Source organism: Brachyistius frenatus, unplaced genomic scaffold, assembly GCF_029030835.1.
Source record: "Brachyistius frenatus isolate BFR_SWC_R1_liver_20210118 unplaced genomic scaffold, ASM2903083v1 Contig_16, whole genome shotgun sequence".
Taxonomy (NCBI): domain Eukaryota; kingdom Metazoa; phylum Chordata; class Actinopteri; family Embiotocidae; genus Brachyistius; species Brachyistius frenatus.
The window spans coordinates 5,353,609-5,591,534 of record NW_027210615.1 but is presented as its reverse complement, the minus strand read 5'-3'; the positions used below and the strand labels follow the sequence as shown (position 1 = coordinate 5,591,534).

Below are 237,926 nucleotides of genomic sequence, written 5' to 3'. Positions count from 1 at the left end.
GAAAATAATTCTCGCAGCCGCTGGTTCCGTCCAGGTGCGACTGAGCTCGTTGCAGCAGGTGGATGAGGTGTCGTCCACTCCCACATGAGGCTGGTACGCAAAATGTAGAGCGTCCGGTAAAGATTTCACCTGCGGTCTGAGGTGGGCCAAGACCAGCCTCTCCAGCACCTTCATCACGAGATGTGAGGGCAACCGGTCGGTAGTCGTTGAGGCCGGATGGAGTCGTCTTGTCGTTGTGTTGCGTTGCATTTCCGATGTGCTGTGAGCGGGTTTGTTGTCATAACCCAAGGGCCATTACACCAGTTCAGGTTGTGCGTGTGGAATGTTTTCCATCAGATACCTCAGAACGTCACAGTTGAACTCCGCATTAGCAGTCTGGCGCTGTGGGATGAATTCATGGTGCACAACCTGTGAATGTTAAAGGCTGTGTTCACTTTGTTCACTATATAGTGGAACATTTGGCCAATCCGAATGGATCTTGTGAATAATCCAAACCCAGCAAAAAACCCACCTGGCCCTCTTTAGTCTTGGACTGTGCCCCTCTTGAAAGGCAAATGCCAATTGCTTTACTTCCCTGGGCGTCCTGTAGCATTCCAAGGGTCTCCATTGGTGGTTTCCTGGGTTTTGGTTCAGACTTTGTATATTTCCTTTTCAAGCAGACAGTCATTAGAATAAACACAAGTTCAACTAAAACAAATGAATGCTGATGGAAAAATGATGAACTTGTATAATCAGGCCTGTCAAATATTTGTCTATCTGTTTCACAAGTTTCTATTGTCTCGGTTACAACGTCTCTGTATCTCTATCTAGTGACCTACGGCCACGCTCAGTACTATCTCGTACTATCTACAAAACCGGACATTCAAGAGGAAGTGGGAGTGACTGTCAATTGTTTGTAACACTGTATAAAAGCTGAACTGCAGAGGAGTGATTTTGAGCATTGCTGGACACCTCTCTTTGAGTGTACATGTATTTGCTCCTTCTTGGAAGAATACATGTCCGATATGTTTGATTTTGAATCCAGCCTCTGAGGTAATTTTTCTAACTATTGCTTTGATTGCAAATGCAAATGATTTGTGTGAGCCAGTTAGCCATGACAGTTATTCAGCATGTACAATAACAGAACTGTTACTTTAAAACAGAACAAAGCCATTATCAGTGTTATTAGGTACATCTGTGATAATCCTATGTCAAGTCAAATTGTTCTAGAAAGGGCCAGTCAAAAAGATGCTTCCCTACTGCAAAGTCTACAAAGGAACTTCCTGCTTGGTGACACTGATTAGTGAACTAATTTAGTGTCAGCTAGGACACAAACCGCTTCCTGTCATTTGTTAGGGAGGCTGGAGACTCCATATTTAGTCGCCTTCTCCCTCAGTGGCTGGAGAATGAGCACCTGTCTCACACACACGCACGCACACACACACACACACACACACACACACACACACACACACACACACACACACACACACACACACACACACACACACACACACACACACACACACACACACACACACACACACACACAGCTGGTAATGCTACACCACACACAGGCCTGAGCCTGAGCTAATGTTGGCATAGCCTGGTTCCAACACACTGTTTCTAACAGCTTCAGTTTTATTCGCTTTATTCTAGTTTAGAAACTCTGTGCAAATTAATATTTGGTCAGTGACCAGTGTTGTTGGCCAAGTCAGATGACATTGACGCCAAGCGTTTTATTTCTAAATGTAGTTGCAGCGGTAGTAGAGTTTCTGCACATGGTGGCCAATGCTGATTGGTTAAAAACTCTTCTCCAAAAGTTCCAAAATTAACCCGAGGTCTACTCCCATTAGGATGCATTGACTGGAAACGATTCCCTATGGAGCATAGCCAGACCCATATATTAACACAATGGATGTAGTTTGGTTTTAATGTTGTCATCCCAAACAATTCAATGTCCATGTTGTGGTTTTTTTTTGCATAGACACAACTGCTGATAAGTACAATAAAGTATTAGCCAAACATTCATCTGCCACCTGGTGTGTATCAGTTTATGCTTTTCTTGTGGCTGGAGGAAGATTAAATCGAAAATCAGGGAAATTCAGTCACCCATGAAGGTGTATAATGTGTATGTGCGTGCGTTTTCGAGTGCTAAAGCGAGGACAAGCAGTATCAGTGTGCGGGTCTTAAATTAGCAGCAGCATCATGGCAAATGAATGCAGGTCACGTTTCAGGAAGACAGGAGTGGTGGTCAGATAGACCGGGCAGAGTGTGTTAGCACATAAGTGTAAGGAAATGTGTACACATACCTGAGCTGGGGTTGAATCCTGGAGTGATTGTTTTTTGTCAACAGGTCAGGAAGAGGCTGCTCCTCCAACACTGGAGGAAATTCATTAGAAAACATGTTGGGATGCATAACCACTTTTATCACCTGATATTTATACCCTACTAACCCAGTGATCGAGAGCCACGCAGGTGCGGTTTTGATATCTCTCTCACACACACACACACACACACACACACACACACCTGCTTCATGCTCCTGTGGGACGTGTCTCATTACAGCTCTGTGAAAATGGAAAATAGTGAAAGCCAGCACAGGCTTTTCAGTGTAAGATTGGATCAACATTACACAGTAATAGCAGGACACAGGAGGATGGACTGTAAAAGAGAATGAACACCTGCCATGCAATAGAACACCCAGGGAGTACTTTAAAGAGGCTCTGGCTTTATAGTTTTGTTGTTCTGATCGCATTATAATGGGAGTTATTGTAGTTCTGCAACCCTGGCGAAGTCATGTAACTCCTCCACAAATTGCATTCTCACATCTCTCTGACCCTATGCTGACAAAATGGTAACATTGTCAGCTTCACAAAGCAAAGTTGGTGACGTAGCAGTAATGTTGTCCAATCAAGTGTGTCCACCTTATTTATATCAATAAAATAAGGCCAAAACTCTTATTGTAACAGCAACAACTACATCCTTCAAATAATCATTTAGGTGACATGACAACCTTTTTATTACACAATAACTTCTAATTTAGGACATACTGCACAACTGTCACATTACTTTTAGCAAAATGCTGACCTCATAAATTGGCCTCTAAGTGATCAAATTGATGTGGTAAGGATGTTAGCAAATATCGTGTATTTATTGGCCTAAATGTGAATGTTACACCCATAAATATGTTAAAAAGAAATATATGGTGTGCACCATTTCGTACAGTTTAAAGTTGAATGACTAAATTAATGTTTCCTCAAAACAATGTAAAACGGTGTGCAGCAGACTTTGAGGTACTTTTCCTCTCGTTTTGTTGGTGTGTCACAGGTGTTACCTGCACAAGTGGATTGGATTGAAAAATTGTAAGCAGTGGGGCCCAGTCCAGTCTCCGACACCCCGCACAGTGTAACAGCAGAAAGACACATCTGGGTTCGAGCAAATATACAAACCTTTTTCTAAGATAACATTTTAACTTAGTTGGTTTCATTAGTTGTGATGTGGGCTTTCACATTGATACATTAAACATGCCCAAAATGTAAATACACCACAGTATGCTCCTGAGTATTTCAGGAGGTGTGATACTGTAACGTCATCTGACTATGAACAGTTATTCACATGAGGTCAAGAGGCTCTTGATATCTCATATCACTCACTTCTCACTTCTCTCCCTTCAACACACCCTCTGTCATTTATCTCACTTTCTTTATCTGTACCATGTGTTTTATTACTCAGGAGCCCTTTTGGTAGGTGGTTTCAACCATGAAATCCTGTTCCATGTCAGAGAGGGAGTGTTAACCTGCGAGGTGTTGGCGGGAGAAAGCAGAGAATCAGGCTCTGAGACGGGTTTTCTTTACGTGTGCATAGAGGGAGGATGAAGCCTGGAACATCGAGTGTATATTCACACCATGTGTTTTCACACAGAATGCCTCTTCTTTGGTATTCTGCATGTAAGATTGTTGTTTATGTAACTCCAAAATACAAAGGGTAATCAAAAAGTTTTGACACGTAAGAACCTGTGTTACACACGTTTTTGTGACTATCGCTTCGTGCACTATTACACATTATCAACATGGACGTAAATAGAGAGCGTACGTCACATTTTATGTCAAACTCAGGAAATTGTTAGCAGAAACCCTTGAAACCCTATGTTAAATTTGTAAGTGCACACGTATCAGCCGTCAGTTGCCGATTTTGATCAGGTGATTCAACTTGGAATACTTACTCACGAAGGTTAGCTTCCCATTCCTCCATGTGCAACACAGTGCTGCGCTTCATCGGTACAAAACAGGAGCAGCCAGTTTGATTTCCCCTTACATTAGAATAGATGTGCCTCAAATTACAGTCTGGTTCTTCAAGTGCAGTTGTCTAACACAGCACAGATAAGAAAGAGAAGTATTGATGCCTGATTTTCAGCTGACCTTATTGTGATACTTAATATTGTGTCGGAGGTCAGGGATCCCACTCTCAAGCCAGGTTTAGCAATCTGTGATCCCTGTGGTCCCGTGAGACGAGGAGGGGGGAGGGGCGGGATCAGCAGCTGGCACCCCCTTCTTCTCCTTTGATCTGTTTGGCCTCACGGGACACTCCTCTCTCTGTTATGGCTTTCTCACAGCAGATGACAGGGCGAGATCAGGGAACAGAGATACAGAGAGAGAGTGACACTTTAATCCAACCAGGAGAGCCTGAAGGACAGCAATCACACAGGAAAGCAGGTAATGGCCCAACAGGCAGTAAGTTAGGAGGCTGCTGGGGATTTCCACGTTTAGACCCTGCTGACTACTGCTGATGTCGTTCCTAGCCTCCTGAGAGATCAGCTCAACCCCCTCCACCTCCACCTCTGAGCAGTTCAACTGCTGCAACATTAAAGGTGCTGCTGTTTCGCTGACTTTACTACTGTATCTGACTCTCTCCTCAGTCTACGCCAAAGATTTGATCTCTGCAGGCTGCAGATATCCACCACTATTTAAGTGAAGATACTGGCTGCATCAGCTGAACCACACTATGCAGAGGAGTCCCCACTCAGCTTCCACAGCGGCCAAACAGCATCATACGTAAGTACAGGACTTTCATATCTACTCTGAAATGATTTCCCATTCCTCTTTAACACAGGAAGCACATTTTGCAAAGTTTTGCATGGATGCATTGTGCTTGGCATTTTATTTTTTATTGTTTTTATGCGGCCTTGCATTAAAGCATCAGCTTAATTTTTTTTGACTCAGGTCATAAAAAATTGTCCACACAGAGAAGTGTAGGCTGGATCAGTTAATTTTAGCACAGATGAAGCATTTCAGCATTATTTTAGGCATCACGGAGGTGATTTAAATGGTAGTTTCAGGTGAAATATCTCAGTGTCAGGTTTTGCAAAAAATAAGAACGTCATTGGCTTTCTATGAAAATGTTTACCAAATTATAAAATTGTATTCATCCGTATCGAGCCATAGCATCAAACTCGACTGTATGTTGTGTCTGCTGCTGTGTTCGTTACTTTCAGACGTGACGTGACCTAAACTTGCAGCCACCTCTACAGTAGACATCCAAAGCAGCTGGGACGCAGCGTTATCAGGTTGCATGAACATTCGGCAAAATGATTTACAGCCGGGTCAGAAATAGTGCTACTTCCGATGCTGCGGGTCCACTCTTAGCCAGGCAGCGGGACAAGTTTCCATAGCAGGCTGAGTCTATGGGAAACTCTAAAAGTAGTTCAACTCTTCTGGCTGCCCCCAGCAACTCACCACTGACACACACACACACACACACACACACGCACGCACACACGCACATTATTGTATGCAGAGGATGTGCAGGCAGTGACGCAGGAGGCTCCAAAGTCCATTTTTCATTTGAGATGTCTGTGTGCGTTTGTAGGAGTGAACCTGGCTCGTCTGATAGTTTCAAAGCCCTTGAACGCTACGAGCAGCTGGATCCCAAGGTCAGCCAGGACTCTGAAGACCCCCGAGAATACTGTTATGGTATGGCAGAGTCTCTGAACTCACTCCATCATGTGAAGGTGTACGCATTAACTTCTGGCTGCACTTTTATCCTGGGCCTGTCCTAAATGATTCTCTCACCACGGTGACTCTATAGGACCAGAGGGCTCCAGCTGGAAACGGTAGCTGCTCGTTATCTCTACAGATGTCCACTACATGTATGAGAACACACTGCTGTTTAATTGTGGAATTTCTGCTCTCTTTAGCTCTCGTGGACAGACTTTTAGTTACGGTTCGTCATATAAGTTATTTAACAAAGGTTATGTAAGTTAATGACTTACATTATAAGAAATTGTTCTCCCTGATTTAATTCCTGTGTTTGCTCACTCAAAACACTCCCAACCTTCATCACATTACCTGTTTTTTCGACACCAAAGGGCGTCTTGTGATGTCTCTCTGACACCAACGGCTTTTACAAAACAGCAGTATTTGATGCCCTGGGAATGAGAACGAACTGGACATTTACAATAATTGTGGCAGATTTACCCTGTAAAATGTAAAAAAGCTTTGATTTCAAAAGGAGGCAAAAAAACAACAACCAGAAAACCCCAACTGGTTTCTCATTTCTGGATAACAACTCTTTGTACCCCTGAGAGTGAGAATGGGTTCATCGCACATGTTTGTGCTGTCACTCCTAGATGAGGCATAACTCTGATGTGGTATGACATGTGCGCATTACATGCTTTGGTTTGTTACCAGGCTGACATAGGACAAAGCCAAAGTACAATCAAACCTAAATTAAATTAAATTAAATTATATCAAAATAGAATTCAATTTAATTTAGGTTTAACTATACAATAATGACTGGAATTTTGTTGTGTCATGAGATCAGTAGTTTTAATGTTTCAAACTTGAAATATTTAAATACACCAATTTTGAAAAGGGCTGTATCCTTTTAGTTGAACTGCACACAACTCAGTAACACAAGGAGCGTTGAGACATAGATAGTATTGGGCAGTGCTTCTTTTTGAAAGGATCAAACAAAAAATGCTGACAATGCAATATCACCCGTACACTGTATTGTGAACCAATTGTGTTGTAACTACTTACATACGTCTATCTTTAACAAATAAACTTCCTTGAGCAGTGAACTAAAGAATACCCAACCCTCATGTCTACAATGAACCTGGGTACCTCTCTTGTTATGTATCACTTTTACCTGCAGTATGTTTTTGTCTGTTTGCCAGTTTGACCTTGGTCCCCGTTGTTCCCTCCTCAGCTGCCAGCTGTACAGTTTTCTGCATGTACATCTTCCATCCTCTGCTGCCTCTGTAATATCACAGATGCCTGACACAATAAGAAATCATCGACCGGTTTACATCATGTTCAGTTTTAATAGAAACAGAGATTCAGTTTAAAGATCTCTGACAATTTCCAAGAACTGTGTGTCATGCTGGCTGAAAGTGAACTGAAGCAGGCTTGGCACCCTCATTTTTCAGAGTCCTGCTGGCAGATCTGAATGTATTACTCACTAACAGACATGTTATAGCTTAGAGGAAGTTGTAATGCCAGAAATAGCTTTCGTGCCACATTTTAGGCCTCTCTCTCCCTCTCTCTAAGCTCTCTAAACAGCAGATGAAAAATGCATACTGTATGATGCAAAAGTTTCAAATTTCAATACATAGGGAGACACCTGGGAAGTGAAACTTACATTAAATTGAATCACAAGATAAACAGTTATAACCACAGGTAACACTCTGTTTGTTCCAGTATTTTTTACTTGTTTTGTACCTCCTCAGGTGGGTACCACCCTGTCCAGATAGGAGACACCTTCAACAGAAGATACCAGGTGGTTTCTAAACTCGGCTGGGGCTATTTCGCCACTGTGTGGCTCTGTAAGGACCTCAGGTAGGTTTCATTAGGGGACCCCACACAAATGATCGTGGGATCGGAGGGTTTAGTGTTTGCTGATGTTGTGGAGGTCTGACAGGATTCTGTACAAGAAAAAGTGCCTTGTTTTCTTTCAGCACTGCATCTCCTTCACGCTGCATGTTATATCATAAATCTGGTCAAATGTTGATAAAAGGTGGACACAAGGTGGTCACAAGCAGCAGATGTCAAGTACGCAATGAAACTTCCTGTTTAGACAGGAAATTAAAAAGGTACAGTCTGAGCACTTTCTTTGACTATGTATTCTCCTGGTCCATCTAATTGTTTATGTACAGTCCTTTCAAATACAGAGTTTTTTTTATGGCACCACGGTAGCGATAGCCATAGCCCAAGGCATTATGTTTGTGGGTTGTCCATCTGTCCATCCATCTGTCCTTCCATCCTGGACTGTGCGTCCATTCATGCCATTCTTGTGAACACAATATCTCAATAATTCCTTTATGGAATTTGTATCAATTGGGCACAAATATTCACTTTGTCCCAAGGATGGACTTATTCAATTTAGGGCTTCAAAGGTCAAGTTCACTGTCTCCTCACATCTGTCCTATTCTAATGGACTTGTTTTTCTGGGGATTTGGCACAAAACTTTGCTTTTGATTAGATTTTGATCTTTTTTTGATGGACAGTAGAACTTCAGTAGCTTAAAATGACACTTACTGATAGCACTTTGTAGTTTGGCTTTCTTGAAGAAATTGTATTTCCTTGATTCCTGTTGTTCTGGGTTTTGTACCCTCATGGTTGAAATGCACTTATTGTAAGTCGCTTTGGATAAAAGCATCAGCTCAATGAAATGTAATGTAATGTAATGGTTGAAGGTCAAAGGTTAAGGTCATTGTGATCTCATGTCATTCTTTGAACATAATATATTTAAAATAAGTTCAGAGGATTTCTTCACATTAAGCACAGATGTTCACTCAGACTTAAGGATGACCTAATGTGTTTTTGGTGGTTAATGGCTGTGACCACGCATCCATTCCATTTGTTCGTCCCATTCTCATGACAACGATATCTCAGGAATCCCTCGGGCTAAATTGGCACAAACGGTCACTTGGTCTAAATCATTAAATGGGGCATAGTGTTTGTTCAGGCAGGCCACAAAGTCAAGCTCAGCTCTCTTGATAGCTCAACAACTTTTCCCGAGGCCGGCCCACATCAGCTGACGCTCAGCTGATTCCCCGCGATGCATTCACTGGCAAATGTCAAACAGGGCGCCTTATTTAAAGGCGCTTCAGCCTGCCTTCTCTTCCTGCTTCCTCTCCTAGCCGCTTTGCCACCCACCACCACCCCAGCTCCTCCTTAATACGGTGTCTGATTTAATCAATGCCATTTCTGTTGTCATTGATGCCTGTTCTGTTCTACTGGGTTCTTGCTGCTGCTCTCTCTGCCTTAATCTTCCATGTAGGCACACGGAAGAACGGGGAGGTGTGCTCTCCCCATCTCAGGCTTTCCATGTAAGCATGTGGAAGGGCAGGGAACTCCCAGGACAGAGCAATACCGCCAAATATAAATTACTGCTGATGCAGCAAAAGCCTTCTTTCACAAAAGTGGTCCTGACAGAACTGATTATATTTTGGTGTTCAATGGTCAATATCACTGTTATCTTTTATTATTTCTTTCCTATTCTTGTCAATGTGATGCCATAACACAGTAACAGAAGGGGAGATTGTGACCATATTTCTGAATTGATGACACTAATGTTGTGTGCTGATTGTGTAGATTGTCCATGCTGTCAGGTTCAAGATGTGTGAATTATCCGGAACAAAAATGGATATTCCCTTCAACTTGACTGGTTAGCGAAGACAATACAATTGTAAGGATGTAATTAACTTTTATTTGTTTAGCACAACTTGAGATTTTGTTTTTTATTATCATAAAATAATAAGAAAACGGTAACATCGTACATATTTAAATGACATTAGAACACAGACTTTGTGAATTCAGCAGTGTGCGGTATGCCAGCAGTCATGATCTAGTGTCTGTTGGCAGGCTCGATCGGCACGTTGCGGTGAAGGTGCTGAAGAGTGGAGCTGGCTTCACCCAGGCAGGACAGGATGAACTGGCTCTCTTACGATGTGTTGGTGACCCGTTGCTTGATTTTCTCCTCTCTAACCTTTCTTTCTCTTTCTGTCAAAAGTCCATTCTTTTGATTTTCTCTGTAGCTTTGGATTTTTTTTCTGCCATGTCTAACGAACACCTCTCTTATAATCCCTTCTCAGCCCCATTGCCTTACATGTCTTTCTGTACACACCAAGACTAAAATACTAACGGCCTCTGTCTCTTTTACTCTGCCCGTCCATTTTATTGTCTGTCTTGTCCCCCTTCTTACCCTCACTGTTTCCCTTCCTCTCCTGTCTTTCATCAGGCCAGTGGTCCTGTGGGCCGTCAACCCTCCAGCAAAAGGATTGTTCAGCTGCTAGATGAGTTCAAGATAGCCGGTGTTAACGGGATCCGTATCCTTTTTTAGAGTCTCATAATTTATTGGCCATGCATTCTAAACTTGACACTAAGGACCGAGGAGTTATCATCTGTGGAGGTTTATCATTGTACGTCAAAGTAAAATATGAATGTATGAGATGATAGGCAGATTGCATTGAATTGGATTACTTACTGCATACGGTGTTGCATGTCAGTTGTTTGGTTTGTAAAACTGATCTTAATACCTGGTGGTCAGACATGTGCCTGGTGCTGGAGCCGCTGGGACCGGACCTGAGAAACTTGCAGCTGTGTTTTGGGAATCCAGGCTTGTTGAAGCCTTGTGTCAAACAAATACTTACTCAGGTAAAGCGCAGGAGATCAATTTAACGGACAACAATTAAGTAGACCTTAATGAACATATAGTTTAGCTGCAGGAAATAGAGATCAGCAAAGGTGTTGCTTCTTTTCAGGCAAACAAAAATCAGTTGTTCACAATTTACCAAAGACAATTTTCCTCAGTTTATATACAGTGGTCTTTTATATTATTTGGCATTCGGAGAAATATGCCTGTTCACTTTTTTTGCTGAAAATTGTAGGTAAGGAATGCTACCATTGACATATTATGCAGATATACACCTGGAGTTATTTTTGAATTAGCCTAAGCTTAGCATAACAACTGGAAGCAGGGGGAAACAGCTAATGTGGCTCCTTTTCACTTTTTTCTATGTTTTCGAATGAAATATGTGTGTGTGTGTGTGGTAATTAATGAACTTTAGAGGTGTTAGTAATATATATTTTTTCAGCTTCAGACAGAGCCAGGTGAGCTGTTTCCCTCTCTTTCCAGTATTTATGATAAGCTAAGCTAATTACCTTGTGGCTTAGCTTTATAGTATTTTCTTCCAACTCTTTTTCGTCTTTTATTTTCATCTAACTCCTCCCAAGAAAAGTGGATTTTCCAAAACTCTTACATTAATAATTATCGCAAGTGGTTGAAACATTATGGGGTTTCTACACAAGAGGTAAACACTGGAGCCAAAAGTAGTTGATGCATACGAGGTTCGACAAACTCATTTTTTATCGTATCTCTTAGAGCTGGCAGTTTTTCCTAAACACAGGTCAGGTGACTGTCAAGCGTGAAGGGAAACATTATCAACCATTGTGTACTTTTCTGTAGGTTCTTCAGGGCCTGGACTACCTTCACACACACTGTAAAATCATCCACGCAGACATCAAGCCAGAGAACATCCTGCTGTGTCTGGAGGAGCAGTCCCACAAAGCACCGGCAGGGGACAGCAGCTCCTCCTTCGTTCTGATTGGGAAGCAGGCCAAATCCACAGGTATTTGATTTACTACAGAGGCCAGAGTGTACTTAAGAGTGAATTGTCAAAGCTGGGCAGTTTATAACTGAACTGTAGGAGCGCACAGGGTTCTTGTGTGCTAATGTCAGGCTTTTAATGTACAAAGTCTCTGCTCTGTGTATAACGAAAGCGTATGTTGTAAATGTCAGGTCAACACTTTTGCTGTATCGACATTATACTTACAAAAATTAAAAGATGTAAGAATTGTTTTTTTCTTAATAACATGTGATCAAGCAAATTCATCATATCACAAATATCAGAGATGGACCGGCCAATGTTTGAATGTATTGTAAAACATAATTGAACAACATAGTTTAGTGATGACTATTTATTCTTGTTCTTTCAGAAAGGGAACAGGTAAACCCATACAGCTTAAAGGAAATTGCGGTGAAGATTGCTGATTTGGGCAGCTCTTGCTGGGTGGTGAGTACTTGCTCTATACTTAACATACTGCAATTATAAAGCTCAAAGTCTGACATTTTACATTTGCCTTGTGCTGAAATTGTTACATTTCTATTCGTACCAGAAGGCTCCATCTTTAAAAGGTGATTGTTTTCTGGCGATAGAAGTTTGTCACAGCAACATAAAAAGCAATGATACTGAATATGTCAATATTGTCTAAATAATTAGTCAACCAATTTAACAGTCAGAAATTCATATAATCTCCTTCAGTAGTAGGGTGTGTGTGTGTGTGTGTGTGTGTGTGTGTGTGTGTGTGTGTGTGTGTGTGTGTGTGTGTGTGTGTGTGTGTGTGTGTGTGTGTGTGTGTGTGTGTGTGTGTGTGTAGTTTAATCAGATGTACCCAATAATGTGTAAGGAGGTATTGAGATCGGAATATGGTACCACCACCAAGCATTACTACCAGTAGTGATGTTATGCAGAAAAAAAAGCAGGAAAATCATTTTCTTCAAACACCACCATTATAAAAGGGATGACCATTAAATTGTAGACAAGATACTTCCTAGCTAACACATATAATATTCAGTCTGCTGTGTTTCTCTTTCTGTCTTGGACCAGTACAAACATTTCTGTGAGGAGATCCAGACACGTCAGTATCGTGCTCTGGAGGTCTTGCTTGGATCTGAGTACGGTCCGCGTGCTGACATCTGGAGTGTCGCCTGCATGGTGAGAGACAAACAAAAACATTAGGTTGTTTACTCTTTGAAATATTCCAGCACAAGATTTCATATTTATATTACTGCATTGTATCAAACGTAAAGAGTCTTGTAAATCACTTTAAACATTTCTTTCAAGAATCAACATGACGGTATCTTTGGGAACGTTGGAATTTCAACTAACATTTTTTATAAAGTCTTATGGCTTACACTGAAGTTTGGCTGCATCGCACGAGCTTAAACTAAGATGGTTAAATAACATGTAGTAAAAGCCTTATGATTCACTTTGATTGAAAAATCTAAAGTGGACATCTGTGTGGCTGAAATTGGTCCTCTCTGTAGACTCTTAATTAGCCACACTTCTTACCCTTCAATGTTCTTCTGACTCCTCTCAGGCCTTTGAGTTGGTCACTGGAGACTCTCTGTTCGAGCCCAAAGCGGGCGAGTCTGTTTCCCTGGAGGAAGGTAGGTTTAATGCAGTGTGTTCACTCTGACAGAGGCGTGAAGAGCGCGGAAGCAGGATTAAATGAGATTACACTGTGGCTGCATTGTATTTGCTGATGCTAATGCGAACTGTACATTTATTTGTGTCTCGTGTTATTATGTGTATGGTCTCCATCCACCTCAGACCATATCGCCCAGATCATGGAGCTGCTTGGTAAAATCCCACCAGCTGTTGCCTTTTCGGGAAAATACTTTGCAGAGTACTTCAGCCGCAGAGGTTTGTCTGCAACTTCATTTACAATTAAATGAAGTCTCTTCATTTGCAGGATGATCGAACTTATTTCTAGTAAATCATGTCATAGTTGCCACTAGTAAACGTGTGTGTGTTCTGTAAAACAATGTTTTTTATCCAGGTGACCTGCGTCACGTTGGCCCACTGAGGCTCTGGAGCCTTTATGACGTTCTGGTGGAAAAATACCACTTCCTGTTGGAGGAGGCCTCTGGATTCTCAGACTTCCTTCTTCGCATGTTAGATTTTCAGCCGGAGAAGAGGGCCACTGCCGCGCAGTGCCTCCGCCACCCTTGGTTGACCTCCTGTTAGCCTCAGCCCAATCTGCAGTGCTCGCGGCCAGATGCTCTCAGCAGCTAGACCTCGCTGAGGCGTCTCTGAATATTTGTTCTAAGGGGATTTCTGTAAATGTTGTTCTTTCTCAGTAGCAGATAGAAAATAGGAAGAAATTCTCCATTGGAGCCCCGTTAAGCACTTTATGCTTCAATTTTTTTCTTGCATAAGATTTTTTTCTCATGAAGTTTGTCAGACCTTGGAATACTTTAAGAAGCAGCTCTTATGAAGAGGTAATTTTGACTTTCTGTTTCTACATTGATAGGCCTGACACTGCTAGCCAGTGTGAAGTTGTCATTTTAATGCAACTTTAGAATGCAGCTATTATTCAGTAAACTTGAATGTTATTTTGCATCAGAATGATACAAAATATATAAATGTGTTGATCTTGCACAGTGAATGTACTTTAACAATGTTTTTCCTTTAATTGATCTTTTGTACAGTAAAATGAACAGATTAAAAGAATAAAGTCAGATTAGAAGCAGGGCAAATGTCGTTCCAGTTTATTTTATTTTTGTCATCCGATCAATCCTGAATTCAATCTGCAGCATGACAACAACCCCAAATAGCGAGAGTCATATGGAACTAGCGTTAGGAAGAAAAAAAATAGTCCTGCAAGAGATGAAGTGGCCCCCACTGACCCCTGACAGCAGCCCTCTGGGACCACATGAGGAAACACAAGATTGTGAAACAGAATAAATCCACAGAAGAACTATGGCAAAATGTCCAAGATGATGAAGAAACATACAGTGAAACACAGCTGAGAAGTTAGCAGGCTTTTAACACTCAATGCTTGGAGAAGGATCTAGAAGATCTGAGTGTAAGGGCTATTAAAGCACTTTCTCTCAAATGAATTGGTAGATCAAAACTATTGATGACATTTGTACATCAAGTACCTAAAACCTGTGTTTAGTATTGTATAACATCCTTATAGGTCTTCAATTTGGATAAGGAAAAATTCCTGCTGATAAAAAAATTCACATGTTGACATTTTTAACACTTAACTTAAAAAGTACAAATGATTACAAAAATCTGGCTGCCAAGGAAAGCTTATCTTAACTATTTTGGAATTTGATTTAGTCCAGATGAAGAAGATGTGTTTTGTCTTGGTTAGTTTCATGATAGCATTTAATACTCAGGAGCACATTTTATTGTCTTCCTTTAAAAATGTCAGTAACTCTCTGGCACAATAAACAATCAGAGTACAGACTGTGGGTATCAGTAGCTCCTTTAATAGAAATATGGTTCACTGCAAGGAAGTGTGTGTACATTATATGTTCTCAAACATAACTGCTTTGGAATTTGCTTAATCTTCATTTCAGATCAAGAAAACCATATTCTGAAAAAAAAACAAAAAAAAAAACATGACCACCACAATATGAACTGAATGTAAAAAAACAACAACATATCTCTAACTGTTTTATCAATCTACACCAGACTGTAGCTTTGAATTCTAAGAAAAACACTGTCAAGTGTAACAGACACAGAAATCTACAAAAATATAGCTACTTTACCTTTGGCCGAGGATGATACCCTGCTTTCATTTCCATTGTTTTAATTTATGACCATAAGCATCAGAAAGTGATTTGACTTGTCCTCATTAAAACCTACCACAGTAATATAATCAAGGTCATGCTTTGTATGATGACCACACACGATATTATATTGTACATTGTCCACATATTTAGAAAAGTTTCAAGGTAGCTCTCCCAGTATGTCATCCGATCCAGCTGTAGGCTCGGCACTCCACTTGTTGGTTTTCTTTATAAACGATTGTGTAACCGCACAATGTCCTGACTCGACGACACTTCTTGGGCCATGAGGTGGGTTTCGTTGGCCTGTAGGGGTGGAAAAGAGGAGTTTTCGTGACAATCAGCCACAATGTACAATTGACCAAAAACACTGCCTTAAATATATCAATGAAGGGGACCTGAAGTGAATAATCTACTCACGCAAAGCAGTAGAAACCAAATTGATGACAGAAGCACTTGTCACAGCCGCTCCGGAACGAATCTCCTGGTTTGTAGTACTTCTCTTTGTATGAACAGATGCCTGTGGAAGAACCAAAGTGATAAATCTATCTTATCTGGATTCACATTTCCAAGCTTGTCTCTGCAGTTTAACTTACAGGTATGATGACCCTGCTAGGTGAAAACATCCTTTTTCAGGACATCATTACTTTTGCAAAGGCTATAAATGTCTTTCCTTTTTGCCAGAACACAAAACCATGCTGCAAGGGGTCAGGCACATTAATGGTTGAATTAATGTGCCTGACCCTGGCTTCTCCCATTCCTGCAGGCTGTGGGTAGCTATTCTCAAGGGGTTTGTCAGTCACCTTGAGAAGGGGATCAATAGGAGCATACAGATGTTCTGTGAAAATCCCCACGGGGCTGAATGCAAGGTCAGGGCGTAGAGGACAGGAAGTTAGCGGTCGGCCAGTCGGGGTTGGTGTAACAGCTAGAAACACCATATTTTACAAAGCAAGTATTGATCAATGTGGAAGGTAGCAACCCCGGGGCTGGGCAGAGTGTTCCAAATACATGTGTTTGAATACTAATTCTGAAGAGAAAAAGAAGCAGTACTTACCTTTTTTGTGATACACTGAGGCTTCTGAGCATCTGTTGCCGATCAGAAGGATGAAGGACAAGCAGAAAACAAACACGGGTAGATAGCCTCCGTGAACATTGTATATTGGCTGTCTCATTGTGAAAAACACTCTTCAAACCCCAATTTTGTCTATTTAATGACTTGGTGGTTCCACCAGCTTAAATATCATATGAATGTCCAGTAAAATCCAATAAAGTCCTTGTGAGGGCCCAGTGGACGCTGGCTAATATTTATAGTCTCACATCTCGACTGGCCAGAGAGAGAGAGAGAGAAAAACTCCACATGTCTAATTCCCTGGTTTCTTCCCAGCGTCCAACTTTTGTTTCAGAACAAGGTGTGTTTGGAGTCTGGCTGTGTACCCATGCGTCACTAAATATTACCTTTGGCCATCGCATGCTGCGTTAAGACTACGTGGGTGTGCCGGCGCCCTGACATGATGGTTGATTGGTTCTGGACTTTTTTTTGTCTATCTTTTGTTGGCCTGTTTACCATCAACCCCCAATTTATCATTTAATGTCTTCCTCCTGCCACACACAGATGCTGACTAAACCTCTTTATATGACTGCTGACACTGTTAAAAACTCTTTGTGCTGACATTGCCTCTTTTGTGAACGACCAACTGCTCAAAAAATGCATTCAAAATCCTAAACAATGCATGAAAAACACGGCAAACTTCAAAATCAATTTTTTTCAAGTCAATAGGAGGATTTTGTAGAAGCACAATGTGAGTGTAGGCCAACTGCATCTGATTTCAAGAACTTAAGACAGTATGATTGTTTGCACAGGACATATTCTGTTTTCCACTGTTTACATTTGCTACTGTTCATATAGCATGAAGTAAAGACTGTAGCGTTTCCAGTAAAGTATGTCACATATTTTTAAGCTGTCAGACATCTGGAAAAATGCTTCTCATATTTGAGGGCGAGATCAGGAATGTCAGGTGTCACGTCAGACCTATGGAGAAAAAAATATATATCTATCTGTCTCAGTGTCACACACACAGGAATATTTTACAAGATGTGTGACCGACCACAGGACAATTTGTGGTTAGTTCCTTCCTTCCTGACATCCTCAGGCCGGTAACCAGAGAGAGACACACTATGCTCTGACAAAAGAGAAAACAAATAGGACATCAAGGAACTGGAAGGTACTTGTAGTGTCCGAGCGCTGCAGCATTTTGAACCACCACCAGCTTCAGGGGGTCCCAAAGTGAACACATTGGTGAAATGAATATTCTAAAACCTGGCTGATGGTGTGACCAAGATGGGAATTATGTTCATATGACCAATTACTTTCCTTTCTTATTTTTCTGGCCAACCACACGTTTTTAGCAGTCTTGTAGCTCATTAACTCTGTGACAGAATGGCTACTCTGTGTTTTCTTCCATGGAAGGTTGGTCAGAAGGAAAAAATTGAGGGTAAATGTGTGACATCACAAATTCGCTGCGACGCCACAAACTCCTAAAAAGTCTGAATGACTCATCCAAACAGTGCTGTTGCTGAATATGACTATATATGTGACAACATATATCTATCTTGACATTTTCACAGCATTTATATAGCACCTAGAACTGCTTTATGGTTTGCAAAAAACAAGAAGGAAATCTGAATTTATACAACATGGGACCTTTAACCCTTTGCCTAATCTTTCACACTCTTTTAGTTCATTTGTCACACCCATAATCTTTATTTAACCACACCCTTTCTGTTGCTGCAATGCACAAATATTACATGAACAATTTAAGTATTGGATGTGTGCTCTTGACTGGCAATAGCCTCTAAGATATGCTTTTGACCTCTTTGGCCCTGCACAGATTGCTTTAATAAACAAAAGAGATGGATCTGTTTGTTCTTTATCGGCAGTAAATTAGCACCGATGACGCCAGCTTCATTTGGACTATCTTCTTCACTTCATGGTAGATAGTTTTGGATGATTTCCATTGAAAAGCTTGTGGAAACAATGGTGAGCTGCTCTTCATCAGATGTCATAAAGTTAGATGTACATTTGCCAAAGCAGCAAGCTAGAGGTTATCCCTAAAGCCTCTGATATAGCATACATCTCTTCTTTGTGTGGCTTTGCTGTTGCTGTTTTTTTTTTGTTTGGCATGAAATTAATTATTATTATCCTCTTAAAAAAATATTGAATTAGTATTTCATTAGAGACGTTGAATGGGAGTATTTTGGAGCCAGAGTCTTTTTGGAGCCAGCCCCTGGTGGTTTAAGGCACTTGGCTATACTTTTTAGACCTGGATGCTACGTCCACTTTTATATACAGAGTCTATAGAGTATGTTTTTCCAGTCCTGCTTCTCCACCTGTTCACCAGATGTTCCCAGGATGTTTTTTTATATTGTCACCTGACTCCCACATTCACCTGCCCTGCAGTAACCCCTGATATCCGGATCTTCCCCACCCACTCACACACCTATTTCCACTTTCCCTAATATCACAGCCTGCCATAGCATTCCCACATAGACAGTATATGAAAAAGCACAACTCTTTAACCTCCAAAAATGTTCCTTTGTTTATTTAGTATTTTTATTTAGCAATATGTGATTACTATAATTCATAATTTGAAAACAAAATAAAAATATTAATTAAACAAACCCATTATTTTTAAACCAAAAACTATATAGCCAACACAGGTGACCTGATGCAGACAATGGGCACAGCACACATTGAACTTGTGACTTGACTTTGCCTGTTTGCCAGAGCGCAATGTTTTGGTAATTTAGCATTAACAGGGAGTGGGTTGTTTTTTACTGTTAAATTCCTTGTGTAGAGTCTCAATAAAAATAATGGAAACGAGCACAACAGTGAATCTAACATGGCTCACACAGGTGATGTTAATAGGTCTCATGAAGTAGTAGTCACTAACCTAGAAGAGGCGTTTGCTGTATATATTTGCAGCCTTTCCCAAGACGGTATATAATGGCCATTTCTTCAAAACAACCCCACGCTGCTGTTTAGGAATCATTGGAGAAGTTTCAACGAAAGCTGGTCGGATGAATATGGTTGGCTGCATGGAGAGAATACAAAACTACTGGAGGAGCAGTGACGGCTCTGGAACCAATAACCTGCCACTGTTGGATGTGAATACAGAGAACAAGAGTTCTGGAAATCAACAAATTCATCGCTGCTTTCAAACTCAACCACAGCAGACGGCTGGTTTTAATATGAAGACTTCTAATGGTAAGTGCATGACCACCCCCCCCCCCACTCCCCGTTATCTGTAATGAATTGAATACCCTTTCATTTAACATTAGGACTGCAGTATGGAGTACTGTTGATTCAGGCGTTGGTAGTCGGGAGCACAAGTTTATGATGCCTGTGTCACATTTTTCAAAGGCTAAACTGTGCACACATCTGTGTCTGTTGCTTGCTGGAAGCGTACAAGCCGTGTCCAGTGTTCAATGCAATATTCAGAGGGGTGTTTGCATCGGCAGTCTTGTAAACCTTACATCTGTCTGCCTTGAGCTTTAGATCTTGCCTTGTGTGTAACAGAGAATGATGTCGTAACCATCATAGAGGATACTGCATTGGAGTGCAAGTGTCTGCGCATGAGTACGGAGATCAGCATATTAATGGAAAAACCCTAAATGTTAAAGCAACCCAATGGCACCAACAAATTGGGTGTTTGCAGCGATATACAATTTATTTTAGTCAGTAACGAAACCACCTGAAATTCAATAAAAACAATAAAACAATGAAATTAGTGTTTCATCCTTAAGTTATTCATTAAATAAGAACATTACAGGCACAAGAGTAGGATGGAACCTTCAAGTTATAAATAAGATATTACTGTTATGTCAATAAATAAATAAAAAGCACTGTGTTGAAAAACTAAAAAAATAATCAACTTTTTTTTTAACGTTGGCATAGCATTTCCGCAGCACTGCAAAGCACAGCTGCCTAAAATGAGAAAATAATGAAAATAGTAGGGATATAATAAATATTAGCATTAAAAAGTGACAACAAAACCATGTAATAAGAGTCATTCAATTTGTTATGGCTGGATTTGTTTGTTCATTCAAAGAAGACCACGCACATAGTTCAAGTCCAGGATTGGTATACAACCTTTACATAAAAATACACTGCATACAAGTACAAACTGCTGAATGGAAATATAGCTGCAATACAGTAGCTGCCCATAACGTTATGAGGTACCACAACGTTAGCTTCTCTGTACATTGTCTGTGTAGCAGTTCACAAATAAGTGTGACTGATGACATGTTAAGATAAAATGAACAGCTGAAACTCTCAACGATATTTCTGTGTACATATCCGGATGTCAGTCTTTGGGCTGTTTTGATATTGATGTTGAGATTGAAATGTTTTATTCTTCAATCTGAATTGCTCTATGACACCGTTAACATTCTGGCTCCTGGTTGTCTATACCTTATCCCTGAGCATCGTACTCAAACGCAAAAGATCTCCATACATGACCTTTTTTTGTTTTTAATACAAGTTGCAGTGGACCTGTTGTTGCAGCTGCAGTTGTAAACTCCATTCCACATGCTGATCACTTCCGTCCAAGAAGTAGGTGCCCTCGGTACCACGGAAAACAAATAGTCATGCTTTCAGAATTTTGTAACTGACTTGGTAAGAAAGTATCAGTTGTAGTGACATCCCTACCAGCAAAAGAACATCTTTCATTGCTTGTTAAGGAGTTGAGGCAGATGGGGCCTGACTGTGGTAGGTTCGATGTCAGCAGGTGAAAGAGGTTTTGCCTCTGGAGTGTGGTTGGTTGACAGGCTGCCTTCGGAAGCAGAGATTTCTGCAGAAAAGGACCACCCAGACACCACAACCACTGGTCACACCTTCATAGCTTTTCTTCTAGCCTCATTTAACCTTCTCTAACCAACAGTATAGAAACCGGCTACTGTGTCAAAACCATTAGCACTTGCAAATCCCTTAGTTGTTTACACCAGTTCCTTTGAGTAAAGAATTGGGCATATTTGTGCAGAATGATAGTGATAGGATTAAACAATCATGGATAAATCCAAGAAAACCTGTAATTTATTTATCAATGCTCTTATGCAGTTGTTTTATGAATCAAGTAATAATTAAGTTGATTTTCAAGAAGCTACTGTATGGCTTATTTTATGTTCTGGTTAAATCACCACAGCATTTTATTTAATACTCCTAAATCTAGGTTTATCTTACAATTGAAATAATAATAATAATAACTTTATTTCTATAGCACTTTTAAAAAACAAGTTATAAAGCACTTTACATACATTTAAAATACAATAAGCAACAGTATAAACTATAATGATAAAAGACAACAAAAATAAAACAGACAATAAAACAGATAGTCAATCAATAAAAATGCAGTCAACAAAAGGGAAGTCTAAAATACACTGCTCAAAAAAATAAAGGGAACACTTAACACAATGTAACTCCAAGTCAATCACACTTCTGGGAAATCAACCTGTCCAGTTAGGAAGCAACACTGATTGTGAATCAATTTCACCTGCTGTTGTGCAAATAGAACAGACAACAGGTGGAAATGAGGCAATTATCAAGACAACCCTATAAAGGAACGGTTCTGCAGGTGGTGACCACAGACCATTTCTCTGTCCTCATCCTTTCTGGCTGATTTTGGGTCACTTTTGCATTTTGCCAGTGTCCTCACCACTAGAGGTAGCATGAGGCGGTGTCTACAACCCACAGAAGTTGTTCAGGTAGTGCAGCTCATCCAGGATGGCACATCAATGCACGCTGTGGCAAGAAGGTTTGCTGTGTCTGTCAGCACAGTGTCAAGAGCACAAAGGAGATACCAGGAGACAGGCCGGTCCACCAGGAGACGTGGAGGGGGCCGTAGGAGGACAACAACCCAGCAGCGGGACTGCTATCTGCTCCTTTGTGCAAGGAGGAACAGGAGGAGCGCTGCCAGAGCCCTACAAAATGACCTCCAGCAGGCCACTAATGCGCATGTTTCTGCTCAAACTGTCAGAAACAGACTCCATGAGGGTGGTATGAGGGCCCGACGTCCACAAGTGGGGTCTGTGCTTACAGCCCAACACCGTGCAGGGCGATTGGCATTTGCCAGAGAATACCAAGATTGGCAGCTTCGCCATTGGCGCCCTGTGCTCTTCACGGATGAGAGCAGGTTCACACTGAGCACATGTGACAGACGTGACGGAGTCTGGAGACGCCGTGGAGAACGTTCTGCTGCCTGCAACATCCTCCAGCGTGACCGGTTTGGCAGTGGGTCAGCGACGGTCTGGGGAGGCATTTCTTTGGAGGGCAGCACAGCCCTCCATGTGCGAGCCAGAGGTACCCTGACTGCCATTAGGTATCGGGATGAGATCCTCAGACCCATTGGAAGACCATATGCTGGTGCAGTGGGCCCTGGGTTCCTTCTGCTGCATGACAATGGTCGGCCTCATGTGGCTGGAGTGTGTCAGCAGTTCCTGCATGATGAAGGCATTGATGCTACGGACCGGCCTGCCCGTTCCCCAGACCTGAATCCAATCCAGCACATCTGGGACATCGTGCCTCGTTCCATCCACCAATGCCACGTCCACCACAGACTGTCCAGGAGTTCACTGATGCTTTGATCCAGGTCTGGGAGGAGATCCCTCAGGAGAACATCCGTGGTCTCATCAGGAGAATGCCCAGGCATTGTAGGGAGTGCATACAGGCACATGGAGGCCACACACACTACTGAGACTCATTTTGACTTGTCTTGAGGACTTTCCACAGAAGTTGGATCAGCCTGTGATCTGATTTTTCCACTTTTATTTTGAGTATGATTCTGAATCCAGACCTCCATGAGATAATGATTTTGATTTCCATTGATCATTCTTATGTTATTTTGTTCTCAACACATTCCACTATGTAATGAATAAAGATTTTCAACTGGAATATTTCATTCATTGAGATCTAGGATGTGTTGTTTAAGTGTTCCCTTTATTTGTTTGAGCAGTGTAGTTTGTTTTTAAGAGTGACTTAAAAGAAAACAATGTGTTAGCGTCCCTGATCTCCTCTGGCAGGTCGTTCCATAACTGATGGGCCTGAACAGAAAATGGCCGGTCACCTTTATTTTTATGGTAAGTTCGGAGTATGGTTAGGAACGACCTACCAGAGGATCTCAGGCTGCATGTCAGCTCGTAGGGTGACAAGAGGTCAGCTATATATTCAGGCGCCAGCCCCCCTGCGAGCCTTATAAGTGATCATTAACATTTTAAAATCTATTCTAAAATGGGCAGAGAGCCAATGAAGTGATTTAAAAAAAGGTGTAATGTGCTCCCTCCTGTTGGACCTGGTTATGAGTCTGGCTGCTGCATTTTTAATGAGTTGAAGTTTGTTTGTGTTAAATTGTGTGAGGCAAGAGGACAGAGCATTGCAGTAATCTAAACGGGATGAGATGAAAGCATGAATTACTGTTTCTGAGTTATTGGGGGATAGAAATGACCTCATTTTTTTGATTTTCCAGAGTTGAATAAGGCATGATTGGACAACAGTGTTAATGTGCTGGTCGAAGTTGAGATGGTGTCAAAGATTACAGTGAGGTTTCTGCAGGAGGAAGTAATGTTAGCTGAGAGGGAACTGAGATGGGAAGAAATATAATTTTGGGATAAGTCTGGACCTATGATGATAATTTCTGGTTTCTCTAAATTTAGCTGTAAAAAGTTTGATACCATGCAGTTTTTTATTTCTACAATGCACACATGGAGGTTGCTTAGTTGGTTATTGTCAAAGGAGAAATATAGTTGTGTATACGGTTGAAATGCACTTATTGTAAGTCGCTTTGGATAAAAGCATCAGCTAAATGAAATGTAATGTAATGTAATGTAATGTCATTGGTGTAGAAATGGTAATTGATATTGTGTTTTTTTACTATATGATCGAGAGGCAGCATATAGATAGTGAATAGTAATGATCCAAGAACAGAATCCTGTGGAACTCCATATAGTAGCGGTGCTGGTGCTGATTTAAAATTCCCAATTTCTACACAGAATGACCTCCCCGAAACAACAAATTTAAACCAATCTAATACCAAGCCTGAAATACCCATCCAATGTTTAAGATGTTTGATTAAAATGCTATGATCAACAGTATCAAAAGCTGCAGACAGATCCAACAGGAGTAAAACAGTATGTTGACCACAGTCAGCTGCTAGAAGAAAATCATTTAAAACCCTGAGGAATGCAGTTTCTGTACAAGGACCCTTCCTAAAACCTGACTGAAATTGTTCGAGGAGGCCATTCGTAAATGAAATAATTTACAATTTTTTTTCACAGACCTATGCAAGAAATGGGAGTTTAGAAATTGGCCGGAAATGATTCAGAGTATCAGGGTCAAGTGTAATGAAGTAGCTTTGGTTAAGGATTTGATTGATCCTCGTTGGGTACAGTTTAAAACAATATCACTTCATTCACAATTGTAAAGCTATGAAGTGGGGCACCCCAGTTTATTTAGGGCTTAAGGTGCCAACCATGAACGGCACTGTTTCCAGTTAATATCTGACTGATGTCTTTGTTTTCTTACTTCCTTCCATAAAATATGTTTTTAAACATATAAGATTGTTATTTCTTCCAGTCTTTCCCGTACAGTTTCTTCGACCTGTGTTGATACCAATTTAGCTCTGTGGATGGCAATGTGGGTTGGTTGCCTATGAGATCCAATGTTGTACAGGATGATACTCAAAGTTCACAGCAAATATCTAGTATTTTTGCTTTAAATGCCCCTCTATGGTTATGTAAACAGTATATTTATGGGTTTATGCAGTGGTAATTTGAGTTTAGTCAAAGTAGAACTTTGTTTTGTAGTGGAGCCAGCTGTGTGGTACCTAATGTCTCATCGTGCCTCACACTACACAGAATTCAATAAATACCACTGCTCTGTGACCAGTGTGGTCACTGTGCTGCTGAAAGCAGACCACACAGAGGAGGAAACCACTGAGAAATTACAGGTACTTACTGACAGGCTGCGGATTCTCCAGTCACAGGCGGTCTCAGGCTATGCCACCCTCTTCGTGCGCATTTGTGTGCAGTGGCCCTGTGTGATATTTTTGGTTGTGTGACTCACCTTCAACACCCCAGCAGCACTGGGTGCTCTGGCTTGGCTGTTAATTAAATAGTCCTGTTTCAGCCACAACTTTATGCACTATGATGGATCCAGGCCTCAGGACCCTGTGTAAGCTGTATGAACAAGAACAGTGTTTATTGCTATACTTCAACTCCCTATATTAAATTAATTCATTGATTCAGTCAGTATGATATTTTTGAATGTAAAATATCTTTATTCGACCGTCTCAAAATGTGTTTTAATAACAGAAATTGTCATAATGGTGAGTTGTAATACAATTCACAAATAGGAATTAATAAGACATTATAATTTTTAAATCAAAATCAGCATGTCATCATAATCCATGAGAAGCAACAAGCCTCTGTCCACTTGTCCACAATCAAGCAACTTCATAAACAGACTTTTTGATCATTTTTGGGTGTTGATATTTCAACAAATAGTCATCCATTAATGAGTCAAAACTGAATCTGAGATGTTAAGTCCGATGTGACCGAACAACACTCATCATACATCATTCCAAAATACGTAGAAAGTAAACCATAACAGAAAGGATAGAGTCTGTAAGTTAACACATAAAACAAAGATCTCATCAGAAATACTTGACAAATATCAGTACATCATTCTTTTGTTATACAGAACCAAAACTGATTATTTTTCTTTTTTTCATGGTAACACATGATAATTGGTGGTATTTTGGCAACATATGCATTTCAGGAGTTAACAGAAAGTCAACTATTTTCATAACATAAGTCACTGGACATTACTCATCTTTGCTCCCATCCCCACCCACCCACCCCCAACATTATGTCTTTATACATGATATTGCATGATAAAAAGATGATGAAATCATTGACATATCAATGACATTTACAGCGTCCACAAACTTTTTATTTGCGGCAAGAAGTTGGAAATGACTTCTCATTGACTCTTTTATTAGCGTTTCATTCTTTTTCGCATATTTTAATGATTGAGTAACAAAAGACTGAGGTGAATTCAGCTTTGAAGTCCAATCACAAACTGAAATTAAAAGAAATCCAACGTGTTTTTGTTTTTTTTCGTACTAAATATCAAAATGTTTCCCCAAAGCAAGATAAATAATTGCGGAAAAACTAGCCTTAAATATTTTAGTTTCAATTCCGTGAACTGAATTGACCTCAGATCTGCAGTAAAACCCACCTAGCTTTAGAGCTCAGTCCGAGTATGTAGCCTTTAGTAGAAAAAACTACCGTGTCACTACTTGTTTTGCTGGTTCTGCACCACATCTGAATTAAATCAAGAGTTCTTAGAGGCACCTGGAGTGGTACAAATATGTGCTCATCAGGGTTAAGGTATTATCAGTTCCATGTTAAGGTATTTTTCAGTTCATCGTCAAGTCCTCAGGAACAGAGTACTCGGAGAGGAGACCAGACCACTGATCACACAGGTAATGATGCTTGGAAGTCTGACACGAGCACTTAGGCCTCAAGGCTTTTTTTTTCTTTGTTATTTCCTTTATATAGATTTGTTGTAAAATACGTCCCGGGCCGGTGAAAGTATTCCCAAATGAGAGATGCAAGGTATAGGAGATCTGGATATATACTGTGTAAGAGACATTACCGCCTGCTTTATGCAAACTTTAGATATAAAAAAGGAGCGCAGATTTTCTCAAATAATCATGTACATATCAAAAGCAAAAGCGCATGTGGATGAGGTCTGTTTTAATGTTTTGTGATTTTTTTTTTTTTTTCAAATGCTTGCAGTTACTTCAAGGTTAAAGTAAAAATAAACTTTTCTTGAATGAGGGCCCAGCACTTCTACCCTACAATGGTTAATCGATGTAGGCCAAGGGTCTGTGCAGAGCCTGCATGAACAGCATCATTAGATTCAGCATAAGGGCTGGTTTCATATTGTCTTAAAGGCCCAGCTTGGAAAACCGGAGTAGCGCTAGACTATTCTAAACTTCACTAACAAGAAAGGTTGCGGAGCAATATGTCATTTATGACCACATCACAAGAGCATTAACAAAAAGTTCTCAGACTGGCTTGTGTTTGTTGATCATTTCCATAATGAGCCTTTAATACAGTACTGTGTACACAGCTTCCTGAGAGTTAGCTAGCTACCATTCTACAAAATCGCACTGTACATCTAGCTATCTGCTCATTACACATACAGTGTAGGGATGCACCAATCACCCACTCAAGATAAACTAGTGAGCCAATCTCCAACAGTTATTAGGCATGTTACCTTATTTTAACCCATTACCCACATTTAATGGGTTAGTTTAAATTCTCAATGTAGGTGTTATGGTGTCATCTGATAATTTAAGATTAATGGTTTGACATTTCTACAATAAATGTGTCAACAGTGCATCCCTAATAGAGCGTAACATGGATAACACTTTAATGTAATGCACTATAAATAGTACATCACGAGGCTGTATTTTCCTTGTGATGTAGCTCAAAATGTAGATCACCTTGTTGTGGTTGAAGGTCTTTACACACTAGGGGTGTTTTTTTTGTGCAATTAATTTGCACATTAATATATTTTTTTAAACAGTTGTTTTTGTCAAGCGACGTATGCTTTTTCACAGAAATGGGTGGGTTTTTCTGTGTTTTCACAACACATGGCTTCAACCAACCACATTGTGTGGAAGTGGAACAGAAGTCACATCACAACTCCTACCGAGAACACAGACTTCTTTTGTATGTGTCTCCGGCCACCTGGTGGTATCTGACAAAGGGCACAAACATTTCAACAATCTCAAGGGCAGCATATGAATCAGTATCGCTGAACAGCTAGACTATCAGGATGATGATGAAATTTGTTTACATTTGGTTGTAGAAGAGTTGGTAGTAAGCAGGCAACTTTTTCACAGCAGTTATGGCTACATACCAAAATCTCCTCAAGTATTGATGAGTGAGGAGGGATGATGTTGAATCCATAATTTTTCTGAAGAATGAGCTGACACAAATCTATTTAAACCTTGACTTGAACAACTGTTGGAAATTTAGATGCAAAATATTTGCAAGTGAGTATTTGACATTGGTTTTGCTTATTTGTCAAACCTCTGGTGTGTAAAGACCTTTACATAGTGAACTTGTTACTTTGTAGGGTTTATAGTATGACCAGGCCTTTCCCTTAAATGGGCAAAGGATGCTAGTTTCTCATATGAAACAGGTCACTGTGTGAACAGCTAAATTTGTTCCTGTTGTGACCCAGGCTTTAGGAGGAGGAGGAGGTCCAGTTACAATATGCCAGCCTGAAGTGCTGCTCTGAAAGGGATAAAAGCCCAAACTGGTGACCTGGAATACAGCAGACTGCTTTGTTGTACTGTGCAACCGCAGCTCATCACGTTAGAATCCTACTTGTCACTGGTATCACAACAATCAGTGTCACTGATGCAGACAAATCAAGTGGCTTTAGCTTAAGAAAAGGTATAAGTGTGCTCACAGGTACAATAGTGAGTCAAAGAGCTCAAACTGGTTGCGCCATGGACCTTTGTAGGTAATCATATTTATGGAAAAGGTACCATTCTTTTGTTCAAAGTTGCACAAAGTCATGTGATTAAAGTCAGGAAACTACAGCATCTTCCTGGTTATCACATATGTTGGTAAGCGAGTCACCTACGCATTGTCTTTGTTGAAACGTCTTACACCTTCTATGTTGCTGGTGTAGCAATGGTCACTATCACAAATGTGTCACTACGGATAACAACCAATGACACTGGAGTGTCAAGTGCTACATCATGTTAGGAACAATTGTCGGGGTGGTGTTGTTGACATGTCACAGTAATAATGCTACATGGATTATATATTTTTTTTTAGCATTTGATAGTAGCTATTTCTTCTGAGAATTTGACAGTTTTTTAGCAAACTGGGAGATATTTACACTCTGACTGAAACATATCATGGCTATTTTATATGCTGGTTCCAGTACAACTGGACTCAAAGGGCCTCACGCAAGAATCATTTGTACATAAAATACATTTCTGTGGAAGTTGGCATGCAGCCCAAAATTTGAGTCTGTCCACACAACAAAATGTCCGCATATGTGCCAAGAAAGTATACTTGATGCTCATTTTGTGTGCTGTATGTGTCTTTATGTTTGTCCTTCCTATGAATAAAAAAAACAGCTCCTCTTCTCAGAATTAGGAGGTCACCATCATGTTTTCTAGTGCACACGTGTGGAACGTGTCCAGGCACGCATACCCCCCAATTGTTGTATACAGTATATAGAGAGAAACTTGTAAGTCCACTGTTTTAAAATCGAGTCCTAGGCACATACACAGAAACCATTAATTGGCCGTTAGGCAGGTTGCTGTTAAAAGGAACAACCTCTGTTGCTCAAGTCACTGTTACATCACCCACTGTCTGGTCTTCATCCATCAATCTCCTGTCACTTTGCAAGTACTGCCTCCCATCTAAGATTCTTTTCATCATCTGACTTGAAGTCAAACCATTTTTCCATTATTTCTGTTGACATGTTAGCAGCTAATATCTATTATAATACAATGGTACTTGTTACATTTGTTATGTGTCTGCTGATTTCCTACAGAAGGAGCTCCGTGGTGTAAATTCTCCTTGTTACTCTTGGTAACATTTACTTGAATAAAACTTGCCCACCAACAGAGCAGAACAGGTAGCTAACTAAGCTAACTATTTATGATCTCATACATACACACACACACGTCTTTGTGAACACGAGCTGTTTGCGACAGGTTTGTTGAATTTAATGTGAAACTTTCATCTAACAAACCGCAAAGAAAAAGGTAAAATGTTGTTGCCTGAGGCCCAAAGTGACAGAAAGTGCATAGCATTCATGAAGGAAATTTAAAAAATGGAGACCTTATCTTGTACTAATGAATATAACTACTATCTCAAGGTGGTGATAAGATATCACAGTACTTTAGAGCATTGGTTCTCAAATAGTGGGTCAAAGTGCTTTGTGTTGCCATTTTGAGTGAGCTGAAGATGTGTCCAGGACAAAAACGTTTTGGGAACCTCTGAACTTTTATTTTGAAGTTGGGGATTCCTGTAACTGTTGAAACACTGCTTTAGTGGGTGATGGGACTACCTCATTTAATGACATGGATATCAATGTTTTTTTGTAGTATTGTGGACAACGTCACATTAAAATTTCAATTTTTTTTCTGTAAGAAACAGAAAGAGTATTATGTTCCTATGGACAATTACCTTTAAAAATGAAAATTGACCACTGGATTTACCATCAATTACTGAATTACAACTTTTGCTTATTCAAACACTGAGGATTCTTACATTCCTGATAATTCTCAAGCAAGTTCTGAATGCCCCATTACACTTATCTTGTAATTAGGAGATTTTTCCTTGTTATTTTAAGGTGGTAAGTCATAATTATAAGGCTAAGGTCTCCAGGGTTTATTTCTTTCATGAATGCAATGGGCTTCACTACAATATGTTTCAATTTGTGTACTTTTGGGCTTGTTTAATCTGGGGCCTTGGGGGACTATAATGTTAAAGTCAATACTTCTAACGGCCCGGCTACTGCCCAGGTCCAAATGAAAATAAAATCTAACTTGTTTTAAAGGTTCAAATGATTGGATACCATAAAACAGTATATATGTTGCTGTTATATCCCCATTACAGAGACAAGTTTTTGTTTTGTTTAAAAGTTTGTTTCAATTGTTTTGTTTGTTTGTTTTTTGTTTTAGTTTTTTTTTGGGTGGGGGAAAGGGTATCCCATTTATGATTCCTATGACTACTGCAAGCAGCGTTTCTTCTTCAAAGAGGCAAAGTGACATCACTTTAAGAGAATGCAGCACTTGGGGCCAACTCTGACAGCCATATTCACACAGTCTTAAGACATCTGTAGAGTAAACTGATCACTGTATGCTGGAACCATAAACTGGAGTAAACTGCACACTGGAGAAGGGGATAGTGAGATAGTACAAAGTAGTGAACTCTGGACCAAAAAAAAACTAAAAAAAAGATTGACTTGACAGCTGCTGTAAAGTTCAGCATTTTAAAATTTACAACATACTGAAGGGTGGAATACTACAATAAGGGGCTTCTTTAGAGGCCATGTTAATGCAGGGGTCTTTTTTTCTGTGTCAAAAAATTGTGATCATACACAATCATTTGGATTCATGGTGCTTCGCTTCTCTGTGGAATATCCCGCCAAGATATTGGTTTCATTCCCGTCTGTGTAATCCTGCAAAATCAGTGGTGAAGAGTCATAAAAAACACAATGAATTTACACATACTCTGATGCTCTTCTGGAACGAGGAACACTGAAACCAAGGGTAGAAATACTACACTCGAATGCATTAGAGTCAGATGAGGTTTTGTTGTCGGCTGTTTTTGTCAGCAGTAATGCTATTTACATTGTTCAGTATGTACAGTAGAGAATCTCCCAGAGATGTTAGGTTCTGTAAAGCTGCAATGGGGTAATCCTTTATATTCCTCACATGTGAAAGTCCTTAGATGAAGAGCCATAGGAGTCCCCATCAACGTATTTTGAGTGTTTAATAATGGACTTGCTGCTGTATTGCGAGTCTTGACTCTAACACTGTATGAGGAGTATCAATAATCTGCTCTCTGAAGCAATGAATGTACACAACACGCAAACTCAAAGTCAGTAAATATCAAGATTTTAAAGAAACCATTGTAAAATCATAGATGGGCATTATGGTTCTTCATCTTAAGGATTGATTTTCTCACACAAATCAAGACTTTAAATACATTAAATCTTTTTTTGTTTGATCATAAAGGTATTCAAGAAAGTCGAGTGTTAAATGCACTGTACAACCTTGTATAATTTTTTTTTCAAAATATATTTTATCCCAGTGTGTTTAGTTTTTTTTTTTTTTTTATCTTACAGAATCCTGTATACATGGAGTCTGCATTGACATTAGGTGATATCCTGATCATTGGAGAGGACAGAAGAGAAGGAGAGAGTAGAGGGGGTAAAGAGAAAGAGGAGAAAGAGGAGAAAAGAGAGACAGAGAAGTTGTCCAGTGCCTTTTTTGCAACCCTCAGTGAAGACGCTGTACTCCATACCGAGGCTCTCGTCTGTCCCGCACCTCAATCTGCAGAAAACAAAACAGAAGAATCACTACTGTGCTGTAAAATATCATTAATGAACATTTATGAAATTACAGGTAAGATTTACCAAAGTTAATCAGTTTCCTAGTCAAAACAGAATCAAAATAACCTGAGTGATGTCATAGTTGTATCAGGGTTATCAGGGCCAATTAAAAAGGTGCAACTGAGCAGTATAATGGAAAGTATGGATTATGTTATATTTGGTGCTCGACCCATAGAGGGACAAAAGATCAGGATATATCTCAGCCTCTAGTTTGACTTTTCCTTATAAATATGTGTCTTCAAAGTCCACTAACTTAATTTAATATACAACAGGGCATTCAAGGATAGGCAAAAGTTGCCATATGATTTGTTTCAGTGCCCCATTGTCACTGTATTGAAAACGCTCTTAAATACTGTTGGCTGCTATGCTGCTGCTATAACTGGTGAAAATCCAATCAAACTTATCGTTTGTCATAGTAACACAATGGCCTTTCTGGTGCAAGGATCACTGATGTCAAGAAAACTAGCCGACAATGAAATACGTGGAAAAATGTCTAAATGTAAACAGAGCTCAATCATATAAGTATGCCCTCAACACCGCATCCAAGTTGTAAAATCAATTGCTAATTGAGCTTGACTTTTGTAAACAACTACCCATTGTTGAGAGTAGGTCCCCATTATTTCACTTGAAAATATAATTCGTATATGTCGTGTGCACAGTATGTGAGAATATTGAGGGATATGGAGAGAAGTGATACATGACCATACGGTCTGTTGGGTTTCACAGTCTGTGGGATTGTTCATGAACACTAAGAAATAAGAGGCCCCCAATAAGCCTGTCAGCTAATATGGTTGGTCATTGTAATTTACAAAGATACACGTTGAAGTATTCTTAAAAGATAAAGCAAATAAAATGTATAAAGCAAATGTAAACTTACCCTTGACACAGCAAAATCTGTAAGGACAGAAAAAACAGAAGTGTTGGCATATACACTGTGAGACAAGACAAGAAAAGTGCATATTCGTGCAAAACCTGAATATGCTTAGGTAAGTATGAGTAAAGCATTTAGGTCATCACTTCCTGGTGAACAAGCAGGCCTTCATTTGCTACCTATGTCCAGCTCATGTCCACATTTTGTTTTCATAGACATGTATTTCCTCCTAAAATGTTCTAGGGCATTTTAATCGATCATATTCTGCACCGTAAAAAAGAAAAGACTGTGAAAACTCATAACAAACAAAACTAAAAGTGAGTTAAAAGTAAATCAAAGTCTTAATTTTCTATATTAAATCAATCCCTAACTGTATTAATCTAAGAGCTTTAACTTTCTCCAATTCATATGATAAATTTTCAATTTACTTAAAGCAAATCCAATCCATGTACTTCATCCACTTGCAGTTAAGCTTACTTCCCCTTTACTTATTAATACATGCAAATAAATAATTATTTACTGTTTCAAGCTTTATCCCTCATGACAAACTTAAGCTGTACTGCTGGCAGTGAAGCCTAGAAATTCTGTTCCTCAATGACCCTGTGACTGAAGGGCCTGACACAGGAAATGTTGACACAAATACAGACCTTACTTAGTAAGGAGATTATCGGACTCCTCAAGAATTAGATGGCAAAACAAACAAACCAAAAATACATCAACCATGCAATTTCTTTTGTGAGGAAAAGGTATTTCTGATTTTTTATTATTTTTTTTATCATAATGCAATGCATGTTTTTAATATTACTTAAACGTGATAAGTCAAACAATTTATTTGATGTATAGTAAACTGATTTTGAATTCTGAAAGTGAAAAATATTTATTATGGGCCTATGCAAGAGATTTTGCTCCACAAAGGATATAGTAATGTCTTCAGTGAAAATAGTTTTTTCAACAATCCTCAAAACACAGTTTGACAAATCTTTGTTGCTTTGCAAGGAATCACAGGTCACGATTCAAAGTTATCAGGATCAACTGATGCTGGGAAAAACAGAGTAGCTTGATTTATTATCAAATACAGTTTTCTATGCCAAACAATGAGTGATTTGTATGCCAATGAATCGTCTCAGTTTCACTTTTCACAGTGTATGTACTAATGTACTTTTCCACTTTTGGCCATCAAAGGGTTTCATGGACTGTTCATTGGCTAAGCTGAAGGGACATTTGTTTTTTTTAATGAAAGAAATATGGGCAAAAAAAGAAACCTCACGCAGCTGATGAAGCATTAGATGAGTTAAATGTGTAAAATCACTGAGACTGTCAGTGAGGTTAATCAGATAAGAACAGAAAGACACGCCCACGCTCTGGAATATCTCCAGTTACCATGGAAACCATCATGGAGATAGACCGTCGGAGAACGAGACATCTTATGTCACTATTCTCTCTCTTTATCTCTGTTCTCCTCCTTTCCTTCTTCTACTCCGTATTGGTCTCTATCTGTCTGTATATCGCTCATGCTCTCAGTTTACTTTGTCCTAAGTCATAGATATTTTTTTATCTGCCTCTCTTTAACTCACACTCTGCTTCTTTTTTTTTTCTTTTTTTTTCAATGCTTTTGTACAATGGGTTTGTGGAGTTAAATCAAACACATAACACATATATAAGGATACTTTTTTATTGTTTTGCATTATGTATTTTTTGTATTTATTGTCCCTTTCACCACCTTCTTCTGCCATTGCTTTCCTCCTTTCTTCTTCTCTTTTCATGGAGCTGAAACAATGTGATTCAACTGTCCTGATGCAACATTATGCAAACTGTCAGAAATCCTCTGGAGGACTCTCACCCACTCTCGAATTCAGCACTGAAAGCAATTTGGCTGTAGATACTAAGGTCAGGTTTGGAGGGTATTCGTTTTAAAATGAACTGGGTAAATCTTGTTCATGTTAATGGCCTCACAGTTGAAGTCTAAAAAAATGAGACTTGAAGGAGAAGGGACTTGGCTAACCCTCCTTCAGAGACTGAGTCACTATTATACTATTTGATACATTTTTCTTTTGCTTATATATTTATGCAGGTTTACAGTGTGAGGGTTTTAAAGGCTTAACATGTTCATGTAGATTTAGATAAAAGCAGCTTATAGTTATAATTCTGCAAAAAGAAATTATCTTTTGATCAGGGTAATTAAACCCCTCTCCTAAACAATTATTGTCCAATCATAGCATAGCAAGTTTAACTTTTTTCAATTTCTCTACATTGCAGTAGTGTACATGAGGTTACAGTCAGAAATATACTCTGTACGAGGGGCAATCAAAAAGCTCTGAGATGCATGCGAATGGAGCGCAGCACCATGTTTTTCACTGAGCAGAATGACGCTAGGTATTCTCAGTTACATCGCTTGATCAAAAACAGCACCTGAGTTACACGCATTCTTGTGAGCAGTGGCATATGAGTGTATGGGCGTTTGCAATTTCATCATCAAAATAAGCAGAGAGCACACATCAAATTTTGTTTCAAACTCTGGAAATCGACAACAGAGACCCTTGAAATACTTCAGAAAGTCTACAGCAATGAGCCAGGTGAAGAGGTTTGAGTGGCATTTGCATTTTAAGAGGGACAGAAGGTCACTGTCCAAGACCAAAGAAGACCCGCAAAGTCAGTAGTGCAAACAGGTGGGATTTCTTAGACATTCAGAGGGTTGTGCACCGAACATTTTCTCCCACCGGGTAACATTGTCAACGCCGAGTTCTACTATGATGTCCTGAGTTGTTTGAGGGGAAACGTATTACACAAATGGCCTCAACTGCGGCGCAATGGCACTTGGGGTCTCTAACATAACAACACACCCACTCGCAGCACTCTCACCACCACCATTACTCGCCAAATGTTTCTGTTCCTTTAAAGATTTGACACAAAATTAGATGTGCACTCTCCACTCAAGTTTCAGCTCCGTGGTGAAATGTGCATGTACCAGTGGTCACAAGAACGTGTATACCTCATGTGCCGATTTCGATCAAGCAACGTGACTTGGAGTACTTGCTAACAAAGTTTATTGCTTTCTCTTGGTCCATGCACATTACTGGGTTGTGCTCCTTTCGCACAGGTGAACAGGTGCAGTCTGAACTTTTTGACTGCCCCTCATATGTTCGTGTTTGGAGGTGGGTGTTATGGCGTGGGGGTAAACAGATTTAAACATTAGCAAAGCTGATATTCTCATTGCCTGTGCAACATTGGCAATGTGTAATTGCCCATGTTGCCAATTGCCCCCCCCCAAAAAATCCATGATGTTTCTTTCTGACACTATCTTGCTCTTTACCGGTCGTCTCTTTGTGTCTGTAATTTAAAGTTCGCAAAGAGAGTGCTGCGGGTCCAACTGTTGATTTCAGGGTTGAGTATCTTTACACAGTAGGCTACACCTCTGTATAACGTTACTGACAGAGTTCATATTTGTATTTTGCTGTTTGTTGTTATACGGTTCAGACCAGCTGTCATAGCTGTATGTGATAAGCTCAATTAGCTCGTCATCCATCTATCTACTAAACGGAGCATGGACAAACCAGGTGTACTGATCTTGTTTGGAGAAGTCAAAACTGATTTTTAGTGCAGCTAATGAAAACCCAAACCCAACTGAAAGACAATCTAAATGCTGTCGATAAATGTTTTTTCAGTGTCTGTTCCTCACTGGGTCCATACAATCTAACCTTACAATAGCAGTTATAGAATAAGCGGGTAAAGCAGGGCAACAATATATACATTCTGTCAAACTGCTAAAACACTGAGTAGGTGTTTTACTGAAATCTGTCACCCATCGGATTCTGTGTCCTGCCCTAACATTCTTAGCCTCACCACTCATGTCTAAACATAACCAATACTGTTGGTGACAGAGTTCAGTGTAACACCAAACTGAGGGCCAGCTGCCTGAATGTTACAAATTACACCTTCAAATAATGTATTGAAACGTACGTAACATGTGTACAGTAACTTACTTTACTAATGTAAAATTGTAATGCCCTAAACCATGATCTTTTCCCAACCCAACTACATTGATGCCACCTTGTGTGTCTGTGAGATGCCAGCCGGCTGAAATTAGTATCAGTGATACAACAAAAGTCAGAACAAGTCAAACATAAACATCAGAAAATAATAAAACGGATTTCATAGCTAACATGATCAACATATATGTTTTTGGTCATTATTATTGTTTATGTTTTTTTTTTTGTTGTTTTTTTTTTTTTTAAATCTTTTTTTACTTGCCTTTGTTGTCTGTCTGCAGATCATCAAGATAGAAGTCCGTCTGCCGGTTGCCCAGCACGAAGGCCAGGAAAGAGAGGATGAGGGCGTCCAGGATGCCCATGATGGCCAGCATGTAGGCCCAGCGTACAGAGCAGTCGCCCAGGGAATATTTCCCCGTCTGCTCCCCGCACATGTCCCGGATCACTTCGGCATCCCATCCGTCAGGGAAGATCATGCAACCCAGCACCAGGCACACTCCTGCATTAGGGTAAAGGTGAGGATATAAGTTAAGTTAGCGTGACTAGAGTGAGAATTAGAATTGTATGGAACTGCAACTTTGGCCCAACAGTGGGTTAGATAAAAACTCCGCTCATCTCTGGATCCAGAATTGTGCGGTAGCTAAGCTTTCCCGGACAGGTATGTCAGTTTCCTCCTGCATAACGTTTGTATGTTGGTGTGGGTCTGTTCCTTCTTCAGTCTTTAGAATCTGACAGTCCGCTGCACCACAGTGGTCTTAAAGGGAATGAGAGGAGCTCAATGTAATTGGTCATGATTAAAGCCAGATGTGACACACCTTCTAATGATCTATTTCACTTATCTAACCACTCCACCACACAGCACCAGAATTGCGCCTGCGCTTGTGTTCACCAAAAGAATAAACAATTTCACCACACCTAATTGTGCTCCCAGCTCATCAGCGCCTGTGCTGCACCTGGGTGGTTGAAAATAGGGCCCACAGACAGTGTGGTGTGTGCGTTACCCCTACTTTGCTGCAAAGTGGCAGGTTGCTTGCATGCATTTGTGTGTCTACACCGGCAGCATGTCACTGGCAGCATGTCGCCGGCAGCGTTACTACTGACACTTCTGGCATTGAATCACTGGGTTTCCCTTTGATAACGGCCATCAGTAATGCATGTTTGAGGTCTGGCAAGTTAAGAGTTGAGGCCAAAACGCTGGCCAATTTTTTTTGTTGTTGTTTTGTTTACCTTTCTTCAGCACAAGACACATGTGGCACAAACACCAAAAGAGGAACGAGAGAAATGGGAAGAGAGCCCTGAAAAAATGCTGCCCTATTATCACCATCATTTATTTATGATCTATGTTGGGTTTCTGCTATGATTATACAGGTATGGTGCACATGTGATCACAGATCTATTCCCTATTTATTATTGCTTAAAACCTCAGGCAGCAAGTGAAAAATAGGCGTCGGGTCTATCCTCGAGATGACGTACCACACATTGCAAGGTATGACTCGCGTAGGCTGTGTTGCTGCTCTAACCTCTTAAAATGGGTACTTCAACTGAAAATCAAGACGTCACATGCAAGCTATGCAGGCAGAGTATATATATTGTATATATATATGCATATTAGTGTGTGACACTATCCAGTAACATTTAACTATTTTTCATTTAAAAAAAAATTGGAAAAGCTAGTTACCTACATACCAACATTTATGAAATATGTCAAATCTGCAGATTTCCTAAATAAATGTGACATATTTCTTTAATAATTCAACTTAACTTAGCAACCACACATGCTGGTTCAGTATGACCCCAGGTTCAATAGACTCTCACTTAACACAGCTGATGTAAGCAGAGTGTGGACAGCTGTGTTAGTAGTGAGACAGAATAAAGATGGAGTACGTGGCCTGTATACATTATTCACATTGAGACATTTGAAAGAGGGTAGGAATTTCAAACACAGATCACATATAACCCTGCATGCCCAGAAACAAAAGACAGTGTATGCAACACACACACACTGGGGAAATGGATACATGCAATTTGGACACTGCAACACAAATGGTAATCTATACCTTACACCTCTGCTCATTCATCAAAGTGAGCATCACTGAGGAGCTGATTGTGCCACATTCATTGCTCCCCAGCATTAATAAATGGCAGTCAGCCTGTGCCTGAGGGTCTGTAAGTAAAGCAGTGGCTTCCACTGGGAGATGGGGAACGTACATGGCAGACGTCATGCCGGATCTTCATTCCAGACTAGACATGTCTTTTCCACGGGCAACATCACTTGTGATACACATGAAAAGTCAAACAGATTTGGCTGAGTCTGTGATTATTACGCTTCAGTCCAATAAATGTTCAAAAGGTTTAACATCTGGAACTCAATTGGCGTGCTATTGTGAATATTTTAAGTGGCTGTGTGTGTGTGTGTGTGCTAAAGGATGTTGGGAATGCTTTCAAACCCAGTAGCTGCTGTGTGGAATAAAGTATACAGTAGCACACAAATCACCAACTGAAATGTAAACCAGAGGGTAGTAGTACATCTTTTAGTAAATTGCTTTTAACAACCGATGAGGTAGAGTCAAAGAATCAAAAGGTCAACTGCAAGTTTACGCACCCTTCAAATATTTACATCACTCTGGTGTCATGCTTTGTTGTCCACACAGAGGTTTTTAAAGGTTTCCATTAGATGATGCATCCATCAAAACTGAAATGGCAAAGCATGCTGGGAGATACAACAGAAACACATTTTTCTTTGCCTTGAAGCCACTGAGTAGGCATGTGTTTGCTTGACAACTAAATCTGCAGGCATACCAAGACATGTAAACAAACTTGTGTTGGTAAATTTATCTTACGAGCTAACAAACATGCATCTTGTCAGAGGTTTACAGATATGTTTGTAAAAAACAAATTAATTATACCCTTACTACTAATGTTTGCAGCACTTTTCTTTACATTTGTTTGGTTGCCTGAAGTTTGAATATTGAGCATTTGGGCCTGTAAATACAGTGAAGTTTTTCTTCTAGTGGTCTTCCAGTATTATATGTGCCTCTCCTTTTAAGGTAATGCTGAGAGATTAGAGGGATTCAGTATGTTGCCTCAGTATATCCGGTTCTGGGTTTCTAAATACAACAAACATTTGAAGTCTTTCAAATATTTTATATTTTATATATAAAAATATTTTATTTTTATTCCTGGCACAATGCCAAGACAGTGCAAATTCAGGTATTTTGGTGCAGCACAAGGGTCTTTTTTTCCACAGTTGCGCTGATTTTCAATTTCACTGGAACAGTGCAACAGTTAAAGATGCGCCAGTCCAGTGCATTTCTGGTATCAAGTTAAACTTGTGCCTGTGCCTCTGCCAGCTCAGACCAGGTTTAAGTCCGGCACAGATGACTGAGAGCTGTTTCAGTGCGCAAGAACGCACATGAACAGACACATCCAAAATCCCACATAAAGGTTGGATGGATGTGCCCTTGTGCGAGCCCTCCCCATAATTCACTGTGAATATGGGTCTGGCCGCGCTCCATAGGGAATCATCTGCAGTTGTTCCATCCTATGGGCGTACACCTCGGTTTAATTTTAACCAATCGAAAACGGCCGACATTGTACTGCCGCAACTACCAGGGGCCGTGTCCATCCAAGTGTTTTTTCCTGAGCGCAGCGTATTTGTGAAGTTGTTTTTAATTAACACCAGCAGCGTGACCAGGTACCAAGCGCTAAACGTTCAGCATTTTTTTTTCGGTCACCGGTTGAGTTTGCCACTGTCATCAGCCATCCAATCACAGTGAAGGAGACGCGGGTCCACCCTTCAGAGTGGCTGTGCAAATGCTAAAACGAGCCGAGCCATTAGACTGTTATCACAGCGAAGAAAACTGAAGCTGTGAGTCACAGTCGGAGCAGCCAGGCTTGGGTGGATGTCCTTGGTAATAAATCCAACCTACATAAACAATGAAAACTTTTTTTTTTTAATGCAACCTTTTAATTAAATTAATCAAAAGAAAAATTAAACTGATTTTTGTCTATTGAAGTGGATGAGAATTAAGCAGTTGGAGTACATTGTGAGGCAGTGGCCCATCTCAGCCATGAACTATAAAAGGAAACTCAGGTTAACTACAAATGATTTGCAATTAAATTACACATAAAGGTGTAATAATACAAAAGCCTTTCCATCTTCTCATGGTAATCTCGCCAGCCGTGCAAGACCTGTGTCACACTGCGTCACTTACTCCCAGCAGATTAGGACATATAACTAATGATTGCAAAATAATTTACGGTGGGACCTATCCAGGCACCGCGGCTTCCTCCCACCAGCGAGAAACATGCATGCTGAGGTTAATTGGTGTTTCTAAACTGCCCTTTTTCTGTCTGTCTTTCTGTGCTGGTCCTGTGATGGACTGGCGACCTCTCCACCTGTCTGCTGAAAGTCAGCTGGGATAGGCTGCATCTCCCCCGTGACCCTGTTCAGGATAAAGCGGGTATAGATGATGGATGAATGGATGGAAAATAATGTAGGCAGACTCAAAGCATTAATGCAGTTTATTTATTAACACTACAACATCAGTAATGTTTGGAGTACATTTCTCTTCATCAGTGTTGTTAATACATAAATTACATGGGGAGCTTTAAGTGTGAGTTAAATTACCTCTGCTCATTCTTCAACATCGTTCCATTATGTGATTTTACTATATTGAATGAGTGTTCTGTGTTCACTTTTTCATTTAATAATGCTGCTGTTTGGCATCTATAAGGCAGGGTTTTGTCTTGTATCATGAACCTTCCTACACTGGGCAGCGGTTTTCATAATACTGGGGGAAGAGTTACTTATAATACTAGTTAGCTCTTCACAAGCCATTTTGACATGATCAGAGCTTGTGGCCAACTCGTAGTATAGTATCATAAATTTGGTAACCAGAGAACTGAACCTGCAGACAAGTATGTCAGTTTTCTCCGGTGTAAAGTTTGGATGGCGGCGTCGGTCAGCTCCTTCGTTCCTAAAACAGTGATAGTCTGCTGCATCACAGCATTCTTAAAGAGAATAAGAAGAGCTGATTTAATTTGCCATGACTGAAGTGAATTGTGATGCACCTTCTAATTACCTATTCCTCCGTCTTAGGCTGTTGGGTTTGTCAACTTGTGCATTGTATCATAATTGGGACCGAAATGAATAAAAAAAAAAAAAAGAAAAAAAAGTTTTTTGAATCAAAATACAAAACACCAACAGGCAACCAAACCGTAGCATCCAGTCTCACCAAAGTCTGCAGTTAACCAGGACAACAGTATGTAACAGGCTAACAATCAGTGGGTGGACCATCTGACTCTGGTACATGAACAAATCTGAACGCTGTAGCTGCTAATAATCAATTAGTAGTCGTGACACAGACACTATTAGGCTAAGGTACAATATACTATGTTAAAACAAAAATAACAAAATGTTCAGTCTGGTGGTTGTTTACATTTAGAATCATTACTGACTTTGCCGTTAATCGTTTTGTTAACAGGCTCATGATTTTGTATTTATCCTTAATGGAACACAGTGCGAGATGTTTTTTGGTACAGAAATTCACAAAAGACTGCAATAAAACAGTGGAAAAGTGTAAACTATTGGACCTTTTAAAGCAAACTAAACCTTGTCACACCATATGAAGGTTAGTTTGGTGAATTAATGGTTGTCAATCATATGGGATAAGGTAAGGCCTATTAAATGTGGGGTCACTTTAATGACTGGCTACTCACTGGAAGCGGAACATACCAGCAATAAAAGGCACTGGACTTTACTGAGCTGTAGCAGAAAATAAACATGCAGCCTTATAAATATTTAATTTAGCTGGACTCAAAAATATGAATGCATTTCAACAAAGCTGTAAGAGAGCGGCAAATAATGTTTTACTTGTGTGGTCGGAAAGTGGTTGATCTGAGTGTATTATAGTGAAGACCATCATTCATTTGGTTGAACGGTTGAGCCCTGTCACATTAGTGTTTTCCTCTGAAGACCCTGTTTTCCAGATTCTGGTCATCCATCATGAGAAAATGGTGGGCGGTGAACTTGTGGTAACAGATGAGGGAGGATATGAGATTAGTCATCACCTGTCTGTGTAAACATGCAAACATGAGGAGTCTTATTTCAAAATGAGATTTTCACTGTTTTAAAATGTGACTGCTCCACCGACAAAATGATTGCAGGCGTAATGGGAGAATGTAATGAGAGAATATAATGACGATAATACAGTAAGTAATGAGAGCATAGAAGAGCAACGCAAGTAATCATCGTGGGAAATCACCGCGTTATTAGTTTCTCTTATGGCCTTTATGCAAGATATTAACATAGATGAAAGATGATAAAATCATTAACTGAGTAATGAGCATCAGGTAAAATGTTTTATGGATTTTTGATGAATGTTTCCCCATCAGGCATGAAGACCGTTCAAAGTTATTGAGTGTGAGCTATTTAAAAGCATGGCTGCAGAGCCACTCGGAAGAATCCTTATGGGGACAATACTTTAACCTCATTGCAACTCATTAATCAGCCATCTTCCTTTGTAAAAAATGTTATTAACTCTTATTTGTTTTCAAAAAACAGTACAGTATGTGTGGTGGAGCAATTTTCTCCAATTATAGTGTCATATTTGTGTTGTGAGCAACTAACATTAATTTTCCTCAATCAAATCATGTTTCGGCAGGAAATTAAATTTTACCCTGTGATAAACTACAGCTACTTATATCCTGGGTTTATTTTTTATAGCACCAGACATTGGTTTGTTTGGTAATTACAAAATCGTAGAACTAAAGTAATTTCTAAGTTCTTGGAACGGAGAACATTAACATAAAAAAAGGTACAGTGGTACAACAGTTGTGTGACATCTGAGAGCTCTCCTCCATCTTCAACTGGAGCATTTAAGTGTACACTAGCAAGCTAAAAATAACCCCCACCTTCCTACAACCCAAGAAAAGCCCTTTGAAGTTGTTGGGGTTTTTCCTCTTCCTTCCTCCCCTTCACTCTCAAGACACTGTGTTCTGAACTTGGAGAAGAGGAACTTCAAAGGCGGCAAGAGAAGGGAGTAAACGGAGGAGGAGGAGGAGGAGGAGGAGGATGGGAATGGAGCGAGGAGAGACGGACAGCAGGGAAGAATGAAAGGGAAGAAGCGAGTTGTATGGAGAAGGAGACCGGGAGGGTTACTGTTGCTCCTCTCCATTATGTCCTGTTTTTTCTTCCTCATCTCAGTTCATCACTTCCTGTCATTTCTTTTGAGCGCAGCCTTCACAGCCCATCAGCTATGTTAGAGAGAAGGCATCAAAGACAATCAAACTAAGGAAAATCATTTGAAAATAACACCTCCTGGACATGAGTGTGATCCAACTAGTTCAAATGACGGAGAATTCATTTATTTATAGCGCCTTAAATATATTTATAGACTTGTTACATAACAATTTTGTCAGACTGTCTGATCGACATGTCTACACTGATCCTTTTTTTTCCATTCAAAAATTATTATATAAGAGCTCTAAAAATACCTCCGGTGAGCTATATTTAAGTGTGTGTTTGAAGTATTTTTGATGGGAGCAGCTCCAGGCTCAACACTATTTCTCCTAAGCAGCTTGACTGTGTTTTCTGTGTACACGGCTCTGACGTCACCCATCATTGTAGAAGTCAGACTGAATTATGCCAAGTTCAGCCTATATGACAGTATTGTCTGAGAAGATGGTCACTGTGTAAGATGAGGTGATAAGAGTCATAATGTCTTGCTGGAACTTGGGGAAACGTGACAGACAACAGGCTGGTCACAATCAGAGCTTGCTGTCTTTTACAGCTTGCATCATGTCATCGGGAAGGCAGTGCAGGGGACCAACTATTGGAAACAAGAATGTAAACAAAGAATGGCATTCAAAGCGGTGTGTATTGGTCTCTTCAAATGGGGTCATGTTCATGAGAAGAGTCCTCTTGTGGTATTTACGACCTCAGGCCTCGGAATTTTCAGTACACTTAAAGTTAACTAGTTGTGACATAGAAGGCATTTTTTTGTTGACATTATGAATTCTCTATCTTCTCCCAAATATTAACTGTATGTTAACGTTAACATACAGTCTAGTCAAAATTTACTGCTTAGTGCATATACAGAGGATATAAACATGCACCACTATTTCTCAAATACAAAAATGTGATGTAGCAGAATGGGTGGACCAGCTGTAAACGGACACCATCATCTATCCTTCTAAACAATGGAAAACCCCAAGAAACAAACATAATAACCTACTCTTTGCCTCACTATAATCTCAACAAAAAGTATATATTAACGAAAGTGATACAGATAGTTTGCAAATAATGCCATATAGGCTATTAATGTAAATTAAATTAAAATGTGTCCAGTTTGGACGGCATTCAACAAACAAAATAACAGGAGGGTGACAGACACACACAAACACAATCCACTCAAAAAAGATTATTCCACAAAAGCCCTAGTTCTGACTATTCTCAAAGTGCATATATTTACATAGACTTAATCAAACTGCTCAATGATGAATAAGTCCCCAATCAAAGATTGTTTAAAGGTTAAGTATGTTAAATAACACAGGTAACCTCTCCATCTCACCACCGACCGTCGGTCCAGAAGAAGGAAATTGATCTTGAAGTAATTCCAGTTATGATCAAGAGAAAATCTAACATTTATGAAACATTCCTTTTGTTAGTTTTGCCCTAGATACCATGCATGATAATGTGCACCAGATGCCGTCTCATCACCTGACCACGCTCTCCCTGATAAACACACATTGTACAGTGCTTATATATGACAGAAAATGAACAAATTAAATGTCCACCCATCACATCCAGGCAACACTTACATTATTAATACATTTATTGTGGGCGGAATTTATTTCTGCTCAGTCCTCAACATCGTATTGGATGGGACTGGGCAACGGTTCTGATAATACAAGGAGAAGAGTTATTTATACGAGGAGGGATCAGTTAAGAGACTGTTGTGTCTGTGATGTTTTACACATGTGAAATTGAAACAAAGAGCAAACATCAAAGTGACAAATTATTGGAGGGGAAAAAGAAGCTGCAGGAAGTCAAATCCGACGCGTTGGAGTGGTGTTGCGCACCAAATGTGTTGTTGCAGGCCAGAAACTTGAGCATTTTAAACTTATTGAGTTCTTCCTGCTCCCTGTATGTCATAATGCTGCATTGTGTGCAACACGAGCAAGATTGTTTTGGAACTTTTTTATTCACTTCATAATATTGTAACGGCCTGGGTGACATGTTAGTGTTAACTGTTCAAAACATCACAGTGTTCAGTCTCGTTGGCATCTCTGTACCTAGCACAGTGAGCCCGTCTGTGATTGGCCGGGAGTCAAGGGGAGAATGTGTTCTTCTTCTTCCTCGCTTGTTGTTGGAGTTGAGTGAGTTTGAGTGTGTGCGAAGCGAGAGCTACCAGTAAGAATTAGCCGTTGTGTTGGCTACGGCTCACGGTAGCCTGTGTATTGTTCAGAATAAAGTTCCAGCACTGTCCGGCGGCTTTGTTAAGTAGAGACGCTACAATGTTAAGCCTGTGGAAGCCAATTAATAGTAACATGAATTCGATGATTAGACGCTGAACTCTACAGACAAGTACATCAGTTTCCTCCAGCATTAAGTTTGGATGGTGATGTCGGTCAGCTCCTTCTTCATTGATAAGAAACTGACAGTCCAGCGGTCTTGAACAAGATGAGAGGAGGTGGTGTGATTGGCCAAGATTAAAGTCGGCTGTGACACATCTTCTAATTATCTATTCCTCCTACTTCCCCACTGTGCAGCATTGCACCACGGCTCTGCACCCCTGGTCACCAAAATACCAAAATCAGTTGCCACTGATTGGGGATACTTGCCCAATCGGCACATGTGCACCTCCGTGTAAAGTGTGCTGAGGCAAACGAAAATAGGGCCCCTAGTTTCATATACCCAACCCAGTAGAATATTGGTTAAAAATTGCTAATGTTATACTATATCTTTGAGATTTCCCATTGTATGATATTAATAAACTATTGGAATACAGTCTGCTGCCATTTTCTAACTCCACCGTTTTCACATCCAGAGGCCATCATGAAAGTGTAAAAGCTAACAGCAAGACGGTATATTGTAACCTCCAGTAAATAGCTCCTGCAGTTTGAAGCCCAACAGAGCAGCGGAGTGGAAAGGTGCGAACATGACTGCATTAAGAGATCACAATGTCCTGTCCATGATGTAATAAAGCTGCCTGAGCTCTGCCCTTCCCTCTGCTGCTGTGTCTGGGCCCTGGCCTGCTGTCCTCCATATATCTAATAGATGGCCTCCTTGCTAATATACAGAGCTTTTATTGGGCTTGAGATCAAAATGTGTGTGGATTGCTGAGGGGGCACTTTACAAGATGCTGCTGCCGGCAGGGTTCACTGGCCCACTTGGCATGGAGCTTTCCTTCTTTTTTCGCCCTCTTTCATTCTATCTTAATACTCTTTCATTTCCACTCTCTACTGTAAATTATTTCTGTGACTTTTGGGATTCATTAATTCTATTTGGGGAATGTAAGCTGAACATCATGCTGTCCTGTGGTAACATCTTGTTTTTTGTTTATGGATGTTGACCAAATTGTTGACCTTGCCTAAAAAACTGAACACTGTGATACCTTTACCAAACTTATTTTATGCCCCCTCCCCTCTCCCCCTACCCCCCACCACACACACACACACACACACACACACACACACACACACACACACACACACACACACACACACACACACACACACACACACACACACACACACACACACACACACACACACACACACACACACACACACACACCTTCTGCTTGCTCTTTCTCTATTTGTCCCTCCATTGTCTCTGTGTCCTTCACCAGCTGAAGGGGGAAGTGGGTGGGGGGTGGTGAAAGGGGTATTCTGGCACGAGTTCCGAATTTGGACAGAGCATTGGCCGGACAACAGAGGCTCGTGCATAATCATATAATGTGCCAAGTACGAGCATCGCTTTTCATCGAGCCACGAGAAGCAGTTTTGTGCTGAACTGAGGAATCAGTGAGTGTCTCCCTTTGACGATCAGTTTAATCATTATTAGAGGAAGAGTATCATACTGATCCACAGCTGACACTGAAACACTTCAATAAACCATACCACATTGGACTTTAATGTTTAACTTCTGATCCTTTGTGGTCTTAAAATGCGGAAGTTTTTTTTTTTATACTATCGGTGAGATTTGAAAATTAAAAACTTTATGGGATGTGCAATAATCACAATATGATTTTTTTTTTTTTTAATGATTGAAACATACAACATTGAGATGATGCACACACAGTGTTGATTATAGCTTTATCTTGTCAGACTGTCATGCAGGAGACCGAAGTTTGCATCTTGTTAATAACATTATTTTGCAGACTGAAAAAACGTTTTCGATGACTTGGACTTTAAGACCAATTACAGGAAATTCACGCAGGCTATCATCAACCATTAAACAAGAGAGGAGGATGAAGATCAGGAAATGTTTTAAAATGAGCCATGGTAGCACAGGGGAGACAAAGTATTTATAGTAATTTAGTTCAGCGAAGAAATCCAAATTCAACTCAAAAGAAGTACTGGAAGTAAAGCCAAAATAATGATAGTATAGTGGCAATGAAATTAATCCGTTTTTAAAAAATGTTTTCCCCCATTAAAACAATAAAAGGCCTAACAGCCAACACATGCATTCAACAAACAAGTATAGTGAGACACGACCCCTGCAGGGGATGACGACAGGACGTAGGTATGTCATGGAAAGTTCTTTATTGCAATCACAAATTTAGTCAGTAAGCCTAATATGTTTTACAGAATTGCCCAATACTGACATTCTTGGCTGGCGATGGAGGTCATACAGTATGCTAGTATATTAGGTACACTTTTGCAGTCTAACACAATCTAATATAATTATGATGCCTAAAATATTCTTTATTTATAGAGTTGTTTATTTCATTATTAATTTTAGCACTGACAACATAAAGCACTAGACAATAAAATGAAAACATTTCAATGTAATGCAGCCCTTTACAACAACACTTGAAACTATCATCTCAACAATGAACACAAAATGTCATCAAAGTCATTGAGCATTATAAACTTCAAAAAGGTAGAACAATGTCCCGGTTTCCCTGGATACACCTGTCAAAATTAGATTTTTGTGATTTTTACCATCCAAATTGTTTCATTTGCAACGCTTTCTGTAATAACAATGCTGTCTTACATTGACTGTATATGGACACCCAAAGTTTTTTCTTTTTTAAAACAATTTCTTACATCTGATGTGTGTGTGGGTGTGCGTTTGTGTGTAACTACAACTCAATGAAACTAAGTATGCACAGAATCATACTCAGTTTCCTCTCTCAAATGCTCCACTATGGAGCCGTTGGTAAGTAAACAGTATCTGAGTCTTTAGTGTTAAGTTGACCTCTTTGGGTTTGACAAAAAAAAGATGTTGTCCATGCTGTTACTTCTTTGAGCATACGTTACATTCTTAAAGTATCTTTGGAATTGTTTTGCATGATTTTTAACAGTAACTTTTGTTTGCAAATGACACATGTTTACCGTGGTCACCTTCCCTGCCATGAATGCTTACAGAGATGATGTCATAGGTAATGTCCAGACACTTTATATGAAAGCAGTTTGTTAATTTGGCCATTTCTTGTGGAAATGCTGTAATGATTTAGACAATTTTTAAATGTACATTTATTTTTTTCAATTGCAGAATCCCCAAGGCCTGGAAGGACTGATAAGCCTGAGATCACACTTTTAAAATAGTCAAAGGGACTATTTCCTTCATAAAAAAAATGTTTCAGCAAAGAGTTCACAGTGAGGTGGATTTTCCATAGTTTTGCTGATATATCAGAACCTACCAACTATCGACCTCCAGCTGTCCTCTCATTGTATACGACAGCAACACAAAAAAATTTCGGCATGCTTAGTCATTGTTTTAAAATGACCTGCAAGGCAACTAAAATATATGCTAATAGTCATTTAACTTAATTATTTTATGAAAAGAAGACTATTTAGTTGGCACCAAAGTATCTGAAAAAAAGGAAAATCTGCATTAACCTGCAAATCATAATATTCAAAATAATAGGCTGGTATACTGAAGCAGAATGAAGTACTATTGTAAATGTTATTTGTTACAGATTATACTTTAATGAGAGGCATAGATGATGTATAATGAGACATTTCCATTTTTTTCCTCATACTTATACATCTTATCAACAAGCTATAGGGACTTTGTTTCTCTCTCTCTTACACACACACACACACACACACACACACACACACACACACACACACACACACACACACACACACACACACACACACACACACACACACACACACACACACACACACACACACACACACACATGCAGTACATACTGAATGACAAAGATAAGAAGGGTCAAAGGAATTCATTATTCAGCTGTCAGGCTATTTTTAGAAACACCCCAATGACTTTGGAATTATTTATTAAGCGCCTGATAATTAAAACATGTACATTTGGTTGGGGAAAGCCAACCAGAAATCTCAGAGAGAGAGAGAGAGAGAGAGGAGAAAAAAAGGGAGGTACTGAGCGAGAGAAAGGCAAGGATACCCCTGGGGAAACTCTTTCTCTCTCTCTCTCTCTCTCTCTCTCTCTCTCTCTCTCTCTCTCTCTCTCTCTCTCTCTCTCTCTCTCTCTCTCTCTCTCTCTCTCTGTATCTCTATATATAACTGGAGACCACTGCAGCATCTATTTATCTCCTGCTGGAAACCATCCATGTGGGCACATTCATTTACCACATATGAAGCTATAGGCATGCACAAACACATACAGCTGGTCTTTACACATTTATTAAAGCAGAAAGAAAAAACACCACACACACTCTCCAGAGAAGAGAAAGAAAACGTTCTCATTAATAATTCAACTCTCACACCATCAAGTACACATTTACCCGCCGTCTCACATGCTCACGTGAACAGATGTGTGTGTGGCCGTGTCTGCAGATACACACACTCCCATACACGTATCATCAGCATGCACACGCAAATTCATTTACTTGATTTCGTTCACTGGCATTCTGCCCCTTCCTCGCTTACACACACACACTACACACTCTTTTTGTTGCACTCCAGTTTTCCTCAACAACACTTGCAAGAACAAAAAGTGGACAACAAGGAAAACGCATCAGACACAGAAAAAAACTGACCGACGACTGAATTATGACATATGACGATATATTCATATTGGATGCATCTATGCTTAATGATTCACATCCAGCATTAAAATTCAATGTCCATATGGGTTCATATGATGTAAACTTTGGCATCTGCCCATGTCTGCACCTGGATCACTTTGTAGACGTTCCGTGCAGCGCAAAATCTGAGACAGCAAAGTCTAAACCGAGCAGCAACCAACAGTGACACCAATTGGTTTGTGAACAGCCATTATGAAGCCTCCAGTTAGTCCCGAGCGGTTTGGAGCTAGTAGTGACCATATTTGGTCAAGCTGGCGAGGAGCAAGGGGTGAATTTTTCAGACCCAGAGGTTACGTCCACTTTTACCACCAGCAAACTAGACTGGACTCTTGTTTGGTGCACCATGTCATTCTGTATGAGCTGTATTCCACATCCTGGACCCTATTCTTGCTAAACAAAGGAACTCCACTTCTTGTTGTGTACACATCCCTCCTGCTGTAGTGTGTATAGTTCTGTGTGCAAGTCCGCTGTTCTTGCTTCAATTCTGTAGCTCTCTGCAGATACAAATACAGAAATCATATAATACCTAAGGATTTGGAAATTGGGGTGGTGGCTGGAGAAGTAACTGCGCACAAATACTGGTACAAACGCAGATTTGGACCAAAAAAATTAATTCATTATAATGTTTGATTTGGGATAATTACTCATTCAGTATTAAGTCTCCTCTTAGGAAGGATGTAGGAGTACAAACATAGTTACCATTCAAACATTTACTTTTACCAAGTAGCTATACTTGCCTAAATTTAAACCAACCTTATCCAAAGAAGTGGGAGATCAAATTATGTATCTGTAATGATTTTTGAAGGTCTTGATGATAGGGCCACTCAATCAAAAAAAAGATCTTGAGGCAATGACAAACATATATATATTTTTTTATTATTTCGTTGATAAGACTTTGAGGAGGATTATCTTTTTGAAAAAATATTGAAAAACTTTACAATTCATTTATTTATTTTTTGTCCAGTGCAATTGCAGTGTGGGAAATAGTGGACCCTGATAGCCCTTTCTCATTCCTAAACCGTCCAATTCTGCCATTTTGTCCAAGCTGTCGATGTGTCTGAGATTTCCCCTTTAGTGTCGGCACAATGACCACTCAAGTCAAAGACGGACGTGATGAGGAGGTCGAGGGTGGTTGGACGGTTTAAGACACAGGACTTTCACCCAGGAGAATGTTTTTTTGAGTTCTTGTTAACTCATGGATTATTTGAAGTATCATAAGTAAGTAAGGTTAGTAAAGTATTGTAAGTAAGATATTTAACATACGTAATATGCGTATATATGTTATTTACATACCAGGGTGGATCAAAAAGTTCAGAGACTGGCCCTGTTGCTTATAAAAGGTGCACAATACCATGACGTGCATGGATTGGGAGGAAGCTATAATCTGATTAAGTTAAAATCAGCACTCGAGTCACATACAGTATGTGTTTGTGAGTGCTGGTCTGTGCACACACGATTTCTCCATGGCCATGAGCAGAGAACACGCATCACCTTTTGTGTCAAACCTGAGAAATCGGCAAAGGAGAGCCATGAAATGCTTCAGAAAGGCCAATGAAGTAATGAGCCGGGCGAGGTGTTTTGAGTGGGTTCAAGAGGGTCAGAATATCACTGTCCTAAACCGAAAAAGGCCACCAGTGCAACAACCAGGTGGGTTTTCTTTGATATTTACAGGGTTGTGCACGGTGGATTTGTCCTTCAGGGTCAGTGTCAACATTGTGATCTTCTGAGTGAAAGCATTTGTCTAAAATTACCAGAACAATAGTGCAATGGCACTTGGGTTCTTCAACATGACAACGTGCCCGCTCACAGCGCATTGAAAACGGGCCAGTTTCTCACACGCAAATACACAATTCTCATTTCCAACCACCGCTATTCACCAGATTTCACTCCCTGACAGTTATTTCTGTTCCCAAAAAATCAGATACAAAATTTGATGATGTCTCTGTTCAAGTTTAAGGTTCACAAATGTGTGTAACACAAGAACTGATGTTAATCGAGTCCCAAAATTTGGATCACTTACTTTGTATCCAGATACAAAATATCTTGAAAATAGTGACAAATGATCTAAACGATTATTAAAATCGTTGCTAGCTTACTGGAAGTGTGTGACAAGTCAGACTTGACTGATCCTGTCCGAAACTTAAAGTCGCTCATATGCACTTATGTCAGACTTCCAAGCTGTTAAAGCTTGTGTGTGTCTGTTTGTAAGTCAGAAGTTACCGAGCGGAGAGATGAAGCAGATATATCCAGGAGCTAGGATGTAGATAGCACATTTTTTGATCAATGTTAAAACGTTAGGATTAGAGTTTTAAATAGGACACATAGAAGAACACATACAATGCCTTTGACAGACACTTTGTGTCCACATTTTTTGAAAACTGGATGTGCGTCCTCAAGGACAATCCCTATTCATTTTTAAGATATCCAAAGTTATCCCATGTTGATTTTCATAACTTTTTTTGCGGGGCGGAGATGGTGATATCAGTTTCACTTGCTCCTCTGCATGTGTGTGTGGCACCCGTTGTGGAGTCTGACGGGCAGAGGAGGAGAAGGGCAGATTCAATGCATGTAGGCGGGAATCTCCGTTCGTTGCATTTTCTTTTTCAGCGCCGATGATAGGCACTTGCACGGTATGATGATAATCAACTTTCATACCACGGTGTATCGTGATACTGATGTACCACTGGTATACCACAACCCTACTTGTGCTTATCTCTAAGTAGGGTTAGTAGGGCTGTGACAAAACAGCAGTATTTGTCGTCCTGGAATGAGAACAGGTTGACCCTTCATGTAGTGAGGATGCAGATGCATGCACCACTTTCCTAGAGAGAATACAAAAAATAGTAACTAACATGAGCGTGATAAAGTGTTACAATGTGCCATAACAAGTGATTTAAAGCCAGTCACAGATATTAAGGAAGGTGCCATTACAGTGATTCATACATATGTCTGAACAAATCATTAAATATTGGTTGATTGACATATCTTTTGTCGGAGTCAGTTCTTACGTAACCTGCAATTTTCTACTATCATTTTCAATTCACAGTAATTGAGAAATAACTTTATCAGTGGCTAACTTGCAGTCAGACCAGAAATGTTCCTTACTTTGACCTGATGGAAACATTTTTTTTGGAAGCAATGAAAAATATGATGTAAGGTAAGTTTGTATGGTTAATAATCTTTCTATAATAGTTCTAGATTTTCCAGAATCATGTGAAAAGTATAAAAAATTCCCAAGTTTGAAGGTAGCTGTATATCTGTATCTACATAACTGACCATTCATGTTGCATACTAGCCCCTGAGCCACAGTTTAAAGCTACATAATCAATTTAACAACTGATCAAATTACTGTGTATAATGTGAAAAGTTCTATTAGCTTTAAGCTTTTTTTTTTTTTTTTTTTTTTTAATAAAAAAGGTTTCTATTAGCAACTAGCTGGTCAACATAATGGAACATTTACCAGCTAAAAAGTTCAGTTCAGTCCAAAAACAGTACCAGAAGAATATCACACTTAAATCTGTGTCCAGAAACATGACTCCTGTGTCTGCTAACATTGTTCTGTGTAGGCTGGATGTGTAAATAGGCAACTGCTCAAACAGAAATAAACATCGTAGCCAGATAATGTGATGTATTTTTAGCCAGTTTGGCTTGAAAAATATGATGTCAAAGATGATGTCACATCATTTTACCACAGGATTAGCAAAGAGAAACATATAATGTGTGATGCTAACTGCTCAGTGGTTCCACCCATTGAGATTAGCTTAGCTTCACTCAGAGTTGCTTTACATTTTGCCTCTTTAAGTTGATGCGTTTGACTCATTCTCTGCCAAAAGCAAACCAGTATACAGTATACCCATAACAGGATGCAAACCTTATAACAAGGTCCTGTAGTCCCCAAACACACAAAAACACATGATCTCATTCCATCTTTTAGATTTTTTTTTTGTTCACACTCCATTCCTCCAACTCCAACACAATATTTTAATCTTTTATCTCTCTTGGTTTTACAAACACACACACACACTTTCTCACACCCACTAAGACAGAGCAGTCGCTGACAGGTCCTTTCTCCCAAGACAGCTCCTCCCCTGTGCCACAGCCCATGTCCTGCTTAGTTCTGTTTAATATTGCAACAGACGGGGTCAGACATGAGCGACGGATGGAGGCACGAAATGATCGAGGAGACGAGGGAGAAAAGGAGCCATCAAGTTGCAGTGGTTAGCGCATTACTGAGCTTTACTATGTTCCTCATTTCTGCTGGAAGGATGGAATAACATTATCTAAACTGGAGAAAGATGGGAGAGGGGTCTGAGTAGTAGAAAGTGGAGGAGGAGACCTCGTAATCTCCGCTGGAACTAAAAACTTGAAACTTGTTTGAATTACCTCAGAACGTTTTACACTAAATTCATCTTTGTTCAAGTAAGGTGAATTAAAACTAAAGCTACAGCAGGTTTTCCCAGGAGCACTTCCCACTGAATTAATCTAAATCCAAGCAGAGGTGTGAACAGCGACGCTCTTCACAGACCTTAGGGGCGTCTGGGAAATCTAGCCCGCCTCTTATTCCCTTCGTGTGAGGAGAAAAAAAAGGAAAAGAAAAACGCTGCTTAGTCTAGATTCTAAGTGTAAAATTACCTCATTATTCACTTTACCATTGAGATGAGACATAACTGTAAATCATTACTGTGTTGCTTCTTTGTCCCTGCTTGGTTCTCCATTAGGCCTGTATCACAAGCTAGTTGAACCAAAGCCTCATTTGGACGCGATTTATTTCTGCAGTGAAAGTGGAATGATTTTATATTTAACTGCCCTGGTCAGTGATGGTCTTTCTGATAAAGCTTACAGTTAGGGTTGGCCTGGGTGACTCGAACCATCCCTTAGTTATGCTGTTATAGGCCGAGGCTGCTGGGGGACCCCACATGATGCACTGAGCTCCTTTCCTCTCTCTTTTCACTTTCTTTGCACTTACATTGCACCATTACATCTCATTAACCTCATGCTTTTCTCTCCCATTGTTTTGCTTATTGTCTGTTGCCTCTCCATAAAGTTCCCCTCGCTCGCATAGTTTCTGTGCTATCTTTTTGCAGAAATCCCTGGCCGTGGAGCTGCATGTCTCCGCTCTCCGATTACTCCACCCTAACCCTTCTCAAACAACAACAGTTTATGTCTTGAATATCCATACTGTCTTGTTCTCTCTCTGCTCTCCCCTCACCACAACCGGTCGAGGCAGATGGCTGCCCACCTCCGAGCCTGGTTCTGTCGGAGGTTTCTTCCTGTTAAAAGGAAGTTTTTCCTTCCCACTGCAGTAGGTTTTTCTCCTTTGAAGGGACGTTTTTTTTCCTCCTAACCGCTTATGAGGGAATTGTTGAATTGTTGGGTTCCTCTGTGTAACTTTGTTAAGTTATGTTGTAAGGACTTTACTGTGCTAAGTGCCAGAAAATAACCTGTGTTGTGATTTGGCGCTATATAAATGCATTTATCAAATATAATCTAATTTTAAGCTATGTCTCCTGTAATTTATACACCATTTTTTGAAAAGGTTAAAAAAAAAACCATCAAAAACAAAGATAAGTCACTCGGGATCACAAGGAATACTTTATCCAGCCCCCTCCCTCGTTTAACTAACCCCGTCTGAAAGGGCCTTTAGCCTCACTCTCGTTTGGGTTGATTGAATGTTATAGATCCTGGATCCTGGATAACGTGTCGTGAAGCTAGTTGACCAGTGATTTAGATTTTCTGATCCAGCTATGATCGTGTTCAACGAGTCTGGTATTAGCAGACCCAAATTTACTGCATGGATATATGGGTATGGCCACACTCCATTGGCAATAGTATACATTTGTTACATCCTAATGGGCATAGACCTTGTGTTAATTTGTAATCCTTTTAGTGCAGCCTTTAACTATCTGGCACTGACTACGATATTATATTATAAATTATGCGGCAAAACTCCGACCTGGCACTTAAGTGTCATCTATAAGAAGAAACTCATTTTAAGCTTTTCCAAACAGCTATAATTTGTGTAAATATGGGTCACTCTTTCACTGTGTTGACTATAAAAAAAATAATGCATAAGGCTGTTGAACTTGTATATAACATAACCGCATAACCTATATAACATATATGCATAACCGACCACCCATTTTCTTGAGTTCTAGATTATTGGTCCATAATCATGTGCTGCCAAGAGTTGTTGGTGCCATCTTAAAGTCCTTTTCAGGTGCATTAACATTAATGACATTTTGTCAATTCAGTATATGTAGAGGCCAATTTTGGCCTATTTTCAGCTGAGAGATTCCAAGGCACGCTGTGTCAATCTGCTCTGCCAAGAGCCCAGCATCCCAGTGTCTTGGCCAAGGTTTCAGCTTTTTTCTTATCTTATATTTAACCTTTATTAAACCACTAAGTCCCATTAGTCTCCGAGGTTGGACGAACTAGTCACCCAGAATCTGACATAAAGCTTTGCCAGGAGAATTGCTGTCCTCTGTGGACATTCAAACTTTTCCACAGTTTCAGCTGACATGAGGGCAAGTACATTATGACAGTGGGTTATGGGTGGCATTTTCTAATTTACCTTTTTGTTCCTGTAGCACACACTAGCTGACAGCCACGATCAGTGCCCAAACTGCTCCCTAATTGACACTTTTGGTCTAGATCTGGGCCACCCACGTTTCCAATGGGCCCTTCATATATTTGCTGTAGTATACTCTGTCACTGTGCTTTGCCAGGAGACCTGCTGTTACACCCAGCAGGGCAGAGTGGATGATTAAACGACAATCTCCAAGGTGGTGAACATTATTAGGCTGTCTGCCAAGGCTATTAGACACATCATCCGCATCCACTGGAAAGACAGTAAAACCTTCTAAAGTTTCACAAACTCTGATATGTACACACAAATTAGGCAATATGGGTGTGTATTACGTTTTAGAATAAAAAAATAACTGATATTTTATTAGTCAGCTCTGACTGAACATATGTGGAATCCAAAAGGATTTACATTCACTATGTAGAAGCGAAACTATTGTATTTATAGTATACTGAATAAGATTAGTTATATAGCTGCAAAATGATTCTCATTTTATAGAGCAGACTGCCAGTTTTTATAGATTTTGTTGAACCAAGACTGAAATGTACGTCATTAAAAGTCATTCCAAGTATGCAGCAAATAATGGAAATCAAAATGGGATCTTGCAGGTGTTGATGGATGGTGAGACTGTGGGGGTATTGACAATATATTGTTACAGTAGACTCATTACATACATTTTTTGGAGCCATAAAAGACTTCTCATCACATATGCTTCATCCTTATCGTCATCATGTATCATTTTATCCTCATATTCGTCAATGGGAGAGGCAGCGCTACACTGGTAATGTTTAAACCAGATAGTTTTTCCAGATTTACAGTCACCAGTAGCGCAAAGTAACATAATGAACTTCAGAAATTACTACATTTTTACAATGTGTACTTTCAGTATCTCCATTTACTGCTACTTTTATACTTCTGCTCTTCCACATTTCAGAAAGAATTATGATACTTTTCACTCATGTATTTGAAAGCTAGTTGAGACAGAGTTGCGAAGCGTAAAGTAGATGAAGAGGCTGTCTGGTACCAATTGGACTAAAATGGATGCACCATTGTGTTTGGTAGCATTGATTTGGTAGAGTTGTAGCTGAGAGGTTTGAGAACAGGTTCAATAACTCTCAACAACTCATTGTCGTAAGACTGTGATTTACTTTTTAATCTACATTTTCAATTAAGTGGAAGTAAAAATGTCCATTTATGGGGGAGTTTTGAAGCTCTCGCTCTAGCCTGGTGAGAGAGACAAGAACACATGGATTCAAAATTCTCCAAAGTGTGTCTTATCCACACAACCCAATGTTGTTCATTTTAGCCCACAGTTGTGGAGATATTACTAGATTTGAATTTGGGGATGGTTTATAGGTGGAAATAAAAAAAAATTAAAAAAAACATAGAGCAGTGGTTGAGGGGTTAAATGCAGCACTTTTCTGTAATGGAGATATTTCTCTTATGTTGAACTATGTATTTCAGTAAGGGATTCTTCTTCCTCCATGGCTTTGTTGCCATTGTTTTGTTGATTAATGGTTTGCAGGAAGACCTGGGTTCAATTCCTGTTAAGACATGAAGATTTAGATAAAGAGAGCAAAATCTGTACCTCTGCTATTCTGTCTGATTTGTGCTGATTGTAGAGCAGCAAACCTTTTCAACCCACTCGGCAGAACAGAGGACAGAGTGGGCAGATGAGGATGAGGAAAAGAACAATACAGACAGAAAAAAAAGTGCTGATCTCTCTCTCTCTCTCTCTCTCTCTCTCTCTCTCTCTCTCTCTCTCTCTCTCTCTCTCTCTCTCCCTCTCATTCAGCATGCTGACTGTTTCTGTACAGAAAACTGACTCCCACGTTATTCTGCCTGGCCTATTTATCACATTGATCAGCTTATAAAAAAGTCGGATGCACACAGGATGCTCGTGAGAGATGTGCGTTTGAGAGGGATCAGGATTTCTCTGCACCTTCTGAGACATTGCACGGTGCTGTCGCTGCTCAGAGGTTAAGTCTTGCTAACGTGGTCATCTCTCGTACTTGGCCTGGTGGCATCTTATCGCCATAGATATTCTATCATTTCTCTTGCACAACAGTCTCACATTTTGTCTGCATGACCAGCAATGGAAATGAGCGGAAAACAGAAAAAGGCAGAAGCAATAAATGGCAACCTAATTCACAATTTTCACATAAATCACAACATTACGACAGTTTTTACAATTGATTTACTGGTTTTTTTTTTTTTGGCAGTTTCTCTGATTCTCTGAATACATTTTGGCTTTTGAACTGAACAACATATATTTTCAAAAGGCATTTGCTCTTTAAAGAAAATCACTGTAATGACACCCTGTATCAGCAAGAAGCTGTAAAAATAGAAATTATTAATTGTCTATTTTTAATTTACAACGGTCCTTGAATTAATCATATGCACTGAACACTCATCAGGAAAAACAACCGAATCTAAGTTTAAAGTAGGGGCTTATATTTGATCAAAACCCCTTTAATCTACATGACTCTTTAAAGTTTCACCAAAAAAACAAACATTGACATGATTCTGGGAAAAAAATAAATAATTCTGTGCTCAATGCAGCTGGGGAGCCTTGAGTGACTTAACTGAGAGCAGCAGTCAGATGATGAGAATTCAGAAGTTTAAGATGTTCCCATTAGGTTCTGGGAAATTAAGTGTTGATTATGTGCATTTATGTTATCTAATGTATACCCCAAAAATCAATTGGTTAATCTAAAAAAAATTTTATCTTCAATTCATAATGAAATAAATGTGAGGAAAGCTTAATACCTGTATTAATTAACGCCATCTCCATATCCCCTATAACGACATACTGGGTGCTTTTAAATTGTTAATAAAATCCCATTTCCATTACGAACACAACTACAAAAAGGGTCCTAAAACTGCACAAATCTAAACTGAACGATCACAGGGACCATTTGTAGATTTACACCCCCCTTTTGCCACCACATCCCATGAAGACAGCCAAACTTTGTCCTGCGTGTGTTTAGGAAGCCACCTTTTGTCCCCAATTTCTACAAACTGTAATCTAGCCACAAGAGCGGGAGACATAACATCACCTCCCTGAAAACAGTAATCCAAACGACCTGGAATCACCCCTCAAAATAGCCCGATATAAGTCATCAGTTGCATGAATTCAGATCTCCACTGCACTGTACACACATCACACCACCCTGCATATCACATCCACAAATTAATGGATGAGGGAATGAATAAATGACATTTGCGATTCATCAGCATAAAGCAATGATCCTGCCGCTGCATTCTTTTGAGATGCAGCAGTGTATCCTCAGAATATCAATGGTTACGGAGAGAGGGGCGCTCCGGCTCTGTTATTGCTTTCAGTGCATTTCAGTGATGGCTAAAATATATTCCTACTGTCTCAGCCCTGTTGTTGCAGAAATGGAAAAAGCTGTACAACACTCCTAATTAGCTATAACAAGACATGGCCTATATACCCTTAAGAATACAGCATATTGATTTCAGTGCTCTAAAAGACAATGAAACTGCTGCACATACAGCTTTCACTTTATTTCTACCCATACAGGGGAGAAGTCCCATGATATCCCAAAGATGTTTCTACAGAAGCGTGAGCAAGAAATACCCAGTATACTGACCTCACTCTTCCCTTATATGCACAGAGTTATCAAATACTCTGGTCAAGCATTTTTACATTCCTCATAGAGTTTGTTAATTTGCACTGTTGTCTTTTGTCTGATAGAGTCCAACAGAGTTTGATGTCAATGTAGCTATAAAGGCTTACAAAACAAAGCATGAGATTAGATTAAAGAACAGAGTCTAAATGCTTCTAAATCAAAAATTAACACTCTGATGCCAGCTGCAACTATAATATAATTGCCAATTGAGTTTTGGGTGGGTTTTTATCTAATTCCATGGCCTTGGTTTTAGTGTATGTGGAACTTCAAACACAGATCAACAGATCATATTCTACATACCACAAAAAACCTGAAGAATGCCTACCGCACAGCAGCTGCATCCAGGCGCAGGTCTTGTAAACGGTGGAGGTGTTGCAGAAGAAGAAGAGCGCCATGCAGGCGATGCAGCTGAGAATCAGCACCATGGACAGCAGCACGAACACCGAGGCCGCCTTGAAGGCTCCGGACGGAATGGAGCTGAAGTCGGAGAAGCTGCCCACGCAGGTGAACTCCCGGCTGGGCGACGGCCCGATGCCCACGCAGTAGTGGAAGAGGCCGAAGTAGCCGGCCTGCGGCGTGTTGACGCTGTCCCCGATCCAGTAGGGCTGGATGAACACCACCACGTTGACGATGGCGAAGCAGATGGTGAAGATGGCCCACAGCACCCCGATGGCCCGGGAGTTGCGCATATAATTGTCATGGTAGATCTTGGAGGCTTCTTGGGAAGGCAACATGTTTGGTCGGTTTTTTTCTCTTTATATTTTTACACCCCCGTACTACTCTTCTTCAGACTTTTACGAGAAAAAAATTTAAATATTAAAAAAATTCCCAACTCGACACACCTCACTATCCAAATCTTTTTCGTAAGTCTGTATGGAAGCTTTCTTGCGCTAATATTTCCCACGCTTTGGCTTTTTCTTACGTGGCTGTTAAAGGCTATTAAAAGGGCCTACATAACCACAAGATAAAAAATGCAACCTGTGAATATCTATATGATCTCATAAGACTAAACATTGTAAAAATGAATGGGGGGGATGCTACATTGAAGCAATACAAAATCATAGCCTACCTATACCACTAATGAATAATTTACCCAAACCAGTGATTCAACATTGCTGTCTAAGGCTCGTTTCCTTGGGGCTACACTATAAATGATTAACAAAAATCCATCAAAATAGGATTGTTTTTTCTTTATTTCACAGTCGTCGGGTGGAGGAGGTTAAAGCTGTTTTTCCACTCTCATCCATCAGTCCAGAGCGCTCCTCAGGATGTCCTATTTTACCATCCGTGAGATGAGATGCGTCTTGTTGCCTGTAGCGCCAGCGGTGGACCCCGTTTTTCCCGACCGAGGCATCGATCGGGGTACTCCCCTTCCACTTTTCGCCTTTACTGTCCACGCAGCATGTGGAAATCAAACGCAATGAAATGAAAAATTTAAAAAAAAATGGAGACCAGCTTTCAACACGGAGCCCTGTGTCAAATTTCAACAGTCCTTTCTCGTAAATCCGACATCCTCCACCGCCTCGACTCCATTATCATCATGGTTTTGTCGTAGCCTTTATCCAGTATGTTTCCCCTCTCTCTCTCTCTCTCTCTCTCTCTCTCTCTCTCTCTCTCTCTCTCTCTCTTTCTCCGTACTCCTCCTCCAGTTTCTCTGCGCGCCCCCCGGAAGGTGCTGATGTTGTACTGATGACAGCGATGGAGTGCGGTCACGGGCGCGGGCGCAGCAGCAGCAGGGGGGATCTTTGCATCAGAGCACGTCTCCGCCTCTGTTCACCTTGACTTTGAAATTAGACCAACAAATATTGCCACACGTTTGGACGAACAATTAGCGTTTTTCATGACATGGACCAGGGACCCCTGTTTGACAAATGTGTTGACTCAGGGAACTCAAAGAGAGGAGATGTTTGTTGAGTAGATGGAGTCAAACATTAAATCGAAATACTCCAGTTCTATTATATTTCTGCTAATTTCCCTTTTGTGACTGCAGTGATGCTTAAACTGAACTAATCCTTTAAATCAGCTTAACTGTGAAAATGGTGTGCGAACTGCATGTTAGCACATCTGAAATCATATGTTTTAAACCTGGTGTCACTATCATAATTTTGTTCTATCAAAATGTCAAACGTACACAACTGCATGTGTCATAGGCTATATCAGAGTTAGAGTTTGTCATATGTGAAACATCTAACAAACAGTACACATACAGTCGAATCCTATTTGGACAGTGAGACAATATTTGTAATGTGGCCCCTTTGCCACCCCAATACATTTGAAATAAAATAATCAAGATGAGGCTGAAGTGTAGATGTTCAGTTTTTATTCAAGGTTTTGACAAAACTATTGCATTAATTAGGAATGACAGCCATTTCTTCAATGTAGTCCCTTGACTTTTTAGGCTTAAATGTCATAACTGATAAGCAGTTGCATTATGCCAAAACACATCATACACCTGCCAGTCCACTGGAGGAAAGCGTGTCCTTGTCACGCCTTTGCTTTGTAAAAAGTAAAAGACATTCGCTGTGCTCCAAAGGGGGTACTTGCATACTAACACTCAATATTTTGAGTGCATAAGTGTGTTCATCTTCATTTTAGCTACATAGCAGAAAGGAAGGGACCAACGATGTAAAGACATTTTGGAATAAGTCGTCTGAGGAAGCTGCTGCTGTTGTGGAATACGGAACAAAATGTATCACCATACTGCTGTTAAGTGGAAAATAATACGAGGGCACTAAAAACATGTTCATTCCTGAGTAAAATAATAAAAACAGGCAGATATGTTGGCAGGTGATGCATTCAAATGTAAGTGCAGAATGGTAGTATGTGAACACTACAATGTCGAAATTCATGCACTACACAAGTAAGAGTCCTAAAATGTAAGAGCACTATATTTGATTGTACTGAGAGAAGTATATCATTAGGTACTGATGTACACAGAGGATTTACCTCAACATGCAAAGCACTGATAACGCTCGTGAATTGGAGAGGCGATATTAGACTTTGCCAGAAAACATCTCAAAAACAAGTCAGCCCAGTTCTGGAAAAAGTTCATAGGAAACCAAGATTACCTTCTACCAGAATAATGGAAGAGTGTGGAGAAGAAAAGAAAGGGTTTATGATCTGAAACATGCCACATCATCCGTAAGGCAGTGTTATTGCATGGCCATGTATGGCTGTCAATGGAGCTGTTTATTGATGATGTGACTGCTGACAGTAGTGGGATGAATTCTAAACCGATCAACTGTAAACTCTCTGCTCAGATTCAGTCAAATGCTGAAAAACCGATAGGATCATGCTTCACAGTGCTGTTGGATAATGAACCAAAACATACAGTGAAAGAAACATAAGAGCTTCTGAGGCAAATAAATGGAATGTTCTTAAATGGTCAAGTCAGACATCTGACCTCAACCCTCTTACTTGCTGAATACAAAACAGAAGGCAGAAAGACCCATAAACAAGCAGCAACTGAAGGCTACTGCAGTTAACCCCTGGCAAAGCATCTAAAGGAAGGAAACTACATTTAATGATGTCCATGGGTTTTAGACTTCAGTTGGTCATTGATTGAAAAAGGATTTGCATCTAAGTATTAGAAATAATCCTTTGATAAAAATGGCTGTAATTCCTAAATGGTTAATGCAATATCTATGTTAAACCCCTTGGATTAAAGTTGAAAGTCTACACTTCAGTCACATCTCGATTACTTTACTTCAAATCCATTGGGTTGGTGTACAGAGTCAAAATGAAGAAAAAAAAAAAAAATAAATGAACGTTCAAATACTTGAGGACCATACTGAATGTGATTCCATCAGAAAGACCAATACCAAGTGGGCAACAAAGTCCCCAGAACCCACGCATAACACCCCCAAACCTCTGTTTTTTTTTAATGATTTGTTTCAAGTAATTAATGAACCCAAAGTCTCTGGCTAGGTCATATTATTCCATCATAAGCATTGTATAAGACTGTAACCAACAATTATTTTCATTATAAATAAACCTAAACTTTCTTTAATAACATGTTAGAAAACATTATAAAATGACAACTATATTGCCCTAAAGCAGTCAAATACCCCATATTTACTATCACAGAAAATCTATGAACAATATTAAATATTAAACTTTGACAAGCTGCTGTCTGGTGATGTATTACTACTTTCATTTTTGTCATTTGACTAATCAACTCATCATTTCAGCTCTCAAAAACGGATTTGTCTAAAGGATGGATCTATCGTGAAGTTCGGTCGGGACCTAACAACAAGTATGTACTCATGCAAAAGTGTTGTTAGCAAAATATACTTAAAGTATCAAAAATAAAAGTGCTCATTGTACCTCCATCATTGATGTGTTATGTACAATGTATAATTTTCATGTTATAGGTGCTTGTGGTGAAACTACTTATTTCTAGTTTTATCATTGCATATTATGTCAAATCTTTATAGCTAAACCTGTCAGATAAATTTAACGCAGTAGCAGCATGGTAACATGCTCATAATGACAGAGCTAACCCGCTAATGTTGATGTTTACCATCTTAGTTTAGCACATCAGCATAATATCATTTGCAAATTAGCACTTTTTTTCTCATTATTTGTCGTATACCAAAGTGAAGCTCAAATTGAATTTTAAAGCCACTGCTGATGCTACATGAAGGTTAGCCGGTACTGAAAACTGGTAGAATTCATCATACACCTATGAATGAAAGCATTGAGCTGCTGACAAAAACTCACGTGATCACCAAAGTCAGAGGAATAATCCTCTGGGGACAAAACATGTTAGTATAAAAAAAATGATGTAAATTGATGCAGTAGTTGTTGAAATATCTGACTCTTGACGAGACTTCTATGTAACCAGCATTGCTAAACATTCTAGCCAAACAAATTACTCTCTTTTCCTCTTCGTTTTGGTCATCATTCTTCAATATTAATGGGTGAACATGACAAACTATCTCAACATGAAGAGGCGTAAAATAACTGCTCTACAGCAGAGTGCAATTTTGCATTCACTTCCTGCATGTTCTTCATTCAGTGATCCAGTTTTCTTCGGGGCCAGATGTTGCCTTAACTATTGAAGCCTTCATTCTCTGTCCATTAAAAGCGCTGTTACTCACTCTTGGGAGAAACACATCTGCCCTCAAGCTAGCATATTCATGGAAAACTAGGCCAAGACAGTGGACTCTGAGAGTGTATGTGTTCATAGAGGGAACAGACAAAGAATGCTGCGTACAATGATCACTGTAGGGCCCAAATTTTGGTCTTCAAGGAAGTTGTATTTGAGTTAAAATAGTCATATAAAATAAACCTTCTTCGAGAAACTTAGAGATTCAAAAGCACATCCTGTCATGTTTCCACATGGTTGATAATTCTCACAGGAATCTGATTAATAATGTACTCGATTCATTCTTTCCGTCCCACCTTCTGGCTGCGCTCAGAACACACATAGCACATCTGGATGCTGTCTGAACAAACATGTATTTTCGCCCTCTGCTTCCACAGCACTGTGACTATCTTTCTTCATCCCGAGGCCTCCTGTCATCTGTTAACAGTAGCAGGGGAGTTGACAAGCTGTGTGTGTGTTCACGCCTGAGTGTATTTCATGTGCGGTTATATGTGTCAGCGTTGTGTGCTAAAATTGGCAAAGTGAGAGAAAAAGGTGCCGTGTAGCTACTGAAGTGAAGACATGTCAGTGGAAGAATATAGACTTGTACACGGCAAGAGGTCTCCTCTTTAGGAACAGGAGGTGTTTTCATAGAGGGAGATGGAGGGTTTGTGTATTTTGCGTGTGAATGTCCACATGGCTGCATGCATGTATGTTAAAAAAGAGGCAGGCAGTTCTTACTGATTTGAGAACAACAGGATGTTGTTCAGCTGGAGAACACTTCCTGAGTGTGACAGCAGTGTGTGTCCTCATGTATATTTTTGTGCCTCTTGTAATATATTACCTTAAACATTTTTAGACCTTGCCATAGGTATGTTTAACGTGCAGCTTTTCCAGCACATTTCCATCTCATCACACAACACTTCATGCTTGTGAACATGATCCTGTGTTAAGATGCCATCTATCGCAATTAGAGTGAACTGTACGTGTGGAATGTGAGGAGTAACTCCACAGAGCAGTTTAAAAAACACAAATTTATTACTGGAACAAATCTTACAACAACCTTGAAAAATGCATGATTTAAGAAAAACAAAAAAACATTTGTTAGTCCATCCCAAGCTCACTGTTTTAAAGATAAAACGGACAAAAAAAAGGCACTCAAACATATTTTTTTGCTGGGGACTATTTTTGGCTGTGGCTAAATATACATGGGTTCAACTTACAGCAGCAGGACAAAGTCTTTGTATTCAACTCAAAATGAACCACAGGACCACCAATTAACCTGAGACGCATGTCTTTGGATGGTGGGAGGAAGCCGGAGTACCCAGAGAGAACCCACGCAGGCACAGGGAAAAAAATGCAAACTCCGCAGAGAAAGGCCCAGGCCCGGATTCGAACCCTGAACCTTTTTACTGTGAGGCGAATTTAATTCAATTAAATTCAATTCAATTTTATTTATATAGTGCCAAATCACAACGCAGGTTATTTCATGGCACTTAACACATTGAAGTCCTTACAGCAAGACTTTACAATATTATACAGAGAGAGAAACAATTCAACAATTCCCACATAAGCTAGGAGGGGAAAAAAACCCTCCTCTTTACCTCCAACAGAGAAGAACTGTTGGAACCAGGCTGGAGATCTGACACCAGTTGGGGAGAGAGGAGAGCAGAGAGAGAAAAGGACAGCATAGTGATACAAGAGAAGAACTGTTGGTGGAGATGACAAGTGCAGGGCCGAGACATGCAGCTCTATGATGGGACATCTGCAAAAGAAAGAACAGAAACTACGCGAGTGAGGGAACTGAATGAAGAGACAACAGACAATAAGAAAAACTATGGGAGAGAAAAATATGGTGAAGTATGAGTCAGTTAAAGAGTAGGAGGAAAGAAAAGAAGCTCAGCATGTAACAAGGTCCCCCAGCAGCCTCGGCCTATAACAGCATAACTCAGGGTTGGTTCAGGTCTACCTGAGCCAGCCCTAACTATAGGCTTTATTAAAAAGGAACGTTTTGAGTCTCATCTTAAAGCTAGAGAGGGTTTCTGCCCCTCCAACACAAACTGGGAGCTGGTTTCACAGGAGAGGAGCCTGAAAACTGAACGCTCTGCCTCCCATTCTACTTCTGTAAACTCTAGGAACCACAAGCAGACCAGCATACTGAGAGAGAAGTGCTCTGCTAGGATCATATGGTTCTATAAGATCTCTAAGATATGATGGAGCCTGGTCATGTAGAGCTTTGTAAGTCATCAAGAGAATTTTAAATTCTATTCTTGATTTCACAGGAAGCCAGTGAAGAGAAGCTAAAACTGGAGAAATATGATCTCTCTTGCTAAATCCCATCAGTACTCTTGCTGCAGCATTTTGGATCAGCTGCAGGGTTTTTAATGAGTAATTTGGACATCCTAACAACAAGGAATTACAATAATCCATCCTAGAAGTAACAAATGCATGAATTAGTTTTTCTGCATCACGCTGAGGAAGGATTTTCCTGATTTTATTAATATTACGTAGTTGAAAGAAGGCAGTTCTGGAGATTTGCTTTATATGGTGGCTAAAGGACAAGATAACTCCAAGGCTCCTCACAGTTTAGCTGGAGGCCAAGACAACATCATCTAGAGTAACTAAGTGATTACAGACAGAGTTTCTGAGGTGTTTAGTTGGTCCTAAACACCTCAGAAACTCTTTCTGTTATTACTTCCGTTTTGTCTGTATTTAGAAGCAGGAAGTTTTTGGTCATCCAGGCCTTTATGTCTGTTAGACAGGCTTCAAGTTTTACTCACTGATTTGTTTAATCTGGTTTTATAGAAAGATATAGCTGAGTGTCATCTGCATAACAATGGAAGTTTATGCAGTGCTTCCTGATGGCATTTCCTAATAGAAATATGTACAAAGTAAAAAATCATTGGGCCTAACACTGAGCCTTGTGGAACTCCATAACTAACTCTTGTTTGTCTGGAAGACTCATTGTTGACATGGACAAACTGGAATCTATCTGATAAGTAGGATTTGAACCAGTCTAATGCGTTGATCCTCGTAACGTCTTCTAATCTCTGTAATAAGATCGTATGATCAATCGTATCAAAGCTTTATTGTGTTTACGTTCCCCCTCCAAGTTCCTGTTCAGCACAGTCCAGACAGCAGATCACAGGCTACATTACAGCCTCATTGTCAACAAGTCCTCTGACGTAAACAGGAAGACAAATAGGTTAAGTGATGATGCAGAACCTATGAGGCTTTTTCCACTCCTCTGAATGCATCTTGTCTGCCACCGAGTGATGACGTAAGAAGCTTCAAACGTCATCGTTGCTTCTGAAAGTGTTTCATTCAGTTTGACTGTTTTGAAAGTGCTGTGGTTTAACTCCTGTATGTGATAGAGACATTAGTGAAATAAAACAGAGGAGAATGTTTTAGAAATATGACATTGAAGACTAGAAACACATACTTTAGGTGTCTGAACATTTTCACCTTATTCCAAGCAATGTTGTAAAAATAAGTAATATCATTATCCAATCATGTCACACTGAAATGTTATCTAGACTTTTGGGACAGTGTATTTATGCATTATCATACTAAAGATTGGATCATAAACTGTGCCAAGTAGGAAATTAACACAAAAAACTTTAGCGCAATATGAGCCAGCAATATGGTGTCAAAATGTTTGGTAATTATGTTTTGTCACAGACGGTTTATTGTTTCGTGTATAAAAGGTAAAAAGGTCATCATTTTCTGCTGAAGCCCAGATTCACGTGACTTTTGTTGTGTGGCCAACAGTAAAAACAACTGATGTCTTGAGAGCAAACCTGTAAATATTCATATCTTAGAAGCAGGTGATGATTAGTTGTTGACAATTTTAGTTGAAAATTAGAACAATTACTTCTAGAAACTGTTGCCAATTCATTGTATCACGGAATACTCAGTTATTGGGGAATTATGAAAAATGTCCATGTCAAATGAAGGTAAAGGGGGCCCATGATAATTTTTTTCCCCATGGTTCTTAAGAAGGTAAAACCAAACCTTTTTTTTGTTGTTGTTTGGCCCCACATCACATGGCGGGCAATTATCGACACGTGCCAAATCAGTATATGTAAAGGGCCTGAAGTTTCCCTTTCTTGTTTACTTAAAACCTACATGTTTTTCTCACAAATGTATGCATAATCTAAAAAGACAAGAACAGAATACAGTGCATGTAAATCCCAATAAACATGACTTTGTAACATCAAATACTGCCAACTCTCAAATCTACAGTGCAACACAATTAAAACATCTGTCATTTTCTTGCCAAAGAAATACTGAACATGTGTTTCTGTTACTCTGATCAAATCTGCCCTTCAATTAAGTTACACAAACGTAACAGATTTTTATTTGAAACATATGAAACCCGGGCTGCTGCAAGTTTTGTATGCCACCAGATGTCAGTGTACTTCTGTGTTTAAAGCCCCAAAGCTTTCAGTCTTTTTTCTGGCACAGATAGAAAGTATGTTGCAAAGTTTTAGAAGGCATCATCTGCCCACTACTAGCTACAAACACTAAAATACTGAAAAATGATGATGTGTGAACTGACACAAAATATCGCAATCGTTTAACAGCAATGCCACAGAAAACACCCCCACACACACACATGCATTACAGTTTTACTGTATACTCTACATCACTTACTAACATGGACAAAACCATGATGCAAATGGGAAGATGTAAAATAAGGGATATACAACACACTATCAAATGTTTGTATTTATGAAATGCAAATTGACAAATCAATTTGGTTTTTTTTGTGTGTGAAGTGAATCTCATTGTCCTTCATGCAATTTGTGTGATCATAGCCTGTGCGCATTTACCCTATATTTTAACATTTATTTTAACATCAACCTGGACAAGTTGATTTTACAGTTTACAGTTTGGTGATAACCTTAAAAAAAAAAAATCCCAGGAATGGATCATGTAGAAGCTAATCAGTTTGAGGGAAACTGGTAGTAGATTGAAAGTTACAATTTAAATGGATTACACTTTTTTATCTAACTATAATAGTCAGTAATTTAAATTACAATAACTAGATCTTCCAGCTTCATTTCTTTATTATTAGTTTATCTAAAATATTTATTTTAATATATTTATTTTAATGAAAGCACTTGGAGAGTGCCAACAGCCCACTTTTCAATACTCTATGGAAATCTGCAACCATAACCACTGCATATAGAATGTCCAAATACATATGCAATTGTGGTGATGTTATAATTGTGCAGGTTATAGTTCTCCCCCATGAAACTAGTGTCCCTGAGTGCCCCACAGTGGTGTGGAATAGTGGGACAAATCCAGGTGGCCTGCCACATCGGTGGACCATCAAAAGAATCCAGAAAGTTTTTTACTGGCTCTCTCTCAGTACTCTCAGCGCGCCTGTCATTTAGGGTTGCCATAACAGCATACTGCAGGCGGCCTCGTCCCAGCAGATAAGTCCAGGGCTGAAATGCTCTACTAGCACACCGCTGGTGCTCCATAACAACTGGGTGCTCCACTAAGTTTCAGAAAGTGCATGTGTGTCCCAGATGATTATTGTAAATGTGGATTGTGATTTGGAGTCATAGTATCAGTAGATTTTTTTTTTTTTTTTTTTTTCCACTATTGATTTTTTACGACCATCTTCTGGATTTTAAGATGTACTACATTTAGTTGGCCAAATGCCATATGTCACAACATTAAATCATTTGTGGATCTGCCCTGGGAGTCAGATTTGTTTCAAAATTGAATTGTATTTTTCTTGGCCTCTGCCACACCTCACCTTCCGCCAAGTTTAAAAAAAAAAATTTGGGACACAGACACCCAAACAAACCACACCAAAAATATAAAGGTATAAATGTATTGGTAACACTTAAATTGAAGTGGTCTGCATAAAACTGACATGACATCAGTTATGAACATTTATAAGGAGTCCTTATGCATGTTTATGAATGTTGTTATTAATGTATTTTGCTTAATTATATCATTATAAATGCAAAGTTGACATTGCTTGGGATGATTTTGTGAAGACAGCTTGACATTTACAGAGGAAACCAAATTGACTGAATGACACAAAATGGCAGCAGTCAAACATTCATAAGGACTCCTTCACGTTCATGACGCGTGTCATGTCGGTCTTATGCACACGTACACTTGCTGCAGATTATTCAGTGACTCGAACTGATTTTAAATTGTAACTGCACATACTATTGTGCTTTTACCATATGCTCAATAAATGTGAAACATAAATATGAAACTAAATAAAATCATGTTTTGCCAATAAAATCTACAAGTTCCCTTTCTGTCTGTCTTCAAATGAAATGGATGTTTCACCCCGTGGTTAAAGATGCATGAAAATGAAGGCATGTCCTCTAGAATGACAAGATGAACAGAATCTGGTAAAACCAGGCTGCAATTTCAGAGACTGAACACTAGATGGGAGCATTCATCAAACCTGGTAATTTACTGGTACAGATTGATCTTCATTTCGCCTCATAAAACATTGTGTTATTGCTGGGGATCCTCTCTTATCAGTTATGTCAATGTCCCTCAGGAAATGGAAGGAAGTTGAAACTTGTCTCCTGCTTCTTGTTTTCAGTAACAGTAACATCTGGACAAAACCATGCAGTAAGATCATCAAAATTCACAGCATACCCCGATCCGTGACACTGAAACTACAACTTAGAATCGTCTGTGAATATACTGTCTCCTCTGTGAATCTATTTTTCTGTTCCAGACGGTCCACTGAACATCCAGTGTGGTGAGCTGTTGTTCCAGTTGTCTCCTTTGCACAAGGCTGGTCCACATGATCACAGCCTGCTTGTTGGCAGTGGCTGTGCTGAGTTTGGGACATTCGGACTCAGGCCTTGCAAATCAAATATGCTGTCACATCATCAAAGGCATTTCAAACTGAGATTTGAGCTGCAAATTTAAAATTATTACATTCTGCATGGGTACGCAACAAAGCAAACTGTCAGTCAGTATTCTATTTATTTATTTTTTTAATTAAAAGCACTAAAGTCAAATTGCCAGATTCATTTATTTTCATTTCATTGCTATTTATATGACAGCTATACCTGCAACACTTCTTCAACTCTTCCCTTCAAACTGTCACACGGTTATACATCATGTGTAACTGCTTGTCCTGCTGTAATCAGCATGTGCTTGTGTGTATTTGAGGGTAGATATATACGCTCGCACCATGAAGCGACTCATTTAGCACACTCAGACAGGCTTATCATTTCCTAATCAGAGAGAATAGTGAATGTTGCAGAAATAAGACAGGCTGCAATTTACAAGACTCCTAAAGGCTGGTCTGTAAAGTACTGCGAAGGATTGGAAAAAAATAATCATTTGAATTACAACAAGGAATGGAAATGTCTCTAGGCCTATATCAAAAATAGCACAGTGTCAAATTAAGGATTTATTCAGACAATATGGGATGTACTGCACTGCCATTATTGGCCCGTATATATTGCTTAAAGATGTGGGGAAATACATTTAAACCTAGCATTCATAGTACAAAAGAGAGCTAAAACATATAAATGAGAGCAGCAGAGCGCTCACCTTCTAAGCAATTACATAAAGTATTTGATTCTGAAGTAGATATTGCAGTTTTGAGATTCCTGCAGAAATCATACATTTTAGCCACTTTACAATCTTTATTTCTGGAATCAAGTTTGAGGATAACTGATACCCGGGATTACCACATTTTTTAAGTCCACATAACAAATGTTCGAAAATTTCACTAACAATCTGAAATGTCAACCTGCTAGTTACACTCCAGGAAGAGTCATAAAAAGGAAAGGAGGAGTCCGATCATAAAAAAAGAAAAACTAATTCTGCAATATGATAATGAGCCTAAAGCCAGAGTTGTGTAGCTGACGTTCTTTTTCTTCAGCTACAAAAATAATTATAACTCGTGCAACAGTTGGTGTGAACCTTACAGAACCATGATCTCAAGACAGTGGAGTCACTCTGGAACTACATGTGGAGACACTGAGACCAGAAACTGTATATAAAAATGTATGCTATCTCAGAGTCTAAAAAGTGAACCCAAAGCCAAAGTGTATTAAAGTGCAAAACCCTTTTGAGGGCTGCGACAGGCTGGCTCCAAAAAAGCCTTTGTCTCCAATAGACTCCCATTCTAAAAGTGTCAACTTCTCTCATGAAATACATGGTTAATACATATTTTGATGTCATTATGGTTGTTTCATTAGCTTCCTGTTAAGAGGGAGTTTTTCCTTCCCTCTGTTGGAGATTTTTATCCCTTAAAGAGGAGTTTTTTCCTCCTAGCTTATGTGGGAATTGTTGAATTGTTGGGTTTCTCTGTATAATATTGTAAAGTTCTGCTGTAAGGACTTCAATGTGTTAAGTTCCATGAAATAACCTATGTTGTGATTTGGCGCTATATAAATAAAATTGAATTTAATTGAATTTATTCAGTCATTCTGATCAGTCTTCTGGTGATTTTTCTAAATACAATTGCATAATTAATTGCATATTAGGCTACTGCCCTAATTCCAGAGTCTAAGCTTTAAAACAGCAGTTCACAAACTATTGGGTGACATCACAGTGAGTCGCTGTTTGACTGAGACAGACTAACACGTCATTATTCATCAGAAGGCAAAATAGCCAAACTTCAATAAATGAGGAAAAAAAAAAAAAATCCATGTTCCTTCTGTTTGTTATTGCAGGAGAATTCCCCTACTTGTCAGACACCTGCTTCGCTCTGCACACTGAAATGGAAACTAAACAGGATTTCTCCTCCTCGGATAATTAGGTGCCACTCCACACACACACACACACACCGTCTATGCCACTATATGCCCATTATCGTCCCATTACAAATCCTGTTATAGATCACCCAGAGACAGTAGAGTGGAAATTGTGTAAATAACTGGACTGTCTCTTCTGTCTGCTCTTCATTCGACTCCCATTTTCCAGTCTGTCTTCCTTTCCCTCCATTTCTGGTTCACCCCCCATTTTCTCTCGTCGCTGTTTTCTTCAGCCCGTGAAAAATTTCAATTTCTGCCTGATCAGCTGCAAAATTGAGTGGATCTGCAGACAAACACATACACACAGAGAGAAATACTCCCACACATGCACGCACACACACACACACACACACACACACACACACACACACACACACACACACACACACACACACACACACACACACACACACACACACACACGGACCAGTAGCTGAGAAAAACATCTATTTGTCATTACTGGGATGTAACAAGGCCGACGAAGAGCTGATATAGTCGCACTCACTGTCCATTACCTCTGAACCAATCCATAGATGAGTCTATTTGGACGTATAATGATTCACTGTGTGTTTTACCGGAGATTGAGCTTCTAGTGTCTTTTTGGGGTGTTCCTCTGAAACCCGTTATGTTGGATGTGTTCTACCACCTTTAATTTCACAGTAAATGTCAACATTTCCTTTGTTTGCAGCCTTTTTCCTCCTGAATTTGCTGCATATTCAGGCACCATCCATCCTTTTGTCTGATGTTGGTGCGGCTGTGCTTTCCAAAAATACAGTATTTCAAAATGCAGCTCTTTGTTTTGCGAATGATGAGATGATGAGGTCACAGTGGGAGTCTTTAAAGTGTGTGTCATGTTACTTTCAGGGGAACTGATTAATGGAAAATTACTGAGTAGCCCCTCCAGATTTAGAAGTGCTGACATCTCATCAGAAGATGGCAGCTTGTTTCTTCTGTTAAGCTAATTGACCATGGGTGTGAGGGCCCGACTGTTTGATCACCTGCCCCAGTGAATATATGCAGTGTATGATGTAACCGCCCCTTCTTGCTATTACAAGGTGAGTATAGTTCTGGCTTTAATGATAGAACCAATAGGGGAGGGGAGGATGGGACACATAGATTAGGAGATGGTGTTCACTATTTAGGGTTGCCATAGGTTTCTTAGTGCTATTATTTCTACAAATTAAATAGGTCAGACTGTTGTTCATTGATTGACTTAAGAATTCCCACCGGAACAATTAGTGTCCCAAACTCCATTGCGATTGGATTAAACTTTTACTGAATAGAAATGAGCACATTTTGGTAACAATGGCTCATTTTCATCAGTTTTACCATCAGTCCTGACAGTGAGCCAGCATGCCCAATACCAGGACCCCAGAATTAGCCCACCTAAATGGAATGCAGTTGTTGTAAAATCTAGTGCAGATAGCAGATCATGCACAGCATTATGGCAGCATACCGACAGTTTCCAATTAGTCCTCCAACCTAAATGACCTCTTAAGACATTTGTCCTCACCCTTTGTTGTTGCCCGTATGAGCATATTGGTGAGAGGCCCACAATCACAACACTGAATTAGAAATGACTGTTTAAAATTGAATAATAAACCATTTTATGATGTGACAAAAAATTAAGTTTGATTAGGTTAGGTGAAAGCATTTAGGCAATTTGGTTATATTTTGGGAAATATCGTGATTTGGTGAAATAAAAAGTGCTTTGTTAGGTTTAGAGGACTTTTGGCTTCATGGTTACATTAATAAACATATGGTTAAGCTTATGGATTAATCATAGTTAAAAGACACAATGTTAACTGTTGAAGTGCTTTTTTAACCATCCATACACCCCAACCTCACCCTACACCGAATGTGGACATTGTGGCTCTATGATGCCACCTCCATAATCTGAGTAGTATATTGTTGTTTAATATGGTATTTAAAGAGCGGCCAGCAGTGTCTTGGGGAAGTTGGGGCAAAGACCAAATGATCAAAATACAATGTCTTTTGAATCCATTGAAAATACGTATGCTCATGCATATATGCTTGAATACAACATATACACAGTATATTGACAAATATCTTTATCTATATGTCTAAATATATGTTTAAAAGCATAAGTGACTTTATGCCATTACTGCCATTACATGACTATAATGTCCTAATAAAAAAAAAAAAACACTGAGCAATGAGGACATCTTGAAGTCCACTCACTTTCTGCTTTAGAATGCACAATTAATTTGCAGTGCATTTGTGGTAATGCTTTATATTACATTTAAATGGAGGTAATGCTTAATTAACACATGACTCATTATGATTTAATGCATAAATAAAACACATGTCTTATGAATTCTTCTCGCCCACCATTAACACATGTTCAAATAATTCATCCAATGAATTCACACTTACCAGTTTTATTAATGACTGTTAATTCAGTATTACATGCCACCATTGTTGGATTGCACATAGAAATGAGGAATTTCAGAGCTGGGCTTTTAATCAGGCTCTGAAGGGATGGCACGTCCTATTTTCATGAAAATATGGAGCTTATTCATTTCAAACAAAGGTGGTGTTCACACGCAAACATCCACATGCTGCTGCAAGAGTCAATTGTGTCACATTTACAAGCTAGATAGGTGGAGCATGAGTATTTAGAAACCTTACTTTGAGTTTTCATGCAGACATAAGAAACAATATGTTTTTTTTTTTTTTTTTTTACATATTTAGGGATACAAACATTTGACCCTCTTTGATACAATACCTCAAGATAAAGGTGATACACCCAAACCAATGACACATAGACTTGACATTGTTTAGTCATTCATAACAAAAACCGACCAGTCACTTCAAACATTTTTCACACAATCCACTCCAAAAAATGTGAATCAAAGGTCCCATATTAAACTTTCGACATCAAAGGTCTACTGTCCTCTGTGCTTTTGAAGTGTGCGGTGTCATCCAGCCAAGATCTAAAGACCTCTGTAAGGATGCTAAATGCTGTTACCTTTTGAATCTGGCAGGGGATTTAGAACGATCTCCAATTTTTTCTTAAATAAGTCATTGTAATGAAAATCATTTACAAGATTTCAAATGACTGCCACTTTGTCCAGTGCTGGCCGCCTCAGCAAATGAAGCCAAAGAGAAGCCAATTTGATGCAAAATTCCATCACAGATCTGCAGATAACTCTGCAGCTGTGGAGTCAAAGTGCACGCATCTGCGATCAGAAAGCGATTGCATAAATTTGACTTGCATTGGAGGCGTGCCAGGAAAAAAAACTTCACAGTTCAAAAAGAACATGAGAGAAAAACTATGGTTTGCCAATGAGCATATTGGTAAACACCTGGCCTTTTAGAACACACTGAAGCATCAAGATCAATGAAGATCAATGGTATTACTAGAATTGCTTTTATGAAGAATGGAATAAACAGTAAACAAATTAAAATTCCTTTTAGGGATTTGAACCCTTTCAATAAATCTTTATCGTTAGGGTTACATTTAAATCTTAAACATTGTTTCCGGTAACCGTTTAACGTAACAGAATTTGAATCTCATGACAGAAAAGAATTTACTGTGAACACACCATTAGTATATTATAGTTTTAACTTGTTACACTTCTGTTAAGCAAATCATGTCTGTTCCTCCTTTTTCCACAATACAACAACATTCTCATATTCTTGTAAAAAATTGTTATGGTCTTGTATAATCATTATGAGTTCATCATCAACAGGAATTCATGATACATCTTGCATTAATTAATGCGTTTTAGCCCCACAGCTGTTATATTGACTATGAACTCTGTGTTGTCTCCTGTTTTTGTCTCAGAAGATGACAGAAGGAGAAGAGAGGATCTGAAGAACGTTTAAGTTGACACTGAAATGTACAAACCCTTGCTTATTTAGTAGATATTAGACGAACAATGACATTTGTAGCCCTAATGTAGAGAACTGAATTATACCAAACACATACACACAAACAGAGAGAGAGAGAGAGAGAAAGAGAGAGAGACAGAGAGAGAGAGAGAGAGAGAGAGAGAGAGAGAGAGAGAGAGAGAGAGAGAGAGAGAGAGAGAGAGAGAGAGAGAGAGAGAGAGAGAGAGAAAAAGAGAGAGAGAGAGAGAGAGAGAGAGCACCTTGCTGTTGCCGGTGATTCTGGTTGGCTGCGCTCTCCTCCCTCCTCCTCCGCACCGGACACACACCGGGAGCGCACCGTGAACGCATGAAGGATGAATGAACTTTAAATCTGCCTCACAACTTTCAGTGCCCTCCCTCCCCCGTCTCTCTCTCTCTCTCTCTCTCTCTCTCTCTCTGCCTGTCAATTTCCCTCTCTCTCCCCCTCCTCCGCTGTTCTCTGTTCCAGAAGCGAAAACCCACAGGAAGATCTCTATAATGGATTTACTGCAATCACGATCCTATTGTGAATGATCCGCTCTTTCTTCTCTCTCTTCTTTCTTTGCGGATGCTCATCAGCGTCGTGAGTCGCGATGATGGCATCAATAGGGGAATTCGATCCTCTCAACACCAGAGTCCCTGCAACTAAAATAGAAGTTACCGTATCGTGCAGGTAAGGTCAAACTCTCCCACTGTACATACCTTGAGTTGTTGTTGGGTTCAAACCCAGATTAAAAGTCTCTCATGTCACTCTCTTGGTGAAAAATATGCGAAATTTAGATTTACAAGCAAGCACCACCAAATTCATGCAAGTTAATTGGATGTGCGACGTTCTTCTTCGGTTATAGCACCGATATAATATTCACTATTGTGCATATACAAGGCAAAACAAGGCAATTTGTGTAAATAAAAAAAAATCTATCTATCTATCTATCTCTGATGTCCATGTTAAATGGTTAATTCCATCCGCTTCCCCCAATATGCATGAACCGATTAAAAGTAATCGGTAATCTATCTATCTGTCTATCTATCTATCTATCTATCTATCTATCTATCTATCTATCTATCTATCTATCTATCTATCTATCTATCTATCTATCTATCTATCTATCTATCTATCTATCTATCTATCTATCTATCTATCTATCTATCTATCTATCTATCTATCTATCTCTGATGTCCATGTTAAATGGTTAATTCCATCCGCTTCCCCCAATATGCATGAACCGATTAAAAGTAATCGGTAATCTATCTATCTGTCTATCTGTCTATCTATCTATCTATCTATCTATCTATCTATCTATCTATCTATCTATCTATCTATCTATCTATCTATCTATCTATCTATCTATCTATCTATCTATCTATCTATCTATCTATCTCTGATGTCCATGTTAAATGGTTAATTCCATCCGCTTCCCCCAATATGCATGAACCGATTAAAAGTAATCGGTAATCTATCTATCTATCTATCTATCTATCTATCTATCTATCTATCTATCTATCTATCTATCTATCTATCTATCTATCTATCTATCTATCTATCTATCTATCTATCTATCTATCTATCTATCTATCTATCTATCTATCTATCTATCTATCTCTGATGTCCATGTTAAATGGTTAATTCCATCCGCTTCCCCCAATATGCATGAACCTATTAAAAGTAATTTAGGATCTCATTTTTGTGAATAAATACAGCGAAAATATTCAGAAATGGATAAATAAGGTTTAATTTCTAACCCTGAAACACAACCGCACTTACTTCTACCTGGTTTCACTTTTTGGTCGCAGGTTGACTGTCTGAGTGACGGACTAACCGAGCACTAAAACTCAACCAGGCTTTTTCCAGACTGTTATCCTGCCTGGGGTTTTGCGGACCGTCTTCTCAATCTGCTCCTGAATAATGAATAGCTGTTGCTCCTGTGTAGTCCCTCCTGAGATCAGCCAGACTTGAGGTGGCCAGACACCTGAGTTAGACAGCCCAAACCTGGGAGGACAAAGTGATCTGAGGAGATAGACGATGACATTCTCTGTGTTTAACCTTGAATTTGCACCACAGTGAGTTGTAAATGTGTGGTCTTTTTTTGCCTTCAATTATTGGCTTTTCGTAAGACATAATGACCAATGCAACAGCCAGCAGCTGATTATAAAGACAGGGAGCAGGTGGGAGACAGCTTGGCTGTCTGAAGGTAATAAACCTGCAGTGTCATCTTTACAGCTAACAAATTAATATGGTACATGATTTGATCCTTAATTTGTCCAAAAACTGAAGTGAAAAATGATACAATGTGGTTTTATGTGGATGTGGGACTATATGGACTAATGTAATAGGGGATTAAATGCTTGTAGACTAAATGTACATAACCTTCTGTCATAAATCTCAGAGCTGGTAGGCAGAAGAATCATGCATTTTAATGTTTGAGAGGGCGCAGTTTCCAAATTACATTGCATTTTCATGAACTTAAATTCCTCATAAAAAATGTGTTACACCCTCCAAATAGTTATTCAATTATTATCCAATTTTTAAATAATCTGTTACTGATCTGGATGTAGGAGAAAAATGGTCCGGCATATCTTTTTAACACTTAGTGGTATAAGAAGTATGCAGATACTGTACTTAAGTACCAATGCAGCAATGTAAAAATACTCCCATTACAAGTAAAGGTCCTTCAAGAAAAATGCTATTTAAATAAAACTATGACAGTAAAAGTACTGGTTTGGTCCCTTTGATGTATATATTATGATATCATTAGATTATTATTACTGAATCAATACTGAAGTGTGTAAGCAGCATATAGCTGCTGGAGCTGGAGCCAGTTTATACTTAATATCCTATTTTATATAGAGGGACACAAAATAAATCTAAGGGGTCATGAGGTGATTAATGGGAGAGAAAAGAAGACAATTAAGTTTCCGAAAGACAAATCTGTTTTCAGTTTTTTTACTTTTATCAAATTTATGTGAGAAGTTTAGAGGGAAAAAAAAAAAAAAAAAATCCCTTTTCTGTGGTGCCGTTAACAACTCAGACATCTGAAATGTAAGCCTGACTAAACACTGATTTCTGTAAGATGTCACCAACCAGAAAAGTTGGAAACCACGAGTTTATTTTTTTTAACAATGTATTATTTTAAAAGCTTAATTATCTACTGAGAAACTTACTTGTTAAATAAATTAAATGGTGAGGAAATATAAAATCGCGTCAAATAGAAAATATATCAAGTAAAGTACCTTACTGTACCTTAGTGCAGCATTTAAGTAAATATATTGTGTTACTTTCTACCACTATTAGGGAGGATCTTTTCTCAGGACTAACAGCAAGTTAGTAAACTACACATTTTGAATATTAAAGCTTCCCTGCTGTCCAATGGACAAATCTCCAATGGCACAACTCCAGTTGGACAGAGCCAGACCTGTTCCCTCTATTTCCAGCCTTTATGCTAAAATTAGCTAACTTAAGCACTCTGTAGCTTTTTAGTTAACCTAAATGAGTGGCAACAATCATATCTAACTTTGGGCAAGAAAATCAACTGGTGTATTTTCCAAATATATTTTAAGTTTCTTGATCATAACAACCAAACTTAGCCAATATGCATCCAAAGTCTCACCCACTACTCTGCAGCAACTCAACTGACAACAGGGCAGTACTAAAGCATTCATCGTCTCATTTGTAACAAACATGGAAGCATTTTGTCCAAAAAACAAAAACAACGCAGAATTATTTTTAATACAGATTGTATTTTCAGTTTAAATGTTGTGGTCTATTTACAAAAACATAATCATGAATAAGTCTGTCATTTGGACCCTTCTTTGTTGGGACATACCACCTCTAAGTTTCAAGACTTTGTTCTGAGACAGACTGTCATGAGGTGGTGTTTACCAGGACCCAAATGCAAGCTCACAGACTTAGGTATCAGTTCCAAAATACAGTCTTTATTGCAATAAACAAAAACAAACCAAAAGGTGGCACCTATCGTGTCCACTTGCTTCCAGTCAGGAGGGCAACTCGACCAACAGATCCAGGGAGACACGGCTGGCAGGGCAGCCGGCAGATCAGCGGAAGGAATGGCATCAATAATCCGCCAAGTCGGGAGGGCAACTCCACCGACTGATGACTTTGACAGGGAGCTCCGCAGGAGGAATAGAAGCCGGAGGAACGGGAACAGGACGGACGGAAAACAGACGGAGGACGGACGGGTGACTAACAAAATGAACCGACCACCAGAGTTGTGCAGGGGCAGGGTACATATAGTCCGGGGAGGTGATCAGGGAGATGCAGCACACCTGCAGGTGGTGATCAGGGGTGAGTGGCTGCAGCTGCTGGGACTGGTGAGGGGCGTGGCCACAGACAAGCAGACAGGGGACTGAGGGGACCCAGGAGGAGAGGTGATCGGGGGCAAAACAGAGGAAAAAAACAGACTCCTGACACAGACTTGACAAGATGCCTTGGACTCAGGTTGTGGCTGATTAAATCCACATTTTGGGCAAATAACTTTTTTTTAAAACCCCTCTAAAAGTATTCACAGTCGTCATATTTGTACAATCCATTGAACATTGCTTACTGTAACCATGGTAAATAACAAAGTCAGTCCCTCTTTTTTTTAAGAATTTCCAAAATCATGAATGGATGCATGCTTCAGTGCTATAAAGTCCAAATGCCTTTGCAACTTCCCTTGTACAAACAGTGATGTAACAATATTTTACAAATGCTAACATTTTGGACCTTAATCATATGTATTTTAGAGCTGTAGTCAATCTCACAGTACAGAGGCAGGCATTGTTCACAGTAATGAATTCAATCTCTTTACCTCTTCTTCTTCTGTCTCCTGAGGGTCTTCAAATGCATGAACGCGATTCACCAGTAACCAAGTGTTTTATTGGACTTACCCTGTCTTTCATTTCAGGGAAAGGGTTTGCAGCACAACATTTTGCGATAGTTTCACAGAATAATTTGAGAGCAATTTGAATCTGCCCATGACCTAACTTTCCGAGCTTAGTTGAGACTTTTTAGAAACACTCAGGAGAGTGAAGAACAAAAGCGATAAAAATGGAATTTAGAAAATGCTAATAATGGAATACATTGTCTCCAAACAATGTAGAGGGCTGGAAGGATCCATTTTTACCTGCGCTTTTTCTGTTTCCACAGGAGTCTACTGGATGTGGATACATTCTCCAAGTTAGATCCTGGTATGTAGAAAGCTTTTACTGTCTGAAATGCTTCTTTTGATTTTTGAAAATGTTTGCATTTACAGTTTATATTTTTACTAGAAGATCCACATATTGCAATGTTGTTGTTTTTTTGTACACTCTTCTTTATCTTAGCAATAAAAGAAAACAGTTAGATATAATGAATAGTGCTCCACTACCCTTTGGCTCTTGCACTAGTAAATAACCCTAAAGGTCAGAGCTATCAGTGGGTGACAACATGGCTGAACAGTACAAGAGCAGGACAATACTAAGGAGGGCTGGAATAGTCAAGGTTGAAGAAAGGTCAGGATGTGAGGCGGGCTGAGCTTCATCGTGTTGGACAGTAGACAGATGACAGGAGATGTGAATTAAAGGAAGAGGGATATCAGAGATTGAATTTAATTGGATTCTTTTTTTTTTGGTATTTAAGGAGGTTATTTATTTTATATATGCAGATGTTGGAGAGATTTTAGGTATCATTCAGACCTAAAACCACGTAAATATTATATAACGTTATAGTATATAAACAGAAAAAAATGTCTATTTAAGATATGTCAACAATTTGGGATAATTCCTCAGCTTTTAATGATCCATTCAAATCACGGAAAATAAAAATTGGACAATACAAACGTATTGCTTCATATCAAGGTCATTTGCAGAAAAAAGTGGAATGCACTTGTTGCAAAAATTGCAGTTTCATATTAAAAACAGATTTAGCCAAAGTTTAAAATGGATGAGAAAGACAAAACAATATCTGAATGCTTTAAACACTGACGAGGAGTCCTGGGAAACCTGGATATTTCTGTACCAGTCCTGGAATTTTTTTTTAAATAGTAAAATGTCCCCGAAAAACCTCCCACAGTCGTCCTAGAAAATTATTTTGACAGTCTTTTCTTTTTTTTGTACAGTGAATTAGCAACTGAACTGGTGTCTAGGGATCAGATGAGGTTAGAAAAGGAAGGGGATTTGGCCTGAAACACGCTGAATTCCCCATACATGGAAGTTGTGGGCAACCATGAAACCCATAAGTGTATTCATTTTTCAAATGTTAACATTACTAACTGTTGGCTGCTAACAAGCTTTACTTTTAAAGCTATTTATTATTTAATATGTGAGACAAGGTGGGGGGCATATCTCTGCCATCAGTTGCAGGACTACTTGTTCTTTTCAATTCATCTGATGCCTCTCTCAAGATGTTCAGTGATGTATGAGAATCAAAACATCTACAGGATTGTGCACTGTATTGTTTTACAGAAGACTTTCACATAGAGAAATTTGTTAGCCTGAAGCATGATTCCAATCTGTCATATAACTTTATGTCAAGGAAAATGTCCAAGAAGATTGTTTCTTGAAAAGAGTTAACCCTGCTTGAACATATCGATGTGAGCTGCATTCTTCTAAACTCGATTCCCAAACTGTGCTGTGCACCACTGGTTGTTCTCGAGGTTCTACTTGTACTTGTATATCAGAGTCTTACTGAAAGGCCTGATAGTTGCACTCAAACTGACTCAAATCCAAAAGAGTGTCATTACGTTTCATTTCATTACAGACAAGATTTATCATACACATTTCACATTACAGTCCTGTAAAGGTAGTTCTTAACTCAAAGTGCAGAATTAGCTATTGGCTCCAGTAATGTTGATCTTATATGGTGCAAAGTATTGGGAAACTTTTCTGCAAAAAAGGTCGGGAGGAAGACTGTTCTAAAGTGCTTTTATTATGTGTTTAATTTTTCTAGCTAAATCTCTATAGTTGCTTTAGTGTAACTTTTCATTTTTTTTATGCTGACATTGGGAGAGGTTTCTGTGCTTTTATTTGATCGTAATTCATTCCATTTTTTTTGTATCTTTTCATTTTATTTATATATTTAAAGTGCTTGATTTGTGTCAATAGCTAAAACGCACTGTTGATATTTCACAGCCATCTCTGTAGGAAGTCATCTGGTTTTATCTCTACCAATAAATCACAAAGAACATGGAGTTTCTAAAGCATTATTTTTATTTTCAATGCCAAAATCTTGCTCAGTGAAGAAAATGAAGTAATAAAACATGCAGGCTAGAAGAAAGGAGAAACAAAGTGCGAGTGAGAGAAATGAACAATCTTGAGTATGATGGGAGATACATCCCAAATGAGCAGGAAACTTCGTCAGAAAGTGAAAGTGGGACAGGCAATTTGTGTGAGGCGCAGTCATTTAACTGTAAAAGCTTATCAAATTTAAAAGATTAGTTGTTGAAGGATCAACCACACCTCCCTTCAACACAGTGTCATCATGTTTTAGCTTCACTAATGCTTAGATGTACTGTCTCTGAACACAGTGAGAGCAAAAAATGTGGCAGACAAGGCAATGGAAAAATGCCAAGGAGGTGCTTTAGCAGAACATTTGATGACAAGACTGAATGAAAAGACAACAGCAAGCCAAAGAGCCATATAAAGACAATCATAGGTGCATCTTCTCTGCACCTGGCAATCCAAAGTGCTCTGTTACAAGTTTTTAGGTTTTTATCCCTCGTGCCCTGCTGACAACAAAGCTTTCTACCAAACGAGTCCAGTTGGCTTCTGAGCAGAAAAAGAGAGCGGTAGTTTGAGAACCCAAAGGGCACAACTTTCTCAGACAAATGATACCCTGAATCAGCCAGACAGCTTGGCTTTAAATGAGTTATGCAAATCACAGCTGGAGAGCACAGCTGTCCAACTTCTGGTCTTGAGGATTGGGTGATAATGTGTGTGACTGATCACAGATGTGAGGGCTGCCTGAGGAGCTACTGGGCTCCAACCAGTACAGACAGGGAGAAGTGGTGCATGAGCCTCTCGTTCGGTCCAGCAAACATAAGCAGATGTGGTTAACAATGCAATGAGCTGCCTGTTGCTATATGCACCACAGCTAGAAGATGTAATTAAGGGAGACACTATTATCAGTTGTAACCTAAGTAACATGGACAGCACAGGCAAGAGGAAAGGTACATCCAAGATTTAACCTTATTGTCCAATCATCACAAGTTGCACTTTATAATGAAATTATTGTGTTCTGTCCATTTAAAAATGATTTTAAAAAGCAAGACTGGGAGAATATACAGATATTTTAATGAGAAGACATGGCAACATATAAGTTTAATGTGCTTGCGGTAATAAACTTTTTCAAAGTCTAAGGTGAAACATTTGTCTGGTGTGCAGCAATAGTAAAGTGTTTGATTGGTACAGCTGGATGTGCGGAAGGCACAGTTGGTTAGATGTTCAATATTAAAAGGGAGGACAATTAAAAACATTTGTTAATACCAATGCATGTCATCTCATTTCACTTAAACAGAACTGGAAATGTGCTGACGTAAAATACAAAAATTTCACATTGAGCTGTCTCCAGATTGAGAGCATTCATATGCAGACGAATTAAGGTTACACATTACTGTTATTACTGCACTGGTTGCAGAAACATCTGCCAAGTACCAGCCTGCTCTACGTCACATGATATAGATGCATCTGAAGAAACTGAGGCATCACTTGGCTTCAGAGTTTATTACAAGAACAGTATAATGACAATTGTAGGCTGTAAGCAAAGACAAAACAAACTCTTCTGTTAGCCCTGATCTTTTCCTCTCCCTCAGACTTTGGTTCTTTTTTACTTCAATAGAACATTTCATGAAACACAAAATATCTAATATTGAACACTGTCAATTAAAAATAGCATAATTAAATAAATAAACATCTGATTAAATTAACTAAATTCATAAATAAAACAACAAAAAGTTAACACATTATTTACACAATATAGCTTTAGCAGAATGATTGTGCTGAGTTGCAGTTAAACATTCTTAAAAATAATTGTTTTGTGCAACTAAAACAAGGCACCATGAAGATGTTACGTTATTTAAATTGGACAGGTTTTTCCTTGATTTCACCACCTGATAGTTTGCTTAACTTTGACAGTCGCTTTCATTTATTCATGTGAGGTGAAAGACTTGAGTCCACCGGGGAGTCTATTTTTGAAAGAAGCTGCATCAAACTGCATACAACAGATCAGCCGGGCAGGAAGTCAAACACAGGAACAGCGGAATCTGGTCAATTTTCATAATTAGACATGCTGTGCAGACTCCCAATCATATATCACAACATCAATGTCTACTCCTGATCTTTCAAGAATGTAAAGAAATGTGTTTTACTCCTTCCTCACTTTATGTGAAATATAGTTACAAAGTATTTATGTGAAGGAATTTGTTTTTAATTTCCATTACAGTCAACTGTTTTGTATAGTGCCAAATCACAACACAAGTCATATCAAGGATTTAACATAGTAAAGTCCTTATAACGAAACTTTACCTATTAACAACATTATAGATAGGAACCTAACGATACCACAATTCCCAAATGTGCAATAACTGGGAGGAAGAAAATAAAAACTTTTAACAAAAATAAAGAACCAGAAAGAACCCCCCGGAAAGAACCAGAGGTGGGCCGGCATCTGCCTCAACCGGCTGCAGTGAGGGAAGAGCACGGAGAGAAAAGAACAGCAGAGAGAGACATGAGCCAAGAAACTGTTACCACTGACAGGAACTATGTAGCCCCAGAGTCGCGGATACCTGCAGGCCAAAAATCTCAAGAGAGCGGAGAAGAGAATTGCATAGGAAGACAACAAACAAACAGCACAACAAAGCAGGAAATAACAATAATAAACACAAAATTGACCAAAAAAAAGCAACCACTAATGACCAAATCAGCAGGTCTACAAAATCGGGCTAAGAAAACGCTTTGCTACTGAGATGCTTCCAGTCAACACAGTAGGTATAGTTAAATATTGTAAGTTATTATCTTTTCTTCATTTTGGCATTTCTTCCATTGGCCCAAAATCAGCAGCTGGTCTGACACGTTCTCACATTTCAACTGGCTAGAAAAATCTCACAAGCCAAATAGGGTATTTATGTACAAAATGTCTATCTATTGCCTCCCAATATATTTTGTATATACGATTTTTGTGTGTCACATCACCCATCTCAGTCCTTGGCCTCTGCAAATATATTTTTAAATGTAATTTTCACATTCTTTCCGTATTATTTTTTTTATGATATTTTGTATTGTATCCATGTGGTTTGTCCATGTGGATCTGTCACGGTAAAAATAATTGGATAGGATTCAGACAGCTCACCAACATGAACAAATTACTTTTAGTTAAAGAGATAAATTTGGTGCCTTTGTCATCCGGCACATTGCATCAAATACCTGCAAGCATATTTTTTGGTAGATTACTTTATAATGTAAATGTAGGTCAAGAGTTAGGATCCCACCATGTGCTATTAAATCAGCAGAACAATAGGTCAAAGGGAAATTACGTCATTAAAAGAGCACTAATCAAACCTCAAACAATGGAAAATGACATGGAAATTGTGATAAATGTGACATTTCTATTAGTTATATCCAGCTGTTTTTATGCTGGTGAATAAAAGCAATTTGAATCATAATGCAAAATCACTTTGGTCAACTAAAATAAATGCCAGTCGGCGATTATGTAATAATTGTGACAGGCCTACTCACTGACAACTGAAACAACACAGTTGTACCAGCAGCAACCTTTCAATGTTGAACTGCTGTGAAACAACCTGTAACTCCTACAAATGTAATAGGTAGAAAAATGTTTCCACACTAGGAAACATTCCACAGGAGTTTCACCTTTGGATATTTGGCAGCAAAGTCACATGGCAGCAAATTACATGGCACTAATAAGAATGCAGTGCATGGCAGGAAGGAAGTAATAAAAAGTGTGGGGCCTACAAAACTGACCTACTCAGTTTGTCATGGAATTAATTTTTCCTCTCTACATGAACGTTTCGCTCAAAGTACACACACTTAATCAGAGCTGCATGAATGGCAGTGCTGCTGTTTGTGTAAATGCTAAATATAGTAACTTTAGATGATTGAGAGAGCAAAAATAGCATAATATACATTCAGGTCAAAACGATTATCTTGCCATCACAAAACTGCAGCTGATTTAATCACATATGATATCATTCACAGCTAATGTACACTCAGTAAATGGGTCATCTGTATCAAGGAGGCACGGGAGGTGTCAGGAAGTTATACAACGTAGTTTAATAGTGTTTCCATTCAAGTGAGACTTTCATGACATGGCCTAACTTATTTCAATCAATTTGTATGAAAGAATAGGTTTGACTGGTAATAGCAGGGCATTTGTTGTAACTCTCATCAGAGCCTGCTGCACTCGCCAAAACCAAAACCCATTAAAGTGCCTAAATTGTTAAATGCAAGTCAAGCAATGATGGGTGACGAATTTTCATTATTTGATCACTACAGGCCGTTTTGGATGGGATTAACCCAAGTGAGAGGTGCAGGATAAAATATTCTCTGTAGTTCCTGGTAATTTAACTGAGCGTTCCAGACAGGATTTCAAACTTCACATACATACAAGATTTGGTCTGTAATAGACACACATATTCAGCAGGATGAAGCAAAACAGAAGACAAATGAACATAAATAAACGTCTATAAATCCACTTGGACATCTTGAAAGGAAGACAGAACTTACCTGAGAATTTTTACCTTTGGCAAGATATGACACAGAAATACAATTTTACATTCACCTAGAGTTCATTAAAAAAAAAAAAAAAAAAAAAAAAACTTGATTGTATTTCACTTTTTCGCCAGCAGGGCGCAGGCATTTTTAAACAAGTTAATTGGTGATGTCACAGGAATGGTTAGTCGCTTAAATATTTGGCACAGGTGTATATTAATCTTGTTTGTATATTGCTTGTGTCTATCTTAAATACTTTTCCAAGTAAATATTGGTGTGTCTGCCCATACCTAGTAGATATCACCACCTCTGAAAGGATACATATTTGGACAGTAGCTGTATAATGTGGTGTTAACAGCACATCATTTGGTGCATTACACCTTGTTAAGCTTCTGTAAACATGTTTTGTCATTTGATGACTGTTTTATTTTGGACATTGTTGTGTTTATTGTCAATGTTTTAAATATTTTGACAAGAAAGTAGAACAAGTAACCTATCATTGTACGGAATTACAGAAAAGTCTCTTTTTGGCCATTCATATCATATGAACTGTGTATACAGTAAATACGACCCCATTTGAACGCAGCATTAGTTACACTGTTGTCTTCGTCACATGATCTTCTTCTTTGACCTGGTTGGTCACAGGGCCGACTCCAAAGGGCACCTCATATGTATCTCAATTCAATTCAGTTCAATTATATTTATATAGCGCCAAGTCACAACAGAGGTTATTTCATGGCACTTAACACATTAAAGTCCTTACAGAAGAACTTTACAACATCATACTGAGAAACCCAACAATTCCCACATAAGCTAGGAGGGGGAAAAAAACCTCCTCTTTAAGGGAGAAAAACCTCCAACAGAGGGAAGGAAAAACTCCCTCTTAACAGGAAGAAACCTTTGACAGAAAAAGGCTCAGAGGTGGGCAGCCATCTGTCTTGATCTCACCGCCAATGGCGTAGACAAAATGGCAGTATTCCTGTAGTAGTGCCACCACAGCTGTTCTCCTCTGTTTTTTTGTGTGTTTTTTTTAAAAACTTTTTTTAATGACTGATAACAATACTTTATGATTGTACATACTGTATATATGCACCTATCTACATCTTTAACTATTTTTGTATTGATAATCAAAGCAGCCATCAGATTCTTGGATCATTCCTCAAATATGTTGGTGGCTGAAAGAAGACAAAAACAAAAACAAACAAAAAAACCTCAAAGTCTATTAGCAGGTTTTTAATCTGTTCTGTCCTCATCATCAATATTTAATTCCAAAGTCAAGAAGAAACATTTTAGCATAAGAAAAATCTTTTGAAATACTGAATCCACCTACTAGACATATGTATCAAGCTGGAGATGAACTGAGCTCCTGAAAAGTATGCTGCATATTATTATGTGAGGGAGCAAAGTTAGTGATTAGTGACAGATCTTTTATACAGGGACAACAAAAGACATAACAACACAGACGATATGCATGACGGCACATTTGGGACAAAGATAGAAAGCTAATTAGAGAACATCCAAAAGCTTCTACACTTTGATGGCACTTCATATCACATGACACTTGAAGAAACACATGGATCCAGTTTATGATATTCATTCTCATTTCAACGCTGTATTGAGTCTATTTTCTTTTTTTACGCCTAAGGTAGTTAGACCTTTGGCCCTTGGGTTTTTCTTAAGAATGCAACTGAAGACATTTTTTTCTGACTGTTCTCCTTTTCTGAGTGTTATTCATCTTTGATAGCAGTTGTGTGTGTGTGTGTGTGTGTGTGTGTGTGTGTGTGTGTGTGTGTGTGTGTGTGTGTGTGTGTGTGTGTGTGTGTGTGTGTGTGTGTGTGTGTGTGTGTGTGTGTGTGTGTGTGTGTGTGTGTGTGTGTGTGCTTCATCTGCTTGTGCATTGCAGCTTTGTACAAGAATGTGCCAAGATACCATAGAAAGAGTCATCTCTTCAATCACCTCTCCTTATCTAATGTATTGATGACTCAGAGTTTGTCCTTGGGGATGTTGTGTCACATTGTCCGGTCATTGCATAAATTGAATTTAAGTTTCTCTTACTCTGCCATCAAAATACCTGATGCTTCGCTGTAGCCACCCTCACCTGGATGGAGGATGTATAACCATGCAATCAACATGTGATTCTTTGTGAAGTGAAAGGACAATTAAGTTGGCTTGCAAAGAGGTTTGTTGCTTTAGATGAGAATGAATAAACAGAAGTACAGAAAGCAGTTGGTAAAGCTTTGAGGGCTGACATATTTCTAGTTCAGAGATTTTCCTTTTTACTCTTTCTTTTCAAATGCAGCGTCTTTTTTTCCCCCTTGTTGACATTGAAAGTTATCCTTTTTACTTTGAAGTTGATGTGCTTTAGAAAGACCTTAAACTCCAGGCTTGTGGTATTCATGTTTGCAGCACTCATATCCTTACTTACTCTGTATTTGAGTTTTGTTTTTTTCTAATCTCAGGCTTTAGTCATTCTTGGCCCCTGATTTTGTCGACTACAGTCTGTGATCTTGGATGAGTCCAGATTTGTCATCTTCCCTTTTTTTTTGCCTTTTCTGCCAAACTAGGAAACCGATATTTAAATAGCTCTTAAATTCTGAAATAGTGATAAAGAGATTTTACCAATGTCAGTCTTCCTCTCAGTTTTTTGTATAAATTCTGTGATTCCTTGTTTTCCACTGCAACACTGTATCCTTTGGGCTGAGGCTGGAAAGATATTTGACATCTTAACCCCCCTGTTGTCCTTGGGTCAAAATGACCCACAGCTGTGTTCAACCAATTTCTATTTTATTTTCATATTTTTTGGGATCATTGGTGACAAGAAGGCTGTGAGGGTTTCTTTAAAGAATGATGACCAATGATCCCAACAAATATAGAAATAAAATAGAACTTGGTTGAACACAGCTGCGGGTCATTTTGACCAAAGGACAACACAAGGGTTAATCGAAAATGGTAGCTATCAGTTACAAAGCCACTGAAACGTACCACCACTTCTCCAGTTTCACTCAGCACTATGGAGAGGTTTAGTGTCTCTCAGCTTATTATTTTTGTATTATAGTCTAAATGTTTAGAGTTTTCATAAATTTACAAATTTATGTCGACATTCCATCTGGAATTTTCTTCTGCTCAGTCCTCAACATCATCCCAGCACCTGATTTAATTATATTGGATGAGTGTTCTTTGTTCAATTTGACATTTAATGAATGCCAGTGTTTGGGGTCTATAAGATGCAGGTTTTTGTCTTATATAATTGAACTGCTTCCTAAACTGGACAGCGGTTGTCATAATACCAGAAGAGGAGTTCATTATATTATTAGTTCCCTCTCACCAAGCCCACAGCAGCATTAATTTGGTGATTAGACCTTGAACTTCAAGAAAAGTAGGCTATAATATATATCAGATATACTTTTATTTCATTCATAAGAAACTGACAGTCTGCTTTGCTACAGAGGTCTTAAAGGGAATGAGAGAAGCGGATTTGAGTGGCCATGAACTTTGTTGTGACACACCTTCTAATATATATTCCTCCTTCTTCACCACTGTGCCAGAGTTGCGCTCGTGCACACAAAAATAATAAAGATGTTGGCCATACTACTTGCGCCTCGACCGGTGTCCCATTGTCTTTAAGTTGTGATATTATGTCTGGTTACATGCAGGTTTATGCACCAATATGTGTTATGATATCATACTTTAGTGAGCTTGTAACACACAGGGGCTGTACTGAGTGGCTGAAATACAAATTTGCGTTGCTTGTGCAAATGAACAATAGTCAGACGACAATATGAAGAATATTCCTTTTTTTTCTTTCGTCATTTGACTTGGTGTGAAATCCTTTCGGATGATCATGGAAATTGGTCAGATTTGGACTCACTATAATAATTATATCAATCAATCAATCACAAGTTGATTTGACATCAGTGTTTTGTCCACCAAGGATTGAAGTTATGTAAGCGCTTTTGGAAAGTGTTTATGTATGCTGTGTACAAATGTACGCTGTCAGTCAGTCAGTGTTATAGAGGAGGTGTAATTTTTTTTAAATGATGGATGTTTTATACTGAAACAAAGCTCCTTTCATACATGATGCTCTGTCTTGCTGTTAGTTGGATATGCATGTTGACCCTTTGCACATTCTTATTCAGTCCTGTCTTTGCTGGCTTTTAAAATATTCCAGGCACGCATGACCTCAACCACACAGACGTTGTCCTTGAAGAGATGCAAACGGGTCTTGTACTCAAGCGAGTAAAAGTCCTTCCCATTTGAACTGCATCAGCCATGACCAATTTAAATCCCTGATGAAAAAAAGAAGTTCTGTCGTTTTGCCAGAGAGACAAACGCATCTCTACGATACATTCTTTTGGACCCAGATAAAAATAATGGTATTCATGAGATATTTTTCTTTTCATTCCCGATAGCTGACTGTACCTCTTTGTTTTTTGGTACAGCTTTCCTGTCACTAAAATGACCTTTTTGCACTTCTAAAATAATCATTTCCAGCTCCTATTCCTGTTTAAATTTGACATCACAAAGATGTGGGTTTAGTTCTCAATTACTTCGAAAATTACTTATGACACTGACGCATTACAACCTTGAAAGTTTAAGAGAAGACACTATAAAAATAGAAGCAATCTTTTAGCTGCTTCGTGCTCTTAATGTGCAGCTCCTGAAGCTACACACAAGACTCATCTGGCCCTTTTATTTCTATCCACCACCATCTAAACTGCTATCAGGCTCCCATACGAAGCATCCCACTTCTCTTACATAACATCATTTGCCGGTGGAGTGCTGACAGTTTCCATCCACATGCATGGGTGTTTAACTCCATTAAAACCCATAGGAGAGACAGCCTCCCTGCTCCCACCAGTCCAGGAGTATTTAAAACTAAAATCAATCATTTAAATCAATTATGATCACTCGTTGCAGTTCCTCATTGCTAATTAATGAGTCAGGTTTATTAAATTCAAAGCACTGTGTGATACTTCCTGCATATTCATTTTGTTGTAGCTGCTTAAGGATTGTGACTCATCAGCAGGTAGGAGTTAATGTTTTGTTATAGCACAGCAGGTGTGGTTTTAGTTTTGAGACTTTGTTGCTGCTTATGTTCTAAAGATTTTCCAGCAAGAAGATTACATTTACATATTGGAACTATGGGATTAGGAAACAAGTTGCTTTTGGCTTTTTATTTATTTATTATAAGTGGCAATTTTCTGTAAACTGGCGGTTGCTGTTGTCAGTATTTGACTGTACATTTTTTGAAAGTTGTTTCTAAATGTGGGGGAATGTAAAGCAGAATGTCTGTCATGCTCTGAATGACTAAAGGAAAGGATTAAAGGAAAACTATTCTAATTTGTGTTCATGACATTTCCCGCATTCATTGTATACGCATCACTTATACAAGTGCCACTTCCATAGGCTGGTCAGTTTTAATTCAATAAAGGCTCAGTGGTGGTGGTGAATGAAGGCAAGGCCTGAGTCATCCCTTCAAAACAAATGTCACTGGTCTCTAATTACCCCAAAGGAGTAGTAATGAGATCTGAGGAAAGAGTGAGCGCCCCCCATTAATTCAGTTCAAGTTTGTCGATCCCACTCCCATGATATTTATTAACAACGCTGACTCAAAGTAAAATATTTACTATTCACTGATTTACTATGTAGAGCATTAACAAAAAAAGTATCAGGTCAGTGGATATAAAGATGACAATACTACTGTATCCTGCTGTTCCATGTTTAGCTTTAGCTTCCATTATGACCAGAGGTATGTAGGTTTTAAGCTCAGCTCTGAAATGATAAATGGATGAATGAATATGATGTTAAACATCTAAAGCATGCCTGTGCATGAACAGAAAGTTGGCAAACAATGCTGCACAAGGACTTCTTGACACACAGTACTGCCTGATTTTATATGGATTTGGTACGATGATTAAGCCCTTTTTTGGTAACAAATCAAAATCCCCAAATCTACAATAGTTTTGTCATAGCTTCGTTGTTTTTTTCCGTACCAGGGGAATGTTATAGAGCTGATCTTTTATTTGACTAAATCCAGTCTGATTATTTATTGGACACCAATCATGCCAGTAATGAATTACAGAAAAGTGATGTGTGAACCACGGCACAAACCTTCAAACATTTACCGTGTTTTGTTAAAACTCTAAATCTCTTTGACACTCTGTGGTCTGGATTTTAAATATATGATAATTGTGCAGTCTGTGTGACTTTTGTTTTGCTGATAATGCTGTTGTCTGAGGAGAGATCAATTATTAGTTATTTTATATTTCTGTTTTTGTACAGATTGAACAAACAAGGTACAACATGTTAATTATGAGCTCTATAAGTCCTGATATACATATTTTTGAACTTTGGGGAAACATTCAAACATTTCTAACTGCCTATAATTCGTACTGTAACAGTCACTCTAATGCTGCATACTACCAATAACAAAATACTCTGTGCTTCTTACTCTCAATTATTAAATATATCAAATAAAATTGTATATGGAGACAAGTGTAACATATTCATAATTAATTCAAAATTACTATAAAAGAGTTGGGACTTGGTACATATGTTTAGTATTATCTCCACATGATGGCCAGTTGATTGATCCGTACAGCTTTAGAAGAGAAGTCGCAGATTCTGGGCACTCAGAAAGGCCAATTAAAGCTCAACATTTAGACGGAGGCAGTATATCATACACATGTCATATAACGTTCACAGTCTCTGCAGCTTGGGAAGGTAACCCAGCCAGAAGTGTCTATCATCCAACAGCTACCGTACTGCCAAAATGTTCCAGGTGGAGCTCTTCAGTGTTCATTTCAGAAGTCCAAGTATGTTACTTGACTCCTCCAGACCTATAGCTTCAGTTTTCTTCGGTGTGATTATGGTCTGGAAACACGTTTCACATTGTTTGCTCAGCCACTCGTAAAAGACGAACCAGTTAGTGACTAATGGAGTTGGCAAAGTGCGATGATGTAGGAGCATCTGTTTTCTAAATTTAGTTGCAGTGGTTTCAGTGCATATGGTGGTCAGTGCCAATAAGTTAAAGGCTGCTCCCATAGTTTCAAAATTAACCCAAAGTTTATGCCCCACAAGATGCAATGACTGAAAGCAATTGCATTTGGACTGTGGCCAAACCCATACATTCACATGGTGAACTTGGGTCTGATAACAACAGGCTAGCAAGTATGTAGACTGAACAGACTTCTCACAGTAATTGTTGGGATCACAGGGCGTATGGACCAGAACATTGGATACCCATTCTGGACAAATACATGGAGTCTACTATTACATCCCTTGTGAGTATAATGAAGCATTTTGCCGCCAAAGACCCTGATGCAGTATTTCCCTCATAGGCAACAACAGTGAGCTAAAAAAAAAAAAGAGACTCCCAATGAATGATAATAAGCATTCATGACTGATTGACGTGTAGATAAGCAACTATCTGCTAACACAATATCAGCTTCATAACATGACGATATATCAGTGACATGTTTAAAGCTTGTGCTTACAGAACTTGATTTAGATAATGCAGGAATCTATGTCATCTCAGTAAATGTCGCCGAGGTGTTCTTCTCTATTGCAGCATTCGTTAGTGATTTAGACTGGTAAGAAGGCTTGGTATTCACAGAGAAAAAAGTGTCTATCTTGTCAGCATGGTCGCTCCCTTTATTGGCCCCCAGCTGTGCTGCTTTATCAGAGCTGCTCCACCGAGGCTCAAGAATTAGCCTCGAAAGGTTTCTAGGCTCTCTTGCCTTATCCCTCTCTTGGCAGCAGATAAGCAGGTTTACGTGGAAGAATGACCACCCTACCTCAGCTAAATTACTGTGTAAGAGGAGTATCTGTGAAGGATTTCTGACAGCAAAGCCCTTTAAACCGACCCCTTCTTCTCCCGCTGAAATCCACAACCACCTGACTGTGTTGGACTGGGATTTCTACTCCACTTCAGTTTGTCTAGCAATCATGTATCCATCTCATCTCCTCCCTCCTCTTTGTCCAACCTAATCGCTCTGTCATTGTTATTTCCACCTCCATTGCTCTCCTCCCCTTTCAATATTCGATTTAGCCTCCCTTTCCAGCTCCTCAACCCCACTTTCCCACCACCAGATCACCTCTCTTTCACCTCACAGTGAGCAGCTTGTGCCCTCAGCCTGTAAGTAAGCCTGTGGCATCTTGTTTATGTCTGCCCACTCTCTGATTATATTTTCCTACAGTACAAATCCAGGACGCAGGCAGCAAGAAATCCCCAGTCAGAAAAAAACCTTCACACAGGTGACTGTTGCTGTCAGCTCGCTCAGCATTAGCTGGATGAGTCCGAAAGTACACCCTGCTATTTTCAGTTACGCTTGACACTCTGATAGGACAGACATTTTAATATTGAATATGATGAAATGTCTCCTAGTGTGCTTGTTCATGCTAAAGATAATGTGATGACAAAAATCTGCTAAAAAGATTAAGTACATTGCAACAAAAAATAATCCTTCGAGTACATGCACACAGATGTTTAGCTGGTCAGATGGGAGTAAATTGTCATAATGATCATGGTGAAATAAAACACGTTTATCTTATATAATGCTGTATCAAAGCAAAATCAATAGAGTTGGCTGCATTTCCGCAAACTAAAATAGCTGGTAATGCACAAGGTGAGTAAAGTGGATGACTCTTTCAAAATGTGTGGTCACATAACCAATAATGTCTATAACTGCTGGGAAACACAGAGGCTTAACTTACCCTGTTCTACCTATTAATGCTATAACTTTTGTTAGTGCTTCTGTTTATCATTATTTCACCAAATTATTGCAATTAGACCATATAAAATGATGGTGTGAAGACAATAACATCAGGTGCCTGGGTTTCCAAAAGTGAGTGCTACATTATTGGCATTATTCTCTCCTTTGACTGCAAAACCAAAGTATTCAGATGTAGATTCACTGATTTCAGTGCAACCAGGAAGCCAAAACTGTGGTTCTTAATAGTGAAAGCTGGTTCAGTTGGCAGGTGACAAAAGAAGATGGCGCACAACCCAGAAAAATCGATGGTCCACCAACAGTGTAGAAGAACAAAATATTAATTCTGAAAAAACCATCTGCAACTTGAATTAGTTCACTTTTGTATTCAGTGTCAGCCAAACCACTGCATTTGTTAAATGCCAAATGATAAAAAAAAGTGGTAGCCTTCATAGGCTTTTCTGTATGCAGCTAGAAGCCAGTATCTGCTATTAGCAAAGCATGTGAGGTGTTTACGGGTCATAGGTAAATTGTAGCATCAAGTGATGGCTTCCATGTGCTGCACCTGTACTTGCCAAGAACATTATCCTGTAAATTGTAACACCTCACGATATCTTCCATGTGAGGCGTTTATTGGACATGTTAATTGTAGCTGTAAAAAACAACCTGGGTTACAGTCTCCCCTTCTAAAAATGGATTAAAACTAAAGAAGAAATTTGTAATGTAATTTTCTTAAAATGGTTATTATAAAACTTGTATCAAAAAAGGTATCGGTATCAAAATCAAGGTATCCAAACCCATCTACAGCTCAGACAATGTTTGCATATTGGCTTTTGGTCATCTAGAACTTCACCAATCATGAGACTCAAATGCTCAGAATCTCCATACACAACTCTTGGTCACAGTGGACCCGTTGCTGCACCTGTACTTGCCAAGCCACTCCATTACATTTCATTTAGCTGACGCTTTTATCCAAAGCGACTTACAATAAGTGCATTGCGCCATGAGGGTACAAACCCAGAACAACAAGAATCAAGAAAGTACAATTTTCATCAACGTGACCAGGTGATAATACACAGGGGCCAGAATAAACTGGAACTTGAGATTGATGTCGACAAAGATGTGAGCTTTATTACATTATACAAAATCAAATGCATCTCCAGTTGACTGGATAATCCAACTAAACACGGAATAATGAAGGGGTTGAAATAATTGTTTAATACAAAAATCAAATAAACCATAAATTAACAACCAAAGAAATAAAGAATGTGGGGAAACTGCACTATCAGGGAGGCTGGTGGCAAATGAGATGTACAACAAATAAACACCACTGCAAACAAATTAATTGGAGCTAAACCAAACAATTTAACAGCACTACAAAATGCCAAAACTTAAACAAACTCAAACAAGACATGCATAAAGACTGCCACCATTTTGTTCTCCCTGGCAGCCCAACCACAGCCACACTGGAAAGAAATGAAACACAAAAAACAGCCCAAACAATTTTGTGTTAAAACAAACTAAAACCTAACAAATGGTGAAAAAAAGAACAGTGTCTGGCATCTCAGAAGTGTCTGGTAAAAGAATGTCCAGGCCTGAAGCAAAGCCCTTCCCCTCAGTTGGAAACATGCAGGTGCCTGGAGACAAAATCATCACCAAACGAAGGCGGGCCACAGCTTGAGCTCAGGTGTGCAGGAGAGAGGCCTAAGTGAGCTTCCTGCCTCCCTTTATAGCCTCTCTCCTTCCTTCCTGCCTGCTTGCCTGGGTCCTAGTGCTAGACCTGTATCTGCCCATCCACACCAAGAAAGTCAAACTACAAAGTTTTCACAGAATATGTATATACTTTCTGCTGTCCTGATGTCATTGGGGAGCTCATGGCACCTTTTAGGAGCAAGGACAACAAACAGTCATGATTTTGTTGAGTGTTTAGCTCGCAGTGAGGGATCAACGAGCCGATTGGCAGACGCAGAGCGGAGTGTATGGTTTGACCACGTCCTGGATGTAGACTGGACCCGATCTGTTCACAGCATGGTACACAAATACTAATGTTTTGAAACGGATGCAGGCAGCCACTGGTAACCAGTGAAGGGAGCGGAGTAGTTTGAGTGAATTTTGGGAGGTTAAAGACTAGTCGAGCTGTGGCATTCTGGATGAGCTGCAGAGGACGAATAGCATTAGCAGGTAGACCTGCCAGGAGGGAGTTACAGTAGTCTAGGCGTGAGATGACCAGAGCCTGGACCAGAACCTGCGCCGCCTTCTGAGTGAGAAGAGGACGTATTCTGCTGATGTTGTGCAGCATGTATCTACAGGAACGTGCTGTTGCAGTAATGTTGGCAGTAAGAGAGAGTTGACTGTCTAGTGTCACACCGAGGTTCCTACCAGTGAGGGTTGAGGCTAACACAGAGTTGTCAAAGGTAACAGTCAGGTCGTGTGTGGGAGAGCCTTTCCCTGGAAGGAAAAGTAGTTCAGTCTTGTCAAGGTTATTTTCAGGTGGTGTGCGGACATCCGCAGAGAGATGCCAGTCAGACAGGCAGAGATTGGTGCGGCTACTTGTGTTTCAGGTTGGGGAAAAGAGAGGATTAGTTGGGTGTCATCGGCATCGCTATGGTAGGAAAAGCCATGTGAATGAATGACAGAGCCGAGAGAGTTGGTGTACAGAGAGAAGAGGAGGGGACCCAGGACGGAGCCTTGAGGGACCCCAGTAGTGAGAGGACAAGGTTCAGACACAGATCCTCTCCAAGTTAACCGGTAAGTGCGGTCGTTGAGGTAGGATGAGAACAGAGATGAGACATTGAGGTCCTGAAGGGAGGTCAAATGCAGCAGAAAGGTCTAGAAGGATGAGGACAGAGGAAAGAGAGGCTGCTGTAGCAGTGTGAAGTTGCTCAGACACCGCAAGGTCTCTGTTGAGTGGCCTGTTGAAACCAGACTGGTGAGGGTCAAGAAAGTTATTATGATGGAGATAGGAGGAGAGTTGGTTAAAGATAGCTCGCTCCAGAGTTTTGGAAAGAAAGGGAGGAAGAGAGACAGGTCTGTAGTTGTTTACTTCAGATGGTTTAAGGGTGGGTTTCTTCAGGAGAGGGTTCACTCTCTCCTTCAGAGAGCTGGGGAAACAGCCAGTTGACAGGGAAGTGTTAATAAGATGGGTGAGAAAAGGAAGAAGGTTAGGAGCATGTGAGATGGGATGGAGTCAAGGGGGCAAGTGGAGGTTACCAAGATAAGAACTTGATTGGGAGACGGGGGTGAAAGAGGAACGCAAAGGGGATGAAAGTGATGGAAATGTAGTTACAGAAGATGGATAAGAAAATGAGGAGCATATGTCATCTATCTTTTTTGTAAAATAGTTGACAAAGTGGCTAGGTAGAAGGCTGGAAGGAGGAGGGGAAGTCAAGGAGGTTGGAAAAGATGGAGGAGAGTTTTTTGGGGTTAGAAAATGAGGATTGAATTCTGGTTTGGTAGAAAGCGCTTTTGGCCATAGAAATAGAGGCAGAGAAAGAGGAGAGAAGAGATTGATAAGTGAGCAAGTCATCAGGGCGTTTCGATTTTCACCATTTCCTTTATGATGCTCGCATAGTGGTTCTCTGAGAGCACCAAGTCAGACAACCACAGGGCTGGGGAGGAGTTGCGGACCTGTCGTGACTTAAGAGGACAGAGAGAATCAAGAGAGGAAGACAGCGTAGAAAGGAGAGTGTCTGTGGCAGAGTTAGGACACATGAGTGAGAAAGAGTCAGTTGAGGGGAGGGCAGATCAAACAGAGGAGGCCAGAGAGGAGCGAGAGAGGAAGCGAATGTTGCAACAGACAGGTACAGAGTCTGTTGATGTGGTAGGGGGGGGTCCGTTTGAGAGAGTGGAAGAGATAAAGAAGTGGTCAGAGACATGAAGTGGAGTTACAGTGATGTTAGATGTGGAGCAGTGTCTGGTGAAAATATAGTCCAGGTGGTTACCGGCTTTGTGAGTAGGAGGGGAAGGACTGAGTGAGAGAGCAAAGGAAGACAGTAAAAGTAATAGGTCAGATGACTTCTCTGTCTGGATGTTAAAGTCACCCAGAAGGATAAGTGGAGGGCCATTTCCAAGAAATCTCCCAAAGAACCTGGAGGACGGTAGAGAACAACAATGTTTAATTGTACCGGATGAGTAACTGCCACAGCATAAAATTCAAAAGACAGTGGGGTAAAAAGTGGAAGGGGGTAGAGAGAAAAACTCCATTTGGGGGAGATGAGTAAACCTGTACCACCACCACCCCTACCAGTGGGTCTGGGTGTATGGCTGAAAGACAAGGCAGAGGAGAGAGCAGCAGGGGTGGACGTGTTGTCCGGTGTGATCCAAGTCGCAGTGAGAGCAAGGAAGTCAAGCGATTGCTGGATAGCAAAGCCAGAAATGAAGTCTGTTTTGCGGGTAGCTGACTGGCAATTCCAGAGGCCCCCTGTGACGAGGTGTTGGGTATGTGTAGAACAGGTGGGATATATAACAGAGGAAAGGTTACGGGAATGGTGTGAACGAGTGCGAGGCTTATAGTATCTACGAGTAGATATACACACAGGCACGGAAATTAAACACGTATCCAATAACAGTAAACAGTGCAGCATTATACTCAGCCTACCCCAAAAGACTCCTTTGTCTTTATCCTCCAAGTCTTCGCAGACGCTGAAGCTGACTCGTCAAACAATTCCTGGTTTTTACACCAGAGTTGACGATGGTTGGCTACAGCTGTGCTGACCACACCCCCTGCTAATTAGTCCCTCAGGCACCAGGCGGTAATGTCCAGCAATAGAAACTCAGCTTTAAATAACAGGTCCTCTTTAACTCTCAGTCACTTGAGTGAAACAAAATCCTAACTCATACAATTCAAGGTAAGACAAAAACAGTAGAAACTAGCAATATAGTTAGCCTAAAACAGCAAATACAATACAGATACAATAGTAATCTAGCAGAGAAGCTTATTTCAAGAATATACTTTGCCTAAATCCAAATAGTCCAGTAGTATGAAGCCCCTAGAAGTCCAAATGCACTACCCCACATATGTACTGTATATTGTCCCATTTCTTCAGTATCGGCACTATCTAAAATACCCACAGTACATTAGAAAAACATGTAACATTATGTATTTTGGCATCAGCTTGGTACCAAAGTCCTTGGTCCTCATGGCATCCCTAATGTTGATATATTTAGAGTTTATGAGTACTCTTGGAAGAGTGCAAGAGTAGAATGAAAGAAGCAGGACACTGCTGAAAATTCTCACAGAAGAAATTCTTTGTTATTTGCAATTCTTGTTATTTTGATATGTTTTTTTTTTTTAGGTATCTTTAGGCAAGGTTTGAATTACACAGTGGTTCATGGGGGAGCCCTCTTTTCCAGTCTGTACTGCTACTAAACATGTCAGATGCAGCAGTGCAGTCAATTACAGTGTCAATGCAAAAAAAACCTCTCTCTTTGGCTGTTTTTCACTTTCCCTGATGAAGCCAATCCTTTTTCATCATTTATTTACACTACCTAAAGCAAGCAGGCAACCGAACTAAGTTACATCCGTCTGCTTGGTGAAGAAAAGTTCAAGTGGCAACATAAACATAAAGTGGCAACAAGATTTGAGTGCAGCACTGCCATGTGTGGATGGCCACAGAAAATGTTCAGAAATTACAATGTAATGCGCACATTAACACACAACATTGACATGTTTAACTAATATTATTTACTTCAGGAACTTTGTTGTACAGAAAATTTAAATCTATAACCTTTGACTACAAAATTTAAATGTATTAAGGCTCTCCTTAAATGTCTCAAAGTAGGTTCTCAGGGGAGCACATTACCTTTTCAAGGAAGCAGGGGATTTGTTTAAACTTTTGCCATTTGTTACAGTTTATTGTGTAATTCTAGAACTAGCTAATAAAATGTGACGATTTTCTTTCCACTTTTTTTGTTTTAATGTCAATCTTTATGATCGAGGCAGTGCAGCTGAGCTCAATTTAATATTTATCTGGAAGTAAGTTGGCAGTCTTACAAATTCAAAGTGTTGCACAGTAAAATGTCCTACTGTGGAAGTGACAGAGAGAGGGAGAAGGAACTGAGAGAGGCAGCAAAGGGAGGCAGTTGTTTGGAAACCAGATTTAAAAAGAGGGCGAGGTGAATTATTTTTGGTTTGAAGTATGGTAGAAGTTTAAGACAACATGAAATAATGACTTTTTTTTTATTTCGATGCAAGACTCTCCTTTTAATTAACAATTAAAGTGAACATTTATAGTTTGTGGTGATCATCGATCATCAGTGTTTCGTCCATAAGCATGTGTACCTTCAGTGGGAGAATACAGTCAGTGTGGTGGAGGGCCATTTTTAAAAGAATTGAGCCACTGCTTCTCAAAATATTTGTGCATGTCCCTGTTTGCTGGATCTGATCTGTCCTCCTTCACTAGCACACTCTTTTCTGTATGCTGCTGAGCTGTGGATCTACATTAAAACTATATATGATTTGTGCTCATTTCTGAATCATTCATGTCCCCTGAGTGCCCATTCTGCTGTCAGGAGTCGTAGCTGGGAGTCAGGTTCAAGGGGACATGGAACCGCCTTGTGATTTGGCCACTGTGGGCTGACCAGATGGGCTCTTTCCTTTCTCAGTCACTTTCCATAAAGTACACAATCAGTCAGGGTCTTCGGTCAGGGCCGACACTAGTGTGGCCTTTACGTGGATTAGTCTAAGCCCTCTGTCGGCCTGTCTTTCTCTAACTCTGTAACCTTCGGGAAACATCAACTTCCTGTGACTGTGATTTCAGTTAAAGAAGTGTATTCTGTCCCTTGAAAATCATTATCTCAGTTTAGGGATATGGCTTTGACACAAAGAGATTAAACTTCTGGTGTTCATTTGCCTTCACTGCCTTCTGTAATTCAATTGCAGGCTAACATAACTACTGATTACCTTGTATTACTTCGATTTAAAAAAACCCATTTACACAGCATAGTATGCCTCCCATATTGTTAACAGTCTGACAAAGAAAATATGGTTTTCTTCTGAAGCCACTGCCTAAAAGGTTCACTGTCTGCTGCCCTTTCTGTCTTATCTCCCCTCTGTTAATTGCTCATTAGAAGGGAAAATGTGTTTTTAATCATCTGCCGGGCGAGACAGTGTGAAGTTCATTAGAGCTAATGTCCAAACTTCACATAGGCACAAAGTGGATGATGGTGCCTGTCTAGACACAAACAGCAACACTTGGCCAATTATTAATACATCCTATAAGAGCCTTTAGTGAGTGTTGTTACTTGTTTGTTTGCTTATGCATGCGCATGTGTGTATTTGAGCCTAACATAATGCATTTGTGGACTATAATTGGGCTGCTTCAGTGTTGTTACATATTTATGCTGTTGTACTTCAAGCAATGTTTGCCACAGCGAACCTTTGTAAATAAGAAACCATGAGTACTATCTAGCTGGGCCTAGTGAGATGTACTAACTTTAATTTAACAATACTAAGCCTATGTAGCCATGCAAAAAGGTGTGTAAAGGTTTGAATGTTAATCATAAAGGAAACCATGTCTGACCAAACAAACTTCATTGTTTTAGTCTAAAGTGATTAGGTTAGGTAGTTACTTTATTAATCCCCAAGGGGAAATTGTTTAGAGTGATTGTGTTAACTGTAATAATTTTCTACATGATGGTTTCAGAATGATAAAAAAAAAAAAAAGTTATACACAAATAACGTGGCCAATAAACAATTGACTTGAAGAGTAACAGTACAGGACTTTTTGCTTCATGGGCATACAACACAAAGTTAAATGTGAGACCTTGCACTGCCGGTACCTGTTTTTATTCAGACAAGGTCATATATAGGTGGTGTGAAAAAGTGTTTTCCCCCTTCCTGATTTCCAATTTTTTTACATGTCTGTCACATTTAAATGTTTCAGATCATCAAACAAATTTAAATATTAGTCAAAGATAACACAAGGTAAACACAAAATGCAGTTTTTAAATGAAGGTTTTTATTACTAAGGGAGAAAAAAAAATCCAAACCCACATGGCCCTGTGTGAAAAAGTGTTTGCCCCCTCCTGTTAAAACATAACTTAACTGTGGTTTATCACACCTGAGTTCAATTTCTCCAGCCACACCCAGGCCTGATTACTGCCACACCTGTTCTCAATCAAGAAATCACTTAAATAGGACCTGCCTGACAAAGTGGAGTCGACCAAAAGATCCTCAAAAGATAGACATGCCGAGATCCAAAGAAATTCAGGAACAAATGAGAAAGAAATTAACTGAGATCTATCAGTCTGGAAAATGTTATAAAGCCATTTCTAAAGCTTTGGGACTCCAGAGAACCACAGTGAGAGCCATTATCCACAAATGGAGAAAACATGGAACAGTGGTAAACCTTCCCAGGAGTGGCCGGCCGACCAAAATTACCCCAAGAGCGCAGCAACGACTCATCCGAGAGGTCACAAAAGACCCCACAACAACATCCAAAGAACTGCAGGCCTCACTTGCCTCAGTTAAGGTCAGTGTTCATGACTCCACCAGAAGAAAGAGACTCGGCAAAAATGGCCTGCATGGCAGAGTTCCAAGACGAAAACCATTGCTGAGCAAAAATAGCATTAAGGCTCGTCTCATTTTTGCCAGAAAACATCTTGATGATCCCCAAGACTTTTGGGAAAATACTCTGTGGACTGACGAGACAAAAGTTGAACTTTTTGGAAGGTGTGTGTCCCATTACATCTGGCGTAAAAGTAACACCGCATTTCAGAAAAAGAACATCATACCAACAGTAAAGTATATTGTAGTAGTGATGGTCTGGGGCTGTTTTGCTGCTTCAGGACCTGGAAGACTTGCTGTAATAAATGGAACCATGAATTCTACTGTCTACCAAAACATCCTGAAGGAGAATGTCCGGCCATCTGTTTGTGACCTCAAGCTGAAGCCAACTTGGGTTCTGCAGCAGGACAATGATCCAAAACACACCAGCAAGTCCACCTCTGAATGGCTGAAGAAAAACAAAATGAAGACTTTGGAGTGGCCTAGTCAAAGTCCTGACCTGAATCCTACTGAGATGCTGTGGCATGACCTTAAAAAGGCGGTTCGTGCTGGAAAACCCTCCAATGTGGCTGAATTACAACAACTCTGCAAAGATGAGTGGGCCAAAATTCCTCCACAGCGCTGTAAAAGACTCATTGCAAGTTATCGCAAACGCTTGATTGCAGTTGTTGCTGCTAAGGGTGGCCCAACCAGTTATTAGGTTTAGGGGGCAAACACTTTTTCACACAGGGCCATGTGGGTTTGGATTATTTTTTCTCCCTTAATAATAAAAACCTTCTTTTAAAAACTGCATTTTGTGTTTACTTGTGTTATCTTTGACGAATATTTCAATTTGTTCAGTGATCTGAAACATTTAAGTGTGACAGACATGAAAAAAAAAGACATCAGGAAGGGGGCTAACACTTTTTCACACCACTGTTTGACCAGATATTTGAAAAACATGGCTGAAAAGCTTTGTGTAAACATTGCTTTCAGTTGTATTTATTTTGATTTCTTTAACAAGTATTAATTAAAATACTTTAGTTTAGACTGTTTGCATATTAATATTTGATAACATACAATCCAGCACAAAACAAAGTACAGCTGAGGCCCAAGGTGCAGTGAAATTTGTTGAAGTACCAGAGCATATTGTTAGGTTGTGGCTTGATTGTGGTTGTGTAACCACTGTGGAGGCAAGGTTACAATACAATAACCGAAATGCTGTGATCACTTCATTTTTTTATTTAAATTAATTCAACATTATAATCCAGCTATTTTCAACAGTTGTTCTGAATTCCTCATTTTAAGTGTTATTGTCCAAGTTCAGTCTCAACACGTTACTGCAGATTTTTCACCCCCCAAAAAAAAAAGCCTCATTAATAAATTAAGGATTTCTGTCTACTGAAATGTTAAAGGTCTTTCAATTTTGCAGGAAATACTGGAAGTGTTAAGTTTGTATTAATTAATAATGCTGTAACTTCAACAGGGCAAACTGTCATTGAACAACACTGTTATGAGTTGGTGTTTTACCAGGACCCAAATGCAGGCTCACAGACTCGGGTTTTAGTTCCAAAATACAGTCTTTATTCCAACAACCAGAAAACAAACAAACAAAAGGTGGCACCTACAGCGTCCACTTGCTTCCAAGTCGGGAGGGCAACTCAACCGACTGATCCAGGGAGACGCGGCTGGCAGAACAGTGGGCAGACCAGCGGACAGGACTGCTGGAAAAAACAGTCTATATCCTCAGAGTCGGGAGGGCAACTCAACCGACTGGTGACTCCGACAGGTAGCTCTGCAGGTGGAACAGGAGCCGGAGGAACGGGAACAGGACGGACGGAGGACAGACGGGTGACGGCGGTCCTTGCGGTGCACAACTTGTACTCGCAGTAACTCGCTGTTGTCTAGCTGTTGCTAGTAGTAGGAGTACTAACTAATGCACCGACAACCAGAGGAGTGCAGGGGCAGGGTACATATAGTCCGGGGAGGTGATCATGGAGATGCAGCACACCTGCAGGTGGTGATCTGGGGTGAGTGGCTGCAGCTGCTGGGACCGGTGAGGGGCGTGGCCACGGGAGGTGAGGAGAGGAGGACACAGAACAAGCAGACAGGGGACACAGGGGACACAGGAGGAGAGGTGATCGGGGGTAAAACGGAGGAAAACAGGACTCCTGACAGTACCCGCCCCTCAAAGGGAGCGTCTCGGCAACCAAAACTGGACAGGAAACCTAGGTGGACGGAGGACGGGCACGGGGCAGGACAGCCTGGGGTGACCGCTCCGGAGGACGGGCACGGGGCGGGACGGCCTGGGGTGACCGCTCCGGAGGACGGCCACGGGGCGGGACGGGCTTGGGGAACCTCTCCAGAGGATGATGACGAGGCAGGGCTTCGACCCACCCGAAGGCAGCAGGAGCCGGAGGCGGGACGTCGGCCGCGCCGGCCAACGGAGCAGGAGGCGGGGCGTCGACCGTGCCGGCGACCGCAGGAGCTGGAGGCGGCGCCAGAGGACAGAGCCAGAGGCGGGGTGTCGACTGCGCCGGAGGATGCAGGAGCTGGAGACAGGACGTCAACGACCTGTCCAGCGACAGGAAACGGAAGAGCAGCGCTACTGCCGCGTAGACCACACTGCAGGATCCTGCGGACCAACTCCCCATCCCGAATGGCGTCTGGGTTGCTTACCGGCGCTGCGGGGGTAGAGAGTCCGTAGTGGCGACTGACGGGGCTGTAGGTTCGCTCGTGGCGACTACACGTCCAGAGACTAAGGGTGTAGCAGGACCAGATGGCCGGTAACCCCGGCATCGCCTCCTTCTGGGGGGGGGTCCCGGAAGGCCAGGCAGCTTCCCTCAAACCTAATCCTGGGTTCAGCGGAAACAGGATCATTCCGGCGGGCCTGACTGGCAAAATATTGAAATAAAGTCATGTACCTCGGACCCGAGTCTGTGGCCGCTGGGTCCTTCCTTGGTCGGTGTATTCTGGTATGAGGTGATGTTTTACCAGGGCCCAAATGCAGGCTCACAGACTCGGGTTTTAGTTCCAAAATACAGTCTTTATTCCAACAACCAGACAACAAACAAACAAACAAAAGGTGGCACCGACAGCGTCCACTTGCTTCCAAGTCGGGAGGGCAAGTCAACCGACTGATCCAGGGAGACGCAGCCGGCAGAACAGCGGGCAGACCAGCGGACAGGACCGCTGGAAAAAACAGAGTCTACATCCTCAGAGTCGGGAGGGCAACTCAACCGACTGGTGACTCCGACAGGTAGCTCTGCAGGTGGAACAGGAGCTGGAGGAACGGGAACAGGACGGACGGACAGAGAACGGACGTCCTTGCGGTGCACAACTCGCAGTAACTCGTCATCGTCTAGCTGTTGCTAGTAGTAGGTGTACTAACTAATGCACCGACAACCAGAGTTGTGCAGGGGCAGGGTACATATAGTCCGGGGAGGTGATCATGGAGATGCAGCACACCTGCAGGTGGTGATCTGGGGTGAGTGGCTGTAGCTGCTGGGACCGGTGAGGGGCGTGGCCATGGGAGGTGAGGAGAGGAGGACACAGAACAAGCAGACAGGGGACTGAGGGGACACAGGAGGAGAGGTGATCGGGGGTAAAACGGAGGAAAACAGGACTCCTGACAAACATGGCCATGACATAAATCAATGACTATATCTTAAATGTCAATATGACAACTTAGACCAATCCACGTGTTTTTATCAGTTCCCTTGCATTACAGACACTTCAGAGATGATTGGACCTTAATTATATTTGAAATGTAAATGAATTTCAATCAGATTAAGAGAACTGTGAACATTTTATTTTCTCACTTTGAGAAAAAAAGTGGCGGAGGGTCATTGTACTCCAACAGGACTACACTGTTGCTGAGGCTTTTTCGAGTCTCATTAAATTTGTGTGTTTTGTCATAATTTTTCTGTTGTTTTTCATGGGAGGACAGTTTGCAATGACACCGTGCTTATATTTTTCCTTTTTCCATAGACCAATGCTTTGTGCACAAAAAAACTGCTTTTTCTCAGTAATTGCACATATTAATAACCATGGAGAGGCATGGATGAATATAGTGACAGCATATCTGCAAAGCAGAAAATAGAGAGATGGATTACACAGGTAGATGAGGGAGAAAAGTGAGAACCAAAGAAAATACAGCATTCTGTATTTAATGTACTCCTGTTTTACCTTGTTGAGAGTGAATGTTTTAATTATGAATTAAATATGCTGTACTTAAACTACCTTGATTTTTATTAATGGTTATTGGATGGATTTTCATTTGAAATTGTTGACTTTGCTTCTACCTTCAGCAGATCTAATGGAAATGTGGATATGAATGTTTTAATATCTATCAGGTGCAGCAGGTGCCACAATGTAAAAACCATCAGGGTAGACACTTAAATTAAACAGCTTCTTCTCCTTTTCTTCATGCTTCCCCTTCGGTTTCTCGTCCTCCAATTTCCCTTCCAGTTGTCGTGTTGTATTTGCAGGCTGTGGGAACCAAAGAATGGAGGGAGGTGAGTAAAGCAACCTTTTGTTCCGAATATCAACATCCAATATTTGTGTCTACCTGTCTGCCAGATGGGCAATTGTTTTTTTCTTCTTTTATGGTACGCTATATATGGGTTGAGACTTTCAATCAGTGCTGAAACAAGGGGTTATTAAAATGAAGTCCAAAGGCAACTCACAAGAAACTCCTGAGAACATTGTTGTTGAAAATTGAATATATCAACCTCTTCACTTGCCCACCGAGTGCAACCACTGCCTGAAATGAAGTTAGGTATGACAACAACAAAAAGATCTCTGAATTTTAGGATGTTAAATTAAATATATTCACATCATGACTTAGGTCACAAAGAAAAAGAAGGTGGATTATTTTTCAGCCTCATCAAAAATGCACCATCTGCTCCTCTTGACTTATTGCTGTCTTGTCTTCTGTCACTGTTTTTAAAGCAGGTCATGCAGTGTACCATTCATTTCTACACTATTGAATTCCCTCTGCTTTTTTAAGTATATCTATCTTGCACACAGATATATATTCCATGTCTCGTCTCTTACACCTATGTTCCCTCATCTAATTTGCCCATGACAAGCTGTCTTTTAGTCATTTATTCACCCATTTGCGAATTCTAAGTCAACACTGATGTGTCAGTTTGCTACCGCCAATCCCCTCACTTCAAGATACATCACACCTTTTTTCCATGTGGCAGGGCTTAATCAAAAACACGGTATGAATTACACTGCAATCACCAGAGTAAACATCTCACTGGCAGCTGAACACATACTGTATCAACACATTGATACACAACACAACAATTGTCCTTGCATGGAAAACTGACAAATCCTTTGTTTTCTTTTAACATAATGTTTTGTGTTATTGATATATTTAATATTTATTTGTATGAGGAATTCATTAAATATAGTTGATATACATGCCTCATCAGCATGTACAAAAATCTGACTTTAGATAGCATTTTTCTTATCACATCACTATATCCTCCTGTTTCCAACCATTGATTCCACTCATCCATTATGAGTTTCCTTTTTTAGCTGTAACCTTTGTGTAATGTTGTGCTTCTTCTCTGCCTGTTCACTGTTCCAGCTGCATCACACTGTACTGAATTGTTTTCTGATCATAACTGGTTCCATTTTTCCCACTGAACAGCTATGATCCTCCACTCATAGGCCCCTACAAATCATCAGTGGTAGCCCATGGAATACTAAAGACAACTCAATCTGTATGCTGTAACGTCAGATTTAAAGGCACAGCCACACCAGCATTTAATACTGTAAAATATCTAAGTGATATCCCTTGTATTCCAAACTTTCTAGCTTCTTAACTGACTGTGAGCTTGTGAGTTAGATAGCTTGTTTTTTTCCCTCATTGATTGGTTATTTTGGATGAAAACATTTATAATCCTGAGGACAAAATCCCAGGGGGGAGTAGCCTAAATCAAATCCCTGAATATGGCGTAGTGGCCAAACCTTGTTACTACAACTTCTGTGCTCATCACATAATTCACCCTGGCCTCCCAAAAAATGTACCACACACAACCATTAAAAAAGGAGCAGCTGTAAAATAGTGGCTACACTTTTGTTAGTCACATGCACTGTAAAATGACTCAATACATGATCAGAAATGTATCCCTTAGGTTCAATAGAATTAGCAAAATGTGGAAAAGAGTATTTCATCCCAATTATGAGTGCAGACCAACTGTCATTCATGCTTCACAGGTCCACAATTACGCTGCAGAAGACCTAGTTACCCGGAGGAAGCTTTGAAATGAAGTAGTCATCATCTTATCTCATCTGTTTTAAGACAACCACTGAGAAAACAGCACAGTAGAGAGGAAAACACGATAAACTCTGAGGTTTGCTGCCTTCAAATGGACTCGTACTTGCCATGCTCACAAATAGAATTGAGAACCCTTTTTTACAAATATGCTTTTACTTATTTTATTGTGGCACTTTCTGATTGGATTGATTGTTTTCATGTAATGACATGATAAAGCAAAATCACACCAATAGAAATACTGGGGTGTTTCATACACACACATTTTCCTGCCCATGGTAAAACCACTGTTTTACTTGAATAATGTTACTGTTTTATGAGGGCTTTTCTCATTTGTTTGATGTGGGTCGGGTTTATTTCCCTGCACCAATCAGGTTTTTGCAACCGATGACAATGATGACAATTATTGGGTCATTTGCTTAGCTCCCTAGTTCACTGTTCATCAAATTGAATCAAATCATACCCACACTGTATCGGTAAAGCTGATTAGCTCCATGGCTAGTTTTAACTTTTAACAACCACCTTTAAATCTGATTTTGGCTCATTTAGTCATGGCCATTTAATGCTATAATAAAAATGCTTAGTATTTTCTTTTTTGAAGGTCATCTATTGATGGGCTTTAAGGTCATATTCAGAGTAGGAATAGAAAAACTATTACTTCTATCATTCATCAGCCTATTTAATTATGCTGTGCTTGTATACAGCTTAATATGAGTATTCTGAGGGTGATGAGTCTTCATGAACACAAAGTGCTAAGTTCTGGATCCATTCACTCAACTCTGCCACTCTAGGATAAGTACAACTGGTGCATCCATGTTATGTTTTGAAGTTGGAATAACCATTAAACAACACAAAAGGCCATCAAATTCCACGACATACAATGAATGTTAAAGTGTGGCTGCAGCTGAACTCCTACTGTAAGCAGGAGATTTGCACATGGAGACCTGCATATTTCTATAATAATTGTCTTTTCAAGTCCTAAATTTACCCTATAGCATAAGAAACACATCTCCACCAGTAACAAAGCCATTCCGTAGCCTTCACTCACAGCATCTATTAACCAATCATGTCTAAATGAGATTATAAACCAAAGGCCTCCAGCCCCAAAAATAGAAACACCAGAAAGAAATATAATGGGATTTTCCTTTTGGATCGATATGGCAGGTAGGTTCTGAGATCCAGTGCCCTCCCCTCCCAGGCCTTGGTAATGGATAGGCTGGGGACGCAGTTGATAGCACGGATTATGTGCGCTGGGAACTAAAGACATGAGTCGAGGTATTGAGGCTGCGGTGAGGCAGTGCCAAGATCAATAGCTCATTACACAGCGCTGTCGGGCCAGGCCATGGAGGTGAGGCTAGCAGTCCACCGGGGGGATTACTGGTGTGATTGTCAGGGTGATGGAGAGACGGCGTAGCTCAGGATGAGGTTGGGACCGGGCCTCTGTGGCCTCACAGGGTGGAGTGCTGGCTCTAATGTAGCAGTCTGATTTAGCATGAAGCACATTGCTTCTCAACTGTTTGATGCAGTGTTGTCACATTTTTGCAAAGTGGATTTTGTATTTATGGATTCTAATTTGTGTGAGATGTTGCAATGATGATATAGGTTGCAATGGAATCTCATAGATTGTATTTACTTGTCTCTGGGGTATTTTTTTCTTGATCTGAGTATACTAGCATATATTGCCTCTTGAATCAATGCTGCTATAATCTCCAATTATCACTTTGTTTCTATCATTGTAGTTTGGCAGGACAGAGGTAATCGATAACACTCGGAATCCAGATTTCGTCAGGAAGTTCGTCCTGGATTTCTTCTTTGAAGAGAAACAGAATCTAAGGTTTGATGTGTAAGTAGCTTGACTTCTCTTTTTCTGAATAAATCTAAACTCACCTAGATCTAAACTTGGACACATCCCGTAAAGGTAAATACCCAGATACAGAGTAACCAACCAAAAGTACAATGCCTTTAATTTCATCCTAATAATCCCTTTACAGAAGGTCCTCAGATTGGTGAAAAGCTAATTTTGCCCCACTATGACAAATTAACAGACCAATCAATGATACAATTAGATGCTGAGATGAACAATTATGAAAGAAGACTTTAAAAAAGGTCACTTATCAAGGCCACTTAATATCCCCACTGATTAAATTAGCATCCGTATACCCACTTGTTCGGCTCACCTACATGTTATCCCTAATCAAAAGTAGAGAAAGATAATTTACATGCCTCTGTGGGTTTAATCAAGGTGCAGAAATGTACTTTTATTATTCACTGGAGTCTGAAGGGCAATTTCTTCTCGGCTTTATTTGGATGAAAATGGAACAGGTTCATTGTTCAGTCCTACAGAGGTTTTAGTGATTGTTGCAATAAAAAAATGATTGATTTTGCAACGAGAAATTTTGAAAATTCGAAAATTAAATGGGAGTTTTGTTTGCCAATGTTTATTTGGTGTAGCAGTGCTTTCAGCAGAGCTTTTATTCAGTACCGATTTTGCAGACAAACTGCAGTGATTTTGCAAAATATCAATCTCCAGCAAATATTGCAGAGATTGCTTGAATTTGCATGAATTACTTAGATCACAAATTTCTGGAGGGGCTGATTGTCATGATGATGATATCTTATTGGTGTTGTGCATCTTTCCAACCTCAGAAGGATCTATCCTGTCAATTATTGAAAAATTACACTGTGTATTTCTTAAGTTTTCATATTTGCTTTCTTTGATTAGCTTAGCTTAGCAAAAAGACCGAAAGCAGTAATTCTCCCGAAACTTTAAACAGAGGCCTACGCATAGCAGGATGTCTAAAGCTAATAATTCATGCTACTTTACTTTATTTTCTGTCATCAAACTTGCCATCCAATCACACTTTTCATCATTGACAGGAACACATGACATTGGAGTAGCCAGCCTGCAGTCTGAAAGTAGTGGCCATCAACACCCAGCTGAGCAACAGCTAATGTGCTAATCCCTCCATATGTTGACCAGAGGGTTACAACAACTGCAGTTTAATTACAGAATTTCAAATTGCAATCCATGACTTGTTATCACAATAATGTAACACGTTCCTTAATAATTAATAGTAGTAAAATAACCTGGAATATGTGCTTTGCAAACACTACCTGTGGTCGCTCTAAATCTTTTCAAATGAAACCTCACTCGTTCTTCCAATCCTGCCACCTACCTGTTTCTTGCAGGTACAACGTGGACTCCAGAAGCTGTAACATATCCAAACACGTAAGTACAGTATGTCAACCTAAAATGACAGTTTTGACCCAGAGCTGACAGCTTCCATCAGCCTTCAGATGTGTCACATTATTCAGCACTAGTCATGCTGATAAAGCTAATTTACAATGGAGTTTAGCAGCAGATTATGATTCAGCATGAATAAAATCTGTATTTAACATATTCCAACTCAGTCCTGTGACAATGTCTAAAAAAATAAATATTTTTTTCTCCCACCAAAATAAATCCCATGGGAGAGCAGAAGGTGAGTGATTTCACCTTCAGATTGTTGGCCTCATGAGTCATGGGAATATTCATTTCATGTTTTCTTTCCCTGTATATTTCCCAGATGAGACTTGTTATTTCTGTGTGTGTGTGTGATTCATTCATTTTAATTTTATTGTGTTTTTCTTCCATTCTTTCATCTCATTTCATCAAGGACAAACACCAACTGCTACCACCCAGAAAGCTTCCCCTGCAGTGTTGTTCCTCATTTTGTCTGTCCGCATTTTATCATTGGCTCAGGTAAAAGCAACTTTCAGAACTCCACTTCAAAGCGAAAGCAGCTGTTGTTGTTTGAGGCCGTACACCACAGCAGATTGTGCATGTCAGGGCAGTTACACGAGCCACACACAAAACTCAGTTTGCAGGACTCACACCTCCACCTACCTGCAACCACACATAACAAACATCAACACTCTGCCCTTGTTGCTGTGCAGGAGTTTTGTTTTGTTGTGTCATCTCTGCTTTTAAATGTTGCCATAGGTTTTTCCCTGCGGGTGGGCAGGTTGTAAACTTTGAAATCTGTTGTTCAATGAAAATGCTGAAAGAAGGGGAAGCACTGTTTTCTACTCCGAGGACATTTGCCTTATACACAGTATGGTCCTTTTAAGAATAATCAATTGGTCAACAAGCAGCTGAATACTCCAACCTTCCAGGACTTCCCTGGCTTGACCTAGTTGGAGTAATGAATGCTTATGTAAATGGTGGCATTAAACTCTAAAGTTAATGTTAATTTAAAATTACACTTCAATAAGATGAGATTGAAGTCTAATGAAACTTTAATGACTTTAATATCTCTGTTACGATCCCTATTTATTTTATAGTCTTTCATAATTGCTATTGAGCCTTTCATATTTAGTGTTAACCCTATTTGTTAAAGCACAGACGATCCAGATATTTGTAGAGTAGAAGTTTAATGTTCACATATTTTAATCAGCTGGTCCCCCTGTTGCGAATTTTGTAACTGGTGGATAAAGTTGAAGAGCTCCTGAATTAAATGGGAATTTGTCACTACTGAGCACACCATTGTGTTTTGGAGATGTGTAAAATTAAGAATTGCACTGATCCCTCATCATGCAGACCATTATAGTGTTATCTGCAAGCATTTGTTTTGAGGCCTGGACAATCTCTTGGCCCTCTCATGCAGTTAATTCTCTCTATTCTACTTTTTTCCACCACCAGGACTTCCTGGGCCAGACCTTCTGTACACTTGGCGAAATTATTGGCTCTACAGGAGGACGTCTGGAGAAGACCCTCTCGTAAGTCCCTAACATCATGTCTATTGTGTGCAGCCTTAGTGTGAAATTACTGTCCCATCCCCCAGTCTTAAAAAAAATATATATATATATATATATATTCACAATAGCAATTATGCACATGAATAATTTCTTCAGCTGGGCAGAATGAAATAAGTCCCCCTCCTTCTTTTGTTCCATATTTATTGATGGATGCAGATGAAAACAACACTATATGAGCCATCTCACTAATGCAGCGTGTGAAATTCATAAAGCTTTAATAGCTTTATCTATTACATTGTTAGATCAGAGTAGGAGAGTGCAAACCCGCCCGCTGCATCGCTGTCCACAGAGCTGTATTTGCCAAAGTAGTATTGAGTTTTAATTCTGTTCTGAAGTATAATGTGAAAGAAGCCATTGCATATTAACAGATAGATAAATAATCTGCTCATATCTTCTGCTTAGTGATATGTGGATACGAGATCCACTTTTTTTTTAGATAATAAAGGAATGAATTATGTGCAGTTTTGTGAGCTCAACACCCTGTTTGTTACTTCATATCTGCAGCACAAGATAACAAATTTGTATCGTGAGGAGTTAAAGGGACACTGGAGGAAAGAGAGAGATGTGAGGCCAATGGTTAGTTTTGAACCTATTTCATTGCAAGGACTAAGTATCTTGCTTTGTCCGCCTATACATGAGTACATCATACAGAGTGCAGGGAAGAAAATCCTCACCTCAGAAGCGCTCTCGGTAGCACTCATTGTAGAGCAGCACGTGAATCAGTATCTTTATGATATTAACTGAACAAGTAGCTGCTGCAGTTTTGCTTTCATGAGTGACAAGAAGCTCGGAGTAGTGTCAGTATAGCAAATGGAATTTACTCTAAATCATTTCTGACATGATTTTAAAAGAAAAATCCAGTACATTGACTTGCATTAGTTTGTAAGAGATTGGAGGTTAAATTCTGAGGTTAAAATGACAAATTGGTTGTGTCAACGTTCAACGGAACAGAGAGCGAGAGGGATGTGATAAAGATGATATTTTCTGAGGCATTGTGAGCAGACTAGTGTACTTGTCTGTTTACTTTGACTGTTTCAGTTGTAGCGCTGGTTTCCTTTGAGGTGAGTCAGAGTTTTCGCAACTGTGAATTTGGATACTCCCCCTAAGTTTAAAAAAAAAAGTTTTATATTGATTAATTTGCTAATTATGTTTTTTGGGATTGTTTTGACTTGTTAAAATGGCTATATTGTTCACAATTTAATCTAAACAGCTCTACAGCCATGTGACATGAATTGTAAGGGCCAGTTCAGACCCAAGATTTCCCTCTGAGATTATTTGAAACTGGCAACGACTCACAATTCACCAGTCTGCAACATAAGACGGTGCAACATCTCCATAGCAATGACTCTGTTTTAACTGGCAACTTCTACATAGCTGGATATAATTATCTACCACCTTAAAACATTAATCACAATAGTGATACTGAATTGCTTGAAACAGACATATTTTTGGTGGTGATAAAACAACAAAAACATCTTAAAATATGAGAGGGTGGAGAATTTGGTGCCACCTATGGGTGCTTCAACAGAATACCCTGGAGGCTAATGCAAAGTAATGCTGTAGACAGGAGATCTGCCGTGTTTGCCAGTTTCTTCTGCCTTTTTCTGGAGCAGTTCTCTGTTGTTTAGAGTTGCTGTCGGCTTTAATGAGCATAAGAAGACTTTTGCCTTGCAGTCTAAAACTGCCCAGTTGAAACTTGAAAAGCTGAGTCGACACCATCAGCTGGTTTGAGTCGAGCTGAGACAGCTTCAACTTTTTCCAGCGACGTTCCGAAACAATTTCACCTCTGCAAGAATCTTTGCTCTGAAATAGACCTTAAGCTGTACTTAGACACATAGGGGATTTCAGGTAAATGCTATTGTCAGTATTTTTACTATTTCCCTTTAGCATGTTACAATTGGGATGGCACAATGGTGCGGTGGTTTGCACTGTTCCCATAGCAAGAAGGTTTTGGATCTGAACCTCGGCATGGGCCTATCTGTGTTGAGTTTTCTTTTCTTTTTTTTCTTTTTTTGTACTCTGGCTTCCTCGCATAGTCCAAATGTGTGTGTTAGTTCAATTAATGACTATAAATTGGCTGTCGGCGGGAATGTCAGTGTGATTGTTGGTCTTTCTGTGGTTGGCGAGCTGTCTAGTGTGTACCCCGCCTTCTCCCTAAGTCAGCTGAAATAGGCTCGATCCCACCAGGATCCTGCATGGAATAAAGTGGGTATAGTTATAGATATACAATAGATGTTACTACTCATAACATTTGGCAATCAACACAAAACAGAAGGTACACTTCAGTTGATGTGAATGTAATCAGTTTTGCAGGTATTTGGTCATTAACCAAAGTTGGTTGGACTAATTAAAAAAATGTTGAAATGAAAAGTCAGGTGCACATTAAAGCCATTAGAATATGTAGAAAGAATCATGGCAATCCATTCAATCATAGACTGTGTTCCAAATGATGGAATACATTTAATGGTCTTCCTCTGAAGAAAGGAGTTTGCTCGGTTGTCCCTGAGAACTGTCGAAACTTTGTCTGCTGAGGAGGAACAGGAGAAGCAGTTGAAAGGTCTGGGGAAAATAAAAAGTGGACCTTAAGTCAAGATTTGTTTTTACTAAATGTTCTGTCCTTTCAACCTCAAATCATTTGAACTTTATTTTCTATTCTTGTTTTTCACCAAAATTACTAGTTGCTGTCTAAGTTTGTCAGTTATCTACTTTGCTCTCCTAAATGCTTATTTGGCGTTGCTCATAGAGGTTTTAGTTCAACCAACAGCAACAGCTTTGCTCATAAACAAATACTTTTGACATTTTAACTCCAATCTGTCAACAGCAAGTCTCTGTGGGTGTGCAGAGGTTGTTTTTTTGTTGTTGTTTTTTTTGCCTGGAATGGTAGTACAGTATATGAATCACTGCCACTGACTTCTGCTGGACGTGGTGATGAGTCAAGTTGGCTACGGGCCACTTTCTGGACCCTGCAGCTGCGCTCTGCCAGTGGCACCATTGACATGTTTCAGAAAGCTTATTTTGCTCAGTCAGACTAAACAATTAGGCGGATATGGTCCGCTTTTAGCCCAAATGCGACATGCGGGTGAGAGAGGGACGAAGAGAAAAACAGAAAGGGAGAGGGTAGAGAGTTGCAGAGCAACATCTTGGCATCATTGGAATATAAAATGAATATGATGCCAGTTCTTGACAGCAGACACAAATACAAAAATAGCCATTAAACCCAACATCAAAATGAAATAAGTTTTATCTTACAGCCTTTAGTGTGTCTTCTCTAAACCATGCAAACTGTATGTGTGTCTGTGTGTGTATCTGACAAACACATAAAAATGACAACATAAAGTAGATTTATAGTTTTAACCCTCCCCCACCATTTTTCTTTTATAGATTAGATAGATTTATAACGACAGGGTCAATTACTTACGCTCATCACAAACCTGCCATAAGTTCCATGTGAATAATCATCTTTTCACTGTATCCACTAATGAGATTCACCTTGAGGACAGAAATGAGAAAAGTGACATAAGTGCATACAATAAAACCCCAATCTGAAGGATTTTTGTAAGGGCTAATTCTGTGATTAATGGGGGACAACGGAGCTTGAAGACATTGACTGGGGGGATTTTCCAACACTGTACAGATAGTAGCCCAATCTATCAATCAAATGAAGATACACGTTATGTCCACATGTTTAATTTTCCACTGACAAACTGTGTTTACTGGATAGTCAAGTGAGTGTCAAAAAAGGAAAATATACAGGATGTGCAAAAATTTGAAATCATTTTTGCCCTTGAATGTAATTCTTTATATGAACAACATTGTGACTCTAAAATTTGCTGTTTCACCTTTCCAGTCTTGGATGTCACTATTGAAGACTGCTGCTCACATATTTGAAAAAAAAAAAAAAAAAAAATTGTGTCAGAGATTGTTTTGCAGATTTGCAGATTTCTGTCTTAAAGACACCACAAGGAGAGAAAAACACTATGTGGCTTCACTCAGGTTATTGTATGATCAACTGAAGAGCAATTAAGTTAAATTTCAACAGTATGAGGTTTTCAGACAATATTCTTTAATCCAGTATTCTTTATGTTCCTTGTCAAAAATGATTTTTTTTATTTTTTTTTATTGCTTTAACATTTTTCAGTTATTAAGGTGGGATTTGGAAAGCTAGAAGTTGACATTTTCTGGGAGCAAAGGTTTCATCAGACTCCATGAAACAATGCACACTCTGTCAGTGGAAAGACAGGGGTGTGGGTCATTTAAGGGTGCCCAGTTTTCTTGTCATACAAAGTTTGAGAATACGCCTGAGGTCATACAATTCAATAAATGCATTTCTATTTTTGAGTTCCTTGAAAGTTGGCAATGATACCCTATGTATCAAAGTCCATACACATGTACACAAGAACAAACAGAACAAAGCCAAGCCCAACTCGTAAAATAACTGTTGATATCTGTGGCATTGATAATATAATATAATATAATATAATATAATATAATATAATATAATATAATATAATATAATATAATATAATATAATATAATATAATATAATATAATATAATATAATATAATATAATATAAGATAATATAAAATAAAATATTCCCCCTTTAACTGATCTGACTTTGGCTCTCAAAAACTATTCACAATCTTTCATAACACAACAGCACATAAAATCCCTCAATTCCTCCACAATTATGCCATTAACAATATACAGAGCAGAAACAGTGGCACGCCAGAGGACTGGTTAACTTTTAGGGGATAAATAAAAAAAATATATTGCACCAGCTTTATTTCAAAGGCTGAATCAAAATTTCACCAGTCAGCTCTATACTCTTGTGTTTAATAATATGACTACAATTTCATCTGTAGACAGGTACCAAATCAGTCCAGCCGAGGGAGTCCTAAAATCTCGTTCTCCTTCTGAAAGCAAATGTTCTTATAGTTCGGTGACCAGTGCAGATGTACCAAACCACAGGTTCTTCATAAGTCTTTCCATAATTAGTCATTTTGTACAATATTTTAATCAAAATTTTAAATAGTTAAAATTCCAACCTAATGGAAAAGAGCAATAGTACTGTTACATACAATTGGTGACATCTGTCTATATCTCTCGCTCAGTGGATTCTCTAACCTTATTGGCTGAACTGAGACTGTTGTTGATTATGGTGTTCACTCAACCCCCCCTTACCATCAATAATGGATTGCCATTACTCTATTCTTGATTTATTAGTAATTTACTGTTACTACTATAGAAAATAATCAATTTGTCCTCCTCGCTACCTCAATGTCCATTTCTTTGCAGATGACAAAATCTTATTTACTCCACAATTCACCTCGGATCTGCTTTGTCCTCAGTCTGGCGAAAACTAAGTACAGTCACAACGTCCACCATTCACTCTAATAATGCTACCATTAAATCTTATAATAGTACCCACAGATGAGATGAGAGCTGTGAGAGTGGCTCAAAATATATGTTATGAAAAGCTGAGGGATAATGTGGGTTCATCACAATGAGAGACCCTTTTAAGATTATATAGTGATTTGATGCCGGGGTTATATAAAACTATTGATCAGTGCACTCTTAAAACACAGTGACATGCCAGTGTTGCACTGCAATGACACATTTCAAATTGAAGCTGACATTTTATTTCCCATAATCGCAACAAATACTTTTTATACCTTTGTATCTCAATTGTTCTCTACCATGCAAACAGAAATCCTAAAATACCTGAGACTAAAATACCCGTTGGCCTCAATTCCCTTTAAAGATAAATGTTTTCAATAGAAAAAAAGAGTGCAAACAAGGAAAACAATACAGCAGAGATAAGTAACTTGTCAGATTGTTCCTTAATGATCCCCTAATACACGTATTTTCGTGGCTTTGTCACAAAACTACTTGCTCTCCCTCACCACTACCATCCCTTCCACCTCAAGACACACAGTTTGTCACCTGACAGCCTGAAGGGTTTAGCGAGAAGCACAATGAAAGGAACCAAAAGGAACTGCCTATACAAGACGTGTTCTGGGAAAAGGCTGAAAAGGAAAAGGGGAAACAAAACAATATGAGGACAATAGAGCGCAATCGCTATTCCTCCCATATGGCCAGTGTCTCTGATGGCTGCCTGCAGGGAATAGACAGCTGTCTGGAGCTTCTGATAGATCAGACACAGCAAAAGCCCAGGGGAAGAAACAAGCAGGGATGAAGGGAGAAAGGGAGGTAAAGGGGAGACAGAAAGTGAAAGGGATCTGTGAAGGGTGACAGACAACTCAGTAGACCAGGGAGAGGAGGAAGGAGGGAGAGGAGAGAGGAGCGAGTGATACACCAAACAGAAAGCAAACAAAATAGGTGAAGGAGATTGCAAAAGACAGGAGATAAGAAAAGAGAGGAGAAGATGATAAAGTTGGGATGGGAGGTTTGGTGTAATAGAATAAGCAAGACAGATGCAGGGAAAGACAAATTTCCTGTAAAAGGCAGAAGGAGACAGATTTGTGTTTACTTTCTAAACTGCAGAGTTCTCTCTTTACGTGCTGTCATTTAGAACACTGCACTTCTCGAGCACGAACACACACACAAAGCTTGGACAAAGACACAACTGCACAGACACTGTGTATAAAAAACTTGTAAGTGTGCATAGGTTATTGATTTTTTTTTTCCTGCATTTGCTGTCATCAAAAACTCTCACACGAATCCAGAACAAGTCCAGAGCGTATATATGTTTCTGGTAGCCTCCTCATGTTTGTGGGTGTACATTTTTTATAGGTCAACAGTTTTAGAAACGGGCTTCATGTTGCGTGGCCAACTAAGCACTCCTTTCCACTTACCTGTGTGTTGCCGTGGTAACGGAGGGGGCTATTAGCCGAGGCGGTAAAAGTATAACAATGATCCAAAATACACCCTTTTGAAAAAAATAATAAATGGGGAAGCTGAGCAGGATGTGTTCTATGGATACCCATACAGTATGACCACAAACCAGAAGTATTTTTGAACTGGAACTGATGTTTGCCTACAGAAACATAACCTGTGATACATAAACAGACCGACATATTGCATATAATGTATGAATTTATGTGTAGTAGTACACATGAGCTAAACAAAAAAAAAGTAACTTTACCAACTCATTTACCATTTACAACTGAAAAGTAAGAAAAATAACAAAAAACAGACAAGTCACATCTTTGTAAATGTAATCTGGAAAACTAAATTAACAGTCCCACACACTGCCAGTGGACCAGATGTAGATTGATGAGGTGGAGAGTGGACTAAATGAACTGTCTGCAGCAATGGTTATGTTGCCGGGTTTTAGGAAGAGAGACAAACCTGTGTCATGAAATTGTCTTGTTGTTTGCTGTAAGACAGCGGTCAATCTGTCGGTGCAGTGTGTCAGAGGGCCGGGTGTGTAATTGGGGGCGTTCGGTGGGATGCCTTCTGCTTTGTTGCTGAGACAAAGACCAATACAAAACATATGGTGCCACAAATTTTGGGGGAAAAAAAATAAATTGCCATCCAGACAAAATAACTCATTTTCTGCTCTGTGAGAAGTAGCAAACAGTGACAGATTGCAGGCAGTATTATGTTACTGATACTGAGATTCTGATGGTGGAGTTTGCCTAATTATTTTGCAACACAGTGTAATTAAGACAGACAGGTGGGAATACATTGTTTAAAGGGAACTGCAGAGGTATTTAGCCATTACGAATGTCTTTTCTTTTCTTTTTTTCAGTGGATCTAAATGACTTTACTGAAGAGTCATTTTAATTTCCTTTTACTGTAGCATTATTGTATCTAAGGGTTGCCAGTGTGAGGTCAGAAAATAGCCTTTTTATGTCTCTTAATGTATGAAGGTACCATGGGCGGCGTTGCAAATCAATAGCAATGGTGGAATTCTAATAACTGGTAATCCCTGAACCTTTCTAGGCATGGCAGTGTGAGTCTGTCAGAAGGTTGGGTCACCGTTGGATGGATGGCCATAAAATGTGTTACATATTCATGAGGTTAAACACTAATGGAGGACCCTGAACTTTAGCATCGTGCCACCAGCAGGTGACATTTTCAAATTTCTAGTTATATATCTTAAAATCTGTGGGATAGATTGGCCTTCTGGATTGCAGTCCCCGGAAGATGAATCTTAGTGACTTTAATGATTGTCACACTTTTTTTTAGTGCTATCACAATGTTGACATTTTTGGTTTTGGGTGGTTTGCCACAACATTCTGCGACTCACATCCCCCTCAAGATGAGTTCTAATAACTCAGGTTTGAATTTTTTAGGGGTTTAAGGTCAAATTTCAATCCAATCCTTCGCTGTATTTTAAATTTACTGCTAATTAATTAATGCTAACATGCTAAAGTAAGATGGTGGAAACTGTTAACAGCACTATATTAGGGTTGTCAGTGTGAGTAAGCTACCATGAGCACTTAAGTCAAAGTTCTGCTGTCCCTACAGCCTCACAGATTTGGAAAAAGTCTGTATCATTCGTAGGGCTATCAGTGATGATAATTCATAATAATACAAAAGCAATACATTTCCACTTAAGAACTGTGGCTATGACATTTGTTCACATCTCTTTCTAAAAATAAATACCTTCTTGAAGACTTCTGTAGGAAACACTTGAAAGAATTCTGAGAATTAAACCTTGAATAAATCAACCTCAACTAATATTGACCAATATCGATCATCAATCCTGGTTAATGTGTTCGTATTATGCTAAGTGTTAGGAGTAGCATAACGCATTACTGCAATTCCATTACTTTTGTAGTAGCTCACTGTAAGTAAATCGTGTAAGTACAATTACTGAAATTGAAACGGGCTTGTTATTCATTCCTTTTGTCTTGCTTGTATTTAATAGTATTGTAGTATTGTATTGTAATCGAAAAATTCAGTCCACTTGATCAATTTCCTGCCTGCCCCTACCAGACAGAAAAGGAGGTGCATGGTGGGTGACCAGGGTGAGGCTGCCGCATTGCGTTCAGGTTAAGGTTTTGAGTGGCAGATAGAAATACTATCTTGTCGGAGGGCCAAGGGCAGCAACTCCTACTGACCCAGAGGAAGAAGGGTACGCTGATGTTCAACAAACACCCCCAACTTGCCCCACTGAAAACAGACTTGGTGACTGACAGTCAGCAGTCGGAGGCGGGAAGGCATACACGCATCACTAAAATGATATAGCTATGTGTGCATTAATAAGAGAATTGAAGTGGATGTTTCAAAGTAGCATACTAATCATTTTACTGAGTAACTACTTAAGTTTTGTAAGGAGTAAGTCAATCTTTCAATCACTTTTAATAAATACCTAATTATCAGTAACTTACACAATGATCATAGTTTGAATGTTTTGAATCTGACATTTTGAGACAAAATAAATAGTCTAACTTTCATCCTATACTGTTGACGAGTAGGTGCCAAACCTGCTGATTTATTGACATCATGGATGCCAAGGTTTTAGATTTGCCAGACACACAGTGAAATAAACAACCTTAAAATTACAATCTGAGCGATAAAACTTACACTCTTTTTTTATTTTGTAGTTTTCTTGCTCCCTCATACATACACATGCACGTACACACGCACACACACTCACACTCACACTCACACACACACTCACTCACACTCGCACACTCACTCACACTCGCACTCACGCTCACTGTGTCATTGTCTGTCCCCTGTGGTCCCCGTCCTACAGAACGTCACCTGCCATCTGGTGTGGCGGTTCAGGACTCATCTGGCCTGCTCCACTATGACAGGCATAAAGACAAAACTCTCCTGCTGCTGCTTCTTCTGTCAGGAATGTTAATTTTATTTATAAATTAAATTTAATCATGTTGCTGCTGCAAATGTGATTTAAAAAAGTGTAATTATCCTTTTTTGTGTCACAAATTTGACTTTTCAGCACTTTTCGGAGTTCAGGCTCAATAAATCCCACTATTATCCAGTGATTATTGCTGTGTGTGTAAGTGTTTCTAGGAAATGTATACAGAAGGAAACTGTTCTTTGTTTTAATCAGTTCCAGTCTCCCATTAAAAAAAAAAAAAAAAAGCCTCACCCTCACCAACAGATAAATCAGCAGAGATTTTACAACAGTGTATCTTCCAACTGGCAATACTTAGCTGCTACTATATCATGTAAACCAAATCTGTGTTTGTAAATGGCTCTGTTGAAGCAGGCAGAAATCAGCTTTGAGCTAGTTTCATGCTTGCCAGCTTTGAGCATCTTGGCAAATAATGTGACAATGTTTTTATGAAACAGCAATGGATACAGACAACACCTCTAATCTGTTAGCAACACCACTTGTTGAGACAACAGAGGATTCACAGTTGGAAGATACCGTTTTTGGACTGGGGGATAAGGCAGTTTTTGTGAAGACAACAATTTTTATTTTTTTATTTAATTATATTAAATCATTTTGAGTTAATTTTTCTTGTGATTTATTTATGAATTGTTCAGGTTTATCTAAAAAAAAAACTAATACTAAAGCAGTATCTTTCCACGTACTACACTTGAATCATAAATCCAAATACAAGTTAAATCAATTCAATTCAGTTCAACTTTACTTATATTGCGCCAAATCACAACACAAGTTATTTCAGTGCACTTAACATAGAAAAACTCTTCTTGGGAGTTGAGTTTTAACTCCCAAAGAGTTCAGGTTCAACTCCTGAAAAGTGTTAAAAGATCAGCTCCTGGAAAATAGTTACTTTCACTCTGCTTGAGAGTGTATTCGATGGTCTCACATGTACAAAAAAATAGAGTTGATTTTAACTCAGTTTATTCCAAAGATGTGAATTTGCTGTGCAGTTGGGGTGAGGGGAGAAGATAGAAAAGAATAGCAAAAAAAAAAACATCAGAATAATGGTGAAAAATATATATTTTTTTAAAGGTTGTTATTTCTTTAGTCTTAATTATAGCTGTCCTCAGGAATCCTCCTGCTCTGTCTCATCATTACTGTAACCTCACCTACTGGCAGACTGAAAACAATAGTAACAAATAAAACTTACAAAATTTACAGAATCTATACTGTAAATCAATATTGAGTCACAACATTGGTGCACTGATGCATGTAAGCCTTGATCTGACTAATACGTATGTACTTTAAAATATCAAAAATTACATTGGCCCCAATATAAGACAGCCCTGCTTTTTAACACCTGATTTTAGTGTTGTTGACAATTATATTTTCACTGTCATTTTCAGTGTTATGAGAGTGTGTCTTTTCAGGGTCAGGTTAAGGTCTTTCAGAACTGTCAGATCAAATCAAACCCAACATGCCTTCTCACCTAAACAGCGGGTTAATCACAGCGTGTCATGGGTGTGAATGTTGGATTGTCTGTATTCTAAAGTTAATGTCAGCGGTTGACACTGACAACCTCTATCAGATGCTGAAAAGGTGTGGGTGGAGGGGATTATCTCGCTGTCTGACATGCCGCTTGGACAGATCATAAATCCTGCCTGATTCTGCTGGACACACTATAAACAGACTTTAATAATGCAATGATGTAATAGATGTAATGACACCCCTTCTTTTTCAAATGTGTCTTAAAGTTTTTTTGGGGGCCAGTAGGTAGGTAGGTAGGTAGGTATATACTTTATTAATCCCCGAGGGGAAATTTTATACAGCATAGCATTTAATACAGCATAGCATGTGACTAATACTATACAGTAAGTTAGGTTTGATATGCAGTACAGGTGTAACGGTACACAAATGTTATGTTTGAACCAGCTTTTGGGTCTCAGTTCAGTATGTTTGTAGCAAAGCACTGAAAACAAAATAAATGCTTCAATTAACATTTTAGTTCATTTATTTTTCAAAAAACAAAAACATTTAAAAGCTGTCAAGTAGGCCATAATTCTTACTGTACTGGTTGAGGCATCAAATGCTGCATAGCCTACTTTCAAAAAGGAACACTTGAGCTGTTTACTCTCAAGTATACACAGAATCAAAAAAATAAATAAAGGGCCACTGAGAAAAATACATTACATTTACATTGCACTGAAATTAACCATTAAAGCCAGGAGTGCTAGGTCATCTTTAAATAATTTAACAAAATAATTGCATTGAGGATGCAGCCATCTTGTTTGAATAAACATAATGTAGGAAAGGTTTATGAGAGAAAGAAAGATTGTGCGAGTGTGTGTGTGTGTGTGTGTGTGTGTGTGTGTGTGTGTGTGTGTGTGTGTGTGTGTGTGTGTGTGTGTGTGTGTGTGTGTGTGTGTGTGTGTGTGTGTCTATGTGTCAGGGGTAAGGGGCACATTAAAATACATTATGATAATGTTTGTACTTTTTGTCAGGGAGATTTTATTTGTTTACTTCGTTGAAGTGGCCTTTGTAAAAGAGGACATAATATAGACGGGTTAACTGATTTGGGAGTAACCAGACAAAGAGGTAATTGGACTGATTGAAAAAACATGCTTAAGAAATGAGTTTAGTGGATAGGGGATAGATGCAAGCAGAACGTGGAGTACACTGATTAAAAAGAGGAAAAAAACAGCTCAAAGGTGGGATGACCTTCCTGGTTGATCTTTTTCTACATATTCATTAGATACACCTGTAGTGCCTGCTTTAGATAATCCATCCATAGAGAAGGTGACACTTTTTTGAATGTGAGTCTATTGGAACCAGAAGTGTTTTGGAACTAGCCCATGGTGGCCCTAAGTGGTATTGCACATTATGGCACTTCTGCATGCTTTAAGACCTGGAGACTATGTACATTTTTATATACAACCTATGGTAACACACATATTCTGAAAGTGATGTGGATATTTTTTAATTCATTGACAAATAAGATTTTAAAAAAAGCTTAATCTCTGACCACAGTGAGCAAATCAGTGAACTATGCTGTGTGGTTTGGTTCGAATAGAAAATGTGCACATTGAGCCTTTTGTCTTTCGATAACCCATGAGCTACTTTGAGAACTTGTGTGGTCGTTTCCCAGAAAAAAAGAAAAGAAAAGAAAAGAAAAACGAACCGGCCGATGCCCTGATGCATGTCACTGTGTGAACCCTTCAAATGCCAGATATGACTCCAAGGTTAACCCATGTTTTGTCAAGAACAGATACTTCATGTGACTTCATTAATTGCAGATGGCAGCTTAGTGTGCTGTGTTTCCTTTGAGCTGTTTACTGCTTATGAAATAGCTCACAGCTGCTTCACTTTGATGGTGCTTTGCGTAGGTGCTTTGCAATTCAAAAAAAAATCTATACACATAGAATGGGGCTTGTTTGCAATCAAATTAGCGCTTATTGCGATACAAACAACACTGACAAGCCTCCGTGGCCACCAATGCATTTCATGATGAGAAAAAGAACATGCTAAATACTTATAAAATGTAGCGGTGGAACAGCATGTCATTACTATTCAGGAGCCAGCGAGCATTCAAGGGTCGAACACATACTCCAGAGTCCCAGGCAGTTCTTGTATCCGATGGGCTAGCTGGCGGGTGTGCAGTTGGACACACTGTGTAGATAAATTCATAAATAATTCTTTCACTGTAGCTGCCTGCTACAGCTGGCAGGCAGCGTGAGTGAGAGAATCCATCGACTTGAAAAGTACGTCATGCAAGGCTGTAGATTTATGAGAAGAGTGGCTGACACACACTCCTTTTTTTGTCATTCTTTTTCGTCTCTAGTTTTCCATGTCCTTAAATTGATACTCCTTCATCATCACTTCTTTTTCCCGCTTATCTCATATTCTGTCAATTATTTTTTGTCGCTTCTTTGACTTTTTCTGTACTTTCAAAGCTAAATAAGTCTGCATCAATGGTGTCTTGAAGGAGCTGTTTTTCTGCATTCTGATTTATCGCGACACTGAAATGGGACACAGCTGAAATATTCAGGGTCATTGGACAGCAGCTCTGCCTCCTGGCTTTGCCTCAGGCCCCCTTGTTTAGAAAAAAGTTGGATTCTGGCACTGCTGCAGCAGAAGGCAGCGATGAAAATGTAACAAAATCACTCCCCCCAGTCAAAAGCACAAAAAGGACATCTATGAGAGAGGATAACAACTTTTAATGAAAAGAGGCTGGCGATTTATTTATTCTCTCGTAACCAAACCAATATTTAAATTGAGCTGAACAGAATAACAAATCAACATTATGATAGCATCTTCAGCCCCATTTTTTATTATGATATAATGTGTGCTGCAAACATAAACTCACGGCAAATAATTGCATTTCACAGACATGTGAACACGGTGTCCATGTGTGAGTAAGAAGGAAGAGGATTTGAAAAGGGATTCTAGATATCAAGGCCCAAACACATTGTGACCGTGCCATACAATTTGACTTAGCTGTCACTGGAGCTGTCAGCTGTGGAAACAATGGATGTCTCTCTGTATACTTTTCAAAAGCACAAATGGTTCCAGTTTTTCTCTGTTCAATGTGCTTCAGACTTGAGTTTAACTTCAGACTTTGCATTTACTGAATGAAACCAAGGCTGATGGACAGTAAAAATGTTTAGTGACATGTCATATATGACATCAATTTGACTGAAAGGGGAAAAAAAAAAAAAAAAAGTTCTGAATCTGCAGAATTTATCATTTCTTGACCTCTGAGACAGGTGAATAGGGAATAAGGTAAGGTTTAAGATTACAGCCCTCAAATTATTAGTATGTTAATTTAATACATACTGAGTAGAACTAAAATACTTACTGGGTACCTATACTAAGACAAACATGTAATCACTGCAGAAGAAGATGGGTTCAAACACAAATCACTTTAATTCTCACAGCATTAGATTATTCTTGCCATGACTCCACTGAGATACATGACCGACTGGTGTATTCGTCCCCAACCAAGTAATTTCAGCTGTCGCCATCTTGGTTTATTTGAATCCAGAAGGATCATATTTGGATGAGTGAGTGGTGGATCTGACTGGGAACTCGAGAACACTTTGCTCGCCCAACTCTACGGGAAACGTAACTGCACTCCAGGCATGTCAATCAAACAAGGCACGCCACCAAACATGCCCCTGTTTGAGGTCTAATATCTATTTCAAATGAAATTATTTTCAGAAGGACCACCTGAAAACATTACGACTTGTGAAAAAAATGTATTGACTTTGTATTTAATGAGAGAAGTTGACAGTTCCATCAGAATCCATTGGAGCCAAGGCTTCGGGACCATGGCCCCAGTGGAGCTGTCCATGTATCTAAACAATCTAAGGATGCTATTTTTGTGCTAGCGCAAAGCTGCTCTATGCGGATCCCAGCATATTTGCAATTTGGTTCAGCTTTCAGGAGCTTTCTTACAAGCTTGCATCGATTTGCTATTTTAATGGCAGAACATAAACCCGACTGCGGGTTGACTGGTTCAACAAAGGGTGTGTCAATAAAGATACGGCCATGCATCTCAATTTTGGAGTTATTTTTGAAGTGAAACAGAGTTTGTATTTTCACCAGCTCAAACCAGGTAGAAGGCAGCCAAGAAAGGGCTATTTTTGTGGTTTGACTGGGCAAGAGTAGAATTATCCTAAATCCCACAGACAGCTTTGGTTCATGTCTTACACATTTTATCCCAATTACATAAATAATTAAAACAAGTTTTGGAAAAACAACATCAAAGTTGTCTCACCTAACAGGAGAAAAAGTTTGTCGTATGTCACCTTAATTTTGGTTGTTTTGTTTTTGTCAACCTGGATTCAATTCAGTTTTATTTTATTTACATGGCCTCACATCACAACACAAGTTATTTCATGGCACTTAACACTTTAAAGACCTTACAGTAGAACTTTACAGCATTATACAGAGAAACCCAACAATTCAACAATTCCCACATGAGCAATGAGGAAAAAAACTCAGTTTTAAGGGAGAAAATCCTCCAACAGAGGGAAGGAAAAAGTCCCTCTTAACGGGAAGAAACCTCCGACAGAACCAGGCTCAAGGGTGGGCGGCCATCTGCCTCGACCGGTTGGGGTGAGGGGAGAGCAGAGAGAGAAAAGGACAGCATAGAGATACAAGACATCAGCTGTTGGTGGAGATGGCAATCACAGAGCAGAGACATGCAACTCCATGGCAGGGACATCTGCAAAAGAAAGAACAGAAACTACGCGAGCGAGGGAACTGAATGGAGACAACAGATAATAAGCAAAAACTATGGGAGAGAAAAAGCATGAAGTTAATGAGATGTAATGGTGGCATGTATGTGTATAGAGAGTGGAAGAGTGAGAGGAAAGAAGCTCAGTGCATAATGAGGTCCCCCAGCAGCCCTGGCCTATAACAGCATAGCTGCGGGATGGTTCAGGGGCATCTGAGCGCGCTGAGAGCGAAATGAGCTGAGAGCTCCAGTGACAGCTAGAATATTTTTTTATTTCATGTATCTTTCTACAAACTATTGTAGTTATTTAACGAAATCAAAATTGTTGCTTACTGTTAAATTCTTGACTGTACTGGGTGGATTTTTAATTCCCAGTCTGCACCTACAAACAAATTGTTGTTGTGATGTTTTAAATATAGTACTGTTAAATGTTTTTGTAAAACAATATTAAGATAAACTGATGGAAGTAGCTGAGTCTCACACTTTGATTGGAATTATTAACTCCAATCAGCAGTCACAGTCTTTGATGCGTGTTGCTTCGATCTCAGATGTCAGAGCTTTCTGTCAGCACATGAAAGCACCATATCACGTCAAACATCAAAAGCTAACACAGAGCGTGTTCATGTTGGTTGTCACCTTGATCACAGTCAATTTTCAAGACCTGATGCAACGGGAACCCATCTAATATTTGAATAGTATAGCGACATATCAGAAGGATTATATGTATTTAAATATGTTGGGTAAAGGCTGGCCAAAGGCAAAGCAAATTAGACTCAAATTCGCCCGCCACAAATTGATGATAAGATGAGTCAGCGCCAGTTGAGAATGACTCATAAGACAGTCTTTCCCCCCTTTTCCCTCTCTCATCTTTCTTTTAGACTTATTTTGCCTCATGCGTACCCCACCCCTCCTCCTCTATCCTCAACTATTTTAAAATTTATAATAAAGTAGCAGTCAGGCTTGGCCCTTTTGTGCCCTGACTTTGTAAAGTTACCGCTCATTTTTCTCCTCTCACTCTTGATCTGTTCCTTCTTTTTATTCCTCCAAGTCATCCACTGATTTTTTTAAATTTATTTATTTTTTTGGGGGGGGGGGTTCAATTTCTTTCTTCTTTAGTAATGGTTCAGTGAACTACTTTTTCACTGCAGTCAGTTCAGTCTCAAAACTTCACAAGTAATGTGAGTTTAAGGAAAGAAACAAAAGAAAGGGAAGAAACAACCTTTACAAACTTTAACCTTGAACACATCGTAGAAAAGAAATGACTCAAGATTTGATTAAACGAATGCACACCTCCGGCATGTTTTTGTTCTCGTGGAAATCATTCCTCTGAACATGATGAAAAAATATCCAAACTTATATACCAACATTATCCGAGATGCAATCAAAAAGTAAACTTGTCTTGTGGAGAATGGATTGCAGCACAGTAATGCACATAGAGCAAGGGGAAGCAATAACTTTGATTCTGAGCTCACATAAAATTTTGTGTCAAACTTGGGAAATCGGTAACAGACTCAAATGCTTCAGAGAATCTACAGCAATAACGAATTGAGCCAGGCGTGATGCTTTGAGTGGAATTTGTGTTTCAACAGGGGCAGTACGTCACTGTCCAAGGCCGACGAAAGTGCCTCAGGTCAGGAAAGCAACCCGGTGGGTTTTCTTTGACATTGTGCTCTGTGAATTCATCCCTCGGGGTCAGGCTGTCAACACTGAGTTCTGCTGCGACAATGGCAATTAAGTTCTCCAACATTACAACGTGCCCCCTGACAGCGCGTTAAAGCGCTTAAGTTTCTCAACCGCAACAACACAATCGGAGCTCCCCACCACTCCTACTCGCTGGATTTGGCTCCCTGTGACTTCCTTCTTTTCCCAAAAAGTTTGACATTAAATTTGGTGTGCAAGTACCAGTGGTCATAAAATCACATATAACACAGATGCTGATGTTGACATAATTTAGAGTTCTTACCCACAAAGGTTATTGTTTCCATCTCCTCCATTCACATTATTACTGCACTCCATTTGTATCCAACAAGAATGGTCTCAAATTTTTTAATTGTACTTAAAGATGTGGTAATATATTTTTAAAAAAGAGTCCTTTAAATGTAAAAGCTCAGCTGAACAGCTACTTTTAATCTATCCATCCTTTAATATAATAATTTATTATATCACTAATTTGTATTACTATAGAGTTCATTGTGATCAACGTAGCCACAGCCTTTTTATTGAACCTACAGAATTTGAAATCTATTTGAATTATTTGAGCAAATTTGTATCTTCCATTATGTGCCATTAAAAGCACCATGTGGTGTTTTTGAACATTAATAGCACAATGGAGTTGTTATAGGCTTCTATTATGGCCTTTTGTTTGTCTTCAGGTGAGACAAAAAACATTTCTGGTAAAGGTTAAATGCAACAGTCCATTTCACAGCAGGTATTTTACTTTATCAAAGTAGGAAAATCACAATTGTTACCCATAACATTAAAGATGGCTCAGTTTTATTCAAGAATGCCAGTAAGCTCAGACAGTGTGCTTCCAGGCACTTATTTACATATCTATTGCCATGAAATACTGTATGTGCATATACTGGAAATGTAAAAAAAGAGTCATGAAATATATTTTTTCACTCTGACGTAGGACGGCTGATGCATTAATTAATCGAGACGTAGATTAAACATGTGACTTAAAACAATGCCAGTGTTTAACTCAAAATACAATACATGCCACTTTGATTAATCCCCCAGGTAAAAAAAAAAAAAACATCTAAATTTGTTAATTTGGGAATAATAATGAAATTATTTTTCTTCATATATAGAAATACTATAGATTAAGACAGGCCCTATGTAGCTTTGTTTTCAAAACAATACTTACTTTACTTTACTTACTTACAGCTTTACTTGTTCTGGTGTGACAAGCGGCTTACTTTGGCTAACGGTAGCTAATTGACACCTGTAGCCCATTTTTAAAAATGGCTTTCCCATTGAAAAGTACATGCAGATCCCTGTGTGAGCTTTTCCAGAAAATATAAATCTGCCTTCTGGGCTGTCACCTCGCACAGTAACAGCTTAAAGCTATGAATGACATCTGCTTGGCACTTGTATTATTTATGTCCTGCTTCGATTACCTTCTTCTGTAATCTTTCCCTCTGTCTCTCACTCCTTCTCCTTACGCTCTCAGTGGGATTCCAGGGAAGAAGTGTGGAGTCATTATACTAACTGCAGAAGAGCTCAGCAACTGCAGGGTCAGTGTGCACACAAACACACACACACACACACACACACACACACACACACACACACACACACACACACACACACACACACACACACACACACACACACACACACACACACACACACACACACACACACACATGCACACAACCCAAATGTTGTTGGAATATTATCATAATGTCTGCATTTTTTATTTGCCCTGGTTCTGTTGTTGTAGAAGCTCGCAGGCCTCCCCTCCACCCCCCCATCCCCAGCCCAACAACAAACAAAAACTCCTACTCACGCCCATACAAAAGCACACATTCACAGGAAATATGAAAACATTTAATGAACAAAACAGATCATAACATCTCATGAAGACTTTAACCTATAAATCACTCTATCTCAACCCCCTGCCCGCCACCACCTTCCAGTTTAGTTTGTCAGTGTTCAGCACTGATAAACACTCATTTTTTTTTTTTTTTTTTGCAACTAAGTGATGTTCTCTTCCAGTTCTGCCTTTCCCCTGACACAATAATACATTAATACCAACTAGGCTGTCAGTGAGATGCTAACAGAATTTCCAGTGTGTGTGTGTGTGTGTGTGTGTGTGTGTGTGTGTGTGTGTGTGTGTGTGTGTGTGTGTGTGTGTGTGTGTGTGTGTGTGTGTATGTGTGTCCACACAGACCATTATGCGAACAGGCTTATCTTGGTTGTGTTTACCATCGTTATTCTGGGAAGTTTTGCTCCTGACAAGATCCAAATGCTCTCCAGATATTAAAGTGTGTTTTGTGTGTGTGTGTGTGTGTGCGTGCGCATGTAAACTGACAACCCCTATCTGTCAGTGACAAGCTTAGGTTTCCCATGATACACACACACAGAAGAAAATGGCTAAAAGGCCTCATTATCTATATATCTTTCCTTCCGCTATTCCTTCTTTCCTTCCTTGGTTCCTTCCCCTTATGTCCTAGGCATCTCAGTGCAGACACAGGAGTAACACAGCTCCTCATTAACTACTGTAACCACACATACATATTTGAGGCATTCCCTCTGCCTCTCTATAGTGCAGACATCCCACAATAAAATAAGTTTCTACCACTAATAAGATGTGTAATTTAAATAAAACAATGGATTGCAATCACTGTAATCTATGCACGCATCGTTAATTAAAGCGCTCCGACCACTGGTGCGATGCTGCTTGTTATGCATGACTTTTTACGCAGCCAATTACTTTCAGGGGGAGTTTCTGTTTCAGTTCTGTTGCACAGGAGTTCAGCACAAATTTATGCCTTTGTTACCAAGAAATGAGTTCCTGAAGGAAACAAGTTGCTGACTTCGAAGTAATATTGCATCAGAAAGGTTATATTGAAAACGGCTTGTCTTCTCTTTCAGGACATCGCTACCATGCAGTTGTGTGCCAACAAGCTGGATAAGAAAGATTTCTTCGGCAAGTCTGACCCCTTCCTGGTTTTCTACCGCAGTAACGAGGATGGAACGTGAGTGGAAGAATTTGGGGTAGACTTAAATGTACATTTGTGTCTTTAGCACTAACCCAGCAACTCGTAAACCCATAGCATGACAGCAGTAATTTACATTCATGTACTGTATGTACAAAATTCAGTTATCAACAGATCAAAGCCGGATGCTTGGAATGTGTCAAAAGTTAATAAATAATGGCTATTTACGTTTTTAAACAGTTTGTACTTTCTCTTAAAGACATGTCCAACTACCTTTATTGTCTCCTGGACCTCCTTCCACTGTATGCACAAACTACAGTTAAAACATTCCAAATGCCCAATTTTAATTCTTACTGTTAAAATTATGTTTCGATTTCACTAACATACACAAAGCTATTTCTTAATTTCAGTTTAGACTTGAATGTTTTCTAGAGGTAGGATTCTCCCCTGTTTTGTAAAATGTCTTCCATCTTTTAGAGTAAGTGTCTCCTCCAATAAGCTGAAAGAACATTATCCTGCCTTTAATTCTAAAACTACCCCGCAACTTGTTAAGCTGAGTTGCTGGTGACACCGTCAGCTGGCCTGAGTTCAGACTGTCCAGTTCACATTGCTGCAACTTTTCACCGCAATGATCTAAACAGTTTAGTCTTGTCTAAAATCTTTGGTCTGAAGTTGGCTGGAATAGGAACTTGCAGAAAGCTGCTGCAGCAGGCTGCCTACATAGTGGCACAAACTTGTCAAAGATGACTCTTAATCTATTTGATAAAAAATATATATATATATATTAATTTTTTCTATTTTGTGGACCTCTATAAATCAACTTCCAGTATTTAAAAAAACAGTACAAAAACAGAAGTATACAGATGTGGTTATGGTTTAGACCGCTAACAGTTAAAACTATGAAAAGTTACTTATATGGACATGCAATATATATGTAATTAATTAACTACGCTATAATTACGCAATATGTGATCATTTTCAAAAAGAATGCCCTGATGCAAGAATAATACAACTGAAACCTTATAAATTTCTCCTTTTAAAGCAGTTTAGAAGTCCAGCGATGTAATATATTATGGAAAGCTTTATGTCCTAAATTCCAAAAGACAACCGGTGAGTCATTTTATTACAAAATTTAATCAGTATGTTCAGCTGTGGAGTAAGATTGTTGCTACAAGCCACTTCCAGCACTTATCCCCAAGTGCCACCATTACTGTAAGGTAGTGCTGATTGAAGTACTGAACCCTCAGCATATCCATTGATGCTGTGCTGTAAAAAGCTCCGTGTGAGAATAAAGTGGGACACTGCTGAAGAATAGGAGCAGTGTGAAGGCATTGTGTGGGAAAAAGAAAGGTTTACAAAGGTGTTTTGTGAGCAATCTGGAGGTGAAGACTACATATTCTGTATTCATTCAGTAATGCCATTTTTCACTCCCTGTCCTCACCTCACTTCTTTTCTTGTTTTACAAATGAATGTCTTTGGACGTTTTTTTCTGCGAAGCAATTTGTACCAACAATTGAGGTTCATCTCAATCTTTAAGATTTTTCCACTGAGGAGACGTTTGTAGCAATACAACTCCATCTGGAATTCTGTCATTCCCCCCAGAAACACTTACACAGATATATAAAGACACAAAAAAAACTACCAAATATTTTGTAGAATTGCAGAGGAATCTGAAGAAAAGCAAGGTGGGACTATCTTCACAGGTATAATGTGAGCAATATGAATTTTCTTTTCGTTTTGGGGCCTCATGTTTGTGATTTTGCTGGCAGGTTCACCATCTGCCACAAGACAGAGGTGATCAAGAACACATTGAACCCGGTGTGGCAGCCTTTCACCATCCCTGTTAGAGCTCTCTGCAATGGCGACTTTGACAGGTTGGAAAATGTTTTGCATAAATCTATTGTGTACTCAAAGAAAATGTCATACTGAGGTATGTTATTACTACGTACAATGTTAAAATACAAACGGCAGTTTTTCTCTGATTAAATGAAATAAGAAAACACTCCATAACCAACGAGGCACAGGCAGACTCTTTATGTGGATGACATCAGCTGTTACTGGGGCGGTCAGAATAATGCCAGCAGTCGGTCATGGTGTCCCAGAGACCAGCACTGGTGTTATTGAGACTGACTCAGTTTCCACACAGCACTGTGTTATACATTCAAAGTCACGCTGGACTGTATTGAGCAGCTTTAATAGCCACTTGCTGTCAGGTACTCACTGCTTTCAGTGCTGCATAGGGAAGTGCACAATTCCACTCTTGCAGTAATAGGAACTATTATCCTCTTATCTTTTTATAGGTTTTTCTGAATTCATCATCATTTTAGACTTGCACTACTTTAAAGCAGAAGATGCACATATAATGTTTTGTGACGCACATTGAACCCTCTTTGAAGGTGTTTATATCAGACTGGTCAAACCTTCATCACATCTGACGTCAAAAAATGTGGACTTTGTAGTCTGAGGAATGAACATGGCAGCTGTAGCCATGAATGAATGGTCTTTGTGCAGCCACCTTATGAAATACAGTGTTGGGGAGTTTACTTATAAAATGTAATAGATTACAGATTATTAGTTAAGTAAAGAAACTTTTTTAGTTGCTTAATTTAAGTAATGTGATTATTTTTTCACCACTTACTAACAAATGTTTTAAATTGGGCTATAAAGCTGAAATATTTCTGAAATTGAAATTCAAACAAGGCAGTTTGACAGATTACTGTCAAAGGTGTATTAAAGGTTCATCAATATAACTTGAATTAAGCACAATTGCAACAGAAGCATCAACAAATCACAACTATGTAGATCACTCTGACTACAATAAAGAATATAAGGTGAAACCAAGTCTCTACATCAAGGCCAACTCCATGCTGAGTGATGATAGAGGTATCAGCAGGGCTGTGTGCTGTTGCCAATTTTCTAAATAGCTCTTTTTAAACATATCTTCGTCTCAATAGTTGTTAAGAGCAGATTTGATTGGCAGATGAGAGGTGTTGGAAATTTAAAGAGATCCTATTAAAAACAAGGCTAAACTTTTTTGTATATGCTACCAAACTAACGGAGGCTGCCGATACAAGAAAAGATGGAAGGCAGCACAATTAACTTTTTATTTAGAGTACATAGAATAGCTTTTGACTAAAAAAAATTACATCAGATGAAACCTCTTTGTAAACACCCACATTTAGATTAACTGCAATTCAATTATACTTTTTGTCAGTAACTTTAACTGATTACAGTTATAGTTATTTTGTAATTAAATTGTGTGTGTGTGTGTGTGTGTGTGTGTGTGTGTGTGTGTGTGTGTGTGTGTGTGTGTGTGTGTGTGTGTGTGTGTGTGTGTGTGTGTGTGTGTGTGTTATTTAACAATACAACCACCATATTATTGACCAAAACGCAGTTGAGGACCCCATTCAAGGACAAATAGACCAACATTGGAGCTAAAACTGACTCATAGGCTACAGATCAACCTCCACCCCTGCGTCACACTACAACTGTCACGTGTCACTGTGAAACATTTGGACAACAATTTTAAACCTTTAGACAAAGCCAGGCTAGCTGTTTACCATTGTCTCCAGTCTTCATGCTAAGTTAAAAATAACCATCTCCTGACTCTGTATCTGTTCATATTTTTCATCTGAGGACATAAATCTTTAAAATAAGGCACAAATATAGTTTTATTTTTACATAATTTCCTAAAACAGTTAGGCATAGTTATATATAACAAATGTTGATACAAGAAAAAAAGAAATGGTGCATTTCCCGGGTAGTTTTAGCTGCAGTTTAATGGAACAGTAGGTTATTTTGGAATTTAGGGACAGCAAACTGTAAACATGTGAGTAGACGTTGATAAATGCAAAATCCTCGATGAGAAAGAACTGAAATGCCTAGTGTTTTCTAAGATGTTACAGTCTGAGCTGGACGCTACTGCCTTCGTTACATCTGATGTCAGTTAGTTTATTGGCTGTTTAAAGTGTCCAGAAGTCAGATGCATGCAAATAATGGAAGGCCTTAAATTTGCTTCACTTTTTGTCTTAAAACACCTTCTCAGATCCAGTGGAGGTGAAAAATGCACATTTTTACTGGTTGTTTGAGAGCTAGACCTTCCTGTTTTTCTTTTAATTGTTACAGGCTATTGTTTTTCAGGGTTGAACTGGGGAACACAGGACCTTCGCAACATAGATGTGCTCCTGGTTCCTCATTTGAAAGATTGTGTAAATTACCAACCTACGACTCACAATTTTTTTTTTTTGACTTTGGGCCATTTGTCAATCGCATGATACTTTGCAAAGTGATTCACTTGCATCCCACAGAAGATAAATAGGTGGTAATCAGTCTTCACTGGGATCATTTTGTAAAAGCAACTTTCCTACAAGCTATGCTAATGACTTTCAATAACCTGTGGCATTCTATCCAAATGAAGTATCATTCATATATCGACATACACAGTATATCAATCTCTTCATATGAGGAAAGAATTATGCATTCATGGTAATACATGCAAACTTAAAATCTTTTATTCATTTTTCTATCCCATGTGGGATATTGATCATCCTCACTTGCTGGAAACTAGTTTACATAACAACCAGTAACTACTGTACCAATAATCTTCCTCAGATTGACATTGTTGAGTCAGTGAATTTGTAAACACTATTATATATCCTGGTGCGATGAAATGAAAATATTTTTTTTCTTTGATTAAACAGATCTTTGAGTTATCTTTTATTGACAGAAGATGATGCGGTAAAGAGCAAATCTGCAGGAATAAAACGCTCTTTGTCTATTTCAGGACCGTGAAGGTAGACGTCTATGACTGGGATCGAGATGGAAGGTAAAAGCATCTGAGGATAACCGCTCGCTGTGGCCTCATATCACACAAACACCTCCCAAATGTCAGAAGGAAATGAAATGCCTTGTGTACATTCTGTGAGCGAAAACGTGAAGAGATTTTACAAAGTGTCCACAAACGTTATTTTGCAGCCAGGACAAAGATTGGGCAGATATTAAGAGATTGATAGGAACAAACATGGAGAAGAAGATCGTGTGAAAAGATGGAGAAAATAGAGAAAGACATCACAATTTTTCTCAGATTATAAAATTTGTGTTCATGCTCGCCTGTCTGTGTGGGTGTTATTTGTCTGCAGCCATGACTTCATAGGCGAGTTCACCACCAGCTACAGAGAGCTGTCTCGGGGGCAGAACCAGTTCAATGTCTACGAGGTGAGACAAGACGTGGTGTTTTTTTCTTTCCTCTTCACTGTTGTCGTATGAAAACCTTGAAACTCCAGTTTAGATGATACTGGTATTTTTACTTCCTCTAGTTGGCTCTTCCAATGCTCTTCACCCTCTATACAACCTATTCTAAACGGAGGGATTGAAGAAGATGTGATCTGAAAAATACTGTAAACGTACTTTAAAAAAATAAAAAGCAGAAAACTTTTTCTAAATAAAATGTTTTCCCCGTAACACAACAATTATGTGATATTCAGAATAGCCGCTTTCCCAAACAGATACACTGAGGTAATTAATATCACACAATAGAAGATCTTGTTATAATCCGTTTTAATGATTTTGTTTTTGTTATGGTAATAGAACTAGAATGATACAGCAGCTATTGTGCATACGAGGTGTTCCTATTGCGGATGAACGGATCATAGCACAGTAATGCTGGCATATGCTCATCTGCAATTTCCCCATTGGCTTGAGCAGAGACTCTATCAAATTAGGTGTTAAACTTGTGAAAATGGCAACCGACATCCTTGAAATGCTCCAGAAAGCCTACCAGGGTGAAATATTTTGAGTGACATTTATGTTGTAAGAGGGGCAGAACATCACTGTCCCCGACTGGGGAAGGCACGTCCGGTCAGTTGCACAACCAGGTGGGTTTTCTTTGACATTCACACGGTTGTACACTGTGAATCTGTCCCCCAATTTTAGACTGTCAATGACAAATTCTGCTGTGATGTTCAGAGGGACAGTCGTCACTGCCACTTCTTTCTGTTCCCCAAAAGTTTGACAAAAAAAAATTAGATTTCAATACATACTAGTAGTGTCAAAAACGCAACACGGCAAATGTTGATCAAGTGATGTCACTTGGAATCCTTGCTAACTGAAGTTATTGCTTCCTCGTGCTCCTTCCACACTGGTCAGAACTTTTTGATTGCCCCTCGTATGTTTCCATTTTTCCAAAGGGAATGAACTCCACCTCTGCAGGTCCCATTTCACCTGCGATGTCTCAAATAGAAAACCATGTTCCTGCTGCACCTGTTCACAGCATTACTTATCAGTTTAAGCTGTTTGTCCCCTTTCAACATTCAAAATATGGAGGTTTTGTATTGGGAGGTTGCATTGTGCTGTTCATTTTGTATTCCACATTGAGAAAGAAAGCTAAGCTAACTAGCCTCCTCTTACAACAGAAAACAAGTTAGCCCAACTCGCAACATTAGTACATATTCTCACTTGATGTTACTTTTCGCAAATGCACACTTTTACTGGGTTTGACATGCAGTACAAAGAGGAGATGGTCAAGCTTGTATTAGCGATGACATTTTCCTCAACTATATAACAATCATATATACCTATGTTTTGAACATTAGTTTTAATAATTCCAACCTTGTTTTGGAGGAATCATGTGTCTGGAATTTTGGCAAAAGGCTTTAAATACTACAACAACCACAAGCCATGTCCGCCGTGAATCAGAATGCAAGCATATTCAAAATGCTTTTGTCAGTTTAGCGACAAGATGCAGCTGTTTATACAGTTACAGCAATAAACTGCATGCATTGGGACAATGTCACCATTACATCAAAAAGAATCACAGTTATGAAACCAATCTTTAAATCGCCACTCTATAGCAGAATAACATAATCTGACCGAACAAAAAAGAAGGAGAGAAATGATTTATTCACGAGAACTTCCTCTTTGTTGTGCTGGAAAAAATATGTATACGCTACAAATATCAAACAATAACTATTAAACCCTTGAATTGCTAATTCAATAAGTGCTTATTAAAATCGGCCCAACTACTTTGTTACCAACAAACAAATGAATTATACTTCTGCAGCATAAAGAACACATAAATCATAAAAGCTTCTAATAAACATCTGCTCTGAAAGAGAAGAGATTTGATTTTCTCTACTCTCTTCTTCATGCACAGTTAAACATAATATCAGTTTAAATTCATGCTATTATTATCAGGAATCTGCTGAATTATTCATGTTCATTATTAAACATCATTCCAGGGTATGAAGTGGGTTTACAAGTGCCCTCTCTATCACTAACTTACTTTTCCATGACTGGCAGGTTTTAAATCCCAAGAAGAAAGGCAAAAAGAAGAAATACATTAACTCTGGAACCGTGAGTGCGCCCACATCTTTCATATCTGCCTGTCTTGTTTTTCTTACATTATCTTACATATTTATATAGTATAGGTACCATCACCTCCTACATCTGCTTCGCTCTTGCTGACTCTTTTTACTGTCTGACCACCTGTTTGTCTTTTTTCCTTCCTGTCTACGGGGCCCTGGTCCATCTCCCACTCTCTTCCTCTGTTTGTCACTCTGTATGTATGCTGTTGTGTGTGTGTGTGTGTGTGTGTGTGTGTGTGTGTGTGTGTGTGTGTGTGTGTGTGTGTGTGTGTGTGTGTGTGTGTGTGTGTGTGTGTGTGTGTGTGTGTGTGTGTGTGTGTGTGTTTGTTTGCCAGGTAACTCTGCTGTCCTTCAAAGTGGAGTCCGAGTATACCTTCGTGGATTTCATCCGAGGAGGGTGAGTGGAATAGTAATTAGCCTGCACTCACAGTAAGTGTCAATAGCCACCATTTTAGTTTTGTGTGTGTGTGTGTGTGTGTGTGTGTGTGTGTGTGTGTGTGTGTGTGTGTGTGTGTGTGTGTGTGTGTGTGTGTGTGTGCGTCTGAAGATACAAGATTGAATTTCCCAAAAGCTCTTTTGTGAGCATTACACATAATTCATATTTGCTCTGAAATGGTCCAATTTTGGGTAGGTTTGCATTGATAAATCTCATTTGTAAATGCCTACACTTGACTTTTAATTACTGGCTCCATTTGTTTTACCTAATTAGACCTTCAAGATGGTGAAGGGAGTATTGTCCTGCCGTGTCAATTAGCCAGTCAACCAGTAAACTGATTGAATTGCAGTTAATGTTGTTGGTGTGTATGTGTGTTGGAAAAACAGTGTGTATCAGGTGTACTGAAGTGTGTGATGCTCTTTGTTGTTTTCCTCTTTGATGCCTGCTTTCTTTGCAACAGAACACAACTGAATTTCACTGTGGCCATAGACTTCACAGCATCCAATGGTAAGTCTATCACTGGTGTATTTTAAATGTTATATTCACTTACAGGTATTTTAATTAATGTTGGGGTACGTGTGTGTACAAGCAAACGCATCTCTCCTGCCTGCCAGTCATTTCATCAAAACACTTTGTCCCAGTGTGATCGCTCAAACCCTTTAAACTTGTATCCATCATTGCACAAAGCTTGCAGAACACCCATATTAACTGCCAGTGATAAATCAGTTGTCATCCATAGCTAATAGTCAAGGAACACTTTTACGTTGTGAGAAATATTCTTCTGAAGAAAGTGTGCGTAGCGCCCCCTCATTAACCACTCATAAATCCACAAACTGTTGCCATCATGGCTCTATAGAAATGTTAGTCTGAACAATAATTTGATAGATTGCCCTTCATTTTTTTTTGTTGCAGCCAGAATGTTACTGAAATCAGGCTTCTGTGTTAGCGCCACCAGATTAGCCTGGTGCTACCAGACCCAAATCCACTGTGTGAATACATGAGTCAGGGTACGCTTTATAGACAATTACTTGCAGTCATTGCATCTTACTGTGCATAGACCTTAGGTTAATTTTGACCTTATTGGAGCAGCTTTAGCCAATTGGTATGTGCCAAGACTAGTTTACATGTAGGAAAACTGCTCAATTTCAATGTCATCTCCTTTAAGCACAGAAGCTGGTTGCTGATTGGTCCGCCTTTCAGAATGACTGAGCCGGTGTTAATGCAAGCCACATTTCTAGACTATACTCACAGTAAAGAAAACTGAAGCTGTGCGCATTATTCCAGCGGAACCGGGCCACCAGTTGGTCAAAGGTTTCGATTACCTTTCTTAACAGTTCCTGGAGGGATTGGCAAAAAAAAAAATGACACAGACATTAATGACTCCCAGATGTCACCAGACTTTTCTGATCTTTTACTTGTAGCACCACCATGAGGTTGACATTTTTAGTTTTGAGAGTAATGTCCCACTCATTGGATGGATTACATAAAACTTGCTAAGCAAATTAACTAACTGGAATAACCTGAGTTAACTTTTGACATTTCATTTAGCACCATCATCAAGTCAAAATTCCAGTTTGCCACTTTGGTTTTAGCTGCAAATCTAATGACATTACCATCATCCTCAGCTGTAAGCTGTGTTTACAGTTCATTACAGATAGCATGCTAACATGCTAAGGCTGTTGGAGATGATATAAACATCAGCATGTTATTTCTTTTTAATACTAACAATAGTATAGCATTGTAACTTTGCTATGCTATTGTTAGCATGTAGCTCAAAGTACTGCCCCCCTTCTGCCCCCCACCCCCATGCCTTAGTAGTCAATATTGTATATTGTTTAAAAGTATGCTTAAGAGGTGGTGTTACTTGCAATTCTGAGCTCTGCACATTGTATTACCCAAGCTATTGTAGTTCAATCTGTGATTGTTCACTTTTTTTTTTTCTTCCTGATCTCACAAAAATTGTATAAAATTGTTAAGAATGTATAGGACAGCCCTAACTGCATTAGTAAACCTATGCCTGGTGAATCCACTATCCAAATGTTCTTTAATTGTTAGTGAAAAAGAAAGTATTTGGCTCACCACGTACATTGATTGGCATGGGTTAGTGTGTACTGCACCTTTATTAGCATGCACTGATATTATATCACTCACTGCGGTCTCATAACTGTTCTCAACTAAGTTTTCAATTGTTCCAGGCAGGAAATACTTCTTTTTTTTTTTTTTTTTTTTTTTTTATGTACAACTTCAGTGTGAAAGGCACTTGTTCCTTTTCCCTTCTGTAATGTAATGTAACCCTTAATTTTTAGAGCACTCTAACTCATGATAGTGAGCACACCGCTGCCTTGAATAGATAAGTTCAATTCAAGCTCTTATTTTCACATGATGGAACGTGCAGTCAACCGTGCAAGGTGCACAGGCTAGGGTGACTGTGTTTGGTATTTTCATGGCCACAGGCACACAGTACACCTGGGGCGCATTTGGGAGCTTGGTGGGATTAGGTGGAATACATTATCAGTGGGTGTGTTCGTAGCATGGAAAGTAGCGTGGCTAATCAAATCACCCAACCTCCTTTCATCCCCTTTAAAAGCAGGGAACTCCTCAGAATGCAGGAGAGAGCCCAGACCACAATATCCTGAGGGGAAAAGAGAGAGCTGGCAGTTAGTCACATTTTGCTATAATTTAATGTGTGCAATGATTATATTGTTGGCAATACTGAAGCAGTGTGTAAGATGTTATCATGATTGCATAAACTGATAACTCCTCATTATAATCACGTTAATTTTTTGATTTTGAGGAGATGTTGTTTCCTTTTGCTGCAACTATCTGATTGTATTGACAGAGCCACAATTCTTCACATAATTCAAATTCATCACATCTTGTCAATGTCGCAATTAAAAATGCTAATGCTAATAATAAAAAAAAAAAGATGAGGCATTTTGTATTTTCTTGGCATCGATCATCTTTTGATATTCTACTGGTGACATTGTGTTCCTTGTATTTCACAGCTGAAAACCAGACAGACAGAAGGAGAGAGGTATATCCTAGTTTACCTCTCTGTTGTGTTGTGTGTTTGTCTTCTTGTAAGGTAACCCATCCCAGCCCACGTCCCTCCACTATATGAGTCCCTACCAGATGAATGCATATGCCATGGCCCTGAAAGCAGTGGGAGAGATTATCCAGGACTACGACAGTGACAAGCTCTTTCCTGCCTATGGCTTTGGAGCTAAGCTGCCCCCTGACGGCAAAATCTCCCACGCATTCCCACTGGTAAGACACACACTCATATGAATTCACATATACAAAGTACGTGCACACAGTTCACCCATAGCAGGGTGTGGTTTGGACCAGGAGACATAGCTGCGACAACAGCTGGTTGCACGAGTTGAGAAGATGGCTCATCTGCCTGCCAGCAGGAATCTCCCAGCATCCCCTCCACTTCCTCCTTGTGCCCTCCTGAGGGATGAGGCCAACCAGTCAGACATTTCTGGATGCTAAACTGAGATGAAGCAAGGTGTCTACTTGTGTTGTGAAACTCATTATTATTGATTATTACATGCACCTTTTAGACAGCTTAATCAACAGACAGGACAACTGAGACAGGAACTGGAAATCAAACTTATAGGAAACTGCACAGAGTTATAAAACACGTGATGTTTAATTTCTTACAGAAAACTAAATATTTTAATGTCCTTATTTAAATCCTATGGTTCAGTTGTTTTCAGAGTATAAATCCAGTTTCTTTCTCTTCTTCACTGTTTTGTTTACAACATACCCAATGTGGCTATGATTTGCGTTGACAATATAATATGACATTGTGTAATTCAGATTCTTGGTGTAAACAACCATTTTATGTTATGCGATCCTCAGTTTTAAGGCTTGTCAAATTCGGCTGACATACACTAGACAACAGGTACATTACATGTTCTTCTAAATTAAATAAGGAGGGGTTCAGAAAAAAAACTGTTGTCCAAAAGGTAGTGTATACCTGTGCGCACTTCTTTCTGGGAAAAAACTTTGAGTCATTGGAAGAATGTGACTTTCAAATCCCTTAACACATTTTCAAAATCTTACTGTAATGGTTTTAAACCAGTAATGAACAGTAAAATATGTAATTAATTTGCAGTATTCTATTCAAAATGTTGGTGATTACAAAGGCCAGCAAAAGCTTTTATGTAGAATATAACATCTATTCTTTTGCTCTGCATCTTTTCACTTTCTGTCTATATCTATATATCAGCCATTCAAATCATTGTGCATTGTTCTAAGAAATCACACCAGACAAAAATGTATTTAAAAATAGTCATTAAGGAACCAGTGTCAGAAAGTTTTGAACAGCAATGAGACCTGTTGATAGTCCCATCATCAGTGAGAATTTAGTTGACCTGAATGTAGACTTGGTTTGAGGTCATGGGAACATTTTTGCTTTACTGGAGTCAGTTTTGAACTACATGTGATTTGTTTTGGTGGTTGTGTTTTAGAACCAAAACATTCCAATCTTAGTTCAAGTGGTATTGAATATCTTTTGAAAAAAGATAGAAACGCATCAGTGTTAAGTACTGATGTAAGGTTTACACATAGACTGTATATAAAGGTGGACGTGCCTTAAAATTCAGTGGCACTAAGTGCCACTAGGGGCTGCCTCCAAAAATCCTCTGGCTCCATAGATTCATATTCAACTTCTCTTGTTAAATGCAGTCAGTATTTTTTTTCCACAAGCCATAATGGTATCATTCACTTTAGTGCCCAGTTTAAAACATTTGTTAGAAAAGTAATGCAAAAGTGATTGAATGTATTTTGTTACATTACTTTAATGAAAGTAAGTAAGTTACATTATTTACATTTTTTTAACAGGGTAATTAATAATTTGTACCCTATTACATTTCAAAAGTAGACTGAAAAGTATGTTTTCTTTCATGACACGTATCACACAGACCATATTTGCTTGTACACAGCGTACTATATAACTGAAAACTAAAGGCAGGTAGAATAGATATTATCACAGCTGTTGGTAGCCTATTTAAGATATGTTTGACTATATTAAAAATGCAGTTACGTGCCCTGGATGGGTTGAAGTTTATTGCACTACCGTCTGTATTGCACTAGATCTGTGGATGTGCACTGTCTATGTCATGAGTGTGCTGCATGCTGTCTGTTCCAGAGTGCTGACAGTGATAACCCGAACTGTGTGGGCATAGAGGGAGTTCTGGAGGCCTATTTCCAAAGCCTGAGGACGGTACAGCTGTATGGACCCACCAACTTTGCACCTGTTATCAACAAAGTGGCAAAGTAAGTTTATAAGGGTGTGTGGGTGTATTTTAGAGTATAATTATACCTTTTTAAAGTGGATGAAAGTGGACTGATTGCCTTTCACCCAAACCTAAGGCATGTTTTTCTCAGTTTTGTATGCCTTCATTTATCGGCCTTCTAAGTGACATGACTCTCAGCAGCTTCTTTACCAGATTAGAAATTTATTAAGAAACATTAACATTGAGGGGCAACATTAAGATTCAGCAAGGTTCCAGCTTCCTTTCAGTGAATGATCAGTTTCATTTGGCCTTAAAATGTGGCATCAGAAAATAATATTTGAGGAATATCTAATAAAATATACATTTTTCTGTTTGATTTATTGTCGATAAGCTTCGGTTGGGTCAAGTGTCAATTGAAAGCTGCTTACTGCTAATTTTTTTTTAAAGAAATCCTTAAGCCACATGGTTACATCTCTCATTAAATATTATTTTTATGTGGCCTGATGGTAATGGTGATGGTAATGTTTCCAAATTAAGTTTGTTTTATAGATTATTCTAAGACCCAGGTCCACTGTATGTTGTAAGTCAGAACAGCTTTTTTGAACACTGAAGATTATCAATCATGACGATATTGTCTGATAGCTGTTTTAAAAAGGAGAAATTATTACAAAGGCAGACAGGTATACCAAGGATTTTAAAGACGAAAATAAATCATCCTTTGCATTTTTACCAGAATTCAAATTAAAACACAGAAATAGAGGGTAGAGAAGATCAGTCAGGTGTATGCATGAACAGGATGCCACCTTGATCTCGAATGGGTGAAAACGTGAAGTTATCGACATGAGAATGGAAAGCTTGCAAATTGCAGATGCACATGTAACAATGCTCACAAAAATGTGTCACTCAGGTGCTGTTTTTAACCAGCCGACATAACTTGGAATACGTACTCACGAAGTACGTATTGCTTCCCCCTGTCCCATGCACACTACCGTGCTACACTCCATTCATACACAACAGGAGCAGTCTTGGAACTTTTTGATTGCCCCTCTTATAAAGCCTTGGGATATACCTTCTGGAATTTCAATTAACAATTATCAACATTGACTCGATGCGTTCCATCTGCTATAATTGCACTCTAAATTTGTTATACATGACTCAATTAATTTGGCCAAAGTAGATCATTTTAAAAGGGTACAATAGTTACTCAAATGGCTCTCATTGCTTTGAGCACTTATAGGGCTGTCTTTATGTCTCCTGCATACACAGCAGAATACTCAGTTGTAACTGAGAAGTCTGATGTGTGTAACGGTGTATGGGGGTACTTTTTAGCAGCCTAGTGTCATCTCTACATGATTTATTGAAGGTAATCACTGTTGACATTAATAATGGCACTGGGCTAAGGTGCAGCACTTAAAACAGACGATGCTAATTGATATCAACATTTACTGAAATATTGATATCTAGCTATAAAAGCTTCTATTTAAGATTCAAGTCAAGAGGAGACATTTATTTTTCTCTACTGCTTTCAGTTTTTGGAGAGGTGAGTATTTTCAAGAACCTGTCAAATTGTTTGTGAGGTCTCTTATTCAGTTAGGTCAGTCATAAGTGAATTATCATGGAAGGTAGTGTAGTATATTGAAAGCCAGTTACTTGTTATTATATGTGTTATTATATAACACTTTGTTTACAATGCCTCCTCCCCAAGGGGATATGGAAATCTTTTCATTATTCCAGGATTTCAGGGTAGAGGCTGATCCATGATTTGCATTCACAAAGTAAAGCAGCATCTCATAATCTAGCTGTGAATCGCAGTTTCATCTTCTGCAATCCTCATTTTTATAGCTCATTTAGCTGGTTTAGTAGTGTGTTAGACTATTGATATGGGACCCTTGCAATATACAGTATAACACATTAAACGGTTAATTAAAAAAACAAAGGATTCTCCTGCCACAGGGAATTCCATGTCATAGTTATGGGAAAATGTGGAATAACTCACATCTTAGACCAGAATAGAGTGTTGAACATTGTGGCCTATGTGTCACTACGCTGAATGATCACTTCTTAGTTACTTATCCCAACTGCAAAAGGCATAGAAGTGACATAGAGATCACCTACTTTAAAAAAAATGTAAACACTCAAGAATACAGAGCAGCTAACACACACACACACACACACACACACACACACACACACACACACACACACACACACACACACACACACACACACACACACACACACACACACACACACACACACACACACACACACACACAAATGCAGAGAGAAGCATTGACTTGCAGATCAATATTGTGTTCAGACAGGTTGAAGAGGTAAGTCACTGTTGTTAGATTCTGTCTCCTTACAATAAATACACAAACAGCAGGTGAAGCCGATACACTTACTCACACACACACACACACACACACACACACACACACACACACACACACACACACACACACACACACACACACACACACACACACACACACACACACACACACACACACACACACACACACACACACACACCTACGTGCCGAAACACTCCTCCAAACTCATCTAGCATCACATAAAGTCATGCTCATATCTGGCATTGTAGATATATCCCTTTGTTTTTCTTATCCAACCCCATGCTGTAAAGGGAATGAAGAGCAGTGGAAAAACAAGAAGCGGGTTTGCACTATTTTTTTCTCATACCATGTTTTTTGCAGCTTGTTATTTTGAGGGGTCTCTGTTGCTTAAGGCTGTGTGGTGTGGGTTGCTATGGTATGTGGAAGAGGATCAAATCCACATTTTATTATAAATTATAATCTTGTAGATATTGTGGTTTTACAGCAAAACTACAATATATAACATTATCTAACCGAAAGCTACTACTTATTTATATAGAATTGATGCAGCTATTGTAATAACTTTTGTAATACTACACTAAGTATGAAACATGCGGTTTCACTATCTGCTTCATATCATTATATCATGTCTATTTTCTGTGCTTTTTTTGAAACAGCAACTCATAAAATCTTTACTAATCATATCGGGGATGAGTTCAGATTAAGACTGTGGAGGTACAGACAACTGTTCAGTCTTTAATGTCATGTTCTATGATAACATTAATAATTTTGTAATGAGGTCAGAATAACTTTTTAATGTCAAAGTGTAACAACCTTACAGCTTGTCCTGGGCCAGAGGGCAGGCAGGTGTTGCAGTGTTTGTCTGTGCACAAGCACAATGTTAGTTTAAACCTGGGTATTTATGTGTGTGTGTGTATGTGGGTCTATGTGTGTGTGTGTGTGTGTGTGTGTGTGTGTGTGTGTGTGTGTGTGTGTGTGTGTGTGTGTGTGTGTGTGTGTGTGTGTGTGTGTGTGTGTGTGTGTGTGTGTGTGTGTGTGTGTGTGTGTGCGTGTGTGTGTGTGTGTGTGTGTGTGTGTGTGTGTGTGTGTGTGTGTGTGTGTGTGTGTGTGTGTGTGTGTGTGTGTGTGTGTGTGTGTGTGTGTGTGTGTGTGTGTGTGTGTGTGTGTGTGTGTGTGTGTGTGTGCGTGTGCGTGTGTGTGTGTTCCCCAGCTGTGCTGCAGAGATTACAGATGGCTCTCAGTACTTTGTCCTGCTGATGATCACAGATGGAGTGATATCTGACATGGTCCAGACCAAAGAGGCTGTGGTCAATGTGAGTAAACAAACACAAACACACACGCACACACACACAAACACGAATATATATATTCATGTTTTTATATATATATAAAAAAACATGGTTAACAGTGCTTTTACCTCAGTTACCCCTTCAACTGATGTGCATCCCTTGTCTTTTGTTTGTGAGGTGATGGAAAAGGTTCCCTTATATCTCCTAATGAGTATGTTGTCATGTTGTTTGGATAAAAACAGCAAGGTGTCTCCTGGCAATTAGCATTCTGTGATAAGTAGCAGCTTCTAAGTCATGATTCAAGTCTTTGCTATTTTTAGCTCATTTATCTCATACCTCTTGGAGAGGCCAGGTGTTCCAATAAACTGTCAAATTAATATTTGAGAGGTGTGTGACCTAATTTAGTCCGTTCCGAGTGGTTTCTCACAGCAGGCAGTGTAGAATGTTAAGACAAGTTATTTGTCATTGTCTGCACCCTAAATACCTAACATGCCATGTGAAATAAATAGCCTTAAATCCTCTAAATGATATTGGTCTGCTTTTCGGAGTACTCTCCAGGTGCACAACTTTTCATTTTGTGTCAAAGACAGATTAAGATACTGTTGATGTCCCACCGATCTTCTGTTGTAAATGCAAGATGTCACATCAGGTGAAAAGCATCCCCTGAAAGATGATTAAAATGTTTGAATCTAAATTTAATTTCCTCCGTTTTTTACAAAAAGCTTATAGACGTCTAAATCTTGATGATTTAATAAATCTGCTGAGCTGAATGTGCATTATCTTTCCTTTTGTCCTCTGAACAGGCAGCATCACTCCCTCTGTCCATTATTATCGTAGGTGTTGGGCCGGCTGAGTTCGACGGTGAGTGCTTCGTGAGAGGGTCAATCCTTATTTTATAATAACATGACTAAACATGACAGAGAAGAGGAGGCTCACTCACACACATTTTATATATAGAAGACAAAAAATGTTTAGCTGTTCAGTCCTCATCAGTGTCATAGTAAGTACCTTTCCATCCACTTGCTTTTATGTGCAATTTGAATTCCTGAATGGAAATTAATGAAATGTTGCAATGTCGAAACAAGTTTTTACATTTTGTTCTACAAGTCCCCATGTTTGACTTCAGGCCAGTTGGACTTTTGCTGCATGTCATTCCCTCATTCTTCTTCCCACTACTTCCTTTTTTGTCTCTACTTCAAATCAAAATGCCAAAAATTAAATTACATGTGATGCGAACATTCACTGAAGCATCTTCCCCTCCAGAGAGATGAAAAATGGCATCAGAATAAACATCAGATGTGTATGGAGCCGTGAAGAGACAGTAACCTTTGTCAAACTACGAAACATATTTCCATTTTTTTTCCACAGTTTTCCATCATTTGAGGTTGGATTGTTGTTGCACAGTTACATCATCTCATTGCATTCTCTTCCTCTGAAATGGTTTATTAGCACCCAACTGGAGAATCTGAGGCACCTGCTGATATTCACATAATGGTAGTAGATGGATACAAGGTTTTTATGTTTCTGATTGTCTTGGAATTCAGGTCACATCTGTGCTGCCTTTGTTGTGCGGTGTAGCACAGGTATTTCACGTTCAGGTATTTAGCATCACACCTTTTCAAAGCAATCAGCTAGATACCAATCAGTAAAAATCCCACATTAGAACAAGGAGGAAAGTGAAAACTCTGCACTCTGTTGACTTGACTCACTAATTCATCAAATCTCTTTTCATGTCAAATGTTCACACATATTCTCATCATCTAACCAAAGAATTTGTGTGTACAGCAGTTTATTGAGAAAGAAAGGACTTGCACATATACGTATAAAAGAGGTTCTTTGAGATCTCTGTTTATACTGAGAAGCTGTTCATTAAATACTTAATATATCAGCCCAAAGGCTAAATATGCAGACCACTGTACCGCATTTCATTCAGGCCATCAGGGTGTTAAGTTTTAAAGGAGCAGAGTGTAGAATCTAAACCCTAACCATCCTTTGCCTCACCCTACTTTAAGCATGTATATATATTATATTATATTTTTGCCAACACAACCCTCCTAAATCCAGATATTTTTCAGTGTCACCACCTTTGTGACTTTTCAATTTTTTTTCTAACCCACATACATTTAAAATGTGATCTCATATCCTAATTCCCTGAAATATATTGCCACTGTTCCTCTTATGCAGCCTTGACAGTAGTTTTAAGATCTAATATTTTATCATGGAAAAAATACAAGATTTATTATATTAACTGTGAAACATATAAGGGAAGCACATGAGTCTTCAGTATTCTTTCTCAGCGTACACACCATATTTTTGCAGGATCTACAGTAAAACTACCTTTAATAAAGAGTGATATTCATTCTCGGAAGAATCTGCTTTTATGAGGTTATATTTTTACAGAACATATTCAGTCATAATGATAATGGAGGCATATTTACCACAGAGTTGTGGTATGGGTCCTTGATATCGGTAGGAGGTAGATACAAGCAGGCTTTCTGAGGACTTTCCATTTAAAATCTGTCAGCTTGTGTGAGCTAATTGAGCTAATATTATAAATTTGCTTTGGTTTTCCATTCATTCAAAAAAGCTTTCTTGAAATTAACCGTCAGTTTTTCAAAGGTAACCTGGCCAAACTCAGCAAGAGACTCACTTACTGTACAAATATGCAATTGTGTGGAGGATGTGATTTAAATATAATCTAAATGGCACCTTGAAGAAAGAGAAGAAGAGAGAGTTATTCTTCAGCCATGAAAATAATCAGGACCATTTCAAACCAGCATGATGAGACTCACACATTCTCAAGTACAAGACTGGATGAGACCGTATCCAGAATCCAGACTTGGCTGGACAGGGAAATCCTCTACTCTTCCCCAGCTCGTCCAATTATGATCAATTTTGACTCCAAAACCAAGATGGCGACACCTAAAATGTCAGACTTGAGTGTTCAAAGAGGCAATTCACCAATTAGTGGGTGATGACACAGCGGCTGGCTAATTGTTTCTACCTTATAAGCAATATGGAGACCCAATCATCAAGGTTCTGCTCTATTGTGCTATCGATGATCTAATCATTCACAGTGTGCGTGTCAGTGAGGCAAACAGCTAAGTGGAGATTGATTGCCGACAAAAAGCGTGCACTGAATTCATTTGAAATGTACCTGTTTTGATCAAATTTATCATCCTTGACTTTGCAAAGACACAAAAATGTGATGTGTTAACTTTAACCTTGACTTTTCCCTGACTTGATGGGACTCAAACAGGAAGCCACTGCAGCAGCTATATTAATTGGTCTTTATTTCCACCCGTGCTCTCCTCACCTTCTTGGGAGAGTTGCCACAGAAAGTTACTGAAGTCAAGTGTGCTGATATTAGACGGCACCACAGATCAATGAATAACTTTTCACTGGGGACTGTTTGTGTGTTAGTGTGTGTGTGCAGCCTGTTACTGCTCAGCAGGGTGTGACAACTTAATGCCTCATCACTGTGTTGGATGGCCCGTCACTTTCTACTTGTTTAAGCAATTGAATGGTGAGATTATTAGTGAGAGCACTTGGGCGTGTTTGGAAGTCACGATGTCATACTGGCCTAATCGCACCTCAGAAATAAGATATGTGTGTGTTTGCTTGTCTACACCTCATTGCCTGGCCTATTTGCTTTAGTTTGTTATTTGCTGTTTGTTGAGTCTGAATACTGAGCTTGGAGTATTTTTAGGCTCCTACAATATCACTTTTTTCATCTTTGTCCACTAATATTTTCTGATTGTGTTTGTTTGCTCGGTCACGCTGTGTGGAGCTACATTGTCCATACCAGCGCCACACGTCAATGCTGTTTTGTGTCTTTGCCAGATGCAAAAGATGAACTGCTATGTAGGTGCATCTTTTGAAGACCCCTCGGCTCAATTTTGGACCCAGCACCGTTTTCTATATCTGGCCGTAGTTGAACTGCCTGTCTGAAAGAGATCCTGTAGCGCCACTCTTCAGCTTTTGAACTTTCCCTACCAGTGGCCAGAATTATTTTCACTGTGACCAAAAGCGTGTTGCATCTGCAGCTGCATCTTTGTTGGAATTGCATTTTTGGTTCATACAGTAGTTAAACCATTCTCTGCTGAGCACCCATTTTAGTCCCCATGCTGCGTTCCACTTCAGCAATTATGCTGTGAAATATAAAAGAACATCATGTACCTTCTGCATTATTCTCCCCCCTGTGGTTCTAATATTGAGTCATATCCCTTCTTTCGCTTCGTCTCCTTTTAGCTATGGAGGAGCTGGATGGAGATGAGGTGAGAGTATCCTCCAGAGGACGTCTTGCTGAGAGAGACATTGTTCAGGTACTCCTCATAATTCTATTTAACTTATCAGGTTAGACGTGAGACCGTCTCTGTCAACAGCATCAGCATGGGGGTTCTATCCCCAGAGTTGGAGGGCTTACGTTCATAACACACACTGGAGACTCCCTTGTACGGGATACAATACTCACCCATGGTGGGACATGAAACAGACTTACAGTAATGTCGTGCTGTATAATAAATAAATAAATACATTTACTTATCCACACAGCTGTAAATTCAAATGGATTTTAACCAATTAAATCCGGATTTCTTCTCACATGTGCACCTAAAGCAGCCTCATGAGGAAATATGTATAATATAAAATTAAAAAAAATAAAAAAGACAACATCGACACAAAAAATGTTCAGTAACCAGATCCAGGTAGTAAACTAAAGTTTTGTAAAAAATGCCAACGGGAGGCACAACCGAACTTTAAACAAGAGAGATATACTTTTTACTGCTGCCAGCAGCAAGTTTACGTAGTTTTCCTGGGTCAGCTCAAAAACACAATAACACATCCAGTTATGCTCTTGGTCTATTCTATCAATTACAGAGCATTTATTTCCCTATGGGAAGCTCAGTATCTGTATGTGTGAACTGCTGTGGGTTGCACTCAATTATGATGTATTACACCCAGACGTTGTAGAAACTGAAATTCCTGATACCCCCCATCCCCCTCACATCATTGTGCCAATATTGTTGCACAAACATTTCTGGATCCCATTAATTATTTCAGATTTCCTAAAAGGTAAGAATCACACTTCTTATTTTGATTGATTTATATTGCACTTTTTTCAAAACTACCATTATAAAATGCTTCACCAACTAGGATGACAAAACACCACTGGAAAACAATCAAGTGAAAACCTGTGTCTTTGAAAAACATACTTTGTGAGTAGAGCTGTAACAATTCATCAATTATTTAGTTCCAGCTCCTCAAATGTGACTATTTCTGGGCTTCCTAAACTTCTATGTTAGTAAACTGAGTATCTTTGGGTTTGGACTGTCAGACAAAACAAGACGCAATGCACTTTGGGAATTGTTCACACTTTTCCCCTCTAAGACAGGGGTCTTCAACGTTTTTCAGGCCAAGGACCCCCAAACTGATAGAGAGATGGAGCATGGACCCCCTACTATATATATTGTATAAAATTGTGTTTTATATTAAACTGGACCTAGTGCCATGTATAAACATACCTTCTTATTGTGCATTGAATTCTAAGCTATTCATATAATGCACAGGTTCATATATTCATGTTTTTATTCTAAACATGTGCAAGGTACAGTGAGTAGGGTGGCCGTGCCACTGCCATTTATAAACATACCATTTCAAATGATACCAATGCCAATATCAACATTGTCTGTCAATTGCATGATAATCATGCGTACAAGCTATTCAAATTGAAGTTTTTATTTTAAAGCTGGGGACTTAATAGGCTCTCGGTCAATCACGGGGAACCTGACAGAGCCAGCATGTAACATGCGGCCTTGTGATTGGCACAGCAGCGATAGGGCCGGGTCCTCCTCTGTGTGCAGGAAGCTTGGAGGGACAGGTCCAGGCTAGTCTCTCGCTGTGAGTGAACCGGTGCCCAGCTTCAGAGAGCTCCTGTGTGTCACTGAATGTGTGCATTTCTGACTGAAAGATAACATCTTCTGCCTCCATTTATCCATTCACTACAATATTTCGGATTCATGGTAATGTGTATTTAAAGACATTTAAATTTGGGGGTAAAAAAATTGTGTGTGGGGGGGTATGAAAAATGATCTAATCAACCAAATATTTCACGAACCCCTGCAGTACTTCCGCGGACCCCCTGTTGATGACCTCTGCTCTAAGATTATGTTTCCCAACATGTATTTCACTTAATATTTCTGTGGATATTTGATGATTCCATTCTCAGCTCATAATAAGTTATACATAACATTGTACTTACAAACGCTTGACAGTATATTTATAGCCAAATAGAAAAGCTTTTATTAGCCACTTTAAGAAAGTGTCTAAAAAGCAAATCTTCCCTCAAAGATACTTCATCCTTCATCATTTCTAAACTCACACTGCAGCTTTCTAAAAATTGTTTAGCAGTGAGTTTTATAAAAAGAGAGAAGTAACCCCATCAGAGACTGATAAACCTGCATCTGGTGACAGACATTTTAAAAGCATTTCAGAGATATGAGAACATAAATGGGAAGCAATTTCAATTGTCCCTGATAACAATGTGCTATGGAAGTTTTGGACTGGCCAGTCCGCTGGCACAGCACAAGGGTGCGATGATAAACGAGCTCTTACAATGATAAATGTGTTGTGTCCAGACTTTGAGAGGAGGCATGTGAGTGTTTAAGAATGCAAAGGTTTATTTTATCAAAGAGGAACTGGCTGTTTATTGTAAGAAAAGCTAGTTACTAGTTACTCGTTAAAGCCAGTTCAGTATATTGCTATCCTTGTGCCAGTGAACACGGTGACATGAACAGTTCAGTGAATTGTCATTGTAAAGTTTTGCATTGATGGAAAATAAAACTGACCCCACACCAGGTTAATAGCTGGATGATTTATGCTTGTTGTGCTCAAGCTATATTGACATTGCTATCATGTTTTCACATTCACTTTGTTTCCCCACCAGTAATCACATTTGTATGCACACAGTAATCCGTTGATTGCCTTTAACCTCATTACGACAATAATTCAATCAGGATGTTTACACTAGCAGGAAAAAAAATAACAAATTGCTCTCACTTTACCTTTCATGTTTTCTTGTTATTATTGAACATTATGATGACTCTTTGATCCAACAACACTTGATTCTTTGCGTCCTGTTATAAATTAGTATTAAGTCTCCATGGCCGATCGTGCCAGTCGTATTAGATAGGAAGTGTGGATTGATTGGTAATTATGTAAACGTTATTTACATGTACACATTGAGCAGTTTGTGCTAGCAAAGATGGTGTCTGAGTATTTGAGGTGTCTTTGAAATGTATTTATTAACAATCATCTCTTATGCTAATGGAATGACAGAAATTAGTGTAATGAATCTCAAAATACTGTGAAGAAACCAATCTTTGGGCTAAATGGAAGAAAAAAAAAAAAAAAAAACTTGCAAGGCTATATTATTCATGACAGTCCTCCGTCCCTGTATCATCAACGTTGATGCACTGTGGGACTTTAAAGCACGGGGCTGAAATCATTATCTAATAAAAGCTGTAACTGATGTAAAAACGTCTGAGAGGGTTCAATGTGACCCTCATGCTCACAGTGGTCTTTAATTAAGGCTTGAGTGGTAAGGGCAGCTTTGAAATCCATCACCGACACAGCCAAACACCTTTCGTCCTTGGCATCATTATTTTCCCGCTCCTCTCCCTGTCAAGCAGGTGCCAAGTAATACACAAAGTGTTGAACAAAATGCAAGCTTTATTTCTTTAACAAGATAGAAGTGTTACATGTTGTAGATCATGAGCATAATGAGAAACAGTCAGGATGAATCGCTTGCCTGTAAAGCACGGCCGCATGAACCTCCTGCAGGAACCCTGAAAAAAATGTCTTGATGGGCCCTCTTAATGTGACAGTTTCATTAAGTCCTTAGACACCCAGAAACCAAACAGTGTGCTGGAGTTAAGGCAAAGAAAATAAATGTTTAATTAATCATTCATATGATGATTTTTCATTTTTTTTATTTTCAGAGTTTCTCAAATGGGAATTTGCAAGTGAATTCCCCAGTTTTTTAATGATGGTAAACTTAACAACTTATTCACTATTTTCTGACATGTTATACACAGACTAATCGGATGTTGACGATAGTAAAATAATTCCCAGCCTTAAATCTGTGATCTGGGAAACAAATACAAGCTCACAAAAAGGTTTCTACACTGTATTAAGTTGACAAAGAAAAATAAAAGCAGTTTAGTAAAACTTTACAACAAATCAGCTCAAAATACCAGTAGAAGGCCACAAAAGAGTTCCTTTACAAAACTGGACCCACAACGTATACAAAATTCTACTTCAGTGAATCAAATTTATTTTTAAAAATGGGATTACTTAAATGATTTAGACAGTAGTAAGAAGCCTGGGGTCTGGAGAACATGGCCAGTCGCATGCTTTGCCTCGTTGATAATCCATCTTTGCTCCAAAATGTCCCACGTCATCATCAGATGCCATTTGTATTTGCTTTTTTCTCTGCAGTCAGCATGATCAAGGATTTTTTTTTTATTAAATCATTTCACAATATGTATTTAATTATGAGAGAAACTACTGATGATGACAGATGTTTTCATATTTTGAAAAGGTCACAGAGTACATTGTTCCAAATTATTCTGCAGATTGCAGTAAATCATAATGAAGTCAAAACAAAAATGTTCATTTGTTGCATTAATAGAATATTTTTCATAAAAACTGCAAATAAAGCTGTGTATTAAAATTATATTAAAAACCCTTCTTGTATGACTTTCTATCATCCACTAAACGTGTAGGTCCATGTTCAGTTTCTGCCAGTATTTTATTGGCGGATCACAGTATTACTCGGGGGATGGGGGGTGTCGGGGGAGGGGGCGTCATTTCCGAAGACCTGTATCATGGCAGTAAATGGTCAGTCAGGCACTTCATGTACAGTATCTTTCAAAGATCATTTTGACACCTTCACGTTTCCTAAAGGGACCTACAGATCACCACTCGACTCTCTGAAGTTGTGTTCTTGTTGGGAGTATGGTGGCTGTCCACCAACCATCCTTAACTCCGTCATGTGTACCATCCAGCGCAGTGCCTTAAATTATCATTCACAGTCTGGAGCCCCCTGTAAACAATCCTTGTGAGCTTTGTTCAGAGGAGGACTGATATGGCAGCTTCCTGCACAACTGCCAGGCTCCAAGAAATCTTTCATCCAGGTGGCCTCGGGACTCCAGGGACATGACGGTTTCAAAAACATTACTTTTTATAGCTGCCTTTTAATTCTAATTTTACTGGTGGAAACTTTCCTTGAAATATTAATCTGATAAAGCCAGCAAGTCCTTAAACCCACATGATCATGTAATTTGCTCCTATCCGCAGTAGTGGGTCAGGTTGGTTAGGGTTAGGGGAGGAAAATGGTTTGAGCTAAAAAAAAAAAAAAAAGAAAATGACTGAACTATTTTTCCTTCTGCTCCCAGTTTGTTCCGTTCAGAGACTACATCGACAGATCTGGCAACCAGGTGCTCAGCATGGCGCGTCTGGCTAAAGACGTCCTCGCCGAGATCCCCGACCAGCTGCTGTCTTTCATGAAGAGCCGAGGAGTTGAACCACGACTAGCCCTCTCCTCCTCCCCTCTACCGAAGCTACACCGGCACATCTGATCCCTGACACATTCTCCGCCTCTCCACCCTGTCTGCTTCTCTCTCTGTCTTTCTCCGCTTATCTTCACCCACCTCCCATATAATTATTTGTCACTCTAAAGGAGCTGAGGGATTGACTCGCCCTTCCTCTTCTTCTCTTATCACCGGTGAGGCTAAACAAGCACATCGCATCCACACAGCAGGTGCTCATCCCTGACTCCCCCACTGCTGTAACTCATCTTCCCTCTCTTACTCACCCTGTTATTACTTTCTGATTACTGTATGAATGGACAGTGAGACTGAACTTCGACCGCTCCTCTCCTCCCCCCCGACATCTGATCATTCACACACTGACTTTTTGTATTTGTCTGCTAATTCCCCTCACCAGACACGTTCTGCACAAAAAGTTTTTACATTTGACCTCACCCCATGTTGACACTGGTAGTCCCATTTGACAGGAGTCCTTGGAAGTGCAAGAATTGAATTAAAGTTAAATGAATTCAAAGCCCTTGATCAGGTGCTGTGGGGGATATTTTAGGCCCAGTTTGGACAGCAATTTAGTGGAGTAATTAGTCACCGGGAGGACGGGTGTTTTTGATTCATATTTCACAATTTTCATTTTCATCTGGCTATGCCAAATCTTTCAAAAGATAAAATTGCAAAAAGCAATTAGTTTACTCGATCCAGATGAAATAAAAGAAGCCGAGTCTTTGGGCTTCTTCTGATGAGGGGAGCGAGAGAGTGTTGGCAGATGTAATGATCCGGTCACATGTCAGCAGTCACAGCTTTAGACACACACACACACACACACACACACACACACACACACACACACACACACACACACACACACACACACACACACACACACACACACACACACACACACACACACACACCTCTGTCTGCCATGCCACACCCGCTCTCTCTCTCTGCCCAGCGTGGGCCGAGGCTGCGTGCAGATTCCCCACCTGCTGTTAGAGAAATGCCAGTCTCTCCGGCTGTCCTGCAGAGATGAGGATGAGGGAGGAAGGAAGTGAAGAAGGAGAGAATGAAGAGACAGAAGGTGGGAGTAAAGAGAGGGGAGAGGGGAGGAAGAGGCAAAAGTGTGAGGGAGGGAGAAGAACAGTGAGGAGAAAAGAGACAGCGATACACAAGGACGCAGGAAAGAAGAAATCAACCAGGGATTCGTTTAATTTGATGGAAGATGGAAGGAAGTTGGAGATAGCATCAGAGTGGAAGGTTTTAGCTCCTTGCCGTCTTTAGTTTTGTGTCAGAAGTCTTCGTATGCATATTTCCAGTGGAAAGAAATCTCAATGAGGGATAAACGCACATTATTCTGAAAGCAATATACCTGACTCCTTGTGTAATGTTTTCCCTAAGCATGTCTCATCCTCTACCCCTGCCATGAATTAACATTTGATTCCCCGGCAGCCTGAAGCTGTGTGCAAAGTGGGCAAAGTCTGCCACCTAGTGCTCACCCTTTTGCATAGCAGGGTATCTTTATTATGCATGACTACAGTACATTCCTATCCTAACTCAAACTGTGCACACGCATGACCAGATGCAGCTGACTTTACTATCGTAATAAAGATTTGAATCATCCCAACAAACAACAGAGAACCACGTGGATCGTAAAAAACTATCTATGTGAAATGTGTCACTTTTTGAAGTTTATAATGTGACGATGGTGGTTTAGAGGGGTGTTTTATGTGCTGTGTAAGTAGACTGACATTTTCTACACTTGTAAAATCATTTGTTTAATTGACACGTTTTTTGCATGTTGAGGAATAAATGTGTCGCGGTGTTCAAGTTGGTGTCGTCATTGTCCAAAGAAATTTAAATTTAAAAAAGAGATATTTATCTCAAAGTAATATGCATATTTTCCTCTGTCACTGTATATTTTCATTTGCAGATTTCAGAACTTACTCCTATGCTGTGTGTTTTGCAGAAACATGTGAAATTATGTATTTTTGATATTTTTGCCTGGGTCATAAATGACAGAAATGTAAGGTCTCTGTAAGACACTAACCAAATCAGAAAAAAATATTATGAGGGCACTTAAAGCCCAGCTGAGACTTTTGTCCATCTCTTCTTGTCGTCTTATGGTTGTATGGACATTTATAAGAATGACGATGGTTAAGGTTTCATTGTATATAAGTACACAATGAAGTATGTTTGCCACTCATTTGCTTACAGTAGAGCTACAGACACCTTTTACATGTGTTTCTAATTACATCAATATTGTATGTCGTTTGACGTTTTTCAGAATGTCCAAACACAGCGAATGTAGAATTTTGACTTGGAAACCTTCAACTGTTTTCATTAATATCTTGTTGTGTTTTGATATGAGCTTTGACTATGTTTGTGATCACTCATATCTCCTCAAGTTAATGAACTGCAGTACAATATTACCATACATAAAGCGATGCTATCTGATTATTGGATGTTGTAGTGATTCATTCTACAGCAGAACTAAATGGTTGATTCAGTTAACAGATTAAAGAGCTTTAATACATGATGCTGACACATTTGCCTCATAATTGATTTACAGCACATGTGGATTCATCACTATCCCCTGTATCTGTTTTTGTCTTGTGTCAAATACAAATACATTACCCGAGTTGTGATACAAACAGAAATGTTAACATCAAGTCTGGAGTTTTGTGGCTGAAAAACGTCCATATACCCTGTTTTAAAAAAAAAAAAGTGGTGACTTTATTGGTCTCTGCCAGAAAAAACAACTACATCTCATGATAATAAGACTTTTTTTTTATTATTATTATTATTTGAAGAAAGAAAATATATATATTTGATCCATACTCAAGACAGCCCAATTGTCAACCTATCCATATACAAGTACACAGTCGGGAAACATTTATGTTTCTCAGTGGCCAGAGTATTTCCTGCAGAATTCTCTAATTTCCAAACATCCACAGATTTAATCAGTAACAGCTCCACAACTTTAAGATCACAGATGCTTGGAAGAATATTCTCCACATCACCCCATGCCAGAGTGAAATTTGAATCTCCTTCAAAAATGTACATATTTACATTGTCCTCACCAGAACGGTAAATTAGAGGGTAAATAACAGCAATATAACAATACGTCTGTGACACTGATGTTATTGAAGCTGTTCTAATTATTCTCAACTGCAACTCTAACAAATGTGATGCAAGAGAAATGAAGCTCATCAAATGTGACATCCATTTTAATCATTCAGTCAGTCTCAACTGAATGTGAATCTCTCTGCAACTTAAAAAAAAACACACAAAAAAACAGATGCAGCCTGGTCCCATGACAGGGGCCTGATCAAAATCAGCATATGCTATGAATACTGTATATTTGAATGGCGTCTGGCTCTGGTACTCAGACTGTGAGACGATTACTGTGTTACTGTCACTGAAGACCTGTAAGAGACTGGTTCTAGGCCACCTGAAGGACATCACAGCCCCCTTGCTGGATCCTGTCGGGCAAACAGGTCTGTGGAGGATGGAGTCAACACACTGACTGCATCACATCCTGCATCATCAATTCTCCCCAGGGAACCACACAGGGATACCGTTTGTTGACTCCAGCTCCGAGTTCGATTTGTTTCCTCGGATCACCTTACATCAGTTCAGTAAAGCATATCTCAGTTGTATTATTATCTTCAAAATCTGCGGTGTTGAAATGGTTGTTTTATTGCTAAAATATTACAATAAAACATATTCATTTTGAATGATTTACTCTATAAGCAACAAGCCTTTACTAAATGTAGTCCAATGAGCAGCCAAAGATGCTCACTGACCTATTCTCATTTGTTTTGACTAACAGCTGACTCAATTATAGACTTATTATGGGATGTATTAATTTCATTATGCATTTAACTTGCTTTTTTTTAGTTTTCAGCAACCTATTCCTCTCCTCTTCTTGCTCACAGCTTCAGTCTTCGCTGTAATTACAAGCTGGAAACCCTGTTTGGATAAAGGTTTGCTCTCCCGCTCTGAAGGTCGCACCAAAGAGTGAACAGTTGGGGGTGGCTCTGTGTGAGGACATCGAAGTCAAGGTTGTTTTACTCAATGTAGTTGTAACAATAATGGTGGTGAGAGAAATAGATGAAGTGATAAAAACAGTTGTAGCAACACACTTTGAAGCCAGAGCAAGATAAATGTCTTAAATCTAAAAAAGAGCCTAAATATTAATTTCCAGACATGGCATACGTTGCTCACAGAGGGTCTCTGTTATTTACGGTTTAATAAGTTTTAGTGTGCAAAATAGGTTCAAAATTAACCCGAGGTCTACACCCAGTAGGATGCAACGACTGGAAACAATCCTCAGTGGAGCGAGGCAATACCCACATATTCATGCAGTGAATTTGAGCCGATCACACCAGGCAAACACATGGCTGAAACAGAAAAAAGATTTAGTAGACACTGTAATGGACCTCAGTCCAATCTGTTTTTCCTGTGCAATTGTATTATTTATAAATGAGTTTCCAAAAGCAGCAACACTGACAACCCACTATTTATTCCCCATTTCTGAGCACATTAGGCTTTTGTACAAAACAAGTATTGGTATTGGCAATGAAAGGAAAGCAAATCATTGGTATCACACATCAGTAATGGACAAGCAGTAAGTGATGAAGGAGAGAACCACATTCTGTGTCAGAACATACAGCAGGAAACTCAGATTGGACCTCACTGGAAACATGTTTTCTTTACAGAACTAAGGTAAATTAGTCTCCAACAACTGCAGTGTTCATACAAAACAAATTAATACCTCAGAAATGTTAGGATTAAAATAGAAATATCTGTATTGGACCCTGTTATCATTCTTAACACGCTGGTCATATTACAGGAATCATGTTGAGTCTGACTTATTAAACTTCTCCGATGCTGCTCAAGTTTTATTTCACTGGAAAAACAAAATATGCTTCACAAGGTATTACTACGTGGGAAATATTTTCAGTGCAAACTGTTGAAACTGGTTGCTTGAGGTGACTTTTAGTAACACTTTGATAAGTTGTGAGCTTCAGTAAATTGAGAAGTTGATGATGATGGACCTGCAGCTAATATATTGTGTCTGTTTCTGAGATACAGACTGACAACTTAATATTTCAAAATTCCAGATAATATAATGTTTTAATACCACATCCATGTTGGGGCCCCGGTTTGTTCCCCTCTTCCCCTCGTGACGCCCCTGGACACCGCGATTGCACAACACTCGGTACTGGACACGCTGTGACGGCCCATTAAACATAATGACTTAAAGAGGCAGAGAAGTAGCTCTGCCTGGATGTAAACATGTTACTAAAATAGGGTGTTTTCAACCAGGCAGGAGTCAAGGAGAGACAGGAGGGGGGTTCATTCAGGGAAACCGAAGGCAGCTCAGGAAGTGAACTTTAAACAAAGTGCAACGCGACGGCAAAAAAACTGATAGCCTTCATGTCGGTTCACTCACCCAAAGATGATTTCATTTTCAAAAAGCTCATAGCAACAAACTCTGCAGCAGCTCTGGACAACAACAAGTAGATCCTGATGTCATGAGAACGTTTTTTTTTTTTCTTTTTACCTTTCTAAACATAATTTTTTATGAGTGGAAAGAAACAAGGAACAACATCTGGCAAAAATGTGTGTTTTTAAAGGGACTTGAACAAACCCGGTTTTGTGGGACTTTGGGTAATAGGTCAGAGAGGCTTAGCTCAGGGAAACTTTGGGTAAATATAAATGAAGCCTTCAAGCTTGAAAAAAGGAGCAAGAAAGAGGAGGCACACTTGGAAGTTTTCAACAAGCTACTTTAGGGTTTCTAGAGTTGGATAGACTACTGTAAAACTGTGCGTAACACTTTTCAAGAAAATTGCTTTAAATACTGGTTTCAGACAAAGACAGTGAGGTTCTTTTGAGCGCGATCCGGAGTGGTTTCCTGAAACGTTAACTGGAACCAAGCTGAAGTGCGTCTCAGCCGGCTATACGATCAGTTACGAGAGCATACGATGACTGTGATTAATTCAAAGTGGTGGGTTCCGCTGTACATGCGTACTCATGAATGCTGAGTAAATAATCAAGGATACGTAATCATGTCAAATTTGAAAAGACTCAATAAAAGTAGCAGTAGCATTACCAATAACAACAATGTAGCCTTTCTGTTTTTCCACTTACCTCATCACTGTGCTGCTTTATAAAACAGCTTTTTGTTTTTGTTATGCTGTCACAGCTGAGAGGTGCCGCAGACGGAGGCATAAACCAAAGAGAAACACAGCCAAATTCGGCACAATCCCGTGCTGTGTAAACTAGTGTAATGTCTCTCTTGAGAGAATAATTCAAATACCTTTAAAGAAATACTTTGAGAATTAATCTGATACACTTACAAGGTTCTTTTGAACAGAATTCAATGAGACGTTGATTGGTTAAATTGGTTTAAATTGGTAATTGGTTGGTTAAATATGAGGCTGCAGCTGGCAGCTATTTAGCGTAGCTTAGCATAAAGACTTGAGGAAGGTCGAAACAGCTAGCTTGGCACCTACTTTTTACAAACTGATATTACAACAAATCATGTTATAGACCCACCCATCCACTAGAAGACACCATGTTCGAGTCACATTTTGCCTCGCCCACCACACGTGACAAGTGCCTTTGAGGCACCACAAACCATGTTGTTCGGTTTCAGAAAAGGTTACGGTTTGGGTTGAATAAGTAATTTGAGTATTATTACATCCATCACTTAAGTTACTTAACATACCTTATGTAAGTTAAATACATAACATGAAGTATATAACTCACGTTTATTAAAATAAATCCACACTGAATTTCACTTTCTCACAGACAGGATATCTGCGCAGAAGCCTTGTGATTGTTCCATCCAATGACCCCCAAACCTCCTTGTACTTTTTATTCTTTAAACGTCATCACATGACGTCCTTTTTCAACCCTGGTCATACTTGCATGAACCTTTCACGCCTGGGCGAGGCTAAGCCTGGCACGGTATCGTCTGGTGGACTGACGGGTGTATGACACACTTTGGGTTTACTGTCTGTGATTGTTTAATCTAATAAAAAAAACTAGGATATGACAGTGGGAAGTCAATCCATCTGATCACGGCAGCCTATAACCCTCTGCCAAACTTCAACATTTTGTGTATGCTTTAAACCAATGAGATATGATGGAATTTTGATAACAGCTGTATCGACTCCTTAACTTTGAAGGGTATGCTTTCAGCTCAAACTGGACCTGGATGCTACAAGTGCATTTACATACTGTAATTTAATCTGGTATGTTGAATAAAATCATCCACCAATAGCCTGGTTTGTTCTGCCACTACAATTTTGTTAACAGCATAGTTGGATGACATTGCACACTACGTATTGTATTTTCCCTTATTTCCTTTAAATCCAATCAAAATTATCTCAATGTCAGCAAGAGGTCCAGTCCAAAAGTGTTTGACAATACTTCTCTTCCTCATCATTTAACATCTCAGTCTTTTCCCATCACTGGAATTTGTGAATAGGCAGAGACATCATTTTAAACCATTAAACCATGACTTGGCAACTACCTACTGAAGCAAACCATTTTTAGATCAGGACAGACAGAGGAGGAAGGAGATACATAATACCCCTGTTTTTGAGTTTGAATAAAGGCAACGCTTTGTTCTCTGTGTCTGTAAACGGTTTGGATTAGGACTACAGATGCAGGACTTGGAGGCATAATATTCTCTGTGGAGCATGGCAATAGCCATGACAGCAGCGTTAAACACTGCAGCCTCTGTCCTGGAAAAACAGCAGTATCTGGGAACAGGGGAGTTTTGGGAAACAATGGTGGAGATGATTTAATGTATTATGACCTTTTACATCATAGTAGATCACAGCAGCAAAAGGTCATGCTTTTAAAGGTATAATCCTTTGGAGTTTCATTATATCCAGCCTTATTTTTTACACTAATTAAGGTCAGCATTAGTCTTTCAGTGTGTGCAGTTCAAGCACAAGATTGAAAAGAGGGCTAAAGAGTTATAAACATGAATATATTTGATATAGTACAGATAAAGCACACTGGGGAAAGAGATAAGTATGACGTGTTCAGCATTTGGAATACGCTATTGCATTTACATTTTACAGATGTGGTCAGAGCTTTTTTGATTGATTCTTTGAATTAAAACAATCAGCTATAATGAATCCTCAGCTCTCGTATGTTTTATTGGACTGGAAACAAATGCTCTTCTGTTCTTTTGTTTTACTTTTGTCTGAGTAGCTGCTTGACTTGTTTTCTGTGTCCAGTGGTCAAGACCAGGTGGCAACACATTGTGACGTCCCTGCATCTTGTGGGTATAACCCACGTTTCCTACCAGGTGGATATGGCTGGAAAGCCTATACAAGGTGCTCAATTGGTATCCTCATCAGATGCCTGGACCACCTGAAATGGCTCCATTTGACACGAAGGAGCAGCGACTCCACTCCCTGCGGATCGCTACGGATGAACCCTTTGGGAGAAACTCACACTGCTAACTCATTCTTTCGGTCTTTATGCTAAGGTCATGACCATAGGTGAGTGCCGGAACCATAGACTGTATATAAAAGTGCAAGTATATTCCGGCTCTGAAAAATGAGGCTGATGCGGCAGAGCCTTAAACTGTAATACCACTGTGTCGCTAGAGGTCGGCTCCAAAAAGCCTCCGGCTTCATAGACTACCATTCAACTTCTCATCAAATTCTCAGTCAATAAAATTTCTCCATGAGTTATCTCAGTTTCACGAGCTAAAGCAGCTCCTTCTTATTAATGTTCTGGCTGTCAATCTGAAAATAATCCCGTCGTTTATTATAAAATAAGCTTCAAAAAGCTGTGTTTTGGGTGGGCGTGTCTGTTTGATTGACAGGCCTGGGGTACAGTCAGGTTACAGCTATTGGTGGGCGGGACGTAGTATCGCCAGTTTTCCAATCAGATTGAGTCAGATCCCCCACTCGCTCCCCCTAAACTCGTCCAAATATGGTCACTACCTTCATAACGGCCGTTCACAAACCAATGGGTGATGTCACCATTGGTCCAGCTTTGCCTTCCGGTTCAGCTCCCTCTTCGCCGAAACAGTCTGCTTCACTGTTGATGCTGCACTGATCTGCCTGCCAGCCTCCTGCTACATCCTACCCACGCTTGTTAAAAACCTGAGGGAGCAATCCACTGTTTCCCAACAGAGAACCGGCCTCCATGTCTATGGCAATGTTTCAAGTGAATGGGCCCAAAAACCGTCAGGGTGGGGTGCAGTGGAAGGTGAACGGCAGGCTGATCCCTCATGGCAAAGACTAGTTCTAGGGACCACTCTCATATTTGTCTATTGAATATGAAGCAACAACTGGTAACCAGTTAGCTTAGCTTCCATCTTTCTAAAGGTAAAAAAAATATGCCTCCCCGCAACTCAAAAGCTCATTAATTAAGACATGATCTCTTTTCTAAGAGATACTTAGATACTCTGGAGAGTATTGCATTCACTCTGTTGCCTTGCATCTTTTTGCCACACAGAAATGTCTTCTGTCTACATCTAGACAGGCTCCATTCATTTGGCATTATGTGCACAAATTTTGATGATTGTTTTTGATTGGTTCTATTGTTTGAATTTGCGCCACCTCTCATCTGCTAATCAAATAAATGTGCACTGCTTGAATCACCCACACAAAAGCAACTTGCCATGTTGTTGGGCAAGAACGCCTTTCACTGCTGGAAATTCAAAGATACTTTCTTTCTGAAATCAGAAAAAAATTCTAACATTGCAGTGTAAAGCTGGTTTGCCAGCAGTTAAGATGTTATGAACATTAAAATGGTTGATGTCAAACCCGAAGAAAACATCTGCACAGTAATCGTATTTAATGTAATTATAGTCACATACAATAAAGAACCTCCCGCCGCACCATGTTATTTATGTGTGTAATTTAGCTCTATATATGGTGCCTGTCCAGGACACATTTTTATGTAACATAAATATATATTGTGCAGGTTTACAATGTTTTGTTTAAATTCATTTTTTTTAGCTCTTCAGCTTTATGGGCTAGTTTAAGACATTTGTTAGAAAAGTAATCAAATTGTGATCAAAGGTAATACATTGATTAAGCAATTGAAATATTTGCCTTACTTTTTACATTTTTAAAAGGTAATCTGTTGTAATCTATAATGTATTACTCTTCCTTATTAACTTTCCCAACACTGCAGACAGCCATGAGAGTACGGATTTATCTCTGCAAGAAAGCAAAAAAACATATTTTCCAAATCGACAAATGGTTCATTTACTGGTGCAATACACATTTGTAGAGATTAAAGCAGCTTTAAATGAAAACCTTGATACTTGTAAACCTGATCTGAGAAAATGCAACTGAAAGTGAAATATTTTATGCACCTGATCTCCTTGGCCACCAGCCGATTTAAAGCACCAATAGAGACAACGAAGCAGGGACACAGCAGGCATTTTGCATATTAAAGTGCCATCCATGGTGTTTGGGTCTGACTAAACTGCCTTTCTTCCACATTAGCAGCAGGTATTTATCAAACACCCACTCACTGAGAGAGATGACACTCCTCCATTAGTTCCTTCAAATGGAATATCTGATTCCAGATATCAGCTTGAATAATGACTCACCTGTTTGCACAGGATCCTACTGGCAACACATGGCCACTAAAATAAGCCACAATGAGAGAGTTCTGGAAGATTTGATGATGATTGAAGAGGTATGAAAACTGACAATGTGAGAAATGTATTACACAACTGCTCCCTGCAAACAAGTGTGTGTAGGCATGGGCCGGCGGGTTAAAGATTGACTGCTGACGACACAATTGGTTGACGAACTTGAAAGGCAGGTGAAGCACTCAAGTCTGGTCGTGTTTTTATAGGTTAAACAAATGAAAAGGGAAGAAAAGCAAACAGCTGCAGGATGTATGTTTTCCAGGTAATTAAGGTCAGTCTGTCTTACCTTTCCCTGTCTGTCTTTCTCTTTTAGTAAGAGTTACAATGCACACATATTTTCCACCTTCAGTGTACTACATTATACATTGATGGTACTTAAACTAGGAGTGATGGAACTGACATTGTCCAGTACCATGAAAAGAAATCCTGATACAAATAGATTTCAAGTGTAAACCACAAGAAATCTGAAATAGTTTTTTTTGTTGTTGCAGGATTCTTGTGGTTTTACTCTGATTTAGTACAAACAAATGTTAGGCTTACATTTGCCTCTCTTTCTTACATTGTACATGTTCGCAGCAACTGATCAAAGCTTTTCCCCAAACGTAACATTTGCCAATCTTCTCACTTTTACCTGAAGCACTTTCCTCTTCTAAAGGTGAAGCATGCTTTTTGAAAATACAAGCACTAAAGCATAACCTCTGTAGTGTTGGTTGTTCAAGCATGTTTTAAATTATATACTGTATATTATATTATTGTTTTAGCACGCAATCATGGTAATGTTAGCATGAAATAGCAATGTGTTTTTACTTGTACATAAACCTAAAGAGTTACCCAATACAAGAAAAACACTGTTCCTTTATTCCATGTCATATTTATGAAACAAATAAGACAAAGGTGATGACTTTTTACCAGCAACATGTAGCTTCAGCTTGGAGTTGTTTTATGAAGTATATTGGAGTCTGAACTCCATTTTAACCTGCAGGAAGTCACTGTCCAGAAATAAGAAGTCTGTTTCTGTCTAGTTCTATCTCAAATCACAAAGCCTTTCAAAAATTCCTGAAGAATTTTGAAAAGGAAAATCGGTTTTATGGAACAAAACGATTAACAGGGCTAGTTCAGGTGGTTTGGGCATCTAATCCATGTGACTCTTGGGCACCTCCATAAGGAGAACCGGATGCTAGATTAAAAGGTGCATGAGATAAAAAATAAAAAATAAAAGATTTTAAAGCTTCTGTGTATGCACATGCGCATTAGTGTCAATAAATAAAAAATATTTCTAGTCACTGGGGAGTTTTTACATGAACATGACATATCCATAGACTAATAATGTATAAGAGTACAAGTAAAATCCAACTTCATCTTCCTGTCAACACAATCCTGTCAACAGTGTAGTAGGGAATATATTTGTTGTTGCACTACCCGGAGTGACCACTGGGATAAATTGGCAGCAAGGCTGAGTGTCAGCAATATATCCAGCTTTTTCAATATATCCATGCTGTTGTCACTCATATTAGTTCTGGCTAAGACATTGTAGTGAGATTTAATATCCCATCTGGCCTGCAAACACTAAGAATCCCCCAGGAAGCGGGAGGATGTGGCTGTGGTGCAGGATTTCTTGGGCTTCCTTGCTTCGCCCTTCAGCCAATGCAACCCAGAACTGTACAGGAAACATAACATAAATGGATGGTTTTCTTTTTGATTTCTGACCTCGATTTTGTTTTACTCCTGTCACTCAACGTATACTTTAAATCATTGTCGATATGTCTGTAATTGGCCAAAATCGTCCTAATTATATAGGCCCACGTTTAAAGCATATGCTAATTATTAACTAAATGTAAACACATAAATAAACATTAACACGTAAATACAAAATTTTGCATGCCAAATTACCAAAGTGGTATGGTTCCGTATGGTCCTATATTGATGTTTCTCCACCCTTGAATGTGAGTCAGTCTATGTATAGCAAAAGGCAAAGACACTTAATCCATCAAATAGGATGAGACTTGCCAGTGTAACTACAATCCAACTAAGCTGTCTAAGAAGCGCATTAGAGGCAGTAGGGCTGTTTGTATTCATGAGACTGTTTATGTTGGTGGCAGTGTTAGTGATTAGATTGGATTGAGGGTAAGGGTGAGTTTCTTTGCGGTTTTATAAAAAAAAAAAAAAAAACACACATTGCATAATTCTCAGAGGGAATCATTGTTCCCAACAATACTTTTTCTGAACAAATACCTCCCGATGTTGTTAGTACTGTGGGTGTCTCAAGACAGCATCTGAAAATAGACGTGTTGTGTTTGTGTGTGTGTGTGTCTGTGTATACTCATGTTGTGGGGACATAAATCTGTTTACATAGTCACATTGTGGGGACCTGCATTATTTATGGAGATAAAATGCAAGTCCCCATAGCGTAAATTATTAAATTCAAAGTATGAAGACTTTGTTTAGGGTTAGTGTATGGTTTGCAGGAGTAGTAAATGGTTATGGGATAAATCTAAAGGAATTAAATGTAAGGTAAAGAAATGTCCTCTGAAGTGATGGAAACACAACTATGTGTTTGTCTGGGGGGTACTTTAGTTTAGGCAAAGGGTCCATCTCCCACAAAAATAATTTTCTTGGAAAAGCATATTTAACATCTCAGAAGTAAAAACAAAACCTGACAGTTCACAATTAGATTAACGTGTTTTTTTGTTTGTTTTTTTACCACGGTGGCACCAATCTGGTCATTTTACAGCAATCAACACATGAAAACAAAACAGATTTATGGGTGTTTATACTGTACGTGTCAGTGTGAGGTGAGCATCATGTAAGGTAATGGTATATAAACTTGCGTCGGTCACCTAGTAAAGTGCTGCAGCCTCCTGTTTACATGGCAGGATTTAAAGCTGTTGGGGTCTGTTGGTCAGCTGGTGAGGCTAAAGTCATTTACAGCTTGAACACTCAACCCATGATAACAAACAGTAGAAGGGATAAAAAAAAAAAAAAAAAATCTCAGGTCAGCATTTACAATAAAGACCCAGCTGTCACCAAACTACATGCATTCATTCACACATATAATTTTACTTTTATATGTATTTTGCTATTTATGTATATTTTTTTTTCTTCTATTTTGGATTCCATGTTCTTAAAATGCATTAGACATTATACTGCCAATAATCGTGTCAGTGCTTCTTCAGTATCATCTGAGTTTTTGGTGTGTTGCAAGCGTTACCAGAGGAAATAAATAAATTTGGTTCATTAAGTCCATCTGTGGCTTACATAATATGCATATGTGTAGGTGTTTGTGACTTTGAGTGGAACAGCCGAAACCAATTAGTTTGTGGGACAAATAAAATAACAACTGTAGACTTCATGAAGCTGTGTCAGTAAGTAATTGCTCTAAGCTCTGCATTTCCTCAAATATAACATCAACATTAGACTTAAAATATATCTTGGGAACTCAAATTGGTCACACAGATAACTCCATACCAGGACATTCTAATATATTTAACAAGCTGACTATTGATATAAGCAAAGATGTAATCTGTGTGGTTAGACCGAGTGGTCTTGACTGGGCGCAGCAAACAGCAGCGGTTCTGCTTCTCTTTAAGCATTTTGTAACCCACAGCCTTAGAAGACCTCTGTATGATTCAGGCCAGGGTCAACTGAGAGAGGCTGAGACCTTAGTAAATAAGTCATGGTCCATTTCATTTGTGGGGAAAGCTAAAGTACTGAACTAAAGAACATTCAAACTCAAATTTCTCTCTGACAAAATCTCATCCGGAAGTTAGCAAATGCAGCAGCAGTGATGGGAATCGCACACACCTTTTTTTTTTTTCAAAGATATTTTGCTGTGTCATAGCAAGAAAAGCTGTGTTACTAAAAATTCTACTCAACAGTCCGAGTTAGCCATGAACCTGAAACTGCAGCAGCTAAATGGAATTCAGCCATCATGCATGATATTGTGTGCCTGTCCTATTGTGACATTATAGTAAAATGAATGCCAGTAGTTGTTGCTGCAGCAGTAGTAGTAGTAGCGAGTAGTGCTGGTGGTAGTCAGGTAGTAGCAGCAGTACAAACAGAATTGGTCGGAGCAACGGCAACGGTTGTAGATTGGCCAATATTCATAATAACAGTCATATTAATGGTCATTGTATTGGCTGCACCGGTCATAGTAGTTACAGAAATAATAGTGGCAGCAGTAGCAGTGTCATATAGCACCACCGTTTTAGCAGAAACTGTAATAATGAATGCACCAACAGTGGCAGTAGTGACCAATAAAAGTCACGGTAGTTATCTAAGCACTAGAAACAGAAGCATTAGTTGTAGTAGTGTCAATATCAGCATTATTAGTAACCAGTTGTGCTACTTGTGTTGCAATAGTGGTAGCAGCAGTAACAGTAACAGCAGTAAGAGTGGTGGTGCCAGAAGTAGCACTGATCTTAGTAGCCTAATAATGGTCAGTTTTAGTGGTAGTGGTAATAGAGGTAGCAGCAATTGCAGTAATTGTAGTAGTGCCAGTAGTGGCCCAACAGCTGTTTCTGGCGTCAAAGCACCAGAGGTAGCAGTGACAGAAGTAACTGTTACTGTAACGTTAAAGTAACCGTAGTATAAGTATTGATACGAACAGTCAATCGTACCCTATTAATTCACTTTCACAGCAGCAACAGTATTCGAAGTAGAAGTAGCCTCGTATCTGCCCTGTAGTAGTTAATATACTAATAGCTACTTGTAGTTGCGTCCATACTGATAGCAACAGTAGGACAATAACTTGTGTTTTTTGTACAAGCTTTAGTGGATCCGCTCTAAGCTATGGCCTTAGCTGCAGCAGGAGCAGTAGCAGTATTGTTAGCAGCAGAGGCAGTAAGACGTGCACAAGCATTAGCAGCAAGAGCTTTAGCAGTAATACACAGAGAGGTAGGATTAGAAGTAGTAGTATAGCTGTAGGAGCAGCATCAATAACGAGCAGTTCAATAAGGAGAGGAAGTATTAGGAGTGGAAAACAATTTATTAAATTAACAGTTTGACTTGTACGTTTTGGAAGTTAAACTCTGACGATGAGAGGTCACTTTGAAGAGCGATGTCCAAAATGGATGTAGGAGATAGGACAGGAAGAAAAACCTCCTACAGCATGAAATAAAAACTCCCTTTTAACAAGAAGAAACCTCCGACATAACCAGGCTCAGAGGTGAGCGGTCATCTGCCTCAACCGGTTAGGGTTGAGGGGAGATCAGGGTTGACTGATGTGAACTTTAGTGAAGATTCCCTGGAAAACCAGATGAATCAGGTGGTGATGGGGTGGAGGAGGGTTGCGCATCAGGAGGTCTGAAATGCAGAACGACAGAATTACGATGATATTTAAATAACAGGATGACAACTGATTGGCTCAAAAGCACAGGCAGACAGAATATTGGCCAAATAAGGTGATGACAAGAATATGAATGAGGGATTTGACTGTGGGAAAGCGGAAGTGACACAGAATATAGCACAGGAGGATTAATTCACAGAGGTGGAATTAATACCATGACGCGAGGTTAAAGATCTTCCTTATTGAATTTACGTAAAAACTTCATTAGTACTATCAGTAGCAGGATTAGCAGCAGTAGCCTTAATAAGACTCATGGACACAAAAGACCCCCTCAGTGTGACATTGTGTATTATTTTACTCTGGTAGCATAATAGTCACTGCCTCCGTACAGTGCACACTGAAACACTCCTAATGTTTACAAGCAGGCAGAAAGTGGATCATTTATCCAAACACACTGAAAAGTAATCTAACCCATGTATGAAAATCAAATTAGGTTGTAGCCAGTAAAGTTTCTTCAGCCCCACGGAGGTGTTTATATGAGGTCTGCTCAGCTAGAGTAAAAGCAAAACTTCTATTACTGATGTTATTAGGCAGCATGTAAACACACTCAGTTCACCTCAATGGCTCCCTCATTCACTCAGTCACTCGGCCATCTATTCAGCCATGGTCATCAGTAACAGGCAAAAACCTCAGTGTGCTTTTTTTAGATAGCACATGCTGATGTTTGTGACCTTAACTGTTTTTTTTTTTTTTTTACTCTAGCAATATTATACTGTTTCTTTTTAGCACCTTAAATATCATAATGTATGAAGAGACTTTTGGTTTCTATGGTAACATATGTGAAAAACATCTGAATCATACAGAAAGGAAAACATCTGTTAGCCCCACTGAGACTATTATAGAAACATTACATGCCACACTGTTACAATGAATATACACACTTCCTGGAAGGGAAACGGGAATATTATACAGTACAAGTTGCCAAATGTAGGCAAAGTGAAACTGTCCACACAATGTTAAAAACTATATGTGCTATCTGAAGCCTCTGGAGTTAGCATGGGATATGAAAGTGTTTTTATGATCTGGACTCTCGAGCACACATCCCCCCTCCTCCCATCACTCACACACACACACACACACACACACACACACACACACACACACACACACACACACACACACACACACACACACACACACACACACACACACACACACACACACACACTCCCCCTTTCCACTGACGCCAAATCCGAGGACCGTCCTCCTTTCACCTAAAGCCAATTGCGGCGCGCCGAGCAGGCGAGCCTTCATGTGCCGACCCCCTGATTTGACTGGTATAACATACCCAACTCCGATCATGTGACAGTTAAGCGAACTACCAACCTTCGAGAGAGAGATAGTGTGCGTGTGTGCGCGTGTGTATTAGAGAGAGAGAGAGAGAGTGCGAAGGCATACGGCTATGCAAAGACCTTATGCTGGAGTTATATTGCCATTACGCACTATTACGCACTGACACCTACTTCCAGGAGAACAGCACCCAGCTTGAAGGAGCGCGATTTTGGATTTCCTTACATACACAGGTGAGCGCATGAGGAGTGTGATTTACTAGTAGACGCTTGAGTGTTTGTGAGTGTTTGTTTTGTGTCTCATGGTGGAGTACAGTTGGACGCGTGGCTCTGCTTAGTGAAAGGAAGGACATTTGATATCTCATATATGCATATGACATCATGTATGCGCTATGACGCTGCTCTGAAAATAAATTTTAAAAAGTCATAGTAATTCCCAACTGCGGCGCTTATCATGCTTGCTGCATGGTTAAGTTAATATCTAAATATCGTAAAACTAATCTTGGTCGTGTGATCGGACGAGCCGTCACACCCTGCAGTGTTAAACATGCTTTGAATTCCGAGTAAACCTCCACAACTAATAACGGTGCAGCGTGTTTGAGACCGAGAAAGCATCATGCTGTCAAAAGCTTTTTGATGTTTCAAGGTTGCAGGGTTACGTGGGGTAAATGACTTCAGACTTGGCCAAGCCAAGGTGGTCTCAAACTCTTTCACCAAACTTTTTTTTTTCCATGAGGTATCACTTAGATGCAGCAGCTGCAGACCCCCAGCTACTAAATGTCATATGATGTTACCCAAATACAACCACATCCAAGTCGAATAATGGCCTCAGATCACAAATTACATAACAACACTGGAGGTGGGGGGGGGAAGGATCAGTCCCCTTTAACGTCGTGTGCTTGTGACAGCCTGACTCAATGCCAACAAAGTAACTATCAAATTAAATCAGTAATTTTACTGAGACCACCTGGAAACTCTTTGAGGGCCCCTGGAGGCCCCCCACTTCACATTTGGGCTGCTTCTTTATAGCTTTACAGAAGAGGGCGCACAATCATTTTGTTTTGTTGCAGTCTCTCTCTCTCACTCACTCTTTTTTTTTATTTTTTGTTCATGAAACACACATGTAGCCCTTTTAGAGTCAATTTTAATCAGCATAAGCCACTCACTGCATGTAAGAGCATTTGGTAATGTCGAGTATTTTTAATCCATGTTAATATAGCCCATTGTTTGTGGGCTGTTTGATTTATAAAAATAGACAATGAATCCTTCACTCTTCATTCCACCGAAACATAGCTTATCCTAGACTAAAAACCTCTCAAATGTGGCTCAGCGGGAAGTCTGTAGATTGTAATTTTATACTAATCTCAAAGTATATTCTATCTAAAAGTTGTGTAGCACTGCAAATGTTTTGTCATTCAGACCAGGCTGCAATAAGGACCACAAGGGGGAAATAAATAGAAACACACTGTTAAATGACCATGTGGCTTTAATGTTAGAAGTAGTGAGAAATGGGAACCGCTGATTCCACATGGTCAGCTTGAAGTCTGAAGTAGCAGCTGCAGCGTCTACACTCTCACACAGACACACACACACACACACACACACCATGCACAGTCTTCAAATTCCACTTCCTTCACACGTGGTTGATCTTCTTTTTGAAGTGCCATCAGCTGCAGAGCTCTTACACAAGCAGCAGGTAGTGCAGGGAGACAAAAAAAAAATTCTGTCAGAGGGCCAGTTTACTGATTTTTATAGAAACCTGAGGGACTGGATTTTAAAACATTAACCTTCCATTTTATGTCAGACTGACCACAGGCACTGTTACTGTGTTGTCATGCAGGATTTTTTGGGGGGGATTGATGATCACCCACGCACAGAAAGCTCTTGGTTCTAAAGTTACATTTCATTAAAATCCAGAACAGAGTAGGTGCCACTAGATGTATGATGGTGTAGTTTTCTTAAAGTGTTGTAACACAATTTTTTGCCTTTGCAGGAAGAAGAAAGAAGTTTTTATTAACGGTTAGAACGGCTCGATTTGCAGAGCAGAGCAGAGTCAGCTGCCATTCATCCGCACAGGAATGGTGGATCACTTGCCGCTTGGTGAGGAGACCTTCCTGTATTATACCGGCTCCCCGGGCTCTGACTACAGCTGCCTCTGTCGCCACCCTAATGGTGACATCATGGTAACTGACGCTTGCACCTACCACCCCTACCAAGGGGTGACTTTCTCGTCCTCGCCTCCTCTCTCTGAGGATGACCTCAGCGACTCCTCCAGCCCTCGTTCATCGCTCTGCTCCAGCCCCGAGTCCTCGTCGCCAGCATCGCAGCACATCCTCGGCTCCAGCTACGAAAGCAGGAGCAGCAGGAGCGGTGGTAGCTGTAGCTCCTCAGGAGGAGAGAGCCAAGACAGCCTGCTGGACCTGCTGCTCTCACAGGCCTCCCTTACCACCTCACTGAGCTCTAACGTGAGCAGCAGCAGCTCTCTCCCTTCTCCGTTCTCATCCTCTGTTTGCCTCACCTCCTCAACGTCAACCTTCTCTACCTCTTCGTCTCCCACTGCCCCCTTTTTACCCATGGGCCTGGCGTGGGAGTCCAAGAGGGAGCAGCGACTAAGTCTTCTCCAGCAGCAGACCAAAGAGGACTGTTACGAGTTCCCAGTTTTCCTCGATGAGCTGCAGGATCCTGCGGCACTCCTCTTTCAGCCCACTCTGGAAGAGATTGAGGAGTTCCTGGAGGAGAACATGGTGGTGGCAATGGAGAAAGCAGAGGGGGGGTGCGATGAGGCGATGTCACCAACGTCAGAGGATGCTGAGGCTGAAATTTCAAGGACATTAGCAGGAGAACTTGTATCAGTGTCACAGAGCTCAGATCAGACTGTGCCTGTGGCTCATTCGCAACTCTCCTCCTACACAGAGACCAAACATACACCATTGGACATGGACTGCTCATCAACGGTGGATGTTAGCTGTGTAACTAGTTTGACTAACAGTTGTGTTGATGGGCTCAAACAGGAAGACTGTGGATCATCTCCGGCCTCATCAGAAGGTACCAGCGCTCCCTCCAGTGTGCCTGTCATCCTACAGATCCAGCCCATACAGATAAAACAAGAGCCCAACACCAGTGCCATATCTGAGGCTGTCACCCAGCAACCCCAGAGCACCCAATCCCAACCAAAGCAGGCCCCATCAGACATCAAAATCGCCCAGCTCCTGGTCAACATCCAGGGGCAGACCTTCGCCTTGGTGCCTCAGCTGCTTTCCCCAGCAAACATGACGAGCTCAGGCAAAACTGGAACCACCGCTCCATCCAAATTTGTCCGGATTGCGCCGGTGCCCATCGCAGCTAAACCCACAGGGCTTGGGGAAGGCGTGTTGAGTGGAGGTTCGGCTGCAGGGGTCCTCGCTGGAGGTCAGAGGTACCAGAAGAGCGCAGTAGCAGACCTTATTAAAATGCACAAGTGCTCTTTTCCCGGCTGTAACAAGATGTACACCAAGAGCAGCCACCTCAAAGCCCATCTCCGGAGGCACACGGGGGAGAAGCCGTTCGCCTGCACGTGGCCCGGCTGTGGATGGAGGTGAGCAGAGCCAAGAGTCTTTATCTTTGATCAAGTGGTTCAAATAATTTACGAATCAAGAGATATCAGTCGCTATCTGGAGAGAGGAAGATTCAGATTAGAGTTATATCCGAACATTCTTGCTCTCTGCAGACACACATTGCTGCTAAATTATGTTTATTGCACTTGCAGCATGAACTGTTCTGCAGTATATGTTTATCTACACTACAGAGATTACAGTAACTTCGGCTCTTTATGACACAATATTCACATGCTTTACGACAGCTGTTGATAATGTGTGTAGACTTTGAAGAGATCTACAGAGTGCCACACATTGATTTGTCATGTTGAGCAGTGTTCTTTTTGGTAGGGATAAGTGAATCCACAAGGCTGTGTACATGTAGTACTCTCACATATAGTACTCGTACATGTAAGTGCTCTTACTCGTGTAGTTCTTAACCCTCGTGTTGTCCTTGGGTCAAAATGACCCGCAGCTGTGTTCAACCAATTTCTATTTTATTTTGATACTTTTTGGGATTATTGGTGACAAGGAGGCTGTGAGGGTTTCTTTAAAGAAATGATCCCAAAAAAAATATAAAAATATAGAAATCAAATAGAACTTGGTCAAACACAGGGTTAAATTTCAATTGTTGTTTCAAATCACAACCTGCCGTTTTGCACTTTTCAGAAATGGCTGTAGCAGTTGGATGCATCAGCCAACATATCTACGTGCTTTAATTATTTTACCCAAAAATGAACATGTTTTCCTGCCTTCTGTTAAACACACAATAGAAATACTGATGGTGTCTGTTCCCCGGCAGTATGGTGTTACTTGGTAAAAAAATAAACACATATGTGCTGTGTTCTGCCACAGCTGCAGCTTCCTTAGATGCCACAATTTTAAAATACATTAGGTTGGTCATCCTTCCCTCTTCGCTACATAGCGAAGATACCAAGGAGACCTCACATCAATACAGATAATGAAGATAGTGACCTTTGAGTGTGGAAAGTGTCCAGTGGTTCACCCTTAATTTTTGGACTGTTTTGAGTACATCAGTCGGGTTCTGCACAGTAGTGCACTGCATGTTTCCATACTTGTTAGTGTGAACGCACTTATGCATTCAAAATAGTCAGTGTTAGTATGGATGTATCCCTTTTGTAACAGAGTCAAAATCGTAATCCGTCAAGTGCATGACATTAGTTTGTTGTCTGGTTTTAATTCTTTCTGGAGGCTGGAACAGTCGGACAATTTGCATCCTTTTCACAGAAAAAGCAAATGCTTCAAAGTCCTTTACTTGTGTGTGTCTTTGATGTCACCACTTAATTTAAGAAAACCAAAAATATTTTACAAGAGGGAGAAAAGGTTCACAAATATGTGTTGAACATACACAGAGAGGGTTTAAGAGGCCCAGATTTGATAGTTTATGGGTGGGAGTAGAAGAGGAAACAGCCCACCTTTGGGGACGCTCCACTCTTCAAGATGGTTACAATTTGTTATTTTTTTTGTATGTTGGCTGTGTCCCCACTATCTGTGTTTTTGTACCATGGTAAAGTTGTAGATTAGATAGAGTGCCTTTTGAAGTTGTCTGCATGCAGACTTTGTCCCCTGTTAGTTCTTTCATTTGTTTGTTCACCGTCTGCAACCACTTCACACACATTTAAACAACAGTGGTACACTGGATTATTACAGAGTCAAGTTCAAAGTTTCAACTTGAGATGCTTTTCAATCCATGACACACACAGTCCAAACTGTTTTTTTTTTTGTCTTTTTGTCTTTTAATCATTGCCTTAATCTAAGTAAGAAAATCATGTTTTGAACTCTTCAAGCCAAAGTACAAAAAAACAACTTTTGACCTGTTGGTCAATGAATTACACTTCCATATATCATTTTTTTGTCTAAGGTTAGTCTTATGTGCGTGTCTCTCTGCACATGGACAGAGGCAGGCTTAAGTTAGGGCAAGCGTTATGCTTAAAGTGAAATTATGATATGGAGTTGAGTTAAAGGGGAAAATTGTAATTTGGTTTAGATTCGAATGAAGAAAGTAATGCAAATGTTCCTGTGTGTGTATGTTTGTGTATATGAGAAAGAGTGAATCAGATAAGTTTGGCCCAGCTCAGCAGGCTGCTCAGTGTTTATCAGGGTTATGCCTGCAAACACCACACTCTGCACCCGCAGCAATTTAAAACCCTCCAGACCTGACACTCTCTTTCATGATATGCATTATATCTGGGACCACATCCAGGTATTCATAAGCATATTATGTCATATCAAATTATTCTGCTCTATCGCTCATGACGCCCAGATGCTTTTTTTTTCAGTATGGTTTAAACAAAGATTATTTTTTTTGTTCCTTTTCATATTGAGAAACATATTAAATGTTTGCAGCACACATGTCTTCCTTTGGTAGCCTGTGTCATTCAATCAAGCTGATGAAAGAGCTCTTAAAGGAATGTGAGCGCCTTTCGGAAATATGTTGATTCGCGATTTTGCTGATGTAAATCAGTAAATATAAAGAGCAACACCACTCACATGTGATGTCTCACGGTTGCCAGGCAACCAAGAAACTTCATGAAGTCACTGCACCTAGCAGCTCATCGCCACGTAATATAGTTATAGAATATATTTACAGTTTATTGATGTTAAGGATGTTAAGTTGATGATGAGGATAAGCTATACCTACACTGCAGCAGTTATTTAGACAATGTTTCACTGAAGGGATGCTTTTAATTCAGTCAGAAAGTAGTTGCTTAATCCACTGACTATTCATCTCATTTCTACCACATCAATATATGAGTCATCAAATTCAGTCAGAGCTACTGTAGCAGATCCTGTTTGTGTTTTGCAGTGTTGCTGATTTAGCTTCAGATTAGCTACAGAGTCAAAAACAGTAGCCTACTATGCCTTCAGAGTTGAATTACACTATATCTTCAGTGTACTTTATGTATAACGGCTGTTGGGAAACTATAACTCATGTGTGGGTATTCTCTGTTTTTTCTTTTAGACACACACTGCATTCCTGTCAGTTAAAAAACATGTATAGCCAAGCATTTATGTAAGAAACTAGTATTTTAAACCAATAGTGGTGTATTGTTTCATTTATGATATGTTTGTAATGGCGTTTAATGTACTGCAAGTCTTCAGGGCCACACATTTCTTTAAAAAAAAACACCAATCTGCACTTCAATTGTCTTTTAAATGACAGCAGTAATTCACTGTATTATAAAGTTGCCCTCTCCCTGCTCATCTCCCTGTTGGCGAGGAAATGGAGATGAACTAGGGACTCAGGCACCCCTCACCCTCTGTAACCCTAGAACAGATCCATGTGTTGGCTCCTCTGAAGTAGAGGAGTGGTATTTCATTGGCTCGACTCCCACATATAATTCAGTCAGTTATATTTCTTCTTTCGCCAAACTGTTTTCCTCTTTAAAGCTTTTTTGTACTTTAATCCCCCCCCTCTGTCTCTTTTGCTGTAGTTTATGGTTAAACTCATGTGCAGATCTGGATGCATAGAGAAAAGCACATGTAAACACTTAAAGGTGCGCACACACACACACACACACACACACACACACACACACACACACACACACACACACACACACACAAGCATGCTGTATTCTCATGTGAGGTTTGTGTTGAGTGGCCGGGCTGGAACCCAAAGTTTGCAGTAAAAACGCTATGGCGTGTGTGTACTCGACATCTGTCATCAGGGCTGTGGGCATGTTGTCCCTGTCAGCTGATGCATTCATCATTGCAACAAAACAATGTGGGGTGGTGACAGAGATGTCAGAGTTTTATTCAGCTTTAGATGATGACACCCAAAAGAAATGCAAAAAACAAGGAAGAGAGGGTACTTACTTTTCCATCCGTTCACTGTCCAGTGTGTTATGGATCTAATGATGAAACTATCTCTGCTTTTTATGCAATGACGTTGGCAAATTTGTGTTTGATTAGAAAATAAGCTCTGCAGAGCTGTATAAATGGCTGAAATCCATTTTGGAAAACCATTCAGAAGAGGTTTTATGGCTGCTTGGGTAGTGGTATGAATGTAGGAGGCAAGCTTCTGTCACTGCTGAGTGCAGTCATGCATTAATAGGATTTTTCTTGAACGTACGCACGGTTGAAATGGAGCCACTCATGAAGATGGTGACACACAGGGATTTAAGATGACAGGAAAAACAAAACAAAAACAAACAGAGGAAATAAGGATGACAGATAAAAGTGTGTATAGTATGTGTGCTAGCTAGTATCTCTGTTGCTGTAATTTTCCAGGTTTGTAACCAACCTGCCCCCCGGCCCCCCAACTCACCACACACACGCACACACACACACACACACACCTTTGAGGCTGTTTTTGTATGCTCTGTTGGCTGCACAACTGAATTTAGGGACAAGCTAGAACAAAGCCTGCATATGTGTTTTCCACAGTGCCCACACTAATGTGTAAACTATGTGTTGCGTTGCAGCTATGCCAAGCCGCCCCAAGGACTTAAGGTGCAAAAACCACAATCCTAACTGAAAAATACACTCAAGTGATCAACAGAAGTGCCCGCCACTCTTGTAGTTATGAGCTCCCCGACCTTGCCCACAATCCATGAAATGCACATAGCGCTGAGAAACCATCCACAAGTGAGATTAGGAGGAGGGATAAAGTATAAGGAAACAGCTACAGCAAGAGGGGGCATGAGTTTGAGGGATACAGATGGTGAGGCATTGAGAGAGAACTGGCACATGATCAATCTAATCGTCAAAGAAAAAAAATGTGGATTTGAAGAACAATCAGGCTTTCTATTTGCATAAGTCTTATATGCTTGTTGTGTTGAAAGATCCTCCCTGGTACAGTATGTTATAGTTGGGCTCAGGCCCAGTTTGAGTCAGAATAGCTGGTTTCTATAATAGCCCTTGCTTGCAGCTGATATAGTACAGCTATAGGGTGTAGTGTTTGCATGCGCGTTACCCACAGATTACCATAAGGACCACATGTACCTCCACGTAAAGTATTCAGTGTAAAACGAGTTATGTGACTTCTCAGTTTTATCTTAATCATGACATGTTCTTATTGCAGTCATCAAAAATACATTTTCCCTTAAGGTCCTTGTTACCATGAGTTCAAAGTATTTGTTATATTTAAAGCTGCACTGATCAAAATTTCTCGCTCAGCTGTGGAGCCAATGCATGTGGAATGTCAAAGGCATTAATTGAAGTGACAAACCAACAGAAAATTACCATCCAACTTCAGTTCAGCTTGGGTCTGTAGACTCTTCTGGCATGTTTCAGTTGATTTGTTTTCATTTAGTTGCCTGAAAGTTGACTGCAGTGGTTCATGCTCACTGCTCACATCAGCAGAATTCCTTTAATAAACCAGCTGTACACTACCTGCCAAGCAACACAGAACAATTCAACAGCTAGCTGTGAACAAAGTGTAGTATTTACAGTAAGCAGCTACAAAGTATTTTTTTTGTAATTGTTTTTTTTGTTGTTGTTGTGGTTGTTGGAGACCAAAATAAAGGTAATAGAAGAAGTCATGTTGAACTTGCATCTATGAGGTGACCAGAAAAACTCTGAATGGATAATGATGTTGCTCTGTATCTACTAAATGCATAAAAGGCAACATTTCAACCTCGTGTCACAGCAAAGCGTGAAATAGACACGCCGATCCACAACAGCAAAATGTGAAGAAGCCACGGTTTGGCTAGTCTAGGCGTGACAGTTACACATTTTAAAAGTGTGAAACTTAGACGCACGTAAATGTCATGTGACGTGGGATCATGTGACCAAACTCTGGCAACAGAAGCAACAAAACATTTTTTTTAGCAGTATTGGTAGTATTAGTCACAGATTGCAATGTAGGATGATGAGGTTCAAATCCAAGAGGTGACAACGTTTTTGTTGAGTTGTTTTTTGTTTCCTAACCCCAACCTTGTTCTTTCTCCCAACCCCAACCATGTTGTTTTTCCTAACCCCAACCATGAGGTTATTTAGTAACCCCAACCACATGTTTTAGCTACAAGTTTCAGTTTCCTGTAAATCACATGGCTCTACGCAAGCAATAGGTTTAATTTCCGTCCACTACAGGAAAATGTGTAACTATCGCGCCTAGACAGGCCAAAGCGTGGCTACTTCACATTTTGCTGTCTGTAGTGTTACCAGCGTTACTATTTGTCATGATACCAGGTTGAACATTTCCAATCAGCTTAGGTGATTCTGCCCCTCTTGAAACACAAATGCTTCTCAAAACACCTCTTCAGGCTCCTTGCTTCATTGCCGTAATAATGTCTATATGTATTGAAGTTGAAGTTGCTTATATGACCAAACACCTACAAAACTAATCACCTTTCCATCAGGCTCTGCTGTGCCTGTTGGTGTGTGCTAATTAGCGCATGTTACCAAACTAACATGCAAATGTAACATGACTAGAAAGGTAAATATTTGACCAGCTTGGCTCATTCATTGTCGCTGTGAGCATGCCTACACAAACCCACCGTTGTGTCTAGTCTCACAAGTGATGTTATAATGGTGACTGATAGTCTGTGCTGTTTGGAGTGTCCTCTGAGGTAATGCGAGAAATGGATGTGAAAAAGATCTAAATACCAACCACATGTGGCGCCAGTATTTGTTTTAAGGTTTATGGTTTCTCAGATTCTACAGTTTGGCTTTATAAACTCTTGTCAGTTATGTTTTTTTTTATTACTGGGCCATTAAAATGATGAATAGGCTGGTTGTGTAATCCGTGTCTAGAGTGGAAATGATTTGAAATAACTGAGTGACATCTTTAAATATCGGTGAATTATCGCCTCCCGACTGCTACTGCTGCTGCTACTGGAAATGCGCCGGGAAATCAATCTGTGTTACAGATTAATCTGACCTTAACATCTTTACTAATATATACAGACACACACCAAGCTACAGTATACAGGCAATATCCACTTAACCCTTCGCTGCTGTGATACCCAAGCTGGCCGGAGCCCGTAGAGACCACAGCAGATCAGGCCAGGAATAGACTGGGCTTGGATTTGCAGTGCTCATGTGTTGAGCTAAATTTGGGACAGCTCTTTAACTTCACAGAGAAGTTGCAGGGCATAACACAAGCAGAGCATCACACCTCTCAGATTACGCTCATATAAAACAGCTTGACATAGCTATTATGTTATTTAGCAGCTTGAAACATGACTGAATCCATTATTTTTATGTATGAAGAGAAACAGTTTGCTCAAATTTAGGGTTAAATTATAAAATATGGAAGCAATGATTTGGGAATGATTGTATAAAGGATGCTTAATATTCAGCAACGTTTGATGGATTTCATAAATCACACCCTGGGTTTTCTTCCGACAGGTTCTCCCGATCTGATGAGCTCTCCCGACACCGGCGCTCCCACTCCGGAGTGAAACCGTATCAGTGCATCGTCTGCGAGAAGAAGTTTGCCCGCAGCGATCACCTGTCGAAACACCTCAAAGTCCACCGCTTTCCACGAAGCAGCAGGACAACACGCTCTGCAAACGGACCCCTCTGACCCTGCTTTGACAGACTGACGCTAAACGGAGAAGAAAGAGGGGGGAGCAGGGCTGTGGTTCTGTATGTGTGTGACGAAAGACAGCGGACGGGACGGGTGGAGGGGTGACAGTCCAAACACCCTTTAAAGGAGTCTGAATGGGACACCTTTCTGCCCATGTGTGTTTATGTTCAAATATGTGCACGTGACGTACATTCATGGTACTGTGATAATTTATTGGGTGACGAGGAAAAGACTGTTAAAACTAAACTAATACAGAAAACTGTTACTTGACACAGCACCCTCACAGGTGGAATAAGCTTTTTGTACATTATAACTGTATTCTAAAATATTTTTGCAAATCTAATTTGAAGAAAGATTTGCTTTTCAGAGTATTTTTACACTTTGACGTGTGTTATTGCTAATGTTGGAGTCAAAAGCCTTATATGGATAAAGGTTATAACACTGGGGGATCTGCTATTATTTAAAACCCCCATTTTTTATAAACTGTCCTGGAGCCAAATCTTGTTCAAAAGAAATTTTAGCAAAAAAAAAAAATTACAAAAAATCATCGCTTTATGGCTTGAATTCAATTTGTTGCCCAGCAACAAGCGCTTAGTAGACATTGTATTAGAAATCAAAGGGGACTATTGGGGCCTCGGTGTTAATTGTTTCTCAATAGACCGCAGAGTAAAAGATGAGTCAACATTCCTTTAACTTTAAATAAGTTTGAGTCTCGTTACAGGAAAAAAAAACACTGTAGTAACCTCAAACACAAGAACAACGCTCAAGTTCATGTTGAATTGCTGCTCATCAAGAAAGATCATGACACTATGTAATTTGCACTGGCACACAGGAAATTTTTGGTTGTCTGCACATAGTGAGAATCTTGAGTATTTTACGTATTTGAATGCGGTCTAATTTTGTCTTTGATTCATCTTGTTAAAAGACTGTCTATCAAAATAATTGTCATTTTCATGGCATTTTTGGATCAAAACAAATTGCACTGCAGCGACATCTGACAGTGATCCGGGAAATATTTCAACCTAACGTTGCAAATTATGTCTGTCCTCAACTCATGATACATCATAACTTCTGTTTTGTGATTTTGTTATGTTGTGTCATACCAGATCATTTATTACATTATACAACTTTATTCACTTCATGTCACTGCTGTCAAATAATGCAAGACGGTACATTTGCGTTGTTATGAGGCACAAGAAAAGGCTTGTATCTGTGTGAAGTTGTTTCCCTTGGCTTGCCACAGCTTTTTTTTATTTTAACATAGCAAATAAAATGACAAATTTTACATGTTAAAATTAAAGAAAGATCTTATTGAGACTAGAATTGTTCACCAGAAACAAAACAAAAATAACTAAATAACCACACACCAATGAAGACAATACTTTAATTCGAGACTATGTAACTACCAAAAGCTGACGACTGTTGTCACAAGTGATGAGTGCAGGATCCCAGTAAAGAGGTCAAATATAGTGTAGCTAAAGTACAACTAGAGAACAGACACAATGTAACAAGAAGCTAGTTAACATTAGCCACCATAAGCTACCGGTCCCACCAGACCAAGTAATGCTCTTAAGAAAAATACCTAAGGATACATTTGAAAAGGAGTCTTTTAATGTTAAAGAATGGCGGGGGGAGGGGGGGTTTATTCCTAAAAGGAATAAATAACCTGTTATCATGCTAAAGTGTGGAATACACCGGTCAGTCCCCAAAAGGAACCATGTCAGTTTCAAAACATTTTAGCTCGACCAGGTGTAAAAAGCAAGCAGCTTTAGGAAGTGGACACTAAAAAACATAGATAAAACTCAGTTAGGTTTAGGAAAAGATCATGTTTTGGGTTAAATATGACAACAGCAATTTGATTTGGGTTATGCCCCAAAACTACTTGTTTATGGTGAGGAAAAGATTGTTTGGGTGAAAACAATGAACTTTTTTAACCCTCGTGTTGTCCTTGGGTCAAAATGACCCGCAGCTGTGTTCAACCAAGTTCTATTTTATTTCTATATTTTTATATATTTTTGGGGATCATTGGTCACCATTCTTTAAAGAAACCCTCACAGCCTCCTTGTCACCAATGATCCCAAAAAATATGAAAATAAGATGGAAATTGGTTGAACACAGCTGCGGGTCATTTTGACCCAAGGACAACACGAGGGTTAAATCAATGTTGCGTACATCATGTAAGTTACTTAATGTACGTTAGGTAAGTAAAATACCTTACATTATGTAAGTTATTTCATATTGGCTTTTTTAATGTTCAAATCCTGTGTTTGTTCCATCCAACAATGCCTGACCTCCTCTGTATGTGGTATTCACCCTTTTGTGTACTTGGTTTTCGACCCTGGTCATGCATGAGAGATGTTCACACCTAGACGAGGCAAAACGTGACACTGACACAGTATCCTGTAGTGGACTGATGGGTGTGTTACCCACTTTTGGTGTGATACTGGGCTAAAATAATGTACTTGATGTACAAAAGTTACATAGACTTACTTTAACATATGCACGATTTTGTACCAACCTTAAACAGATATATTTGCCAGTCCTCCTTCCACAGATTAGATGGATTGATTAATATATCAAATTTAAAAGGAATTTCTTGTACTTGTTACTCATTTGTTGAAACTGGAATTTGTGTGCAGTTACAACATCAAGTGGCATACTCACAGGACATCTTTAAAAATCCTTTCCATTTACTTTGGTCTTACCCTAACATGACTTGTTACATCATACTTGTCAAATGTTAATAGAAAACTGAAAAGCATCCAAACAACACTATTATCTGCCCTTGGTCTTGAATGTATCACATCTGTTGCTATACGATTAGATGCCTTTGTCCTGTACTGTAAGGGAAAAGTGACTTAACGTTTTTTTTGTCATATTACATTTACCTATACAGATTGCTTTATTCTGTCATTGTACATTTCAGTTGAATTAAACCAAATGAGGGACAGCAGGTGCTGCACAGCTGCTGAGTTCTGAGATGGATTCTTGCACCATAAAGTCGAGAATCAGTTGACTACATTCAGGAATGAAAAGATTAAAGAGGAATGTTAAGAATTGGAATTCAGTTGATTTTCGGACATATGGATGATTTGCTGAAACCTGCGATGATTGTCAAACCCTGACACAGCCCCTGACGCTGTATGGAGGAAGTGTATCAATTCTGTCAGGCATTCCTTCCATGCAATCAGAAGAAGCATTTTTCTGAATGGCTGTCATATGTGATGCCACGAATGTATGTAAATACAACTAAAAGGAGAACTAAAATATTCTTCTAGTGATTTCTGTGATTGTGAAAGATTTTTTAAAATGTAAAAACAGTGTACATAACATGATAATTCAAATATATAGTGTAAAAATATGGTAACGTATTTTATGTAAGGGGTTTACACAACACATGATTAGCTAGGCTCATGACATGTTTCATAATACATCTATGATTCTGCAAGCTATAAAAGTGTGTACTCAAATGTATTTCTGCAAGTTTCTTTACTCACACTTATTTTAAAAGGTGCAAATAGCAGTTTAGCATTATGTATTATGAAACACATGATTCGCAGATGTGCTCTGTACACACTTAACATAAAAAAAAGTTGCTAAAAATGTTATATTTTTGCTTTTGTTCTACCATGTAAAATACATTTACAATAAAAATAAAAAAATAAAAATATGGTTTGTTTGTATTGCAGGTCAATGATAATGGTCAGTTGGTCAATATATAAAACATATATTGACCATGCATCTTTAGTGACCTACATTTATTAATCATGCGACTCTGTAGCTCAGCTCAGAGCATCATTTTTAATTCCCATCATTCCGTGCTGTAATTGTAGTTTCACAGCTTCTAAGTTAACTGTTTTAGTTTGGGATCACCACTCTCAACAGTTCTGTGTTCACATACTCCCATTTTCCTGAAAAACATGGATTACCTGATTGTAGCCTATAGGTTACAATAAATACAAATAAATAAAAAGGCAACTGTTTTAGTTAACTGTCAATTTACAGGGGGATAATATGGTGTGTCACTGTTGTGTTTGTGTTGTGGACAAACAACATGATTACTGCAATTTTTACCATCTCTGAAACTCGAATGTTGTACGCCTATTTTGCCTTGTGACATTCTCTAACATGTCTTTCACATACTCAAGTCAGAGTACTTCCTTCAGAATGTTACAAGTCTTCCTGGCATGTCAAAATAAAATCTCATCGAAAAAAGGGGATACAATTTACAGTCTGAACATTTAGTGATATGTTGGCAATGCTTTTTAAAAGTAGCTCATTCAAATAGTGATTTTATCCATGTGTTGTTCAGGAGGAGAGACACAAAAAAAAAGAAGTGGGTTCCCGGAACGTTGTATAAGGAACATAAAGCTGGAAAACGTGAGGTATGTCAGTGTAAGATTTGTACCACATGGCACATTTGCATGGAAATTATACCCCTATTCTCTGCTCCTCCTTAATCCAGACTCTTTTTTTTTTTTTCCCCCTCCTCACCGCTTACTCCCCCTCTTCACAGCACTTTAAAAAAAAAAAGAGGATATTTTCTGGTGTGTTTGCTGTCAGTGTGCAAAAACAGAGAGGTAGGTGCTAAGAAAGAGGTAGCAGCTAACAGTGAAAACAAGCTATGTCTGTTCATTATGTGTCTGTTCTGGAAATATATCATATTGATTTATGAGCCACTAAAGTCTCAGAGGCATTCTGGGATGCATCAGGAGGATTTAATTCAACACATCTGGATCTGAACTACACTCTAGCTGCTCGTCTCAGGGTTAGCACAGAGGCTCCCCTCTCTGCTGATGTCAATGGGTACAAGATTTTTTGAAAGAAGGAAACAGTTGCAGGTCATTAATGGATGTCCAAATACCTGGAAAAGTGTAAACACTGATTGCTTGTGAATGTCATTCTGAGAATACCAATTTATGGGGCAGCCACATTCACCAGGGGGTTCACATTAGTCACCAACAGACTCAGGAATGTAAGACTAACACAAATCATTTCAGAACTCCGTTGAACAAAAGGAACAACATAACTGTTCTGTTTGGAAAGGAAGCAGATGATGCTGCATAAAGAGATACATAAAAGAAAGTTCATTAGTTTCCCACCAGGTTTGTTTAAGGTGGTAAGCAACAAGAAAAGTAAACTTTGGTTTGTGTCTTGACATTTGTATTAACCTTTGCATGTTAAAACTTTGAATCCCAGTCTGCCTTTGATTAATTTCTACTCCCTTTAATTACTGGCAATATGCATGTCATGTTGTTACTTATATTTTCATAATGTACCAGCAGACATGGAGACAGATATTCCTCTTTTCTTATGACTGGGAAAGTTGTCCAGTTGTCCAAGTCATCAGGATATTAACTATAACAGGGCCAAGATCAGCTAACAACACAGATACATGACAATACAATACATACAGTAGATTCATACAGTAGATACATACAGTCATGCAGTCAATAGATCTATCTATCTATCTATCTATCTATCTATCTATCTATCTATCTATCTATCTATCTATCTATCTATCTATCTATCTATCTATCTATCTATCTATCTATCTATCTATCTATCTATCTATCTATCTATCTATCTATCTATCTACCTACCTATCTATCTATCTATCTATCTATCCATCTATCTATCTATCTATCTATCTATCTATCTATCTATCTATCTATCTATCTATCTATCTATCTATCTATCTATCTATCTATCTATCTATCTATCTATCTATCTATCTATCTATCTATCTATCTATCTATCTATCTATCTATCTATCTATCTATCTACCTATCTATCTATCTACCTATCTATCTATCTATCTATCTATCTATCTATCTATCTATCTATCTATCTATCTATCTATCTATCTATCTATCTATCTATCTATCTATCTATCTATCTATCTATCTATCTATCTATCTATCTATCTATCTATCTATCTATCTATCTACCTACCTATCTATCTATCTATCTATCTATCTATCTATCTATCTATCTATCTATCTATCTATCTATCTATCTATCTATCTATCTATCTATCTATCTATCTATCTATCTATCTATCTATCTATCTATCTATCTATCTATCTATCTAATACAGATTGCATGACTCCTTGTTATATTAACCTTGATTATAATTTAACTAAAATCATGTGATTGTTACAGAAATGTATCTAATATGATTATGGGCCATATCAGGCCGTTGACAGCATAGCTCTTTGTTTGTCCATGTTGCATTAGACATTTCCATTCAGGCTACCTGTGGTGAATGTAACAGAGAAAATGGAGTCTGAACCATACTTGCAGGTCATGATCAGCCACTTGGGTAACTTTCTTTTGCACAAGCTTGTCAAATACAGGAAATACGATATGCAGCTCCTTTTCATATCACTTGCATGATTTAAATTGACATGAATTTCAGAGATCTAGCAAACAACAAATTAACTGACACTGATTCTGTCACTCCGTGTTTTCCATTATGTTATTCAGATGTGTGCTTAATATGTTATGCAAACAAGATGTGTACTTCCCCCTGTGCTCAGTTCTTTAAACTGACATCCACTCTGTATTATCTTTTCAGTTTTCCCCATTCAGCACCTCCAGAGCACGATCCACAGAGCCATGCATTGCTTTTTCATTGCCGACCTAAAACCCTTTTGTTTGGTTGTGCCTCCGTTTTAATAAATTACATTTGTTTACAGTACATTTCTTGCAAGGACACATTCATCGAGCCAGTTTATGGCAAATGGACATCAAACACTGTGGAAACAAGGAACATTGTAAATAGATGGGCTACTGCTCTGAAGCTGAACTGGTACTTGCAGGGGTTTATAATGCAGCTGACCTGCTAGATTAATGTGTCAAAACAAGAGATCAACTGAACCGCAGCTAAACTACAGTGAAGCCAGGTGTGTCAGAAAGACTCACCATCATGCAGCACACTGGCAGAAGGCATAATTTGAGATGTCCCAGCATACACTGGGGAAAAGAAGTTATATCACTATTATTAGTGTTGCTGATCTGTTACTGTTGTAATTGCAAACTGCACTGTATCACAATGTTCCCACTTTTATATTGTTGTAATATGATTGAATATTGACACTGAGTATGATGGTTTTCTATCTGGCTGAGTGTTCAAAGTGTCAGTATTGTGGCTTTTAAATTATCTTGAGTGTCTTCATACAAATCCTGCATCAGTAGATTCCTCCCAATCACCACCTGTTTCAGCTCTTGGCAGCATTAACTACCAGTTAAAGCCTTAGCCAATCAGAGAGAGAGACCAAAATCTGCACCATCATGCCTCTGTGTTACTGATATTTCAGCACAGGAAGTGGACTTGGTGCCTTTCATTTATTCCTCCTGGATGCTGGTCTGGATTCATCATCTTTAGAGATTTTTATGGACTAAGAAATCCTGTGAGTTTAACATTGTTATGATATGGTGTTGTAACGGACCCAGAAGCAGACACAGTAGGAAGATGTTTTCTTTCGAACCAGGAAATCCCCAAAACACTGACGCACAGTAGGCAGAGAATACACCATGTACAAGTCCGTATGGGGCCGGAGCCCAATGTTCAGCGATGAGTCTCCTCTCCTCACTTCTCTCCTCCTGAGCCAGAAACAGGCTTTGCCGTGGACCGCAGCTGGCAGGCAGGCAGAACCTTCAGCTGTGCTGATGGAGAACGGTGAGTCAGAGGGCGGAGCTCGGAGGAGGATACTGCCAGGAACACAAAACACAAGCAAGTGACAAACAATAGCAAACAGACAGGTAAACGACAACACACATGAGGAGAGGTGATCGGGGACAAAAATAGAGGGAAACACACTAGGATCAGACAGGAATCCTCACAAACATAGTAAGTGTAGAAGTTGGATAATATACAACGGAATTCTACATTTGAACCTTTAAGCAAGCTGATTCGCTCTCTTTACACAATTTTCATATTATTTTGTTTGTGTGATTGTGTGGATTTAAACTGGGTCCCAGTTAAACTAAGAGGCTTTTGCTTCAGTTTCACAAGTTATCTGTTTACATAATATGTAGCTGTTGTCAGCTGAGCTAGAGACCTTACCATGAAAGTTAAAGAAGAGTGAATATTGGACTAACATGCATCAGGTACCTTTAAAGTATCAGGCGTAATGACTTGCTATGTGTCTGCTTGATGGGCAGGTATATGAATTTGTTAACACATTAGCTTTAACAGCAGTACGTGGTCATAGCTTATAATGCATATTCTGCCCCATATTGGCCAGGAATTGATTGATGCAGCTTCAGTGTCCCCTGTAAATAGATATGTAAATATGGAATGATAATTTGTCATACTGTATCATGCTTTGAATTGATAAACATGAAAAATACATTTGTAATATTGAAAATGCCTGTATAATAATAATAACAACAATATATTACAAATCTATATCATGTGGAAAATAACAAATGAGGTACTGTAGGTTTATTTCCAGTTCCTGAAAAGGTGCAAACAGCTGTGTGTACTCTTCACAGTGTGTCAATATTTTGGAGGGAGCAGGAGAAACACATACTGTACACAAATCTGAAGGTCAGAGGCAAGTTACCCGGCAGCAAACTTACAGCAGCCCATGTGTGCCAATTTGACAAGTGGGATCAAATCAAAACTGTTATGCAATGACTTACAACTCTCTGCCAAGTTCAGATCCAGTGTATGGACTGAATAACATGCTAATAAAACAAAAGGTCCTGTGTAACAAGTGTGTTGCAACATCGGTGAAATCAGGTTGTCTGACTCTATCAGCAAAATAGAGACAACTGTTTGTGTTTCCTTTATAGTATGCCTGTACTGTAATTATTACACAATGCAATAGTTTGTTCCATGTGTTGCCTGTGCTACAATCATTTGGCAATGACATGCAGGTCGGCTCTTTCATATATTTGTGTGTTAATTTATCTCTTAATTATTTGAATGATTTATGTTTATTACACTAAAGTTACTGACATAACACTATAAAATTCTGATTAGCTGGGATTTCTTCAACTGCTCCGCTGCAGCTGCCCACTGCTCCAAGTTGACTTGTGCGTTTGTGCGTGTGTGTGTGTGTGTGTGTGTGTGTGTGTGTGTGTGTGTGTGTGTGTGTGTGTGTGTGTGTGTGTGTGTGTGTGTGTGTGTGTGTGTGTGTGTGTGTGTGTGTGTGTGTGTGTGTGTGTGTGTTCACTGCTGATGGATGGGTAAATACCAAGGTCAAATTCTTGTTTGTACAAACATATTGTATGTAACATAGTGGCTTGACCTTATTCCTTCCTGTTATTTGGCTCTATATGAAGACATTTGAATTGAATTGAATTCTACTAAACATGCAGTGCAGCTGCAGCTTGTGTTGCACCCCCAAAAAAACGGTATATTCAATGATATACAGATATGGTGCTAAAATAACAAGTGAGAAATATTTTCGAAATGAAATACTGGAAACAATTTGGAATGCAGAAGCCAGAAAAACATGGTTTATATACTTTAATCACACACCCAGTAGACCTTCCCCACCCTAAAGCATGCATCCATTTTATTGGAGAGATATGAGCAGGGAAAATGTATGTTTTTCATGTGGCTTCCATATCTCAGGCACGTTCCTCTCCTCTGCTTGACTATGCAGCTAATTAACAAGGCGTACATGCAGGCAGAGACACATGCTCACGTGGAGGAGTGGAGAATTATCCTATATGTCAACAATGGGAAGCTGACCAGTCACCTTCATGCCAAGTTGTTGGCAGCAGGAGGGATGCAGTCCATTCTCCAGCAATTTGGCTACTCGTGTTTCAGAGATACCACATGTCTTACATAAACCCCGCAGGATGCTATACAGTGGGTGGACACAAAGTACCTTCCTGAGCGTGGAACCACTGTAGCTGACAGGAATCTTGCTGTGGCATTTTCATAACCGACTTCAGCCCTGCAGTTCCCTTTTCAAGGGGAACAGTCTGACTGTGTGCATCTTGAAAGAACAGCCAGCTCCCGGTCATTCTGTTGATCACCAAAGAAAAGCCGTACTGGACTCAGGTGGTAAAACACAGGTGTGTAAGTCCACATATCCTCAGCTCTGACACCGAGTAGGTCTATGTAGCATCAAGCTGGTCACAATTTATCACAAATGACGTGCTTGTTTATGTACAAAACAGTCACAATCAAAAATATGCCCCTATCGTAGAGTATTACACTTCATGAAGTTAAAAAATGGAAAACTGCCTGAGGGTAGAGTGTTCAAGAGCCACATTATTTACACATAAGCAGCATGATTCAGTTATTCTGCAAACTGATCACATGTTTCTATCTGCATGGTTTGATGTTGCGAAGGATGCAGATGAACTGACTGATGCTTTTAACTTTTAGATATTAGTTTGCATCTCTTAAAAACTGAAAATTATACAATGTAAAAGAGATAATTTATAAAATTCATGGAAGCAACATCACTTCAGTTTATGCAGCGGTATTGTAGCATACAATCCAAGCATTTTTATTAGGCCAGTTGAGACAGCATTTGAATGCATTATTCCAGTATGCTTTTTGCCTTTGTGTTTGCATAATTTACATGGAAAGGGAGGAGAGAAGGAGGGAGAAAATAGTCATGCTTTTTTTACATCTCCTTTCCATTTTTCTTCCTTTTATCCGGCCTTTTACATCCCATAATTCTTTGAGGGCTTGACTAAGAAGTAAAGAAAAAAACTGCACGGATGAAAAAACAAAAATGTGCAAATGCATGTTTTTGCCTCAGTGATCCAACATAAAAGTAGCTGAGCATGGTGACAGTTTTTCTCAGATGATTGACACCCACATGCTGGGAGAGAAGTGAAGTGAATGAAACCTGCAGTTCAAAGTCAGAGTAGTAGAATAGCTGTGCGGTATGCAAAGGAGTGGGCTGTCAGTTGCATTCATCTCCCTGAGGCGACATGCCGAGCCCTCAACTCACCTTGAAGACAAGCTCGTCTACTTCACTTTCCCCGGCCTCTCCTTGCGTCGTATGTATATTTAACCCTTACATGTTATTTTAGATCTTCATGAAAAGAAAACTCCTGCAGAGTCACAAACACAAGCTCTTTCAGGGAGGATGATCCAACCCTACTGAATGGTTACCTCACAGTAACGTTTAATGACAACAGCTGTCACAGTCTTACTTTATTTTATATTTTCCTCTCCCTTCTGTCAACATCAACACATGTTTTACATTGTGGGCATCCATTGTGAGGCAGAGCAGAGAGGAGAAACCAGTCATTTGTCATCCTTCCTTTCCCTTCCAATATCTCTCTCTCTCTCTCTTTCCAGTTTGTTCTGCTCCATTAAAATCACCTCTAGCTGTCTAAGAGTCGGTGGGCAGAGGGCCAGGGAGGCCAGACACTCATGAGGTTGGGATTGAAGCGTGACCGCCAGAGCCAGGCTTAAATACTTTCAAAGCATTTTTAACTGCTGTTAAATACTGAAGTGGCATCACTGGGGAGCAAAAACTGCAGTTTCACTTCAAGCTAATGAAAGATAGCACAGAACTATTTACCTTCTTGCCAGCTGGGAGTATGAAATAATACTAAACATAATAACCTAAACCTGCAAGAACCAATTTTTTTTGGCTGCAGAGGAAACAATTCCTGAATGCTAACAGGCTTATTTTTTTAAGTCTGTAGGAAATTCATGGTTCTATAGTTCCTTGATACTCCACTTTGGTCACTACCTTAATAGGCTACTAACTTTGTCTATCTGCTGTTTGGTTCTGGCAGGTAGCATATAGGAGATGTAATGAGCTTTTGGTCTGACAGCAGCTGCCTGATGCAGGTAAACACAATGCTGTGAGAATAGTGAAACTGAACCAAAACAGGACTTTAATGAATACAAAAATAAATTTAAAAAAATAAACTATGGAATTTAGATTCATTTTGGAACATTTGACGTGTCATAATAGAAAAAGCACAACGCTGTGGGTAACATCAACACAAATGGGGATTTCATTCCCCTGCAGGCACCAGCAATGTGCCAAATTCACAAGATATGGCAACTATGCTTTTATAACTTGGCTGAAGTGTATTTATTGAGAACATGTGACTGCAAGAGAAGCACAGTAATACATGAAGCATGAGACTTAGATGTTCAATAAAAGAAGAGATGAAAAATAGCAAACATGTCAACAATATGTGTGGGTTAAGGTCAAATATAAGCACTAAAGATTTTTTTTTTTTAAACTGCAAATGTCTCTGTTATATTCAATTGTCATAGTCAGTAAACCAAAGCAGCTAAATGCATCATGTAGCCATTAATATTTTCCTTTTCTTTTTCACCTGTGCTTTTCCTACTGTGAAATGTCAAAATGTCTTTCGTGAAAAAGGCTTATTATGGGTTGTGTTGGTGGGGTGAGAAGTTTCTGTTGATGTTTTAACACTTTTTTACGTCAATAAAGTAGGCCAAAGTTATAACCCAATGTTTCTGAAGTGAACAAAGCTAACACTTTCCTCTGAAAAAGAAAGCTACAAACTTTAAAGAGACACCTTTCAAGTAATAATTACATATTTAAACCAAAGGGTTTTAAGAAACATTCCTTAAAGAAGTAATGTTGAGGATAATGCAATGTTTTGAAGTGTGTTTGCCGTGACTGAAATTAACAACACAGTTTGCAAAGAACCGCGGTGAAGGATTTAATCATTGTGGTTGAGCAACATGTTGCAACATATAAATTAGGTGAACAGCCTGTCCACAGAATGATACTGTAAACAGGTTTCATTAGGGATGTTCATCCCTCACTCAGTCATTTATTCCCAGAAGATATAATAGGAGATTTACTATAAGCCTGCTGTTGATCTGAGACTGTGCATGAATGTGATGTCATGAGTGATTAATAGTCTTTCTTAGAATCTGAATAAACAAATGTGCCATAAAAATGTCAAAACATTCTTTCCCATTTATAATAGATTAGACTTTTGTTTACACATTTTACATCTTCAAATCATCAGATATTCTGTTTTTTATTCTTTTATTTTGAAAGGTTAACATTTTCAAACAGCAAACCTCAGTTTGTGTGGTATCAGAGGTGGTTCCACTCATTGAGTGAGTGCAGGAGCCATTTAACCCTTGTGTGGTGTTCATATTTTTGTTATTCAGCCAGTGTTCGTGTGTCTGGTGGACCCGCTGCATTTTGGGGTTTTTAATTCAACACAATCAAACAATTTAATGTGAAAATACTCAACAGATGTTTACTTCATCCCAATTACAAACAATATAAACAGCATATATGGTTAATATTTGCCCTTTACCTTTGTTAGGTCACATTTATGAATTAAAGTGGTACTTGTTTTTTGCTTGTTTTTGTCCAGGACAACTTTCATTCTTTGATTTTTCTCAGGGCTCCTCCATCAAGCTTCCCTGTGTAGACTTGTAAGTTCCAAGCATATGAGGAAGTGGCATCACAGGCAGCCCAGATTTTGATGCCATATGTTGCAGGTTTAGATGGTATATACTGCCTAAAGGGGCAGCGGCCACTAAATGGCATCAACATCACTTGTCCCACACTGTCCTGATGGCAGCTAGCTTGTCTCTCTGCTGTCGAGCTGGTCTGTCGTCTTGGTTATCAAAGCAGATAATCCTCGAAATTATTGTTGCATGGAAACGTTATCTGCCAGTTTCTTCATCCCACAGGGATTCTGTGGATTCCCCTTTGGACCTGAAAACTCCAGCAAGGATAGGAACCCCAAAGTAGGCATACTTGGGTAAATGGGTTTGGTCCATCTCCTTCCACCCCTCTCCAAAAACACACCTTTCTTCTAAATTAGCACAAACCAGAATAATTTTCTGGATGGAATCTGGGATGAAAAGGTCAAAAGAAGACTTGATGTCCTGCACATGAGTAACTGCCGTCTGTGTTGACCCTGGTTGCATCCTTATCACATTGGCCGCCATGTCGGGGTGGCTCATTTCTTGGGCAAGAAGACCATTCAATTTCACCATTTTTTGACATCCATATTTCTTCACTTGCTACTTAATGACGGGCTTGTTCTGGTCCTGGGGCTGGCTGCTGACAGGCTGGTCCTGGGGCTCGTCTTTGTTTTGGAACTAGCTGATGCTCAATCTCATCCTCTTCTTCAAAGTCACTGTCAGACTCAGAATTTTCAGATATGTGATCCTCACATTCTGAAACCTCTTCCTCTACATCATTATCAAAAGCTTCTCTCTCTTCCAAAATCAATTGCAAGGCCCTCTGAGCAGAGAATGTTTTGGCCATCTTGGTCAGTTGTGATAAGGAACCACACTGGCAAAGCTATATTTATTGTGTCCCGCCCACAATTTGCAGCTGGGATAGAGTATGAGCAAATAAAGATTGGTTCCTGCAAGACAGAGGGTAACATGTGTGGGAATGTGAGAGCAGACAGGTGTCGGTGCTGGAATTTTTCAACAATGTTTAAACCTTGTGCGGGAACGGGAGGAGCAGAAACACAAAACTGAAGGTCCACAGGACCTACAATTTCCACACTTTTATTATCCCCTGGTCCAGTGGACCCTAACATCCTGTATGTAATATAAATGTGTAGGGGGGTGTACAGTGTGTGGTCATTGAAAATGTGTTCTGATATATGTTCTTCACGGAAAATGAGCCAAGGCTAATGAGTCTGAGTTTGAAAAAATAAAAAAAATAAAACGTGTCCCATAGACCCGAACACCACACAAGGGTTAAAGGACGTTGGTGGGAGATTAGTGCGTTAGTCTCAAGTACCACAATCATTATCTGTAAACACAGTACTGTCCTGTGTGGGCAAATGCTCAGCAGACTGTGATGTAAAGTGTTAATGTGATCCCCTGCTTCATCATGTGTTAATGAGTCATATCCCCTGAGGGAAGACCAAAATGGCTGTAACGGGAATCCCTTACTACGATGGGTTGCCGTTGGCACAAATCACACCCTCGAGCACCGGGTTAGTTCAATCGGCTTTATTTGCACCACTATTCCACGCAGCCACAGTGTATGCGCTCTCCTGCCGTGCCTCCGAGCACACACGTTCGTCTTTCCGTCCAGCTGTACCTGTCCTCCTTCTCCGACAGCTTCCGGCTGATGTACAGAATGGGGCAGTTAACCCCCCGTACCTGCTGGGAAAAAATGGCCCCCACCCCTCTGATGCATCAGTCTGCAGGGTAAAGGGAAGAGAGAAGTTATGTGTGTGGAGGAGGGGTTCCCCACACAGAGCCTGTTTCACCCTCTCAAACGCCAACTGGCACTGCTCCGTCCACTGGACCGGATCTGAGGCACTTTCCGGGGTCAGGTTGGTCAAGGGACTGGTCAGATCTGCAAAGCTCGGGATGAACCGTCTGTAATTACCGGCCAGCCCCAAAAAACACGCCTCACCCCATTTTAGTCTTGGGCAGGCTGCGATAGCAGCAGTCTTGTACCCCAGATACCGTACCTCCCTCGGTCCAACTGCCCACTTCCCTGGGTTGGCAGTGAGGCCAGCCTGCCTTAGGGACTCCAGACTGCGCCCACCCGCTGCACATGCTCTGCCCAGGTGGTGCTGTGGATGATGACATCATCCAGGTTGGCGGCAGCATACGCAGCATGTGGACGCAGCACCCGGTCCATGAGGCGCTGGAAGGTGGCTGGGTTACCGAACAACCCAAAGGGAAGTGTGGTAAATTGGTATAATCCAAACGGAGTGGAGAAGCCAGTTTTTTCCTTGGACTCTGGCGACAGAGGAATCTGCCAGTAGCCCTTGGTTAAATCCAGTGTCATAAAGAAACACACAGTGCCCAGTCGGTCCAGGAGTTCATCGACCCGGGGCATTGGGTACGCATCAAATCGTGACACATCATTCACCCTGCGATAGTCCACACAGAACCGTATAGATTCATCCTTCTTGACTACAAGAACAATGGGGCTACACCAGGCACTGTTGAACTCTTCTATTACTCCCATCTCCAGCATAGCAGACAATTCCCTCTGAACAACGTTTCTTTTGTGTTCAGGTAACCTGTAGGGTCGTGACCGCACCGACATGGCTGGAGAAGTCTCAATTTGGTGCACTATGAGGTTTGTGCGTCCTGGCAGGGGGGAGAAAACGTCAGCAAACTGCTTTTGCAACTGGGCAACATCTGCTCTCTGGGTCCCGGAGAGATGGGCATCAGAAGAGAGCGAGGCAGGATTGGTGGACTTTGGAACCTCTGGCCCCAACTCCTCTCTCTCAGATACCGCGGACACCAGAGGAACAGACTCTGCTTCTCTCCATTCTTTTAGGAGGTTGAGGTGGTAGCTCCACCCCTGTCAAAAAGCACCACCTCATAGTCAACATCCCCTACTTGCCGTGTGACCACAAAGGGCCCTTGCCACTTTGCAAGGAGTATCGAGCTGGAAGAAGGAGTACCGAGCTGGAAGAAGGAGTACAAATACTTTTTCTCCCGGTGTAAAATTGCCTCAGCCTGGCCCCTCTGTTGTACAGCAGTTGTTGACATTCCTGGGGCTGTAGCAAATTCTCACGTGACATCCAACCCAGTGTGTGGAGTTTTGCTCACAGGTCTAGGACATATTACATTTTGTTTTTACCGGGGTTCGGACCGTCCTCCCAGTTTTCTTTAAGCAGGTCGAGCACCCCTCGTGGTTTCCTGCCAAACAGCACCCCAAAGGAAGAAAATCCTGTGTAGGCCTGGGAGACCTCCCGCACTGCAAACAACAGAGGATCAAGCCATTTATCCCAATTGCGTTCATCTTCGTGGATAAATTTAGGCATCATGGACTTTAAAGTCTTATTCAGATGCTCCACAAGACCGTTGGTCTGTGGGTGATACACACTGGTCCGAATAGATTTAGCGCCCAGTAATCCACACAATTCCCTCAGTGTTCGTGACATGAACGAGGTGCTCTGGCCAGTCAGAATCTCTTTCGGGATTCCGACTCGGGAGATGACCTGAAACAGAGCCTGCGTGACACTCTTTGCAGAAATGCTGCACAATGGCACTGCCTTAGGATATCGTGTTGCGTAATCCACCAGAACTAACACAAAGCGATATCCGCGTGCACTCCGGTGAAATGGGCCGATGAGGTCCATGCCAATTCGTTCAAATGGGACCTCCATTAATGGCAAAGGATGCAACGGCGCCCTCGGAATGGCCGGCTGGCTTACCAATTGACACCCCGGGCAGGATGTGCACCACCGGCGCACATCCCCACGGATACCCGGCTAATAAAATCGGGTCATTATCCGGTCCAGTGTTGTGCCATATCCCATGTGGCCAGCCATTTTCAGCCACAATGCCTCCACCAACACCCTTGGCCGAACCAGACTCTGGTAAATCATTGACTATGTACAGCCAGAATCCACTATTGTCTGATGTACACCCCCCTGAATCCTTACCGGAACACGGTACGTTGCTGCTGGATTGGGAGAGGGCATTGGAAGCCTGGCAACCCGAATCATCTGGCCCACCTCCATCAGCGGACACTCCCTCCTGAAGTGCCCAGGCTGCCCACACCTCCAAAACTCCCGCCCTGATGGTTGAGGAGCCCCCTGTAGGCTGGGAAGAGTGAAGGTGTTTGCTGGGGCCTGTGGATTGGAGGATTGAAGGAGGGGTGGTGAGCTGGTAGGGGCCAAGCCAGGAACTGCTGCTGTAAGGGGTGGGAGTCGGTCGGGCCGAAGCCAGCGGGCGACCGCTATCCCCCTGACTGCTGGGATGGACAGCTTTATTTTCGCCACTATTCCACAGTGTATACGCTCTCCTGCCGCGCCTCCGAGCGCACATGACACATCCATCTCTCCGTCCGTCTGCGTCTCCACTTATGGGGAGAGAGAGACAATCAGCAATTGGGCTCAGATGGGCTAATTAAGCCTCTTCCCCGCACTGTTCCCTGAACCACTCCCCCACTCTGTCCCCGATGCAGATAAGCCAAACCACACCCCACTACCACAATTCTCAATAGCAACTGCAAAGACACACATTCTGCCTGAAAGTAGTGTGTTGTTGGGGAGGCTTTCGTGCATCCCTGAATGTATGTACGTGCATGCACAGATATGTTAGTGTGCCAGCAGGCCTGTACAGCATTATCAGTTCTTGTGTAACATTACACAAAGCATTACTGTCACTGAGGGAGCAGAAATCCTCACCTCCAGTCTGAACTCCATTTAAAACATGACGTATGTGTTTGCAGTAATTAAGCCTCAATTGGCACTTTAACACTGACACATTTTAATGGGTTTCTGATTCACTGTTATTTACAGTTTCTCTCTGTTGCTTTTCCACTTATTCATACCCTGCCTCCTTAGAAGGAACAGTTAAATATTGCAAAGTGGTTCACACAAAGTACCCCTGAGGTTTAAAAATCAGGTTTTGAAATATATGTGTAACAATGTGTGCTCAATGTGGGACACATGACAAGTGGTAACTGTGGTAAAAAGAAAAAAAGATAATAGCAATATTGTTAACCTCACAATTTATGTCCAATACTAACATTCATTGCCAGTGGGGGTAATTATTTTATTTACTTTGGATGTGGTGGTTGATGGGTATATTCTCTTCTGATCTTCATGCTGGTAACCAGAGCTGTGTTATTTTGCCAGAACTGGTGTAACCCAAATTACATTTCATTTAGCTGATGCTTTTATCCAAAGCGACTTATAACACACCGATGGTACACCATCAGGAGCAATTTAGGGTTCAGTGTCTTGCTCAAGGACACTTATGCATGTGGACAGGAGGAGCTGGAGATTGAACCACCAACCTTCTGATTAGTGTGCAACCCACTCTACCGACTGAGCCACAGCCTCCCCATGTCATTTTACTGCTTTACATTTTTTGTTGATGAATATGTTTATAATTACCCAGAAAAGGAAATGTTTCAGTATATGGAGATATACTCAAAACATGAGCTCATGAATAGAGTTTGTTTAGTTTAATAGAAAGCACGTATTCACAGACAAATGTTGCCTACTTGTTTCAACAAATGCTGTATGTCAATGTCAATGTAATTCATTAAATTCTGTAATTTAAAAGGCAGCAGGATTAAGTCTGAATATATGAAAGGAGAGAAAATACATCAGGATGCCAGCGACCACAGAGGACGTTGTGTTCATAAGAACTCGGATATCTGAGTTTGTCTGCATGTACTTGCAGTTTCTCAAACAAGACCCGTCATCTTAACACACACCGACTCTCTCTTATGTAATCATGTGTATATTCGCAGTGTGTGTGCACAGTATGTGTAGCTGTGGCTTGGCTTACATACAGTATATAAGTACATATTTCTGCACATGGGAGCCATATAAAAAGCAATACATTCACCACCCTCCAACCCTTACCACCTTTTACCAAGCGATATTTATGGCTGCATAGGAGCTCTGCGGCTACATTATACTTATTTACATTCACTCTGACAGCACTTTAAGGAAAGAAGCCATGAATTAGAGGCACACACACACACACACACACACACACACACACACACACACACACACACACACACACACACACACACACACACACACACACACACACACACACACACACACACTTCTGAAAGGCACAGGGGAGCGCTGTAAAAAAGAGAGCAGGGGAAACATAACACACTTGTGCCGAGCACTCTCATTTCAAATTGCCCTCGGGTCTCGTGAATGTAAGGAATTCACAGCGAGGGGTGGGGAAAAAAGGCTGTTTGCTAGTGCTGCGTCTGCTGTTGGGCAGATGGAGGGATGTGTGATACACTTTCAGTCACACACATACATGCACTCGGCAGGAGCCTTTTGAACCAAACTCATGCATAGGCACTTACAGACGTATGATTCCTCAGTGCACACATACACTGACAAAACAATAAATAAGTGCACAAAAATAATGCACAAATCTGCAGAAGCACACATACCCACACACAACAGGACACCTTTTAAGTAAACCCATAATAGCTTTCATCATCTGGTTTCGTCTAACATGTTCTAACACAATTTAGCTTCTCTTCACTGGCTTCCTGTGAAATCAAGAATATAATTTAAAATTCTCTTGATGACTTACAAAGCCCTACATGACCAGGCTCCATCATATCTTAGAGATCTTATAGAACCATATAATCCTAGCAGAGCAGTTCGCTCTCAGTACGCTGGTCTGCTTGTGGTTCCTAGAGTTCATAGAAGTAGAATGGGAGGCAGAGCTTCAGTTTTCAGGCTCCTCTCCTGTGGAACCAGCTCCCAGTTTGTCTTCGAGAGGCAGAAACCCTCTCTAGCTTTAATATTAGACTCAAAATGTTCCTTTTTAATAGAGCCTATAGTTAGGGCTGGCTCAGGTAGACCTGAACCAACCCTTAGTTATGCTGTTATAGGCCGAGGCTGCTGGGGGACCTCGTTACACACTGAGCTTCTTTTCTTTCCTCCTACTCTTTAACTGACTCATACCTCACCATCTTTTTCTCTCCCATATATTTTTCTTATTGTCTGTTGTCTCCATTCAGTTCCCTTGTTCGCGTAGTTTCTGTTCTTTCTTTTGCAGATGTCCCATCATGGAGCTGCATGTCTCGGCCCTGCAGTTGTTGTCTCCACCAACAGTTCTTCTCTTCTATCTCTATGCTGTTCTTTTCTCTCTCTGCTCTCCTCTCACCCCAACCGGTCAAGGCAGATGGCCGCCCACCTCTGAGCCTGGTTCTGTCGGAGGTTTCTTCCTGTTAAGAGGGAGTTTTTCTTCCCTCTGTTGGAGGTTTTTCTCCCTGAAAGAGGAGTTTTTTCCCCCCTCCTAGTTTATGTGGGAATTGTTGAATTGTCGGGTTTCTCTGTATAATATTGTAAAGTCTTGTTGTAAGGACTTCAATGTGTTAAGTGCCATGAAATAACCCATGTTGTGATTTGGTGCTATATAAATAAAGTTGAATTGAATTGAATTGAATTGAATTGAATTGAATTGAATTGAATTGAATTGAATTGAATTGAATTGAATTGAATTGAATTGAATTGAATTGAATTGAATTGAATTGAACAAACTAACGTCTGTCAGGCAGCATAGCTGTTCTGTAAATTCACTTTTATCCTCAGGGTACATGTCTTATGAGGGATTCAATGCATAGCCAGTCTTTAATAAAAGACATAATTAATTTAATGATCATTCTGTAAAGTTTATGAAATTAATTTTCCCCTGTAATTCATTCAGTCATTTGGTGTTTTTCAGTGCTGATCCCATGACAACATTTGTACTTTTTGAGATATATTTGTGAGTTATATTTTCAAATGACCTCATTATAGTTGCAGCAACTAATTTCCTATGGTATGGTAATATGGTATTCTTAAAAATCAAATTGTTTGTTTTTTGGCCAACCAGGGGCCCTGGACCTCTATGGACCCCAAAACACCCAGGTTTATGCATACCTTGATTAACCTCAACATGTTAGATATACACTCCACTGATGTAAATGTACATTGTATAACAAGTTAACCTCCATCCTTCTGGGTTTACACAGGGACTCAGATGCTAGCATGGTAACCCACAAAAGTAAAACAGAGGATCTGGTAAATTATGGGCCTCCTTCACATCAGCATGTTAGCTAAGTCACTATTAGAAAGTTGGCTGTGTTTAATTGGCCTACAGCCTCACAGACATGTTAGCTGTAGATTCTCATATGAGCAAAGCAGTTGGTAATCCAGCTGCATGTGGATCAGACCTCCAAAAAGCTGATACTCCATATCAATTGGATTTACAGGGTTTTATTTTTTCTTTTATCAAGAATTTGTTAAAAAGCAGTTTTGACCGATCCTCCATGTTCTTTCCTCTGGTCTATAGAGGCGACGTTGAGTCAAAATCTTTGCATTTGTTTGGTTTGTGTTGTCAAATTACTGGCAGGTAATTAAAAAACATGGTTGTACGAAATAGGCTGTTGTAAGTAAGTGACCAACAATTATCTTCAGAATCAAATATTTTATTCTTTGACAATCGATGTATGTGTACAAAATCAGAAAGCAATGAAAAATGTTGATCATTAATGGCTGTCAACCAAGTAAATTTGGGTCTTGTTTTGATTGACCAGTGTTACCAAGGAATGTTGGGTATTTTTGCCTAATTCAGGAATGTGTGTAGACGTCAGGTTAATTTTGATACTGTTGGTGACCCAGAAAGTGGAAGACGCTTATACCTCTGCCTCTGACTTCTTTACGCTGGAATGACGTGAAGCCCAAACAGGATGTAAAACCTCAACAAACCTGCCCTCAAGTTAAAATCCCATGAGGTGTAGAACCAATATTTCATAACTACCTGTCAATGTAAACAAATGCAGCATAAAAGCCTGATAATAAAATCTGTGCATAAGACACTTAACCCCCACCTGCTCCACAGCAGCTCTCCTGTAGCTGACCTCTGATGTCCTTTTGAATGGAAGAGTAAAAGTGAGAAGATAACCATCCCTCAAGGGTCAATAAAGTGCAGCGAAATCTGGTCTAGAGGTAGATTTTCCCTTCAAGTTCCTGGCGTACTTGTTTCCATGAGTGCTGGCTTGTTTTCACTGAACCAGAGTGTGGTGGAAAATAAAGTAAAAACACAAGCCTCTTTCACAGAACTCCTTGGGAAGTTCATTTTCCCTGCGTGTGTGTGTAAAAGGGAGCTGTGCTTCATGCATGTTTGGTAGTGGGTGAAACGCTCAGCAGGCAGTTTGCAATATGTTTATTCAGACACACTCGCAGGGGGTAAAAGGAAGGGAGCATTTTACCTAATAAATCTCATCTGGTCAACTTTGCTATGCTACTCAAATGACCCAGTGGAGTTACATTGAAATGTCAGCAGGAATCAACAGGAAAATTAAAGTTGCCCCGGCGTCTTTATAAACACTAGAAAAACTGGCACTAGAAAAAGAAAATGTTCTACAGTATATGACCCCATATTAACTCAGAGAAACAGAACACTGGAGCTGGATTAGTTTGCCCAATTTTTCATCTTGAGCTGCTGCTCGTTGTGAATCCCTCTGATGCTTTTGTCCTAAAACCAGGAAGGCTCTTAGAAATAACAGAAATGGAAATGGTTTGCTGCCCTGTCATATAATTTTCTGGCTCCAAATAATGCTTGTGGGTAGCAGCGTGAGGCTAATTGAACAGTTTAATGAGGACTGTCTTACATCACTGATGCTCTCTCTTCCTCTCTTCATGAAAACATTGTAAAACTGCTTTTGATGATTTTTGTATCTCAACTTTAAAGAAAGGATTACATGCTTTTCCGCAGTTTGAGAAAAATACAGAACGAGCCGTGGCATTTAGCCTGGTTGAGTTTACAGTTTTAGACTTGCTTATGCCCAAAAGACAGAATTTAATAAGTAGCATACTACTGCATGCTACTTATTAAATAAATGCCAAAGCAGAAAACCACATTGACTTATATGCTATTATGTTATAGAAAATTATACTGTACATTCTAACAGATAATTACTAAATTGTAAAGAAATGTGTGAAACAGCCAAAGGCAATTACAGCATGTGATGGGTGAGTTACACTAATCCAAAAACACAGTAACATCTCATTCTCATCAAGCCAACCTCAAAGACATGCGATCTTTGAAAGCTTCTTTCATATTTCAAATATGCTTTTGCTCTTATCTTCTTTCAATCTTTCCTTGAGGTACCTTCCGGATTAAGCTCGGTTTCTGGTGGCGTCTTTTTGGTAACTAAATTATCATTGCTGAGGTGTTTTGGAACTGCAAATCTCAGAGATTACACATCTATCACTTGTCAATTGCATGTTATTTGTTGATTAAGTATACATTTCTGGAGGTTTAATGCTCTCATCAATAAATATTGCTGCTCTTGAACAGTTTTTTTATTCCATCAGTTGACCACTGGGAGAAGAAACGAATAAACAAAAAAGCCTAATTTCTTGCATACTGGAAGATTTTCCCCAGAGAAGACAAGCCATAAAGTGTTGGTATAAGCTGAAATACACACATTATCTATGAAACTTGCACGTTTTTGGCCATTTGATTGAAATAATTATTTAACACAAAATAGCATCACCTTCTTTGTTGATATTTTATATCAACTAAAAACACCATGTTGCCAGCATGAATGTCAGACAAAGACACCCTTTTAGCTCCATTTTTGGTCTCCACCGTCTCCTGAGGAAAATATACGCCCCAATATGTTCACCATCTGACTGCAAACAGTCTTGCTGATATGAACTGGGGCCAAAAACAACACTGATGAGAGCAGTGAGAATAAATTAACAAACTGATAATGAGTAAGTTGTAAGTATCATGGTTATCCATTCCATAACACAAACATGAAATAATGAAACATTTCAAGCTATAGGCTTTGTCCAAAAACAAATCATATTTGCGATGGTCCACTCCATTTAATGTCCACCATTTAGCTTTACTGGCCACATTGTGTGCAAATGTATCCAACATACAAAGTATGATTGTTCCTAAACATGATGTACTGTTGCGCAGGAACAGAACGCAGCGCACTAATGTAAATGGAGTAGGAGGAAGCAATAACTTTTGTGAGTTAGTATTTCAAATTACACCGTTCAATCAACATCAGCACCAATGTTACACGGATTTTGAATGTGGGTATATGGGTGGGAAACTCTAACTTGTTTTCTACTCTGTGAGTGGGCATACTGTCATGTTAGAGAGACAACAGTTCAGGTTGTTTACACCAAATATTTTCCCAACACGGTTTAGATGCTGAGGAACGAATTCGCAGTGCAAAACCCCACAATTGAAAGAAGGAAAAGCCACCTGGTTGCGTTGCTGCTGTGCCGTGCCTTCTTCGGTCTTGACGGGCAATGATGTTTTTGAGGGAAATGTCCAGGGCATCCAATGCTTAGTGCAAACACTTGGTGTACGTATCTCTGCTGTGACAATATTCATCTTTTCATGTTGCACAAAAGCAAAAAATGTGTTATCATTTTGAAATCATCAGTGCCGCCAACCCGTTTCCACTCAAGACACGGGACCTTTTTGTGATACAGCATGAACCTTTTTTTTTTTCTTCTAAATGACAGTAAAAACAGTTAAATTTCAACAGTCTCTTTCACAGTATGTTTCTCAAAAACACTCATAGAACCAAAGACAGATTTGTAAGGAGACTTCTGTGGTTGGTGGCACTCTGTGGGTGGACAGGCCGTAATTGAAGTGTTTATTGCAAGTCATTCCACCCAAAATGGAGGAGAATTATGTGAAATTACAGTAATGGAGGTCATTATTTGGATCTCAAATTCAGTCAGTTCTCATAATTCCATTAGAACCCATGGGCTGATTGAACATACTTAAAATTTGTGAATGTACCCACACATTTATCTATTTTTGCAGCTATGGAGATTTGGGTTGTTGTGGCAGCAGGCTCAGCAAAAAAGACCAACCATGCTTTCCATTTCTTTCCATGTCCTGGGTGACCTTAAGGCAATCTTTGGCCACATCAGACAGGTAAATGCTGCAGGATGCTTTTTTTCTCAGACGGAAATACCTCCAGGGAGGGTTACACTACAAGGCATGTCCATACCTCCTCACCTGGTCCCTTTAAATGCAAAGCAGCAATGATTTAACCCAAAGTGTTTTTCTCTGATGACAGAACAAGACCTAGTTTACTACTTTATTTTCCGTTGTGATTATAGTCTGGAAGTTCTGTTAGTAGTAAAGTTTGCTCAGCCACTCTGAAGCGTGGAATAATCAGCGAGCATCGAGGGTGGCCAACGTTGAAAGACTCCAACAAGAGTTTCGGCACACCACATGGCATCTGTTCAACAATGCTGATACTGCTCAAACAATTTCAACCCGAAGTCAACGGCCATCTGGATGAAACGGCTGGTAAAGAATCCTCACTAAAGCGTCACCAGACCCATATATATTCATGCAATGCATTCAGGTCTGGTAATACCAGGCTAGGAGATGAGAGCTACAAACTTTCAGTCTGACACATGATACTCAGCAAATGTTTGAGCGTTCACTCTGGTTGCTGCTTGGAGTACAACGTAGAACTGCTGTTGCTTTGCATCAAAGTGAACCAGTTGAGGCTTGGGTGAATAATTTAAAACAATTTTGAGGTTTTCATTGACATATCCCATCCAATTTGGGAATATATTCTGGACACAAATGAGGGGTTAAAAATGGATTGATGGATACTAATATCTATGTTGTCTGTTTCTTCTCTCTACTACTCCATATAACCATGAGAGAAAGTTGGAATACAGGTTGATAGTAAATCAGCACTCCAGTAAAATACATCACACTGGATGCTGCAGCTGTCCAACTATCAGTCCCACATGAGATTCCTGAGCATTTTCACTTGCCAGCAACATGTTCTCATCTTGAAAGGGGAATTGCATGGTTTTCTGGGTATCATGATATCAAACTTGGAAGCATTGACTCTCATCTCAAATGCTTTAGCCTCAACTGCAGTATATCCTTGTTCATACTGCAGTGCACAGTCCAAAATTTAAGTCTAAATCAATAAATTGCTGATGTATTATTCATGTTTCACACACATCATTTACAACTAACTATATTTGCAGCCATTTTTCACATACATTACCATTTGGTACGTTTTAGTACCAAACATTGTCATTTGAGTTTTTTTGGTAGTTCATCAGGGAATTGGGCTGACAGATTATTCTAAACATCATGAACAACTTGTTGCAGATCATCGGTAGATTTAGCCTGTCTTCATGTCATCTGCATATATTTATATGACAATATTCTTTTCATCAACATTATTTGCAAAGACGCAACTAAATAAAATGACCCATATTGTTTGGACTGACTGACTTTATGAAACAAAAAGTCTGTCAGTAACCAGGGTTTCTATATGAAACAAGGTTAATGCACTCAGTTCTCTCTCTAGTTGTAAGCTGTAGAGGCTCAGCTACACCATACAGCTGTTGAAAGCACGTCACAGCCAACAATGGTGTTTTTATGATACAGATAATCTTGGGGTCCAATGTACTGAAGACTTGAAGGACAAACAACATTAATCCTGCATTATTTCTGTCTGTCATTAAAAAGGCACAAAAATGCTGTGGCTTAAGTGCCAATTTAGCAGCTGTATTAGTTAGTTTGTGAAACCTTGAAACTTTTGTTGTCATATCCCAGTGTAATTGTATAGTTTGGCTCAGCTTTACGTTAGTTGAATAACTTTTCAGATAAACTGTACATAATGTGATAATTTTGCAAAGTAATATTTAATCTAATTAAATTAGATGAAACTGTTAAAGTAGAATTATTAAATTACAAAGAGTGAAGTGAGTTGAAAGCAACAACAAAATATTTCATAATTGCTGACTCACATCATACCACAGAAGGCTGTCTTCACTGTGGTGCCCATCAAGTGGTGTGTGTGTGTGTGTGTGTGTGTGTGTGTGTGTGTGTGTGTGTGTGTGTGTGTGTGTGTGTGTGTGTGTGTGTGTGTGTGTGTGTGTGTGTGTGTGTGTGTGTGTGTGTGTGTGTCGTGTCAGTTGGTGATGATGACCTGACAGAGTGCTGGCTATCATAGTGACAGTCATCTGATTAAATGTGATCCTTATGCATTTGTGTGTGTGTGTGTGTGTGTGTGTGTGTGTGTGTGTGTGTGTGTGTGTGTGTGTGTGTGTGTGTGTGTGTGTGTGTGTGTGTGTGGGCCTGGCTGGCAGGCGCAGCAGTGTTTCCAGCAGGTCAGTGACCCTGTCTTTGGACCAGGAACAGAGCAGGACTCAGGCCACTTCTGGGTAGATAGAGCCAATTACTGATGAAACAAAGACAACACATTCACATTTCAATAAGTTAACTGTGTATTGACACAGTTAACTTATTAATCATATTTAACTGTGTTTCAGGAAATTTCCCATCATGTGAAATTGCATGATCTGTCGTCAGTTTACACACCACCACCTAGCTTGTCTCAATTAATTTAGTCTAACCCTGTAAAGACACTGCAAAGTAACAGTGTGACTTACAATACATGTCGCAGTCTCTATGATCCATAAAGATCTGTTGACTGTTTGTTTGTGACACTGGTAGAGGGCACCTTAGTAGATCTGCATTCAGTTTTACTTTAGTAAAAATATATATGAAAATATATATATATAGCACTAAGAGTAGAAATACTTGTGCAGAATGAACCATTTCACAATCATTTACTGTATATCACGGAGTATTATCATTTTTGTAGGATAATAATTATCAATGCACTAATGTGTTCATCACTTTAATGCTGCTGCTGGTAAAGGTCACAATCACATCATCACTTTATTATGGCCTCACGGTTGTACACCTCCAGCCCTTTCTGCTTTGTTGTCATATTATTGTAAACTGATATGGTTTTGGACTTCTGGTTGAATAAAGCAAAACATCTGAAAATGTCACATTCAACTGGGTGATGTTTGGATTATAATTTTTTTGTGTTATTAATGTGAATCTGTAAAGTAACCTAAGTATTGAAATTAACATAGCAGAGAAAAAGACATAACATCTCCCAATGAACTGCAGTGGAAGTATAAAGTGGCAAAAACTGTAAATACACAAAGTACCTAAAAACTGTTTTTAAGTAGAATAGTCTAACTTTTCTACTTTTCAATACTCCAGTACAGCTGCTGCACACATTCATTGCACCACAGACTCAACCACAGATGACTGCTTCCCTACAATGACGGTGTGCTACAGTGAAAAGTACCCATTCATCAAGCGGAATGTGCAAGAACTTTAATAAGAAAATACAAAATGTATTCAGGGGGAAAGTAAAAGTAGCTCCAAAAATAAACTTCCCAAAAAGACTCTTCAGGGGCTTCGTAATTCTTACTATATATTTACACAGTGTATGCTTATTTATATTTAGGGGCCCAGCAACAAAGGTGTGAAAGCCCTATTGTTGTCCAAGGAATTCTTTTTCTCGTTCCTTGGTCTTGCCATGAAACTACAAATGGCTGTAAATCTTATGTACATGGACCGACCTTCTCCAAACGTTACAGTCAGGCCCTGAAGACATCTGTGTGGTAATATTCACTCATAGTCATAGCGCCCCCTGGTGGCAACTGGAAATGACACTTTTCATACTTTCACATGCTACGTTGAACTGGTTGATCACATGAACCCTAAATCGGATCAGAATAGCCTAAACATGTGGTTGATGATATATTGAGAATTTCGTTCGACTTTGTCAAAGGGCGTTGCTGTGGCGATGCGACAAAGTCTGACCTTTCGCCATGACACAGGAAGTTGATGTTTAAGGTTAAAGGATGCTTGAAACCTCATTAAACGGGAGGGGGGACACACGAAGGGCAGCGTTAACGGTCAGTGGCACAAACGAAGGCTTTCTTTCCGCTGCACTTTTGCGAGTGGGCGTGGCCAAAGGGCTCGCCAGCGCCCCCCGCTGGAGACAGGAAACGAGACAAAAATTGCAACTTTAAACGTATATACGCGGTCCCTCGCGTGCTGCACGTCGGGGAGACGGCTTCGGGGGGACGGCTTCGGGGGTACGGCTTTGGGGAGGCGGCGCGCCGGAGTGGGAGGGCCCGTACATCACTGCTTGCAGTTTCAATTATGTGTATATAATTGAATCTCACTTACTATAATGTTATCTCATTTATGCTGAACAACATAATTTTATTCAGTAAAAACATCACCTTACTGCTCTCCTAAAATTCACTTTCACGTCACTGTTTGACTAAACTGAATCTTATCTCATCTAGTATTCATACTATATATATATTTTTTATTTTATCTCAAATTTATGTATTTTTCCTCATTATTTTTGGGTTATTTCCGGTCTGATCAAAAAATGATACAAGACAAGACAACATAGCAGTGGTATAAATATGCACATTCATTCTTTCACTATTTTTCTTTAAAAAATTATGTTTAACACTGTAAATAGGATCATGAGTCAGTTTGATTTACAGCACTTGCTCTGCCATTTGATTTGTTTGGTTCTGTGTTTCCCTCACTGGTTACATCCAGACAGGAAATACGGGACAACAGAAGCCTGCTGTTCAGCGACAGAAGCAGTTTATATCTCTTTGACAAAACAAACAGTCTTGACACATGCAGAAAGGATCATTTGAGAGCTGAACAACAAAACTGCTCTTAAACTACTCTTTCAGCCTTCATTTCTGCCATGCTATAATATAAGTAAAGCAGGCTTAATATCAGTGATGAATGAATTGCTCTGTTTAAACCCAGAAGCTGTACACACTATTTCAATTAAATCATTCTGCTGGCAAAATGATCACCCCCGAAACTTACATGCAGAACTGGACTTGGAAACACTTCCTGCGCTCAAGCTTGTGGAAATAGTTTTCCTCAGAGATAATTGAGCTATTATTTTTGGCCTCTCAGAGAAATTTGGATATATACCATACAGTGGGATCCAAAAGTCTGAGACCACAAGTGAAGATGTCATTTTGAATTTATCATTGCAAGTGTATTGGATTGCAAGATTGAAACCTTCCATCTAGTTTGATTTGACACTGATAAAGGTCCTCTTTGCATAGAATTGCAAAATGACTTTTTAACCTTTCATTTAACTGATGCAATGTTTCCCACAAGTCAGTGCTACTTAAAAAACAATGTTCTTCTGGAAACTTAAGGCACAACCATGTTTACATCTGGTGACCAATGGCTGCAGGTTGATTTACTTGAAAAGGCCTCTGATGAGACCTAAGTGTTACCTGAACGCCACCTGAATGGAAGGATACAACTCAAGGACGTCTGACCATTTATACAAAGGAGTTTACAATCCATGAGGCAAATTAGCTTAAAGAAGCAGAGCATAGCAGAATTTAGTGGCATCTCGCAGTTAGGTTGGAGATTGAAACTAACTGAGCACCAGTCAGCGCTGGCTCAGATGATAGGATATTGTGAATTGCCTACTAATCAATTTGGTGGTTATATCCCATGCTCCTCCTTTCCACATGCCAAAGCGTCCTTGGGCAAGACACTGAACCCCAAATTTCTACTGACTGGAGGCACCTTGCATGACAACTCTGATGTGTGTGTGAATATAAATGGGTGAATGGGAGTCGTAAACGGTAAAAAAGTGCTGCAGATCATTTACTATTTACCCTCACCTCACCCTCCCCTTCCAAGTGTGTAAGAGAAACTGTGAAACTGTGAAAAATGTAAAAGCCAATGTTTGATTTGTCTCTGACCTACTGTAGAAACAAGGTGGTGCAACAAGCAGACCTGCTACCTAGATATAAAGTATTCATTATTTTAGGTGGTTATACATTAATGAAAACATAATCATTAAAATTATATTCCATTTCTGAGGATATATCCCCTAAATCCTACACATGTAACTGGTTGCTGGAAATAGTGCAGCGTCTGAAATATTTATTCTTTATTTTACATGTCAGAACTTGTTGTGTTTTAAAATCCTTAAACTTGATAATTTTTTCCAGGTTTATATGACAATATGACCAATTTTATACATGGAATGAGACTTTTGGAACCCGCTATACAGAAGGAACATATATTATGCAGTCCTTGAATGAAAGTTTCTGAATATCTGCCTGTCTACCGCATTTGTAATTTATCAACATTGTTTAACTGAGAGTGGGAGATGGATGTGTACTAATGTGCAAAAAGTCAGTTCCTGAGGATGATATGGCCTCCGTTTAAAGGCCCCAGTGGACACAAACAATATAAATGTTTTACAGTAGATTGAGATGAATGAGACAGTAAATAGGCAGTAACACTGAGGACCATTTTACACAGAAGCTGTGTGGCTTCGGGTCCATTATCATAGGTTTTATTGCAGCGAAAGGAGACTCTGGGCTCCATTGTAAAACTCAACAAAAATGTCCAGTATTTGTACATACAGTTTGTACTTTGCAGCTGACAGCTCAATATTAAGTGTCACATTATGCATCAACATGCCTGAAGAAAGAGCTGTTGAAAACCAGGCCAGCAATATAGTTACTGGCACCACCATCTATTCCACTGTGGTGTAGTTATATGGCTGTATCCTGATACGCACACACATGCAGAGCCACACGCTGTACACAACATTACTACCGACAAAGACGAATGCTTAAAATACACGAGCCAGTAGTGTGAAGCAATGCAGTGCTTTTTGGATTTGTGGAAGCCAGTGATACAGTGTGTGTGTGTGTGTGTGTGTGTGTGTGTGTGTGTGTGTGTGTGTGTGTGTGTGTGTGTGTGTGTGTGTGTGTGTGTGTGTGTGTGTGTGTGTGTGTGTGTGTGTGTGTGTGTGTGTGTGTGTGTGTGTGTGTTTGCTGCAGAGACAGTGGCTGTAACATTTGCCCCCATGTTAAGGTCCAGCTGTGACTGCGTGTGTTGCGTCCTATAAATCCCCAAACAGGATTTGGAGTCTTTTCTATGCTGCAGGCTAATGGTTGACTTTTTGGATTTACAGCACAAGGACTCCCAGGTGGATTTTAAAAGACTGAATTTGGCATTTTGGTCAATAGCTCCACGCTGCAGTTAAAGGTGCTAACAGTGCAACACACGACAGTCTGCGGAAAGATGTACATTTTTAGGGTTTGATGCTGTGATGAGGCTGTGTGGTGCACTGAACAGTGCAGCTCATTACAGTTTACTGACTACATTCATTACTTAGTTTCATCCAATGAAATTTGCAAACAGACATTTGAAATCCCCAATGTCAGTAATGTAATCTCTGGAATGTTTTCCGTGGACTCTGGCTATAAATCAAATGTTATTATTATCATCACTTTAAGTTCATTGTCACTATAGTACACTATTAGTTATGTAGAATACTCCCTTTCGGAATGTTGCATTAATATTGCAAAACAACACTATGACTTTTGATTGTTGATTTTATCATTCAAACTACTTTATATACAGTTCGGTTTTTTAATCTGCAATTCACTCCTGACAGAAATAAAGTATGATGTATTAAGTTTATTAAAAGGGAAATTATTGATATGCTTTAGCATGCGCAATAGGAAAAAGACTGACACAACAGCAGTGTGTCAGGACCAAAATGATTTGCTTGCAGACAGAATCTGACTGGATTAAATGAAAAGTGAAAATGTGTGAGATGCCTTTGTGTAAGACTGTGTTGTAGAATGGTACAAGGTAAATGTGCCTTCCATTCACACACATATTCACATAACAAGTGTGATAAGCTGTCATGCAAGGAGCTCACCTGCCATCAGGATGAACTTGGGGTTCAGTGTCTTGCCCATGGACACCTCTGTAAACTGACTGGAGGAACAGGGGCTTGAACCATCAACCGTACAATAATTTTGCAACCCACTTTAACATCCGAGAAAGTCAGCTTGCAGATGTAGGTTGGGGGTTGTTGGATGGATCAAACAGGACTTACACCCAGGGGATCGCTGTGTGAGTCTATGAGGAAGCAACAATTAACGTGATTGTATTTTAATTAGTGTGCATAAGTAGATTTATGAAACATATTTCACTTACATGAGGTAAAAATTTCAATTAATTTAATTTGTGTTCGTAATGTTACTAATGTACGTAACATACTTATTTTAACCCGAACCATGATCCTTTCCCGAAAATAATCGCGTGATTTCAGCAGTATTAGACGCATGGTGATGACAACAGGTTGGACAGTCATGAGAATTAATACGTTTTGCTTTGTGGCCCAATGTAGCTATTAAACTTCTTTTTGTGAGACTGGGTTAGTGGAAGAGCAGAAGTGCAGAAGAAAGAAAAGCAGCAGTAATATCAGATATTCTCAGATCTTCATTAATTAATTTATGCATACGCTTCATTATCAGTCTCAAACATCCAGTCATCAATCAATCTGTATGAAGTACAGTAGTGTATTAAATTCACTTTTTTTTACCAGTAGTCTGTCCGTCCATGTATCTGACCAAACTACAACATCCTCACATCCTCCACAGCTTCCACAGACCTGTATCTATAATGCTACTGTAGCGAAACAAATTCCCCTTGTGGGATTAATAAAGTAACTATCTGTCTATCTATCTATCTATCTATCTATCTATCTATCTATCTATCTATCTATCTATCTATCTATCTATCTATCTATCTATCTATCTATCTATCTATCTATCTATCTATCTATCTATCTATCTATCTATCTATCTATCTATCTATCTATCTATCTATCTATCTATCTATCTATCTATCTATCTATCTATCTATCTATCTATCTATCTATCTATCTATCTATCTATCTATCTATTTATTTCAGCCTCTTCTGGCTGGGATACCATTACATTACTGCTGAGGATGTTAGGGATCTCTGTTTCTGTTCTCAGGTCAAACTCTCACAGTGGCTTAAAACAATATGTAGATACCCCAAAATCTGAAAGGCAATTTTCCAAGACACATTAAACTCTCTTCATTTCATCAACATAATGAACAGTCATTTCTCTAAAACCTCCCAAAGAACAACATTTTACACTTTTGGCAATTTTGTCAGCAAATTGTATGTATCATTAAATGATATGATCTTATTGGATCTTAGGAACATTGCAGAACATTGACTTGGATTGCTGCATTCAGACAAAGGACATACAAAGCCAACTCAAATCAAAGTGCTGACTGGGACTGATTAGAAAGTCATCACCCCCTTGTTCTAAACACAGTTTGAGCTCAGCTGCAACAGCACACATGCCCAGCTATTCCAGTCATTAAAGAGAGAGCAGCAGTAAATTACATCCTGAAATGCTGCCATAATTGCAAGATTTTTTTCTCTCTCTGCTTTTTCATACAGAGATCCTGCCATTATTATACCATATACAGCACGTTCAGCATCTGGTTTCTATTTGCATCGTGTGGTGAAGATGGTGGTTATGGTTTTTGTCAGCGAATCTTTTTCCTGCCTTTGTTTCTGTGTTCCTATGGTTTCTATTCAGTCCTCTGCAGCAGGATAACGTTTGTGTGTGTGTGTGTGTGTGTGTGTGTGTGTGTGTGTGTGTGTGTGTGTGTGTGTGTGTGTGTGTGTGTGTGTGTGTGTGTGTGTGTGTGTGTGTGTGTGTGTGTGTGTGTGTGTGTGTGTGTGTGTTAGACTAGAAGAAGAATGACAACACTGTAATGCCTCTATCCTCTTTTGGCATCCGCTGTAGAAAAAAAAAATCAACAAACTGTGGATACTTAATTCAGCAGAGAACAAAAGATACTTTCATAATTAGATTCCTTAGCTTTTCTGTCTCCATCTGCTGATCTGCTTCTGTCACATAAACACACACGCGAACAAACACAAGAAAACTTTTTTTTTTTTTAAAAGCCATGATTTAGTGATGAAATAAGGATTCAAAGACTGATTCGCACACATATGTGAATAATGTTGTGTCGTATATACAGTATCCCTGCCATCTTAAATACCTATGGAGGGTAATTTTACCCTGAACTGTGTTCCACAGGAATCAAGAAAAGATGATCACAGTCCAACAGATGATGCCCTCTGGGAAGCCCTAGATTATGTGGTCAGGCCATTTCAACATTCACCAGTATCTGTTACAGTTTAACAGATGTACCGTCTGGTTACGATACAGGACACACACATAACATACACACTGTGACTCATATGCATCCACAGGCCTGCATGAACACTAATGTGAAAGTGTGTGACTTCAGAAGTGAATCTGGAAAGACAGTATATAGTAATATGGGTTATTGTGTTACTGTGATCTTAACAGACATTAAATCTTTGTGACAAAGAAGACTTTCAGCCAACATTGCTCACTTGCTGCAAATGTTCTGTGTTTACAATCAAATCCCACTTCCATAAATTAGATTTCTGTATTGGGCCCAAAAGTTGGGACAGTATCAGATATGTCTTTTCACTGTATACATGTTTTAGTTGTGTATATGTATGTCTATTTATATATATATTTTTGTATATGTACATTTAGAGCAAGTTACAACTGGAATCAAATGTGTGTAAACATACTTGGCTAATAAAGCCGATTCTGATATTGTGTTTTACCCGTGTAACAGACTTCTACCGACTGTAGCCATTATACAACGCTGCCCTCTAAAAAAATGCTGATTCTACACAACTAAATTGTTTTGACAGTTACATTTTGGTGCAACATAATTGCTGCCTGAGTTCAGAGGCAACTTTTGTTTCATGAAAGAAGTGCCATATCGATGAATTAATGCGTTGGAGTCCATTGGAGGAGGTAAGGGTGGATGGAGGGCATACAATGCCCTTGACTTTCCCACCAAAGATCAGAGTTCAGGAAAAAAATTCATGTCCAAATTCAGTTTTGCCCGTTTAATGGTGGATAATTGGAGTAATTCGCATTTTAATCGCTTTATTTTTCATCATTAGCATGTTTGTGCACTACTGGGTATCCCTATGTGTAACAAACACGGTGTAAGTGTATAGATACCGTATAGGCACATATTATTCTCTTAATAAAGTGCCCTAACAATAACAGTAAAATACTATGCCATTGACATAACACCAGGTTTTTGTTGGTCAGTTACAAAATCACTTTCTAATCACATATACTTGATGAAGGGAGAGCCCCTTGAATCTTAAGTCTCTGTCGACCAGACCACAATCTTTCCCTAAATTTAACCAAGTGCTGTGAGTGTCTAAACATAACAATAAAATCTTACAAAAATGCTGTGGACACGACAGATGGATATTGTACCACAATATATTTTGTCAGAAACTGCCTGCGACAAGTGTCTATCAGCACTGTTCCTTACTGTTATAAAACGCAAACTTTCAACTGCACCTAATGTATATGATGTCTATTTTTACACCTAACTGTATTTTTCTATTACTGCACTGTGTACAGTTATCACGTTATCATTATGGGGTATTGTGTGTAGAATTTTGAGGACAAAAATGAATTTAATCCATTTTGGAATAAGGCTGTAACATAACAAAATGTGGAAAAAGTGAAGCGCTGTGAATAATTTCCGGATGAACTGCATATAAATAGTGCTATAGTGGGTGTGTAATGTGCTGTCGCTCAACTACCCATGTTCTTACAGGTTACAGCAAAGTCTACATTAATGGCAACATGTTTACAATCTGACTGCAATTTATATGCATATATTACATATGTATCATAATAGAATTTGAATATATACCTGTATTTACTTTTTGATAACTGTAGTACTTGTATATAGATATAGATAGCATGTTGACCCACCAAATGTGCAATATCCAAAAGTGAAATTACATTGCTATGCTTCCCCACTGTTCTTATATTTTAAGGTTACGGGTTACACATAAATACTTGTAAATGTTTATTTTCTATCTTTCTCTGTATTACACTAATTTAGATTGCTTTTCAATGCAATTATACTCTGTCCAAAATAAAGGAATTCTTATTTGGATTCTGAAAAGTACATGTTCTGTAAACACATTACTGTTATATTCAGTATCAATTCATTAGCTAATTGTCAATATATCAGTAATAGCTGTTCGTAATTCTATTAATATAAATCTGGGTGCAACTATTTCCTTCAAAACGTTTTTGACGCTTGGCTCTAAGTGATTCTTTAAACAATTAGCTTTAAAATAGTTTCATTGGACCACTGTTTTGTTTGAGTTTCTGAAGGTTTGTCTTTTGCTGTCTCGCTGATAATAACTTCACGACAGCTGAAAACGAGTACATAGCGTCTCCAGATGTCTTTCCTGCAAAAATCAATGCGGGAAAAAAAAAATCTGTCAAACGGCCAAGAATCACGGCTATCACAGATGATTAACTCAGAAGGACTGAAAATGCTGTACCTCACACATTACACATTTTTATGATTATTTGTAGTTAAGGTTATTTATTAGGGATTCCAGAAAAGCAATGGTGTCTTTAAGTACAAGAAGGACGAGTCTGGTTTTATTACATTTTTTTCCAAAACAAAGATCTTTTCCTAACTTCAAATTATAAACCCTGATTGCCCTATCCTGCCCTTTAATGTCTACTATACACCTTCCTAGAACTATATACCATGGGATAAAAACATTCATGACTTCTAACTTCTCAAGTTGGAAAAACAAGGAATATCTGGTTAGGAAAAAAAAAGTGATACTCATTTAGTGTAAAAACATTGCGAAACAGAAGGTCAAAGTGAACAGAAGGCTTTACAAACTACTTAATCCAAATGTGTAATTCATACTGTGAAACCTGGTTCTGCCCTGTGTTGTTTCCACTCACCAAATGGGATTATTTATTCTTTCTGTTTATATAACTGAAGATCTAATCTGTCGCCAGTAGTCATGTCACCAGTGTTTGTCTAGACTACCCACAATGCTCTCTGTCATTAACTGCTCTGAGAAATGTTTCAAAAGGCAGTCTGTTGGTTACTTACCTTTGGCTTTGCTTGTCCATGTGCCTGCAAAAATTAGACTTGTTTCACTGGTCAGAGTTTCATCAATCATTCATCAGCTCTGTAACAGACACCAGAAATGCAAAATGGTGGCAGGGGGGAAATGAGAAGAGAGAGAGACAGATAAAAGAGTAATTTCTCTCAGTTCTAACCAAGCTTTCTTTCTTTTCTTTTTTTTTCTCAGCCACCATATCATTTGTATTGGAATCTGAAAATTGGACCTCTGAACATCTTTGACTCCTCTGGAGGGTAAACAGGCTTGTGTTGTGGCTTGGGAGGAATGGCTGGAGGAGGAGAGAGGGGATATGAAGGAGACTAAACAAACAAAAGAAATAGCACAGAAAAAAAAAAAATCATCTTCAGTTCGGGTGCTCATAAAGAGGAGCTTTCATAAAACTGCTGAGGAAACACTTTCATAAGACAAGGCTACTGTTCTGCAAAAGACTGCAACTCTCTCATCCTTCTTTTTCAAATCATGGTTGGAAATGCTTTGGGCAGTGATGGTATCTGCAGAATGTCCTGCTGGCTGCGAGCAGCAGGATTCCCATGTAGCCTTAGACCAAGTAAGGTCAATAAATATCACAGAGAACCAGAGGAATAGAATAAGAAATTAAACTGATCATATATTTCTACAGGTGTGCTCACGACTACTAGATTATCACCATCTGTCTTTTGACTGACCTTTATGACTGCTTCTGCAGTCCAGTGGAAATGATGCATGACATTCAATATAGGTTTCAGATTGTGTTTTGTTATAATGTTAGATTCCTGATCCCAGCCCACACAATCACAGATCACAAGCATATGAGATTTTAACTATTCAGTTCACAAGTCGGAATCCAAACAGTGTTAAAATACTGAAACGGAGCCCCTAAATTATAATAAGAAAAAACTTCCAAGATTCCTTTACTCAGCACTGTTGAAGCTCCTGAAACATCGTCATCCAGCCTCCCCCATATGGTCTCAGAGAGAATAAAGGAGACAGGTGATCATCATGTGGACACCCTTGGACTGGAGGAGGACTGATGTGGCAGCCTGCGAGAGCTCAGGCAGGGACAACAGGTATGCAGGTGAGGAGAGGTTATTCAGGGGGGCTCTGTCAGTGTTGTATCATGACCCTGCAGCAGTCAGTGGGGATGGGGTGCAGGTGCTGTACATTGAGTAACGCTGAACAGCATGCAGCATCAGAGGCATTTAATGTACGTCATGCCAATGATTGTTCGAAGTAAGCTCAATCACGGTACTAAAGTATAGTCCAATAAAATGTTTTCATAGGGGTACTTTCTCTATGTACATCTGACAATGAGTGTAGTCACACACTGACACACATGAAAGTGTCTTTACTGTCCTTAACATGAACATACACATTGTGAATAACTGACGATGCGGGTTGATAAATTCACTACAACCTGCCAAACTTTTAGTTTTCAGAAAACATATTGCAAATGTTGTTGTTTTTTTTTTTTTTTTTACTTCAGCAGCTCTATTGTTGTTTTGAATGGAGTTTGATATTAAATGTATAATCTTACTAATCTCACTTAGTTTTCTGTTTCAAGTAAATACATTTTTGGATCCAGAGATGTCAGAAATTATTTTGGTAAATATGGTGTTATCAGATGCAAAATTAATGCTGGCTATATTCTTTTTTGAATTTACCATCAGACAATCTGAATAAAATATCAAAGTCTATAATGAATTAATTACAAGCATTGTCTGTGTCTCCGAAGCCTGATATTTTATTCCTTTGTGCTCCATTGTTTGCCCACATTTTCCCTGCTGCTGCTGTAAATAATCTGTAGACCACCAAATGTGTATTGTACCCAGAACTAAAAATAATCTCCAACAAATGCATTTCTTCATGTTTAACTAATGTTTGTTAAAAGCTACAATGCCCAGCTGTTTTATGAACTCACTAAACCTTTAAAATACTGAAGGCACATATTGTGAACCATCTTTTGGAGGAGCAGTGTGTAGAATTTGGTGGTGAGGTTGCGGAACCAACTGAATAGCTATCATCTCGTCCTCCCCTTCCAAGCATGTAAGAAAATCTATTGTGGTCGTGAAACTCGCAAAAAACTCAAAAGGCCCTCTCCTGAGCCAGTGATTAGTTTGTCCCTTCAGGGCTCCTGGAAGAGGACCCGGTCTACAATACAGATATTTAAGGGCTCCTTCTAAGTTAACAAAAACACAACAATTCTTTGTTACAGGTAATTACACACTAATGATTATGAATATTACATTCCATTTCCTTTAAGATTTGACTTGTAACCAGTGGGCTTGGGGCTGAGAGACTCATACAGAGAATGGAAGTCAAAACAAACAAAAAACGAATCTCGAGAAAATCACAAGCATGGGTTATAGTTTCAATCTAATATAATCTTTTGTGTAATCATGATCTAATGTTCCAGGAACATCTGTGGAAAGACTTTCTGAAGTTTCTTTTTCATTGTTGTTTCAGTGGGTGATCCTGTTTCACCCAATAGACAACTCACAGGTTCGCTAACTGCTTAAACTGTTTTTTATATACTGTAAAATACGACATCATTCATCAAATGTCCTGCAGAGTCTGCGTGTTTCCTCACTTTTATATGGAACATAAGAAGCAGAGCATAAATTGCCTGTAAATTGTATCACTGTGATATTTGGTCTCAAAGTAACACCTCCAGGGACACCCTGCAGTGTATTTCAGATTTTCTTTCAACACTACCTGCTTTTAGGAACATTTTCAAACATATCTTATTATACATTTCTGATTGCCTCCGCTCTCTGAGGCTCGCTGTTGGAGGCTCCCTGCAGGGCATGTCTGAGGGTGTCTGAGACCAAGTGGTCGGCCACAGTTGAGTCCTGCCAAGCCATTGTAATGTTAAAACAACCACTACATTCCTTACACTGCAGTATAAGCACTGAGCCAGGCTTGGAAAGTTACCGACCTGGGGCCCATGGTTTCCCAAAAGCTTCTTGGAGCTCATATAATAGCACTTCTGCTGTAAAACTAATAGATTAAGATCAACTAAAGGACTTGGTGAACCCAGAGTGCTGAAATGGTACAGAATTACTGCGGTATCATAACAATGGCAAGCTCCAGATTAAGATATAAAACAGAACTTTGACACTTGAGTGTTGTTCTGTACTGGCTGATCATTTCAGACAGTATTTGCCAGACTCTCCATGCATTCTAGGAAAGAGCACACATATCCAAATTATTCTGTCTTTCGTGCCAGTTTGCAAAACTGGGAGGCTAATCATCACCTCAGTGCTGTCCTCTGATTATAATCTAAGCCAGAACTCCAGGAAAAAGATGTCTTTCAAAGTTCATAAAATGTGCTGAGGATATAAATTAGCAGGCGAAAAGCTCCAACAATGAAAAATAAATCTCAATTACAAAGTTTATGTTGAAGTCAAATTCTACTTAGTTTAATTATATTTTAGTGGCAGTAGTTCACACCCTCCCAGTGTCACTTCCACCGACTTCTGCCAACTTTGTCACAGACAAAAAGGCGTGTGTATCATTAATGATACAAAATGATTACAATTTAAATAAATCTCTGTTCAGTTCTGCTTCTCATCACATGTTGATTAGGGCTCTAAATCACACACATTACATGCGCAGATAATAACCATGTCTCCAAGTAATAAGTGTTTTTGATGACACCCATAGAATAGTCGAAGCCAACTTAAGATCATTTACAACATTGATATTTGGTGTCTGGCCTCATTACTCCCCACAACGACGCACCATCCTCATGACGTCTTGTTTGTACAAACAGTGCAGATGAATTTTGTTTTTTAGCCTGTCTGTCCTCAAAGTGATAAGTGGAGTGGATCATTGTAATGAATGGAAGTCTCTTGTACTGATTAAAGAAAATCCTGGATACACACTTTCGTGACGAGAGAATGTGTTTACAATTTAGCCTAAATATGCATTTTACACAATTTCATGTTCAAGAAAAACAGCAGTGTTGCACTGTTTACATACGCAATACAAGATTATGGATGTACAGTTTTGACCTTTGAAAACAAAATGTTTACATAAATAAGCTCAAAGGTTTAAGATGTTGGCCCTTCAATATAACACTTTAAAGAAACATTTTATTTTCAATGTATTGGTGAGATTGGGTTTTTGCACTGTGAATCTTCATTCTGGTAATAAATTGAGTATTGTGTTGTTGGTGGGGACGTTTATCAGTCAGAGAAGCTGAATACATTCATATTATATAATAGACTGCATTGTATAATATGTCATACTTATAGTCTGTTATGTACAAATATTAGACTACTGAGCAATTTCTGGCAAGTGGGATGTGAGGATTCTTAAAATAACATCTGTACACATGTGAAGCCAGTCTAAACTTCTGGCATGCTGGTGAAAGCCACTTTCTTGTATTTCTTTCCTCTGTATTCTATTGATTTGATTATATGCATACTTGAAAAATAATGTTATGCTGCTTTAGTAAATGTAAAATTACATGGATTCATGTGAAATGGAGTTAAACCATAAAAAGAAACTACAGATTGGTTTTAAAACAATAAATTGGCAACATTGTTAAAATACTTGTTAAGTGCGATGACCCTGAAGTCAAGTATTTCTTTCGTAAGGTAGCAATGGCAGAATGTTGGCCTTATAGACTGGGATACTCCGCTCCCGGTGCTCAAAATGGCAACCTTTCCATTTGAACTTCATTTTGGGAAACAGAAAAAAGTCAGAGGGAGCCAAATCCAACAAATAAGGGTAGTTGGGAGCAGCAATTGTGTTGTTGCTGGCAAGGAAGTTGTGCATTTTCAACATGCTGTGAGCGGGTAGGT

General features: G+C 39.5%; 4 protein-coding genes across 7 annotated transcripts; 3 read left to right on the top strand and 1 right to left on the bottom strand.

Annotated features, from left to right (window-relative positions):
- The first annotated feature begins 4,592 nt into the window (after window positions 1–4,592).
- Window positions 4,593–14,279, top strand: LOC138618353 (SRSF protein kinase 3). Of its 4 annotated transcripts, XM_069694056.1 has the most exons (13): window positions 4,593–4,694; window positions 4,898–5,033; window positions 5,848–5,951; window positions 7,709–7,817; window positions 9,846–9,933; window positions 10,222–10,309; window positions 10,531–10,637; window positions 11,449–11,611; window positions 11,979–12,055; window positions 12,650–12,757; window positions 13,143–13,212; window positions 13,376–13,468; window positions 13,605–14,279. In XM_069694056.1, the coding sequence occupies exons 2-13, from the start codon at window positions 4,984–4,986 to the stop codon at window positions 13,790–13,792; spliced, it is 1,245 nt and encodes a 414-aa protein (XP_069550157.1). In that variant the 5' UTR covers window positions 4,593–4,694; window positions 4,898–4,983; the 3' UTR covers window positions 13,793–14,279. The 4 variants fall into 4 exon arrangements, with proteins under 4 accessions (XP_069550157.1, XP_069550160.1, XP_069550159.1 ...); XM_069694059.1 differs by lacking the exon at window positions 5,848–5,951 and having other exon boundaries at window positions 9,576–9,933; XM_069694058.1 differs by lacking the exon at window positions 5,848–5,951 and having other exon boundaries at window positions 7,709–9,933.
- Window positions 14,280–25,647: 11,368 nt separating this feature from the next.
- Window positions 25,648–63,535, bottom strand: LOC138618376 (LHFPL tetraspan subfamily member 4 protein-like). The gene is made up of 4 exons (XM_069694103.1): window positions 62,237–63,535; window positions 37,680–37,916; window positions 33,438–33,454; window positions 25,648–32,501 (listed from the first exon to the last, which is right to left on the bottom strand). The coding sequence occupies exons 1-4, from the start codon at window positions 62,643–62,645 to the stop codon at window positions 32,448–32,450; spliced, it is 717 nt and encodes a 238-aa protein (XP_069550204.1). The 5' UTR covers window positions 62,646–63,535; the 3' UTR covers window positions 25,648–32,447.
- A 16,439-nt stretch (window positions 63,536–79,974) lies between these two features.
- cpne9 (copine family member IX) lies at window positions 79,975–167,443 on the top strand. Its single transcript, XM_069694104.1, has 21 exons — window positions 79,975–80,317; window positions 84,791–84,831; window positions 113,011–113,057; window positions 116,572–116,675; window positions 118,022–118,061; window positions 118,312–118,314; window positions 119,514–119,590; window positions 138,817–138,880; window positions 140,244–140,347; window positions 142,078–142,182; window positions 145,092–145,133; window positions 145,447–145,522; window positions 147,605–147,658; window positions 148,005–148,066; window positions 148,566–148,612; window positions 151,191–151,372; window positions 153,264–153,391; window positions 156,919–157,021; window positions 157,801–157,858; window positions 161,249–161,322; window positions 166,453–167,443. The coding sequence occupies exons 1-21, from the start codon at window positions 80,238–80,240 to the stop codon at window positions 166,633–166,635; spliced, it is 1,674 nt and encodes a 557-aa protein (XP_069550205.1). The 5' UTR covers window positions 79,975–80,237; the 3' UTR covers window positions 166,636–167,443.
- A 16,491-nt stretch (window positions 167,444–183,934) lies between these two features.
- Window positions 183,935–196,261, top strand: klf15 (Kruppel like factor 15). The gene is made up of 3 exons (XM_069694077.1): window positions 183,935–184,117; window positions 185,877–187,457; window positions 194,773–196,261. Exons 2-3 carry the CDS (start codon window positions 185,962–185,964, stop codon window positions 194,948–194,950), a joined length of 1,674 nt encoding a protein of 557 aa, XP_069550178.1. The 5' UTR covers window positions 183,935–184,117; window positions 185,877–185,961; the 3' UTR covers window positions 194,951–196,261.
- The last annotated feature ends 41,665 nt before the right edge of the window (window positions 196,262–237,926 follow it).

Excerpts from the sequence above, each read along its gene's own strand:
- LOC138618353 (XM_069694056.1), top strand. The coding sequence starts at position 4,984 with ATGCAGAGGAGTCCCCACTCAGCTTCCACAGCGGCCAAACAGCATCAT. Across the intron at positions 5,952-7,708 it reads CCCCCGAGAATACTGTTATG|GTGGGTACCACCCTGTCCAG; the intron begins GTATGGCAGAGT and ends GTACCTCCTCAG. Across the intron at positions 9,934-10,221 it reads AACTGGCTCTCTTACGATGT|GCCAGTGGTCCTGTGGGCCG; the intron begins GTTGGTGACCCG and ends GTCTTTCATCAG.
- LOC138618376 (XM_069694103.1), bottom strand. The coding sequence starts at position 62,645 with ATGTTGCCTTCCCAAGAAGCCTCCAAGATCTACCATGACAATTATATG. Across the intron at positions 37,917-62,236 it reads CTGGATGCAGCTGCTGTGCG|GAGTGTGCCTGGTGCTGGGT; the intron begins GTAGGCATTCTT and ends ACCCTAATGCAG.
- cpne9 (XM_069694104.1), top strand. The coding sequence starts at position 80,238 with ATGATGGCATCAATAGGGGAATTCGATCCTCTCAACACCAGAGTCCCT. Across the intron at positions 116,676-118,021 it reads CAGAATCTAAGGTTTGATGT|GTACAACGTGGACTCCAGAA; the intron begins GTAAGTAGCTTG and ends TGTTTCTTGCAG. Across the intron at positions 145,523-147,604 it reads ACCAGTTCAATGTCTACGAG|GTTTTAAATCCCAAGAAGAA; the intron begins GTGAGACAAGAC and ends CATGACTGGCAG.
- klf15 (XM_069694077.1), top strand. The coding sequence starts at position 185,962 with ATGGTGGATCACTTGCCGCTTGGTGAGGAGACCTTCCTGTATTATACC. Across the intron at positions 187,458-194,772 it reads TGGCCCGGCTGTGGATGGAG|GTTCTCCCGATCTGATGAGC; the intron begins GTGAGCAGAGCC and ends TTCTTCCGACAG.